This window comes from Triplophysa dalaica, chromosome 22, assembly GCF_015846415.1.
Source record: "Triplophysa dalaica isolate WHDGS20190420 chromosome 22, ASM1584641v1, whole genome shotgun sequence".
Classification (NCBI taxonomy): domain Eukaryota; kingdom Metazoa; phylum Chordata; class Actinopteri; order Cypriniformes; family Nemacheilidae; genus Triplophysa; species Triplophysa dalaica.
Window position 1 is genome coordinate 6,647,428 of NC_079563.1, and position 288,358 is coordinate 6,935,785.

General features: G+C 37.9%; 13 protein-coding genes, 1 long non-coding RNA gene and 1 pseudogene across 28 annotated transcripts in view; 5 read left to right on the top strand and 10 right to left on the bottom strand.

Moving 5' to 3' along the window:
- Positions 1 to 2,167: 2,167 nt before the first annotated feature.
- LOC130411415 (chondroitin sulfate proteoglycan 4-like) lies at positions 2,168 to 19,474 on the bottom strand. The gene is made up of 10 exons (XM_056736038.1): positions 19,390 to 19,474; positions 18,097 to 18,260; positions 13,017 to 16,499; positions 12,088 to 12,561; positions 8,018 to 8,194; positions 7,176 to 7,374; positions 6,922 to 7,053; positions 6,404 to 6,576; positions 5,427 to 5,604; positions 2,168 to 4,948 (listed from the first exon to the last, which is right to left on the bottom strand). Exons 1-10 carry the CDS (start codon positions 19,472 to 19,474, stop codon positions 2,844 to 2,846), a joined length of 7,170 nt encoding a protein of 2,389 aa, XP_056592016.1. The 3' UTR covers positions 2,168 to 2,843.
- A 1,108-nt stretch (positions 19,475 to 20,582) lies between these two features.
- LOC130412275 (uncharacterized) lies at positions 20,583 to 22,461 on the bottom strand. Its single transcript, XR_008905183.1, has 2 exons — positions 22,046 to 22,461; positions 20,583 to 21,191 (listed from the first exon to the last, which is right to left on the bottom strand). It is a non-coding gene; the product is annotated as an uncharacterized LOC130412275 (long non-coding RNA).
- Positions 22,462 to 23,682: 1,221 nt separating this feature from the next.
- Positions 23,683 to 26,561, bottom strand: srek1ip1 (SREK1-interacting protein 1). Its single transcript, XM_056736915.1, has 5 exons — positions 26,433 to 26,561; positions 26,053 to 26,100; positions 25,823 to 25,975; positions 25,489 to 25,564; positions 23,683 to 24,382 (listed from the first exon to the last, which is right to left on the bottom strand). The coding sequence occupies exons 1-5, from the start codon at positions 26,443 to 26,445 to the stop codon at positions 24,205 to 24,207; spliced, it is 468 nt and encodes a 155-aa protein (XP_056592893.1). The 5' UTR covers positions 26,446 to 26,561; the 3' UTR covers positions 23,683 to 24,204.
- Positions 26,562 to 27,068: 507 nt separating this feature from the next.
- On the top strand, positions 27,069 to 62,098 carry cwc27 (CWC27 spliceosome associated cyclophilin). Its single transcript, XM_056737506.1, has 14 exons — positions 27,069 to 27,324; positions 27,637 to 27,733; positions 27,853 to 27,965; positions 28,046 to 28,189; positions 28,311 to 28,409; positions 28,489 to 28,589; positions 28,934 to 29,003; positions 29,107 to 29,186; positions 29,324 to 29,360; positions 29,454 to 29,599; positions 42,145 to 42,245; positions 52,129 to 52,238; positions 53,484 to 53,596; positions 60,477 to 62,098. The coding sequence occupies exons 1-14, from the start codon at positions 27,283 to 27,285 to the stop codon at positions 60,637 to 60,639; spliced, it is 1,416 nt and encodes a 471-aa protein (XP_056593484.1). The 5' UTR covers positions 27,069 to 27,282; the 3' UTR covers positions 60,640 to 62,098.
- Positions 62,099 to 76,291: 14,193 nt separating this feature from the next.
- adamts6 (ADAM metallopeptidase with thrombospondin type 1 motif, 6) lies at positions 76,292 to 133,974 on the bottom strand. Its single transcript, XM_056737089.1, has 24 exons — positions 133,887 to 133,974; positions 132,254 to 132,618; positions 128,552 to 128,723; positions 128,154 to 128,368; positions 127,940 to 128,023; positions 127,198 to 127,343; positions 123,219 to 123,262; positions 119,488 to 119,593; positions 115,730 to 115,876; positions 112,492 to 112,633; positions 107,889 to 107,996; positions 104,855 to 105,000; positions 101,108 to 101,171; positions 97,565 to 97,667; positions 96,418 to 96,551; positions 94,610 to 94,733; positions 92,976 to 93,056; positions 92,099 to 92,262; positions 90,921 to 91,059; positions 89,124 to 89,253; positions 87,174 to 87,378; positions 86,901 to 87,077; positions 80,980 to 81,136; positions 76,292 to 78,115 (listed from the first exon to the last, which is right to left on the bottom strand). The coding sequence occupies exons 1-24, from the start codon at positions 133,972 to 133,974 to the stop codon at positions 78,006 to 78,008; spliced, it is 3,351 nt and encodes a 1,116-aa protein (XP_056593067.1). The 3' UTR covers positions 76,292 to 78,005.
- Positions 133,975 to 138,023: 4,049 nt separating this feature from the next.
- Positions 138,024 to 142,004, top strand: ppwd1 (peptidylprolyl isomerase domain and WD repeat containing 1). Its single transcript, XM_056736413.1, has 11 exons — positions 138,024 to 138,167; positions 138,370 to 138,472; positions 139,244 to 139,344; positions 139,475 to 139,595; positions 139,712 to 140,159; positions 140,311 to 140,501; positions 140,672 to 140,861; positions 140,944 to 141,125; positions 141,203 to 141,284; positions 141,368 to 141,550; positions 141,803 to 142,004. Exons 1-11 carry the CDS (start codon positions 138,053 to 138,055, stop codon positions 141,944 to 141,946), a joined length of 1,860 nt encoding a protein of 619 aa, XP_056592391.1. The 5' UTR covers positions 138,024 to 138,052; the 3' UTR covers positions 141,947 to 142,004.
- Positions 142,005 to 142,045: 41 nt separating this feature from the next.
- Positions 142,046 to 151,476, bottom strand: trim23 (tripartite motif containing 23). 2 transcript variants are annotated; one of them, XM_056736414.1, is made up of 11 exons: positions 151,365 to 151,476; positions 150,399 to 150,561; positions 149,174 to 149,295; positions 148,807 to 149,085; positions 148,553 to 148,735; positions 148,244 to 148,459; positions 147,147 to 147,281; positions 145,888 to 146,017; positions 145,667 to 145,777; positions 144,869 to 144,993; positions 142,046 to 144,441 (listed from the first exon to the last, which is right to left on the bottom strand). In XM_056736414.1, exons 1-11 carry the CDS (start codon positions 151,458 to 151,460, stop codon positions 144,262 to 144,264), a joined length of 1,740 nt encoding a protein of 579 aa, XP_056592392.1. In that variant the 5' UTR covers positions 151,461 to 151,476; the 3' UTR covers positions 142,046 to 144,261. The 2 variants fall into 2 exon arrangements, with proteins under 2 accessions (XP_056592392.1, XP_056592394.1); XM_056736416.1 differs by lacking the exons at positions 149,174 to 149,295; positions 150,399 to 150,561; positions 151,365 to 151,476 and having other exon boundaries at positions 148,807 to 148,890; positions 148,962 to 149,069.
- A 7,764-nt stretch (positions 151,477 to 159,240) lies between these two features.
- On the bottom strand, positions 159,241 to 164,757 carry cops4 (COP9 constitutive photomorphogenic homolog subunit 4 (Arabidopsis)). 2 transcript variants are annotated; one of them, XM_056736367.1, is made up of 11 exons: positions 164,616 to 164,757; positions 164,303 to 164,435; positions 163,605 to 163,684; positions 163,363 to 163,514; positions 162,157 to 162,260; positions 161,922 to 162,075; positions 161,655 to 161,805; positions 161,364 to 161,534; positions 160,213 to 160,328; positions 160,042 to 160,126; positions 159,241 to 159,925 (listed from the first exon to the last, which is right to left on the bottom strand). In XM_056736367.1, exons 2-11 carry the CDS (start codon positions 164,374 to 164,376, stop codon positions 159,792 to 159,794), a joined length of 1,221 nt encoding a protein of 406 aa, XP_056592345.1. In that variant the 5' UTR covers positions 164,377 to 164,435; positions 164,616 to 164,757; the 3' UTR covers positions 159,241 to 159,791. The 2 variants fall into 2 exon arrangements, with proteins under 2 accessions (XP_056592345.1, XP_056592346.1); XM_056736368.1 differs by having other exon boundaries at positions 164,641 to 164,655.
- A 56-nt stretch (positions 164,758 to 164,813) lies between these two features.
- lin54 (lin-54 DREAM MuvB core complex component) lies at positions 164,814 to 176,010 on the top strand. 4 transcript variants are annotated; one of them, XM_056736362.1, is made up of 14 exons: positions 164,814 to 164,999; positions 167,300 to 167,985; positions 168,080 to 168,197; positions 168,348 to 168,481; positions 169,472 to 169,627; positions 170,146 to 170,353; positions 170,449 to 170,519; positions 170,648 to 170,842; positions 171,109 to 171,200; positions 171,290 to 171,361; positions 171,620 to 171,722; positions 171,871 to 172,008; positions 172,099 to 172,301; positions 174,254 to 176,010. In XM_056736362.1, exons 2-14 carry the CDS (start codon positions 167,323 to 167,325, stop codon positions 174,450 to 174,452), a joined length of 2,352 nt encoding a protein of 783 aa, XP_056592340.1. In that variant the 5' UTR covers positions 164,814 to 164,999; positions 167,300 to 167,322; the 3' UTR covers positions 174,453 to 176,010. The 4 variants fall into 4 exon arrangements, with proteins under 4 accessions (XP_056592340.1, XP_056592343.1, XP_056592342.1 ...); XM_056736365.1 differs by having other exon boundaries at positions 167,311 to 167,985; XM_056736364.1 differs by lacking the exon at positions 164,814 to 164,999 and adding an exon at positions 165,633 to 166,122.
- A 653-nt stretch (positions 176,011 to 176,663) lies between these two features.
- On the top strand, positions 176,664 to 178,024 carry inip (ints3 and nabp interacting protein). Its single transcript, XM_056736369.1, has 4 exons — positions 176,664 to 176,838; positions 177,472 to 177,559; positions 177,633 to 177,723; positions 177,806 to 178,024. The coding sequence occupies exons 1-4, from the start codon at positions 176,814 to 176,816 to the stop codon at positions 177,899 to 177,901; spliced, it is 300 nt and encodes a 99-aa protein (XP_056592347.1). The 5' UTR covers positions 176,664 to 176,813; the 3' UTR covers positions 177,902 to 178,024.
- Positions 178,025 to 178,687: 663 nt separating this feature from the next.
- Positions 178,688 to 181,020, bottom strand: LOC130411944 (uncharacterized; annotated as a pseudogene).
- Positions 178,688 to 196,348, bottom strand: LOC130411943 (uncharacterized protein KIAA1958). Of its 5 annotated transcripts, XM_056736969.1 has the most exons (7): positions 196,175 to 196,348; positions 193,249 to 194,293; positions 187,821 to 187,868; positions 187,172 to 187,291; positions 186,757 to 187,074; positions 186,487 to 186,618; positions 185,601 to 185,731 (listed from the first exon to the last, which is right to left on the bottom strand). In XM_056736969.1, the coding sequence occupies exons 1-6, from the start codon at positions 196,178 to 196,180 to the stop codon at positions 186,515 to 186,517; spliced, it is 1,641 nt and encodes a 546-aa protein (XP_056592947.1). In that variant the 5' UTR covers positions 196,181 to 196,348; the 3' UTR covers positions 185,601 to 185,731; positions 186,487 to 186,514. The 5 variants fall into 5 exon arrangements, 4 of the variants coding, with proteins under 4 accessions (XP_056592944.1, XP_056592945.1, XP_056592946.1 ...); XR_008905136.1 differs by lacking the exons at positions 185,601 to 185,731; positions 186,487 to 186,618; positions 186,757 to 187,074; positions 187,172 to 187,291; positions 187,821 to 187,868 and adding exons at positions 178,688 to 180,995; positions 181,182 to 181,755; positions 181,850 to 182,056; positions 182,145 to 182,324; XM_056736967.1 differs by lacking the exon at positions 186,487 to 186,618 and having other exon boundaries at positions 184,501 to 185,731.
- Positions 196,349 to 198,789: 2,441 nt separating this feature from the next.
- On the bottom strand, positions 198,790 to 203,533 carry hsdl2 (hydroxysteroid dehydrogenase like 2). The gene is made up of 11 exons (XM_056736519.1): positions 203,374 to 203,533; positions 202,125 to 202,288; positions 201,939 to 202,037; positions 201,735 to 201,849; positions 201,371 to 201,474; positions 200,643 to 200,741; positions 200,369 to 200,563; positions 199,636 to 199,707; positions 199,399 to 199,545; positions 199,190 to 199,318; positions 198,790 to 199,028 (listed from the first exon to the last, which is right to left on the bottom strand). The coding sequence occupies exons 1-11, from the start codon at positions 203,388 to 203,390 to the stop codon at positions 198,916 to 198,918; spliced, it is 1,254 nt and encodes a 417-aa protein (XP_056592497.1). The 5' UTR covers positions 203,391 to 203,533; the 3' UTR covers positions 198,790 to 198,915.
- A 1,557-nt stretch (positions 203,534 to 205,090) lies between these two features.
- Positions 205,091 to 258,625, top strand: ptbp3 (polypyrimidine tract binding protein 3). 6 transcript variants are annotated; one of them, XM_056737536.1, is made up of 15 exons: positions 205,121 to 205,251; positions 227,845 to 227,878; positions 227,964 to 228,039; positions 237,637 to 237,806; positions 240,189 to 240,335; positions 241,293 to 241,460; positions 241,595 to 241,705; positions 244,927 to 245,101; positions 246,195 to 246,266; positions 248,304 to 248,443; positions 250,533 to 250,566; positions 250,926 to 251,018; positions 251,363 to 251,579; positions 252,150 to 252,227; positions 252,786 to 258,625. In XM_056737536.1, the coding sequence occupies exons 1-15, from the start codon at positions 205,244 to 205,246 to the stop codon at positions 252,916 to 252,918; spliced, it is 1,656 nt and encodes a 551-aa protein (XP_056593514.1). In that variant the 5' UTR covers positions 205,121 to 205,243; the 3' UTR covers positions 252,919 to 258,625. The 6 variants fall into 6 exon arrangements, with proteins under 6 accessions (XP_056593519.1, XP_056593514.1, XP_056593516.1 ...); XM_056737537.1 differs by having other exon boundaries at positions 205,173 to 205,255; XM_056737541.1 differs by lacking the exon at positions 227,845 to 227,878 and having other exon boundaries at positions 205,091 to 205,251.
- A 9,682-nt stretch (positions 258,626 to 268,307) lies between these two features.
- ugcg (UDP-glucose ceramide glucosyltransferase) overlaps positions 268,308 to 288,358 on the bottom strand; it is a 29,468-nt gene continuing 9,417 nt past the window's right edge. The window contains exons 2-9 of the mRNA XM_056736213.1: positions 283,960 to 284,101; positions 276,735 to 276,837; positions 275,780 to 275,881; positions 274,862 to 274,974; positions 273,453 to 273,631; positions 273,041 to 273,127; positions 272,669 to 272,855; positions 268,308 to 271,619 (exon numbers count right to left, since the gene is read on the bottom strand). Of these exons, the coding sequence (XP_056592191.1) occupies positions 271,449 to 271,619; positions 272,669 to 272,855; positions 273,041 to 273,127; positions 273,453 to 273,631; positions 274,862 to 274,974; positions 275,780 to 275,881; positions 276,735 to 276,837; positions 283,960 to 284,101 (1,084 nt within the window). The 3' untranslated portion in view covers positions 268,308 to 271,448. The remainder of the gene's footprint in view (positions 271,620 to 272,668; positions 272,856 to 273,040; positions 273,128 to 273,452; positions 273,632 to 274,861; positions 274,975 to 275,779; positions 275,882 to 276,734; positions 276,838 to 283,959; positions 284,102 to 288,358) is intronic.

Genomic DNA, 288,358 nt, shown 5'->3' on the forward strand with positions numbered 1-288,358 from the left:
AGTCATTGTCTCACTACAGCTGAATTATTTATAAGAGCTAAAGTTAGCCTTCTGTTTCCACACGCTGCCTTCTTCTCCATTCACACTTGGGTCACTAAACATGAAGAATTTACTCCCACGTTTCCCAAATATTACGCAACATAAGATCTAATGACTAAGACGGTTCACATCTGTGTTTGAGGGTTTTCTAAATCAAACATTTAAGCTGTTTCATCATCTGAATATTTGGCCTGTGGCTTGTTTGGGGATCAAGACACTTAGTAATTTGCAGGCCATAATAAGTATTCTAGAAACAGGGTTTTAAGTATTCTATAAAATTCCAAGTTAACTGTTTTACACTCTTCCAATGATTAAAAAGCAGAACTTTTATTCTACATTATAAAACTGTTCTGGTGCTTGATTCTTATTGGCCGAGCCGAGTTCTAAGCCGTCATAAAATACTAAACATCATTACATTTACTTTATTTTTTGAAACCTTGCTACGTATATGGAATAACCGTTTTATAAAAGCAATAAGTCCCGCAAAGCAGTGGTTTAAAGTGCATTTTACAACAGCTAAGGGGGTTTTAGACACTCCGCTTAGCGTTGTCCCACAACGCCCTTAACTGTTATAAAAGTTGCTTCTTGGGGCTTATTGCTTTATTAATACCCAATGAGCGTTACATGAATACCATCATTAGCTCAGAAACACTTTCAATCACATACATAAATACACACATAAATATGAAGAGTTTGGCTTCAAAATGAGTTTTACATGAACGAAAATCATGTTTTTTATTGTGCATTGCAAATTAACATCAATCAAACTGTAGTTGGTTTGTTTTGGTTTTAACCAACTAACACAATAAACCACAATTAAAACAGATATGAAAAACTGAGGTATCTCATGTTGGAACCAAACTTCATATAAGCGTTCATAAATAGTAGTTGCAGCACAAAGAAAGTTCTATGTATTACAAAATATCAAACAGTGTCGTATGTCGCTAAAAACAAAATAAAATTATTAGACACATTACGCATTCTGTATATCCTACGAATGCCATGGTTGGAAAGTAGCATTGAAAATACATCCGTGGGGGAGGATTTGTTTTTGTGGTCAGTGTGATATTTTTAGTTTAGATACTACATAAAAAAATATTTTTTGAGTAGTTCCAGTTCCCTTTATTTCTTGCTTAGGTGACAGAATTTGTCCGCAGCAAACGTGACCGTATAAGTAAACTTTTGGTATTGAGAATACAGCATAATGCTATTGTTTTGTTATCAACATATACAGCAGTGTTTCTTAACAGGGGGACCTTGAGCCGCAAGGGGGTCCCAGCTAACCTCCAAGGGGATATCAAGATGACTTATATTTTAAAATTAGAGAAAATGAGCATTAAAATACACAAAAACTATTTTATTATATGGAAAATCTGATAAGGAAAAAACGTTTTCCAGTTAATATTAAGCTCTAAAATATATATTTAAAAATATATATATATATTGGGAAGAAGTTTTGAGTTTTTGTGAATGGGATCTTTGAATTTTGTTAAATAAAATGGCTTGCAGTCAACAAGGTTGAGAACCCCTGCAGTTGTTAAATAGCCTGTACTTCTTGAAATTTATGTACTGTAATATTAATGTGCATATGGACTTCTTTCACTATACCATTTATAAGCAATTTATCTGATAGGCTAAATTACTTATACTCTTGAACAAGATGCAACAAAATGATCTCAATGATGCCATAGATCAAGAACCATTTTAAACGGAAGGTTCTTATAAAATACTTTTTATTTTCACTTTTAAGCACCTTTATTTTTAAGAGTGTATGTTTTATAAAACCAAGAAGACTTATATTAAACTTTATAGTTTGCGTTCCTCTAAACTGTAGCAAAATGTCTGATCTGATGTTAACATTCTTCTCAAACTTTTTTCAGTGAACTGTATTAACCACGTTTACCCATTCTATTTACTGTACTGTATACTTCAAAAAATGTGAGTGCAAGACATTCTGACCCAGTACTTATAACTTATGGTCATTTATATTAAAACATTGAAAAACTCCAAAAGATCTAAGCTATTGAGGCCAGGAGCGATGGAGCGATCAGCCCAATGAGGATATAAATAGTAAATATAAAATTAAATTAATTATTTATAAAATTAAAATAAATAAACAAAATAAACATTTGAGTAACAGGGTAGGATAGTAAACTTATTGCAGCATTCCACTGTATTACATAGATGGGTATAACATTTGATTATTAACAAGCCAAATACGAGTCTTCCTGATCACACATATACACACACACACCTAAATACAAAATTTTACTGTTATGAGGTTAGAGTAAGTCAGTGCCGCACTGTAACATGTTATATATTTTAACAACATGCGGCAACATGATTGTTTCATAAAGAAGACTATACTTTCATATGTGTTAAGGGCTTCATTTTCGCTTTAAGAAACAGCTGTGGTGTGATGAGGGGTGAACGCAGCGAAAACTTGCAGTAAACCGATAACTCCCTCGTGACATTTTGTAAACCGTATTAATGACAAAGAACTGCACTGGTGCAGATGTTATAACAATCTATCGAAAAACACACACCTAGTCTTGTCCTCTGATCCTCACCCTGCGACGCTGAAAGACGGGGAGTCTACCGTTTCCATATTGAACACAAATTTGTGTACAGTTTATGGAGAATCGCAGAATTTTAGGGGGGCTGAGTAAAGTCTACAGGGTTGAATAGTAGTAGCATCTGTGGGTTTTCAGAGTCCCTTAATGTACGTAGAAGTACATAGAAGCTTGCTTTCCTCCTGTTCATTGAATGGTTCAAAATGTTCTGGTAGGAACAAAAGAGTTGTGTCAAACCCAGTACTGGTTTTTTTTAAGGGGTGGTGTCGCTGGGGAACACTGCTGGACAGAATTTGGGTCAAGTGGACTCCATGTGCAAAGGAGAAACGGTGAAACAGCTCGTTCAATCGCAGGCACCAATACTTCGCCGTGTACGGCGTCCAAAAGAGGGCTGCTGGGGCAACTCGGAGTAAGTGGAGTAACTATTACTGAGGGAACGGTGAGACTTCTCTCTGGCTGACCCAGATATGAGCCTCTGGCTAAAATATCTTCTCCGGGGTTCTCCGTCAGATCCTGGATCATAGTTGGGTGGGCCCGCTTTTCCCTGCGATGCCGGAAGACAAGAATGAGGACCACAAGAATGACAATCAGTAGGAGGCAGGCAAGAAGTGGAAGAATTATAAGCAGTGGATCAGACGCAGGTCTTGGTAGGGACTCCATTCTGACTAAGGTATTTTTTGGAGAAGGGTCCAGTTTACCAATTGTAGTACGGGGAACGTGTCCAATGGTGGATCTGCTTCGTGTGTGGTTCCCCCACCGGTTTCGAGGTTTCAGCTTGGCAGCAGTTCTGTGAGGTCTTGTTGTCGGATCATTATGAGATGGAGGGTAAATGGGTGACTTCAAGTTAGTTGTTCTGTTAAATGTCGGCAACCTGGTCGGCCACAGAGGTGGCTCTGAAAGTAGGTGCTTTCCTGTAACAGGGTCATAGGGCAATACCACATACACAAACTCCCCCACGGCAGGCTGAACATTGGCCGCCTTTAAAAGAAAAACAAATGAGTCACTAATTGGATGGAGCACAGTGACATTGTACCTGCCTGCTGTTGTGTTGCCATAAACGGCAGTGAAGTTGATGTTTTCCTCAATGGCTACTCGTCCCTGTTCCACATCCCTGAATGTAAAGGATTCCACTGAATGAGATGCTCCTCCAAGGCCAAATGTAACCTTGACTAGCTTGCCATGTTTTGGAGGCTCAAGGATTTCAAATACAGGGTCACTACCACTAAGGGAGGCCAATTCGGTTGCATCAAGGACATCCTTTCTGAGTTTCACCGGGATGCCGTTTGGGATCCTAACATGCTCTCCAAGGTGGATCAGCGGCCGGACAGTGATGTTTACCACTTGGTTAGTCAGGTTAGTCTCAGTTGTGAAGACTGTGAACTCAAAGCTGTCCTGATAGGACGACGTGTCAGTCATGCGATACAACACTGTGCCAGTGCGCAGGTCCTCTTGGTCAAAGTGTGTGACTGGGTTTTCCATAACTATTAGCGTCCCATGTCTTGGTGGGGTTGTAACTAAATACTTAATGCATGCGTTTCTTTCATTGGCGACTGCAGCCAGCTGCTCAAGTGTCAGAGTCATTGTCATCTGACCTTGCAACAGAGTCAGTCCAGTATTGTTGACCACAATGATGGTGATATTCTCTACTTCCACACTGAAGAGCTTATAGAGCGGTCTGTGAAATCCATCAGTGATATTGAGGTAAATTGCCCCTGAGGAGGGTTCTCCTTTTTGTATGAAATGCACCCTTCTATCATTTATATCAGCTTGGGTAAAAGTAACAACAGACTTATTCAGTTGACCTTCGAAAGCAAGGAATCCATTTTTGGGTTTGCCAATTACAGTATAATGAATCTCTTGAGGTGGGGTGTCCTGGTCCTCCACATAAAGATATTCAGGATCTAAGGTCACGGTGTCCCCCCAGACCACTTTGAGTTTGGGGGTTCCTGTCTTGAGCACAGGAGGTTGATCATTTACAGGGGTCACAGTGATATTAAACAATTCCGATAACACATGGTCTGCATTCTGGGGTCGTTCAGCAGGCTTGCCTCTGGGGTTTAACCACACGTCAAATGTAAAATTATCATGAGTGGTCTCAGAGTCGTCGTGTAGGTATATGATTCCATGCTTGTGGAGGTTGAATTGAGAGAACTTTGATCTTTCATGGGTCTGGTTCCGTTCATCAACAACAATTGTACCGTGGTGCGGTGGAGAAGTGATTTCATACCAGACTTCATAAAAGTGCTGTTCTGCTTTATCTAGCTTTCCCAAAAGGTTGGAGGCATCCAGCTTTGATTCGTCTATGAGAACACTACTACCCTCAGCAACAACAGCACCTAAATAATAAACACAAATTAATGTTGTTATAAATTAAATATGCCATATTTAAGTAATAATAAAATAAAAATATATATAATATAAATTACACTAAATAAACATTGTTTATTATAATCATCACATATTACATTTTAAAGGGATACTCCACCCAAAAACCTACATCAATTTCATTGTTTTGCTCAACACACAGGAAGAAATTTGGAAGAATGTTAGATCTCACCCCCCACTTACTACCATAGTAGGGAGAACAAATACTATGGGAGTCAATGGTCTTCCTGTGTGTTCAGCAGAACAAAGACATTTACAGAGGTTTGGAACCTGAGGGTGAGTAAATGATGACAGAATTTTCATTTTTGGGTAAAAGTATCACTTTAAATTTGTTCTAGAATGGGAATTATCTTATTCTTGGATTATGTTTGTTATTTTTATAAATCTTTTCCCATTATATTTTTATTAAAGTGAAGTCAGCGATATTACCAGTGTTTGCATGAAGCGCACTCTTGTGCTTTTGGTCGGTATTTTCAAAAGAGATGTGGATATTAAAGGTGTGAGCTTCCAGAGATGACGGAGGGCAGGAGACAGTGAAGGTGAAGGAATCTGATGCTGCCCATGCAACAGGTTCAGTCTGTTCATACAGTAAAGATTCTTCTTTCACCTAAAACAAGAGTGACAATGAGTAAAAAATAAGTTACATTTATTTCATTTGTCGCTTGCTTTTTTTGTCCACACTAAAATATTGTTTTAAATCAGAACCAGTGACTCCGGAACAACATTTGAAATGACCAGAGGGCTCTTTTTTTTACTCAAAGGTTTCTCTAGATACACTGAATCCGCAGTTCTGACTTATGTACACTGTAAAACCCTGATTTAACAAACAAATTGGACTTAAAATTTTGTCAAGTGGTTGAGTTTATGTAACTAAGTTTGATGAGTTGAAGAAATGTAAAGTCTCTAACAAAAATTGAAATAGTAGGTTGAAATGTAAAACCGATTTGTACACTTACAGTATATTAACTTATTATTACACAGCGTTGTGAAATACTTGATTCTGACTGGCTAGTCGCAACATTCCAACAACATTCCACATGTGATTACAAACGCCAATTCATCTGGGTTAATGTCACACATATTTATATAATTATGATATTATATTACACAAATTGAAATAAATTAGATTATATTTACAAATGATGAAACCAACATGACCTAAAGCGATTAGAGTTTATACCAGAATTAAATATTTATATATCAGCCAATCAAATTTAGTCGCACAAAAAACACAAATTCCTCAAAATATTTTATTTTGTGATCAGCAGAATTTATTATGGTAGTCGATGATGTCCCAAAAATGTCAGTTGCTAACATTCTTCCAAATATCTTTCTTTGTGTTGATCAGAACTTATTCAGGTTTGGAAAAATTGGGGATTGGAGGATGCCTTTAAAAAATACTGTACCATGGTTTGGGTGAAGTAAGAGATTTCTTGTGTGGAATTGTCCATTTGTTTCGCCATCAGTCTGCCGTATCTTGGAGGAGAGGTCACAGTATAGGTGATGGTGCGATTTGTAATATCATCATAGTCATTTGTGATTGCCAACAGCTCATCTTCAGAAATGAACTTTGAAGAACCTGCAAAAGGATGCAGAAAATAAATCCTCTGCACTACACAAAAGATGTAATATCTGTGACGTACTAATATCTGTATCTTTAACTGTTTCAATAAATTCTACGAATAGTCTCAATATATTATCAAAGCCGTGGATAGTCCATTGTCTAGCCAATGCCACTTGTTGTGTTTTTCTTATCTATTTCTATGTGCACTTTGGTCTTACACACACATTTTATATAGTGAGTTGACTTTTTTAGTTTGATTGTAACAATATCTGTACATACAGTATCACAGCAAAAGACAATGGAGTTGGAAAACAAGAAACAAAAAAAGGGGTTAAAACACATCCAGTAATGAAATTGAACCTGGAAACACTCTCAGCTCTTCATTTTTCTCCAAGCTGATGACCAGAGATTGAGCTGTGACACTGAAGATCTGTCTTAGAGCAAAGTTCAGCCCATCATTGACTTGAAAGTGAAATCCTCCTGACACGGCACCTGTCAAAACATTAATACCACAAACCTGCCATATTTCTATCTGAAAGATCAAGCCATCATGTCTTATGACTGATACATTTGGGAAGTTCAATATTAGCAACTGAAAGGCAGGTTAAACTAACCACTATGTACAAACACCAGTTGGCCGTGATTGATGTGTTCCTGTGTGAAGTTCAGAACTGGTCTGGAGGGGGCGCTCTTCAGGGCCACATGCCCATTACTTGGTGGTGTGATGATGAATTCTAGAGTCTCTGGAGGAGAATCTGGATCATCAGCGCTAAGGTCTTCAGTAGTTAATTCTGTCACAGACCCTTTCCACACCTATAAGTAAAAAAGTATTGAAAACAAATGATAACACATTGCATGCGATCTCACTTTCTCATAAGAAGTGGTCTGACCTTTTTCTCTTTTTGAATCTCCCCATAGTCCACAACAGTTTTGGTCCCCCGTTCACAATTTCTACCCAGTAAAATATTCTAGATCTTGTCATAACTAGAAAGATATATTGATCTTAATTGTTTAAGTTGATTAATTACTTGTTTTATTTCAAATCGATTTAAGTCATCTTGAAGCCTCTGATGGATAAACATTTGATGAATGAGGTTTCACATTTTTACTAGTGTTTATTGAGCCTCCTCCTGGTGGTGAAAACAGACATTTCATGTCTAGACCTCCAAACCAAATAGGATTAACTGGTATTCTTTTATTTCTAAATTTCCTTACATTGACTTAAATCAAACATATTAGTGTTGTGCACAACTTACAAATAAAATAAATAAGTGGATATAAATATACAGTATTTTGATAAACCCACTGTCCGGGGCACCATTTTGAACCAAACAAAAAAGAAAATGTATTATATTTAGCACATTTTCATGTTGACTAATACTATATATGCTGTAGAAGACTTTTTTGTATAATTAACAGAAGCCATAATGTACAGTACACTATATAAAAAACTCACCTTGAGGTTTCTGTTGACAGTTATAACTGGCGCTTCATCATTTATGGGTGTTATATTGACATAAACAATAAAAGGCAAACTGTGCTTCCTGAGATCCGTATCATTGGCCACCACTGTAAAATTATCAGCCCTGGTCTCACTTCCATCATGGACATAGAATATAAACCCATGTTCAGCCTGTGAAGAAAAAATATAAAATGTTGCTCCGTATCACATATTAAAGCAATAAGCCTCATTTTACAACAGTTAAAGGCGTTATAAAAAACCCTTAGCTGTTATAAAATACAATGTAACCCACTGCTTCACGGGGCTTATTGCTTTTATAAAACAGTTATTCCATATGCGTAGTAAGGTTTCACAAAATAAAGTAAATAAAATGTTGTTTATGCTATGTAATGCGGGCAGCCGTTATAAATCTGGGTATTTTATAACAGCTTTTAAATTGGCTCAACCAATCAGAATCAAGGACCATAACTGAAAGTATTATAATATCTGTTGTTTACTTTATATGTAGCGGAACGTTTATGTAAAATTGTTGTACTTTTACAGGGCTCTAGACTAACTTTTTGCACTGGTTGCACTGGTGCGCCTTACTTTTTTTCTTGGGTGCACTAGCACAAAAGTTAGGTGCACCCAAATTTTAGACCGCATCGCATTTAACATTTACCTGCTTTGACCAGTTCACTTTTGTTTAATGTCCATATGGGCAAAATTTGCTTGTAAATGTTTATCTTACAAACTGTTCAACATTAAGTTCTTTATTTGAAGAACAAATTTACAAGAAAGGTAACTTACTGAAAAAGTGTTTGTACTTAATGTGCTTCAGTTAAGTGAAATTTAAACTTAAAAGATCTCAAGATAAATGGACAAGGGCTTGAAGGCTCCGTGTCGGAGCATTGCTTCTGATTTTTGGACGGATCAGGCCTTAAAATAACATTATTTACGAAAAAGTTGTGAATTGTTCTTTTCATCTTCTCTCATCATCCCCTTCTACATCCACTCTGTTTAACTAACAGCATTAGTCTCCTCACCTCTCTGTCTCACTGCAGCACACGCATTTTCAAACGTACACCAGAGATTGCGCTAGAGTTTTTTTGTCCGTCATTTTGACTGAGAGGCTCGTAAAAACTCCGTCATAATCTGTTATTACCCATCACTATGGTTCAAGGTGGCGTTAGGTGATAATTTGTATGTTCGTGACGTCATCACGCTGTACTGGCGTCTCGGAACTTTTTGTATTGTGATACAACCGAATGCCCAATAAAGCCGTTACAGTTTTTGATACCATATTCAAGCCCTTTCCAAATCACTTTTTATTTTGCTCATATCTTGTGTATTTAACAACAGTTATGGCTGATGTCGTCTGAAGCGCTGTGATTTTTAGGAACGGAATTTGGAGTAAATCGTGTTTCAAGTTCAATGATGAAATTAAAGGCACAACAGTCCAGTATCACAAGTAAGTCACTTTCCAGTGGTGAGAGACTTACTCTAATAACACTTTATTTAAAAAAATCCTAGTGTTGAAGTCTATAAAAATACTGTACAAAACCGTTTGAATAAAACGTAAGTAATGAAAATGGTGCAGCACACATAAAGAACGAGAGCTCTGCCATTATCACTACACAAGAAATTAGCAAACATTACGGACAACAAATAATAAGCAAAGAAGCAAGTTTTACGTTGTTTATCATGTGTTTATCTGGACTTGTGATCATCTCTTGTTTGTTTTGCGATCGCGGTCCGCCTCGCGTGAGGAGCGGAGCGGTGATAACTCCTGGTGCTGCAGACTGTGAGCTCTGTCAACTCACGAAAACATTGTATAAAAAAACATAGTTTACACAGTACTTGCGGGAAATGTGCATTGATACTCCTTCATTCTTCATGTTATTTGGTTTACTTTGATAGGTCAACTGTCTTTCCCGCGTCCCAGCGTGACATCCGACGCATTTGTCTAGTCAGTAACAATAACAGGTGAAAACACGCAGGTTGCTTTTCGAGCATATCACGCTGAAGGGAAATGGGGATTTACAAATTGCCCTCATTGTAATCCGACAAAATGACGGGCGGCCATCAGATTTTTCCGTCACTGGTGAAAAATCCGTCAATGACAGAGAATTTTCAGTTAACGCGACCTCTGGTACACTCACGTGCAGGAATATCTGGACCACAGCCAATCAGAGGGGGGTCCGCCCTTCACTATCATTGATTGGTTTAGACCACGATATGGGTCTAATGTGTGTCTGTTATTGAATCACAGGAGACTTTCAGGGTTGCGGATCGTTTTTTTCCCCTCGAACGGCTGATCGCACCGGTGCGACCTCTGATAATTTTAAGTCGCACCATTGAAAAATAAGGTCGCATGTGCGACCAAATTAGTCGCACTCTAGAGCCCTGTTTTAGGTCATGAGCTGTATGTAATTTACCAAGTAATAAGTGTCTTTTGTACACTAAAAACATCCAAACAATAGACTCAAAGGTACTCTATAGTCCACCTAAGAATGACAATTCTGTCATGAATTACTCACCCTTCTGTTTTTCTGAAACTTCCGAAAAATTGCTAAGTAGAAAAAATGTTTGTGTAAGATAAGATATTTTGAGGAATTCAGGAAAGCAAACCGTTCTGGTGCACTTTTGACTTCCATTGTAATTTTTACTAAAATGGTATCAAAGATGCTCTGGTACTGTAAGGGGCAGTATTCCAAATGTCTTTGTCTGTGTTCATCAGAACAAAGAAATGTATACAGGTTTGGAACAACTTAAGGGTGAGTCAATGATGACAGGATTTAGATTTTTGGGTGAACTATCCCTTTAATGTTTGACATGCAGTCTGTATTTCACATAAAGTAATACTAATAAATTGCAACGAATGAAACTAATCTCATATACAAAATGTAATATACTAAATATACTTTAGTAAACTGCAGTAACATTCCTAGATACTTAAGTGTATTTGAACCTTAGTCTTTGCTACAGTTTTACTATTTAATATAGTAAGTACTCTAAAGCAGGGGTTCTTAACCATTTTGAGTCATGACATAGCCCTTGGGTTTTGTGTGAGAAAGACATGGCTTTGCTTATATATTGGCTGACATGCGCTTTCTCATGTCTTGTCTGTGTTTCCCGCCATCTCGTTTCCTTGTTACCTTCCCATTAGTGTTTCATTACCCACACCTGTTCCCTGCCAATTATCCTGTGTTTGTTTCCCTTTAAAGCATCCTCTTGTCTATTGTCTTGTGCTCTTGGATTGTTTGATGTTGCGTGACATAGTATGGTGTACCTTGTTCCTGTTGCTGTCCACATAGCCGTCTAGCTGTGTCTTGTTCCCGCTCCCTGTATCTCTTATCCCTGAAACCTATGTTCCTTGTTCTTGTCACCTCGTGTTTAGTTTTTGTGTTATTCAAAGTGTTTATTTTCTAGTTAGTTAGTCCGAGTCTTTAGTTTTTGTTGATAGTCATCTCGTCATGTCTTGTTTTTTCCCCCTTCGTGGGTTTTGTTTTGTCCTTTTGAGTGATTTTTTTGTTCAATAAATATCTGTTTAAAACCCATTAACCACCGTGTGCCTGCACTTGGGTTCTCCCCTGGAATTTCATAACATTTTGGCTCTAAGGCCCCCATTGTATTCAACAATATTCAAAAGCTCCCTTCCTACTCACAAAAACTCACAATTTCTACCAAGAAAATGGTATTTAGAGTGACATTGGCTGTTAAAGGTGAATTCGTTAAAAATCAGCAAATAATAAGTAGTGTCTTTCTTTTTAGTTTTTTTACCGTATTTCAATGCTCATTCTGTCAAATGTTAAAATATGAGTAATTTTGAGGCCCCATTCGAAGTCAGCTGGGCCCCCATGAGAACCACTAAGTTAACTTAAATGTAGTACTGTTTACTAAATTGTAGTAAATACTGCAGTTAATTGTAGTATTTTTTTGATGTGGGATCGGCTAAAGTGTCAAATGATTTCAAACAACATGATAATCATAAAAATAATCATTATAATTTGGAGCAAAGTAGAGTCGTGATTATGCAGCCCTACATCAGTGCAGAGAAAATAACAGGGTGAAGTGAAGCTCACCTGAACTCTTGTGAAGGATGGAATGGGAACACCCGGGATCCTTGAGTGCTCTATCTGACCGTGGTAAGGTCCCACAGTCACAAGATAAACAAGCTGGAGTCCATGAAAGTGTCTGCTGGTGACTTTGATGTTGTCTTGAGTGATGGCTTTAGATGAACCCTCTTTCAGAGTCACATTAGATACCTCTAAAGGGATGTGCTGTGGTATAATATCCACTGAGACTATGAGATTGTGTGCCGTTAGAATGCCATTAGTCACGTCAAGCGAGAAAGAGTCATTAATTTTTCTGTGTTTCGTTTGGACATACTGAATGTGTCCTTCATTGATATCAGCCTGTGAGAAGCTTATGATGGGCTTTTCCGGACTACCAATGTAGTGATCTTCTTCAAGAACAGAGGACCGCAGAAAACCATGAGCTGGTGCCGTCTTCACAGTATACACGATCTCATGAGGTGTGTTATCCTCATGAATGACCTAGAACAGACCACACAAGAAGATAGATAATAGTTTGCATTTCATGGCATTATATAGGCAAGTTTTACAATTAAATTAATTATAATTATTCATACACCATCACTTTCTTTCTTCTGCAGAACACAAAAGAAGATAATTTGAAGAACGTTGGTAACCAAACAACATTGACTCCGATTGACATCCACAAACACAAAACCACTGAGACATCTTCTTTTGTCTTCCACGGAAAAGGTCATATACAGGTTTTGAACCACACGAGGGTGAATAAATTATGATAGAATTTGTATTTTAGGTGAACTATCCCTTTAAGCATTTCTTGTCTCTTTTAGCATGTTCACAGATTCCAGATACATAGAACTTCTACTATAAAGTAACAGCACTTATCATCGTAGATTTAAAGTCGGTACCAGACAAACTAATAAATGATATCATGACTTTATAAAAGTAAAACTAACCTTGAGGTCCCTCTTGTTGACTTTGACCGGCTTTCCCTCCTCCACCAGGATTTGATTATTGTGGATGATTTTTGGGGGCTGTTGATGGCTCTCAAGATACACTTTAACAGCCACGCTCACATCCAGCTGGACCCCTCTCACCTTACTGGTGAAGTTCAAAGAATCGGCCAGGTTTTCACTGTCATCGTGATGATACATCACATTGCCCATCTTCAAGTCATGCTGTGTAAAAGTATTTGTTTTGATGCCGTCGCAGTAAAGAGTCCCATGGCTTGGTGGTCGAAACACCTCAAAGACTACTTCCTCATCATGCCTAACGTCTACATTAGTGATTATACTGAAATGATCCGACTTTAAGATGGCCATCTGACCTTTCTGGACCAACAGACCAGTGTTGTTATCCACCTTTACATATGGGTCCTGAGCGGAGACCTCGAGTAATGTTGATGTGTAGTGTTTTCCATCGGATACAAAGAGGACAAACCGACCGTAACTCACGCCTTTGTGAAGAAACAGCACTCTTCTCTCTTCTAAATCTTTCTGATGGAATTGATATAGCTTGCGTGTGGTGTCATTTACCAGGACAAGCTCACCCATTGGGATCTTTCGTCTGGTATAAAGCAGGTCTCTGTCATCAAAGTCAATATCGGGATCATGATAGCACAGGTCTTCCAGGGAGAGTAACCGCTGGCTGTCACGTACAACATGAAACACTTTATCAACAACACGGATGGGTTTCTCATCATTAACCAACTGGATGGAAATATTAAAGATGCCCTCTGTGCCACCGGTCTTCGTTGTGGGAGAGTCAACAGATGTAACCTGGAACGTAAACGCATCGTGTTTGGTTTCGCTATCATCATGGACATACAAGACACGTTCTTCTAAAATATCCTGATTGGTGAACGATATGATATCACTGCTGAAGGAGGAGTTAGAGCGCTGTATTTTCTTTAACGTCCCATGTTTAGGGGTGCTGGTGATACTGTAGTGAACTTCTCCATTGCTGGGTGTCTCTGAGTAAAGCATTGCTTTAGTTATGACCTTGCTCTCCCCTTCCAAAAGAGCAAGTCCATGATTATTTAAAACCAAGTCATGAATATTTGCTTTGATACTGATTCTGAACTCAAAAATTCCTGACACGGAGAATTTCGAGAACACCTGAAAGTGAAACACGTCTCGAGTATCCTCATGAGGCTTTTCTGTTACCTCATATTGTAATTTATGATCACTAATGTCTTGTTGAGTAAATGTGGAGTTCTTTTTTAAAATACTATTATCTAGAAACAGATTTCCTTTTCTGGGTAATGTCAAGATACAAATGTGAAGGTCGCATTCTGGAAGTCTTACACCTTTGGTGAGAATTTGGAATTCTTGAGGTGTCAATATAACTCTGTTCTCACCGTCAGTCTCGATCTTATTTCTGGGGATTTTGTAACGAATCCAACGTACCTTCACGATAAACAACAATTCGTCCGTAGTTAGCGAGCCGACGGTGACTTTACATTTGAAACTGTCGGTGACGTTACTTTGCTGGGTTCCATGGAAGGTGCTGCGATATCTAAGACGCTCTTTTTCAAGAAGCTTCTGTGTGAATGTAGTCGTTGGCTTCCACTGCCCACTAGAATGAAGTCTTTGTAACTCTCCATACATTGGTGGCACTGTGACATCAAACCGAATCTCGACCGACTGTTTAGCGACATTCACTTGAACAGCTAGATGTTTGTTCGTAATACACGTTGCGCTGCCTTGGGTTACCTCCACTCCAGTGTTGTTGGCGACTTTGTGTTCCAGGGGAACAGCCATGATCCTAAACACCACGGTGTTGCTCACCTTATCTCCGTCACTCACCCTGATTGCCATTCTGGAGTTCTTGACACCCTTGTGAACGTAACTCACTTTACTCTGCTCAAGATCATGCTGGGTAAATGAGGTCACTGGACGTTCCTCGACCTCTAAAATGCCTGACTGGGCATTCAGGTTACCAAGCACTGAGAATATCAGATCTGTGGAAATAGTATCGGGATCAATGACCCTGAGGACATCCGTGGTCAAACGGCGCTTTGAGTGCTCCAGCAAAATGAAGAGACTGCCCTCTGGGAGGCTTAATTCGGGGGCGTCGTTGACAGATGTGATAGTGATGTTAAATCTGTGCAGGCGGTTACCTTTGAGATAACCGGGCACTTCCTTTTTGCTGCTGGTGAAAATGGAAAACATGAAAAAGTCGAGTAGGTCCTCGGAGCCTCCATGGACATACATTACCCTTCCATGCCAGAGGTCCTGCATACTGAAGGTATTCTCCTCCATATCGGAGGCGATGTCCAGACGCAGTTGCCCGTGGACTGGCTGCTCTTCGATGCGGAACATAATCTGGGATTGATGAATCCCAAATTTGCTGAACTCCAGGTTAATCCTAATGTGTTTCAGATCCAGTGGCGCACGTCCGCCCTCGAGAACCTCTAAATCTTTAAGCAAAAGAAAATGTTGCTTGTCTGCCTCAGAATCTGTAGTAACTACCGATAGATTTGTTTTACTGGGTCCAAGCTGCGTTCTTGCTTCACAACCAACAGAAATATCCTTAGTGACCAATGCTCTCGGAAGTCCCGTCCTTTGATAATTTACGCGGATGTTTCTAAGACAGCCTTTGAATGAGCCTCCTCCGAAACGCCTAGCAACCGTAGAGAGCAGACCATTCTTACGAACTTCTGCGTATGAGTCGAAATCCACCCCACCGAGGTAAAGAGGTCCAGTAAGCTGTAAGGTGCTGACATTGACACCAAAGCTTGAATTGTGCATCTCCAAACCGACAGTAAACTGTAGATTCATATGGGACAAATAGAGTCTCAACTTATGCCATTCCCCATCACCGATAGCCATGAAGGAACGTAACTCTGTTTTACTTCCACCTATTTTAACAACTGCAACAAGGTGTCCCTCTTCAATTTCCAGGGCAATGTAGTTACCGTGGCCCGCAGAGCTGTAAAGAAGAATCCCTTCTGAATGCAACGTATGCAGCTCACATTCAAATACGCCTTCTTGCGACACTTCCCACGTTGGGAGAGTCATGTACGCTTTGGAACTGAAAAAACTCATTGAGTCGTTCACAGTGGCTGAAAACTGTGGGCTGCAACCAAGTGACGCTTCGTGAATCATTTTGTATCCAGAGTAAGGCCTAAGAGAGGAGAGGAGGTTATGTTCATTAAAGAAAACCTCATCCAAACAACCTCGAAAGCCAAACGTCTGGTGTGCAGAGAGGTATGGTCTATTCAGATCCTGAACACCGCCGACGAAAAGTCCATCCTGGATGCTCAGTTCAAAGTCTGCCCCTTGCATCCTAACAGTGCTGACCGAGGTTTTATCCACAGTAAGCGTGATGTTGTCATGATCATGATGAAGTTCTACTGTATGCCAGGTGAGGTCATTCAAAGCAATGCTCTTGTCAGACCGGAGAGTGCGTTCTCCAGATCCAAGATCAATCCGTACCTGACGAAATAAGTTGTTTAACATAAAACAGAACACGACTAAATTATATATGTTAATTACTATTGATAGAAAATTATATTACATAACAGACAGATCTGTAAAATATTTCAAGATCATTCCAAATTTATAAGGACATGTTGAAGTAAAATGATCATGTTTGTTTCGTAAACTAAACTGACTTCTGGGATTTCTTTATTTGCAATAATGTGCACACAATGAAAACTGGTCAAAACAACCAAATGACTTGATGTTTGCAGACCTTGAAAACTGCGATACTGTTTTTGAACGTTTTTAAGAATTATATGTTAATACGAAAAAAATCCATTTGTGTATCGCTTTCATTTATCATGGCATGCTCATCATATATAATATTTAAATGAATGACCATTTTACTGTCTCTAAAATGTGTTGATAATACACATGAAAATGCACAGTTTACAACATAAATGGTTGAAGGTCATAAATGCATTATAATACACATAAGTCAGTCTCCTATGAAAGAAAAATATACTTAGAAACTATGAGAAAGTTATTTTAGTCTGTAGTAGAGTAGGCGTGGCGAGACCGTGGTTCGAGTCCGGTGAGTAGTTGTGAATTAGCGCCAGCTGTGTGCACACCGGGCTCGTATCAAGTAGGAGATAGGGAGCATATAAAAGGAACGAACGACCGGACCGTCGATGAGAGAGGTCCGGGCCCGAAGTGTTTGTATATGTATTTATGTTCTAGTGTTTTGTATTTATGTTTTGTTCGCCGGTGGTCGGCCGTGAGGGGCTGCCGGATGTTATTATTTATATTAAACGTTTAAATGTCTTCCGGTTCCCGACTCCTTCCTTCCTTTTTATGGAGATTTGTTACATAGTCCAATTACCTTTTTTATATAATTTACATTGCAATAATTTAAATTGTGTGATCAAATGTGCCTTCTAGAGGCCTTTCAAGTGATAAGTATTCTTTGTCATTAATATACAATTTTAATGAATAGAAATGAATTGTGAAATGCAAAAGTAAACTTAAGGTTAAACAACGAACTGGCAAATTAGAATGTCAGTATTTCTTCAGCAGGAAAAGAAAAAACTGTGGTGCAAGTTGAGGCACCGAATATTGACAGAGATTTTTTCTGTCCATAAGCGACAAGAAATCACTTGCCTTTTGTTTTTGCCTGTGGGTACCTGTCTGTTTTAAACTGTATCTTACTACACCATGCATGTATCCTTGTTATATGCAATGTTTTATAATCGTCCAACTAGTTAAAGCATTTTAAAACTGCAGTAATCTTAAGCAAAGATTGTATTCTTATACAATTCCTAACTCAATTGCAAATCCCTGAAATAGAATGCATACTTAAATCTACATCGAATTTACCTTCATTCAAAAAAATGCATGAGTGAAATATAATGTAAATAATACACTATTAATGCCTAACTAACAAAATATATGGCAGTTTTATACTATGCACAATATATGCAACATATAACTAAATAACCAATAATAAGCTGAACTATTATCAAAACAATTATCTATGCAATAAACGCATAGCGACCTATGACCTTTTTCAGTGAGAACCCTGTGACATCATAAATAAGATTCATTGAATCACCTGTATTCGTCCGGAGTGCACCCCCACCCAGAGGAAATCTGTCTCTCCAGCCGCCAGGAAAAGCAGGCCATTGGATCCAGATGTTCGAAACCGCACATGGAAAGATGTTTGACTGGACAGCTCGACCGTTTTCAGGACCACAAAGCCATCTCCATAGAATGAAGCTGTAACGTTATTTGTTTTTGTATACCATTAAAACCAATACAACACACACAACACGGTTAAAGTTTTATAGGCAGCACTTTTAAATACATTGTTTGGCTTATAAACATCAAGAAAAGTATATGAAACCATATACAACCATAACACGACATTATGCAAGTGTAATTTGAATAACTTTGTTCTCAGTTAGGCGCTGCCGTTGTCCCCAAAATTGAGTTGACCAGTCACCTCAACAGCTGCCGCTCTATTGCCTAAAGCAGTTTAGACTAAGTGCTGTTGTGCTGGAATGCTTCATCAGAATTCAATTAATGCATTTTAATGTGCTGGATCCCTTTAAAAGCAGGAAAGCTTCATTTGTAGAGCACTGTGTCAAAAAATTCAATAAAGATTGGTACAAAAGAACAAACATGCCACACATGCTGTGCTGTATTATAACACTTGTGATGGACAGCATTTATTTAAACATTAATGGAGACATCATCAAAACATTCAAAAGTAAAACAGATTAATGAAATGTATCCTAATGAATGTTGTACCTAGTTACTTTTTTTCAAGCACTGTGATAGAAAACATCTGTTATGACGTATATGTTTACCTAAACTGACAGTGGTTGTGACTTTTCACTGGCAAACTGGCAAGCTGTAGACAAATATGACTTCCTTTCATGCCCACATATAAGAAATACCTTTAAAAAAGTATAACGAAGTTGTTTACAAAACTCTTAACACTTTGTTTCACACTTTTAAACGTTTCATGTTCCTCCTTTCCTCTTCTGTTCTATTGGGTTGAACTGGCAGTGGTCTGTCTCTATGAGGGGAAGTGCGCATCCATTCAGGTAAACAACATTAACTTGGACAGATCGGATTATATGTAATCCCATATCAGACACATGCATAAGTATCTTTTGTACAGTGAGGTATACATTTATCCCTCCACGTCACTCCGTATGTTTAGACATATGGGCAACTGACTTTGACTTAACCATGATAATTATTACAGTCTGAAACAAACAAACAGTAACCTCATAAATGGTTAACATATGTAATAAATACATTTGTATATGCTTGGAACGTGAGAGTAATAATATGTGTAATATATGGAGAGATATTATTTTGAATATTCTTTACTCACCTCCCCAAACTTGACCGCCACTCAATGAAAGAAGCGCAAACACGCCACAGAATAATTTCCACACAAAGGAAATGTGAATCCGCATGTTTTATATCGAACCCATTCAAAGTCCTTCGCACAACATCACCAACAGTCCGTCCATTGCATTCGTCCAGAGGAAATCACTGTGAACTTTTTACATCACCGTCCTGTACCTGCAAGTGTCCTCGACCAGACACGTCACGGGCGTGTGAAGTTAACCACGCCCCCTCTGGACTCAGCCAGAGATGCAGAGAGAAGGCCAGTCATTAAGATTCATAAGCACAATATAATAATAATTCGTCATATCTATATAACACTTTTCTGTGCACTCAAAGCGATTTTCCTCAATCTTATCACATTTACTGCAAAAATAACAGTAATTCTGTTCTTGCCAAATCAATATTTTATTATATGGATTACTTTGCTATGTTAAATACATTTTCTTTTTTAGAAGTAATTTCACGAAAGAACGATTAGATGTCGTCTTTTTTTGTAAACTGTAGTATTTTAATAAATATAGCAAATGTCTATAAGAAGCGTAGGAATACATAAACAAATAATCATCTCAGTTTATAATAAAAAATCTGAATAATATAGACATAAATCCTTTGATTTGAATGTGGTTATTTTCATATAAAGTAAAGTTAATCACTATTAAAATGACTATTAGCTGAACCATAAAAAGGCATCAAAGTAAAAAGTATGTTTTTAGTTCACATGTGTGCTTTTAGACCCTGGTAAATAAGTTCCTAAACAGTTTTGATCATGTGTTTTTTTATTATATCCTTCAAATATCTGTTTGAATCAAAAATGTGGACGCAATATGCATTCAATCAACATGTTTTTCAAACTCAACCTACACACTAAGAATTGCTGGGTTAGAAAATAACCCAACCTTAACCCAGCTGCTGGGTAACTATGGGACAGAACACGCGCTGGGTTATTTTGACCCAAGTGCTGGGTTTAACCATTTGACCCAAAATGCTGGGTTGTTTGTTTGACCCAACTAGTGGGTCGGGTTAACTGTGTTTCTGGGTTAACATAACCTAAACATTGGGTTATATGTTTTCCCATTGCCTTGCTTATTTTATATTTATCAATAAAAATAAATAATCTGAAAGGAATGTAAAATTATTATAATTTTTCTGTAATACAATTACACAAAACAAATGCAATTGTAAATATGCGTTTTTATTAAATTTATTTCTTTACATTTATTGAATGGGTGCAATTGTCATACATTTCATCCAACACCGACAGACACATAAAAACAAGTTTTTGTAGATCAGTTTCTTTAAAAACACAAAACTGGGTGAATTAAGCACTGTAGATTCCTATTCTATATATCAACATTGTAGCATTAGAACACTCAAAAATATATTATTGGCACATGAGAATCAGTCCAAACAGTGTGCCATTAAAACTAAACCAAACAAAGACTCCAAACAACAGACAATACATGTGACAACTTAAAGCATGTTACAAGTGCGGAGAAAAAACTGTTGTCCTCAAAAACTTCCCACATTAAGACTCATGTCCATCAATACGATAAACTGCATGCTGGAGAAATTCCTAAGTAGGAAGAGACTGCTTCGTTAACATCAAGCACAGAAAAGGACTTGAAACAGATCAACTAAGCAACAAGTCAGTTTCAATGGCGTGTCCCTAATCAATGGTGAAGGTCTGGGATGTCGTTGCTGCCTCGTCCCCAAGGCACAAAATGTGCAGATTATATCACTGGTCTCTGCATTTTGCAAGTATTCCACCATGACAGTCCCCACCTGTTAAATACATGACAGTTAGTCTTAAAACATAACTAAAATTTAAGTTAAAATGCATTTAATGAACAAACATAGAGGCCTTATAAAAACAATAATTTTAGAAGAATATTTCAAAAATCACTTTTAGTATTTTACTTCATTCACTACATTCATATTGTATATCATTTACTTCTGAGGATATAACATACAGTGATGGCCAAAATTATTAGAACACTTGTATTTTTACCAGCTGGAAAATGGTATAAAAGTCAGTTATTTCTATCGTTTGCTGTCGTGTGTCAGAAGTTAATTTCTGTTTAATTTTCCAAACATTATTTTTGTCGTTAATTGTAATAAACCGTGAGATTAAGAGGCTTAGCTTTTAGCTAATGCAGCTAACGGTAACGTTACCTGAGGGGAAAAAAGCGCGAAAATGCTAAATTTTAAATTATTGCTAGTTGGTTGGATCCGGCACGTCGCAGACACTTGAAAAAATATCCCCTTAGATTAAGTTTTGTATGAAATTATCTAATTCTGACTAAACATTACAAAGCCAAACAGTAGACAAACAGTAACCGAACTATACCATGTATTTCTGACATACATTTCCATGAGGATTTAACGTGAAGGATAAAAACCTTTTAAAGTAAAAATATGCACACGTTCACACATATATATATAACATAAGGATAAAGCGATTGTTAAGGACTTTTTTTTAATTAGCATGCTAAACTGCTAAATTACTTAACGTTAATCAATCACAGAATAAAACACTTCCTCCCCACAGCGACAGATCAAATACTGCATTAAACAGTAAAATCAGTGTGCTCTTACCCCAAGTTATTAAATATAATCATATTATCATATTAATTTACCTTAGAAAATCAGCTTGCTGTGATGTGCGTTGCCATCTGACAATGAGACGCGTGAAGGATCCAGAAGGTTCGATGAAGTGGAAAAATGAACAAACCGGTTGGGTCAAAATAACCCAACCCAGCTGTTCAGTGGTGAAAGAACCCCTATAGTTCATTTGACCCAGCATGAGCAACCCAACTGTGTGTTTACAGTACCTCAAACAACCCAAAATTATGACCCAGCACAATTAACCCAAAAATGTGTTTACAGAAATAACCCAGCATTTTTTAGAGTGTAGCGTTACAAGCAATACACAGGTTTTAATTTTTAAATCCAGCATTAACATCAACATTTTGGATGTGCCTTGAGAATGAGTAAACACAAATATTACCTATAGCAGAATAGGATGCACAGCTTAATAAGGCACATTATAATATGACCATTTACATTAACACGTCCATTATGAGAAAGCATGTGCACAGAACAAGAAACCCAAATATTATTGCATACATTAAAAACAAAATGATACAATTGCTTATTACTTTTACTGTTGCAAGTACTGGATAGATTGGAATCTAAAGTTAGCTTGCTCCTCTTCCTCGTCTAGATGAAGCCTTTCTAATAAGTCATAGCTGGTGCCCGGGAAGAGATCAGCAGACATATTATAAACCACAAAGCTGTCTCAAAGAAGAACTACATCATAATCATTCTCTGAGATGCCTATGATGGTAAACCTCTCTCTGGTCCAGAATGGTCAGAACTGCACCGGCGCTTGGCAGCTATATGGACATCTGTTTGGTGACATCCCGAAAAATATGCATAAAATACACAGAACAAATACAATAGCAATTCAGTGTGCACTAATAATATAACTACGTCATAGTTGACAGGTAAACGAGAAAAGTATGTTAGTACGTGGCCGTGCAGAGCTAGTATGTATAACTTACTATTGTAAAGTAAATTGCATCAGTAGGCTTTAGAAAAAAGTTAATTTCAACTTTAATTTCGTTGATTTGCAGTTTATTTTAATGATAAAGATTGACAAGAGTATCGTAAGAAGTAAGCCAGTCACGTAACTTTAGCTTAATCAATTAACACATTACGTCGTCCTAGAACAATTCAGGACTCAAAGTTGACAATAAATTCCTGGAATATGGGATCGGTACAACATAAAAACAAATATGCAAAACATTTAAATACAGTTATTATTTTGGGGAAAACAAATTTATTTGAAAAATTATAATTTTGGGGAAAACATTATTATTTTTATAATTAATTAAAATGTAAATAAAAGTGTGCGTTACCTCAGAAAATCAAACTGCCATCTCAAATCCTAATGTTGATGATCAAATCAATCACACGACGTTGTCAAGGCATTGAAACAACCATCACACAATCAAATATCGAATCTGTATGGGCCTTATGTTCATTTATAATTGATCATTGTAAGTTACATTTTCTATGCATACAATTACCTGTATTAATAATGATTATTATTATATTATTTTAAAATGTGCAAGGTCACGAATTACACTTCTGTACTGTAAACTACATTTACTCAGAAATGTTCCCTTTAACATTACCTCCCTGTTATGTGTTTATATAATTACCAACTTCTCCAAATTATTCAACTATAATTAGATTCCACTCTCAAAGGGACGGTTTTCAACACATTTTTATATAAATGATCAAATATAACAAATGATAAAATGTACAAAAATATGACTCATGAATGATAAAATAATGTTTCGGATCAGCAAAATGACATGAACTGTTTTTGGTCCTACCACTTATCTTGAAACAATATTCTACAGTCTGAAATAGATTGCTTTTTTTCATCCTTATTTTGACAGAACTATTTTTCTTTTGTCATTACCTAGCATAATACTTAATTCTATATGCATATCACTTTTCTTCATGCTTACATGGTTTTGTGAAAAAAACGAAATACAATTTTATTAAAGTTAAAGACAAAAGACTTTACAACGCCACCTAGTTCAGTTACAGAATTCTTTCAAATTTCAAGGTGTCTGAGAGAATATGTCCACATGGCACTAGCTGAAGGTGGTTTATATGTGTATTCTGCTTTCTGTGTTTAAAATCTTCAGTTTCTTGCTTTGCAGTGCTTATGTGGTCCGGTAAAAGATTCTAATAAATGAGTCAAATAAAAGAGCCAGTTTCAGTCCGTGTCAGAAGCTTCAGTGGAGCTGTCGGTGGAAGATGACTCTGTGTCTTTCTTTGTATGTTTTTTCTTGTGTTTCTTCTCTTTCTCTTTCTTTTCCTTTTTCCCTTTCTTCTTGTGACTCTTGTGCTTTTTCTTCTTGCTTACTTCTTCCTCATCATCACTTGAATAGGACCTGCAAACACAAAAATAGCGATTGAATATTGTGTGAAATTGTTTAAAAAGTAAGTTTCGAATGGAAATTATCTAAAAAAAAATCTAAATTTCATAATTGTAAACAAATAAAAATCTTTTCTTAATATTCTAACTGTCCCTACTAGGAGTTCATTTAAATTAACATATCTTTTACATAAAGTAACCCGACATAAACAAACACAAGATCATATTTTCAAAAAATCTATTTAATATTCCTTCATCTTCTATTCTATATGTCTTTGGGGTAGAGTTTCACCAGCCATTCATTAGTTCTTTCTTAAATGAGAGTGTAAAGTCCACACTAGAGGCTTAGTAACTTCTAGCTAGTTTGTAACTAACTGTGTACATTATTCGGTTGCACCATTTGGTTTTGGAGGCTTAATATCTCTGTGAAGTAATGCGTAGTCGCATAATATTATGTTTACCTTCAATAGTCCAATAGCGCTCTTTGAATTCACGAGGAAAACTTGTGTTGAACTGTTGTGAATTTTAAACGTTTTCGATTTAAACTTAATTTACATAACAAAATAATGGTAAAATTTATTTTTGATGAAATGGAATACTATTAATCATTAATAGCATTATTGTTATGAAATATTTCAAATTAAACAAGAATAATAAACAAATGATTATTAAAAACAATACAGCATCATAATAAATTTCATGTTGTTGGTGAATTCATTTTCCTGCCAATGCAATAAAAAAGATGATTCTATTTTGAAATGCACAAGGATAAACATAGGAGTTGTTCTAGATCAGTGATTCTGCAATTTTATTCACACACTAACTCCTGACAGGAGGCTTGTGTAAATATTTAGTTTTTATAAATTGATGGTGCAACTCAAAATATTTAGTAGTCCATAAGTTGTAACTTAGTGCCCTTTAAAGTCAAAACATGGCAAGTTGTAATTTATGCACAGCTGGTGCAACCGGCCCTGGAGCTAATTATGTGTTAAGTCTAATCCTTTAAGAAATGGTATGTATAGTTGTAGGTAAAATTCAGACATTATAAATGCTGTACAGGCAGGGTCAAATCTGAATGAGAAGAAATAGTAAAACAGTGCAATGAATAAGTTCCAAATGTACCTCTTTTTGGACTTTCGTTGGGATGTGTCCTTACTTTTCTTTTTACGCTTTTCCTTTTTAGAATCCTCTCGAGAACCTGAGAACAAGGTATTTAATAAACATCCGAACACAAAATTAAGTTTAGTTCACTATTATTTATTACTTACTAGTCTGCAAAAAATGGAAACTTGTTTTACAGTATAAACATTAAACATAACATGAAAGGCATCAACAATCAATCGGTATACGTTTATTTTTTACTATTTGAATAACAATTTGTATAGGTTACATACTAAGACACTTAATTATTTAAACTCAAGCCCAATTTAAGTATGCTTAGAAATAGTGAGGGAACCTTTTGAATGGCTGGTACTCAGGATCTTTTCTTTACAGACAACTTCCTGTTCCTCTTCACTCTCCTCAGTGCTGGTACTGCTCACATCCAGAACAATGTCCTTCCTCGGGTCCACACGAACAAAATTCCGACATTCAAACGTAAGATGTCCAGCTGATGAAGAGATTAAACAATTAGACGTTGAAAATATACAGACACCAAAGTAAAAACATTTTCAGTGAGATACTTACGATATCCGCATCTCTTGCATCCAGCTCTGATGTTGTCCTTGTTTGGACCTGTTGGCAGAAACACCTTGATTTGCCTTTGACGCGAGATCAATTATAAACTGACGGAGGATGTGTTTTTATTTTATTATAATAAAGAGGACTTTAACTTAAAAGGGAAACACGAGCACTACCTATTAAACATCAAGCAGATTGAGTCTATTTAAAACATCGTGTGGCTATTTGGTCTTACATATGTTCGGGGGATAAAAGATATAAACCAAAGTGAATAACGTTAATCCGTAAAAAGTGTAATGACACTTTCTAGAAAGTTCCAAATGTAGCATATAGACAACAACAACTATAGCCAATAAAAAAATTATTTGAGCACTTCAAATGCATACCTGGGTCGGCCATGATCTCCTCAAAAGTATTTTAGTAGGAATAAACTGATTAAAACAAAACAATTGGTTTATTTTGAATAGACTGCTTTTCAAACCGTGAACTCGATCCCTCTGGCAAATGACTCCGAGTGGAAACGCAAACTGCACTATGGTTCCCACTACAGACATGTTATCACTGTGCACTCATTGGCCGCCCATTATATAATTCTGATAGATGTACCTGATAAATTAATACAAATATTTTCTAATTTAATCTACTTTACGTTTCCTCACTAAAATTTTGTTTGGTAATAACTTACTATCTGTGGGGACCAAAAAGACGAATTGATAGCTTCGCTTTCAGATTTTTGAACATGTTTTTGTCTCCTTGTGGACATTTGCATTGTGAAAATTACAATATTTTCTATAAATTAAATGTCATTAATAACAATATTAACAAATAACAGACGCAAACTAATGTGATTGGTTAATCACTGCCAGCGCGTGAGAATGTATGAGGTACCACGTGATCATATCGTTGACGCTTCCCAAGCGGTTTAGACGGTAAAACTGGATTAACTTGAATCATTTATAACTTAAAAACGTTAATAACAGCAATAAATATTAAATGAATTAATTGTTAAAATTAAATAAAAACAGCACTCAGTTAGAGGCAAAGCTTGGTCGATAAACCTCACTTTATATTGCGTGATGTTTCACTCCGTTACTGTAGGGGGCGATAGTCACCTCAAGTCAAGTCTTAACTAGCGACTCTGCGGGACCGAGTGAACTTGGAGTGCTTGTTTTATTTTAATCATATTGAGGTCACTTTTATGATTTTGAGGAAAATCTACACACATATTCCTTCAGAATGAGTAACATATACATTCAAGAGCCACCCACGAATGGAAAGGTGAGTTTTATCAATATCACACTCCTGTTGCTGGAACGCAACTTAATCATTATGTGGAAACACAATAGCCATTCTGCATTTTATCTAATGTTATTTACTGATGTTACTTATCTAATGTCATTACTTTATTTTACGCAATACGTGATATAGCCTACATACACACGACTTTACCCTTTGAATGTAACCTTACTGCATATAATACCCATGGACTCTTATTACCAGTATCACAATCATTTCCAGTCACTTAAATTACAGTTTAATTGTACAATGACGCATGATTTCGAAAGAACTTAAATGTCTTTAATCTCATAGGTCCTGCTTAAGACCACAGCAGGTGATATTGATATGGAACTTTGGTCCAAGGAAGCTCCAAAAGCATGTAAAAACTTCACTCAGCTCTGCATGGAGGGTAGGTGACGTCACATAATTTAATTTACAGATATGAACAATATATATCACTTAAAATCAAAGTCACTTGTCGCTTTCTCATTATGAACCGCTACTTATAAAGCTACGTGTTTATTGCAGGTTACTACGATGGTACAATCTTCCATCGTGTGGTCACAGATTTTATTGTTCAAGGAGGTGATCCAACAGGTACTGGAATGGGTGGCGAGTCCATCTACGGTCGCCCATTCAGGGTAGGTTGAGCATTTGATATGATTTTTCTTAAAAACTTATTCATGTTTAGAATCTTATACGTGTCTGTGTTCCATTACAGGATGAATTTCACTCCAGGTTACGCTTTAATCGGAGGGGTTTGGTTGCAATGGCAAATGCAGGACCTCATGATAACGGGAGCCAGTTTTTCTTCACACTGGGACGCGCTGATGAACTCAACAACAAACATACAATTTTTGCAAAGGTCATATTTCATAGTGATAGTTCCTGTGGTTGTAACTCTCTATTCTCTGTCCATTTGTGGAATTCTACATCATTTGTAAGTTCGGTTGGTGAACAGTTTTCTGTTGTGTTTTTGGCTCCAGGTCACAGGAGATACAGTATATAACATGCTGAGGTTAGCAGATGTGGAGTGTGACAAGGATGAACGACCTCTCAACCCACACAAAATTAGATCTTCAGACGTAAGTTTGTTTCTTTCCTGTAAATCTTCTTTGCGATTAAAATGCATCTTATTTATATGAAGTTGTTTGTTTCGTGCAGGTCTTACACAATGCCTTCGATGACATCATACCTCGCGAAATTAAAGCTAAAAAGGAGAAAGGCAAAGACGAAGGAAAGAAATCGCAGTCCAAGGCCACCAAGTATGGCAAACATTAAACATACACTTTTGTTTATTTTTATTTTATTAAACAACATATGTATGTTGTATGTAAAAATGACAAAAACAAATACTTCAACCAGCAATAAAATAGATGGGTATTGATTATTTCTATAAAAGATTTGGTAGGTTTGGGGATAATCGAAAATGGAATGTTATATTATTGGCTAATGATACTTTTTGCCCAAATACCCTTATCGACAAAAAAATCCAATTTGTTTCACAGTACTAAATAATTAAATAGTGTCAGTTTGCTCTTGTGTTTATAAACAATTTTTATTTGATTATTTTTCTTTAATTAAAAACAATTATTTGTTTATTTTCTAGAAATTTCAGTTTGCTGTCATTTGGAGAGGAGGCAGAGGAAGATGAAGAGATGGTTAATCAAGTCAGCCAGGTCACTTAAGCTTTCTAACCAATAGCAAAATTCCTTCATACCCAAAATGATTCATGTGTTTGAAGATGTGTGTCATGGTTCACTAACATGTTCTTTCTTGCAGACCATGAAAGGCAAAAGTAAGAGCAGTCATGACCTGCTGAAAGATGATCCCAAGTTAAGCTCCGTCCCCGTTGTTGACAGGTCAGAAAGAAAAACCCTCAGTCTTCTCATTATCTGTTTTATTTAAATGCCCTTGTCTGTTTTATTATATCAAGAAGGTGGGATTTAAGATATGTGCAAATGTGAATAAAACTATCATTTTTCTTTTTTGTGTAAAGGAAAGACGACGAAAGAGCAGAAGGGGATTCTCTTGAGGTACATCCTTTTAATGTTGTTTTCTGTTTGGTGGTCATTTTATAAATTTCTTCCCTCACACAGTGTTAATGTTTTTGTGTGTGTTCACTGCAGGATACAGATGATGACGTGGAGGAAGAAGCTGATGGTGAAACCGATAGGGAGAAGGTCAAAGAGTACATCTCTAAAAAACTCAAGAAAGAGAAGACGGAGGACAAAACTGAGACCAGTCTTGAACCAGTAAAGAAGACTTCTCGCAGGTACGGCAATGATCTCGCTAAGTTATAATCTAATGATGATGTCCTTTTCTCATAGTGCTAGGATTCAGGATTGAAAAATGCTTTGAATTTTGTGTATTTTTACTTATTGTGTATTTCTCTGAAGTGCTTCATGCACTTCACACAATCACAAGCAAACGTTGATACACAGGTAGTTTTGAACCAAAGTTTCTGTTTTCACCTATTATGATCACGTTTACAAAGCGCAGAACTAGGAAAAACTCCTACATTTTGCAGTTGAAAGTGCACATGATGTTAAATCTTGGAAAAGGAAGTTCACCTTGTTGACAAAACTATTAAAAGATGTAGAATTGGGAACCTCAGCTGTTAATGGATAGAAAGAGCAATGAAGGATTTGTCCACCAGAAGGCACTGTGGTTCTTTGAATATCATGTACTGGCAGAGGATGGAATAACTTTGGCGTTGACAACACTAAATGTTTTCATACTACTGATCTGTGCTGTGGCCTTTAGAAAAAGTAATCAATAATATTTGATTTGAAATATATAGTGTATTACGAGAGGTCTGTTTTATGATTGGTTTCAATCCTTTAATTAACGACTGGCTTCAGATACTTTATATTATCAGTCTGAATTGTTGACAGACATTTTAAATTATATACTCTTTTCAAATTTATACCTTGATTCAATATTGAAACTTTTTATAGTTTTTTTTTTCTACTTGGACAGGAATAAGAAGTTATCAGATTTTATTTGATTTATAGTATGCTGATAGTATTTAAAATGCCATTAAATTGTCAAAAACTTATCCATCTATTCATTCAACCATGTTGTGATTGTAAGTTATAAAGTTTTTGTCTGGGAATTTGATCAAGTTGTTATTGGCAGGCCTGCGATCACTAGTGATCGCATTTTAAAAGAAGCTTGTCTGATGTCTGGACCGCATAGATCCTCACTGCGTCACACCTGTTTTTCTCTTGAATTTCGAAACATTTTTTTGTTCTCAAGTCATGTTGCTGTAAGTTAGGGGTCAGTGTGTTTCGTTCATGTGTTCCATTGACAGATGCAAATCCGTCTCTAGAATTGAAGGCAGGATCATGTTGTCCCCCTGCATGTGCTTGGAGCGGAGCATCCGAGTCCCCTGAGTTTAAGAACATCCACTTTTGGATGGTCCACGATCCAACAGAAAGCAGAGATTTAGATCAAGTTCTATTAGAGAGAGTTTTTGTTAAGGGATATGTTTTTTTGCCAAACCCACTTTAGCAAAGATATGTGCACGTGTCACATATTTCCAATGTTGGTCCAGTAAATAATAATAATAATCAATTAAATTGATGTGATTATGCAAAGTTTTGAAAACCAGCAAAACACATAAAAGAATGCTTAAGTGTGAATACACTGATCAGAATAGTTTGAGTAGTGAGATATGCATGTCATAGCTTCCCTGTAGCTCAGTGGTAAGCATGGCGTTAACTACGCCAAGGTTGTGGGTTTGATCCCAGGGGATTGCACATACTTAGTAACAAATGTATAGGATAATGCAATTTAAGTCGCTGTGGATAAAAGCGTCTGCCAAAATGCATAAATGTAAATGTAATGTTGGGCATGCAGTGACTAATGTTTTAGATGTTCTGACAAAAATCGCAAGCTAATAAGGAGCAATGAAAGAAATATCATGCGCAATCTTCACACTTGTGGCTTGACCATATTCAAATTGGTGGAACGGTTCATGATGATCAGCTCGCCATCCCAAAAATGTTGTTAAGATCAAATTGTTGAAATATCAGACAGAACAACATGTTCAGCGTCTTTAAATCAGCAGAACGATATTCTGTTCAGTAAACTAGACTACCTACGCCTAATACTCCTAATATTGCTAAATGTCAATGACATATGCAGTCAACCGGAACCGAGACTAAAATGCCCTTCACTCCCATTGGATGCACTTCAGTGGACACAGTTCAAGTTCCTTCAAGGTGAAGGAAAAATCTGGCTCCCAAATCAAATGACAGTGGGGGAAAACGTCTCTCTCCTGCCAACCTGGCAACCCCAGCGTTATTTTACGAGAGACACAAGACTGTAATTTTCTGTCTTACATTAGAAAGATTAAATGTAAACATGATTCGGCAATATTTTTGATTAAAAATCTGTTCAAACGTTTTTTTTTTTTTTAGGGCGCTATTGTTTACTTTGCTCCACGCCTAAAGATGCTTAAAATCCTTGCACTTAATGTTCAATCACAAAAACAGAACAAGGTTAAAGGGCTTTGGGTCGGCCGGAAAAAGTTTTGTTTGAGACTGATGCACTCCCAAAAATAGAAGCATATTTAATGGTATAAGCTCAAGAAATTTGTGTGGAACCCAAAAGAAGATGTTTTGAGAAATGTCTCGGTGGCTTTGTGTATACAATGGAAGTCAATGGGGTCCAGCGCTCTTCAAAATATCGTCTTGCGTGTTCTGGAGAAGAAATAAAGTCATGCAAGTTTGAAATGACATGGCGGTGAATAAACGATTAATGAATTTTCATTTTTGGGTGAACTGCTCCTTTAGTACTTCTTCATAAACCTTCATAAAGTTTGCAGTATCACTCTCTGAAGATTAGATTTTGACGCTCTTCAAAGCCTTTTCCACTTCAAACCCACCGTCGCATATACATATCGGTCCATCTCATGTAATCCATGAAACCATCATGTGACCTTTGAAAATTCAGGGATTAACGGATTCATAACATCAGTACTGACTGAGGCTTTAAATGCTGATCCATTCCCCACGTTCCCCCACCCCTTCTGGAAGCACACCTGCCTTATCTCAACATCGGCCGTTACGTGTCTGGATAATTTTCCGATCATAATAAACACACTCTTTTCTTTTTCTACATAATGAAGTAATGGTCAAACCCACAGAGTCTCGCCGCTTTGATTGACAGCTAGCGAAATGCAGAAAGACTGTAGTATATTAACCACAAGCGTAGTGTTTGGCTGCAAGAACTGTAACCCAACGCAGTGGTTTGTCTTGGCCCGAAATCAAAGATTCGGCTGGTAGGTAGAGTATTGGTGCGAGACAAAGAGAGCATTGTTGAGGCCGAGCGCTCTTTCCTGCTAGAAGGCTTTCAGGAGCTTTTAGGTGAAGGGAGAAGCTCTGCTTGCCAGTCACCTGGAAAGGAAGCTCAGGCTGTAGGAAGGATCTGATGTTGCTTGGAATAAAGTCTACGAGGCTCAAGCCGAAATCTAGGTCCTCTGGATCTGTGTCTGCTGCTTAAGATAGTATTTCATTTCCTGGTTGGCTTTCTCGGTTTTTCTTTTACCGAGTGTATTTCAGCACGGTTTAGAAAAAGATGTCCGATGTTCCTTCGCTGATGAAAACATGATTTTTTGAGGGGCTTAAAATCATACAGGATTTTATTGATGGGTGAAATCCAGTTGAATCTGGAACCTACTGTTATGCTGTTTTAAATGAAATGTATAAGGAAACCCCTCGGTTTAAGAACTATTGTATTCAAGATTAAATGTGAGATATTCATGACCAAATATGAAAGCGTAATAGTCAAAAGGATTTTATACTGCAGTAAGTGTAACTTTTGCCTCTATATCGCCATCTCTGCTTGAAATGTAGAACTGCAGAATTATCTTGCTCTGAAATCTTATCATTTTAAAACCGTTTTGAACACTGATTATTTTTATGTATTTTCAACTACGTAATGTTTAAATTTTCGTTCATTTTGAACCAAAATGTTATTTTGGTTAAAAGTGGAGTTTTTACTTTTAGAAAACCGTGTCTTGTCACTCATGTCTGTCGTGGGAGCTTGTTATCACGTCACATAATTACCAGATAGTGGTTATTTGAATTGAGATTTGTCATGGTTATGTTGGTTATGTTTTTTTGTAATACATTATCCAAAAATTATAGCAGCTCTAAGTCTAAGTTTAGTGGTCATACAAAAGTATTTGAAGTAGGCCTACTTTATAATGCAATAACTCCAGTACTTTATTGAATGATGATAATAATAATAATAGTAATAATAGTTATTGGCCATCAGGATCTGTATTTATAAATATAAATGGTTGTGATATGATCATCATGTGAATAAGTGAATCATCAAAAGAGATATAACTGTGAAACTGTGAAAAGAAGCAAAGTAAAAGTGTAATAAACTTGTTCGTTCTTAAAGAAACAGTTCATGGTATTGTATATTTTTCATATAAGCATGACTTTGCTTTAGGACAACAATGAGGTCCAAAATGAAGCGCTATTTAGGGCACTTTAGTGCTTAAATGGAAGATGGAAGAACTGAGATAAAGTCCGGGTGAATCAGAAGTTGCGATCGACTTATTTAGTTTGACTTTTCAAGTGAGAAAAAGAGGTTGTGGCTGATTTATTATACTGAATATGAATTGTAAACTTCAGTGAAAATCTGAAATCTGCAATAACAACAAAAATGATTGACTTAAGCGGGTGAATAATAAACCCCAAAACAGATCATATTTATTAACAAAGTTAATAGAAATATAGGTCGATTTTCATTTCCTACATATGTTTGCGTTTTTCAGTAGAAAATGCATAAAACACTTGCAACGTTTTCAGTCATTTTTATCTGAAGCAAATGATAGTCACCTATAAATGAATGCTATTTATTTAAAGATTACATCCAGACACCCTACCTACCATTCATACAGCCGGAAGGCCCATAATGAGTCGGGTTATAGCCCTTGACATTGTAGTAAGCGTCTCATCCTTGTGACCTTTGACCGGAGTCATTGCTGAACCAAGAGTCTGGATTTACAACCGATAGAATCTACCAAACCATCGAATAACCTTAAGTGCACTTGTGTCATTATCTACCTCTTAAGCTGCTGTGGTCCACAAAACATGATTTTTCACAAATCGTTTGAGGTTAAATTCCCTCAAATCCCTCACAATAGACCCATTTTCTGTAAAGCGAGCCCAAACAGCAACTAAGCGACATAGACTCTTCTTTTTTGGCCACAAGGTGATGGTTTCTAATTGACTGCACTTGTCCGTCTTCTGTCAGAATCTGGCGCTCTATCATCATCTCAAGAAAAGGTTACTCTGATCAGTAAAGCACAGATTGTTTTGTGCGGAAGCCGTATTGGAAAGTCTTGGCAGCTGTGTCGCGGATCTGCAGGTTAACAGATTTCCAGCCCGCTGTAGCATGTTTTCTCTGTATGGGGCAGTCACAGAGATCAGCTCGAGGCGACGGCATGGCACTCGTTCAGCAGAGCGGAGTTGCGAAGAAATGAAACATTTGTGTATTTGTTGAATGAATTTATAGCATTACGTGTTATTGCAAGACAGCGAGTCTATGAAACACTTTTATGTCTTTAAAGGGACAGTTCAACAAAAATGACATTTAAACATTTTTGAACACAGAGAAAGATATTTGGAAGAATGCTTGTAACCAAATCTCAACCCCATTGACTCCCATAGTAGGATAAATTACTTTATCTTTGTTTTTGTTCTGTTGAACACAAAAGAAGATATTTTGAAGAATGTAGGAGAGCAAAACAGTTCTGGGGCACTTTTGACTACTATGGGAGTCAATGGGGGTTGAGATATGTTTGGTTAAAACCATTCTTCCAAATATCTTTTTCTGTGTTCATCAGTTCAAAGACATTTATACACATTTGGAACAACTCAAAGGTGAGTAAATGATGACAGAATTTTCATTTTTGGGTGAAGTATCACTTTTTAAGTGCTTTTTAGAATGGAAAATCCTTGATAATCAAGTGTAATTTCACTTCCAGCAAGTACTCGACATGTTTGTTAACTTAACTTGTGGTGGTACACACGTTCTTGCGGTTTGGGGCTTCAGTTGTGATGAAATTTGTTCATTTGCGAGCAAACCAGCGGTTTCGACTTTGTGGTCGGGAGTTTATGACTTCGTTTTTTTATCATGCACGACAGTGTATATATACAGTGGTACGGTTACAATTTCAACATTTTCTACCACTTAATTTCTTCCAATTCATCATTAATATTTATAACGGCGCTTTCAGTTATTCAATTATTCCGTCTCCTTTCAAAAACGTAGGTAGGCTTCGAATTTGGCTTCGAGAGAAACCTGGAAAACCAATATTCTTAACTATCCTCCTTGAAACGTGATATGGTATTATTATACGCAGACTCTGCTTAAGCAATCTGCGAGACCTTGAAGACGTTAGACCTCTCCATGCAACACTGACATTATACCGCTTGATTATAAAACTCTGAGCCGTGCCTTAAAAAGTCAGAAATCAGTGGAACTGGATGGTATTTCCACTCTCGCATGTGTTTTGGAAAACCGAATCCGAAGCAACCCACCCAAGAGACGTTTTTGGAGGCCGGTGGGGAAGCGAGGGTTAAATGTTCTGATTTATGGGAAGAATTGGTCGGTGGCCAGTCACTTTGTGTGCTTTCTTTATGAAAAGTAAATCATCCAGAGGTCTCCGGGTTTGGCTTATTTGAATTGTCTGAATGAGCGACAATCTCTGGCTGCTCAGGAGAGCCGTGAGTGACGACAAAGTCTTTCCTCCGCTCCTCAGATTTTAAATGTACCCGTCAGGTCACGGCCGGCACCTCTCTCTCCTGGTTTGTGAAATGACAGTCTCTTTGCCGCTGGCAGCCGCAGAGGGTTCGCTTCAATGCCTGGCATTGTACTGGCTGATGGAGGATGTCTGCGGCCCCTGGCAGATGAAGTCGGGAGGCGGTGGGCACGCTTTGGCTCCTCTTCAAAGCTCTCGCTCATTAATAAACTCTCATCCCCTCCTCCTTTTATCACAAGGACACTTTATCACACTGTTCTTTTCTTTTCTTGAGTTAACAAATACCTTTTTATCTCGCTCCGCTGTCTATCAAGGTCGTATCTCTCAGCTATGCCATTTTTTATACAGTTTATCGATTTAATCCAGTGCTGTTTATTAACAGATGCCTTATTTCAGTCAAATTGGTGAGTTTTATACACGGAGGGATTACAATTCTGAAACGCTGCTATTGGAATGCATCTTATCCTGTTAGGATCAGTCCGGCTCTCAAAGACACACAATTGGTTGAGCAAGTTAAATATAGATAACTAATACTATTCAAACAATTCTTTTGATTGAAATCATATAAAATATAAGCCTAAATATAGTAGTTTTTGAAAAGCTTGAACTTGATGAAAATTGGCTAAATAAAGTTATGAGACACCAAACATATTTACTGAAAATAAATGGAAACAAAATAAAATAAAAACAAAAATTATTTTATTTCATTTAAAATCAACTTCAAGTTGAAAACCTCCATAGCAATATAAAAACAATCAAATAAAAAATAAAACACCCAAAGCACATGGCAGTATAACGAATAATAAAACTACCAAAGCACATAACAATATAAAAATAAACAACTAAATAAAACAACAAAAGCACATAACAATATACAAATAAACTACTAAATAAAACAACAAAAGCACATAACAATATAAAAATAAACAACTAAATAAAACAACAAAAGCACATATCAATATAAAAATAAACAACTAAATAAAACAACAAAAGCACATTTCAATATAAAAATAAACTACTAAATAAAACAACAAAAGCACATAACAATATAAAAATAAACAACTAAATAAAACAACAAAAGCACATAACAATATAAAAATAAACAACTAAATAAAACAACAAAAGCACATATCAATATAAAAATAAACAACTAAATAATAAAACAACAAAACCATATACCAATATAAAAAACATATCGATAATTAAATACAAAAATTACTTTTATATCAGTATAAAAATTAAAGTAAAATTAATATGAAATAATATCAAAATAAAAGCCAAAAGAATTAAAAAGTAAAAATACAAACTGACACTAAACTGTTAAAATATATTAAAAAAACAATAATGTGGTTGAGCCAATTCAGTTTTTTTAGGCTGGTTTGGGAGGTCAATATACCAGATACTAAACAAAAGTAATTATTGATAACATCACAACTTTTATGCTTTTCAAGGGAATCAGTTTCTGTATTAGTTATAGTCAACATTAAGTTGGAGACATGGCCTGTGCTCCATTTGGAATTAAATGAATACGGAGGAGGTCGACTCCACCTGAGGAACAAAAGGATATTCTGAGGAATTTGTTGAGCCCTGAGGTGTAAATTAGCAGGTGTTCCTCTCTCTCTTTGCATTTTTCTTGGCTTTCTCCACTGTTGCCAGCAATCTGGCTGAGGGGCCCATTGTGTTGCCGTCTCCTAGGATATGCCTCTCTTGTTTGGTAAATGGTAGCATGTCAAGGCAAGTAAAATTATCACTTAGTTGGAGGTACTTCCCCATATATCCTGCCCATTTCCGACCAAGGGTCAACATATGACTCTAATAGATAACTTTTCACTCTTGTGGAAGCTGTTGAAATGAAATGTTCCTTTGTTCATTCAAGAGAATTACATTCACAGCAGAAACAAACATCAAAATAATGGTAGGCTTAAATTTGAAAGTGCTACATAATGCCATATATAAAACATTTTGTCTGTATGGTTTCATGAAGAAGATGTTGAACAAAAGGTTTATTGTATTGCAAAAGGGTTGTTTGTACTACAAAAAGGTTAGAAAGAAATCGTTGTAGCACCTTTACGTTTAAGAGTAAAACATTTACATTTATTTATTTGGCAGAAGCTTTTATCCCAGTTACAAGTTGAAGTACATATAACATTTTGTCAACCGCTAAACAGTACCGTTAGTTTGCGAAAATGATTTATTCTACTATTTTTACATCGCATTCATCACTGTACCATGGAACTATGCAATATTTTTATTTATTTTGTTCACAACCACCAGTTCTTTTTTTTCCATGAAACTTATAATTATGATTTCACTTTCTATTGGATTTGGAAGGACATGAGGAAATGAGGACAGAAGTTTCATTTTGCGTAAGTGTTCTGTTAATGGTCATGTTTTTGCAATTTTACGAACATCTCTGACAACGTTTGTAAGTTAGTATTATACAATTGAATTACTGTCAGTTTCAAATTAAATGATCATAAAATTCACATACATGTTTTTTTTTATGTTTGCCAGTTGAAAATCGTTTATAATATGTGACGATTGGAGCCGGTTGAGAAGTTATTTGAATCACAATACATGTTTTAAACAGCAGGGGCCGCTGTGTTTACTTCAAACTTTGAAAACGTGGATATGCTGATTTTTCTTCAATGTAAAAGAAAGCACAGACAAAGCTTTATTAGATTATTATACCAAAGAAACTTTTGTATTATTCATTTTTGTTTGATTTGGAATTTGTTTTAAAATTTCAGTTTAGTTTTGCTATTTGACAAAAAAATACAGCATACAGCAAAGTGTAGCATTTTCGAAATAATTAAAGGGCAGGTCATTTCTAATTTGTCTTAACTCATTTTGTAAAAATAAACCGTAAATAAATAGGATCGTGAGATCAGGATCGTGAATCGCATCGTGAGCTGAGTGAATCGTTCCAACCCCTAACTAACGCTCTGCTTTTGATTCCAAAGTTTTAGGGATTTTGGACGCCAAAACGTTGCAGCATGTTGATGAAATCACTTTCATAAAGACCTTCTACACGGTCACACTCTGATGCCTTACTTTCCATCTCCAAGAATGTTGGTAACAATTGTCGGACATCCGAGAGATTCTAGCAGAGGAATATAAAGGAACTTTTAGAGAAAGTTGTGTGTTTGCTCAGAGGAGTAGATGGAACAAAGACGGTCATTGTTGGAGATGGCTCATGTGTATCTGGGCTTGAGGCCCGGGCTCAGCAGCTTACCTGCTTTGTGGCCAGGTAAGAACCTGGATTCAAAACAGAGCTGTCAGGTCCTATGAAAATATTATTATAGCCCAATAGAAGATGCTGTCTCTGGAGCTGCCAGAAACTGTAGTTGGGGGCAGTGTTTGCACGTGTAGGCAACTTTCTCTCGCAGAAACGAAGCCTGGTAGTTTATCTTTGTGGACCTCACACCTTGCAAGTATGTGTCTGCCTCTGCCTGTCCTTATCAGCTGTCCTGTGACATCTGCTTCTATTGTCTGAACAAAAGACATGGCTGTTCATTCATCTCAGCTGCAAGAACAGCGCAAACGTATTCGATTCTTTTGGACATTTTGTACTTTATTTATAGGCTGGTACATTTATTTGTCACTTACTTAATAACAGGAAGTTATCTGGATGCCTTTTTGTTTATCAGAAAGAGGATTTACGTGCATTGCTTGATAGTGGACCTCAATGGACTCCAAATGGTTGAAGGTCCAGTTTCAGTTTCAGTGCAGCTTCAAAGGACTTTAAACCATACCAGAAAATTAAAAAAGGTCTTATCTAGCGAAACGATCGGCCATTTAAAAAATATATATATATTTACTTTATATACATAAATGCTTGCCTTGTTCTGTTCTGCGATGCACGTTCATGACTTTACCAAATACTTAAAGCTTTCCTGTAGCTCAGTGGTAAGAGCATTGCGTTAACAACACAATGTTGTGGGTTCGATCCCAGGGGATTGTAAATACCTATGTAAAATATATAGGATAAAGCAATATAAGTCGCTTTGGATAAAAGCGTCTGCCAAATGCATAAATGTAAATGTAATAACTTTGAAAAGGTCACACTTGACGTAGGCGGAAGTACCGAGTCAGTGTTTACAAGTTGAACATGTAAGTTTTCAACACAATTACGTATTACGTGAAGTCATGAACGCGCATCGCAGAACAGAGCAAAGCTAACATTTGTGTTTATAAAACATATAAATATTTATGTTTTTGCTAGATAAGACCTTTATGTATAGTTTAAAGCCCTTTGAAGCTGCACTGAAACTGTCATTTTGACCTTCAACCATTTGGAGTCCATTGAGGTCCACTATATGGAGAATAATCCGGGAATGTTTTCATCAAAAACCTTCATTGCTTTTCGACTAAAGAAAAAAAACATCAACATCTCGGATGACATGGGGGTGAGTAAATTATCATGAAAATTTCATTTGAAAGTGAACTACTCCTTTAAGTGATCATGGTGCTTTAGGGATTCCAACCTTTCTGTTTTCAACCAAGAGGAATGGTCAACCCCAAAACAAACATTTTGTCATGTTTAACATTTATGCATTTGGCAGATGCTTTTATCCAAAGCGTCTTGCATTGCATTGTACTATACATTTGTTTCTGACTATATCCAATCCCTGGGATCGAACCCATGACCTAGGCGTTGGTAGCGCCATGCTCTAACCACTGAACCTCAGGAAAGCTATTCATTGTAAATAACTGTTCTCATTATTTCAAGACTATACGGCTTTCATTTCTTTAAAACACAAATAAATTTTGCAGAATGTTCACACTGCAATGTCAAAATGTCTTGTTATTCCCATCCACTCTTAAATTCGCCCTAATATCATTCCAATCCCGTATGACGTTATTTCTTCTGCAGAACACAAAATAAGATATTTTTGAAGAATGTTGACCAAAAAACTAGAGCACATTGACTTCCATAATGTGGACGCAAAACCACATTATACCAAGATATTCTCAAAATATCTACTTTTGTGTTCCACAGAAAGAGAGAAAGAGTCATATTCAGGACTCGAACGACCTGAGGGTGAATACGTGATTTGTTTTTATTTTGGGCTGAACTATCCCTTTAAGGCCTATTCATTGCAACACGTATAATAAATTGCGACAAGACAGGTTTTTTTTGCAAACGAGAAATACTACTTGGACATCAGTAACTCTTGTCATCATCAATTGTTCATCAATCCACATGCACAAATTGGGCCAAATGGTTTTCAAATGTTAATCATACCGAAGTTCACGTGAACCGTAAACCAGACCCCCATTTTTAAGCTGATTTGGGCTGTACCGAGGTTCGTTTTTGTTGCCAGTTTAAGATCACCGATCAGGTTCACAGCCATAAAGATCAGAATAAGGCCTCACCGCACGATCCGTGGGACTAAACCGTGCAAATTCAGCGTCTTTTCTTGAGTTGCCAGAACCTCTGGTTGATTTGGAAGCCACGCTGGACCTTTGATCTTACAAGGCGCCACACAATTTATTAGAGTTTTACACGTCTCATGCCCTTATTTGTTCCTGACACATGTTGGAAGGCTGCGTTTAAGATAATGGTTGCCTTTATTACTATTTATTGTGAACACAGAATTCTGCTCGGATTGTTAAATGAGACTCTAATGGTCGGGAAACCCTAAACTGTGGAGTTGTTGATGTCATTAAATGAATGCAATCCACGCCAACGTGCCTTTAATGCAACTTTTCATTTCGTCCGCCTTTTTGCATATGATGATGTTTCTTTGTATATGAAATTCATATGTTATAAATATTCATGGTTTTATGTTTAAAATTAGCATTAGCATTTTGGTCTACGTTATAACTGCATTGGTAATTATGCACGTCATATTATCTCTCATCTGTCCTCATCTAAATGATTTGTTTCAGATTGAAGTAAAGTATCTTCATGTGTAAAAATGCTACGCGTGTTTTTCCTGCCATAACACGCGTGACTTATCGTGAATGTTTTCTTTCCAAGAGTGAAAATGAACTCCAGCTCTCTGTTGAATGGTTTTCCACAGTGATGAATTGCGAAAAGAAGCTCGCCAGCTGAAGAAAGACTTACTCGCAATCAAGCAAAGAAGAGAAGAGGGTTTTAAGGAGGAGGAGAAACGGAGCGAGGGTGAGTGTCAGCATCACATGATCACCGCTGCTGGTAATGACACAGTTTAAATGAAGCGGATATATAATTGAATTTTAACGCATGAGTAAATTAAGTCTTTTAACCTTTCCTGCTAGCTTTTTTGAGATGTTTTTAACAAGCTTTCTATTTGTCGCTTTTACAATAAGGTTCAGTTTGTAACCATATAAAACAATCTTTTTCCCTTATGATACTCATTTTAATCCCTGTATACGTTTCTTGACAAGTCTCTAGATGTTGTAAAATAGTGCGTGACATGGCAGAACTTTCTTTTGTATTTAGTCTTGGCAAGAAAGTTTATGAGATTATCTGTTAGCACAAGTTCTAGCAATAAAGTTAAAGTGTTGTTTGTAATACAATAAATGAAAGTCATGTCTGACTCGGAGCAGTTTGACAACATTCCCTTCTAATATTTACTATGACCATAGAAATGTGTCTCCCGGTGGACCAGAGCAAATGTTTTTCATTTTACACTCCCTAATATGTGCACATACTTGTCATTAGTTCCCGAACAGTCTGAAATCTGTTTGTAAAGACACTGACAATTTAATTTCACTGTCGAAAGAGCACAGAAATGTAAGGAAACATACATAGTCAGACCTAGAATTTCACAATGGACCTTTTTAATACGGGGGAATTGAACACCGGAAGTGCTTGTTGAAGCATTGAATCATTTTTCTGGTTACGTTTATTACAGTAGGCTGCAGTAATCGCCAATTTGACCAAATGCCTCTTACAATGAGTATCCGCAAAGTTATTACAAAAGACACAAATTTTTTTGAGACAGGAGAAGAGATATTTTGATGATTACTGTGAACACATTTTTACAAACTCAACCGAATTTTGAAGCGGGCGTAACACCAAGGTTTCTTTCAATCTCATAATTATCTTTAGTAGTAGTATTGCATACTTCGTATCTTCGAAGAGTATTTAGTTTGATCACATCTATAAAAGATAGATACAGCTTTACGACTGTTTCCGAAAACATACGGCGCGTGCGGGGGGATGGGTAGGCATCCCTGTTTTTTAAGGGGCTCAGTCCACTTGTTTGGTGTACACAAAGGTTCGGATGCCCAGTGTAAACACAGCCTTTTGATTACTATTTGTTAGATTATGGTTTGCTAAATTTCATCAACATTGGTTTATTAGACCATTGCTTTATTTATTGCACCGCACTGTATTCTGCCTCTTTCTGTGTTTTATTTGTCTTTTCTCATGTAAAGCTGCTTGGAAAAAAAATGCATTGTTAAAAACACCAAATATAAAAAAAATGAATTGAATGGAATAAATTATATTTATTTATGGAAAAAAATATGTTCTGATGACTTAAACATTGCATACAATACTAGAACTATTCAATTAATCATTTTGCTCATCATTAGATTAACTAGCACAATTTATATAATAATTGTAAATAATTTCATTGCCTTCATAGCTTTGTTGTGTATGTTGTTGAAAAGACTGCAAATGCTTTCATGAAGCTATTACATTAAAAGCATATTTTAGGCACACTTAGTTAGTACATTAGCCTATTCCTTGAGTGTAGTTGTCGGCAAGACGGAAATTTAATCACACCCGTGTGTGACTCTGAACAATTGTGTGTATAAATAAGTTGCGAAAAATAACTCTATCTAACATTTGTCGCGAGCAGCTTGAGATACGGAGTCTCTGTGTGTGTGTGTGTATGTGTGTGTGTGCGTGCGTGAGAGCGCTCTGACTGAAGACCGACGATTCAAGTTCTTTATGCTTTAAAATGGCTTTTATTTTTGAAATGGCGTAACTTAAAATGACGTGAAAAACGCCAGCTCGATCCATTACAAGAAACGCGTGTGCAGTGTGCTGCTCGCTTGCAGAGCAAAATCATTTTTATACTTTGGATGTGAATTATATCTACATGATACTAATGCGTAAATCCTGCGGAACCTGCAGGAAACCCGCAAAGCTGCTCCGCAATTCAGGCACTAATTATATTGAAGTGTTTTGCATGTTTTGTGTAGTGGATTGTGATTTATTTCAACGTCCGATGCTGCCTTACCTCAGAGAGCATGAACCCGAAAAAGCTTCAGTTAGTAAGTGCTTTCGGTTGAGAGTGAAAGCCTCCCGGGTTGATTGACCGGACTCGTGACTTAGTCCCAACCAATCAGAGGGGCTGTGGGCGGGCATTACTCTAGGCAACAAACTAGAGTGACGTGTTACGACTAATCCGTGTTCTCACTAAATCCTTGGCTGCATCAGAGCCAAATAGCGCATTTCAAAATTAAACGACTTTATCGGCAAATCGGCTTTAAAAATGACCGATATCGATTATCGGCTAAATCCTTAATATCGACGCCGATAATCGGTCAGTTCGATAATCGGTCGACCACTAATTCCTTCATGTTTCTCAATATTATGCAAAGCACGTCAACGTTCACAGTGAAGCCCTGTGGTTGAGTCATTTTATGTGTCTCAAACCCTGCAGTTTTGGGCTCTCCGGTGTTTGGTGTACTTCCTGTGAGGATTGCTGCATGGAAGAGGTTTGCTCAGACGAACCTTTGACCTCTGCGGAGGGTTGCAATGGCCCTGTTGTATATCAACGTCTTCACATTGTGTGTTCTCAGGAGGCAAAGGTGTGTCCCCTCACCCTAGTCATTTTTAATGCCTAGCAAACATTCTGTCTGGAATGTGGTATGTACACTTGTAGTAGCCGTAGCATGTTTGAGGACCGTTTTTTACTCGTTAAAGAGAAAGAATTTCAAAGTGATGAGACAAATATTTTCAGGGTTGTACGAAGTAATGTAGCATACCGGCAGAAACGATTAGACCAGGAATTTATAGACTAAAGGGATAGTTCAACCAATATGTAATCTATTATGATTCCATTTAAAACCTGTTATGACACTTCCTTCTGTGGAACACAAAAGGTGATATTTTGAGAAATGTCACAGAGCTTTAGTGTACATATAATGGAAGTCAATAAGAGACAATATTGTTTGGGTGCCAACTTCCTTAAAAATATCTTCTTTTGTGTTCCGCAGAAGAAGTTTCTAAAAACAAATGATTGGCTTTTCAATTGCTGCTCTTTCAGTTTCTTGACACAAGCACTTCAATTGTGCTAGCATGGTGTTGACAATACCCACATTTTTGTGGGAAATGTGGAAAGACCGGCACTTTGTGTACGCAACAGAATTTTAAATAAATAAAGATGGAAGTGTTACAAATTGCAATGTTGAAAGAGACATGGTGTATTTTTAAGACTGTCAGTTTTGAGGTTTGGGCAGCTTTCGTGGTCACTGTAAAAGATTTTCTTTGCCAAGCTGCTGAAGACATTTTCAAGGCGTTGTGAAAGTACAGTGATATTTGTGCGCGTGTGTGTGTTTATTTATTTACTAGAATGCAAGTCATTTAGCAGGAGTTCGGATGGTTTGCGCACGTTTTACTTGGACGCGACTTTTACTTTTTGGATAGTCAGGAGTCTATGGAGCGTGTGGAATGGGCATGTTCACCATGTACTTAGCAAAAGCTTTCAAAATTCCAAGAAAAACCAAGAGAATGGAAAGCATCACTGGCTTGGATTGTGATTTCTCTGTTGATCAATCAAATATAAGAATGTTTTAAAACTACACACAAAAATATAACAATGCAATATTTTTTTTTTTAATTGACCTTTTCTTTTTGTCAATTTGTCAGGTTCATTCTAGTATTAACCACAACCTAATATAAGGAATCAAAACTACTGGATTGGCAGTCATTGCATTTTAAACCTACTTCCAGCTAAAGTGAAAGTTGCTTTTCTTGCCATTTGTTCCACCCCCTAATCTCAATGTTTGGGTTTGGGTTCTCTGGTGTTCATATGTCCACAGAGGCAACTTCAAGCTTTGTTTTCAGTCCCAAAAGCAAATACATTCCTGCCCTCTCTTTAATAAAGCAGCCCGCTCGCTTGGCATCTGGTATCTTATTTAAGAAAGAAGCCAATTGTCTCCTCCGCAATTGGCCGAGCCAACTAGAAGACATTTGTACCGTTTTTGAATTATTATTTTCGACAGACATCTCTTCAATTTTCAAGACATAAATTATAGCATGTTCGTCTGGTCTGGTTTTCTCTTTCTTGGCACGCATGTCATTCACGAGAGCCAAAAATAAGAGAAACATGCTAAAAACGCTGTCTGTTTTCTACCCACCCTAAATGATGTGGCAACATTCTTTCTACCACTCGGAGTTATTTATACAGGTTATGCCTGTGTGCACAGGGTGTTTTATTTCAATGGAGCCTTGTCAGTCAAACCCGGTGATGTGGAAGAGAATTGTGAGGGGGTAATCTTAGCTTAACCCTTTTTATATCAATGCCATTTGAGGTGTAACAAGGGATGGGCACGAGTGCTAGAGTACTTGAACGCGACAGCAACGATTGATCATGAAAACGATGATCGTTTGGGTCTAAAAATACATTTTTATAAAATGGTCTTCTTTTGGTTATGCTGGCATTTCAGGTAATACCCTGAGATTGGATGCGTTGTGAGAGTTTGCGGTTAACATTTAGTGTATTCAGGCGCCATTTTTTGTCTTTTTCTGTACCTAGAGGTTAATAAACATAAGAATTGTGTATGGCATAAAAGGTAACGCACTACTACAACACGGATATTGTGTTATGTGCGCAAAAATGGGAAACTTCCAGTTCGATCGCCCCAAAGTCAATGGGCTCTTTAATGGGTTTTTTGGTTGAATGCTTATAAAAAGCTGTGTGGTTAACAAAAGCTCTAAATATTTTCACATTTTAGTCTATGACATAAAACAACTGTTATTACCCTCTCATGGTTTTTAAAGCTTTATCGTGTCGTAAAAACGGTGGTTGCTAACAAGTTGCTAAAAGTGACTACATCCTTTGGCGTGTACATTAGAAGTCATCACGCATATAAATCTCACAAATAATGCAACATGGACACAAATCTCTAAAAAGTGGATCAGTATTCATTAACCATGTAATTACTTACCAGAAAACACGTTATTAATACTGCTGGGCAACGATTAAAACTTTGAATCGCATGATTATTCTGTGATTCGCATGATGAGAACCCATAAGGATGACTTTTGCTCGCGCAATATAGCATTTCTGCGCATTAAATTTGTAAACGCTCTAAAAATATGTATTAATATTTCAAAAACTGGTCGCACCATCATGAAAAAATACGTAAAATAGCTTTAACGGTCTAAAATAGCTTTAACAATAACAGTCTATAGCTTTGAATAACCTTTGTTCTATCAACTCTGCTCTCTTGAAGAGATTTAAAATAAAATGACCCATGGTTTGTCTGCATGTTTCAGAGACAGTGAGCAACGGACTTTCGAAATAAAATCATAATACTTAAAAAAATGTCGTTAATGCACGATAAAACGCGTTAATATCACGTTAACTTGCCAAACCCCGGTTTTTAATAAAGTTTGAAAGTTGTGTGAGGTTTGGGAGGGGCATAGTGTAGTCTGTTTATAGCCTCAAAGCTTTAATCTTCTGGCCATTTGTATTTAGGCTTCAAAAATAGCAAATGTGGTGTTCATTTGTAAAGGTTATCTTCGAAGACAAAGTGTGTGAACTTAATATACCTTTGTTTATACCAGAGCTTATTTTCTGCGATCTTCCAAAAGTCTATAGACAAAATGCATAGAATTTTTGGTCGATAGAATCCGTGAGGCGCTAACATCCAGGCTTCTACAAAACTGCGTCATCCCAGCATCAGTGATTTCAGTGTAGTACTGGAATCAGTTGTCAACCAGAGCACTATTACAGGTAGGCTTGGGTGTGGTTGCTTGATGCACATCCAAGTATAGTGTCTGCAGTGAATTGTGACTCAAGAATTCAACTAAATCTCAAGTTCTTCAGTTCTTGACTGCAGAAGATGCCAGAATTAAATAATGGGTCACAGTCAACTTTGAGGGCCATTGAAACTGTTCATTCTTGACCAGCAATCTATCTCCCAAAACGATGAGATGTTTGCTGTCCAAATTCACCCTCTGTTGCGGCATACTTGATTTGTAGTTTCTTTTGGCTGGAGTGGCAGGAGAGGGGTGGAATGTTGTTAGAATAGCCATCAAACTCAAAGACAGTACTTAGAAACACCAGCTGGTGTAGATGGAGTGTGCTGCTCTTGTAGGCCCTAAGGGTGTCATCATTCAGCAGCCTGCAAGTTGCGGACTGCAGCTGGGCCCGAGCGGGAGCGTCAGGCAAGCTTAGTGGAAGGTATCACTTTTTGCTCACATAAATCAATATGGAAAGGCTTTCTACCAGTACCGACCTTTCAGATAGGCTATTTCAATGGCTGCTCTGAATCTGTGGCATTCATTGCTTGAATACCTTTATAAATGAGTAATTGCATGCTTCCAGAAGCTAATGACAGCCATTCTGTTCAAATAACCTGTTTGGTCCAAGCTTTAGTTAGTCAATTAAGTTCCACTCTACCTGAACATTACATCTCGGGTAAGTCCAGCCCATTCTATACAGAAATTTTTACAGCATTTTTAAGGATTTTCGAAGATGACAGAGTTCAGATTTTTCTATCAGGCAGATAAATGGCATTCAACTCCATTCTTGAGAAACAGATGTTTTTGGAGGCTATGTCAGGTTCTTACTCTTGTAGGTGTATTGCAAGTGTTTGTGAAATGGCATTTGCCTGTTTTACTTTCTTAACCCTTTCGGCCTTGACTTTTGAATTCCTATTGGACCCCCTGGCATGGGTTTTTATTGTATGACGGAAGTGGGAACAGCAGCAGAGATGCAGACCCTGTCCACATTAAAACGTTTTTATTTGAAATGCATCTTTTCTCTCCGTTTTGCCCTTCTGTCTACACTGAAGAAGGTTCCACACTGTCGATGGAGTCAGTGTGGTGCAAACTTCCAGGCTGGCCTACAAAAATCCGCCATCCAGGCACCAGTCTATAACATTGTGCTACTGGAATCAGTACTCCACCAGACCTCTGTTGCAGGTAGACTTGGGTGTGGTTGCAGGTAGGCTTGGGCGTGGTTGCTTGATGCACATCAAAGTTTATTTTCTGCTGGAAATTGTGACTCAAGAACTCAACTAAGTCTCAAGTTCTTCAGTTCTAGACTGCAGAAGATCCCAGAATTAAATAATGGGTCACAGTCAACTTTGAGGGCCATTGAAACTGTCCCTTCTTGACCAACATTTCTGGTAAAAATATGACACCGGCATGAGAATATAGTCATGTTTATTTGTATGCTGATTATAGAGTGTCTTCACAACGTGTCATCAATCCGGAAGTCGGCCATATTGGAGGTATTGAACATAAACAATTTGAACTACATACAGTAACAACTACGAAAATAATGAATTATACAGCAAGTGATGTTACAGTTTATTGCCATAGCGTTTCTCGGGTGTAATCGACTTACATTTAAGAGCTTTACGGTTTAATAAAAAAAAAAACGATTTCCATTCGGTTCAATAGCATTGTTTTCGTTCAGTGCCTCCAACATGGTCGAATTCCGGATTGATGATGCATGAAAACCCTCTATACAACTTTTTTACTTCAATCTGTATGCCCAAATGCCTCCAGCTTTTCTCAGGAACGCCACATCACCGACAAGGTCTTCTTTTCCTGAAACAACAGCGAACTCATTGTCCTTTAGCACCACCTGGCTTACTGTAGTGATTTTAAAACCTGTGAAAACAAATCATTTCCCGTTTGATTTTGCCTTGGTTCGTCGGACATTAGTTTCACTTTATCGTATCTCCCGCAATGTGGAACAGCCTCTACGATTATTTTTTGTCAATGAAAACTGAGCTTTTTGAAAACGTACTCCAAAGTGGATACATTTGAAATGGCGTTGTTCGCGTTGTAGTGTGGACGATGAAAACAGAGAGCTTTAAAAACGATGACATATTTTTTAGCATGTGACGCAGTTATTTTATCTCCAGTTTGATTGCGTTAAAATCTGTTCGTGCATACTTTAAATTTCATTTTAGATGGGATTTTTAAATAGTCGCAGTTATTGTTCGGCAACGGACAACAGACGTTTTTTGTACGTTTTGGTGTGCATGGGCGGGACTTGGAAAACACTTGGAAACGCTAGTGTGGATTAATTTTTTTTGTAAATAAAAACTGAATGAACACGGTTTCATTTGTATAATTTAGTATCATTTGCTTTTGTGTCAGTAGAGATTAGGTTTAGGGGTGGGGCTTCAGTATGTGTTTTTTCTTCAAATCATAAATTTTGGTACGATTCATATCATCGAATTAGCCACCTCGTAAAATAGTTACGAATTCCACGTATTCATGAGGTGAAAACCGTGCAGTGATTTCACTATAAAGTTTACAGCATATGGGGAGGGGGGGTAATTGTAGACCATTTATTGGTCCCCAAGCTTCTATTAAACGTTCCATTGGTACCAAATGGAACACTAAACTAAAAAAATTTGATGACTTCAATGTAAAATAGATCAAGGGTTTTGGGTGTATGGTGAAGCCGTGCTTGTCAGGTCAAGTACAATCAGTCACATTTAGTTTAAATCTGTAAAGCAAAATCTAACCATATAAATTATTACACTAACATAAAACGGGACGGCTGATAAAGTGACGACTAGTTTTATTTTTGTGCGCACTGTTCCTTTAAATTGCTTCTTGCACTGGACAGCGGCGTAGCTGTACTGCAGTTCGCATTCATTCTTCAACACGATTTGTCAAGTAAATCAAAATATAATCCCTCAAACTGCAAACAAAGAGTAAACTAACGCAGCAGTATTTACTCCTGCATTACGTGGATGCATTCTGCTCACACAGACTACTGAAAGAATGCGAACATTCTTGTACTTTGTTGTAACACATGTTTAATTCAGTCCTATCAAAGCTGTATCTTTCACAATCTGGACAGTGGCCACCATAAACACGCTTTCAGCTCGAATGGGCAGCCCTGTTTTTTCTACGGTTTCTACACAGTCAGTGTGTCTTAATAGTCTTTGGCTCATTACGTTCTTTCTGTCTTTCTAGTTTTCTCTTAGCTCATGCCACAGACTAAACATTTTCAAACATAGCCAGCTTCAGTCAGTGGCTTTCAGACTAACACGCGTCTCTCTTTCTCTCTCAGTTGCCGAATAACAAATTTCCAGCCTCTCTTCAATGCGGTTTTCAGTGCGCCATAAATAAGGAGAATAAACAAATGTTCCATTTGCGAGGGGGAAAAAGATTTTTCGTTACATGACAGTGCTAACGTGAAATAAATCACCGGTGTTGGAGGCTCGGTGTGATGTAGTTTGTTCCTCTTGAGCTTGTAGTGCGAAGCATTCGGTCATAGTTGCCATGAGGGCAGGTGAAGTCCAAAAAAGCGTTGTGTCCGCTGGGTAAACGGTGACATCAGTGCCAGACCGTCTGAGCTGGGGAATTCGCAGTGGCACATTAATGATTGTAGACACCAGGGTCAACAGCTCAGCCTTGATGCTATTGACTTTTCCAGGTCTTGCAATTGTAGCATGGGATTAAGAGAATATACTTTATTTATAGACACTGTTCATGTTGGTGGGTGTAATATGGGTCATTTATGTAGTTTTTGAAGTATGTAGATCATATGCATCTCTTTGTAGCAAAGAAAGTCATCAAGAATTTTGCAAAAGATTGCCTTTCCTGTCGATGGTGGTTTTAGGACTTAAAGTTGCCATTTTCAATTTTATGGCCCTCAGGAGTCGCCATCTTTACTGACGTTTATAGCTTTATAAACTTTATGTATTTCATATTTATGTCCATGTGATATTAATAACTTTTGCTCCTGTATTCTTTTGCCTTTAAAACTTTTTATTTTAGCCACACTCTTTAAGAATAATAGACAGATTTATGGAGAAAGCCAATCGCTCTCATTTAAGCATGATTCGTTTTTCTCTTACAGGTGACAGTAAACCATCCAGTGAGGCAATGGTTGAGTACCTGGAGAGCAGGAAGAAGTATGAAGACTTAAAGAAGCAGAAAAGGAAGAAGGGGTCTGGTCGAGAGGCTCAGGTGAGACATCATTTAAAAACGTCTCTTAACATTTATATTTGGAAGGTGCATATAACTTGCGTTGTATTAAAATGATTAGGGCTGTTGAACGATTAATCGCGATTAATCGCATCCAGAATAAAAACATTTGTTTACATATGATATGTACGTGTGCTGTGGATAATTATAAACACACACATACATGTGTGAAATATTGTATATATTTCTATTTATACCATGGTTTGTTTGAATACTTGATTCTGATTGGCTGGAAGGTGTGCATTAAAACCGTTTAATGCACAGATAGTTCCAGTTGGTTTGATCAATGTTTCAAATTAACTGACAAAAATAACTGTCAGTTCCACCTGTATGATCAAACATCAATTATGGCTGTAACTTAGCAAATGACCATGATATAAGCGGGATAAACCACGGCTAGCCTTTCATTAGAAGGATTTTAATGCACTTCGCAGAGGCAAACAGGTTGGCTTACTTGTTTATAATTTAACTTGCATAAAAACATTTAACTTGAGAAAAAATCTTAAATATATACAAGTATGTTAATGTCTTAATAAATACAAATTTAATATGCACAGTACAAAGACATACAAGAACATAAGACAAACTTTTATTCTGGATGTGATTGATCACGATTTATCGTTTGCCTGGGCTTCGAACCCATAATCTTGGCATTACTTGCGCCATTTCTCTTTTGTTTGAGCTCTAGGAATTGCTATAGTTATAAAGTTATTGTTATATACCCATTCGGTTTTTTAATACATTATTGGTTATATAAAAACTAATTTGTTTGAATTAAAGGAAAAACATTTTTAGGCTCTTCTTTTTTTTAACCTAGCAATCATTTATTTTTGAGCCAGATGCAGATTTGATTCTGGTCTCAATTACATTTCCCTCTTCCGAATCCTCCTTTTCCACCAAACGCCCTAAAATAAAGAGTCTTAGTTAAAATCAAATGATATGAAATGTCATATGAAAACATAAAGATCAAACTTCACTAAATGATAAACGTGGCCGAACGAATAAATGATAGTGACATTATTGCAATATCCATTGAATTGTTTTTTTATTTTGTTTTTAAATAAATGAATCGCAGTTATTATGGAAACAGGTATATTGTGATACCCCTAGAGATGGAGGTTTGATCTACAAAAAAAGCGAGTCTCTGTTAAAACCTAATAATTTAGAAGGTCCATTTGAAAACTGAAAGATGATAATAACGTATCGTCTCTCTCTTCGCTCTTAAAGACACTCGCCCTTTTGGAAAGCTTCAAATCCAAGCTGACAACTGCGATCTCGGACACTTCTGAAGTTCCGGAGGAAAACGTTGAGGAACTAGGCGACGATGATGATAAAGGCTGGTAAGTGGGATGACCCCGTCTGTTTTCTTCATTCCCGTGGAGGTTTAAGCACTAATGGTCTTGCAGTTGTCTGTGATCAAATGGATTCTCAATAACTCGCACATCATTGATTGTCCCAGCGCACGGCTACCGTTTCACATTAAGTTAGCCTAGCTATTTATTTGAACTAACATAGCGAAACATTCATACTCTCTCCATACACAGCTGCCGGCTCGAGTGTGCCTGAACCACCTTGCTCTCCAGCCAAGTAATGCGTTTGGCTCGGGATCGCACTGACACCATTAGAACAGTATGCGGTGTTTGTTTTTGCAGCGCTGCAATAGCCACTTGTGGAGAAGTAGTTTTCTCAGCTGACTTAACTGAGTAAATAACTGCTCGAGCAGACGGTGGGCCCAGATGGAACGCGTCACACCCACCGTACGCCAGACGGCCCGACAAGGCCGTGGCACTCAAAGTGGCCCCAGCAGGGCGTTTCAACCTGCAGTCAGACGCGTGCTGTCTTTTTAACAGACGGTCGTTAGGAATGCCAGCAGGAACCAGCGTTTTGGGTTTTAGACTTTGTTGTCTTAGAGATTGCTGTGCCAAAAAGACCAACGTATAGTAGGTTTAAGATGCTGGTGTCCTAAGTCTAGCCAGAAAGACCTCCTTGAAAAACATATTTTTAGTTGACTGGGTTGTTTAATTTATGCATTGGAAGTCGTGCTGGTATAGAGTATTGTATGTCTTGAGCATTAGCGTCTGTCTTACAGAGGATATTCTTGTGTTTTGCATATTATAGGATAATAAAGCCAAAAATTCAAAGTATAGTTTGACCTAAAAATGAAAATTCTGTCATTATTTATTAACTGTTATGTAGTACAAACCTGTTGTATAGGAGTCTTTCTTCTGTAAAACAAAAAAGAGGATATTTTGAGAAATGTCTAGGTGGTTTTTTTGTCCATACAATGGTAGTCAATGGGGAGGATATTGTTCTTTGGTTACCAGTCTTTTTCGAAACATCTCTTATGTTCTCCAGAAAAAAAAAGGCTTACAGGTTTGAAATGACATGAGGGTGAGTAAATGACGACACCAGTTTTATTTTGAGGTAAACTGTCCTTGTAAATTACTGCATTGGTAAGACGGTGCCTAACACCAGATCGCCTGCACTACTCTCTGCAAGCCAATATCACGTCTGTTCGGGTTTATTTTTGCACTTCCTTAAATATGAAGACTAAACACCGTTCCACTTCTTTGGCATTCTCTAGAATCAGTCCAAGCATCAGCTTTGATAAAATCAGACCGTCCCAGTGCCATTTGCTATAGTACCAACAGTATTCCCTCTCAAGTTTTAACTGCACTCAATCACGGCACCGTAGGGCCTCGATGGAAGGGTTTCCATGCGAGTAGCACCGAGCGTGTTATTGACAGCGCTGTCCTTTGGCCAGGATAACATTTATGATCCTGCAAAATGAATCGGACTCAAGGGAGCATCAATCTTGATGCCGCATGCAAGGAGCGCGGTTACGGCTCCGATTGTGCGGTAAAGCACACAAATAGAATATCAATTAGAAATGCTTCGGTCTGATTCTGTTTTCGCCATAATCTCCCTAGCACATGTGATGAAGACGAATGTGTTTGTAAGTACGGCCTCTGAGGTGCCAGTAGATCCTTACAACCAGATTTTGCTCATCCACATTTATAGCTTTCAGTACGAGCGATATGTTTTCTCTTTAGTGAACTCTAATGACAATTGATCATTACTCAAGGGCACGTCACACGGCACTTTTTCAGAGGATTACGGGAAGCAGGCTGGTAAATCATTCGGCTTGGTCTCGGTTAAAACGTATGGCTTCATCGGTTTGTACGGCTTGTTTTTTTAAGGCTACGTATGCATGAACCTTACAGTTCATTGAGAATCCAGGGTAGTTTTCCACTGGAAGCGTTTGAAGCGTCTGTGGGTTGGATGCGGCGGGTCTTCGGCGAACTGTACGCCGCAGTCGTTTTTCCTAGCGCGAGCGCATTTGTAGGAAGACCGTTAATCACAATCAAACCTAAAGAATGTGGTTGAGCGCATGCCTCTGTGGAGCGTAATGGCTTTACGCTTGATTAATTGTCGGTCTTAATGGTGTGCGAGACCGTGGTGGTGACACGCTTGAGGATAAAGCGAGGATCTGTCAGGTCGTCGTCCTCCCTCTTCGCACAGGAAAATGGATTTGTGTGCTTTCTCTAAAGATGACTTAAATGATCCAACTACTAACACATGAGATCAAAACAGGGATGCCGTCTAAGAACCGGTTCCTACTTGTGTCCTGTCAGTTACTTCATCCTCGTGATAGACTGTCAGTACTGTCTCGGCCTCCCTGACATCTCTGGAGGTGGCCCACTAGCTGAGATCCCAAATCTCGGCGGAGGAACGAGAGGCCCCCCGTTTTAGAAAAACAGCAGTGGGAAGTCTGCGGCGCTTTCTGAAGGTCTGGTGCGCCCCGTGAACGGAACACGGGTTACAACAGGTCAGACACTGGAAGTCAAGTCTGGGCCAGATTGTAAACTATTCCATCTGTGTCTGCATCTACAAAAAGCCCTTTCGCCCAAGCGCCCGGGCCTCACTCCTTCCTCCTCTCTTTCACAAAAACGAAAGAAAAATAAATTCAGGAAGAGGCTTCCGAGGGCCTCCGCATCACAGCCGAGCTGGAGCGAAAGCCCGTCCCTGATAAGAGCCCCAATCACACGGGTTTTTTTGGAGCGAGCCATAATTCTGGTCGAGGAGTCGGACGGGCTGTCATCACAGAGACTGCTAGACAAATTATCAGAGCCGGCTGCCTCGCGCGGCGGGAGTCCTCCGAGTCTGCCAGAGTATAACCATGACATTCTAGATGAGCTGTCACATCTCCTACGGACTTCAAATGGACACGAGCATGCATGCACACACTTAAAAACGCGCTTGTGTACACGCGCCGGCCCGCTTTATACGTCTCTTCGGACTGATCCAGGGGTTCTGTGAAGGCTCAAAAATAGCAGCATGGTGGATTACTTACCAAAGCGAGACTTTAGAGAGCCTCATAATTTTTAAGTGGAGACTGCTTCAGTGCTCGGTTCCTCTACGCATTTGTCTTGACTCAGACAACCGGTTCAATATCAAAATCTTCCTCCGGTTACTTTCTGACACACTTCTGTGAAAGCACCAAAAGTCGCACCCGATTGAATGACAGCCAGGAGTCGTCGAATTATTGAAACGTGCCGTCACATCTTGTTCATCCAAACCAGCCGTGGATTTGGAGGCAAATGCGTTTGGTGTGAGACCAGCGCTAAGCGTTTGGATGTTTTTCCAGAATTTCTGACCTGCGCTAGAATAGCTCAAACAGGTGTGGAATGTCAGTGTCTTTCGCATCTTTTTTGTTCAGATGAGACCCCAGAGAGACATCTGGCCATGTCCATGATGTATAACAATGACCCGTTTCACCCCAGCTGAAGTTTTTCCGTGGTCAAGTTCATGTCTTCATTCTGACAGTTGCCCTGCTGATCTTCTCTGTGGGAAATGTAAGTTAGCAGGGCAGAGGCGAGATGTGAACACATTGGAAGCAAGTTTGACCTCAGGAATCTCAGCCGAACTTTAACTTTTCTAGACTCGCAATACCAATCTTTAAAGCCGTAGTCCATCATTTAAAAAAAAAAAACAGTTATTAGCTCTTTTCCTGCCATAAGCCGTGTTTCCATCATCCTGTTTTATATTTGAAGTTTCGCATCTGAAATGAGGGATGGAAACGACCAATTTCAAAATAAAAAACGTTAATTTGCAAGAAGGTTGTTTCGCTCGTTTTGGGTGAGTTTTCTTTTTTGCCAAAAGGGTTAAGAATAATGGGAGATGGAAATGCATTTGCCAAATAAATTCCTGCTAAAAGTCATATAACTGCACCGCGAGACGCCGTAACCTGACTAACCAAAGTAGTGATCTTGTTACACAGCATCTGAAATGTTGTTACGGTCATTCTTAAATGCTTGTGCAAAGTTGTCAAAGTATTTCTGTAATTGCATCCCAGGACTCTCCCAAACGTTTCCCAAACAGCAGACATCCACAAAGCACCACATTTATTGTTTCGTCTGCTTGCACAAGTAATTGTCATACATTAATTTTTTTATAATATTATATAATTATTATATTTAGTGGCTTCTCTTACTTTTCTATTTAAGGTTAGTGGCAGTTTATTACTTGACTAGTTGGATTGAAATAGTACTTATTCGCAAATGTTTTATGTGATATTCTACTTTTACACGCTAACTTCGCAACTTTGGATCCCGGCTACTAACGAGATTTTTCTTCCCGGATTTCTTTTCATTTTCTAATAAGCAGTGCAATATCACTTACAAATAGAAATTCTTCACTTTGATTTCATAGTGACTTTAAAGTCTTCGTGAACTGGAAGTTGCAATCATTTTACCTCTGTATTTTTACGCATTTCCAAGTGGTCTTTCGCTACGATTGATTGGATGTATATAAACAGCCATTGCATTTTGAAATGGAACTGGCAGCAGACTGACATTTGGAGGGGAGGAGTTAATGGATGCTCAGCCCAAGCCATCTAACATTTGTCATTTAAGATGGATAGTCACTACAGGAAGGAAGTGCTTTTGCCATCACAGTTCAGTATCTTGCATGTCTTTTATTGAATCAATTATCTCGATTTCTTTAGGCATCACTTCGTTTTATGGTGCTTTTTTGGGCCTGCATGTAACATTCACTTTGGACTTATTTCGTTTACATGAATAGCTCACCTAGACTACTCCGAGGATGAATTTGACACCTATACTCACCACAGTGTTATCTACAACACGTTCTCCTCTTTAACAAAGTGCTTGCATTTTTTTTTTTCTAGATGCGTATTAAAGCTCTGTGTTCAGAGAGCTGTTGCCTTACACCGTGTCCACACCGGATGCGACCGGTGCGCCCCGTCCAGTGTGGAAAACATTTAAAATTCTTATGGGTTCTAATGCGCTTTGTCGTGTCATGTCGTGTCAGTCGCGTCCGGTGTAGACACAGTGTTAAACTGTCTGATGAAACAGTGCTGAGGTTTAGTAGTCTTTTGGAGCTTGGTGTAGATGTTTTAGCCAGCGCTGAGCTCTTCCTTCTGTTGGTACTCACTATTCCTCAGTGGAATGTTTCTTCTGGCTGATGGTTTCCTCTCCAGCCAAGCACGTGGAAAGAAAAAGTAATACTGAAGAAATGAAAACTAGATGTGTTTATCTGTAGTATCTGCGCTGTAGTGGAAATTTCTATTGTGAAAGAAGCTGAAGATCAACTGATGTTTACTCTGCAAATTCCAATCCGATCAACCTTGGGGAATTGCCATGTACAGTCTAAAGAATTCATGACAACATTTGCCTATTGAAACGGTTTTTTTTTTATATTTGATTATCACAATATCTATTAAAAGATTTTCTTTTCAAGAATTTTTGTTTTTTGGCAAATGAGTCATGCACAAAAAATGAGTGTAGGGAATCAGAGAGAGAGTTTGTAACTATTATGGCTCTTAACTCTTTCCCCGCCATTGACGAGTTTTCTCGTCATTTAAAAAAAACGTTCCCCGCCAAAGACGAGTTATTACTGCAATCGGTGTTTGTACTGCTGTACAGGAGGTGGCGCTGTTACACACCTTTGGAAAAAGTACAGAATCCCTGAACTATGAACATATATATTGTATCTGTTTTAAATGATTGTTCTAAATCTAATCTGATGTTAATTATCTCATCGGTTTAATCAAAGTGATGCTTTTTTGAAGAAACCTACCCACATCTAAGGGGTGATTAAAAAAAGAACAATTGAAGATGGATGAATACGGTTTCTTTTGTTTGAAAGCAGAGATTACAGAAAATGTATGTTGAGCCATCAAAATTTAGTGAAAATGTTAAAAACAGCTGGTGCTGGCTAGCAATTTTTTTAAATGGCTGGCGGGGAAAGAGTAAAGGCAAGCTTTAAACAGATGCTGATTGTTCCCGAAATATCAATATGTGTACGGTAAACTCAATATTGATCACCATGGTTTTATATCACGGTGAATTGGGCTGCGCGATAAATTGTGAGTAACACTAAATATTTTAATACATTGACCTGTCTAAAGCAATTTTGATATTGGAAAGCCTGCGATTCTGTTTCATGTTGGTACGCTGTTATCGCTGTGAAGAACTTTTGTAGCACCTCATTTTTTATTAAAAAAAAAATTCTTAGAACCATTTCTTTTGTAAGAACTATTGTCTCCACAGATAACTTTTGGTGAAACAAAAAAGGTCTGCAGATATTTAAGGTTCTTTATGGAACCATACAGATGGAAATTTATGAGCAATATTTCATTAGCAGATGTTGTTGAAGATCTTGTTTTGTTTTTGTTAGTCTGTTTACCTTACGACATGTGTCTGAAAAACCAGACATGGTGACTTATATGTCGGCATGGACTTAAAATAATAAATGTTTACATACGGTAATGATATCTTGCTCCCAAATGACACATCACATAAAGGAGTAGTTCACCCCAAAACTATCATTTGCTTAAAATATGATTTAGCAGCCCTCGTGTTGTTCCAAACCCGTACCATTGATGTGTCTGAGGAACAGACTGAAATTCAAGCCATATTTGCAGCAGATCTCATTGTCAAAAGCACGTTGAGCCAGATTAGGTTAGATTGGATGCTTTAAAGAAGTATTTTTGTCAGAATATTTTGTCAGAGCTATTTCTTTTAAATTAGTTTAATTTGACCATTTGTGGACTTCGTGGTCAGGATGAGCATCTGCTCTTACCCGTTCCACTGGGAAGTTTCCAAACTTGCAAGTCCGATTTTCATGATTTAGTGGCCAGTGACTTGCTTTACTCTGTTCTTTTGAACTAAGCTCTGCTTCCCTTTTTTGATTTAGGATGGCCCATGTTCTCCACTTTGATGAACAAACCAGAAAGGTGAAAGATGCCAACATGCAGGACGAAGACACGTTCGAGATCTATGATCCACGCAACCCCGTCAACAAGAGGAGACGAGAGGAGAGCAAGAAACTCATGAAAGAAAAGAAGGCCAGGAGATGAAGCCAGCACGCTGACTAGCGTGGTCCGTCTGTCTGAAATGACTCCTGCTGATAGCAGAAAGCATTTCTACACGTGAAGAGAACTGGGTGTTGTTCTGTGTGCACAGACTGTCCTGGTTGGTTTTATTTCTGTCTGCTAATATTTGTAAAGATATTCTTTTTAGTCTACAAGGGAAAGGTAGCAGACTCTTATTATGTATTTTCTGTTGTACGAAACAATGTGAAAGTGAAAATTAAAGAGTGAAAAATGTCCATTATATGGTGAAAATAAAAGTGATTTTTACTAATATCTCATATAAAACTGGTTCCACTATACAGTCTGAATCAAGCAAGCGAGTCCCACCTGTCCATTAAATAATCAGAGTAATGCAAGACACACTCGTCCATGCTGAAATAAACCAGAGCTCATCAAGAAAAATTCCACTGTAAGCCATCACCAAAATCAATCATCTTGTTATATTTAGTAACTATCCCACAATGTAAATGGTGACGTGATGTTTTGAAACAGCAGACCAGACTTTTTTTGAAACCGCCTCCCTGAATAAGTCAAAGCACTGGTGGCTACTGGCTTTGGTGCATCTCACCTGCTTTAAATTTGCGGCGGCTTTGGCCGCATGGCTCTTATGGTGTAACATTAACTCTGTTCCATGTGCAAATTTAAGCGTGATCCCAGAGGAGCAGTAAAAGGTTGCACGCCGGCCAAACCGTGCTGCTGGTCGAGCATACTCGTGGTAGATCGTTTAGACTGAACCGCAGTCGGCCGACATCACCGGTAGTGCAGCTAAACTTGGTTGTTTTCTTAGAAATGTCAAACTGAAGCAAAAACGATAGGAAGTCTTTACTATTTTGCTTCCATTTTAAATCCGATGTTTCTTTTCAGGTAGAGGATTGTGTATGACTGATGAATAGGGATGTTTTAAAAGATGTTTTTGAATTTAAGCCCATGTTCTATCAGCTGTGACTATGATGTTCATTATAGATATACACACATAGATGCCTCATTAGCAGCTGTTTCTATGGCTGAGTATACTTAAATTGGCCGCCATATTGGAACAGTCAAAGCCGATCCGTAAATACTTGAGCAAGTTGACTGTGAATCTCCAACCGTAGCTGCAACACTTGTGTAAATATTAAAAGTTTTGTGCTGTTGTTTAGAACCACACATGCTTAATTCACACAATACAACAACACAAAGGTTTTGGTGCACATGGTACACGTATGTGATATCGCTTATTTCTCCCTAAACTCTTTGTAAGGCGCTTTGGATAAAAGCGTCTGGTAAATGACTAAATGTTATGTAAATGCTGGAAAATCAAGTAATCAATTTCAAAATGTTTGTTTTTATGTACGTGTCTGTGTCGTGTATATTTTATACAGTTTAAATATATATAAATACACAGAACATACATTTAAATATTTAAGAAAAATTAGTAATAATATAAAGCTGCTAAAAAAATGTATAGACCATTTCATCGACTGTTATTTTGGTTTTACAATTTACTGTGTTTAGTTAAAATGATCTTTCTGAGCTGATTCTGTGAATTTCTAACAATATTTTTACCAAATTTCAAATGCAAATATTGTTTCTTTGCATTTATTTGCAGAACATGAAAGCTGAGAAACAGGTGAAAATAACAGAAAAGTTGCTCATAGTAGCTTATAGCTAATATTTAAAAAGTAGCTTATATTTAACTGTTAAGCAGTACAAGAATAATATTTGTACATCTATTTAAGAAAATATAAATCGCTATTAGATGACCAGGATGGGTTTTGATTTTATTGAAATACAACAGTCGCTGGACTGGAATGGCCACAATATACATCTAGAAATGCTGATTTGAAGTTCAAATTTGAAATGGTCACTTAATGTTTTCTCCAGCTATATATTTATGATTCTACATAAAATATATTCTACATATATTTATCTTACATAAATTTTATTTAAATCAAAATGTATATCAATTTATATAGATAGTTGTTAAATTTACACATGTAAATGATTGCATTTAAACATACACACCAGACAACATCTATTATATAAACAAACATTCATGTTGGATTCGATTATTGCAATAAATCACAATTAATTGCGATTAATCATTTTGACAGAGGTAAAAGTAACACTAAAACTTTTTTTTGGTAGGGGGGGCTTTTTACTCTTGGACAGTGGAGGCAGACAGGAACATGAGGGTAAGAGGCAGGGTGTGTTGGGGTGACTTTCTGCTGTGGATTTTAAGGTTGAAGATGACAAGACAATGTCAATCTCGAACAGCGACGAAAAAAAAACACTTAACATTCTTACGTGTCTCCAGCCGAGATACCGAATCCCCATCATTACTGCTGGTCACATGACCGCGGCTGATTAAATGGAGCAGTAATGCAATTATCTGACTCACTATCTCTCTCTGTCCTTGTGAATGAGCTCTAAAAATATCTTTGTTTAATCTTCTGTCCCCAGTACAAGAACAAGGTGAAATCCTCACCGCCTCTTGTTTCCACTTTGCCGGACCTCTCCGCTGTGGGAAAATCACTTGTAAGACAAAACTAAGATGTTTGGTTTGAAACTTTAACTTCAAGGTTCGTCTCTCATTGGCTTTTAGGGTCATTCTCTCACCGGTCACACAGTACATCACTGTTCCCTTTCATGTCTTTATATCAGATGTGTATGCTAGTTTTTGTATCCTCAAAGGGATACTTCACCCAATTTCTAATGGTGCTCATCTGCACCCTCGCTTGACTGTTTGTGTAAATATTGAACTCTAGATGTCTCCACTAGGCCATCTTTCCCATGAGCACTAAAGGACAAACAGTCCCTTACAGGTCCACCTGTGTTGTGTTCTGCGTGTTTTTAAGATCTGCTCTCAAACATTTTGTTTGCCATTGACTTCCATTGGTCACTGAAAGTGACTTTATTTGGTGTAATGCGCGTGTACTTTTTCAGCCGTGTTATCAGGTGGAGATGCGATCTACCCAAATGTTGCCAAAGTTGCGAGGGACACGTCGCTTAAAGGTTGTATTCTTGTGCTTGGATTGAAAGCTGGTGACAGATGTGGATCCTTTACTGAGATCAGGTTTCGCTCAATGTCTCATTACACCATTTGTATGATAATGACTGGCATGATTTAGCTGGAGGAAGTAAAAAATGAAATGAAATACTATGTAAACCATTTCTTAAAAATGGGTTTGTACAGGTAGATTTGAGTGTCGTATTTTGTTCACACAGAGAATTACATGAATGATGTTTTCAGGTTTTCCTCAGGGATTTTAAACAATTCTTCTAGTAGATTTAGCTGAAGCTACAGGACTATGTGCTGCAAATCACATGAGATTTAGTGAATGGGTGTAATAATATATAGTGACATCATATATTACAATGCAGAAACATTACAGTATGTGTTGTAGCGTAGCAATAGCATTTTTTTACAATACGGTCTCTGTATAATTCTATTGGTTGCCAACACGTGACATGTTTTTTTACTTTATTGCTTGAATGGATAGTTCACCCAAAAATGAAAATTCTGTCATTATTAACTCATGTCAACTTTCCGCTGAACACAGAAAGATATTTGGAAGAATGTTTGTAACCAAACAGTTCTGGGGCACCATTGACTACCATAGTAAAAAGGAACCTACAAAAAACTACAATGGTGGTCAGTGGCGCCCCAGAACTGTGATGTCCGAATTTTCATTTGTTGGGTCCCATGTCCCTTTAAGGTTAGGCTTTCCTATTTCATTTCCGAGTATTGTTTTAACATTTTATCTAATTTTTCAATGACAGACCTATTCAAGTTTTATTTACATACAAAATATTGAATTAAACCTTGAATGTTGTACGTTTTAAAACAAGTGCAATAAACAGGGTTTTGAAAATTGTTCATGTTTACATAAATCTACTATTTGAGTTTCATCTTTTGAACTTTGTTCAAAATATTGTGATACTAATGTATCATGAACCCAGTATTGTGTATTGTTTTGAACACTAACGATTTGGGGAAAACGTTTGTTTTTTCAGCAAGTTTGAATGTTTTTGAGAAAAGGAGCTTCGTTTTGACCTGAAAATAGGATGTTGAGGGAATTGTGTGAGAAGTTATGGATTTGTGTTTAGAGTTTCGAGAAAAGGAGCCATAATTTCAAGACATGTGTTTAAGGAATCGTGCCATGATAGATTGACACATCCTCGTATCATTTTCTGTAAGAAGACAATTAATATCTTTTGAATCTTTTGAACATTTAGTTACGCTCAGGTGATGTTTCTCTCAAGGCTCTTTATGAAACTGCCTGCTGTTTTGGTGGCTCTTCAGTGCTCGCGGGCAGATTAGCCTGAGAGGTATGTAACCTGCATGGCCTGTGTGCACTGGACCAAGCCTCAGGTCAAAGGATTAAGGCTGACGGTCAGGAAACAACTTGCTGCTTATCTGCTATTGGCTGTCAAGGAAACACACCTTCATTTGTACATTGCCAACTTCTGTCCACACATTTTTGTTCATGTTCGCTCAGGCTCTTCTAGGCCTTATGTCGCGCTTCTTGTCTTTCTATTGGGGTCCGGCCCCATTGTTGTCTTTGAGGAAGGATGTCACGCCTTTGTTCTTCTCTGATACTGGGATTTAACTCTCTTTTGATCGTTTGTTTTATAAATGAATACACTAGGTAGTTAATACATTTTTATGCATGCTTCCTTAAAAAGACGTTTTCATTTGCCATTATAACTTGATTATTTGTTGGCTTAAAAAGTCATTTATTTTAATATTGTGTTATGAATATTTGGATTCCATAACAGCTTTCAATGGCCAAGGGCCGGCCAACAGGCAAGTGTGACTGACTTGTAAATCAACCAATCACAGCTAGCTTTGGCAAGCGTCACGTTCATAGCCATTCAATTTTAAAGCAAGTACCCCTACAATAACAGACCGGCATGTAATTACACAGTGTAAATTCTCTTTAAAGTGGTCATATGGTGTGGATACGTGTTTTTCTGTGTCTTTGGTGTGTTATAAATTGCCAATGCATGTATTAGACATGTAAAATTGCAAAATTAGATTAGATTAGATTTTATTGTCATTACACATATACAAGTACAGTGTAACAAAATGAAGTTTAGGTCTAACCAGAAGTGCAATTAGCAGGTGCAGGATATACAGTGTTAATAAATACAGAATACAATATTAGGAAAATACTATACAATGGGCATGTACTATAAAAATATGACAGTCGGTATGTACTATGAACAATATAAACATAAAGATATATACTGTGAACATTAATGTAGAGGTGGTTATGAACAGATAACAATATAGACTATACAATAGTGAAAGTGACTTGAGTGTGCATTAGTTACAGACATTAGCTATTAAAGTTACAGTGCAGTAGATGAGTTGATGCGGTTATTAAAGGTACGGTGCAGTACATTAGTTAATGCAGTTATTGAATTTATAGTGCAATACATGAGTAGATGCAGTTATACAGTTACAGTGCAGTAGATGCGTTAATGCGGTTATTAAGGTTACAGTGCAGTAGATGAGTTAATGCAGTTATACAGTTACAGTGCAGTAGATGCGTTAATGCGGTTATTAAGGTTACAGTGCAGTAGATTAGTTAATGCAGTTATACAGTTACAGTGCAGTAGATGAGTTAGTGCAGTTATTTAAGTTACAGTGCAGTAGATGAGTTAATGCAGTTATACAGTTACAGTGCAGTAGATGCGTTAATACGGTTATTAAGGTTACAGTGCAGTAGATGAGTTAATGCAGTTATACAGTTACAGTGCAGTAGATGCGTTAATGCGGTTATTAAGGTTACAGTGCAGTAGATGAGTTAATGCAGTTATACAGTTACAGTGCAGTAGATGAGTTAGTGCAGTTATTTAAGTTACAGTGCAGTAGATGCGTTAATGCGGTTATTAAGGTTACAGTGCAGTAGATGAGTTAGTGCAGTTATTTAAGTTACAGTGCAGTAGATGAGTTAATGCAGTTATACAGTTACAGTGCAGTAGATGAGTTAGTGCAGTTATTTAAGTTACAGTGCAGTAGATGCGTTAATGCGGTTATTAAGGTTACAGTGCAGTAGATGTGTTAATGCGGTTATTAAGGTAACAGTGCAGTAGATGACTTAATGCAGTTATTAAGGTTACAGTGCAGTAGATGCGTTAATGCGGTTATTAAGGTTACAGTGCAGTTATTGAAGTTACAGTGCAGAAGATGAGTTAATGCAGTTATTAAGGTTACAGTGCAGTAGATGCGTTAATGCGGTTATTAAGGTTACAGTGCAGTAGATGAGTTAGTGCAGTTATTGAAGTTACAGTGCAGAAGATGTGTTAATGCGGTTATTAAGGTTACAGTGCAGTAGATGCGTTAATGCGGTTATTCAGGATGCGTTAATGCTCACCCAGACCTGCCTGAAACGCCTCGTGTAACAAACTACGTCAATTCGTGGTATGATTTCACTGAGACCACCCAAATGTATACCCAAGTAAGGTGGGCGTTCCTGACAGTACAAATGCTTTGGAATCTGATGTTCCAAATATGGTAAGAGGCGTTACATTTACCGTCACAGGCTTGCAGTATTCGAGCAATCTGTAAGCACTGGTAGAGAGGCGGAGCAAAGAGGAGATACAAACATGCACAGTATGTGGAAAATAAACCTTTTTTTAACCTTAAATCGTGTACACACATTGGATTACATCTAAAACAAACTATAATGTTCGTTTTAGCCGTGTCATATGACCCTTTTAAAGAATGCAACGCACAACTCCTTGAAATCCTGTTGAATTCAACCAATCAGATGAGGACTTTTAAACTCCTTAAGTCTTTCCAACTTTGTGTGCCTTGTGCATCAAACATTGAGAATAAGATCAGTGACGTCTGAGGCTTAGACTATAGGGAATGCTGTGCAAGACGACGAACAAACAAAGCATTTGGATCTCGCACATGAGTGAAAGGAAAGATAAGAATGACTAAAGCAGTGCTTTCCCTATTGTCTACAACGTAATTTGATGCCTCACCCTCCTCATGACAAGAAACTTAGCAAAACCAAATACTAGGAAATATCTTTATTTAAAATGCTTTAACATGTTGCTTGTTATGTTATATCTTTATAATCTTCAATCATTTTAAAGGTCCAGTGTGTTATTTTTTGGAGGGTCCATTGACGGAAGTGCAATATAATATACATCACTATGTCTTCAGAGGTGTATAAGACCTTACATAATGAAGTGTTATGTTTTTATTACATTAGAATGAGCTATTTCTTTACACCGTGGGTCCCCTTACATGGAATTCACCAAGTTGTTTCTACAGTAGCCCTAAAAGTGACAAACTGCTTCACAAAGGACGTTTCATAAATCTCCTTCGGCAAAGAAGCGAAAGTGTGACATCTTTGTCCTGCGTCAGCTGCCGTAGTGCTTTCGATAGAGTCGATACCTTGGAATAATAAAACAGATCCACATTTTTATTTCACATTTCTAAATTGACCCTCAACTTTAATTTTTCAATCATGATTACTTGAAACCCCCCTAAACGCATCTTTTCTTCACAGTGCCCCAAATAAAATACTGCAAAGGGTCCATTCCTTTTGCACAGAAGCGTTATTATTCACACATATCCTTTATCATCATAATATAATCCAATCATATTGGAGTAATAGTGCTAAGACATTTAGAGGATATATGGTCTTATACTTTCTTTTTCTTTCTCATTGGCATCACACGCTCGGGGTCCTTCACCCTGTTCTGTTTTACTGCCCGCCGCTGATTCAGCCTCTTCAGGATAAGTGATTGCCTATTGATTTACAGTACAGTTAATCTGCTTACCTGTGTGTCCTCTCAAAGACACTAGAGTACATCATCAAAACGATAGACTTCAGGGTGACCCGTACGCCTGACCCAATGCACAATTCTGTGCTTTAGCATCATCTTCCTACAATCTCGTTGAAACGTATCACTTTCTCTTTTCTGATCAGGATATCCACACAAAAATAGACCGTCATAATTTATTCTCTCTCGTGTTGTTTGAAACTTGTATATGAGCCTTTGGGTAACACTTTCCTTGAAGCATTATAAGTTATTAAAGGATAAAATGCATTATAATTCTTCATAATGTGTGTTGTTATGCATTATATGTAGTTGTAAAGAATTAAAAGCAATTTAAAATGTGTTGTGCAACAATGAACTGCTAAGTGTTATAATGTATTAACTGTAATAACAATTATTTATAAGACATTCCAATGCATTAATAGTTGCATTACAATGCTTTTAAACTACTTTTATTATGCAACATACATACATGCTTCAAGGAAAGTGTTACCACTCTTTGTTCTGTGGAACACAAAAGAAGATATTTTGAGAAACGTGTCTGTGGTTTTGTGTCCATATAATGGAAGTATATGGGGATCAACCTTGTTCGGTTATTAACATTCTTCAAAATGTCTTCTTTTGCTTTCTACAGAAGAAAGAAAGTCCTACAGGTTTGAAACGACATGAGGGTCAGTAAATGATGAAAGAATTTAAACTATTATTTAAAAAAACTCCACCAGAAAACAACAACAAAATACTGCTTTCAAGCCTTTTTTACTTTTACGAATTTACATTTATGTCCCACATATTAAGTAAAGTTTCCTTGTGTGAAGGATTAGAAAACACTATGCTAACATGAAGCAAGAGAGATGTTGTCCAGCTTGTGGGTTCAGTAGCCATGTGGCTTTGATCTTCTCTAAAGTGCTGCAATATGGGAGTCGGCTGTGGGAACGGCGCAAAGATGCAACCCTGAAGAAGCTCGGCAGATAGGAGTTACCGATGACATGATCCTTCAATGAGGGCGACATTCCTTCATGTCATAGTCCTGGTGTGAGTGCAGAGTCTCCAGCAACACCATCTGGCCCGCTGGTGGAGACTGGAGTTGTGCCGAATCACTTGAGATGCTCTCAACAGCGGCACTTCGACGGGCTGGGAAAACTGGATGGCACTTTTTGTTGCGCTCAAGAGATGCTTAACATTTAATCAAATTTCTCACACCTCATCACAACGTATAGTGTGATCCCACTGGTCAATACCTGAAGCCCCGTAGATCAGGATCCCTTGACCAGGCTTTTAAGTGCCACAGATCAAAACCAGCCCGTTGTGATTTATCTACACAACAGTTGCTCGCGTCCAGCCAAAATTCTTTGGAGCACTTCATGAATTCTCTGAAAGGGCCCCAAACATGTTCCCAGACCTGTGTGTGCCGTTTTCTACACGTGACTGAGTTACAGGCGTTATGGAACGAGTACCTTTTCATGGTTCCTACGTGACAAACATTCAAAACAAGACAAGATCATTTTATCATTTGTGACTCGGTCTGTAAAAACCCAGCTAAAGTCCTCTTTTCTACAGAACGTCGGTCTGCATAATGTAAAGAACATTCTGTGATGTCACCCTGGTATCCTTCATATTTAATAAGTAAGGCAATGTGACGGTATAAAGTTAATGTTTAGAAGCCAACTTCCAGTATGTTTCATGTAAAATAATAAAATCGAATGCCAATAAAATACATTTTTATTTTTTTTCTAATTATGAATGAAAATTTGAGGAGAGTAACTCAAAATCTATCACTTTGATATCTTTATATTTAATAAGTAAGACAATGTGAAGGAATTAAATCAATGTTTAGGAAGCCTACTTCCAGTGTATTTCATGCGAAATAATAAAATCAAACTCCAATAAAATCATTTAAGTATTTTTAAAACGATGAATGAGAATTAAAGTAGATTATCTCAAAATCTATTCATTAATTGATCATTTCCAGCAATAAACACACATTTATGGCTATGATAACTTGATGCTATTCTCATAACTAGATTGTGGGACCCCCAGGATCTCACAGAATGCTTTAATGTCCCTGTTGTAGGTCAAAAAATGACAAGGTCTTTGATCCGTTTCTATTATTATCTGTCTATTTAAAGGTTAATACATTCTGCTTCTCATCCTGTTCACACCTTTTTATCAAAACCACCTATGGGTTCCCACCTCAGTGAAGCACGCTGTTTGTGTACAACACTGTTGTTTCTCACGGCCTTTATAATTCTGATACAAAATTGAATACAAAATGATGAAAATAATGATTATACTTCTCTGATCATTAAATATAATTTGATGAATTTTAGGCAAATTAGGCATTTTCTGGAGGAAAGATTTATCTAGTTGATCTAGTTGCCTGTAACTTACTGTAGATTTATCTCATTTATTGGCAACAGTTTGTTAAATGAACATTAAACATAAACAAATCTTTATCTTCACAGTAAAAAAAAGTATCACTTTAGTATAGGGGGCAATTCTCACTATTAACTAGTTGTTATTACATTTACATTTATGCATCTATGCATCTGGCAGAGGCTTTTATCCAAAGCGACTTACATTTCATTATCCTATACATTTATCCTTAGGTATCTGCAATCCTCTGGGTCTCAACACAAGAGGTCTTGTCTAGCAAACCTATACATATGTATATATTTTATAAACACAAATGTTAGTTTGCTCTGTTCTGCATTGTGCATTCATGACTTCACGTATTACGTAATTACATTGAAAACTTGCACGTTGAACTTGTGAACAATGACTCGGTACTTCCGCCTACGTCAAGCTTGACCTTTTCAACGTAATCACGTATTTTGTTAAGTCATGAATGCGCATCACAAAACAGAACAAGGCGAGCATTTGTGTTTATTAAGCATATACGTATATATATAAATATATTTTTTAAATGACCAATGGTTTTGCTAGATAAGATTCATCGTCTGGTATGGTTTAAAGCCCTTTGAAGCTGCACTGAAACTGTCCTTTTGACCTTCAACCGTTTGGAGTCCATTGAAGTTATATATATATTATATACTATACTATATAGAAGTTATATACTATATGGAGAAAAATCCTGCAATGTCTTCATCAAAAACCTTCATTTCTTTTTGACTAAAGAAACAAATACATAAACATCTTGGATGACATGGGGGTGATGACTCCTTTAATAGCGAGAATTTCCACTTATGAAGTGTGACTAAAAACTATAAAATAACAGCCTCATGCAAAGCATTCTGGGAACCAGAAATCCTCATCAACCTTTGCCTGTTTTTTTTTCTTCTAATTTTGGTTCCCAGAATGCCTTGCACGAGGCTGCTATTTTGTAGTTTTTTTCTGTAAAGGCAAAGATTTGTTCATATATAAGTTTCATTTATCTTTGAACTGTTACTGAATGTGTACATAAATGTAAATCTACAGTAAGTTACTGGCAAACAGCTGGGAGTAACACAGAATTTATTTACAGTGTGCTCTGACTAAATACACTACAGTCTTACAATCACAAGTTTACTGTCATAAAACGTGAAAACGAGTCTGTGTTAACCAGAGACCATATGTCAGGTATTTAACCAAAACCCCGTTCCTCCTCCATCTGGTGTCGTTCACGGTAGTATTAACCATAAACAAAGCTTGCGTTTGTTCCAACTAATCGAATAAAATCCCATTGTTTAAAGATCATACGTGTGAGGCGTATCATCTTTGAGCGAATTACATATAATCACAGTCTTCATTGGGGCTCTGGATGTCCACAGAGGTTCAGCGTTAAACTCGAACCCCCCTGAGGTCAGACACTTCTCTCAGCCACATTCTGCCCAGTAAACAAAGCCTTTGTTCCTTTCTGAAAACCTTGGAAGATAAACATCTGTTTTGGGTAAGTACAAAACACAAGTGCAATCTTGCCATCAGCATGTCTTTGATCACCACTGCCTTATGCACATCCCCCTTATACTAATAATGAGAACGCTCCCCTCAGAGGTGGGGGGACGCAAAACTAAATGCCTTTAACAACAGGTTGCCGTCGACGGAAAATTGTTGACGTCGATTTGCGCTGTTATAAGGTTTAAACGGGTTGAACATTTTCTGGCTTCCCTACATAAATAGGGCAGCTCTGTAACGTTATTTCTTTTGACATATCGGCCAATTCCTCTGGTTTACAAGCAGATAAAGAAAGGAATGGGTCCTTGGCAAGTGTCTCTGGTGTCTTGCTTTGTCTTTGTTGTGGCTGTGCTGAGAGCCGACATGTAAACATCACAATCGTAGCTGACAGTTGCAGCCAGCTGCTGAGACATTCCTAATCCTCTCCCGTTTCTGTCGCTCTCTCTCTTTTTTGGCTAACGGTGAGTGAGAGACCCAAGCAAGTCTTCCAGGTGTTGTGAAACGGTTCCTTTTGATAAAACAAGAGGGTCAGTATCTGTTTTCTTTAAAACTTCAACGCTAGGTTTTGTTTCCAGTTTGCAACCATAAAATGATGTTTCCATAACGTTGCAAGGAGGTTATTTTTAAATACCTTAATATAACTCACTGATGGTTGTTTTAAGTTATTGTACGATCATAAAATAACATTCACAGAACATTAAAGGGTGCTTTTATTTAGTTTTTTTTTACATAAGTTTGTTTATTTAGTTTCATTACTACTACTTTCATTACTATGACATTGTCTAAGAACTGGTGGACATAAGTGACGGACATGTTCAATGCGTCCAATCATTTCTTTACTTAATTTCCCCTCTATTATTTCAAATCACCCTCACCTTTATTATTATATATTTGAATATATAAACAAATATATTTAATATTGCAGAATGTCCAGCATACCTTTATCTACAGTGGTGACTAGTGCTGTTGAATAAGACAAAATAAAAGCATTGTGAAAGTTGTCAGTTCGACATTTTAATGGCTCAGAGATGAGTTGCACAAGGTTAAAAGTTCAAAAAGCCATGGGCCCTTGTGTGTGATGTCACTGTACACCTCTTTAATTTGAATGAGATGTGGGAGGTGCATCAGAGGTGACGATATACTGCAAATTACAAGTTGTTAAACGTAACAAGACTTGAATACGGCAAATTGTAAAAAAGGTAATTTCACAGTTATTTCTCTACAGATAAAAAATAATTTAGCACATATGTATAATGTATCATAAAGGTAGTTTTAATGTATTAATTATGCCTTGTAATGTCTCATGAATAATTGTAACTACAGTTTACACATTACAACACTTAACAATTCATTATTACACTTTGCTTTTTATTCTTTACAACAATATTTAATGTATTACAACACACATTGTGAACAATTATAATGCATCATACCATTTCATATCCCTTAATAATGCATTATACCTAAAGGCTTTAAATAAAGTAGGCTTCATGTTATTATATTTTATATGCTATATGGCGTCCCAGCTGTCTGAAAATGTCATTTTTTAGTTTTCTTTACACTTACGTGAATTATTTTTATACTACTTTTTATCTTTTTCTCCTCTAGACCCCATTACCATAGAGAACAGGTTGGACATTCTACACCTTTTTTGTGGTCCAAGAAAGAAAGTTCGGGGTTTGGATCGACACAAGGGTGAATAAACACTGACAGGTTTTTCCTTCTTGGGTGAATGCTTCATTTAATGAATGAGCCTGCTGTTCTCGTGCAGTAAACTCATTTAGAAATACTTCAGATATTTGCAGGAGATCACAGACAAAACATCTAAAAGCAGACGCAACCCTTTTAAAGTCATTTTATTCATGATCCGATACATATCGTAGGATTCACCAATGGTACCAGCCGAAGGACCGTGAATGTTAAAGTTATTATGGAAACATATTTTTTTCCCCCTTCGACAAGACTTACATTATTGAGTAATATTTTTGTGAGCACTGGCCATCGAGAAGAGTGCAGAAATAACCTAACAACAAACCCACTGACTCACACAATAGCAATCTGACGTAAAGTCGCAAGTAAGACACATTCAAACTCACATTTTGACAGAGACCGGAACAGGATTGTGAAGCATCATTTCACCGCATTGTTTGCACTAGACTAGATTTGCATGTTCGCATGCAGTGAAACATACACAAGACAAGTGACACACGGCAATAAATTAGCATAAAATTTACAAATGGAAAAAAAATTGTAACAGTGTACCAACAATAATACTGAATATAAAATGTAAGCAACTATTCACAAAAATGCCAAACTCTCTTTTTTTAGGTACAGGTTAAACAATGCGACATTCGAAGACACAAGTTCACAGCCATGAGTACAAGTTTCATTGAGTGTCAAACGCCTCCGTGTCCCAAAGCCAGTAAACTTCCTACTTCAAGGTCTAGGATGTTACAAAGCACAATTTCAGGATGCTCAGCACGTCGGGCGTACAGTTCTGCTGTTCAATGTCTGCTGTTGAATACTTTAAACATTTCATAACAATATATAACTGAATAATGTGTTTGTGGCTACAAAAGTGTAGCAGCAGCAAAAGTGTAATGGTTACGTATGAATAACACAATTATAACATAAATTAATTATAATCATATATTAATATAATTATAAATTAGAACCATAATTCCTCAAATTTTCATCATGTGTCCATATAGGCGTAGTTTGCGGGTGGGACAGGTGGGACATGTCCCCACCACTTTTGGGGAGAAATTAAGAAATGCTTGTGTGTTGTTTAGGGACCACTAACATATAAAACTTGTGGAAAACGCAGGATACGCCGCCTTCTCACCATCTCCCGTCACTCACACTCGTATTGGTGGAAGACAGAGAGCCGCGACTCCAGAATGAAATGCGTGCATCATCCGCTTGCTTATGCATCAAGTATCCACGCACAAAAACGTGTGATACAACAAGTGACATTTTTAGTCATAGGAATAAACTGACAAGTGTAATGCAACGCAACAGCCAAGTGACCTTTCCTAAAGTTTGGGAACCACCTTCTGTACGAGCTGGAGTCGAGTAGCCAATGGACGGACGGCCACTATATACGATATAAATTCCCAACAAGTTATTACAGAAACAATTTATTAAAGTATTGTTTTTGGCGTCTTTGTCTCCACCACTTTTCCAAACAAAGGTTCGCCACTGAATGTGTCTGACGTTGAGGTGTTTCGATGACATATTATGTGACCTGATTGGGGATTGTTAAAATGTATGGATGATGGAGAATTGGAAAATACATTGATAGTTGGTGGAATGTTTACACAAGACTCAACCTAAAAAGAAATGGGGGGGGGGACGTTCCAAAACCCAGTGAGCTGTTCACTGCTTGCATAGGTTCAATCTTGCATTTTGGCGATACCACACCAAAATACTTAGGGAGGATGGAAGGATACACCCATAAAGGCCCTATACATAAATTAACCATGGCTTTACTAAAATAAAAGAATAAAGTGAAATCAAATAATGAAATAATAGAATAGAACAAAAGAAAAGAAAAATAATGGTCATGAAAAATAATACAATGAAAAATAATTTGGTGTTAAACACTATATGCCCTTAAATAAATTAACCATGGTTTTACTCAAATAAAAATTATAAATGAAATTTATTTAACCATAATATTTGTAGATAGACTATAATAATACCACTTATAATCAATCTGGCGACCAAAACATGCCTACCACACTTTACTATAATAAAACCATGGTCAATTTTGGTCTGTGCTGTGTTTTGCCTTTTCTGTGTTTCTTATTTTCTCCTGTAAAGCTGCTTTGGAACAATACACATTGTGAAAAGCGCTTTATAAATAAAATTGGATTGAATTTTACGGGTGTGTGTCAGGCATTTGAATTCGTCTAACCAGCAAGAAAACACATATCAGAAACGAATGCTGGTCTTCTAAATTTTCAAAAGACTTTTATTTTCATTTTTAGCGTGATACATTCTGACATTTATTTTGGGCGGTTGTTAACTTAGATTCTGTTCCTTTCTGATCCAAATGAATCCTGAGATTTCTTTTACCGCAAACTTTAAAAAGTACTTTCCATTTTGTCTCAAAATGTGGCCATGCTATCTTAGAAGACGGCATAACTACATGACGTACTTTTAACCTTTGCTTGCCTTGTGATGCTGCCTGCTTAGGCAGCTCGCTAGGTTTTGGAACCGTCCTCGGTTTGCCATCACTTGCTCAACTGACTTACGCAGAAAGCATCTTGTAGCACCATAGGCCAGATGAGCTGGCCATGCGAATGTAAGCAAAATAAAAAACAATCGTCCACTGCCAGATAAAAAGCACCAGTGAGAGTAAAGCGTTCGTGGACGTCTCTGATCAAGACTGTGGGTTAGATCTCATGGGAGGTTGAGGAGGGGGTGTAATGGAGGTAGTCGACGGCACAGTGGATCCGTGGGGTCTGGCCCTTCACTTCACTATTACATCAACAATGACTCAGCTAATGCATCCGCATCAGACCTGGAGATCTTCGAGCAAGTCATCCACGTGCTGATAAACTGTCTTTGTTAACTGCATTCATTGCGTTGGACCGCTTTCATGGCACGGATTTTATGGGAAGATGATCGCGCTGGAACGTCAAAGGCGCAGAATTTAAAGCGGAGTATGGATCCATAGAGGCAGAATCGCAATTAATGTCTGTCTCAAGTGTGCATTATAATTCTAGAGACACAATGGTGGAAACGTCCAATTTGAGCCAAAATTATCTAATCGTTCAAGTTTAGACAATGGTGGAATTCTTTGGCCCGTGGTCATGTGATTTGTATAAAACAATTGCGATTTCTCCAGAACTAAATGAGGATAAGCACCAAAGTATTCAACTCTGTTTTCTTCGGCCCATCTTATTTTAGAACGATATTGTCAAAAATCTGGCAACCGGAGCTGTCTAGTTCAACAAGTTTAGGTTGTTGCTAGCTAAACAGCGCTAAGGTCATTGGTTTAAATCCATGTGAACATATGAACTATACCTTCAATGCACTTGTAAGTCACTTTACCCAAAACTTTCACCCAACAATTGTGTAAAAACTTGTAATAACGTTAAAGTACCAAGTTGTTGATTTCAATACCTATCGAGTTAGTCGGGCATCTCTGTCCACTTTCAGACGGATCATGCATGACCTCATCTCCACTATCTATACTGTTAAAATGTAAAGAATTGATACATATTTACTTTATTTAGCCCCAATGGGTACGTGAGACCCACGGGTAAATCTCAGATCGGCCTGTTCGTGCGCACCTTGATGTATATCTGCCGTGCCGCCTCTGCGATTGACGTGTCCAGCACTTAGGATTACAACAACAGAAAAACATTGCTAATAATAATAACCAATAGCAATTATTATTATTATTATTATAAAAATAACAACAATAATGATCATTTTATACATTCCCACTTCACAGAAGTGAAAATAAAACAAGGGTTGTCAGCGCAGCGCTGAGCAGTGGTTAGAGTTCCACAGGGCTATCAAAGCAGTCGTGTGTTTTTTTGAGTGTCTGCGAGAGAGAGAGAGAGAGGCCGTCTCCATGCCCGACGCTGGTCTGCTTTTCTCTCTGCCCGTTTTCTCTCTCCTTTCTTTTCCAGCATCTGTCTTTGTTTCTCGTAGGGTCAATGTCCTTGGCACGTCTTGCAGCACATCTGCCTGAAGTACGCACGGCTGCAGAACTTGAACTTCAGCACCAATGGGCAGTATGCCACCTTGTTCACGTCTTTGCACTCTAGGAGAAGGAAAAAGAAAAAAGAACTGAGCAAAGCGGCTGAGGGACCACGGAGATCTCAGGTTAAACGATAAGCAGAACGATGACGCAGAACTTTGATACAGAACCCAGAAACTCTTGGAACTGGGACCGGCCAGGTCTCCGATGAGCCGTTCAATGGCACGAATGCTATCGCAACTGTGCTGAATGTCTTGGAAGCAACATGTGGATGCCTGCCTTAAAGATCTTTACTCATTTCATATTTCACTTCAGGCTTTTTAATAAATAGCATACTAGTCATTTCAGTCATCTGTGTGAATCCAGGAGGTTGGGCTGCTCGATTTGTCATGTGGCGGTGGAACGGAACGCTTTGCAAATGTTTAGCACTCGCCATATTCTCACTTAGGCAACAATTACCGGCCCATATAAACCTCATCATCCTGCGTGTCACGCTGTAATGACGGAGTGCAATGGATATTTTTCCACCACTTCGCCTGGGCTAATGTTCATTTCATCTGTATTGTCTATGTTACTTGGCAGCCTGTCATGTGTAGCCAGACCTTTGACTAAACACAAATCGGTCTGGTCCATATTCACTCTTCACAGGCCAAGAACTGCCCACTTAGACGGGAAGAGACCGACATATGGACTGGGTTTGCAAGACTGGTCCAGAAGCACTTCCTGTTCCAGATTTTTAAAGAGTACATAACATGAGATCATGAAAATTACATTTCAGTGTGTAGAGATCCCTAGTTATATACTCTTTAACACTACATAAGTGTAACAACAAAATACTCAAATAGAAAAACAAACACCCACTTTTTAATACCAATGATATTGGACCAAGAGACGTTGTCAGGCAAATCCATTCCACTTGAGGAATGCATCATAAATGAAACTCCATTTCACGTTTTAGAGAAAACGTGAAATGGAGCCTTGACTTAGCCACAGACTTCGACTTCCTCAAATCCATTCCACCCGGCTCATTCAGAGTCCGTATAAATTTAACTCCATTCTGTTTCGACACAACAAGGTGAACAAAGTATTGTTGTACATTATACAAAAAAGATGATCAAAATAGGATGCCAACTAATTGGGACAATAAAGAAAATAAATGCCTGTACGGTCTGATATGTGATGTGAAAATGAAGAAGAGCGAGTCTGGCGAAAGGCGGATTCAAAACTTGCGTCAACAATGATTAGAAAATAGAATAATACCTTTTTATTATATGGCGAGATGAGAGTATATTGAATAAAACATAAGGAATTGTCATCTTTCATATGCTGAAAATATAAACACTTGGTTCCAATACTGTATATGGAACACTGCTTCATCAGGGCAGTGTTGTTTACGTCTTGCAAAATCATCTATACTGTCTAAAGTGAGCATTCACTGTTTCGTGCTGCTTAGCTTGAATTTTTTAGGGTCAGAATTGCAAAAACTTTAGCTGCGATCTTAACTTTTTTGTTAAAAATGAACAAAAATCGCTTTTAAGTTGAAGTTTTAAGTTTAAATTCAAGGGTACTCCCCGATTAAAGTTGATAGGTTTGTAATTATGATTTATAGGTTGCGCTTCCGGCACGTTATCGAAGTCGTTTTTCATCTTCATTTGACTTGAATCTATGAAGTAACCTGCAGTTTGATGTTTTAAACCCAGACTGCGACAGAGAAACAAACTCTGTGGATTGGCTCTTCAAGAAGGCAGTCGTTGGAAATGGAAAAAATACTTGAAATGTTGACTTTTACCAAAGATATTAATATTAACAAGATTGAAATAAATGTGGAGTAACGTACCTCTCAATGTGGCTCAATTCTACAAAGCTTTGCGCATGCGTAGTATCTAACATGAAAAACTATGTTTTTAAATGCAATTTATGACAGTTAATGTCATTTTAAATGATGCTTTAAATGTGTCGTTTGATTGGCATTTTAAGCAGGCAATTGTGAAAAATCAGTATTCCCATTCACGTCTTGTTGGAATTACGTTATAACTGCCCGGAGGCGCGTTGCAAAGATGAGGAGATTATGACTTTAATCATATTCATCTTTTTTTCAAAAAACTGCCGCCCTACAACACACCTTTGCTCACGGTCCAATACATGACTCAATGCGTGCAGTTGAAAAACATGATCCTCCACTTCCATCATTTTCTGTTTCTTTTGTCTTGTCAGGGAGTGTGCGGGCCAGAATGAAAGAGATCTTTGTAAAGGTGTATCTGTGTCTGCGGGGCTTCTTTTGAACCAGGGTCAGATTAGGCTACAGATGGCTCCAACTCCTTAGAAAACAGGTTAAGAGGCGCTCGCAGGGGCCGCTATCATTAAAGAACCTCCACACCTTGGATAGCCAATAGACTTTCTTTGCTCCCAAGCCAAAACTTTTCCTCCAAAAAAAGCCAATGACTCAGGGTCTGGATACAAGCCTCTTATGGTAATTACACTGTCTGAAGCATAAAAATACGAGCCGATTCACAGCATTAGTGTGGCAGCACTGTGAATCTCAATGATACTGTCTTTCTTATTAACCCATACGTTTGAAGAGAATTCAAATGGACGTTGCATTGCTTTCGTTGATTATGGTACATCTAATCCCATTAGAGTTCATTTGGAGAGGTAATCTCCAGTGCAAGGTACGGGAATACGGATCCATCTCGTGAGCGTCACCAAACTTTATTGAATCCAGGATCACCTAAACAGTGTCCAACTTCGCTTCAAACAGAGGTACTTTATTAAGGGCATGAATAGAACAATATAATCCTTTGTTAATTCAAAATTGAACGCAGAAGCCGCAGACGATATAAATCTCAACACCGTGATGAAAGACAGATGGAGCTCATGCAAACGGTCGTAAGTCATCATCTCTTTTAACATGAGGATAATCAACTTACCGTCACCGTTGGAGATGGGCGTGGCGTCGCACTTGCTTTCACACTGTTGCATTGTGTTGGGTCGCAGAGATTCGGGACACTCGTTGGAAAGTTGCCCTGTGTAGGACACGCACTGAACGGTCCGCATCTGTTGGCCCAATCCACACTGAGCAGAGCACTGGAGACAGACAAACAAACACAATGAGACTTGAGTATAATTGTAGTGTAACTTCTCCAGTGACGCAAGACCAATGTTCAAATTGGGGGGGCTGGGGATAAGGGACCCCCCATAAGGCATTAGGGACCACCTTTAAGACTTGGGGGATCCTATGTACAACATGCATCTGACAACTCATGGCACACTTGTGAATTCTGGCCCAAACCCAGCGAAGACTGAGAGCTACTTGTGAAATGTCATTGCAATAGTTTAATTGAGTCTCTTACTGCCGTCAGCTGTTGAGCATTAGAGAGATGATGTCGCTGCAGGCAGTAAATTGCGAGTGTCTGAGGTGAAAGGCAGAGATGTAGACCAGTAGTCTTCAACAATGATGTAGCACACTGATTCAATGGAAAACTCAAGGGTTGCTTGGCTACCCAATACAATACACAAATTTAACTCATTAGTCACTTTCCTACAGTGAAGAGTGTGAACGCTGTAGAAATGCTGACATTACATGCTAAGACAAAAATCTGATGTGGATTTAGTCATAGACGTATGTGAGAGGTGCAGTGAAGGACCCCTCACAGAGACTCTTGAGGAGGACATCTCACATGAGTTTCCAGCAGACTTCCCATTTAATTTCTTCTAAATCAAACATTTTATTGGAGTTCAAGCCCCAGACAGAAGGGATACGTCAGTGAAGTTTGAACCAATGACCTTCTGAAGTTCTTTATTACCATCTCTCCATTATGAGAGTATCAGTTCACTGCGGCACAAAAATCACCCATAAGGAAGCAAAATCACAGCTGAAATTGCTTTTATATCTCCATTATTCCTTCGAGACCTAAATGAGACTAAATGGAGAGCCGAGTCTCCAGGTTCTCGAAAATCTCACTAATGTCTTCTTGAGAGTTTAAAAGAGAACTCGAAAATGTCTGAGCTCAAATTTGGCAAGTCTACAATAAAAAAAATTACGTTCAAAAAGTATTATTGGATATATACAGTATATACAGTATATGAATATACTTTCATTTTACAGCTGTACACTCTTGCAACAATCTCTACATTTTGCAAGTTGGCGCAGATTTTAAGGAGTTTGTTTGATTATGCGTTACATTCTGAGATGGCAAAATCCTGCAGAGACTGGTATGCGCGTAAATGGTTTTCTATTATCGGGGAAAGGTCATAAATGGCGTAAGCAAAAAACCCTTAGCAGAGGTAGTTACTCTGATTTAGCGTTGCATGTAAACAACTTTACAATTTTTTTCACAGATTTGTTTATGTGCGCATGTCTGACAGCATTAACGTAAGTCTCAAATGGAATAAACAATAAAATAATGCATAAAAGAACGCTGTTAAATCATGCAATTGATAAAAAACTGCTTCCGATCGATTTCCCGCGGCATTTTTAATTACTGGATGGACGATCGGTGATGAGATCACTGCAAGCAAGAAACCCTGGAAAGTCTCAAACTTCTGTGTATACTTATTTTTCTGCATAGCATGTATATTAGCATGCGTGAAAACAGTTTTTTTATAAGCTTTTCTGAATTATTATTTCACCTATAGAAGATAGAAACATCTTAAACATATAACATAGTTTAATGAAACATACAAACTGCAACTGAGATAAGAGTGTAAATAAGAGTAACCCCAAGACCAAAAAAACATCTGGAAGGAATTAAGGCAAGTGGAGAAACTTCTATCAGATGCGGCTTCCTTTAGGAAGTATGTTAAATCTGGACTTCAGTTTTTAGATTCAGTTCTTTATCTTTTTAGATAATCATTTTCGTGGAAATCAACTTAAATTTGTAATTTGTTTAATGTAACTGTACAATATATCACTGCTGTCCTTCTGAAACCTCGTAACTCCATACTTTTTGATATTTTTGTATAATTATCATTAGTAACACATTATGAGTTTTGCAAATTTCTAACCAATAAAAAAGAATTCAAAAGTGCTTGTCAACTTCACAGAAATCAATTAAAAAGTACAGTGTTTTTTCCACTTCCTGAAAAACAGCGAATTTGGACATACAAGCTTTTGGAAGGACAGTGACGATATTTGCTTTTCACCACATAATGTCCAGGAAACACTGTAAGTGTTCCTTAGTTTAACCTGTAAACTCTGTCTTCATTAGTCCTTTGACACACGCATATCGCTGCTGTCCTTCTTAAATCTCTTATCTCCATATTTCGTAACTTAAAAGTAGTTTTTGCATCTAACCAATTCAAAACTATTTAAAAGTGAATGTTAACTTTGACAACATGTTATTATTTGTTTAATAAGTTGTGTGGACTTTCAGTTTGTTTTCCAGAGTTCCTGTTTCCCCATGTCATTTTGTAGTTCTTTGTAGTTTATTGCGTCAGTGTTAATTATTGTCAGGTGTACCTTGTTTGCCCGCTTGTTATCCCATGTATATATATCCCTAGTGTTTAATTTGTCTTTGATCAGTCGTTGTATTGGGTTAAACTGGTTCTTGTCCTGTTAGATCTTTTGTTAGGCTTCTAGTTCTCAGTTTGCCATGTGGATTACAAGTTTCTATGTTTTGATCCTAATTTTGTTATCATTTAATAAACTACTTCAAAGATGCAAATGGATCTGCAGCCCTAGCTTGGCCTAGCTTGGCTCCTCAGTTATGGTGGCCATGCCAGAGCCTCTACTGCTAAAATGGCCGCCGCGGCAAAAGCGTATTCAGCAACTTTTCGACAACTGTCCACAAAGGTAACCCTTCAAGCTGATGTGTTAGCCATTCATACTCCTCAGGTAAGCCATCTCAACTCTTTGATACAGGATATGCTAAAGACTTTGTCAAGATTGCCAGTCCAGAGCCCATTTGCAAGATGGCTGCCAGCCCAGAAACTCCAGCCATCATGACCACCTCATTGCCATCCCCTGCTAAGCCTCCAGCTATGCCCTGGACTCCACCTCTGCTCCTCGGCCCAGGCCCTCCTCTGCTCCACGGCCCTTACCCTGTTTCCCTTCATGGGCCTGGCCATCCGTCCCTCCCCCATTTCCGCCTCCAATCCACTACAACACTCTTACAGCGGATTACCCAGTTACCCTTGTTACACAACACAGTATTCAATATGAACATCCGAGGTTCTTGATGGACAGCGATGATATGTTTAGAACAGTCTGCTGTCAATACTAAGGATAATAACAGGATATGTACCTGTTCACGAGTACACCCTCCCAGATAAGCAGCTAAGATGTAGGATGAATTGGTAAGGCATTGATATGAAGGTTATGCGTATATGGCGTGCTGTGCTAGGAGTGGGCTCCGAGCTCACCGGGTCTATCCGAACCCGAAGCACTCTACCCTGGTTAGGGCAAGTACGCCGGGCTCAGAACCGGCTTGAGCCCAGAACACACCCCCCCGGGGATCCTGAGGAGGGAAAATGAGAGGAGTTGGAGTGGAGGAGGGATGTTGAACGTGCGAGAAGCATCAGGTAAGACTGCTTGTCTATTTATGATGGAGCTTGCTTGAGCTGATTGGGTAAATGCTGTGATTGCTGATGTTGTACCAGCCGAGATGATTGAGATGAGGTCACATGCTCGAGCTATATATGATTGCTGCTGATAGACCAGCGGGCTGATTATATGCTTAGGTTCGTCCCGAACTTTGTTAATAAAACATCATTTAAAACCCAACAAAAAAATCAGCATTGACTACCCAACAAACGGCCATTTTTAAACCATCCAATCAGTTCCTAATGGGTAAAATGAAGTCCCGCCCTATTTATTCTTACTCGATGTCCTACAGTATTTCCCTCCAAAGTACATCTCAAATGGGTTGCTGAGCACACAGATTTTGAGCATATCCTCAGTCTGAAGAGGGAAAGCAAAGGATTGGCCCCTTTTTAAATGTTCCTGGCATTGAAAGAAATGCTTGTCTACTGAAGATATAAACTTCAAACAACCTGGATGATATGAGCACCACTTACACACTCATGGTCGGTTAAACCCGCTGTCACTCACGGACACACACGTCACTGGCTTTCCAGAGAGCGAAGTTTATCATCCGAGTGTAAATTCTGTTGACGTCAACCAAACACATGGTCTTTCTCATGCGCATTCAAACAGTCTGCCTCTTCATTTATAGATGTGCTGACCCAAAAGCCAAACGTTTCGTTTTTTTTGTTTTAAACGTCCAACGCAACACTCCAAAACAATCATTTTAAAAGTCAGCGTTTAACAGTTCCAATAGTGTTATGGTTTCAGAAAACTGTACTTTGCTTCGTCTGGAGCCATTTGAAAGAAAGAACACAAATCTTAATTGAGAAAGCATCTTTGACTTCTCACATTTTTTATCTTAATAACGCATCTATCCTCCTGAGTTTCAGAAAATATTGTCACAAACTGTGCTCAGATTTTCCCCAAATACCAGTCTACAACCACAACTCCTCAAAGCCCAAAACCCAAATATCCTTCTGATAATTTCCACAATAATTTCAAATCTCTACATCAATGGCCTTGCATCTTTATTTCTAAAACAAAAACCTTTAAAGGTCCAGTGTAGGGATGCACAAATAGGATTTCTTTGGTCCGATACAGATTTTAACAAACTATTGGCCGATTCCGATGACGCTATGGGTCAATTGCATGCAATACTATACAATACTAGCTATTTTTTCTGCATTCAATTTATTTTACTAAACATGAATTGGATCCATTCAGAATTTTAAGAGAGGCACAACTGTAAATGTGCATAAATGTAAACGCAAGTTTAGATAAAAATACAATAAGACAACATGTCTGTAGTAGAGTAGGCGGGGCGAGACCGTGGTTCGAGTCCGGTGAGTAATTGTGAATTAGCGCCAGCTGTGCGCACACCGGGCTCGAATCACGTAGGAGATGGGAGCATAAAAGGAACGAGCGACCGGACCGTCGAAGAGAGAGGACCGGGCCCGAACTTATGTTATGTTTGTATTTATATTATGTTTTGTTCGCCGGCGGTCGTCCGTGAGGGGCCGCCGGCTGTTATATTACTTTATTAAATGTTTAAATGTTTGCCGGTTCCCGCCTCCTTCCTTCCATTTTATTGAGATTTGTTACAATGACAATCTTCAAAGGTTATTTTTGCTGTCCAATATTTCTTTTATTAAAAACATTAACTCAAATTTGACCAAAAATTGATAATTTCTATATATCTATATATATTTCTATTATATTTAAATAAAGTCTATGCTGTTGATATTTACGGTAATAGTTTTGCTCATAGAAAAAAAATGATATTTAGACATCCAACTTATTGCTTCCATGCAGTAAGTTAATAAACCAGGGACCTATGAAATCTGTAAGATTGATTTTTTTTCCCAAATTCCATTTTTTCCCATTTTAATTTTTCTGGATTCTGTATTTTCCTTTTTTTGTGGTGTACAACTTTATTAATATGAACCAGTATCTTAAATCTTATGTTTTTTTCTTTTGCTGTTTTACGTCTACTTACATTTAATTACTAGTTTTGTACATTTTTAGTAGCAGGTTCGTTATGAGGTATTTACTACAGTAAGTTACACAAAACCACACCACTTATTCACACCTAGAACAATTAGATTGCATATTTAAACAGCATCTGAATAATTATTAGCGCTATTCATCAAATTTCATTTTCGTTTCACAAATACTGTATGCTATCTCTTTGGCAAAGAAGCGAAACGTCATGACATCTTAGTCCTGTGTCAGCCACATAGTGCATTGGAATTCGCAAACCTCACCACTAGCTGCCGCTAAATTTCATTCACTGGACCTTTAAAATTGATATTTGATGCGTGTTACCTGTCCCCATTCTCCAGGGATCCAGCGTGGTGGCGGACAGCGTCCGAGGCTACAGCGTATACGGACCGGAGGTTTGTTGTGGTCAGCACAGAGGGCAGGTGGGAAGGTTTTGGTCAGGTCGCTACTTTTACACAGAACAATGCGATGCTTGAAGCCAGGACCACATTTTGGGGTACACTGTAGTCAATAAAATACAAAAACAGAAAAAATCTTTAGATGATAGGATCTTTAAATGATAATAAAATAAAGATACGTAAAGAATACAATAATCACCTCTGACCAATCCAGAGTCACCCACTGGGGTGGGCAGGACTGATTGTTGCAGGACTCTTGTTCGATTGGTCGATGGGTCAGACAGTGACTGTCTTCTAAAGTCTCTTCCTCGGCGGGTCCGATTTTACGTATACACAACACGGTACGTGTACGGACGCCTCCATCGCAGGTTTTCGCACATTCGGACCAGTCACCTATAAACCACCTACAACACAAAATTGTATATGAAACGAAAGAAAAATGACAACCCTATGCATCGCAGTGCAAAATTGAAAACACAGGTGAAATAGCTGTAAAAGTCAATATGGAAAATTTGTTAATATTAATATGGTACTTTTTATTTTTATAAAAAAAATTGGACCTGAACGAAATGAATTCCAATCTTGTGAAATTAGACATTCTTTCCTTTTATCTGGCTTTGGAGCGCAGAGAGTTTCTATAAATTTCTAGTTTTATCATTAGTGTGGTTTTCCATCAGAATTTCTTGTGTTTTTATTGCGTTCCAGTGCATCCGCAGACACTTCGAAACCCTTAGGATGTCTTAAATTTCACGTTCTCAAACATGCAGATACCCCGCATCCTATCACCGATGGTCCGATAAATCAACGGTCTGTGTGAGTCATAAAACAAGTAAAATAAATTTACAGCAGTGCAAAAATTATTAATGAAATAAAATCGCCAGTTATCGCGAAGATCATTGGAAAGCAATTACCTTTTCCAAAAACAACGAGACGTTCTCAAATTACCATTATGACCTATTTCTGGGCCAGAGAGTTGCATGCCTTGGTTATCAGCTGAAGATCAAAATTAATTTTCGATGATGTTTTTGTGATGCCCATATCGTGGTTCAGGTCCACTTGGCTTGGCTTGAAGCTCAAGCCAAGTGGCCAAAACCATATATTCCTCCTCCAATTTAAAAACTGAACTCTGCTCCGTTGAATAAAGTTCGCTAGCCAATGCAATTAAACGCAGGTGATCATTCATACTTTTTGGACGCCTTTAGGATTTTGGCACCGGAGTCCGAATGAAAATAGGTAACACGTGAAGAAATGAATCATGTTGCTTGGATCTAAAGAAGGTCTTTTTGGGGTGTTATGAAGACAAATTAGATATTATAGGTTGTGGCCTTTTGGATTTTTACGGCTGGGCAGCTATATAAAGTTTTGATAAGGCTCATCAAAATAGGATAAAAGTGTGTTGTTTCATCATTGGCTGGCGAAGAATGCCAAATCTTGAGTATGAGCCAAAAGTTTGGGTAACAAGATCCAGATCTTTCTTTACACCAAAGCCGAATGAAGAGATAAAAAATATAAAGCCTTTTTTTATAAATAAAGAAAGCAAAGATAATTGATATAATGTAGAATCAATGCTGAGAATACCCAAAATTACATTCATTTGACGTCAAATGAATAATCGTTGCAATCTGAATATTCGTATTTACTTGTAAAGTACAGTTGTAAATATGCACTAAAATAGTTGTTGCGCTGCCAAATTTAAACCCGTAACTCTTTTTTGATAAAAATAAAGAAAAACCAGATATTGAGCAAGTACAAAAAATGTGTTCGAAACTGTCACTTTACTTAACACCGACAGTTACGTCATTTATAACTTGAGCTGTCAGGTTCAATTTAATGAAAAATGTCAGTTTGACTTAATTTGTTTTCATGAAAAGTACGTAATTAACCTGTGATTTCATATTTCAAACTGAGATGGCGACAGAGAGGCAAATATTACACACTGCAGCTTTAACTGATGTCGTTTTTTACTAAAACGATTGTGAAAGTGACTGACTATCATTAACATATAAGTAATAAGAAATGGAAAACTGTCTGTAATGAGAACTTGGTGGCGATGTGCGTCGTTTAATGACAACAAATGCAAATGCTTCATTTTCTTAAATGGTTTTGAATTCAATGTTGAAATGAAAGATTTACTGGAAAAGTTACTCACTCAGGAGGGCATGGCTCAATATTACAGGGTCTTTGATTCTCTGGAGGCTTGCTGTCCGTATCACAATAGCTGTTTTGGACCACCGAGCTGTCGTCCAGCCTTTTACAAACCACCTCCTGCTTTTGAGTCCCTGTAACACAATAAAACATCACTTCATTCCTCTTCCTTTCACCTGCGGCCCAGAATTTGGTTTTAACACTTCGGCAGCTAAATCGCAAAGCGCTGTGTGGTCGACGTAAGTCGCCGCTCTAGAGATCCACTTGTTGACAGAGCACTTGGAGGCATGGAAGCGTATTATTTTCCCTCAGTATTACACCTAGGTGTGCAAATGCCTCGGTTTAAGCGATTGTCTTGGTGAATGACTTTTACAGAGAAGACTATCTTTTCTTTGGCTCTTGCTTTCGGGTTACCGCAGCGATGGCACAAAACTGCACCAGAGGCCGTTGGTGCAGGGGTTCTTCGGGGCCCGTAAGGAAAGACATTAGCCTTCAGTTAAGCCCGCTTTATGCCAAGCTTGGCCGGCGTTCAAGGCCACCTTGAGAGGTGGATCTCACGGCTGCCAGTACCGCATTCCTGACTTAAATAACAAAACTCTCTAGGGGGAAAAGACGTTTCGCTATCATCAAAAAACGTCTGCTGCAAATAAGGCCAATATAAAGCCTGATGACATCAGATTATGATGTAAGGCCGTTGCACATAATGATCAAAATAAAACGTTTTACTTCGGATAGCAACGTAGAAATCGTAGATGGGAGTCTGTAAAAGAATAAAGTTTTATGACTTGGCGTTTAAACGCTCCACTTATGGTAGTATTAATAACTTCACAAATGACATAAGTGTTGCCCCGGGATATTTATATATAAACTAGAATGTCTTCAGATGAATTGGGCAACAAATAAGGTCGATTTGTGGCGTCTAGTCTTTTGCAGACTACCCTGCGATGTTTGCATTTTTGGCGAGCATTTCGAATGTTTTCAATGGCCGTACTTAACAAAGCAGAGAGGAAAACTATTTATTGTTGTAAGAAAGCCATTGAATTCAGGCGGCCCGGACAGTCCAGTCATATTTGAGGTGAGGCCCCACATTTACATGTGGTTACGACATTCAAATATCGAAATACGAGGCGGCCTCGCAGTTCTCCGCGCAAGACGTACATTACCAACACGACCGCAATGAACTACAGAAATGCATGATTGATAAAGCAAAACGTAACATTTGACAGATCCGTCCATATAAAATGACACAGCATAATCATTTAAGAACATTTTTGTCTGGTATATCCGCATATTGTTTTTATAAGTTTGGACTCACTGATCTTTATCGAAGAAAATGGGAATGTGCAGTAACTTAATCGCTAAATCTTTTGCTGACTGTACATTATCCCCTTTATAAAATGGTGGGGGTTGAACAAATAAATGGATATGAATAATTGATGAGGTACAATTTTGTTCCTGTAGCTGAACTGGTAAAGCGTGGAGCTTACGATGGTTGTGGGTTCGTGTGTGATTATAAATTCATTTATTCACCCTCATGTCATTCAAAACCTGTATGACTTACTTTCTTCTGATGAACACAAAAGAAGATATTTTGAAGTATCGGTGGAGAAATTTAGTATTGGTGCATCTCTACCTCCAACCAAACAACATTTGACCCCATTAACTTACATTGTATGGACGCAAAACCACTCAGACATTTCAGGAAAAAAATCTGACAATTCTCAAGAAAGGGGTTTTGTGACCAATCAGCATGTCATAAGGTTTGATACAAAAGATGAAAGCAATCATTTCATTGGCTCACCTCCCGCACAAGTAGCTGAGCACTCGGACCAGGGCAAGTGATGCCAGGAGAAGCCCACCTCATTGTCACCGCTTCCCGTCCGCTGGATCGGCACGTTGAACTTGTAGCGGATACCCAGGTTGTGTTCCTGTAGTAGCACCTGAAGTGGACACAGTGGATCTGAGATTTTAAAACCCATAAAACATGGAAACCCAACATGTGTGTGTGTGTGCGTTATAAGTTGAAAAGCAATGTTAACCAACTTAGGCCACAATGGAATGGCTTATAGTACATTGACTACTTGTATATTTTCAGTGGTTCTGGTATTTCCAGCACTTCTGTCCGGGCAAAAGCGACTGTGGTCACCGAGACAGAGCAGCAGGTCCTTCAGAATGAACACACACGCATACTGAAACGTGAGCGTATTTTCATTTGACCAGTCCGATGTTTTTAGAGCAAACATATACAACCGTTAACTTTGAAACCACCAGCTAGAGTTCATGTGAGGTTTGTACACAGATGCGGACTGAATTTAGAATGAGCCAAACAATTTCAGCCTATTGAAAACACAATCCTGTCCTACTGTGTCATTATTATAGCTCTACTATAGGACTTTTTTACTATATAAGATTTGAGTTTGCCAATGACTGAAAGATCTACATGTTGCAGAACCTTAGACAAAAAAATCTAGTGAGACAGTTTAATATAGTAAATTTGTGTTACTGAACTTTGAAACGACTGGTGCATACATTAAAAGCACAAACATGTGTTTTTTATGTAAAACTTTGGTAAGACACACAATAAAAACACAAACGCTGTCACAAAACCTCTCAATTTATATTCTAAATATGTTAAATGTGAACTTGCAAAATCATTATTATATAATAAAATAATCAAAAGATTTATGTAATATATTATAATTAATTATAATATGATTCATTATATTATCTAAAAATAAAATATTATATTATTAATTACATATATATTATATTATAATTACTTATAATTCATTTTTAATGTCATTTATATTCTATAACTAATTTATATTTAACATCAATCATAATTTAGTTCAATTAATATTAAAATTTAAATAAACATTAAAATAAATAATAATGTATTAATACATGATGATATACAGTATATATATACAGAGCACTAACAATAATTAAAAAATAAATGCAAAGAAAAAATCTACTCACCATAACAAACAAATTTTCTGTGGTGGCTCCTAAGGCTTCGAGTGACTCGGGCTCATCGGTCGGCCTCTTGTAATGAAAGGCAGTTCCTGCGATGTCAAATTTGCGGGGCCAGTCGATGGTCCAGGCCCCGTTGATGTAATAGTCATCCGCTTCTGATTTTAAAGCTGTGACAAGTGAGAGAGACCACCGGTTATAACCCGACGCAAGCGAGACACTGCCAAGCCGAGCGAGTGATGTCAACGCTGTCATTCATCAACTCAGGATCAGATTGCAGAGCAGCTCCGGCTTCCTGATGTCATGTGCAATTTCACTCACACTATTGAAGGCTGTGCAGCTTAAAAACAGTATTCAAGGGTGAACGTCTCCAGATATTCTTCAGAAAAAAAGATCAATTGTCTAAACATTGGTTTATATTTAAGCTTAACAGATTTCCAAATATTCACTCCTGCATCGACCGATATGCGGCCAAAATGAAGACAGTTTGCATGTTGTTAAGCAGCTAAAAATATAGAAATAAGGACTGTATTTTGTACTTTTGTGACTTTCCAAGATTTAATATCTGTATAACTATAATAACTGGTACATTGTGAATAAGAGTTTTTTTCTTGTACACAACATAATACATGTTACATGACTGATGTCTAACATTAAAGGGATAGTTCACCCCCCCAAAAAAAAATCAGTCATAGTTTATTCACCTTCATGTTATTCAAACCTGTATATGACTCTTTCTTCTGTGGAACACAAAATAAGATATTTTGAGAAATATAAATCAAATTTACATACGCAAAAACACTCACTTTTGAACCCAGAACGACTCGAATGAAATCATGAAATGACCTCATGGCACTTCTGGAAATCGAATACAAAAACTCACCAATGTAGTTCTTCGACACGGCCACCTCCATGATTTCAATGTGAACGGATCCTTTCGGTATTTGGACGACCTCCATGTAACCTGAAATGTAATGTGAAAGTGAGACTGAATCGCTCAAGTTTAAGGTAAACATCGATTTTGAAATCAAAACTAAGTCAACTATTGATGGAACCGTATTCATTTTAAGTGCGCGCAAGCATACGGTCATTTTAAAATGATGCCCAAAACCCAAATACAAGGGGTTGATCTCAGCCGACAGAAAACGTTCTCAGAACGTTGTCTAAACGTTCCCTCCAAGTTATCAAAAACTGTTCTTGCAGTAATACAGAAAAAAGACAGTTTAATATCAACAGTATGTATCAAATATGTACGTTCTAAAAACGTTATTCTGACATTATTTCAGAATGTTTTTTAAATAACAAGATTCTCTGAACATGTATTTTTTTAGCAGGCTAGTCTGAGTTTTGTCTTTCCACGTTCAATCCTAACTATTGCACATAAGCTTTACTGTAGCTCAGTGGTAAGAGCATTGTGTTAACAACGCAAGTTCAGGGGATTGTACATATTAAGAATCAAATGTATAATGTAATGTAACTAATACTAAAGATAATGTAATGTGAGTCACTTTGGATAAAAGCGTCTGCCAAATGCATAAATGTAAATGTAAACTATCAATTCCAACCAGGACCCTTGTCAGAGGTGACATGTATAGGAGTTATAAAGATCCTCAGATATTTTGTGAAAGCCCTTACAAGTTTATCCCTATTTTAACCTACTCCTTTAAAGTGTTATGACTAAAGTGGTGCGCAATTATATTAGAGTCGAATCCCAGCGAGAGAAAACCTGGCTGACTTGGCAACAGCAAATTCATTACAAGAGAAGAATCCACACGCACACAACCCTACAACCCCCCTTACAGTTCTACATGATTTACCAGCTATACCTTAAAAGGAGAAAACAGTCCCTTACTACAGAGAATACTTTTGGATGCAGACCTCGCAACGCGTGCGATATTACTAGTTTTATTGATTCTCTCACTAGATGATGTAATTAATACTTGTATATTGTGTTACCGCTTCTATTTTGACAACTTGTTTCTTCACCCCAAAACATGAGCTTTGTCATTGGTAAGTTGATGAAAAAACCCCACTGCATTTCCATGAAAAATGTCGAGCTTGGCCAAAGCGTCCCGTTGGCCCCTTGACAGGAGCCACTGCCAAAAAGACAACGCGTTCCTCCGATCAAATGTGCTGGGCTTTCTTCGAGTGAGATTTCTCTTGTGGAAAGGGTTTAAAAAGTTGTCGCGCCCGGCAGGCGTGCGGCGTGCGCTCTGGAACAGGATTCTGAGGGGACGGATCGTTCTACAATCCTGCGATTTTTGTGAGCTGTATTTAACATTTTGGAAAGGTTTTTACACGTTTTGACACGGCAGGCGTTTGTGGGACAAGAGTTCGAATAAAACGTTGTGGACGATGCTTGCACATAAGACCGGAGATCAGAACCTGGCCATAAACGGCCCCTTTGAACTGAATTCCAACTGTTTCTCTGTTTCAGATGATGCGAAGACGACCGACAGACTTATTTTATATAAATCAATATGTTTAGAATGAGTGTGTAATGGGTGACCTCCTGACCTCCTCTGGGCAGCGAATCATTGAACAGGCCCTCGGAGACCTCACACGTGCTCCCGTCCCCACCGCACACACGGCATCTGTCCTCCTTGGCATCTGAGCCGAGTATGTTATCACAGCCAACATGCTGGAAAGACAGAGGCACAGTTTTTCAATGCAGGGCAAGTGTGAATGTGACACTTTGACAAACTATCACCATATCATGTACAATTAGAAGTGTTTATTTTTGTAATGAGTGAAAAAACTTGCGTTAACCCTTTTATGGTTTTCATGTTTTTGTTACGTTGAACCCACAGCATTTTTCCTATTTAAATCAATACGGTCATAAACATGTCTGTAAAAATACTTTACAGATGTTTACTCTCTCCCAATAACAAGCAACATAAACAGCCTATATGGAATATTACAGGCTTTATTTGTCATGTACCTCTAAATCACACTTATTTGAAAACTGTTATTAGTTTTAAAGTAGATTTAAAGTGTTATAAAGTTCATCAGCCCCCCAGATTTTTCTTGGGCTCCTTCTAAATATCCCTTCTATTAATATCCATTCAAATATTAAAAATGTAATATTTATTATTAAATAAATGCTTGTCAAGTAAGCAGTTACTGTACAGACCCAGACACCACTCAAGGGTTAATACGTGTGTGTTTTTACGGAAAAAAAAATGTTTTATGACACAAACCTAATGCAGATTCACTTGTTGTGCCATCTGAACCATGGACGGGATGTTATGGGATATAATTCAACAAATCTAATAAAAACAATATTTTGACTTTTAACGCCAATGTTCGGCTATTCAAAGCTTTGCTTTGTTTTATGCAACGTGGCTGTTTTTTTTGTTTCGGCTAGTTTCTGTAAACCCCCCATCCCCAAATCGCATGCCTTCACTTGCATTAATATTTAATTTAAGGGTCAACTCCAGAAAGCAATGAGAGGTTGTTGAGTGCAGCACAGATTGATACCCTTGGGTTTAAAAAGTGTGTATTTCCACTTTCTAGATTACATCAAAACGAAATCAATTAAATGAGTATCTCAAAACATGTAAATCAAATACTGGGACGACTATACGCAAGACTCAAATACAAAACTGCCGACTTGTGCTAAAGAGTTCAAATATCTCATTCGGAGTCCATTTCACCCTAACGAAAACAGACCATTACAATATTATTCCAATTTGGCTTGTTACACAAATTAAATTGTCAATTAAATATCATTCCAAACGCATTATTTCTTTGATCGTTTAAGACAGATTGTCTGCTGAATCAGAGTTTAGGAAACAAAGATAACAAAATGTTACGATAAACAATGCTGAATGTTAAGATCGTAATGTAAGATAGATACCAACACTAATGAAAGATTGGAACTTTGACAAGAAATGCGAAGTCCCCAGGATTTGTGTTACAGACAGTTTTATAAATAAAAACGTACAATCCTTTCAGAGGTGAACTGATCGTTTTTTAAGTTTACTACACCGTTTCAATGGGGAAACCACTTCAAAAGTCAACCCCGTAACCATGGTTTGTTCCCATAGAAAGTTCTGTAAACTCTTCATTGGGATAGAACCCATTCTGAAAATGCGATAACTGAAAAAAAAATACTAATATTAAATCCTCTTCTTATAAACACTTTGTAGTGTCGTGACGTTTAGCTCAAGGCTAATTGTGACCGTGTCAACCCTGTTACTTCTCACCATGTTACTTTTTTAGAGGCACAATAATCACCTTAAAAACAGCACAGATTTCACGGAATGACTCAAGACAACTTTGTCCAAACTTTTTCCACTGTAGGCTTGGGCTTAGGGTCTCACCTTGCACTCTCCATTGATGCATATGTCCAGAGAGTCGGCCTGGCATCGCGTGCCGTCGATGACAGCGGGAGAACGTTCGGTGTAGAAGTTGTAGCCTTCGGCCAGACAGTTTAGCGCGCACGGCTTCACTCCACCTGAGAAACACACAAAGTTCATCATCCAAGTGATGTCACTCTCACGCTCGAAAAACATTGGGACCTTTGATCGGGTGATGTGTGGGTCCCCAACAACTCATTTACGCCCCACGATTTACGTCATGTGCCAAACCGAAAATCTATAGGAACGGAATCAATCTATTGCCTCCACCGGGGCATCGATACGTGATTTGCAGACTGCTTTTCTCGCAACCGTCTAGAGCCAGGGCTTTCAGACGGGGCCCACAGTTTCTTTTATGTCTTTGTTGATATTAACAATCCAGTCTAAGCACTCAAGCACAAGAGAGGCATTACTCATGGTGGAATCTGAACGTTCGGCCTGACATCATTATTACTCCGACATGGGGGGAGATTAACAAGCCTGCCAACAAAAATCACAGAGACATCGGCAAAGGTTATCGCACTCTTTACAAGTGAAGTTCACCTCCAAAATGAGTTTTCAGAGCCAAACAATTGGTAATTATGATGGTTTACAGGGTAGCGAGATAAGGAGATGATTGAGTTGACTGTGAACTTCCTTTCAGGACTATTTGGAAACGGCTCTCGATCTCCTGCTGTTTTTCTTTGTTTATTGGGTTCTGGCCATTTTCTTGTAAACAAGACAAACAGCCACACTTTGGGGTTTTTGGCCGCAGCTTTTACAAGCAAATGGAAAATGTGTCCGAGAAAAATCAAAGATGGAGGTCATGTTAGTCCGAGTGACGAGATAAAGGTACTCTGGGTGTGACGTGTTCACACTTTGTACATTTGTCTCTGATAGATCTGTGAACATACAGAGCCAAACACACACACACACACAGACCTCTCTGTGTTATGGAATCTGAAGAATTTTCAGACCATCAAAAAGACTTTCTCAGTGTTGGTGTTAGCAGGGTACACAAAGCAAGCCGGTATGTATACTGTCACTAGACGCCGGACTCAAGCAAGGCTTTGGGAGACTGCGGCTCTCTCTGTTGCCCACAGATCTGTGTGTTTCCGAGCTGGGAACATACCTCCAGTGTATGGCTTCCAGTTGTAGTACTTCCCGCGGAAAGGCATGTTGTCGAAATCAGCACACTGCTTCTCTCTAAAGTCACGTGATCCGGCTGGACAAGGCTGCAAGGAAACGTAATTAAGTTTAAGGGAATGAATCATTGACGGATTGAACAGTAGAACAAAAAAACTCTACACCAAAGATTTACCATTTTGTGTAGAAATGCAAACCAACAGCAGGATGCTGCTACTGTACCGCCACAACAGCTATGGTTACGGATGTGTTACAGTGCCTCAGATATATCGCGTTTCATTTTGGCTATAGAGCTCATTTGACCATTCCATCTTTTCCTGCATTTCAATAGGGTGGATGTAACATTTTCTGGCATTCAGACTCCAGACATGCGCTCACAAAGGTTCGTGAGTAATGGCTATTTATGTACCACAATCGCATACAGGCCGTTGCGTGGAGCTAATGACGTGTCACCTTTCCTACCTTTCCAACCTCTTAATCTTAGTTCTCATTGTCTTCTGTGGCGTTTCTCACAAGTCTGCTGCTTGTGAGTCAAATGAATGAATCATCATCTTATTCAGCATTATTTAGGAGGCGTTTATCGGACGTTTTATGGGTTTTGGTTGTTTATTACAAGCCAACAGTATTTGGGGGGGTAAAAATGTTAACTTTTGAAAACGGGCATCAAAGTTTGGGTTTTTGGAAACTATGAAGTTATTGTCTCTATGTACACTACAAAACTGCAAATTTGTGAAAATGGTGATGTTATGTATTGTGTATGCATATAACATGTCTAGTCTCCAGGCAGGCGTGAGTACTTTGGCAGAATTCGAAACAACCAAAACAAGATGGCGGACTACAGGACAGTGTTTGTGCTGGTTGTATTTGGTATTGTTAAGATTTAACAAGGCTTATTGATACCGGTACTTATCAATACTGTTATCGATAAACTACACTCTATAATTTGATAGCAAAAACACGTGATCTGAAAAGACGTTGAACTTTTAAGTTTCTTTATTACAGCTGAACTTTAGTACTGCAGTTTACAAATGCTTCTGAGCAAACAGAAAATGCCACATAAAAAAACGTGTGTCTCACATCCCTAGGTTGTATTCACCCCTCTATGGAGAATGTAAATGGTTTTTTTTGGCCTGGTATGCATTATATAATGTTTTTAGTGATTTTCGTAGAAACGGGGGAAAAAGGAGCACGTTTTGACAACATTTTTGTCTGCATGTGGAACATTTTAAAAATGCTCAAAAAAATCAGTATTTAGTACATTGACATGTGAATGTTCCCTTTTTTTATGAATATTGATAATGTCTGTGTGCAGGTGGTCCGAGTCTGAATTTGGGTTGATTTTAGGTCAGACAATTCCAGTGCAGATTCAAGCTTGTATTGGAATAAGAATGAAATATAATCTGTTGATCTGGCATAGATTATAACATTGCTATTACCCTGATATCGAACATACATCTGGGAGACGTCTATTTGATGTTTGCATCTGCAAGACTTATTTTTTCGATTGTTTGCTCATCTGCAATACGTCTCGGAGATGTCTCCTGTCAGATGTCAAATAGACATCTAAAACATTGGTTCTCAAACTGGGGGCCCCAAAATGGATCCAGGGGAGGGGCACAGATTTCGTATTTCATATATTATATGAAATATAGAAATGTATGATACATTTTATGCAATCTAACATTTGAAAATAAGAGCACCAACTATAGGAATTGATGTTCCAGCAGTGTATAACTGAATTTTTTTTAATACAAATTCTAGGTTTAAGATCATTAGGTATTTATTTGGGGGGCGGCAAAGCGAAATGGGGGCATTATTATGAAAAAGTTTGAGAACCACTGATCTATTAGATGTCTGTAAGATGTTTATGAGTTAGAATGCACCTATTCTAAGACATTTATCAAATGTTTTTAAAACAGCAGATGTTTTCCCGATCTTAAGTAGACATCTTACAGCTTACTTGTGTAACTTCAAGTAACTTACTTATGGGCAATTCCGTGAAAATGTCAACCTGACCATGAAAAACCAGCGATTTTTACTATGATAACAGCACAGATTTTAACATTTGGTGGTCCAATACCCATGTGAGATCTCTGTTCAAATTTGTGAAGCATTTGTTTTATTTCAAGTGCATGATTTTTCATAGTCAGGTAAGTGCCATTTTCAGGATTGTCACATCCATAACGCTACATATTCCTCATAAATCGACACATGAAAATGAATATAAAGTAACTATTTTATGTTCTATAAAGTGGCCTCCCTTCTTAATTCGTTGGGTATTATTGCTTCAGGATTGAGCATTTTATTTTACAAAAATCCTACAAAGTTTATGGTCTCCCAAAAACACATCTTTTTTTGTCACGAAATATCACGTCCATAACGTTCGAATTGCCGTTATACCAAATATTGACAGAAGCCGCATTATCTAACTGAACTGGATTTTCTCTGCTGTCCCAAACACAAACCCGACCCTTTCATTAATCCCAACTAGTTTTATTGCCTCTCGTAATTAAACAACCTCCACGCATTAGCAATCTTTTTTTACACAAGCTGTGCAGAGAGATTGTAGTGTTATTTAAACATTATTGCCCTAAATCCAATTAAACTTTAATATTGAACTCTGGTCTGGCCTCTTTCCATTGAGGCGTTATTATTAGCGCAACTCACCGTGTAGGATCATGAAAAGCCACTAGTTTAGTCAGCAGTGAAGGGGAGGGGGTGCGGATTAGCTCATTGTTTTGAAAAGTCAAACAAATGATAGCAGACCTTTGCTTGGTACTGAACAATGACCGTGACTATAAGCAGGGCCACAGGGGGGCCATATCCTCAATGACTTAATAAATTCAAAGCCGCAGCCATAATAAATTTAGACGCTGGAATGCCCCACATAAACGGCCTGGGGGGGTTCTTCACTCTTCACCCTGAGCTGTCCCCTTCAAAAGCTTTCTATGGATTCAAGAAGGTCAAAAAGGTAATTACATTAAATCTGTGATGGGGATGTTGATGTCTACTATGCTTCAATCCAGCTCTGGGACGTCGTCTAAAGCCGAATCTGACTGGATGTCTCCGATAGTCCATATCCATAACACGTTTGTGTTGGACAAATCACCTTCAGGGAAGTGAAATAGTGCTTTGGGATGCTGTTTGTTTTCCAAAGTATACATTCGTTGCTTGCACTGGACTGTTTTTGTTAAGATTTGTGGTAGGACAGCCCTATCAAACTAGCTCGCTTTTCGCCATAAAAAAAGAAAACAACACTTAAAATAGATGCGTAGAGGGAAATGCGAATTTGCAACGTTACAAAAATGTTTTTTTTAACTACAAATCATTGTTAAATGACCATGTTTTGAGGATTGGATTATGCGACTAAGGTAATAAACGTTAAGTAGAAAAACGTTTTCTACTTTTTAGATGAACTGTTCCTTTTGGTAGTGAAGGAAAAGATTTTCCGCTTTAATAAATCAAATAAACAACGACTTCCTGTTCGTCACAACAGGGACAAGCACAGACAGAAGGAAGAGTTACTCACGTCGGTGTTACAGGATCTGTAGCGCTTCCTCTCTCCGAGACAGTACTTCCCTCCACCCGTGGGCCTGAAAAGAGCGAGAGAACGACTCATGAGCTTCCATCCTCGTCATGTATGAGTGATTTACTTTGTGCTGAAAGATCAGGAATCCAAATAAAACTCCATCCACACATCATTCCAATCAACGGCGGACTGCATCTGTCCTGCATTTGCTTTCACAGAGGAGGGCCAATGGTCCAGTAACCTCAATATCAACACACAGCGCTCACACACTTCCCGTTTATTAGCCAAAGACCATTAGATCATAAGAATAAAGTCATGGTTCATGGCTGGGTTAATCAGTGTTATATTGTTTAATGTTGAAATCCTGTCATTGTGTTTGAATTTCATGGGGAGAAACAGGACTGAAGGGTGCTGCGCTTTTAAAACATCGCTCTGTTTTTTCGAACGTTCAGACATAACTGCCTTTGCTTAGCCAATAGAGTTTTGTCGGGTTGTCTGTTTCGTTTTTGCTAAAAACTTGGTTAGACCTCTTTTCCCGTCTAAATCTTGGAGTGAATCCTGAAGTGAATCATATTCTTTTCAGAATTTTTGTGAAATCCTTTTCCACCACTTTAGATTTTCTGAACTTGTTTTGTTTTTAAATTCGGCACGGTTGTTCGTCTGATTTGCCTTAAATATTGCACATATCATCTTGAGGCTTCTCCAGACAGAGAAGTTATGATAAATATTCTGATTTGTCAAATCGTTTGGTAATTCCCATGTGAACTGTGCCATGTGTCAAATTATGTTTTTTTCTTCTTTTATTGCTGACTAGGGAGAGCGGATGTAATTTAAATCTGTAATTTAACTCTAAAAATATTAAATTAAATTAAATTAAATTAAATTAAATTAAATTAAATTAAATTAAATTAAATTAAATTAAATTAAATTAAATTAAATTAAATTAAATTAAATTAAATTAAATTAAATTAAATTAAATTAAATTAAATTAAATTAAATTAAATTAAATTAAATTAAATTAAATTATTTTTAATATGTAATTTAATTTAATTTAATTTTAAATACCTTTTTATCTTTCTACTTTTTTGACAGATTAGTAATATATATTGCACCATATATTTATAAGTGCAATTCCGTTTGGTGCCACTAGGGCCACACAAATTACACACTTCAATTTTCAATATTGGGATGCCATTATAACAGATTTTCACTAAACGATTATTGTTATAATATTATGATTATGATATTAATGATGAAAGATGATGGAGGTATATTTTGGATAATTGGTAATTTACTAATTTTGGCCCATGAATCACTCTATATATATATATATATTGCAAGAGAGAGTTTGTAACCATTTGGGTGTCAAGACACATTTTTTAAGAAGTGCTTAATTTACTAAATACATATGTGTATTTTTAAAACAGTGTCAATTATCATAGTTTTTAATAATGGTCTATTGTCAATGCTGGTATATTGTGACACCCCAAATCTAGATCTAGATTTATCAACACTAGATCTTACAACTACAGCTCTCTGCCAAAATCATGAATGTTACACACAGAATCCAATGCGTGATTCATCTCAGCCCTACATGGACTTCCACTGTTCCAGAGCAAGATGGACCTCAGGCCAGTGGTTTCCAATTGTATAAACAATAATCCGCAAAATTAATAACCGGACCCCCTAATCAGCCCCCAGAGTATCCACACATTCTATGAAGGTCGACTTTAGTTCCATAAATGGACATTGAGAAAACTCCCCAGCAGCACAAGCAAATATGAAAAGCAGTTTCTAGTTTGTTTGACAGGAAACTCCAGACACTTGTAATATCTCCAGTGTCTGTTCGGGTTGTTATGACCAGCAGGGCATCATGCACCTTTTTTTGTTCCATTTAAATACTTGATCTACGTTTCTAGGTTGTTTGGCCGTTCCTCCGCAGGTGGTTTTGACCTGGGAGGTTGGCGTAACGGAGTTTGCCAGAGCTTCCGTGACTCCGGCTGTCTTTCTGTGCCTCCCCCCATGCTGTCTGGCACTGACAGCGTCTGGTTGTGCGGCTTTCTCGGGGCCCGGTCTTAATGAATGCTTTCCAGGGTAACTTGGCTTCAAGTGCTTGGGTTTCCTCTCTATCGTATAGCCAGGTTTTAAGGGCCGATCATCTTTCACAGGTGTTACATATTAGACCAGCCACACTCCAGCCACTGTCTGCCGGGAGTGTGTGAGGAGAGACGTTTCCACAACCACCAGGAATGAAACCCAAACTCAATCCACATCCAGCCCTGTTCTGAGCTCCTGTGGCTACCTAAGAAACCTTTTGAGAGAAAGATCCAGTCGGGACCATTTTGGAGCCAACAGATATTTATTATACTGACTTGACATTTCCAACATAGTGTAATTGTGCGCGGGTCAAATGCGGATCATCTTTACCTGGACCACCTTAACATTTTAAACAAGTGTAGAGACTTTAAGAATGGTATGCTTTAAGAAATGCGCATCCAAGTCCAAAACGCTGCTACAATCAATTTGAAAGTAATTTCCGTGGCTCATAACGCGTGACGTCTTATAAAGCGATTTGATCGGTCTGTCCAAGAAACTTAATGTTATTTGCAAAGTTATAATCGGTAATCCACGGCCAAAGGAATGCGATTGGCATTCACCCGAAGACTCAATAATAGCGTTCAGTTTCTTGCAAACACCGATTGATTCGCTTTATTAGACCCCAGATTAACGTCAAGGTACGGGGATCACTTTTGTTCTGAATGTTTTAGCGTTTTTGACTTTTTTTATTTGATTTTCATTCATTAAATATCTTCATAAATATCTTTGTGAAAAATAACAATACCAACCACATCTTGGACAGTTACAGCAATTTCATTAACGTATTAGAGAATGTGAAAAACTATTAAAAAGACAATATCCTTGAAATATCATGAAAAGGTATAAACTGGATGCATTATTTGTGTGCATGTTTTAATATATGACTTGTAAGTAACAGCAACAACAACAGTATAAAAGGAACAAAATGCAAAAAATAACGAAATACAAAATTACAGAAGAAATTATGATATGGGAAAAACCTTGCCTGCATCGTATTTATACTTATGTAATCTGGCCCTCAAAGGAAAGTAGTTGAAGACCCCTGATATTCAGTATACATCACGTTTGTTAAGAGGTATAATGTCAAAGGGATAGTTCATCCCAAACATAAAAAATCTCTCATTTATTTTCACACTGTTTGAAACCTGTATCTGAGTCTTTCTTTTGTGGAACACAAAAGAAGATGTTTTGAGAAATGTCCCAGTGGTTTTGTGTTAGTACAATGGACCCAAGGTTGTTTGGTTATCAGCATGCTTAAAAAAAAAAAAATTGTGTTCTGCACAAAAAAGAAAGTCTTACATGTTTGGAATTACATCAGGGTCAATAAATGATCAAATCATTTTTATTTTTGGCTAAACTATAGCCTTACTTTAACATTTTGATGCGACGCCACTGTCATAAACACTGAGGAAAACTGCATTGAGTGTTCACTTTTGATACTCTTGGTGAAGTTATGATTCATTTTTATAATACAAATAATAAAATATATGAATACTAATCTTCAAGTAATCACACTAAATATATGATGCTCCTTTAAGTAATTCATCACATGGTGAAAATATTTTGAGACAGATTTGAGACTAGAGCAGTGTTGAAAAAGACTAAATAAGGACCTGATCAGCTTTGTTCTGGCTTACTTTGCCTACTTACGGTGGGCTGTCACAATGTCGCATGGAAGATGAGACGCCACCGCCGCAGGTACGGCTGCACTCGCCCCAGGTGGTCCACGGACCCCAGCTTCCATCTACACTCTGCGGCCACGTCCCAAACGCCACACACTCGCCCTGATAGCACCACTTACACACAGAAAGCTCACATAAACAGATAGTCCAACAAACAATTCAAGTCAGTTTTTATCAATTTTTCTGTCCAAATGCGTGAAACATAAAGCAGGATCTATGCGCAGATCAGAGTGATGAATAACTTCAAAAATGACATACAGACGTGGGTAGAAGTCCATGAACAAAAAGCAAGGAAAAGAACATGATGACTTCACGCATAATTACAAACAATATCCGCCAATAAACCACAGAAAAAAGTTGATATAGTCAGGGGACAAAAGAAACTTCCCGACACAAGATGGTGTGGAAACAGAACTACATAGACCATGAAAAAGGACTACAACTGGACGTGACATCAAAAACATAATCAGGTACAGGTTTCAAAATAAAAGACACAGATACCTTACACTTTCTTCAGTGAAACACAGAGAAGAGTTCTTCCAAAGCCCTCCCCCTCCTGACAGAAATCTCCCGGCTAAATCTTGTTTTGTGTAAATATTGAAATCCCCCCAGAAGAAAACAAACCCAAATCCAATCTACTTTCGCACTCTTTGACCTCATAATCCAGCCCAGGGGGATTCAAGGACAAGGATGTGAGACATTGGAAACTGTTTGCCATCATTGTTCAATTGTGTCAGTAGGTTAAGCCCTGTCTCTCTCTCTCTCTCTCTCTCTCTCTCTCTCTCTCTGCAGGGATTCTGGACAGTTCTGGATGCTCTTTGGCTGCATGTCTTTCTCCTGTCCACAGACAGTAAGGTCTTGGCAAGGAGCGACACTGTGTCCTCAGTTACCAGTCCCTGAAATCAGGGTGGTGTGTTAAGACTATTTAAACCAGAAAGCTGGCAGGTCCAAGATAAGCTCTTAAAGAACGTGTTATCTGATTTAGTCAATGTAGACTGTCATTCATCACAAGACCGTTCGGCTATCTGTTTGTGACCCTCATGAGAAGTTTATTCGGGCCAAAAAACAAGGATGCTGAGTTCTGTCTTGTGTCTGTGTTGCCTGCATAATGCTGTTTTTCCATTTTGCATCCATCATTTCTAGTCTTTGTTAGTTGATGGATGGAAAAAGAAAGTAATGATTGGAGAATCTTATTTTATATCAACTATATTTCCTCACAAATCGTAAGAATAACTGTGGCACAGGGGATGGAGCATGGCGCTAGCAATGCCACATCATGGGTTCAACCCATGGATTACACATACTCATGTGTACAAATGTATAGTGTACAGTATATTAAATCGTTTTGCATAAAAGCGTTTGCCTAAAGCATAAATGTAAAATGCAAGTGTTTAGAACAACATGACATACGTCGTGGAGTTTGAAGCTCATTTAAAGTTACTCCTTATTCCTTTTCGTGTTGATTATTGGACATACAAATTTACATCGTCTTTATGTCAAGACACAATGTTCCAGTAGACGAACATGGAATTTGGTTTCATCATTTGTAAAAATAATTTGTAAATTTGACATCATGTTATGCGTTATATTTTAAACCCTATTGGTCAAGAAGACGCACATTAGCAAGTTTTGTCCGTTTTAGCGGTTGCTTTATGGGAATAACATACAGGCTGACCAATCAGAATCAAGTATTCCAGTTAGCATAGCATTATACACAAACTTACAATGTGACAATTATTTTTTCAGTGCTTTCGGTAAATAAAAAAAGTGCTGTTAGCGATAAGCTAATTCTGTAGCATGTGCTGTGAATCTTACTCTCCTTGTTTCCTTCTCTCTGGACGTTTTTTTTTCATGCCGGTTGGGCCTCCGCTCCATAACACGCTGGAGAGAAACGGCTGACGTTCCTATTCCTTTGAAGCTGACCCAGCCAGGGGCGTACATAAGTAGGGTACCCGTTAAAACAAAACAGCGGCTCAACTTGGGTCTCGCCAGTGTCCGACATAATGCACACGAGCACGGCGATAAATAGGTCCAATGGGCGAAGAGTAACGGACATCGACAGTTCGTGGTCCTCCTTCATTCTTTCTCTTGAGCCAGTATGCAAGTGAGGACAATGACCTCCGTAATCTCAGTTAAAACCGTCTCTCTAACGCAAATCAACAAAAACGTACCAAACACTGTGTGCATGAGCCAACACCTGATTCTCATTATCTGGTGTCATGAGGGAGCGCCAGGACCACAGAGCAGGGCCGAGTGCCACACCCAGATCCATTCTCTTCCATGATCTATCAGGAGTCATTTTCCCACTGCTTGGGATGCCAGGCTGGCATTTCATAACCTCATGTTTGCATAACACCAAACGAAATTTGGAATGGAAGGAACATTTAAGGCTGAAGTGTGTAATTTTCAGCACCATTTGTGCCACATGGAATCTGGTTTTTGGTTTCTGACTCCATGATCTGGTTACAGTGGTTAAAGGGAAAGTTCACCAATGAAAATTCTTTCATCATTTATTTACCCTGTCAATCCAAACCTGTTCTGCAGAACACAAAATAAGATATTTTGAAGAACGTTGGTAGCTAAACAGCATTGGACCCTATTGACTTCCATTGTATAAACACATTTTTGAGACATTTCTCAGAATATCTTATTTTGTGCTCCACAGAAGAAAGAGTTTTATCCGGGTTTTTAAATGACACAAGGGTGAATAAATGATGACAGCAGTTTTATTTTACATTGAATTATCCCTTCTCTGGAAAAGATTACCAGTGAATGTAATGTTTGGTTGTTGGTTCAAAAGATTTATTCCAAGTTCATGGTGGTTACTTTTGTAATTTAAGAGCTTGACAGCTCTATATGAAAACAAATGGCTAGGAAAATCTTCCACTGAAGAAAGTAACTTGATGACAAAATGACTTTTTTTGATGTACTGTCTCTTTAAGCTGGAAGAAAGTATGACACATTTCTGTTTTAATTCTTTCTGTTGTGCTGGATGGACTCACCCCTTTTTCAATGCTGTTGGTCTGACACAAGGTTCCTTCTGCTGCTGGGATACTGTTGGTGACACAGCGATTACTTTTGCTAAGGCACCAGAGCTCTCTACACACTTCCTAGGAAAGAAGGCATAAGCAAGTTGATCAGAATATATCAATTTCCAATTGATGCCATTCAGTAATAACTTTTTAAGAGACAGTACACAGTAATCATTGCAAGCGTATAGCGCTAAGGATCCAAGAATCGCAGATAACATCTTTTACGTTTGGTTTATTTTTTGGGATGAAACTGTCAAGATATATTACAAATGAGTCAGAACTACCAGATGAACTTCGATACAAAAATGTATCAAAGAAATGCTTTTCACATGCTATGATTGAATCTTGAGGTCTGAATATATAATGCTTTCCATACATTACAAGCGTAGCTTTGTAGATCCTTGCATTAGATTTACCTTTAAAGTGCCCAAGGTTCCTCTTAAAGCCTAAACTTCACAGGATTTACAGGACAGCGGAGTGCCCAATGAAAAAGAGTTATGATCGGGAGCAGTGCCGCTGACCCAGGGTCAGTAAATAAAACTCAGCTGGCCAGTCCATCCAGATTAAATAAAGCGGCAAACTGGCACTCTCAGGTTGCTGGAAGGCTGGTTTTAATAAGGTTTCCAACTGGCTCGCTCTAAATCCCTGAGCTGAGAAGGTCAGAGGGGAGGATTGACCAACGGTTCCCTGACGTGCACTGACCGGTTTAAGCTGTGAATGCGGGGTAGAGATCAAAATGGGCGAACTCCGCTAAAACCAAAGTAATCACAGCTATCGAATTGTTTTTACAACATGCACAACTTCTGTTTTTGTGGGCTTTATAGTGCAATGGTCTGAAGATGATGATAAGGCCTATGCCAACATGAGATGCTTTATTTGTATTTGCTGCTATTGTGCTTATATAGAATAGATAGATGAAAGAAGAACTAAAGTGTGGCCAGAGAGTTTCTATGCAGTTGCTATGGTGTTCTGGATGGTTGCTAGGGTCATGATACAGAAAAGGTGCTGAGTGTTTGCTTTATGGTACAAGTTACAAAACACCCCCCTTCAAGACTGGGTAGTCCCTAGATATAGCAGTGGTCTCATTTTTAATCTCTATGCGTCATTCATGTCTGAAGTGCAAACTGTGCAGAACAAATGACAAGCTTAATACTTTGGGGTGAGAGAAATAAAGTATAAGCAATAAGAGCAAGTCTATACTTTTAAGCTTTCAGCTATAAACAATTTTCATGATAGTTTAAAGGAGTAGTTCACCCAAAAACAAAATTAATTCGCCCTCTTGGCATTTTAAACCTGTATGACTTTCTTCTGCGAAAGACAAAAGAAGATATTTTGAAGAATGTTGGTAACCAAAAAACGTTGGACCAGACTATTTCGTTGTTTCAGTTTTAAACGTATTTTTATAAATATTCATGTTTTATCTTTATTATGACAGGTAGTCTTAAAAATTTGTTAAGCACTGTACATAAAATTGCATGTCACCATCATCACTGCCATAGTTACGGATCCCTATTTTCACAAATACTCTTTAACACGAGTAAGTCCACGAGGCTGTAAAGAAAGTGTGGAAAAACACTTCCCTTGTTCCGTGGCGATAATGTCCCAATAAATATCTGTAATAGACTTCTAAATTCAAGAGTGGTTTTACAAACATCAGGATCAAGTCTAAAGCCCTCCACATCCTTTCCAGTAACTAAATCTAAACACCATTAAATCTAAATGGGAAGCTCTAAAGCAGAGAGTATAATATTGATTTAGAAATAGATTTCCACCCCTTTATTCCTGAAGACCCCCAGGATAGCTGCTTTTTCATGAGGAATGAGGGTAAAACCCCACTTCCCGGTTTGGGATCTACATGACAGCATTCCATGAAGTATTGAAGTTGTTCTGGTGGCAAGAAGTGGTCTTTCTCCTTATTAGGTCTTTGATATTAATAAATATTTTTAGATTTCAAATTGTTCGTCCTGTGTTTATTTGTCGATACCGTTTTTTTCAAACCAAATTCATTTGGTGTGGTTATAATTCTCCGTAGGCATGTCTCAAACAGATAGCTGGGCGAAAAAATACAATTGTCAGAATCCGCTACCACTTCACGCTGTATTAAATTCTAACCAAGGGAATGTGAGACTTTCTTTACATGACAGTCTTCCATTCTGATCTATACCACAGTCATGAGCTTATGAGAGAAATTACAGGGTTCTTTTTTTGGCCTGTCGGATATATCTCTCAATGAAACAAAAGAAGCCTGTAATCTCGGGTAATTTCATTCTTTTTTGGTGCAGAAAGCGAAGCCACACATTTGCACTAAGCGGTGCGCCGTCTCTTGTTGTTTATTAATTTTCCTGGCTTCATTCAAGCGCCGTGTCAGTTTATTTGGTTACGTTTGTTATTTTTTGGGGGAATATCATTATCGTTTCCAAAAAGTCTGGGGAATCGGCGGGTGAAAGAACAAACCTCAAGTATGGGCTTAGTCTGCTTGACAAAGCTCATCTCAGGTGCCCATGACACAATGATCAGAAATAACAGCATCATTTACAGCATCATGTGTTGTATAGGAAACGTCAAAGCTTCTCCACAATCAGAGGAAGTGTCATGACAAGGTAAACTCTATATATTTACACATGTCCAAATGAGACTCAACTGCAGGTATTTTGCACACAGCTCCATAAATGGTTCTTCAGTTGTAATGTTTCCTACGCAACATTAAAAATAATCGCTCGACCTTCAGCTTCACATCTCTTACTTTTCAAGTCCAAACCAGCTTCTGAATCATCCAATAAAACATATCCTGAATAAGAGCGTATTAAATATCTTGTAATTTATATCACAAGTCTGCTCAAATGTTGATATAAAATACTATTAATGAGCAATAACGTTAGTCGGGATAGCGTACGACTGTTATTTAGTTCTGGGAAGAATTTGATTACAAACTTTGTGTCATGCAAAAATCTGAAATCAAAAGCTCGACACACTGTTGAGCTCTTTTCTGAAGCTCTAGAGAAGACACATTTTCTTAAGCCCGTTATGTTTTATTTAAGTATAGGTGATGAACATATATTATAGGCGTATGTGTGCATTTTTCTAGTGACAAGCAATTATTTTAAAGCTGCCTTTGCAACCAAACAGCCAATCGTAACATTTTTTGATATATAAAAAACAGCTTGGTTGAGCGAGACTTTTGGCCAATGAGATTTCAATTCCTATTTATTGTAACTTCATGTAAAACAAATTCTTCTAAGAAAAGCTTGTGTATTGTTTCTAGTAAGTGCATTTTAAATCACAGAAATCCTACAAAGTCATGATTCTTCATCTTTTTTAAAACAGAAAACTCATGCATAGACTGATATTTTTCTGATGTCTGGACTACATCAACAGGGGTTTAGTAACATATAAACACATGATTCAATATATTGGCAATACATACATTCACTGAGAGTTTATGTTACGTCCATTACGCTGGAATAGCTCTTGCAATACTTTATTTCAGTAGTCCACTTTAGTCATTATACCAATGGGTAACTTAGCTTGTCATTAGTGGACTGTCTGCTTTATATCTTAATATAAATAATATATTATATAAATTAATATAATATAACCCTAACACTTTTATTATGTTGGTCACCCACCAGACTATTCACTATGAGTGACCTTGTAAACAAATATAAACTTATTCTAAGCCTAACTTAATAGTCTAACAATACTCAAATGAGAATAAACTGACAGGTAGTTGCGTATTATTAGGGCTGTCAGATGATTAATTGCAATTAATCGCATTCAGAATAAAAGTTTGTGTTTACATAATGAATAGGCTAAGTGCACATACATATATTTTATATTAATAAACACATACAAATAAATGTATTCATTGAGGAAATATGTATGTGAAATTATTTATATTCACCAATCATTTAAATTATATGTAAATGTTTATGAATAAATAAATCCATGTAAGTTTCTATGAATAAAAATGAATATGCGCAGTACATAGTCGTATACGTTGTATTTTAGGCAGTTAATTTCCGGTCTGTGTTTGGCTAGTGTCTAATAATATAACTATTTATATGATATTATTATATTGTTTATATCAATATTTTGTCGTCTAATAATTATATAGAATTTTGTGGTATGTTCGTTTTATTTAATAATCAATTTATTGAACGGTCCTCTTGCTTTGGCCGCATTTAAAGAAACCGTATGGCACATTGACATCTAGTGGTTGAGCTTGGTATCTCAGTCTAAATTCAAAATATTGGAGGGACAAGTTTACCCAAGGTTTCGTTTGCTTGTTATCAGAAATAATCTACAGGCACTCTATTTATTTGCGAATGTGTCCCGGAAGTGAGGTGCAGCCCAGGACCGCGCGCATGCGCAGTAATGTTTGTTTATGTTGTCACTTTGAAACCGTCAATTGAAACACAAACTTTTATTCTCTTTTTTGACAGCCCTAAAAATAATAGTTAGTAAAAAAGACTTAAGTGGATTGTCAAATTAAAGTAAAACCAAAATCTTTGTGTAGACTCTCCCACCAAAAGTCCTTGATGTTTGATAGTACAGTAAGTAACAGCTTTCTTACCCCATACTTGCACTGACGGGACGAGGCACCGTACTGAAAACGACACTGTTCATCTGCATCGTACACCTGCCCTGGAGCCACCGTAGGGTACAGGAAGTCTCGTTTCAGAGGTTCATTGTCCAGACACGTTCCCCGACCTGAGCTGTCAAAAAAACAAACCTTCAATGGGATTGGCTTCTCAATACCGGGCTTTCCCTTCTGTCCACATGTTCAAATAAATTCACATAAAGACAAAAGATCACAAGAACGCGAGTAGGAAGCAACTTTTTTCTCATGAATGGAAATCAGAGCACCAGTAACGCTGAAAAATACAGAAAGCGAGATGAGGGATGAATCATGAATGACAAACAGCAACTTATATGCTACTCAGGTGCTCATATGGAAGCATTTGAAGAGCCAATAAAATGTCGAAAGGGGGTAAAGCAGCGTAAAAAGGTACCGTGGGTCACACTTCCGGTCAAGTGTTGTGTTTAGTCTGCTTAGTCAGATAGAAATATGAAGACTTCTGAGAATCCCTCAAAATAAGACTCGAACAAAGTCCAAGAATGAAGCCAAAGACACCAGGCAGTACATATTCTGTTGGACAGGGTTTATTCTGGGTTCAGAAGTTCTTATTTATTCTCTGCGTTCCTGTTACGGATGCATTTCCCCCCTCCTGGCGAGCCGGCGTTGGCGAGAGATACGTCCGCACAGCTAATTATTATCCCGCTTGCTTTTTTAGCGGCACGCCAAGGAATACGCTTCCCTCTGAGGGAGCAGTGGGCTCGCTAACAACATAAACCCTAACATTTCATACTGCCGGAGAGCAGGCGGCTCTATTCTAACATCTGGCGCTGAAATTGTATGATTCTTACGTTGTTTAAAACCTGTATATGAGTCTTTTTTCTGCGAAACACAAGATGATATTTCATGAAATATCTCAGTGGTTTTGTTTCCGTACAATTGATGTCAATTCTGTTTAGTTACCAACATTCTTCAAAATATCTTTTTTGTGTGTTCTGCAAAAGAAGGAGAGTCATACAGGGTTTAAAATATGACATGATGGTGGATACAAACACTGTAAAATATGGGATAAGAGCGCAGGCTTTTGAGTTGGCAAACCCCTATGGTGGAAAACATATCTAAACATAGTTCAAGAAAAAAACTCTTCGTATGTATCTGGTTTCCATTGCGCTAGAGGAAGTATTAGCTGAAAGAGGGATCTCTTGCTTCCCACTGCTATATTGGAAGTCTAATCTAATTAAAAACTAAACCAAATACATTGGAAAGGATAGAAACACACGAGCTCTTGCCTGGGGGGTAACCAATGTTGTATTTGGTTTCATCCGTTCAATTATCTATTTTTTCCCATGTTGTTTGGTGGAATAATCGTCTCACCGGGGAGCAAGACAGGTCTGAATATGTCCCCTTGTATTCCAATACACAAACAAAGACTTTACTGTTTATTTCTTTAGAGAAAGGCAGAAATGGTCACTTTAAAAAACGGACATGTTTATGCGATGTTTCAACGACACTTCTTCGGGTAAACTCATTACAGCGAGCAGAAAACCCAGCAAAAAGAGAAGAATGTCTGCGAGTAATTATTTACAATTGTGCACAAAAACAAACGGTTGAAAAGTTGAAAAGGAAAGCTGCCATTTGTCCGATAAAACCTAATAAGCGGCCATGTTAATTCAATATCCAAATAAAATAAATTGGTTATTTATTTATTTATTGGTAATTTTATTACTATTTTATTTTATTATTTTATTTCTTTTTTGCAGTATTTACTAAAATAATTCAAACAAATGTCTATAATGTGTTGTTGTTATCCATTGATCATTCATTTGGAAACTCTGCAGATTTCCTATAAAATTTTGTAAGCGGCCATGTTCATTTAAATGTTTTTTTTTATATATAAATAAATAAAAATTGCAAATTACTTAAATAAATTATTTTATTATTTATTTATTATTTTGTTTTATTTTGTATTACTTATAATTTTGAAAGATTAATATTATAAATGTATATGATGTGTTGTTATTCCTTGAGTTTATTTGGGAACTCTGCAGACACAAACAATGTGGCCAGTCTGATACGTCAATCAAGGAATAATAAAACATTTTTCTTTAAGGAAAAGTCAACGTTCACCATCAAGTGAACTGTAATAAGTCTGACTCCTCAGCCAGAGCTGTTCGCTGTTGTGGAAAGATCTATCCACACGTCCAAAATCTGCGAGATGGGGGATGTTGTAGTAACAGGCTAGCATTATCATCGCAGCGCGGTGTTTTACTGCCAAAGATTACATCAAGCTGAGATTTTCGAAGGTTCATTATTGATGAATTGCTCTGCTCTAGGCAAATCCAAAAAAGGAAGGTTAGTATTCAACCTCAATCTGAAATGGTCACAGATGACACGGTGTGATTATACAACAGGGAGTTCATCCCGAATCAACAGAGTAGTGTTCCTTTGTGTTTGTGTGGGAAGTTGGCACAGGATGATACGGCGTCTGATGCCAGCGATAGCTGTGATGTTAATCTTCTTCCATGAGATCATTCACCAGGAAAACTTTTCGACGGCCATGGCAACCGCTATTCTTTCCTTTCGCCTTACGTTAGGCTAACACTTCACAGACTTGCCCGGTACTGTTCGATGGTTTCGTTTCGTCGTGAACGGACTTGTAAGTTCTAGTCATGAATGTGAATGAATCGTTTGGTGGCATTGGCATGATGAAAATAAAAGCATTAAAGCAGAATTGTGCCATCATTTTTGTCGCACCTTAATGTTTTTTAATAAAATAGTAGCAATATTTGACAGATATCGAAGAACTATATTTCGTAAAATATTGTTTATGTTTGTGTGACAACTTTAGATTACGTTAACTGCCAAATAAAAGTATGATTAATTGTTCAGCCAATCAGAAGCAAAAATTTCACACAATCACCGGGACATCCATATTTGGAAAACAGGAAGTAGGCACTGGGCGTGAAAGCGAAACACCATATTTAGCAGTTGTCTGTTAGTTTTCCGCATAAGAACAATGTATTGTAACTTTAGATGTTTTTGCAAACATTTAAATAATGTAAACTTAATGTTTGGTGGGCTGAACCATACACAACAATACAACACATTAAATGCCCTCGTTTCCATTCATCAAATCCCTTAATAAGGTGCATAATATTCATTTCACTTGGGTAGTAAAAGCGAAAAAGATTAAAACACAAATAATGGTGATTCTTCAGACGCTCTTTTCACTTACTCCAGAAAGCTGGTGATGTAGTCTTTGCTGCAGGCCGACCAGGAGAAGGGGTTGGTGTTGGCTGTGATGTGGGCCGCCATCAGCTTGGCTGTTTCGTGACCTTTAGTTCCGCAGGAGTTTCCAATCCCGTCGTGGTTCATCCCAAAACTGTCAGACAAATGGCAGAACGTAAGCTTCGATCACACACTTTGTAAATAAGGTCTGCCATCTGGCACACAAGCAACAAACATGCTTTCATGCCAGTGACGTTGGGTTTAAGGGGTGGGGTTAGGGGAGGAGCTTCAGTATGGCATTTTTTTCTAATAATCAAAAGTTTTTGTACAATTCACATCGTACGAATTGATACGAAATTAGCCACCACGTAAAATAGTTACGAATTCCAGTGAGTTCAGGCTGGAGTTTTAGAAAGAAGGTGTTTCTTCAACTATGGCAAGTTTTGGACCAGTGGACTTTTTTTCTCCTAACATAGTTTTCACAGCCTCATGGTTATGTTTTTTTGTTGTTTTTTATGTTGTTGTATAATGTGTCATTAAAGCATTATCATCTAAACATGTTTATTGCAGTTTATTATTTGAAATATTTTTATGGTGAATTTAAGATATCATTCATCAAGTGGTGGAAAAGACAATAGTGGAATAAATAAATAACATTTTGGAATTAAATGGCACCTTTGAATCCTTTTTATATTTATTTTACGTATTTTTATGTACACTTTTGTATAATTCAATTATTAGGATTTTTATTAGGACTTTTATGACAAATTATTATATTTGTTTAATGAGTTTTTGACAGTTGAAAACCGAAAGTCTAGATTGTCATGATTCTGCCTCCTCTTGTCATGCATTTCTGAGTGTTTTTAAAGAAACATGACAGACCCACCTGTTTAATGTGGAGAGAGACATTTATTGTTGTTTTGGCTTGCCATACGCTCTCTCTGGTCTGGTTTTTGTTCACGCCCTCTCGTCTCCTCATTATTGCTTGTTAATTATTTCATGCCCTGCACCTGTTCCCCTCTTTATTCCCTATTTAATGCCCCTGTGTTTTCTGTCTTGTTCTGGTTCATTCTGATTTGCGTGGATAAGTTCCTGTGTCTAGTCTAGTCGAGTCTAGTCTAATCTAGTCTAGTCTAGTCTAGGCATTTGTAATTATGTCAAGTGTTGTCTTTAGTCTAGTCTAGTGTAGTTAATTCCTTTTGTCCCGTCATGTTTTTTTTACCATTGTTCTGTTGTTTTACCCTTGAGTGGGTTTTGTTTTGTTTTATTAATTAAACAGTTTTTGTTTACCCCTCTGGGTCCGTCCTCGTGTCTAATACTGACTTTGATCAACCAGTTTTAACGTAACCTCATTTTAAAGCTCCAATATGTTACTTTTTCGGGAAAAAAACTAAGCAATCAGTTCTTCATCTTAAAATATCTGTTATTGTGTTAGCAACGTCTTGCCTCACCACGATAAACACCAGTTAGCTGTCATCTATGATTCCGCATTTTGACACAATTTGAACTCAACTCTTAACCTGCAATTTGATGTTCCAGGGATGTCGAAGTCAAAGTTACAGATAGCATTTTTTAATCTCTAGACACCCATACAACACGCAAGTGCCCGGAGAGACAGCAGGGGCAGAAGATGTCTCTTTCAGCTGAGCTGTGGAGCTGTGAGAAGGAGAAGCTCTTTCAGGTTTAGTAACAGCTGTGTAAAGAGGACAACGGGTCAAAGGCCAGAGGCTGTCTGGAGCTCTTGAGAAACGAGAAAGTTCTAATCACCACCCTGATCCTGACCTGTCAATCCATAATGACACGTCTGAACAGACCTCAATCGGAGAGTCATCTCCTAATGAACCTGGCCTTCTATTCCCCTTCCTCAAAACTGCTTTTATCGGCTCACGGGCCATTGGTCTACAAGACTGCCGGAGCATTTAACCGCATTCCTTGCCGGCTACTCCACAAATACATCACTCCAGTGTTCCCTCACATATCCGTCTGGACACCGCATGAAAAACTCGGATCGCTTTACACCTGGACCTCAAAGCTTACTATTTTGCCGGGGTCCGAAAGCAGAAATCAGCCTTTAATGCATAAAACACACCCCCACCACATCACACAATTCCTCTGTGTTTTTGTAAGACGCGCATTTATGACATTTCACTCCGCACTCAATATAAATCAGCACGAGAGAAACCTGCAGCGCTTTTTCTATGCTTCCCCACGAGACATAGCGGCTATTTTTACAACCGCAGCGTAACAGAAGCAGACTTGAGACGTAATAGAGGAAATCTCGCATAACTTAACCGAACGGCTACTCAGACCGATAGATCACGGTTATTTTTCTTCATTTGTACAGAGTGTCATTCACGATGAGTCGCGTGTATGGGCGGTTAATGGTGTGCATCCTTTATCCTCTTCAGGAATATGTGTGCGATTCTATAATAAGGCAAACTTTTGGCTTGTTTTTAAAGAATAGATGAGAATAACTTTATATGGTTTTTGTAGAATGCTTCTTTTTAAAGTAACGTATAATGTGGACATTTCTCTGTTTTGGGGATTGTAATCCATCCAGAATCCAAATAAATTTTTGAAAATTATGGAGACATTCTGAAACTTGTCCATGCAAAAGTCGCAGTTGTGGTGGTCTCTTACAGGCCCGAGTCAACAAGTTTACAGTGTCTATATGACTTCAATGTATGGTAGCGTTTAAACAACGTTGCTTTAGAGCAAAAAAAGGAACTGAAATCGTATTGTTTGGTGCTATGCTTATTTACACAACAACTGCATTATAGGGCCTAAAACATTTAAATAAAATTTAAATGCTAAACCACAAATATGTGTAGAGTAGGCGGGGCGAGACCGTGGTTCGAGTCCGGTGAGTAATTGTGAATTAGCGCCAGCTGTGCGCACACCGGGCTCGAATCACGTAGGAGATGGGAGCATAAAAGGAACGAGCGACCGGACCGTCGAAGAGAGAGGACCGGGCCCGAACTTGTGTTTGTATTTATGTTTATGTGATTTCGCCGGCGGTCGTCCGTGAGGGGCCGCCGGCTGTTTTTATTTCTGTTAATAAATGTTTAATGTCTGCCGGTTCCCGCCTCCTTCCTTCCCTTTTATTGAGATGTGTTACATTGGAAACACAAGTTCGGGCCCGGTCCTCTCTCTTCGACGGTCCGGTCGCTCGTTCCTTTTATGCTCCCTATCTCCTACGTGATTCGAGCCCGGTGTGCGCACAGCTGGCGCTAATTCACAATTACTCACCGGACTCGAACCACGGTTTCGCCCCGCCTACTCTACTACAATGTGAATTTGTGTAAACAGGAATGTCAAATGCATATGTATTATGTGTTAAGTCAATTGGCATGAGCGCGTACTTGACAACCAAAACAGCAAAAGTACAGGACTGTATTTTGGTGCTTTATAGTCCCGGGTCCATTCCAGGCAAAATCATTTTGATCGTTTACGACTATTCTTAACAAGAATGTTCTGTATATGTGTGCAGGTTAAAAGTGTTTTTTTCAAAACGAAATCTCAAACAACTGGCCTGGCATGCATAATGCATCCTTTTTAGTGGTTTCCACAAATCCGTCGGAATACACAATACAACTTTCTTTGAACCAAAGTATTTGCCAAATGTCAAAAGATTGAATGGACATAGTTTAAATCCCTAACCCTATAGTACGAGCAATGCCTCTATTAAATTGGATAAAATTCGGCCTCCAATTGTAAAGTGTCATGCAAAGGCAGAAAGAGACTTTACCTGTTATGTATACTTACTTGTGTCCGATCTCATGAGCAATAGTGAAGGCAGAACCGAGGCCTATATCTTCATTTATACTGCAGCTTCTCTCCGGCTCACACATCCCCGCTACGGACGCCAAACCTGGCCACACACACACACATGCAAGATCAGGTCAAGGTGTAGTAGTCTACTCTTATATTGCGTCACCATTTCAAAAATTATTATTATTTTTTTATAAAAAAAAAATATTTTTCACATCAAGCACTTAACTCTAAAGAAAAGTCTTGTTTTAAATCATTATTGGGACGTCAGTATTGCCAGCTACACGCTGAAATAAAAAACAACTTGCAACTGGAAAATGTCTAGACAAGGGGGTGAGATTTATAAATTCTAACTCTGGTAACAGGGGACCACCTACTAATGCAGGCCAGGGCTCGAGTTCAAGAAAACATCTCACTTTGTACCCCTAAATATATCGTTGTTTTCATTCTTCAAGCTTTCAAAGTTGCAAAAAGGGAGACGGAGACATGAAAAAGGTTCTGAATTTTCTTTTAGATAAGAATTTGTAGCATGTAAGAACACGAGCGACATATTAATATGGAAAATGAAAAATATTTACTACGGACAATATTGACAGTATTCATGTTTCTAAAGTACTTGTGTTTTTTATCTATTTTATGTCAATTTTTGGGTAACACTTTCCTTGAAGCATGTATGTATAATGCATTATAAAAGTAGTTTTAAAGCATTGTAATGCACCTTTTAATGCATCATAATGTCTTATAAATAATTGTAATTACAGTTAATACATTCTAACACTTAGCAATTCATTGTTGCACAACACATTTTAAATTGATTATAATTCTTTACAACACACATTATGAAGAATTATAATGCATTTTACCCTTTAATAACTCTTTATGATGCATTATACATACAAGCTTCAAGGATTTTCTTTGAATTATTTGTGTTTGTTGTCTATTTATACACCATTTACTTTATTTATAATAATAACCTAAGAGGCAACACTGGCCCAGAGCATAATTTAACCCAAAAATGACACGAAAAACGAAACATATTTTACACTCAGTTGTTTTGAATATTAATTTTGTGTTGTGGGGGTGAAATATGACTTCAGCATTTCTCGTGAAGACAGAATGAGAAAGATTGAGTGTTCAGTGTGACTGAAGAAGAGTTCAACCAGCTGCTTCTGTTGGGGAGGGGGGTCTCTTTAAGCTATGAAGTGGAGAAAAAAAGCTTTTCCAAAATCCAGGTGTCTCTGGGTTCTTTGTTTCGCCTCTGTCCAGCCTGGGAGAGGGAAGCAATTCTCACCAGATTACATCTGTTGGTGTGTGGTGGGGGAACAACACAAAACCCTTGAGCTAAATGCTTCGACTACCACCCTAGATCTGAAGCCTGTTCTGTCCTCTGCATGGATCCAACTTTGGATTACTTTTGCAAACGGTGAACGTAAGCCCCCGTGTGCCCGTAACAATAAACCCTTGAAAAGGACTAAAAGTGCCCTCCCAGTGGGCCAAATGTTATTAAAAATATGGACGAATATAAAAATTCCAACGGTGGTAAGTGATGGTGTTGTTTGGAACTCCAACAAGGACCTTCTGGCTTCTTCATCTTCCATATCCAGAGGCCCCAAACATGAGCAGACACGCAAATCAACGGCAAATACGACACCAACTACAGTAAAAAACATTCTGACTCGAAAGCTCATTGGTGGAGCTTGTTATGTCGAGGGTCACGTCGGTTTTATCCGCACTTCGCGATTACTCGTTGAACCTTCAGAGGACAACACGCTGACCCGAGACCGCGATGAACCCTCTGGGTTAGTGGGGGGTGTTGAGGTGGAGATGGAGGTGGAGAAAGAGGAGGGGGGCAGCGAGGAAGCAGAGCAGATGCCAGGGCAATTAAAGGGACCCTGGGAATGTGACGAATGCGGTCAATCTGTCAAACCACCCCTGGAGTCACAATATTACTTCTAAGATATACGGTTCAGCCCTGGAGGGGGCTGGCTCAGATAAGATGAGGCTTTGACACTCCCTGCAGTCTATTTAGGGGGGAAATACTCACAATTTCTTTTTACTCGGTTATCTTGACTTTCTTAAAGGGGCAGTGCACCATAAAGTTTAAATACTGTCAATATTTAAGCAGACTCATGACTTTCTTCCGTTGAGCATTTTCTTAACATTAAAAGAATTAGAGACATAAAGCTCCAAAAGCACAATAAAAGTATTTAATACTAATATAAGTCATATGATAGTTTGATTGAGGAACACAGAAAAATAAAAGTTTTTGAATGATATTCTTTCCCTTCTTGGAGCTGCAAACACCTGAGACCAGATCATTGAATGAGAAAGTTGAACTCAAGAATCGGATCAGTCTGATTTGTGTCAATCGAATGCCAGTCTGATCTGGCTGTAGTGCAGTCATTGGTTTTAGAGGATTTATAATATATAAATATTTTTATTCTTCAAAATTTTAAACATGTAAGGTTTCTCAAAATATTATACACTATACTCTCCTCTCACATACTCTTATAGATTTAAAAATATTCACTCATATATTCTGTAGTCTTCTACTCTTATATACTCTGTAATATATTGTGAAGTCTTCTTATCTTATATGCTCTGTAAAGTATAGGCCTTTTCCACGCTTCCAGGTTTTCGACAGCAGTATCCAAGTCTCACAACAGTGTCTGGATTAAATGTCTACGTATAAATTATGTAAATGATCTTAATACCTTATCACCGCCTGTTTAAAGTTAATATCTTAATTTAAAAACACCTCTCCGCTAAGAGGGGGCTCTAGTACTAATGTTTTCGTAATGTTTACAGGACAGCAACCTGATAAACGTACTTTCTGATTTTGACTACTGAGCTGCATATAATAAATCCAGTGATGATGTTCTCTGTCTCATTTTATTCTTTATTTCTGTCTGGTTCTGCATTATACTGATAAAATAAACGTTACAGTAATGGCAGCGCATTGTGCTGGAAAGACGTCTCTTCCATCAGACTCGCAGCAAACTTTCTGTTTCAGAAAATGCCAGTGCTTCTGATATTATGGAAATATTTAATAATGCAAATATACAATAACATACGTTTTACTCACGGGTGCATTGGATCATTGTTTTATTATGTCTGCTCTGTGTTACTGTGATAAAAGAATTATTTATGTATCTTATACAGTATATTAAAATAAACGGAAGACCATATTTATTCAGAAAAATGTATTCCTACACTCTATGTTAACACTGTACCAGCATTTTAAAGTAATTTATTATAATACAGTGACACGACCACGTTTAAATAACACGTGAGGTAGGGTGTATGAACTCAAAACACTTTATAATATTAGCACACTGAGTGCACAAAACTGATAAACGCACAGATATAATTTTTTATGTTTAATAAAGATTAAAGTCACTAAACTTCTCTTATATACTGTGCTATAGATTGTGTAGTGCGCTTCTCCTACATACTGTGTTACATTCTATATAGTCTTCTTTTCTTTACTGTTTTTGTGGCTTGCCCAAGGGAGGGGTAAACACCACCTTCCCATAGCAGACAGAAGTGGAAATGTTTGGAAGTGAAACAAGAGACAGAAGTGTCTCTAGCTTAAGCCAGGCTTGTTTGAGCTCAACGTGAGTCAAGAGAAAGCAGTCTTTCTCCATATCTCACACTAATATTTGTTACACCAGCTCAACAAAGCATTTAACATTTGGATTAGGACAAATGTTTTTAGGACTTACCAAGTGTACCGCAGGGTTTGTTCTTGTAGGTGCAGATGTCATATCTAGAAGAAACAAGACATGTCAGTGAGACATTCAGGTGTATCTTTATTTGCACACACATTTACAAAGTGGTGTATTCAGTAGAAAACAGCAAAAAAACAATCCCACAAAATATATTTTGGAAGCATTTCCCTATTTCTGTGCTCAAGGAGCCATAATCTCAATTTTCAAGAATGACAGAGAAAAACGCACTCATTATCAATTAGACCGCGGGGGGTGGCGCGACAAACACGTCTCCGTGATGCAAGGGTGTCCTGAGCGCTTGCCAGGGTGCTACAATGCCGTTACTAGGGCCTTAGTCACTAAGACGTGCTGTATTTAAGTTACTTCAACTTACTACTAACCACATGCTATAATGGTTTGCGGAGCTGCCTTCTTTTCTTTTGAGAAACACAAACTCTTTTGGCCCGACGGGACCCGTCGTCAGTCGGCGGACATTTTCCACGGCAGGTCTGTTTGAAAGAATGCCAAATATTTTTGTGTTCCCCAAAAGCAGCATTAAACACCTCCTGAAAAATATCACAAGCAGTTTGGGTTGCTGAGTCTGGCCAAAGGCAAGCGGCCAAGCTTTGTTTGACATGGTCTTCAGTGCTGTGCAAAGACCCAGCGCCTGATCTGAATCATATTAAACTGTCTCAGAAGCTTTTGTGTTTCGTGTCTGGCGCTCGGGGGAATATTGTGCGTACTCAGTCAGACTGGAAGTCTTTTTATTTTGGTGTTGATGTGAAGATATCGCTGCATTATGTTTACTGTGGAAACTGCGAAGAACCAAAAACTCAAATCAAGTGATACTGAAATATAGCAGACAACAAGTGTTGCTTTTACAATTTAAAGTATTTTTTCAGATATTCTATGAGCAACAGTAATAGTGATGTGTTGCTTTGTAACTAGCCATTATTATAAACTCCATAAAATGACTGAAATCAGATTTCTGAATCAATATGTTCGATCAATATGTAATGTAATTGTTTTGGTTTTAGATCCTAACAGCATCAAAGTATGTTAGATGGAACACCTAATACTGAATGTATGCATGAGCGACTTACTATTTTGAAAGAATGAAGGCATTTGAACAAGGCGGACTTGAAATGCTGTCAAGCGAATGTATTTACTGTACTCCTAATTCAATAAGAAAACGTGAACGGCACATACTAAGAATGATGGACCAGCTCTTTGCCTTTAAGAAACATGCATTGCAATGAGCAATCCAATCATATCCGGGCTTTTAATATATTAGAAAACCAAGGACACCGCAAATTCAATTTCAGCGAGACTCTCCTGAGCGAAGCCCTCCAGCATTAGGCATTGTCTCATGAACCCATGTAGAGGAGCTGACCTCATTTGGACATCTATTTATTTTGATTTAGTTATTTTAATTTTCCCTTAGCTCTCGCAATGGATCAGGTTCCAAACATCATCGCATCCCCCTGCCATGCTCCGGCCAAGAGTCTTGGACAGGAAAACACTGCTGAAGGGGTCAGAAAGGATGATACGTCACAATCTTAAGTCTTAATCCTGCTAATGTGTCTCTGCCTAATGTGCCTGCAGAGGTAATGCAGCAAATGCAGTCAATTGCATTACTTGTGTGTAAAAAATTAGTACTCGGAACCACACAGTTTTTTGCACACACAAAAACTGCACTTAACAAAACAACTTCATTTTAGTGACTTTGTTAACTTTTCCATCCATCCCATTTTCTATCAACTTTTTTAAACAACTGCAACCATCACAAGTTTAGTAAACTATATAAACTATTGCAATTTTAGGAAACCATTCCAACTATTGAAACTACATACATTTAGTAAACTATTGCAACTATTGCAATTTCAGTTAACTACATAAACTACTAAAACTATCACAATTTTAGTAAACTATCGCAACTTTAGTAAACTACCTAAACTGTTGCAACCATATCATCATTTTTGTGAACTATCTAAACTGTTGCAACTATCGCGATTTTTGTGAACTACCTAAACTGTTGCAACTATAGCGATTTTAGTAAACTTTTTCAACCATTGGAATTTTAGTCAACTGTGGCACCTCTAACAACTATTGCAATTTTAGTCAACTTCTTCATCTATCGCGATTTTATTTAACTTTGTCCACCACTGCAATTTTAGTAAATTTCATCAACTATTGCGATTTTAGTTAACTTGATCAACTAATGCAACCATCAAAATTCAGTGAAATTCTTGAACTACTACACCCATGCAGACAGTTTAATTTAGCAAAGGTTAACAGAGGCATCAGTTGCCATGAGAGAAAAATCCTAGACAAAATTTCTCCAGATGGGTACATAAGCTGCACCTAATTCGAAAAGAAAGTTCTAAATCCATTTACAGCAGAGACTGTTATTTTTTGCCAGACTCAAAACCTGCTAGAAATTAGCAATACAGTAGCTAGTTGTTTACCACTCAAACTATTTTGGCAGACGTCTGTAGACTGGCGTCAGTCACGCTGTCTGTCTTTCACTCGCTTCAAAAGGTGTTTGGCATCTACATTTGTTTAGTAAAAACACGAAAAATTGTACAAATTATGTGTATAAATAGTAATATCCATTCACTCAAACTCACTGAATGACGTCTATAGTATGGTCTGACAGCATCAACTCCAACACTCGTCCAAACCACACAGCCATGCATCAGCGAACGCCAATTAACAATGACATTAATAACCAGTTTGGTCTTAGTTGTAAATGACCCACCTAATACATATTTCCAGTCCAAACTGTCAAACTTTTATGCCAAAATGTCAACCATCCCTAAAACGAGCCATTCTCTGCTAATTTGAGCTAAATTGAGGAAGTTAGCTGAACATGTAAAAATCACAGAGCTGTACTTTATTTAGAGGATTGATCACCCACGAGCAAATCATTGAAACAAACTACTGTAAGTCCATTATTTCCACTTCAAAATGAATGTAATGAATTAAGACAGGGAACTTTCCAACATTCAACGTCTAGGGTTATGTCTTAAAAATATCAGAGTAACTGTAAAGTCAATTGTAATTGCTGCATTTAAAAAAATGGCTTTTATGCATGTGACTGTTTTGGGGTGGCAAATGGCAACCTGTCACAGAACAAGATATGTTGGTAACACTTTACAACAAGGTCCTATTAGTTAACAGTAGCAAATGCATTATCAAACAGTTTTTAATCATTTATTAATCCTCATCAATGTTAGTTCATGTAAATACAGTTATCCATGTTAGTTATTGGTGCATCAATTTATGTTAACAGTGACAACGTTTGATTTTAATAACGTGTTGGTAAATGTTGAAATTAACATGAATTAATATTAATAAAAGCTGTAGAAGTATTGTTCATTGTTAGTTCAAGTTAGCTAAAGCATTAACTAGTTTTTCACTAATAGCACCTTATTGTAAAGGGTTACCGATTTGTTTAATATAACTGCAATACCTTCGAAAATTGTCAATTTCAGTGCATTCATACATTTGTAAATGATTTCTGAATGTCTATAATCTCAACTGTAGAATCTCTGAAAACAATTATTCAGAACTCCAAATGCATTGTGGTCGGCACAAATCATATTTATCCCCATTGCATGTGAAATCATACTTAATGTAGTCTGGATCTAATCTTCTTTTACTTTTAATAATGATGTCATGCAACCTGTCCATGTTGGCAGGCACAGCTCTTTGGCAACATTGTTGTTTATCTGCTTTTTGTGTTTTCATTGCTGAGAAAAAGCCAGCACACCGCTTTCTTCTTCGAGTTATGTTCTTCTTTTGATGGTGCACCTGCTTGAAAGTTTTTATTGGATGTGCGCACACTACGTCTATCTTTATCAAGAAAATCTGAATGGTTGACAGCAAAGTTGTGCCGGTCCCAAAAAGTATGTTCCACTTGGCCACATTTTCTTCTCATGCACAACATGTTTTGCCTGCAATGAAGCTCGGTGTAAAATCAGCAACCGACCTTGTGATGAGAACGGCGTTGTCGTGATGGGCAATCCCATTCTCCGGGATACTGTTTCCATCTCCCTGATGAGAAAGAATGGATTTCTGCCATTTACAGAAGCTGTCGAGGGATTTGTCTGCATGATGGTTTATCTCCAAGTTGGGCTGGAACACAGAACCCCACAGTAACTCATCAAACTTTGAGGTTCTTCAGTTTCAGAGAGCTAACCATTAGCAATATAAAGTCACTTGGTGAAATATTTATTCATTTATATATATATACTGACTGGTACAAAATGAATTATGGCCCTAATGACATCATCCAAGGGCAAGTTGGATCTGTTGGTTGGTTTCCCAGTCTGAAGAGTTATTTGACCACTCTGAGGCCAAAAATGGGACAAACACACCGGCTCTCTCAATTAAAACATTAACTTTTTTTGATAATTTACTCATGCTTATGTTATTCCAGACCTGGCGTTCTTTCTTCTGCAGAACACAAAAGAAGATGAAAGAATTGCTTTGCCATGCAAAACTTCCTTTCATTAGGCTAGGTTGCAAGAGTGTTGCTTAATGGTTGTTAGGGTGTTGGTTATAAGTGTGTTCGATTTTTCATTCAAATCTACAGAAGTGCAGAAACCGGTTTAATCCCAACGATCACAGGTTTATTGAAAGGGAAAGGTTTAAAATGAGGTGAGCATGAGTAAATAACAATACCGTTTTTATTCTCAGGTTTTTTTTAAACTGCTCTTTAAACGAATTACCTGATCTTCGGTCAGGACTATCAGTCGGGTTACAATAATGTTCACAACGTTTCCTAGGCTGGCATCACGGTAAAGTTTGGCAACCTGACCTCCAGAAAAGAAAAAAAGACACAAAGTCAGCCAAATGCTGTTTGAACACGTCTGGCCTTTAAAAGGGAAGGAAATGACATCAACACGAAACAAACGTGAATGAGAAAAGCAGGACCAAACTTACAATATTCATCACAGACAGGATGTAGTGCTCGATGTCTTTGCGTCCGTGGTAGCCGACCATCATTTTGTCAGCCACTACTAGGGTCTCCACGAAACGTTCGGAGCTTACAGAACGGCGCTGGCGATGGGATCCCGTCGGGTCGCCGTCTGAGTCCGTGCGATGAAGATTTGCACCGGGACCTGTTTGGTAGCAGGGCGTCCTGTTTTTTGTGAGTTCTGAAGAGTACAGAAATGGCAGTTAAACAGATTGTTAAGATCACACACAGCTGCACGGATCTCAGCTCATATTGACTCTGTTTGCAAGAACTTCCAGCCAAACCTGAACCGCTGACCATGGTTTCCTAAACTGCTATCTATAACTGTTTATGTCACAGTGCGGCCAGATGGAGGTTTACCAACCTGATACGCCGCAGCCGAACGCCTCGCCGCGCTCTTGCGGAGAACGGATGGAAGACTTTTTATAAATAACGTGCGGTTGTCCTTCCTCGTGGTTGACATCGCTGAGATTTCCGGATATGTTTTTTAATGGCTCTATTAAATACTGCTCTTCCTCTGTGGTTATGACACCATGCTTGATAAGAAAAGAGAAAAGTGTGGGTTACACAAAAGCGTACATAGGAAAACGCAAACATGCATTCATTGACAAGGTTTGAAATATTCCATCTGTGCTTTCGAGGACTGGGGTTGTAAATAAATGCATTTTAATGGCGGCATTACATGCTTATTATCTCGAAAAATAGTCTTGTGAGGCCACGCTTTTAAAATACATACCAGAATGCAGATAACTATGACTTGTTTTCTGAGTCACGTCAAATCGCATGTAATTCATATCGCGAGCGAACGCGAAAACACGCCAAAATACAAATCAATGAGGTAAATCACTCAAAAACCACCAATTACGTGAAGAACAACATTGTAATTACTGGGACAGCAACCAAGGAACACAGCCCAGCGCCTCTGAACACCCCCCATTTGACATAAATTCAAAAAGTGCCTCAGAAATGTGTTCACGAACACAAAAACGTCTGGCATGTTCTCCAAGTCTGTAGAACTCCACAATGAGACCAATTAAATCTTTACAGAGAAATGGCGAGCGCTGCACACACGAAAACAAAAGCAGGATTGATGTAAGCCGTATGCTCGCGCAACGCCGAGCAAAAACTGCTGAGGCATTCAAAGCATTGTTTTTCCATTTTTGGTTTCAATAAAATGACTGAGACAAAGCAGAAATCTGGCCAATCTTAATTTACGAAGTCTAGAGAGCCAGCACTTTGGCCTGCATGTAATAATATTCGATTCTTGTTTACCATCATTGCATCTGTCCCGTTCTGAATAATAAAGGATTAAGCTGACGAATAATAATGAAAAACTGTTGGGAATGTCTCATGAACTACAAACTGAATGTTTAGTTTAGTAATCTGCTTGGTTAACAGTATCAATGGTCAGTGAAAGAAAAACTTTGTTTAATTTTTGTATAATAAACGACTAAATAAATTAGGTTTATTTGTGAAAACAGAAAAGAAGATAGTTTGAGAAATGTCTCAGTGGTTTTGTGTCCATACAATGGAAAGCAATGGGGGTCAATCTTGTTTGGTTACCAACATTCTCAAAATATCTACTTTTGTGTTCTGAAGAAGAAGGTCAAACCTGTTCCCTGACCTGAGTACTAAATAAATGATGGCCAAAAATTTTTTTGGGGGAGTTGAGCTATCACTTTACTATTGAGCTGCTGGTTAAGATATTCTGATACTTATGTCATCAGACATTATCAAACGACACTGGACTTTTATTGTATGGTCACAAAACCTCATAGACATTTCTCAAAATATCTTCTTTTGTGTTCCACGGAAGAAAGACAGCAACCAGGTTGCAAACATCTATTGAGGATGGACAGAAGTGTGGCGGATGCCATAAACATGGACAGACTCTTTATCTATTACAGAACTCATTATGATTATAAAAACTATGACAAATCTTATTTGTTATATAGATATCATATATTTATGTATGTGTGCCATTGAGTGGATTGCAATATTTTACTTCCAGTCAAAGGTAATTGCAGAGGACCGGCTCCCTCTGGAACCCCCCCCCCTCAACTCCCTCAACAAGAGATTTAAAGAGGCAGCGTGTGCCACTGCAAGACAACAATGCACTGCCTGGCCCTAAAGATCGTGGTTACTTATGCGACAACAACATTCTCCCGTGGATGAAACGTACCGACGGGAGACAGGAATCAGCTGGCAATTCTGCACAAGTGTGCAGGTGCAGGAGGGGCCGAGGCTCCATGCAGACAGACCTTGAGGTAATATTTTGCTGTCACTCAGCAGTCACTTTAACACTGAGCAGAACAGCCATGTACATGCAGAGATGCATATAAAAACTCGATTCAGAATAGGAGCTATTTCTACCTAAACTTCAAAAGCTTTATTAATTTGATCTGGACACAACGCACCCATCTGGACGCTGGCCTGATGCTCTGGAGTGATACTGCTGAGCAAGACATTTGCCGTGTAGCTGAAACTAGTTTTTATGGGGGTCGTTCCTCCAACATGAAAGTTAGCTAAGATAAGTTGTAGACCAAATTCCAATGCAACACAGCATGTAAACTTCACACACAAGGTGATCGCATAATGCACACTAAGACACTGTGACAAGATGCTGATTATAAATAAATATAATTAATTAAAGTAATCAAGTGTTGAAAAATACTTAAGTGTCTTTTAAATTAATTTTAGCCAATATTTGTGAAGTGCTAGTGCTAAATTACAGTATTTTACTTGGAGTATTAGCTTAGCAACATATTAAAGGCACAATATGTAGTGTTTTGCCGATAGAGGTCGCAAACAATTAACGAGTTCTAGCTTGATGATTCTGTGAAGAAACGTGAAATGATGAGAGTTGTCTTTTTCTCGACTCCTGATAGAAATCTCTCAAGCCTCTCCACTAATCCCGCCCCTAAACCTAACTGTCATTGGGCACAAAAGCAAATCGTACTAAAACGTATGAATAAGATTGTACGAATTAGCCACCTCATAAAATACTTTAAAATTCACATGATTGTTATGCGCAAATCCTATTCATGGATGACAAAGTTTTGTTACCATTTTATTTTAACGTTAACCAACCGAGCACCTTTACAGAAATAATAACAGAGTAGTGTGTTTAAACTTTGGACTGCGACTACCCCTTCCTCTCTTTTTCATGCTTTTCCTTGAGGTGTATCTGACAACATGCCACGGACAGATCAATCATCATGGGACTCCAAAGTATCACAAGAAACTAGTAGAAAGTACTGTTTTCGAATGACTCTCGCTGTACTTTAATGTCATACGTTGATCGATGTGCACAGCGCCACAATAGTCAATGTGGATGTACATTACACTGGTTAAAACTTTGAGTTTCTCTGGATTAAAAACATACTTGGAAACTTGAGAAAATAAATGAGATAAATTTAAAATAATATGAAATATATACGAAATTGCTGGTGTTCTTGGATATTTTTTTAATAAAATCATACTTATTGTGCCTTTAAACTCTAAGAATTAGTTACTAGGGGGTCCTATGGCTCTTACTAAGTGGCTAATTGTGGCAGTCTGGTGATTCTTACCATGTTGCTATTTTCATTGGACATCGCTTAACAGCTTAACATATGTCAAAAGGTCTCATGTCTATGATACTCTGGCCTCACGATTTGGCTCAGTTACCTTAACTCTGTGGGATTTATTGACCTGTTAATTCATTTGCAAAGTCTGATCCCCTCAAAAAGTAACTGCACACCTCTCCTCATCAAGACACACAATTTAAAAAGAATATTCCACAGTAAAGACCACTTAACAGTATCATAAAGCAAGCACAAACACAACCCTTTGAGGAAGTAAACATTTCCGCTGAAGATCTTTAAACATGTGGCCAATAAAATGCAATGCATATTCCACATGTCACTGACCAGCGTGCCGCCATATCCCAACATGAAATGTACTTTCCAATCCGTTCTTTTATGCAGAAAACAGCGCACCTTTTTCCATTTGACAGTGTGCGACAATCTCATAATGCCACCATCTTATATAAACAACGAGTGAAGATTTGATCCGTTGTACTCACCAAACCTCTGCAGTTGCTCAGTGCCACTTGTGTAGTGCTATATTGATCCAGTAGGTATCCAACATAGTGGCAGTTATCAACCGCTGAATTCTGCCGTTCCACTCCGTCCTTGCCCCAGTACTCTACAGTGAAATGTTTGGAAACCAAGTCGGGGTTGAGTGTAAGGTTCAGGTGAAAGTGCTTGCCATAGGCTGAGAGTTTGTAAAAAAGCCTGGTCTCGGTGTGGTCTGGCTCAGCCTGGTCCAATGCCCGTCGCCTCCGACCGGGCATGTAATGTTTCACAGTGTAACTCATAAACTGGCCCCTCTGGTTTACCCGCACCGGTACCATTAGCTGGTAGTGCTCCAGCGTGGACAGGAATTCCGCTTTTCAGGGAACAAAATCACGCAGGTGACAGTGAGCGACACATGAGACGTAACTGAGTAACATTTGACATTTGATTGCAGATGTTGGTTTCTTTGCACAGTTTGAGACATTCTAGACGAATTTGGAAACTCAAGTGGTGTAAATTGACTCAAGCAAATGTCTCCATTTTATCTTATTTATCCTTGCGGGTGAGGAGCAGCAACCAAAAGGTGAAGAGATTTGTGATTTGTTTTCTCTCCCATTAAAAGGCAGTCAAAAGTCAGTGTTATTCCCCAGACATTAAAAGTTCTGTCATCATTTGATCACCCTCTCGTCGTTTCAAATGTGCATGAACACAAAAGAAGATTTTGAAGAAAGCTGGTAGCTGAACAGCACCGGACCACATTCACTTCTACAGTTTTGTATGGACCCAAAACCAATGCAAGTGAATGGGTGCCAGTTAACAAGATCTTTCAAAATATATTCTTTTGTGTTCTGCGGAAGGAAGAAAGTCAAACAGGTTTAAAATGACGAGAGGGTGAGTAAATGATTTCAGAATTTTAAAATTTGAGTGAACTTTAACTTATTACGACCCAAAAATGGCGGTACCCATTCACCTCTATTGTAGGACCACAAAACCAATTCAAGTCAATGGGTACTTTCGTTGATAGCATACCAACATTTTTCAAAATATCTTCATACGGGTTTGTAATCAGATAATTTTTGGGTGAACCATCCCTTTAAGCGTCATTCTCTTACTCTAGGTCAAAAATGGTCTCCATTGTGTATATGTCTCTTACTATTTTAGAATTATCTGCATATAAGAAGGAAACAATTACAGATGAGACCTCTTCAAACCCTCTCTTACTTCTCATAGACATAAATAAGAATGAATGGAGAGCAAATTTATACTCGTATTGTATTTAAACATGTGTCTCATTTTCATTTCTCATTTTAGAGGAAACATCTCAGACTAAGTCGACACTTGAATCAAACAACTGACAACTCCATCAACCTCCTGAGCTATGAAAGAGCAACTTCTCAGCAAAACATTTTTCCTCTGGGTAAGCCATGAAAAATCATTCTGTGACATGTTGTTACATTGTTGAGGTCTCTTGTGAAGCTCTAGAGAGATTACCTAAATGTTTTTCTCATGAGAAACCTCTAGGAAACAAGAGATGCAAGCATGCAAGTTAAATCTCAATGCTCTCTAGGAGAAACAAGTGAGACACCGAGATTAGAGTATTTCAGGTTAAATTTATCGCACATCCAAACAAATGAAACCTACCTTGAGAGTTGAATGAAAGGCTCTGAGGTTCAGCAGCGGCCAAGACCAGGCTAAATATCCAAGTCAGCGTCTTCCAAAAAATTTCCATAATTTAGAGAAGATCTGACATGGGGTGGGGGGTCGGGGGGGTCGGGGAGGCTACAAATGGATTAAAGCGATATGATCAATCCACCGTTGCACCGCGATAAGCATCCTCGATTCAAATCTGAGTCCACGCTTAATCCCGGGTTTCAAAGCTTCTCAAGGTCTCCAGAAAGGTCTCGAGCCTGTACCTGTGTCAGCCATGAGATGTGGACGAATCCATAAGAACGCTCTTCATGTTATTCCAAAGTGGCAGATCTATGTTGGGGGCTTGTCCCGGACGATCCATTGGTTTGCCTGGAAATGAATGATGACACAAAGAATGGAAAAACTGCACAAACCACCAAGCACGCTTTGTATGATCAGACATCACTGACAGATCGCAGTTCCACAACTGTAACATCTGGACTAGAACAGGTTTGATCACACACACACACACAGCTCTGAGCTCCTAGGTGTTGAGTGGGACTCAGTAACTTCAGGTTATCATTTTCACACCTGCACTTGAGTATAGGTGCTCGGGCTGCTTCCGACTCGAGGCTTGATACCACGCAGCAAAAACCTGTTGCGAATAACTCGACCGGTGATCAGAAGTAAAGAAGGCACTAAATCTATACAACTTAAAGCAATAAAACATAAATGGACATTTCTTTGAATCTATCAATTATACTTAATCACAACATTCTATCTCACCATAACCCATCTTATTAAAGTCAGATTGAAGAAGTGTGTAACTCACCGGATAGTAATGACATTTCATCAGATGCCGGTGCACTATTCTCTTTCATAGTTGTCAGAAGACTTACATATCATATACATCGTTTTCTTTTGCATGCTTTCGTATTATGGCTGCAGACGTTGAAGAGGCGACTGCGCAGCCGAACAATTGACGAACTTTAACAAAGTGCCTTATTCCAGACAGCGGCTCTGGATGTCTAAAGCGTGTCTGACCCAGACAGCTGGCAACCGGCCCAAGTCTATTACACTGGCCGCTAAAATAAAAACAGGAGGCTCGTGAAAGTGAAGACAATCAATTGCACGAGTCAAAAGCGCAGTTTTTTCCTGTTCTTTATCTTTTTAAGGTGAGGTTTCTCTCATCGTTGTTACAGTTCAAGATAAACCAGTTACAATATTATAGACAGAATTTGTTATATTGTCATGCGTTTGTATTTCTGCGCAAAATCCACTGGGAATTCCCAGACGACCCTTTCCTGTCTGCAAGACTGTACAGTAAAATGATAGTTACCGTGTTCATCTTTTCGGTTGGATAAATACCGAGTAGTAGCAATCTTCTGCATTTGAGTCCGCTTCAATGCATTCTTCAGTAAATCGCTTCTTTCGCTTCAAGCCCTCCTGTGTCTCATGCCAACAAATGTAGTTGTGTCCTTGTACAGAAACAAAAAAGCCTCCTCAAGAGCCTATCGCATTAGCAATGCAATGAGAAAGACAGGGAAAAAATAATAACTCCATGCACTCATCTCCAAAATATGAAAAAAAGTATGTGCGCCTCTGTAACTCAGCTCATGTTTAACTTTTTGCTTTATTGCTCGCTCTCGTGCTCATTGCTGGCTCCTTTGATTCAGCACAGATGAATAATAATAGTCGTGCACGTTGGTGCGGTGTGTGTGCAGAACAGCGGAGTTGATCAGAGAGTTGCACTCTTTAATACTGGAGCCGGATCTGAGCCAACAGACTCAAACACTGGCAGCAGCGCGAGAGACGGGGAGGTTCGGCATGACGTCATTGCAGATGTGCCTCGCGCGCGGACCGTCAGGTGAAAATTACATCTCAGAATCAGGTAGCAATACTTTAGAATAGCTTTCATCAACGAGTGATTAAGAAAAAATGAATAAACTATTGAAATGTTGAATAACATGTATGTTTTAAAATGTTTTTAATGTTATGTGTTTTTCAATTTAGGTAGCTTACAGAAACGTTTGCATTTACATTATGGCATTTAGGCATTTGGCAGACGCTTTTATCCAAAGCGACTTACATTGCTTTATCCTATACATTTTACATAGGTATTTGCAATCCCCTGGGATCGACCCCACAACCTTGCGTTGTTAACGCAATGCTCTTACGACTGCTCAGTGTATGCATATATGTATGCATATGTGTATATGTATGCATATATCAAGGTGCTATTATTTGTCGTGCCGAGTTTTTGCACCACTGGGAATTTAATATAACAATCACATTTGTATCAAATTTATCACATTATAATGTATTGCAGTACTTAAACCCTATATATTTATATAAATATTCACATGTATATGTTACAAATCATAAAAATACATTACAAACTGCATGTTTATGTAGATTGCAGTGAGTGGTATGGTGTTAAACAAATCATTTACATTTAAGTGTTTCTGGTCAGCTACTGTAATAGTGCCTCAAATTACATGAGGAAGGTGAGACTATCCAAGACAATCCATCAAAAACCGAAATGTATATATTTCTTTATAGTATTTTCTGTACCATTCTCATTTATAGCAGTTGTATTATATTTGTTATAAATTTGTCTAAAACGATGTTATTTATCGTTCGTAACAAGGCTGAGCTAACTGAGATGTCTGTGCGGTGATGTAGGATTGTTGCTTAGTTTGCTGCGACATCTCGTGGTGACTATGTGACAGTGCACCTAATAACTGTGGCAAATAATGAATCAATGTTTGAACTCGTACTTATACATATATAAATTACGCTCTGCGTTTTATGGAGGAATACAATAAAAATGTGTCAAAAATAACATTTAGTATTTTAAAGTTTGACTCTCAAGTTTAGTTGTAAATACATTAGTGCCCATATTTAATAGTTTATTAGTAGAATAGTTTACAGTAAACTAACATTTATCGCTAATTGTTTGGATGAACGTATGGCCTCATAATTCATGAAATGCACATTATCATTATTAGCAGTTGTAGTTAATAATAATAAAAATGTGGATTTCGTAAATTAAGAGGAGGTACTGTATAGTACTGTACTGCACATCATTGTTGTTATTATTATTAGCAGTTTAAAATAACAATAATGTGCATTTCATAAACTATTAGGTGGAACTGTCATCCAACAGCTAAATAAATGTTCTTTTAGTGTAAAAAATTCAGTAATTTACTTTAAAACATTAGTATATTTGAAGAGTTTTGTTCCAAAATGAGCTCACTCTCATTTAAAATGTTCAAAAATATATATTTTTATTGTGCATTCCCATTAATATCAATCAAACTGTAGTTGGTTTGTTTTGTTTTAAGCCATAATAACAAAAGAAATACAGCTAACCAACACAACATAAACATGATAACATAATAAAAACATCCATCCATCCATTTTCTACCGCTTATCCGAACTACCTCGGGTCACGGGGAGCCTGCGCCTATCTCAGGAGTCATCGGGCATCAAGGCAGGATACACCCTGGATGGAGTGCCAACCCATCGCAGGGCACATAATAAAAACATGATAAAGTTATTTCATTTTGGAATCAAACTCTTCATTTAATAGTACATCTGTAATCATTTCAGTTCATTTTAATCATTACTATATTATTATTATTGTTTTTGTTATTAATTGTAATGATAATAATTAAGGTTAAATAGAATTAAAATGCTCAATTGATCAATCTAAAACTTTCGAGCATTGCTAGTTCATGCAATTGGATATCTAGTAATAATATCTAGAGAACTCGCTGAGAATGTAGAAGATATCACGTGACAAAGTATTTTCTATTTAAGTAGTAATTAATTAAATATAAATAAAAATACATTTAAACCACAGTTTACCTCGAATGACACTGATAACGTTACACGTTGACAGCAAGTGATACAACTCAAAATGAACTATAAATAGTTCAAGTGATGCATCGTATCAGAACATTTAGACAACTGATTTTAGCTTCCATTCCTCTATTCGCCATTATAAAACAAACCTTTTTAATTTTAATGGACACTTGCATCCACTCATTTCAGCAGTATCGACTTCTATTCCTCTCCCATACTGTAGGGGGTAGTATGCATCACGGACATTCAGTTCCCGTAAACCTCATCATACCGTCGACCGAAGAAGAAGTATAAACTTTGGGGGAAAAATGGCGTCCGACGTGAGCCGTGATGGTTCAGAAAACAAACGAAAGTTAGAGGCAAATGAAGATGAATGGGTCGGTCCTTTGCCTAGCGAGGCTACGCAAACAAAAAAGAAGAAAGGTATTTATTTTAATTAGAAATACGCCATTAATTGTGAGCTGTCTTAAACCCCAATGGGCTGTTCGGGGCCATCATAGGCGCTGAACTAACCAGAAATAACTAACCAGTTTTCAGCTCTTTTAGCACCTAAAATCACATTTCTTTGACTATTCAGCTCACGGAGACGGTTTGTTTTATAACTCGCTTTGTGTTTTCTTTGCAGTTCTTGAATATGAAAGAGTTTATTTGGAAAATTTGCCCTCCGCCTCCATGTATGAAAGAAGTTACATGCACAGAGATGTTATTTCCCACATTGTTTGCTCCAAGTAAGTTTCCTTCTTAGCAGACCTCAATAATGTATATTTAGTGTTGTGTAGTGACGTCTTACCTACGACACATGTGTCCAAAGGTCAAATAAAAATATATATTTGATGTTAACGCAAATGTTAACCAAATAAAAACGGTTCCCTCAACATGGGTAATAGGACTGTACAATATATCGCAATAAGGCAATATGCAGTTTGCAATGGATTGCGATTAGGTAAATGATTTTAATTGTTCAAAAAGTTACGTATGGGGGCACAGTTTTAGGATAAGATAGCAGAGAGACGGGCACGCGAATGTTTGTGCGTTCGCGTGCGCGTGCCCTGTCGAGTGCAAGATGACCATGGATCAGAAACAATGTGAAAATTGTTTATAATTTTATAAATGTTAAAAATATATATTTTATATATTTCAAATTGATTTGACAAACTTATAAAGACATTTGTGTTTGTTTGTATCTTGTATCAAGAGCATTTGTTCTTCAATTACATGTTTACATAGGAAAAAGTACGATTAAATCTGTAATTTATATGTGGGTAGTTGACAAATAAACCGTAAATGTGACAACAATGAAAACAAATATTTATATTTTATTTTTTTAAATCTTAAAAATAATATATAACAGTTTGTTTTAAAGTTTTTTAGCCGTCACACCATAGGACACATGTACGGTTTATTTTTCAACTACCCATGTTTATTTATGCGGTGTGTTGATATAAAATCATTTTAAAAGTTATATTATATTTCCTGATCGTAATGTTCATCCATTGCAGAACAGATTTTGTTATCACGGCGAGTCAAGACGGCCATGTAAAATTCTGGAAGAAGGAGGAGGAGGGAATAGAGTTTGTGAAACACTTTCGCAGTCACTTAAGTAAGTTTATTCTCTTTTCATTCTTTTCTGCCTTAATGCCCCGAGAACCACCCAGGACATCCTGGCGGCGAATTTTCCAAAGGCAAACAAATCTTCTTACATTTCTGTGTTTATTCTCTTTGGCCTGTAGGTGTGATCGAGTGTGCTTCTGTAAGTGCTGAAGGTGCACTTTACTGCTCCGTGGGTGATGATCAAGCTATGAAAGTTTTTGATGTGGTCAACTTCGACATGATCAACATGCTTAAACTTGGGTAAAATCTTGGTCTTTTTTTTATTTAAGTGGTCGAACAAAAAAAAAAACGAATCCATGACTATCAATGAATTTTCTAATCTAAAATAAATAAAAAAGGATAAAAAATTTTTCTAGCTTCCATCCAGGCCAATGTGAATGGATTTATAATCCGGGCGATGCCATTTCCACAGTCGCCTGTTCGGAGAAATCAACAGGGAAGATTTTTGTTTACGACGGTCGTGGAGGGAATCAGCCTTTGCACAGGTTTGACAAGATGCACAGCGCGCCTCTGTCTCAAATCCGCCTGAATCCAAAGTATCGCGTCATCGTCTCTGCGGATAAAGCGGGGATGATTGAATACTGGACGGGGCTCCCGAGCGATTTCAAATTTCCACGGCAGGTGGAATGGGTGTATAAGACGGACACGGACTTGTACGAGTTTGCCAAGGGCAAAACGTATCCTTCCAGCCTGGCTTTCTCTCACGACGGCAAGAAAATGGCCACAATCGCTACAGACCGCAAAGTGAGGATTTTCAGATTCCTGACTGGAAAGTTGATGAGGGTGTTCGACGAATCGTTAACGGTAAAGTATTTTGAATAATATTAATATTGTTTCCTTTCCGGCATTGAAAATTCCTTTATTTATCCTCTCACGATGATGCAAGCCTACATGACTTGTGGAATGCACGATAGAGTTCCTCTACAGTATCTGATAAATGAGTTGTCATTGGTAGATGTTCACGGAGCTCCAGCAGATGCGCCAGCAGTTGCCTGATATGGAGTTTGGCCGCAGGATGGCTGTAGAGCGAGAGCTGGAGAAGGTGGACGGCATTCGACACGCCAACATCATCTTTGATGAGACCGGACACTTCGTGCTGTATGGCACTATGCTGGGCATCAAGGTCATAAATGTGGAGACTAACAGGTACAGGACTGACCTACTTTCTTCAGAACACAGAAGTTATTTTGAAAAGCACAAAATCACGTTTCTCAAAATATCTTCTCTTGTGAATGACATGAGGGTGGATAAACAACTTGTTTTTTCTTCCGTAAGCAGCACTTAACTGACCTCTGTGTGTTATTTTGTCACTCAAGGTGTGTGCGGATCCTTGGGAAACAGGAGAACATCCGTGTGGTGCATCTTAGCTTGTTTCAGGGTGTAGCCAAGGCCATGCAGGCCGCTCCGACCATTGAGATGAAGGCCTCCGACAACCCAGCTCTGCAGAGCCAAGACCCAGACCCAACCATCTTCTGCACGGCCTTCAAGAAGAATCGCTTTTACATGGTCCGACAACGCTCTTTCTCAGAAATGTTTCATGTATTAAGAAGGTGTTCTTATGCATGCGTTTTATTGTTGAACATTTCAGTTTACAAAGAGAGAGCCGGTGGACACCAAGAGCGCCGAATCTGACCGCGACATCTTCAACGAGAAGCCTTCTAAAGAGGAAGTGATGGCGGCCACACAAGCAGAAGGGCCAAAAAGAGTGTCAGACAGCGCCATCATCCACACCACGATGGGCGACGTACACATCAAACTCTTTCCTGTGGAGTATGTGTATTTAAAAGCCTTTATTGAGCCTGTGTGTTGGATTTAAGAGTTCTGACAATTTTGTTCTTTGCTCTCAGATGCCCTAAAACTGTGGAGAACTTCTGCGTCCACAGCAGGAACGGCTACTACAACAGTCACATATTTCATCGGGTCATCAAGGTATGGTGTACTCGAATTCAGATGTTTAATGGGAAGCGTGTGATGATGATGATGATGATGACAATAGTTTCCGTCGTGTGTAGGGTTTCATGATCCAGACCGGTGACCCAACGGGCACAGGGATGGGTGGAGAAAGCATCTGGGGCGGAGAGTTTGAAGACGAGTTTCATGCCACCCTGAGACACGACAGACCATACACCCTCAGTATGGCCAATGCAGGCCCAGGAACCAACGGCTCGCAGTTCTTCATCAACGTCGTCCCAACGGTAAGACCATCTGTGAATTCTAGAGACTAAACATTGTTTCTTGTATCTTTAGCAGCTGGGACGTTGTCCCCCATATTGGAATGGTCACAGCCAATCCGTCTGCAACCGTAGTTTTACGCATGTGGGAATAGCGAATGTTACACAATGTTGTGTAGACCTAAAGATTATTGCTTAACTAACACAACGCGACATTATAGTTACTAGTTTAACAAACTGTCATCTAGTGATGAAAGTGATCTTTTGTCTTGTTAGCCCTGGTTGGACAACAAGCACACTGTCTTTGGGAGGACCACTAAGGGGATGGAGGTTGTCCAGAGGATCTCAAACCTTAAAGTCAACCCCAAGACCGACAAGCCATACGAAGACATCAGTATCATAAATATCACCGTCAAATAAATAGTCCCGTTGAAAGACCAATCTTCTGTTTTTGTAAAATAAAGAACCATTTTTTTAATGCTCTCTTTTGTTTGTCATTGAAATAAGAGCCAGTTTTTTCTGTTTCACTTTTAATAGTTACATTATGAATGGTTATACAAAAGGCATCATCAATCAATAACAAATGTGTGGGTGTGCTTCTTTAAAGGTTTCCAAAACTCACATTAAGAACAAGATTATTCACGATCTCCATCGATAGGGAGCGGAAAAGCTTCACTTAAGTACAGTTAGTCAACATTACATAGCAATGAGAAACAAGCTTTTAATCCAACTGTGCTGAAAGAAAACAATGATGGTCTTTACTGGTTTCAGATGTTCTCTCGTACGAAAAAAAAACAGAAAGACGAACAATTTTTTTTTTTAAAGGTTTCTAAAAACAAATACAGATAAAGCGTTTACACACAGCCAATGTACACAATGTAACTGCTTTTGTTATAATAGGCCAAGAAATAGTTGTTCAACAATGAAAGTTGTTCTGTGAGGAGATATAGTGTCCCGAATATTAGTAAGCAGTGGACAGATGAGCAAAAGGTTCATGTTTATGCACATCGAAGATGAGGAAGAATCTTTTCAATGAGACCTACAATCGTCTTAAATAAATATAAATAAACAGTAACATGTCCATCTCTCCAAATACACCTACACCCATGCATTAGTCTTGAGACCACTAGGTACATTTAAATAAATATTTACAGGCTCGTTTTGAAATCGAAACTATTCACTGAAGCTATGAAAAACAGTTGGGACATCAAGGTTAAATCTTATGAAAACACCTCTGGATCAAGTCATCCCAAAAGCAAACCCAAAAAGACGTTTTATGCTGTATGCCGATTTTGGTGACAGTTAAGAACAACTTCCCAAATTCCCATTCCTGTAATGTGTCTAGACAACGTTGGAGACGGATTTGGATGCTTTACAATGATTCATCATTGTAATACAGTCGTTTCTTTTATTGTTACTCAAAAAAACAGCATAAATAGTAAAACAAAGACTAACAAAACAATGAAATGCTTTCGTACACAAAACAGGATTTTTTTCTTTATAAGGAAATGACAGTGAAATATATTTCCTAATAATAAAGGGATGATTTAACCAAAAATGAAAATTCTCATTATTTATTCACCCTTATGTCATTTAAAACTTGTACGTGATCTTTGTAAAACACAAATATTTTGTGTCTCGGTGTTCTCTCAATGGAAGTCATTGGGGTCCGATGTTCTTTGGTTACCAACATCCTTCAAAATATCTTCTTTTGTGCACAAGTAAGAAAGTGTTTGAGGTTTGGAATAACCTGAGGGTGAATAAACAGTCAAAGAATTTTCATTTTTTTAATCGAGGATCACTAGAAGTTTTAGAAAAGTGGGGAATAAAATGTGCTTAACTGTCACAAAAATTATTTTGTGACAGTTTTAGGTTAATTATACCGGCCCTAAGCAGGTTTATGTTCAGAGTTTAATTCTGTAGACATTTTTTCTTGGGATGATTGGTTGCCATGAGATACACCCTTTGACTTGAAAGCATGTCACTCTTGAATGATGCCACTGACCTTTTTTACTAAGCATCAACAGGCACTTCACGCTGCTGAACTTGGTGATAAATGCCTAGTTTCATTATTAACCACAGTTCACCCATTTCACAGATCTAATCGTTGAACCGACTGTATCCCTAGAAAAATGACCCAGGGGGGTTCAGTCTATTTTGCTTAAGTGTTTAGACGACAAGCTTCGATTTATGTCCAATACATCTCCAAAAAATGTGCCCTATTAGTAACTAACAAATGACCTCAATAAATAAATTGACCTTGGAAATAATAATAGCACGGACCAAATAGTAAACATCTACATTTTGATGACAATTAGTTTACATGAATTAATACAATATTCCAGGTCGATCTACCCAAAACACACCTTCCTTCACTACAGAAATTAATTTAACCCAACAAGTTGACAGTCGGGCACATACAATGGCGACCTACTGGACAACCTTAACATCAGGAGCCCCATAGACTTCCATTGTACATGCATAACGTTCATGGTTTGTTATTTAGTACACTAAACATAGTCAAAATAATTTTCGGTGGTATTAGACGGCATGAGACAGATTTATCGAATTTTACCCAGAATATTTCTTTGAAATGTCAGTGTTTCTGAACACACTGTTGAGCTACAAGCGCACACGGCAATAATGATGGTATGGCATGATAATGTAGGCTAACGTGAGCATGTGCACAGACATACAGGCTCGGACACAAGTCATTTAAGTCTGGTGACCGTCCCTCAGGCCACATCCAAAACCCCAGCGGCCACCAGCTGACGCGAGAGCCAGTCCAGCCCCTCGTGCAGACCCGTGCCGCTGCGGGCGTCGCAGCCCTGGATGTGCCAGCTGCGGCCGCAGCACAGTTTGTGTAAACTCAGCAGTTCAGTCATCTCCTCAATGGACACGGCGCCGGGGACGTCCTACAGAGAACCAAATCACATAAGATTACAGCATTTCTACAGCTAGTGAATCCTAAACACCCAAATAACCGGTTCAGTTGATTTCATTCACTGGTAATCGATGCGTTTTACAAGGAAAACTGGAACGCGAGGAGGCAAAAGAAAATAAAAAAATACAAAGAACGATCATCAAATACAGACTTTAAATGACAAACTACATCTAAGAAACATGAATTTCTCTAACGTCCTCCGGGAAAACTAGTCTCATTCAAAAAGAGCTTTAGTAGCAAGTGAACCAAATGTCCATAAGCAAAATTGTATCCTTATAGTTTACTTGTGAAATCATCTGTATTAACTCCTTTTGAATGGAGTCAATATTATGAGCGTATTTATACATATCTCTTTCAAAAAAGGATGTCACAATCATTTTCAGATCTCTTTCTCTTACCTGTTTGTTGGCGAAGATGAGCAGCAGGGCATCTCTGAGCTCTTTCTCTGTCAGCAGTTTGGCCAGCTCACTGTGAGACTCCATCAGTCGATCTCTGTGACAGCTGTCAATCACAAACACCACCGCTACGAGACAACAGAAGACGCTGATGAGGTGTGTTTACTGTACAAAATTTTCCCATAAATGGAATACCCAGATGACCAGCAACACTTGCGGAATTGTGTACAGCACACTGTGGGGAGAACTGTATCCCACAATGCACTTTACCTCACCTTCATCTTAAAGGGACAGTTCACCCAAAAATGAAAATTCTGTCACCATTGACTACCATAGTAGGAAAAATGAGTGACGCATAACTGATTGCTTTCCTACAGTCTTCAAAATATATTTTTTTGTGTTCAATAGAACAAAGAAATGTATAAACTAAATCTTTCCTACTATGGTAGTCAATGGGGTCCAAGAACTGTTTGGTTACAAGCATTCTTCCAAATATCTTCCTTTGTGTTCATCAGAACAAATACATTTACACAGATGTGGAATTCGAGGGCGAGTAAATGAAGAAAGAATTCATTTTTGGGTGAACTGTCCCTTTAACACCGTGTCTACACCGGATGCGACCTGTGCTATGCGAAACAACAAAATACTTTAGAAACGCAATAGAGCCCATTATAATTTTAAATCTTCTCCACACAGGATGCATCGCGCCTGTCGCGTCGGGTGTAGACATGTAAGTGTGATATTTAAAAAGGAATAATTGTAAATCAGGATTTGACTTGACTCATGTGATTGCTGTGGTACCTTGTGTGTTAAGATAGTAATGTTTCCACAGCGGTCGGAGTTTATGCTTGCCGCCCACATCCCAAATAGTGAACTTCAGATTTTTGTACTCGACGGTTTCAACATTGAAACCTAAAACAAACAAAAAGTCCTTTTCATGTATACATTTTTTTGGCACCACACAAGGACTAATAAATGATCTATGCAGTTTCCTTAGTATGCTTTTATATCTATGTGGATACCTATGGTCGGTATGGGCTGCATGAACTCATCTTGCTTCAGTTTAAAGAGAATAGTAGTTTTGCCTGCTCCATCTAAGCCCAGAGTCACCACCCGGATCTCCATCTTTGGACCGATGTGAACCCGGTTGTCCTATAAGAAAGATAGATTGTTCAGTTCAACATCAAAAGCACACATAAACTATGACAATGCTTAAAAGAGGATGAATGTAGAAATGCAACTTTGCTATTCTGCATTTTGGCATGGTGACCGTCTAAAAGTGAAATTAAAATTCTGTCATCATTTACTCACCCTCTGGTCATTTCAAACCTTTATGCCTTTCTTTTATGATACAAGAGAAGATATTTTGAAGAAAGTTGGTAACCGAACATCTCTGCAGCCAATTCACTTCTATTGTATGGACACATAACCAATGCAAGTGAATAGGGGCCAGTTAACAACATTCTTCCAAATATCTTCTCTTGTGTTCTGCAGGTGAAAGAGTCAAACAGGTTTGAAATGTCAAGAGGGTGAGTAAATGATGACAGAACTTTTATTTTTGGATGAACTATCACTTAAAATTGCACAGCAATGCCACCAAACATAACTTACATATTTTTCCCTTCACAATATATCTTTTCCAGCTCTGACCTAGAAAAGTACCAACCTTTTGAATGTGCGAATGTGAATGAGTTCGGTAAAGATTTTTTCGTCTTATGTTTTATGTATTGTATATTTTCTGTATATATTTGGCATATGTATTCTATATAGTTATGTAAAATACTGTATATTAAGAGTTTATTTGCAAAAACTAATTTTTGTTTTTATTTTCAAAGATCATGTTTTATTATGTTATAATGTTTTTATTGTGTTTGTTAGCTTTTTTTGTTATTACTTAATCAAAACAAACCAACTGCAGTTTTATTTTTGGACATTTTTAAAACTGAGTAATCTGTTTTTGCAAATTAACTCTTTGGTTTAAAACTTGTTTTTTGTATTGCTTTAAAATTATTTTATGTCTCCTTATGTTAGATTTTTAATAGGAAAGCAGTAAAAACATCTCTAATAATAAACATTATAACTATAATTAAAAATAATTATAAGATTAACTGTGATTGTTTTATATGTGTTTATTAATATCATTATTATTTATTTATTTATGTATTTTTGTTATATTATCATCTTTAGTCTGTTTGTTATTTTATTTTTTAAAGTTGACCCTACAGGTTGTTAGAAATCTTGTTGACCATTTAGACCCTTCCTACTTAGTAACCTAAAGTACCTTTGTGAAAGTAACAGGGATGCCTGCATCCAGTTGAATGTGATCGGCTAGTTCTGTAAACTGCTGCTGCTGTTTCTGCAACGTCTCTATGAGTCTGTTGATCTCCAGCTTCGACAAAACCACCCTGCAATCATCCTAAAGAAGAAAAGAACAAATCAAACTGATGCACTGCTTATGATGCAACTGTAGGAAAATTCATACATGTATATTTTTGAAGGGGTGATTTTTTTTTCTAGTTTTACACAAATGGAATATAAATCATAGGGGTGACTTTTTAACTAAAAAATTTAAGTATAAACAAAGATAAATATACAAGTGCAAATATTTCCTAAATATATATACAAATGTATGCGTTTATAAATACAAAATTAATAAGCACAGTGCACAGACATATATTATGTAAACTTTTATTTTGAAATCAATTAAATTTTGATCAGCCCTATACATAACAATCTTATTGCTTAAAGGGTTTATACGACACAGCTAAAATAAATATTATAGTTTGTTTTAGATGTAATGCAATGTTTGTGCACGATTTAAGGTAAAAAAGCTGTATTTTCAACATACCGCGCAAAGCTCATTGCTCAGAAAAGTGAGGTGTGCTATGATTGGCCAGTTAACCAGTGCGTAGTGATACTGCAAGAGTGTGACGGAAATTAAACGCCTCTTACCACATTTGGATATATCAGGTTCTAATGCAATTGTACTGACAGGTACACCCACCTTACTTCCATCTACATTTGGGTTGTCTTTATCAAATCACACCAACGCCCTGACGTAGATTTGTGAGGGTGTGGTTACACAAGATGTTTCAGGCAGGTCTGAGTGAGCATCGCTTTAAGAAAGGCATCTTTTGTTCCGACACTTTCATTTTTTTCAATTCACGTGTCTTATAAATGCATAAGCAAATTATAACACACCAAAAACACAGAAAAACATGTGTTCGTGCCATATGACCCCTTTAATCATTGCTTGGCCACGTTAAGGTACTTCTGTACTTTCATGATGCGACATCCATGCCTCTAGGGATCAGTATAAATCAAAGGTAACAGACACATCAACGCAACCTTAATAACTGAGAACATTTCTGCATTTACCTGTTGTAATGTTTTCTCACAGTGCAGACAGGCGGTGGACACCTGCGACAGTAAGATGGTCATGTCCTCCTGCTGTTGTCGAAGCCAGATTAACCTCTCTCGAACGTGGGCGTCCACAACACTCAGGGCCATTTCCTCTTGACGGCACAGCGTCTCATGCAGATCGGCAAAGTAAGCACGAACGCACGATCTCGCACTCTCCGCTGTTCCTGGAACCTGAGTGGAAACCCAGAAAACGTGGGCTCGATGGAAACAAGGAGAGAAACGCATTGTGTGATTCCTGACACAAAAACAAAATTGTGCTCGTACATGTTCGGTGTGGGCCATGCCCATGCTGTCTTCCACGATCTGCTCTCCTCCTTCGATCTGCTGCACAATGCCCACCAGCTTCCTGGAGTACTCTGACACTTCCTCTGTGAATGTCCGGATGCAGTGTGCCATGTCCAGGATGGAGGCTCTGATCTGAGTGGCTTCGGCCTCCAGAACAGTGTGCTTTAAATAGAAGCATTAAAAAATCAATCAATGTTCCAGTAAACGCGCAAGATGTTTACTATGTTTTCTACCTTATGCCCTTGATGTTTTCCATACTCTTTACACACGCAGCACATGAGCGGCCCAGGCAGGCATCCGTCCTCCAGACACACAAACTCGATGGCGTGCACCTGGTGCTGCGGGCAGAGCATCTTCTCGTGGGGCTTGTCTGCCAAGGGCACGCGGCGGTGCTTGGCCAGCGTACGGGTGGAGTGGGTGAGCTGAGAGCACTCGGCACACAGGTGCGTGGCACACACTGTGCAATACACGGAGGCCGTATGATTCTCATCTTCATCACAACGGATTATGCACTAATGGAGATAAAAAGACATTGAATGAATTCTAACAAGCGCAGCTTGAATACAGTTTGAATGTTGGTAAAAGAAAACACACTCTAACCTCTCCCATATCCCGCAGGACGTCCTCGGACATGCCCGACTGATTGGTGGCCCCGTTTTGTAGCCGTTCGAGCAACTCAAGCAGAGCGAAGTTCTTCTTCAGGCCCCAAACTCCTGAGTCCCCTGTAAGAGAAATGCGAAAAAAACAGCAAATGTAATATCAGTTTAATATAGTTTGAAATCAGATTTTTTTATAAACTTCAAAAGACGTTTTGGCATGTTTGACAGGTAGATAATTCTGTAGTCTTGCTCCTGAGAGTCAACTAGAATGCTGGACAGGTGTTGTTTCACTAGTTTAGACCCAATATGCAAAGCACTCAAAGTGATGCAATGGCCGAAGACAACTATCTGAAAGTGTACAAAATACCTCTGACCTCACCCATGAGGAAGCAAATGTTTATACTTCTAAAGATTGAAATGTGAATATTTTCCCGCACAAGTCTGTGTGCGTGTGTGTGTGTGCGCGTGTGTGTTGGTGTGTGTGCGCGTGTGTGTGCGCGTGTCTTGGTGTGTGCGTGTTGGTGTGTGTGTGTGTGTGTGTGTGTGCGTGTTGGTGTGTGTGTGCGTGTGTGTTGGTGCATGCGTTCGTGTGTGTTGGTGTGTGCGTGCGTGTGTTGGTGCGTGCGTGCGTGTGTTGGTGCGTGCGTGCGTGTGTTGGTGCGTGCGTGCGTGTGTTGGTGCGTGCGTGTGTGTGTGTTGGTTTGTGCGTGCGTCGGTGTGTGTGCGTGTGTTGGTGTGTGCGTGCGTGCGTTGGTGTGTGCGTGCGTGTGTGCGTGTGTTGGTGTGTTCGTGCGTGTGTTGGTGTGTGCGTGCGTGTGTTGGTGTGTGCGTGCGTGTGTTGGTGTGTGCGTGCGTGCGTGTGTGCGTGCGTGCGTGTGCATTTTGGTGTGTGTGTGTGTGTGTGTAGAGTTCATTTGCAAAAACCAAAACAAATTTTGGATATTTTATAAATGATTGTGCATTTGAATTATTCATGTGATTAATCCAAATATTTTAAACAATTGACAAATGGTAATAATACTATGTTATGTACTGTTAAACAATAAAACCACAACATTTCATTTTCATCCTGTTTTATATCATTTCTGTCTTTTCTCTATTAATCGTAGAATGTTCTTTCTGTAAAGCTGATGTGCAGAAATTGCAAAAAGCTCTATAGAAATCAATCAAATATGAAAATATGACTCGTATCATAACAAAGAACAGAAAGGTAGTGTCGAACTCACCCAGCTCAGTGACCTGTCTGTCAAACGGACAGCGCACCGCCCGGCCATGAAGCGGCAGGCGGGTCAAGCAGTCATGACACACGGTGTGTCCGCACAGCAGCAGCCGCGGAACTTTATCACCTTGCAGTGAAAACACATCTTCACAGACGCCGCACTCCAACACCTCATAAATAACACACATACACGTAAAATGAATCATTGTGTTGCAAGTTATTTCCTTATTTCAAGTACAATGACATGACATCTATACATTTTAAAATGTTACTCTAGCTTAACTGGTAGGTTTCAAAAGTTTACAAAACTGTGCTCTTTGATTACATATAACGGTTTATTTATTAATGGTCTTAAATATGCATCATAGCTGACACATATGAACAGTGTACAGTTAGTTTTGTAAACTGTGGGAACGAATAAAATACTGCGGCCACAGATTTGCGGGTCTTGTTTGTTTTTTGTCCGACGGGGGACCAGACGGGCATCGCGTTAGCATCACTAGTGATGGGTCTTATCTCAATACACATTCTTATAAATAAATATAAATTTATAGATGAAAGCAATGTCAATCAAATGTGATTTTATCTCATATCGTTTGCATAAAGAAAAACGATACCTCCCAAAACAGCTTATTTGACATGATGCCTAGGTAGGGAACTGAACACAACCCCTCTATCAGTAACCGTTAGCTTATCAGCTCTGCTATCCCCTTCAGTTTCACCTGCTCAAAACTGTACACTTATTCATATACAATTACTTGTTTATGAAAGTGTCAAAAGCTTTAAACAAGTGTGTCCGTGTGTTAATACAGAGAGCGCGATGCTAGTTTTGAATACCGCTATCATTAGCGTGCTAGCGCCCCGCTGCATCTGCTGCTGGAAGCAACCTGTGCAAACCAACAAAACATCCGTCTGATATTTTTAACAAACCAACCCGTTAGTTTAGATAATAATCACGACAAGTGCATCATACCTTTACCGCATTAGCGGTGGTACCGCGGCCATGTCTGACGCACGTCTCCATCGATGCAGCGGCCGCCTGTTTATTTACACCCACAGCGGCGGCCATCCTCAGACTGAACCATTTGTTGACACATCAGTGTGAATAGACATCATGCTTTTGCTAGTTTTCGGTGATTATTTTACACACTAAATTTCCTGTAGCCGAACTAAATTTGTGGTGCTATTATTAAAAAGAGGTATTCGAGATTTGTTGTTTTATGTCGGTGTGAAGCTAACGCTTCTTGTCACTTTTCCCACCCCCTTTGAAAATGGATGAGTCCGTCAGCTGTTTCCCTCGATTTTTGTGTCGATTTTATATGAAGCTGAATGTTTACGTTTACTGGATGTTTAGTTTAGAATTTACCATCTGTTTAAAACGCAATAAGAGTCCTCTAAAAGTATAAGAAAACAAAATTGTGGGGTTTTGTTGGGTTAAAAACTACAGTGATCCTCCATCAGGACGTTTTAAAAAGGTTTCTCTATAGACATGTCAGCAATATCACACATTTTCAAGTGTTTTATTGTCAGGAAAAATATTTTTTCCATATTGACCCTTAAAAAGTCTTAACTTCCGTATTCTGACACATTTCCGAGTAAAAAAAGGAGTTTCAAAGAACAAATGTGTGGGCTCTTTGAAATGAAGCTGGCAGCAGACTGACAGTCGAAGGGGAGGAGTTAACGGATGCTCCGCCCAAGACGTCTAATTTACGTCATTTGAGGTGGAAAGTCATGACGGGGAGGAAGTGCTTTTTCAGATTTTAACTGAAGATTATGAGGGTACATTCATTTTAAAAAGAACACTACTTGATAAGCTATAAACTATAAACGCTGATATATTTCAAGAAAAAGAATTGTCTTTTTTAATTTCACTGAGACTTTAAAGGGAAAGACTAAATCACGTTGTCCTTGAAATGACATGACCAGCCTAATTCTTAACTCTTGCATATATCCAAATGTAATTAAAAAAGTAACATCTGGTGATTAATGTTAAGATGAATTTAGCTGGTATTTGCTTTTATTGCTTCAGTTGCTGTCTGACTATTAGGGTAGGGCCGGTACGGTTGCACAAGACCAACATGTCCAACCACTTATCCTTTGTGTGAAAGGGGTGACTCACGTACACAGATGACAAAGCACTAATTGAGCATAAAATGAAGTTGTTTTTAGAAGGATGCAATTCTCAAAACACAGGAAAAAGGTCTTAAAAAATTCTGATTTATAAAGATAAATTGTGAGTTGCAGCAGAGGGTCTTTGTTCTTCTTAAGCTTTCTTGCTCAACTAGGCCTACTTGAATATCTTAGGAAGTCTTCATAACCCTCTCATTTGTAAAGTCGCTGTTTTGTGATAAGCACTAAGTACATAAATTATATTAAATATTTTCCTTTTTTATCAAGATCTATTAAATTATTAATTATGTATTAAACACACCATTCAAGACAATACACTATTTATTGAAAACATTTTTGTTTGTTTCCTTGTCTTTTGTTCTTCTCTTTGATAGTTTTTTTTTATTTAACAAAAAAGCTGATACATTTATTTACGTGCCAAGGTTAATTCAGGTTGTCAAAAGTTTAAACCCTAAGAAGACATCATGATGTTAATTATTTAAGAAATAATAATAAAAAATTTAACTTGAAAGAATTTTTTTCAAGAATTATGTGTGTACTGGAAACAATGAAGAAACAATAATGATTGATGTACCCTTAAATATATATATATGCTTTTAATACATTTAATAGAAACAATAGCATTTTCCATAGGCATACATACAAAGATTACATTTCTAAAAATGTGGATTAAATCATTTTTTACATTAATCATTTCAGACATTTTTATTGTCTGTTTATTGCTTAGTTGGCTACTGTGAATGTTTAAATCTTTAAAGTTGTAAGCGTTTTTTTACAACAGTCCTAGCGTCAGTGAATTATTGTATTTAACTCACGGCAATAAATCAACAGGGCCTCAAATTACTAGTCTCAACAAATCCATCATCTAATATGTCATGTGAGTCTTGGGGGCTGTTGCTTCAAAAAAATAACAAGTAAAATAAAACAAAATGACAGATAAGATCATTGATGAATAATGATGTGTTATGTTTTATTCCTTATTTTTCATCACTTGAAGACGTGAATGGCAAACTAATCTCAGATTTGTGGAAATGCCCATTTGTGGTGGTTTATAACCATTAGTTACATTGTAACGGTGCAGGACTTTGACCCACAGGATGGGCAGCAGATATTTTGACAATAAAACGGTTTATTGACAGTTTCCACATATGTATAGTAAGCCATATATAGGCCTAGACACGTGACTTTTCAAACCGTATATAATGGACAGCTGTGGATGTTTCACAGCAAAGGGAGTTTCCTAAATCAACAGAGGTATGTAAAATAGCTATATTTCAACATTACTTCCTTTTTGCCAGGTTAATACAAGAAAATATTTAGTTTAAAAGTATGATGTCAAATGGGTTTGTAAAACTAAAGAAAAGACAATTGCAAAAAGTGTTTCAGAATGTTGTAGCGTGAATGTTTTTGATGTTCTAGATAAGAAAATGGAGGTGACAATTCAACCCAAAGCATACGCACCTAAGGACTTCCAAACCAGTTTATTAAGCTGCTGTGATGATATGGGCGTGTGTAAGTAATTTCAATGGCACTAAAAATGAATGAATAATGTAATAAGACCTCTAAATTGTATGATAATGATAAGTGATTGACTTTAACATCTTTTTAAAATGTTTATTAGGTTGTTGTGGCACGTTCTGCCTGCCTTGTTTGGGCTGCTCCATTGCTAGTGACATGAATGAATGTTGTGCATGTGGTTTGGGAATGCATATGCGAAGTGTTTACAGAGAAAGATACAACATCCCGGTACGGTGTAGTGAAAATATCTTTCACTTGTTTATATGTATCTATGTTTGTCTATGTTTGCCTTTCTATTTTGTTGTTTGATCTGGGTTTTGTTTGGTTTCCAGGGATCCATGTGTAACGACTGTGTTGTCAATTACTTCTGCGCCTGTTGCGCAAGCTGTCAGTTAAAAAGAGACATAAAAATTCGGAAGAATAATGGAGAATTTTGAAGAAAGCACTTCTTACAGGACCTTACAGGACTGTCCGGTTTATGAAGGAAGTAAAATGTGTAAATGATATGAAATGTAAACAATCTTTAAGACTTATGAAAGGCAGGTTATTATACATGTATTGCTGTCTTTTGACCAAACGCTAACAATCACCATTTGAAATGTAATGTTACTATGCACCACTTTATAATATTAGTATATATCAGATTTGTGGCCTGTGTGAACACTTTGTGAACATGTAAACAGTCAAAGAGAAGCACAATAAAGATGTAATTTCAATTTGAAGCTAAAGAATTCTTGTATTTTGTCATTTTAATAAGAATATTTTTTAAATTGCTGCCTTTACAATTTTGTCAACTCTTAAAGTGCCATAAGTGACAAAATTTGGGTCGCTTTAAATTAATTACAGATGTTATACATTTGACTTATTGATCTTTTTAATTATGAACTATCATAGGTAGAACGCGAAAACAAGCTGATAATAATAATTATCATTATTTTTAATTAATACTTTGTTGTGATTATTGTTATAATTTTTATTATTGTTGTTATTATTATAATACTATAACGGTAGTGTATGTGTGGTCATATATTTTATTTGCCCATTTCTTCTTATTCTTATGAACTGTATTGTTGAACTATTACTTCACATTAATCTCAAAATATTTATGTTTTCTGAGTGACAACAAAGCACTGTTTAATATGTACATAGAGCACCAAAGCAAATCACAAGATTTTGGCAAAGCGTTAACTTCAATTCAATGCATTTGTTTACCCATAATACTGTAGCAAATAAATTTTCCATTGTGTAATCCACAGTTTGACAAGAATAGGTGGTGTGGCTGTTTAAGGTGTGCTAAGATAAACTGATAAGAAACTAAAGGATTTGAACTTTGTGGTCATTTACAACCATTTGTAACAAGCAATATGAGAGCTCATAATATGGACAGTATATATTTTAACAAACTTTTACCTTATACTAACAATTTGAATTAATTATCAGTGTTATCTGTCAATTTAAAACAAACAGCAGAAGTACATAAGAAAATAAACAAAATAAACAGTAAAAAAGAGCACACAAATATATATATATATTAAGATACTGTTCACTATGTTTAAACAATTAATTTCGTTTAATGTTTTATGTTTCATAAACGGACTAAAAACAGTAATGCTTTGACTTAACTAAATGTTTACATTTTAAATGAACATGTTTCAATCAAGTATCGAAATAATTTGTGATACTTTTGATGACTTTGAACCACTTTATTTTTCAAATTTTTTAAAGTGTTAAAGAAGCCTTATAGAAACTAGGAACAGGATTTCCTCTTCACATCGTGCTTTGCATGGGGCTGAATAGGGAGAGTAAAAGATGCAATAAAATGTTATTTTACACATCTTTTATGAAAATGATGAAATAGGGATATTAGTTGAATACTCTTTTATATTTTTATTTAATTTGTTTTTGGTGGGTTATCATTGTGGTAAAGTTTGCTTGGCTTGAGGCGGTTCTAACCAGTTTTTAAGATGCTTTAATAAATAAACAAGTTCTTGGAGTATGCAGTAAGTGTGACAAAAGCAATGTTTGGTTAACTCCTAATGCGTACTGTACTTAGCTTATTTGGGAAACTGACTTAATTAAGTTAAAGGACATTGCTTTAACATAATGGAAACATGTTGTCTCTTCTTAAATACTTCAGTAGAATCAACTTAATTGATTTATTTTGAAAATGGTTGTTTAAGTTTACTCAGTTCTGTTAAGTTCATCATACATTAAGTATTTTAATAGAGATAGCATATGTTTCAACATATTTCCATTATGTTGAATCGATGTCCATAATTGAATTAAGTTAGTTTAAAGTATATTTTTTTTCAATGAGAACAGTCAGTTTTTATAAGTGGATTGATTAACTATGATTAAAAAGTATGACTATAGCATTTAACATAAATGTTAAAAGAAGCAGCAAGTGTCTGCATGACACAGATAATAAATATTGTGGTGTTACAGAGGTGAAACATATTTACAGATGTATTTTTTAGTTTTTTTTCCTCGCTATTATTTACAACAGGATCTTTTCATGGGTTTAAGTGAAAAGGTTTCTCAACATGTCAGTCTCTGAGTTACATGTTGTTTATTTCAGGTACAAGTTAAGCTTAATTTCATTTATAAAGCCATATAAATTTTAAGGGACCGTTTCAAAATTATTTTCATTTTTTTCTGAATTTACTATTTATTGGTATGTGTTTAGGTCAAATAAACCTTTTTGTTTTGTGTGAACTACTAACAACATATCTCCCAAATTTCAAATAAAATGATTGTTTCTTGCTCTTATGAAAACTGGAGAAACTACAATAATAACATAAAAATAACTATCTCCAAAATATCAAAACATATGCATGTGCTTTGTAATACCACAAAGAAAACAAGTTTATATTTACTTTTAAACAATACAGCTGTAATATCCCGTAATCTATCCAGTAATATCATATTATAAATAATACGTATTTGGGAAAAATTAAAAAAAAGTGATAACCCTGATTTTTATCAATTTTTTCATGTGTCTTGTTATGCTGTCAATCTTTCACATTGCTGTTGGAAGACTTTCCGTCACTCCTAAGGCTTAGTATTGTTGAAATTCAACAGACATTGGACTGGAATGACCACAATACCTCTAGAAATGCTGATTATATGAAAATTTGGCATGGTCTCTTAATTTTTTCCGCGGCTGTTGTTCACCCCTCATGCATGGAGGTGATTAAAAACATACCGTGCATAATACACAGAAGTATTTACAAGAAGCTGAGGCCCAGGAAGTACATGCATTTAGATCTTGATAACTTCTCGGTTGTTAAAAATATCACAATTTAATCAAATGTGGTCTCATTTAACAATAAAGGTTTACATTTTGATGATACATTTTTTACTCATATCCCTAAGGATCTTCTGTGCATTTTCCTGCAACGTTGTGTACATCAAGTGTTATGAATATGTGAACTGTCAGCTCTCTCCACTTTCCTGAGGATGAGAGGATGGGAGGATTTCTTCCTGAAGTCCATGATTAGTTCCTTTCGATAAGGTCCTTCTCCTCTTTGCAAGAATACCAGCTCCCCAAACACGTCTCCACCCTTGATGATCCTGTGTAATCTGCAAACTTAATGATGACAGTATTTTCATGGATGGGGACAGTGAAGGGAGTGCCTGAACATGTGACGTTTCCAATATAAAAGACATCCCTCTATGTAGTATCCTGAAGCGAGGATCCAACTTCACAAAAGGTAAAGATCCTTATGTTTTTTATTCCCTATACTTTGCTAAAGCTGTATAGACTTCCTATATAAATATGTGTTTAGGTTTCATATTAACTAAACTATGTTTGAATATTTCTCTTAAGTTCTGGTGGAACTTTTTTTGAGAATGAAGGTGAGATCTCAGCCCAAAACATATGAGCCCATAGGACTCTCAGACCGGATTATTCTGCTGTTGTGATGATGTAAGCGTAAGTTGTTCCAATGTATAATATTTCATAAATACATTGTTAAAGGGATAGTTAAGCCAAAAATAAACATAAGCTTGTCATTTATTCACCCTCATGTCACCTGTATGAAAGAAGATATTTTGAGAAATGTCTCAGTGGTTTTGTGTCCATACAATGGAAGTCAACGAGGTTCAGTGTTCTTTGGTTACCAATGTCCTTATAAAATATCTTCTTTTGTGTTCCACAGAATGAAAAACTCAAATTATACAGAATGAAAAATTACTAAAATATAAATAAATGGATGTTGCAGCGATGCCATAGAAGAACCATATTTGCTTCCACTAAGAACCATTCAGTCAAAGGTTTATTAAAGGGATAGTTCAGCCAAAAACTCAAATTTTCCGTTTATTTACTCGACCTCAGGCCATCCGAGATGTAGGTGACATTTTTTCTTGAGTAGAGCCATAAAGAAGATTGTTTGGGAAATCTGCAGCCCTCTCTGCTTCATACAATGGGAGTCTATGGGGTCCACCTGTCTAAGAGTTCCTAAAGCACATAATTAGAAAAACCGGTTCCTGTTGACATGTAGATTTGTGAAGCTAATCATTTGACATTTTCATTAAACTGAGCGTCATTTTTAATAATATTAGCCTCTGCACACAATCGCTATCTTCTTCTTCTAGTATTTAGTGGCGGATGGCATACCAGTATCCGGGACGTTTAGCGCCACCTGCAGAAAGGGAGTGTTGAGGCTGTAAAGTATGGGTTATATTAATAAATTCATGAAAATATCAAGCGAGTCACTTCAGGAAACATCAACATGTCGCCAGGAGCCGCTTTTTTAAATTATGTGCTATAGGAACTCTTAGACAGGTGGACCCCATAGACTCCCATTGAATGAAGCAGAGAGGGCTGCGGATTTCCAAATAATCCTCTTAATGGTTCTTCTCAAGAAAAAATGTCATCTACATCTCAGATGGCCTGAGGGTGAGTAAATAAACGGCAAATTAGAGTTTTTGGCTGAACTATCCCTTTAAAGAACCACCTCTTTTACAGGGATAGTACAGGGATAGAATTTTCATCCCAAAAATGAAAATTCTGTCATCATTGACGTCTCGGGTCATTTCAAACTTGAATGACTTTCTTTCTTCCCCAGAAGACCAAAGATATTTTGAAGAACGCTGGTAACCAAACAACATTAAACCCCATTGACATCCATTGTTCGGATAAAAAAATGTCCATTGTGTTTCACAGGGAATTAAAATCAAGGTTTTGAAAGACAAGAAGGTGAAAAAAAGAAGTTTATTTAAATAAATGTATCCCTTTAACACAAGTTAATGATATAAGTCATGCTGCTATTTAGTTTCAATGACTTTATTTTTCTACTTTTGTTTTATTCTTCAGTGGAATGCTGTTTACATCACACTGTACAACGGCTGCAGCATTGTATAACTTCCCAACTTATCACATGCACATTTATTTTCAGTGATTTTCTGACAATCTGTTCATGTGGAGAAAATCAATAAAGTGTGATTCTTGCAACCGTCACCAAATGGACTTGCTAACCAATTTCCCAACCATGGTAGTTTAAAAAACAGTATATACCATTTTTTGCGCTAAAAACTGACAGAAAATACACACAAAAACATGGTCACAGTTTATTAAGCGTCAGACTGTCTTTGCAAATGTCAGAAATGCCTCACAACCAACATAATACAGAATCAGTGTGTGAGAGGTTAAATGAAATGAATGAGCTCAAGTTCAATAGTCTTTTCATGGTGCTGTTAATTTTGCCTATAGGGTGTGTCAATGGATGTAGCTAGAAGGGGAAAAAGGAATTTATTGTGTCATCTGGGCCTCGATAGCTTGTGCGGTCCACTCTGGTGCTGCCTGACTGATCTTCTCCAGCAGATTATTCACCTGGAAGCACAGCGACTGAATCTGCTTGTCCCAGGTGGGCAATGGCTCTCGCGCTGATGAAAATAATACAGTTTCAAAACTTTCCGAGTCTGTTTTATTTTACTTCCGTGTTTAATGATTTTAAAGTTAAAAAGATTGGCTACTTAATTCATCCATTAACCAAACTTACTTTCAAAATGGACAATGCTGTCTATCTGGTCAATGAAGCCGTTCATGCGACCCTCTGTGATCATTTGTGAGGCGATCTTTTCTGCCTGTAAAGAGATTTGTAGCAGCATTAGAGCAATCGAGACAACAATAATTATTTTATAAACATTCACAATACCATGCACGCATGTACCTTTGCAGGTGGAATTTCTAAAAGTGCTCCTAGCTCTTCGAAAGTGATGTTGTTGTATAGTTTGCTAGCAGACAGCAGGTTGTGCTCAATGACTGCTCGGTCTAGGATGCTTGAACCTACAAAGAAAAATGTCATCTTTAAAATCAAGTGCAATAAGTGATTTGTTGTTTATGTCAAGGGTTTTCAAACTGGCCGAGGGGCACCAGGACGGTTCTTAGGGGTCCCCCAAAAAAATCAGACAAAAAAAGACAAAATTTATCAAAAATTAAGAGATGGACAGTTTTATGCATGTACATTTTTCAAGTATCTGCACATATTATGAGGCTGTTTCTACATTGGAAAAAAAGACTTTTCCCCTTTACAAAGCATATTTCATACTTTTACTCCACTAAATTTCATAAATCAATTTATTTTACATGTTTTTCTTACATTTGATACAGGATTTAAGTACTTAAAAAAATCAGGTAATTTCCCACCTTTAATAGTAAAAAAAATGTACAAGATCAAATCAAGTACTTTTACTTAACTTTTATTTACGTTTTAAAAGGTAAATAAACAAGTTATTTATGAAATGTAGTGGAGTAAAAAGTGTGAGATATGCTTTATAATGTAGAAGTTTTTCCAAAGTAAAAACACTCTCATAAAGTACAGATATTTTAATATGTACTTGAGAGTAAAAATACTTAAGTAATCTCCACCTCTGAAAATTTTTGAAAATATCATACACAAAATGCCGCTAAAAAGTGCTACTCTGCATAATTAATTTAGTTTGCATATAGACTTAAAAAAATCTAAACGGAGTAAGTGGCTTAATATGGTTGTCATCATAACATGCCAACCTTAGTGAGATAACCCACTCATGTAAAATAAAACATATATTTTACGCTACTAATATAAATATACACTTCATCTGATTCAATTTGAATCAACCATAAATAAATAAGATTACACTTTATTTTAAGGTACCCATGTTATAGTGTAATTATACCATAACTACAGTAATACATCTAACGTGTTACAAGGGCACGTTTGCATTTTTTACAGTTCTTATAAAGTGAAGTATGTCAATTATTAGGAGCTAAAATGTTTATGTGGAGCAAATTACTCCTATATATAGTACATAAAAATAGTATCTAAAAGTAAGTCAACACCATCTGCTGTGGTGGCTTTCTGATGTGGCATCAGCATGGCGGCAAACTCCTGCAGTTGATTTCCTCGAATGATTCGATCCAGGTACATCTTCTCCAAAATGCCATAGGCTGAAAGTTGCTGACAGCGTTCGTCCTTGAACAGCGTGGCCAACATACGCGAGCGCTGCTGACCTTTGAACCAACAAGATGTGTTAATTCCATCTTAGATCAAGTGATCGCTTTGAAATATATATTTAAATAAGGCTACAATTGGTTTAGCCTAATGTTAGTAAGGTAGTATGCCGTTCATACCTGCAGAGGCCAGTATAGTGCAATGAAGAGCATGCTTCAAAGCTTCCAAACGTTCGGTCTCATGGACAATGGATTTGTAGGAAAGCTCATTGTAGCGCTGAGCAGCCTCGATGAACTTCCTCCGGTAGTCTAGTACTCTGGCATAGCACACCTATAGGATGCAATGAAAAACGCTAAATAAAAACGCAATTTAATAACTTTGACAGAGACTATTTCCACCAGATGCCATCGTTTCTCGATAAAACATCGGTTTAACTTATGGTGCACCTTGTAGTGAATCTGCAGCTGTTCATTGGTGGATTCGTTCTGAAGTAAAGAAGCTCGGTTGATGTAGGCCTCAGCCTGAACCGGGTCATCATCCTCCAAGTACAGACGGGCAATTTTCAGATAGGTGTCCAGCTTGTAGTCCACATTGTACTGTCTGTTGATACATAGGGACAGAACGTAAGACAGTAAAACCAAGGCGAGAGAAGTTTATTCATGCATAAACAAGTGAACATACTTTTGTCCCGTCTCCAGAGGGATGCCCACAAGAACCTGAGCGGCGTTCCGCCAGTCCTCCTCTTTTTCATAGATTGTGGCTAGATGTTGTCTGATTGAAGCCACCTGAAAAATGTGCGGAATTCACTTACAGTTATTATGTATAGTTACTTATTCTTGTAAAGGAGTTGTTCTTTTTTTGTCATTGTTTGTAAGGATGATTCTCACAAAATTTTGGTTTCAAGATGTCAAACATGATTTTCTTAAAAACACTTATATATTTCCTTTTTATTCAACAAGGTATGAAATTTTTAAAGGCCAAAGTTTCTACATTTTTACAAACAGTTTAACACAATTTAGATTTTTTTTAAATTCTCATTACCGTAATCGTTTATAACTGTCAATCCTTGTTTAAAAAAGCAAAGCCATGGTGCCTTTGCAAATTTTTAATAATCCTACATAAGTAACACATTAATTAATTATATTTTAATAGTAAATTAGACATGTTACATTTTTTAATGTGGAAAACTACCTGTAGAGGTAATGAGAATGAAGTCATTAAAAAGAAAGTAAAAATGTTACGGAGGATGAGAATCTCCTTTTCTATTTCTTTATTTTTACTATACATGAATATTCTGTCAATCATTTTTTATAATTTGAGAAAATCAAGTAGACTATCGAATCGATTTTTTCAGAAAGTTTTCATTTGACTCTGTTTAAATTACAAAATATAATTCATTCAGACAACTTGGCAAGTGTTAATGAGAATTTCAACAGAAAAAGCAAAACATTTCATAAATAATGAATTTCTACGTCAAACTAATTAATTCCCATGTCAAATTAAAAAATGAATTCCTATATCTTTATTATAATAATTGTTTTAGTTACCGTTGTATGTTTTATAATTAAAATATTTACTGCCATGACGTTTCGGTGCTTATGTGAGAATGAGCCACTCTCTGTTCTTCCAAACACATGTGACTTTAAGCCTCATTAAATGATGAATGTAATTTCTAAGAAAATATGGCCAACACAAAGGTGTTTTTTTAATGATGCTGACATGATAACAGCATATTTTTGGTGACTGTTTTTCTGTAGTAATGTATTTTGGTAGATGTATGTCAAAAAACATGTACAAGAGGTGAAGGTAGAAATTCTGAATTATATTTTGGACAAGAGGCTTATCAAGTCCATTCAGGCTTGTTTTCACATGTAATGTTACACTGACCTGTTCTTCAAATGAAATGACTCTGGGCTGAATCTTTTCCAGTGTAAAATGGCAAACAGTTTTTGCTGTAACGTCTGGCAGGTTTAGAAGGTGTGTACAAAAGTCTGTCAAAAGCTGTCTGGATATAACCAAGCTTACATTCTCATTGACCACTGCGAGAGGATGAGAGGTTAATCAGTGTATGCAATGTTAAAAGATGGATTACATGTAAAACAGGTGTGCTTTAATGATAGTGTACTTACTCGCTTCAACAAATGCTTTAAGTGCCTCAAGTTGTTCTGCGTCAGTAAACTGAAGAGCCTTTTCTAATATTTGACGATATCTGTGACAATTTTTAAAGGAGACAAAAAGGGCAAATGTTTATTTTTAGACTTATGAACACAATTCATGTAAAACAACTTTTAAAACTTGAAGAGATAAATCATAATAAACTACTAACAAAAGTGCTTAACAGTGAGTTATCTAAATGCTATGATAATACAATTGACTGAATATTTAAAGAATTACAAATATTATTACTACTTTAGACAAGAAAAATATTTTTACAGCAAATACCAAGTCAACGTTACAGTAACCACATCTGTTGTAGTAACAAGGATTTCTTGGATGACTTACATTACTGTTGGAGTAAATACAATCTAGCTGCCTAAGCACCTGTCATCAAACATCCCCGATACATTTGCTCACGCAAATAACTTACTATTATAGATTAATGATAAAAACTTAAAAAGTAGTGAACTGCAGACTACTAAATGCATACTGACAAGCAGAATAACTATTCATTAGTTCAGTGCATGCATAGCCTCACGCTAGCTAATATTAGCCTGGAGACATCATCTGTGCATCAAATCTTTCATCTGAGAAAACGTAAACAATGATATATCTGTGCAACTGACATATACTTATTGGATATGTAAATAAAAGGCCTGAATAAACATACTTCCCAGCCAGATCTTTATGAGAGCCACTGGAGTTCATCAGCTGGGCGAGCTCCTGTCTCACGCCGGTCGCCATTTTCCTCCACTGCTGAATCAACAGTGACACATTCAGACCTCAAGAGGGCGCCACTCTATCTACGCCAAAAACACATCAAATCATTTTATTCTCGAGTATTCTTGTTTGTTTGAATTAAAAAAGTAAATGAAAACCAAGAATAATAATGTATATATTATTAATATGCGAATAACCTATAATTACTTAGAATTGTGAAAAATGTATGGGTTTAGACTTCACCAAAAAACACGAAAGCTTACATTATTTACATTTCTGACAACATACCCCGTCTAAATATACAAGTATGTTTTAAAATATATTTATATCTCCAATATTAAAAATAATCATTTCGCTTTTATGCGTGCGCGAGGCACATACTACTGAAAGAGGCGTGCACGGAAGTTGTGCAGTGACGCAATATGTTGCTTCCTACGAAGGCGTGGCCTGATAATGGGATGTTAGAGGTGAAATGGCGCTCGGCGCGGTATTTTAAACAATCGTCTTCCTCTGAGAGCGGATGATCGAAACGATGCAGCGTCGAGCTGGACTACGCGGCGCGTGATCGAGCGGAAAACTTCGAGGATTTCAGAAGAGCGTGTCGAGACTTCTCTCGACAAAGTGTAGGAAGTGTCTTTTCAGCTCGGGTGGGTATTCAGCAAGGGGCAATATGATCTCAGCTAGTTAGCCGAGCTGCTAACTGTGTATTTGTCAGCTGATGTGGGCTTTGAACATGTCTTGCGCTTTTTGCGTAGTGCGTAATTCAAAGAACGAGTTGTGATGACAAATGATTGTTGGTACGTAAAGGTTTGGTGCTGAAGTGCGAGTTAAAACGTACAAAGGTAAAGATTGCTCTTGGGTTGAAGTCTTTGCGATAGTTTAATGTTGGCTGGAGAAACTGAGGCAATGCGCCGACAATAATGACAGCAGCCTGCTTGCTCTGTCTGGATCATTGTGGTTTTACAGTACACTGTTATTGCTTTATAGCAGCAGTAGTGTTATGCAATCGCTTGTGTTAACGTTTGACTTTTATTTAATGCAAACATTGGAGAATTAAAAGTTATATGGACCCCAATTTCTTTTCCTCGAACAAAACACACAGACTCGCCAGGAAGCGATCGAGCATTTTTTTTTGTATTGTGCTCTGTAATAATTTCATAAATAATGACACTTATAAGTAATTTTTATTTTGTAATTATTGCAATATTTTGTTTCAGTTAACCTTTAATCTCTATGTATTTCCTTCCAAGAGATGTTCGACTTAAAGTTAGCTGTTTACTGTCGGAAGACTTGGTCTTATTGCACATTTACTATAAAACATTGAATATAATCAACACCCATGTGTTGCAGAATTGTGTCAAATATGAAAGAGCATGAGCTCTTATTCCAGCCATCTGTTAAAATTAAGATTTTGAGCTTTCACGTCATTTATCTCCACTGTGCCCCTCCCTCGCGCTAACAAAACAAACCCTGCGTTTATATGTTGTGCTGCTGCTGTTTCTGAACTGATGACGAGTTGAAAATGGCGGATCTTTCGAAATCCAACCCTGGCCTGAAATAGACACTCAGCGCTCAAAGTCACTATTACAGGACTCCGCTAAACCAAAAACTCCCAGTCTGTAAACACATGTATGTGTCGTGGTGTTATAAAGTTAATTTCCATGGCAACGGAGTATACAGGGAACCGTGCGCGTGGAATGTCAACAAACTCGCCTCGATGTGGAAACTGTCAGACTGCCCTGCTGGGTTTTTACAGAATTAACTGTTGAGGTAATGGAGAGAATCATTTTCTGCGATTAAAATGGAGGCCTTGGTGTGTCCTGTCTCTGTTAATTATTTGAGTACTTTTATGGTTTCAATTGAACGTTTATAACGTATAAAGGAACGTGTTTTTTAGGAGGTTTTGAGTCACGAAATTTGGTGAGAAAGCACTGCAAGAGACGGTTGTGTTGGTGATTGTCATTGCTAATGTTAGCCATAGTTCTTGATGTATATTTGGTGTGTTAACTGCTGGCTAGCTCTCTGCTACGTAGCCTCTTAGCAGCTGAGCGACGCGACGCATTTAGAACGCTTTCATCAACACTTTCGGCGCAGTTTGATTGACGGGGCGTTCTAGTCGCGTCGCGTAAGCGTAGAGCGTTTAATAATAGGAGAGTTGAATTGCCCGCAGAGCACAGTTGCGGTTTATATTTGACATATGTGTTGTTATATGACTCTTTAGATGTTAGTTGTATACTTTATGGTGTATGTTTATCATTTTCAACACGTTTTTTTTTACACGTCATGCCTTCATAGACATCCATTATTTCTGTATGTATGTAACGTTACTGGCATCCATCACTCTTGCACAATTTTCCTCAAAAGTGATGCCAAAGCTTTGAGTTGTAGAACATGCTGACACAATCAACACAACTTTATTGCTTTTGTTATTTTTGGAGCTCAGCATTTTTTTTTAGATTTGACTGATGCAGAAGACTGTATACAAATAAAAAAAGTATGAACTGTTTTTTTTTGGTTTATATTGCACGTGTAATAATAAGGTTACAATAGAAGTGAATGGGGGGCTGTGGTGTTCGGTTACCAACATTTTTCCAAATATCTTCTTTTGTGTTGTGCAGAAGAAAAAAAGTCACACAGGTCTAAAATGACAAGATGGCATGTAAATGATGACATAATTTTTATTTTAAAGGTGAACTACTCCTTTAACATTCTTTAATCAACATACATTTTCTTTACAAGATGAGTGACCGAAGATATTTACTCTTCTTTTATTGTAAAAAGTACAAGAATTTGGGAAGTTTTTGTTTAAAACCAGTCAAAAATCTGCCAATGGGGTGATACAAATAATCTTGCATAAGGTCCTTAAATAAAAAGTCAAACTAAATTCAGGGTTTTTTCTCTTATTTTTCTCTAAATGTTTTAAAAAACACTCTTTCACTTTTTTTAGTTTGTTTTCAGTCATTTTGCAAGATGGATGTGGTATCACCTGAGCTCAACAGCCTCCTCCCTGATGAGATTATGGATACTGAAGCTATCGCAATGGAAGAGGAACTCCCCGCCGAGCATCTCGCACCTCCTCCCCAATCCGAATCGGAGCCGGCTCAGGTTCCTATGGAAACGGAGGTGCCTGAAATCGTCACCCTGTGTACGACCACCACAGCTATGCAGATGACCACAACCTCCAGCCACGCTCAATGTAGCACCATCTCTGGAGCTCAACACCTCCTGGCCCCCTCCGGTCTCGTGACTGGCGCCGCCTCCAAAACCACCAGCCCTGGTGTGACTCATAGCCTCTCAAAAATCTCCAGCGTCACCGTCCCGGCCAATCACCAGCTCATCATCAACAAAGTGGCCACCTCCCCTGGTGTGGATGGCAAACCTCCGGGCACTGCTGTGCTGAAGCCAGAGGGTCAGAAACTTCTGGTTGCCGGCCTCAGTAAAACAGGACAGCCCATTATGTTGGCTCTACCCCAGACTTGGAACAAACCTGCCACCACCCAGGGCACAGGGGATGCCAAAACCCAGATCAAAATGCTGACAACAGTCGGGAAGCCGGTGATAGCTGTGAGCTCGGCCAGTCAGCTGCTGAGCACCTCCACACCGTTGCAAGCCCAACAGCTGAAGACCCTTCAGGTCAGTGTTTATCTTTTTATGGAAAGACATCTTCATGAGGATTAAGCTTCGCTTCCAGTTCAACAGAATGAAAGATTGATGTTTCTCCCCACAGATCACAAAGAAGCCTCCGGTGTCTTCAGCCGGACCAATGATAACAAAGCTCATCATCACAAAGGCTTTAAACAATAAAGGACTGACCAATCCCGCGTCAGGAGCTCCTGTAGTGACTGGTAATCTACGTCCTGTGTAATATCAAACACATCTTTGAAATCTGCTGATGTTTGTAAGCAAGTCACTAGCCCGTCATGTGATCAGGAAATCTATAATAATGCACTGCCAGAGTCTTGTGATCCATCCTAAAGCTTTGTTCCTGCTCGCAGGTCGGGTTGTTACACAGGGCACTCCATTGACCCCTCCACGTAACATCAACATCGGTGAAACGACCGGGACTGTGCAGCAGAACACATCTGGCAACAGCAAAGTGGCCATCTCACCTCTGAAGTCTCCTGGCAAGGTCAGTTTCTAGTCAAGTGTGTAGTTCACCTATAATTGAAAATTCTATCATCATTAACTCTACCTCAGGTTGTTCCAAATCTCTACTCATTTCTTTGTTCTGCTGAACACAAAGGAAGATATTTGTAAGAATGTCAGTGACCAAACAGATCTCATTCCCCATTGACTCCCATCGTATTTCTTTTCCATACTTTGGCTGACAGTAAATAAGTCCCTGCACAATTTAGCGTTTTTCCGATTGAACAATTTATCGCGTAGTCAAATTTACTCTTTCAAAATGTGCGGCAACTTGTAAAAATTAAGAGATTGTCATAAATTTCCTGCATATTTTGGCCGAAGATGCGCCATGTTACATCAGCAAACTGCACATTCCATTAAAAACCTTCTCCAAAAGTCAGGCAGAGATACTCTTATTATAGGGAGATAAGGGTCTGTAACACTTGCAATTGGAGAAAGTGTAACGGGTAACAAAATTCATAAAAAAAGCCTGACGAAACATGATTGGCTGCCTGCTATGTCAGTCAAAATGACCTCTCGGGCGGGCCTTGGCTACTTAAAGCGGCCAAGGTTTCCAGAGCGTCAGTCTGAAACAACTGGATGCCTGTTAATAATAGGAAATTAATAATGAACAACTTTTTTTTGAGTAAAAACCCTTGCAATTTTATCGCATAATTTGAAGAAAGCCACTACAAAATCAAGCATTTTTTGCTGCAGAAATCACAGAAAATTTTCTGCAAGGTCTGGTAAATGGGGGATTAGATCTGTGTGGTTACTGACATTCTTCCAAATATCTTCCTTTGTGTTTCACAGAACAAAGACATTTATATAGGTTTGGGATAACCTGAGTGTGTGTAAGTGATGACAGAATTTTCATTGTTGGGTGAACCATCCCTTTAAAACGGCACCCCTGCTATTAGCTGGAGAAACACACCATTGGTTGAGACTCTTTCCTCATGTCTGTGTCCTCACCCTCATTTCTTTTTGCCACTAGCTGACAGTTGTTTCGGTGGCAAGTCAGTCTCCACTCTCACCCCAGAAGTCTGTGACGCTCCCTCTGAATGTTGCTTTGGGTCAGCAGATCCTCGCTGTCCAACAGTCTGCTGCCACCTCACCTGCCAAAGTAGGAACCAGCCTTTCCGGTGCACAGGTAAACACTCAAAGACACTAAAGATCTGTTTGCTAAAAGACAATCATACTTTAACATTCAAAAACAATAATAATTTTGCCTCTATGCTGTCATGAGCTTTTGGGGATTTACGGTAGTGATTTTGAATTCACATCATGTATAGCTATGAATTTAAATATAAAATATTATATTATTTAATAGGTTTTGTTTTATCGTGTAAAAAGTTGTTTTCATTTATGAGAAATATGGACCATTATGGGTGTGACAATTCACTTACCCGAGTATGGAGAACTATGCTTTAAAAAAAGTGCTTTAGAGACTTCACATGGGTATTTTACCATTAAATATTAACATCTGACCTATCAGATGTCTTTTTACCTAAACCCACATTGTATACAGTGGGTATAAGCATAAAAGAGTTCAAATCAGGATTTGCCATCTGTACCAAATTAGAGGAAAAAAGGGTATCACAGAAAAGTTTCACACCGGAAAACTTTTGCATGTCACTAACTACATGTTTTGCTTTATCTCAACTACAGGGTGTGAAGCCAGTGCAGGGGGTTACTGTGACAGGGATGGGGACATCTCAGTATAAGACCATCATCCCCCTCTCCACAACACCTAATGTACAGCAGATTCAGGTGCCAGGCAGCCGCTTTCATTACGTACGACTCGTGACCGCCACAACCGGCAGCGGCACCTTGCATACGGTTGCCAACACCAACACTAATTCTTCTATTCAACCAGGTAGAGCCTGTATAGTTCAGATTAAATCTGTTCTTTAATGTCCAACTTGAATGTTTAAGTCTAATAGACTTAAAACTGTTCTGTTGTTTTCAAAGCCAAGTCTGTGATGATGAACGCTGCGGTACGGATGTCTGTACCCATCGTACAGGCACAGACTGTTAAACAGGTATATGGTGAAACATGCATTCCTGTTGTCTAATCTCACTCTAACCAGTTTAATGCACATAAATGTCAACCAGAAATCTTGGTTATAACAATATTTCTGTGGTTTGTTGTGGTCGGACGCATACGAAGGTGGTACCCAAGCCCCTGACATCAGCAACGCAGGTGGTGACCACCAGTCAGACCCCCCAGCGCCTCATCATGCCAGCCACACATCTGCCTCAGCTCCAGCCCAACCTGACCAATCTTCCTCCGGGCACTGTACTTACCTCCGCACACGGCTCTGGGAACATGGGATACATGTTGCCGGCGCCGTATGTCACACAGGTCCGTACATCGGCAATGGTACCGAATCCAATAGGGATGACAGATTTTTGCATGCAAAACCCGGAAGCGAGTTAGCATTTTAGTCTTGTTTACGTCATAAACCTTTGTTAAACACAGAGCTTATTTTTTGCGATCTTCCCAAAGTCTATGGGACAAATGCATAGGCTTTCGGTCGAGGGAACCAGCGCGGCACTTCCGGTCATCTCTGAGGTGTTGTATTGTTTGGATGTTTTGGGGAGTTTTTCACGTCTCATGTTTTCTCGCAGATTCCCCAGCCTACGTTCGTCACTATAACCAGCAGCTCCACCTTCTCTGCGAACACGGCAATACAGACCCAAGCCAGGCTTTCTCTCAACGGGTGAGATGCAAATATTGTTAAGCGGTTATATCACGATTCATTTTTGCAAACTGTTTGTTATATCAAGCTCATTGTTTTTCTTATTGCAGTTTACAAACATCAGATGCCGCATCTAGGCAGAGAAAACCCTGTAACTGCACACGCTCACAGTGTCTGAAATTGTATGTACCATCCAGCATTGGTGTTCTAGTATTATAATTGTTTCATTGGCCACATTGGCATGTTTAGTTAAGACCCCCATTTGTGGCAAATATGTGCCATGGACGCCACCTGTTGTTTTCAAGATTACACTTTCAGAATCATGTATAGTTGTCTTTGATGCTTTGATAGAGATGATGAACAGAATCGTACAGCGTGTTCATTATAACATGAGGACTTGCTGTTTGATAACTGGTTATTTATTCATCTCTTCTCTGCAGGTATTGTGATTGCTTTGCCAATGGGGAGTTTTGTAGTAACTGCAACTGTGTTAACTGCTTTAACAACCTTGGTCATGAGAGTGAAAGACTTAAGGCGATTAAGGTAACAAAGGACCGTTTTTTTTTTTGAATGTACAATGACTTCTGCTGTCACGCTCTTTTGAATCTTTAGGAATGTCATCTTTGTGGCACAAAACTGTTCTGCTGTTTTGTTGTGGTCACAAACTACAGAATAACGTGTCGTCCTGCAGGCTTGTTTAGACCGAAACCCGGTGGCCTTCAAGCCAAAGATTGGCAAAGGCAAAGAAGGCGAGTCAGACAGGAGACACAGCAAAGGGTGCAACTGTAAAAAATCCGGCTGCCTGAAGAACTACTGCGAGTGTTATGAGGTGAGCTGCTTCTGAATGTCAAAGCGTTCAGCCCTCGTGTTGGGTCCTTGGGAGCACAGTTAACAGTCTCTCGTTCACTGTTCACGTCAGGCAAAAATCATGTGCTCTTCAATCTGCAAATGCATGGGCTGTAAGAACTTTGAGGAGAGTCCAGAGAGGAAGACACTGATGCACCTGGCAGACGCAGCAGAGGTGCGAGTACAGCAGCAAACAGCAGCCAAAACCAAACTGTCATCGCAGATCTCGGATCTGCTCACCAGAACGACTCCAGCGCTCACCAGTGGAGGCGGAAAGTAAGACCTGCCATATCTTTATCTTATTATAATAGTTACTTTATATCCAGACATTACCTAACAATGACCTATGGACCTCCAAAATGCTCTTTAGTCCACTACCTTAGCAACCACCCATATCTCCTTAGTAACCATCTATCAACAATCTATGGATTTAAATAAATATAAAGATTTTTATATAAAATTAAATGAATGAATAAATTGATCACATTTGACTTCTTTTTTAACAAGAAAAAGTTGACAATGGTGCTTTTTTATTATTTAAAAAATGTGTGGTTACAAATATCAGCCAGCAATGTTCAAAGATAGCATTTGTGCATGAAGGCAGCTTAAGGAGCAGGTATGGTCCGTCTGTTCGCAACCGTGCGATGCCCGCATGACGTAGTTTTCGTCATAAGGAGGGTCCGCGGTCTTACGCACACCCAGATGTTACGCATTCAACAGCGCATGCGCAAGAGCACAAGTCTACTAGGGGTCAATACAGACACAGAAAGTGTACACTGTGCAGTTGTCGAAGAAAAACGATCCAAAACCAACAGTCTGAAACCAAGAACAGTAAGCTAGGATGCATATCCTTTTCCATACGGTTTGGTTGTTGTTCTTGTTGTCTTGCTGTTTGCTCGGATTGCTTGAAATGGCAAATGACTTCCTCAATCATTAATTTGCAGTGGGTCTGTGAATTACCCAACTCAGCGCTGTCCTCTGACAGTCTGGTATAGCACACATACGCATTTGTACGGATGTGTTGAACTCGGACGTTTATGCGCGAGACTGACACGTACACGGAAAGTCAATTTTACCTTTGGCTTAAGATAGACAGGGTATATAGGCAGCGTAGCTGAATTCTATTTGAATTATAAACAGAGAGCGTCTTTGCAATAATAAAGCACATCATTAAAAACTACTCAATTAATTTCTTGCTAGATATGCCATCAAAAGTTATTGAAAATGAATATTAAACTTGCATTTATACAAAACTATGCTCCATGGGCTTTTCGGCCGGCATTAAAAAAAATTCGACCTTGAGCCTTCTTGATCAATCACGTTCGTCGCATGATGTTATGGAAACGACCGGTCTCTGTCATTGACTAGATGTGAAGAAGGTGCTTGACGGAGGGTATTTTTTTCCAGAAAGTTTATTTAAAAAAAATCTGAATCGTTTTAAGTTTTTTGCACTGGACTGCAGAAAAAGATGCTTGCGTTTAAAAATGCTATTAGGACTTTTTTGGAAACACTGTTTAGTCCATAGGATTATAATGTAAAAAAAAAAAAAATGAACCGTTGTACATCCTTGCGTAAAAAAACAACAGAGACCATTAAAGATGTTGTAATGCTTTCAATGGTTTGAAAGGAATTTGTATTGGTTTAATGGAAACAGTGTCCACTGGTATCCCTGCTGGAAAAAAAACTGAAACCATTACAGAAATCATAAGGGTTTCCATTAAAACAGTTACAAAGTTCCTTTTTGTAGAGTGCTTTGAGCATAGTTCCAATATGATTTAACATCTCACCAACATAATCCATCATATACTAGTAGAACCATAAAAGTTTCCATTAAAGCCAGTACAAATCCCTTTAAAAGCATTTTAACATCTTCAATGATCTCTATTGTTTGGTTAAGCAGGGAATAGAAACCCAACAGAAACCATTCCAGAAATTCTAATATTTTTCTTTAATATGCCATTACAAACCATAACGTTTTTACATTACAGCATTAAAAAAAATCATTTTTGTAGTGTTGGGCTTTTTTCCAGCAGGATTTAACATCCCACCATGAACTTTAATAGAATTCATCACATTCCAGTAGACAACATTAGAATTTCCATTACAACCAATAGAATTATTATTATAACAATTAAATTTGATCAACTTTCTATTGTGTTTCGGGCAGGTTCTTTTGTTTATATTTCAGAAGTTTTATTGTGTTAACTGATCATTCAAATAACTTTCAGGTTACCGTACACATTTGTCACGAAGGAAGTGGCCGAGGCGACGTGTGACTGTTTGCTGGAGCAGGTCGAACAGGCAGAGCTCAACAACCAGACTGCGGCCACGGCCGAGCGCCTCGTTCTGGAGGAGTTCGGCCGCTGCCTGAGGAGAATCATCAGTTTTGCCGGCAAAGCCAAGACGGACTGTCCCATTAACTGCTAGACCGGGTGAAGCTGTCATTGAGAGCCCTACCAGCTGGTGGTGTAGTGCAAACGCCTTGAGCCCAAAGCACTGAACTGTAGCACCATGGATTTGTTGGATTTGACTTGAGGCATTAAGACTCGGGGTCGGCGTACGGCATGTTCACATATGGATACAGGGGGCTATCCAATAAAGAGACCAAAAGCTTCCAATTGGCCTCACGTTGAGTTTCCGTCAAACTGGGAGACGAAAGGAGGACTGCGCTCCGAGTGGGCTGGCACTGTTCGCTGTCACAGAAGGGGTTTTATTATAGAATGATCTATACAGTTTTAAAGTAGATTTGTTGTTTTTTGGCAGAGTTTTCCATTTTTAAATGCAAAATCATGGCATTCGTTTGTCTTTTAAAACTGATTGTCATATTATCGTTCGCTTACCTTTTCCGCTTACTGCCAATAACCTCAGAATATGTTTGACATCAAACAACCTTCTCTGCACATGTGATAACTGTCAAATCATGACTTGTATACAGTAAATAGCATATACTGTAGCTTTATTATATTTATTTACTTGCAGAAGATTTTGTTCTTAGGCCAAATTTAATTTCTCAGATTTAATGTTGTCATAAATTCACTGTTCTGTTTACCAAGCATATAGAAGTTCGCAATTCTGGGCTGGTTTGTGTGTGGCTGGAGTTTCGCGGCAGACAGTAAAAGCGTCACACGAATGTTAAACCGAGTATGACATTTCTGACAGCAGTACCCGTATCCTGTACTTAACAGTGCTTTGAACCAATCTATCTAAAGGAAAGAAGTTCCTTCTCAATCTTATTGAATTAACCGCTTTACAGATGAAAGCATACAGCTACATAAGCTTTGTGATGGTCAGTCTTAAGGCTTGTTGTTGGTATATGCTCCTTTTAACATTTTCATCTTTTCCATTATTGATTCTTGCTCTGTCCACAGATAAAATAAGAGACTCGGCCGTTGTGCAAGTTGTGTGTGGTTGGTTCGTTTTTTTTTTTTTTTTAAATGCTTAATAAACTAATGATGCACTGAGAGGAAATTCATAGCAATCAAAAAACGCCGGACACCCCGTCCAAACCAAGGATACATCTTAGGTAAATACATTTCAATTAGCTTTTTAATTAATGTTTTATTAATAACCTGAAGGTTTTTAAGGGGTTAATTTATTTGAGTTTTTTAATATTTGCATACACATGAGATGTAGCGGCTGTTTGGATTAAATGTCATTAAACATTTATTCTCCTTAATTGTTTAAAAAAGTGTTTTTGACACTGTTTCTTTGGGCTTATGCTATTTTTAAGGATAGCATTTTTCGTCCATCCCTAAATCGTCAGACATTTCTTGATGCACTATATGTTTCACTTATATTTTCAACGGAAACTTATAGGTGGTTCTTAACAAACCCGTCAAAGACAAACCCAGGTCATGCTCGTGTCACACCTCAATACTTGAAGATTTTTTCGAATATTTTATAATAAGCTATAGAAGCGTGTGTTTAGTAGCAAGATGACTTGTATTCATATGCAGCACAACCCTTGCTGTTAAGAAGAAATATGACATCATAATAAAATTGTTTTGTATTCTTGTTTATTAAAATGAATAGTTCATGTTCTCCCTTTAACAATTTTTGTGGGAAATATATGTAATTGTCAGAAAAATGATCAACAGTAAGATTATACACTGTAAACTTTATTTTTATTTATTTGATAAATACATTTTGTCATGCCACTGTGTATTAACAGTTGGCTCTACTTGAAGAGGATTTAAGGGTTTTCAAAGGGTCACATATAACGTACATTTCTTCTATGGTAAGTGAAAGAGTTTCTTAAACACTTGTGATATGGACGGAAACTGCCCCAGTCTGGTTTTTTAAAACCAGACCTTGGAATCTTATGCCCAGCATTTCCCAGCATGTGTGTTTAACCATATATGTCTGTGTTTAACCGGGAGTCTGGCGCCCCCTAGAGAAAGCAACGCGTCATGTCACCAAGGAATCGCATTTATTTATTTTTGGGTAAACGTTATGAAACCGCTTCAAGTTTGTTTTCCTAACCGAACTTCATCCCAACTTCAGACCGTTTAGCATTGATCTCTGCGTTATTTTAAGTCATTTCAATAAGGACGCAAGAAATTATGCTGTCGGTCGCTACAGCTCCAGTCCTGCAGTGGGCGCTGTAGGCGCGCATCGTTACGTTCTTTGCGGCCTCAATCGCTCCTAACGAAGAAGACATCAGAGCTGCTTGTGGATAATCGCCCATACAGCATTTAACCTGTTTTAAAGGTTAATTTAAGCGATTTAACATATGCTTTGTGGGTAGTTAGTCGTTACGGTTTTTTTAGATTTAGAGCACTTGTAAAAATGGCCGCAAATCCGCCTGGACCAGGTAAATATTGTTTGGTATATCAGTCTGTTCTTCATCTCAAGATAAGAGAATGTGTTCTATAGTTTCAATACTTAACATTTACATTTAGTCATTTAAAATAAAAGAAGAAACAAACTCTGTGGTATATATCGCATAGTTAGTTTTCAATAACCATAAAGCGGTCATTGTGCCCACATTATGTTTTTCTGAACAACTTTCTGCTATACCACATTTTAAAATAATTTTAAGAACTCAAACTGTTTTAATTAGATATTGTGTTTTTTTGTTATTTGTGTTATGACGCACAAACGTCATTAATAACATGCACTATAAAAGGTAACGTATGAAAAGGGAACCTTTATAAGTTTGAAACTTATAGTATAGGTCAAACTGTCCTTTAATTTTTGTTTCAACGAGTTTTAGGGTCATTTTATGTTTTGTATCCTAATTGGTACATTCATTATTATGTTTATTATCCATATGAGATCAAAATATATCATTACTGATATATAAAATCGTTACTTAAAACTGTACTGTGCTCTGAACTTTTATTTGCATCTTATACAAACACTATGGGCCCATAGAGGCACTAAGATGCTATACAGTAATAACATTTTATGCATATATGTAATTTTGAGCTGTTGTTTATTCAAGACAAAAACCGGGCTGCTATTCTTGCTGAACTGAACAAGGAGAAGAGACGCTTGTTACAGAGTCAGTCCATGAATAGCCCTGGAGCCAGGTAATATATCGAAAATATACAAAAATAATACATCATGAATGCTGTGTGATAATCCAAATACTCTTTTTCCCAGCATTCCTCTTTCTAGACCAGCAGTAAATAAAGAGTTTAGGGACCAGGCTGAACAGCAGCATATTGCTGCACAACAAAAGGCAGCTTTGCAGGTATCAGAAGGCTTGTGTGTGAAGTTTCAGTTGTTATTTTAAATCACCAATTTCATAACACTTTTCTTTGTTTTGGTCTCAGCATGCACACGCACACTCATCCGGATTCTTCATCACTCAGGATTCCTCCTTCGGTAATCTCATATTACCTGTGTTACCGAGGCTTGAACCGGAGTAAATGAACACGCACCACTTTATTCATTCAGTGTTTGCATTAACTTCAGTCTTGTTTTTTGTATGTCTAGATTGTTATCGCAAGTCAATATTTTTTTATGATTAAACATAAAATTTAGAGAAATAACTAGCGTTGTGTCTTTTATTTATATTTGATGAAAATACAGCGTACTGTGTAAAGGTCTTGGGCACATAAGATGCTTCCCCCAAAGATGTTCTTACTGGGTTCATATGGTCTTTTTTTATGTTTTTCCAAACTGATTCGATGATAAGATCAAATCTGGGCACATGCCTGATGTAAGACTGCTTGCTTACACAAAAAATATAATCTGCTGTTAAATGCAAAGAATGTTTATAAATCTATATGGATATCTCCATCTCACACACCAAGAGATAAATATGGTTATTCGTTGAAACAAAACTAATCAAACATTTATGTTTATTAAAATTTATGAAAATAAATAAAAATGAGTAATGTTGCATCAGGAATGAACTGAAATGTTTAAATTAAGGCACTAAAAAATTACTGACTGAAAACTAAATCAAATAAAAATAAATACATCTTATATTGCAAAATAAAAATAAATAATGAAATAAAAGCACAAAACAAAAATTCACAATGTAACCATAAACATAAAAATAAAAGCTATTTTGAAATATAATTAAAACTGATGTCAAGCCTTTAGTACAGCTGGATATAAATAAACATCTTAAAAAAAAATTTAAGTGAGGCATTTAATGTGCTAATGTACAGTATTCACTCCTATGGTTACATGACACTTCCATAAAATGAAAACCAACAACCTTTATTAAATCGTACAAGCACGTACTGTTGCATTGATCCTTCCTGCATTATATCCCATTGTGTAGCTGATGGACTTGGGAGGTTCCCAATGTGTTTTCGCCTCCAACTATAATTCTTACAAGACGATTATTACATAAAAAATCCCTTAATGAATGAAAACGAACCATGGATTTATTATAGTAAAAGAGTAGGAAACATGTCAACTTGGTGCATTGATGACCATTTGTATGACCATATTCTTATTAGTTAATAAACTTCTATTTATAGGCTTAAAGAAGCATTGCTCTGTATGCTGTGATAAATGCTTTTATAACTAAGCAGACAAACGTGTCATAAATCACTTGCAACCATGTATGGGTGAACTCCAGTGCGAAAGAGTTAACACACTGCTACAGAACAATCTCTGACAGAAATATAAGGGATTACAGGATCAGTTACTACACATTTATGTCTACAAACATAGTGAGAAATGATATTTGAAGCCTGTCAGTGCTAAACTAGCAAGTGTTGTGTAGTACACAGCAAAAACAACAACATTAGCGTTCAGATGCTAGCTGTAGTTGACATTACTACACTCGATAATGCAAATTCAGTATTTTGCTATGTACCTATTTAAAACAACAATACAGCCAGGACTACGAGTCCTGACAACATTTTGTGTATACTTAGCCATACATAGGCACAGACAGTTATTATAATGTAAAAGATGTTCAGCTACAAGTGAGACAAAGAATATGTTTTCACAAGTGTTGTCAGGTGTCGTGGGCTACGTCTATACTTAAACTATATTTAAGGTAACGTTGCATTTTTCTGGTGTTCAGTTACTCTTAAATACTCTGATGTTCAAATCGAATGTTTGTAAGTTAACTTCCCAGGAAATGTGTGAATTCAAACGTTTGCTATGGCGTCAACTTTTGGCTCAACCAATGGCTTCACTTTGGGGCAGGACAGCCTGTAACAGTGCTGGCCAGTGGGGGTTTTCAGATAACCTGTCCGGTCGTTGGCACCGATCGGGTCCAAGTAGAGCATCCTGCCGTGGACATCCAACCCCGCCCACATCCAAGTGGGACATGAGCCACGCCCGTGTCCAGAAGTGTGGGTGCAGTACATGACAGGGTTTCTATACTGTGGCGGTTTTGAAACCAGAATGGGCATTTCTTAACCATCCAATCAGAAAAGGGAGAAGCGCCCAATAGGAGAAGGGAATTAAAACCACCCACTTCATTTTTTTTAAAACACATTGAGAAACACCTATACCGATTTGACAATGCCCCATAATTGAGAAACCCCCTGTTCTGCAGAGACCGCAGTCTCCATGTCCAATACGTCAACTTGTTCCCATACTGTTCGGACATGGGCGTGGCTTCTGAAATCACACTCAGATTGGATGTCGCCAGGCTGTAGTGAGAATCTTCTCATCATGTTATTGGCCACTTCTGGTCTAGTTTGGCTTTCATTGACAATTTTGAAAGAAATGGAGACACGTGGTCCATCTTGTTTAACAGTCTATGGCACTGATCTGACAGAAATCACTTGCTTCGCCTAAGCAGAGTCAGTAGAGTCAAAAGAACCAGCGATGACAAAGTTGGTACCGTCAGAATGGGAGCTTCCTGATTGGATGGCTTGCTGTCTGAGGTCATGGCAGATCAGGACTAACTGATTGCTCTGAGCCTCGGACAAAGAACTACAGCTCTGACAAACGCTGAAATTAGTCTTTCGTCCTGGAATGTTGGCTTTCTCACACATGGTCTTGACCATCTTCGCCAACGTGTTCTTTCCCAAAGCTTGACAGTTGTACCTGTGGAGAGCAGCTAGATTCACCCCAGGCTTGATGGACAAGTCAAAGGGTGCATCTTCGAAGAGCATAGGTTGAGGTCTGCGCTGGGCGTACTCCTTGTAGTCCTGCACCGGACAAGTTTGAGGAGCATGTGGGGTATAGAGATGCGGGACTCCGTCATGGACCTCCTGATTCTGGCGTTGAGGTCGCTAAAATCCTGATAGGTCCATTCCAGATACTCCAATCCTGTTTCTGTGTTGAGCAAGCGTACATTTCCCCACTTAAGCGTGGAGCTGTGGAAGCCCGCACATTGCCTGAAAGCCTTGGTGTTGTTGAGCCACACAAGGTTAAGCAAACCCTAGAGATTGAAGCGACTCAGGAGACCCCGTTTCCTCCGGAGAATCTCGTCGGCAAGCGTCAGCTTCATTGACTTGTGGGGTTTGTTGCCTTTACCTTTGAACTTGAGCTCCAGCTGCTTTTGCTTGAGGGCGTCCTGGGATCTTTGGAACTCTCTGTCTTTTGTAACATAATACACAAACATCAAAAGGGTTCGGTTTATTACTTCCAATAACAGTCATTGAAGCCACTAGTTTATAAACAAGATGTGAATTCTTACACACTTATTTTTCTTCAACCTTGACAATATTAATACATAGTACTAATCTGAGGAGCAGACAGGAAGTGGTTAAAGCACAAACATACACTGTAGTTTGTGGTGGAAGATCATGCAATCCTTTCAATATCGCATAATCACCCCAAGGTTTGTTTAACACCGAAGCAAATACTGGTCAGACAAAATGATACTGAAAGAAGACATACAAAACAATTAGATCAACAATAAACAGCTTAATTGGCCAATGACAAGCGTAAGAACTGACTGAAAGTTTGCAACATGGATGAGTCCTACCACAAATCGTTCAAGAAAAAGAATAAGCGACATGATGGGTAAACTGTGTTTGCTATGTTTTTTATTTGCTGACGATCGGTAGAAGTTCTCCCTTCGCTTTCATGCTTTTAATCTTGGCTTTGATGGCGTCATCCATAGCCTGTCGACATCTCACAGCGTAATGGGCCAACGTTTCCTCCTTCTCGTCCCAGGGCGGAAGAGCGTGGAAGACTTCAGGGGCCGCCAGGCTGAGTTCCGCGATGGCCGCTGTCCTGGAAATGGTGTTGCGGTCAACACCGACTCGGTCAAAAGCCACTTTCATGGAGACGCTACGGCGGAATTCTTGTAGAGCAGCCATGTATCGCGCAATCACGCCGACAACGTTTTTCACTGAAAAAAAACCCATCATTTTAGCAATTCTGGTGCCACGTGAGAGGCGCAGAAACGAATCAACAATCGGACCACAAATTAGGCCCAGACTTACTTCGGACACGTGTGTTTTCACAATCTCTGCTTCTCTTTGCTGAAACCTTGATGGTCCTCTGCCTCTCCGTCGGAAGCAGCTCCACCTCCTCGAAGGAGTCGAAGAGCGCCGGAGATTCAAACGCAGCTCCCTCATCAGAAACGGAGCCGAACATTTGATGAGAGCCACCCGCTTCCATTAGACTTGAGGAATGGGTCCTTCTCTTATCTAGCAAAGAAAACCAGACCTCCATAATCAAACTATAGACCCTTCCCAATTATATTCACATTGTGTTGAGATGTTACGGATTGGTTACCTGGCCGTAGTTGGTCTTGCAGGAAGTCACAGATAAGCTCAGCCTTCTTGGAGAGTTCCTGTTGCAGAAGTTCTTTGTCCTGCCTCAGGCTGCCGATGGTTTCAACCATCAACTCACTTTTGCTTCTCTCAGCCTGCAGCAGAGCTTTCAGCTTCTCTATTTCATACACAGCTGGAAGAACTGTGTGACATAGAAAACAAGCTTTACCTCAGGAGTTCCTACAGGGAGCGTTGACCAGGCTGGTCTTCAGCTGGTCTTACTAGACGTGACGGGGAGAATAACTAGACCTGATATCAAAATTGATCTTTTGGACCATCAGACTAATCCATAATCTGCAAGCAATAGTCTGCAACTTGGTTTACCATGTTTTACTTTTGGCCTTTAAAGGTTTATTTGGAAAGTCTATGCAGTGAGTCACTGTATGCATTTTGACATACACATTTATCCAAGGAGACTTTTGTTGGATTTAAAGTATATGTTTGATCAATATGTGTTTTCTGGGAACCAATTCCATAACCGTTTGGCCCACTAATGGAAACACACCATTAAATCAATATGTGTCATACAACTCATGCATTATTCATTGAGCAAATCTGACGTGGGAATTGATCTTTTAGTTCCGATTTTCTGAACTAAATTAACTCTTTTAATATATGTGTGAACGATCCATTTTAAAGATTCATGTTGCCTGTCATGAACATGTTGAAGAGAGCTTTAGGGCAGTGACCTTATTTTTGACTCTGTCTTTATGTAAATCATATAGTGATGTGGAAATAGTGGACACGTTGCATGAACTCTTTCCGTTGAACTTTTATGGTGCTTTTGTGTAATGTCTTAACATTTCAATCCCTGTTTATTGTCATCGTATGGAACCACAGAAGGATAAGTCAATTGAGAAGTTTGAAAAATTCTCCAAAAATTTCAGAAGATTATTACAGAAGGTCAATATTTCTTACCAGAATAAGGAAGACAGACATCAGAAATGCAGCATGTTGTGTACTTATGTGGAGAATCATTCAATGACTGAAATCAAATCAGTCATCAATTATTTCAATACTATTTGTTATAATAATGTACTTCATTATGGTACTGTATATGAACATTAAGGTAGATTAATTAAATATTTAAGTACAGCCTATTTGAGCACGGTAAGTTGATTGAACTTGTGCTACATAATTGTTTAAGTAAAGAAGGCCAAGTGAACGCAACAAAGATGTTCTTGTTATTTTGACTTCAAATCTCCTTAAGTTGAATTTACCTAAAAAACATGTTGCAAAAATGTTGCACATATATTTTGCTTATTCTATGTCTTTTTCATGATGGATTTTTACTGCTTCAACTGATGACCTTTTTATACACCTTTTGTATGATCACATCTTTTTAAAATAAAAAACAAACAAAAGTTTAACATTTAAATTTGATATATCGTCACCTTGAAATTACAAGGTTCTGACATTTCTGTCAAAACTGAGTTGTTCATTTTATTCTTTGACAACTTATTTGCATTGTGTTTTTGTTACATTATATATTCATTCATTTACATTGTGTACATTTTTGGACTTGTTTAAAAAAACACAAAGGAACTATCTACAGCCAAATGGAATGCAAAAGCTGCTCAAATTATTATTTTATTGGTTTATTATTTAATAAAAGTAAACACAAAAAAGGTCAATTTAGTTCAGTCTATTTGCCCTTTACGTTATCTGTACTTAAAATTTTAAGTTAACTTAATAAAAAACCCCACATTAGGTCAACTCAATTTAACAAAGTTGTTTAACTCCTCATTACTCAAATAAACTGAGAGAATCACTTTCCTCAAATCATTTGAGTAGTCTCAACTCATTAGGGTTTACAGTGCAAATAAAACCTGATCATTCCAAGGCGACGATATACTAAAACCACCTGCGAAGAAATCCCCCCGAATCAGGATGTCGAATGTTAAAATCAAAACTTTCAAAATAAATACACTGAATTCAATTTCAAAATGCTATCATAATATAATACAATCTTTTCAACAGTTTATTTGAAGGCAAAAATGGATCCTAAACATCATATTTTGATCTTTGATTTTATTGTAATGCATCAGAAAATGATGAAAGCACTGGTGACACACTAGATCAATGAAGTATTTACATAGCCTACTGAAAATAGACTTGTCAGTATTGTGTCTTTGAGGAAGTGCTTATAGTTCCTGCACCAATAAAGGTAGATAAAAACAAACTATTAAACTGGTCAGGTCTGGGATGTCCTAACCATCAAAGGTAGAACACTCGTTCTTTACAAAAACCTGTTGTCAGAACATAATATTTGGTTGGGGAAAGGAAGCCATAAATTATTCTTGAAGTAAACCAGTCAATGTGTTTGAGAGTCTGCTTTAATTCCAGCCCATTATCCTTTTCTTTTTCACATTTTATCAACTTTTTGAAATGTGCAACTTCAAGGCCTTACAGGACAGTAAAAATACTTTGTTTACAAACATAATTTGTACCTCATTGCTTTCTGTGTCTTATACAAAAACAGGCAAGCTTATAAATTAACTGATTCGTTCCATTTACTTGCAACGCTTAAGAGCTTTTAAAAAAAGTCAAATACCAAAAAAAGCAATTGCCTTTTATTATCAGTTTATCCAAAGATTAGACCAGGCAATTCTTTGAATAAAAATACCTTTTTATGACTCATTACAGAGTTTCCGTAAAACAATTATTTAAAACATTTATTCGCCACTACGTGTCGCTGCCTCCACATCTCCAGCAGCCATTTTTTATGCTGTTTGTAACAGACAGTAGAAGCCAAAGATCTATACAGGCTCAATGTAAAAATAACAAAAATACAAATAGAAATATATCTTGTTTTAACTGGCATGCTAACTTATAAATCCCTTTGTCCGTCATGCACAAATATGGAATGATGTGGTTATCAGTTTAGCATCATAACATCATAACAAACAAACAAAAAAGAATATAAAAGACAATACATTACAGTTCTTGTATACGGTTGTGTTGATATAGCAATAGTTCACGTTTCGACTATATTCAAAGATACTGGGTACGAGTAGAAACCATCAAAATGGTTTAAGTGACAACTCATAATGGCGTGTTTTTGATTTCTTACAATGCTACAATGCTGACTAACATAAATAAGCACTAGACTATTCTAAAACTAATGTCAGTGGTTAAAAACAGTTTGTGTTGACTGTCCAAGTCAATAGCTCAATAACCATCACAGTATAGATTATGTTGGGTTAGTTTGCATGAATGACAATGAAATAGTAAAGTTCATTTGTGCAGGTATGAATCACTGATCTCCTTAATCATTTATGTCCATGAATCTGCTTCCAACAATGTTTTTCTTTTGAAGTGTTTGGATAACAAGTTCTCCGAATGCAAATTTGAAAAGCAAGAATTACATATACGAGGGGTCATTTTTGCCTGAAGATTGTTCATCGCAGAAAATAAATGATTCTTGAGAGGACTCTTGTTTCTTTTTCTGACCGATTCGAAGTCGACATTTGTTAATGCACGCCTTCTTCAGCTTAGATGATTCCACTGGTGTCCATCCATCTATAGTAGAGCAACGAAGAACATATGCTGCAAGAAAATAGAAAGTAAATCCTATTAAAGACATGAGGGTGAAAAATGTGAAAGAATTTTAGTTTGAGGGTGAAATGCTGCATTTTGATCCAGCATCCCCGATGTAAACACGAAAAGTCAAACAAATGTGATCCAGTGATGAAAATAAATCCTAAATCAATCTTTGAATAATCATTTATCAAACAGGCCAACAGACATTTTCAGACATTAAGGAAATATCATCAAAAACTGTTGTTTACTTAAATTATTATTAAATATTTTAATAATGTAAAAAAAGAAATGTCACCTTATCAATAAACTGAAATAAGTTTAAAAAACCCAAACAAAATATAGATAAATTAAAAATATTTAGCAATAAAAAATGAACTTATTAATACTAAAATGACAAAGCACATAAAATGTACATAAAATTAACATGAAAACATAAACAATAAAAATATATATTTTAATAAACAGCCGCAGGAAAAATTAAGAGAGCATTAAAAAATGATTTTTGGTTTTCCAGAATCTACAGTTTATAGGTGTGTGTTTATCAAAAAATATCATTTTTGTTTCATTCTTGTAACTACCAAATATAAGTTTTCCAAATTTTTAATAAAAATCTGGTTTCTATTTACATTTATTTTTAGAAAATAAAAACTAGAGAAAAATGACAAAATAACAGAAAAAACTGTTAATATTCTCTTTTAAGCAATACAAAAGTAATATTTTAACATGTATTTAGGAAAAGTGAATAAAAATGATGCGATAACCTTTTTATCACAGGTTTCATGTGTCTTGTCATGCTGTCAGTCGTTCACATTGCTGTTGGATGACTTTGTCACTCCTCAGGTTTGATATTGTTGAAATATAACAGACACTGGACTGGAATGACCACAATACATCTAGACACGTTGAATAAATAAACATTTGGAATGGTCTCTTAAATTTTCCACGGCTGTACATATTTAAATTTTCAATAAAATGTAATATAAAAAAATTTCAATAAAGAAATTTGAACTGACACCACTCAAATAACTTACACATAATCCCATCCACTCTTCTTCTGTCCAGGATCTTTTTGCCGTCGGGTACTTTTCCCCTCTTGCCGAAAGCGACGGCACCATTAAGGTCCTCCTCGCTGAAGAAATGCTCAAACAGCAGATGAAAGAGTCTCATACTGTCCTGCCGGGACTCCTGCAGCATGGATGCCAGTTTGTAGTGCGGCAGGTACAGTCCACTTCCTGGAAACAGCTCCTGCTCGCCTAGTCTGGCCGGGTTGGACAGAGGCATCTGCGTCCTCTCGTGAAACACGAGGATTCGGTCAATGACTGTCTGCAGGTTCTGTAGGGTTATAGTATCTGCGTGTGGAACGAGAAATGAGAATTTATTTCATATTGTCGTGTCTGCGAGGTTGGATTTCTATTGATTTCCTTTTACATTGGATTTGGAGCTCACCGATGCTCGTAATAAACTCTTCCAGATGTTTCCTTTCTTCAAAATACCTCTCACTGTTTGGACTGAGATCTGATGGGCAAAACTGCTCTTCTGAGCTTTGTGCGGCTGGGATCAGATGTTCTGCAATACATCAAATGAGCATTTTTAAGATTTTCTAAAAGGATAAATTCTTTCCACGTGACTATTTGATTTTAACATAGTGCTCCCGCATAGTGAACGACTGGTCTGCATTTCACACAGCTGGCAAGTCCACAGACAATAAAGCCATTTTCATCAGAGAAATTTTATTTTATTTGCAATGATGCAAAGTTTCTTCCAAATTTATTTGCCTCATGCAAATTCATCCATTATGAATCTGAATACAGAAAGTTGACAAAACCTGTCAAAAACAGGTCACGTTGCACGGCAAAAGAAAATAATTCTTGCTTAAAGAAAAATAAAGAAATATGCTCAGTTGTCATAAAAAATGCAACAATGCAAAAAAGTCAATGTGATTCTAATGCTGTAAATAAAAGCAATTACTATTTCGTTCATGTCATTTTGCGGTAATAATCGTCTCAGTAATGTTATTGACTGGTTTAATAAAAACTACAATTTTATATAGTAAAGCAGCTTAAACTTGTCAAAGTTCTTTGCAGAAAAAACTAACCATGAAGGGCTTTCAAAATCGCAGCGTAATCCATCTTCTCATGTGAACCTGTAAACAGAATACAATTATAGTTTGTCCACAAAATGTATTTATGAATATTCTCTATTATCTTATAAGCATTTTCATGCATGCTTATGATAAAACGCTCATGAGACTTTAACAACGTTACATTTATACTGACATCCATTTTCCTCTCAACAAAAGAGAAAAGGTGTCAAGCAACTCACCTGTTTCTTTTTCATGATTTTTTTTTGGGGAAGTGAAACAATAACAGCACCATCCATTTCCATCTTGATTGAAATGCAAATTATCCCCAGAGTCTCTCGGGAAAACTCCTTAATGCTTCATTGCAGAGTAGAAGAGACCGCCATCTCATTTACTATCTCGGTAAGAACTGCCTGTCTGCTATTCATTTAAAATTGCATGCGGTTCACTTTCTAGCAAAATTCTTTCATCGTTTCTTCCTCATGTCATTCCAAACCTGTATGACTTTATTTCTTCTGCAGTACACAGAAAGAAAATATTTTGAAGAACGTTGATAACCAAACAACACTGACCTCCATTGTATAAACATAAAACGTCATTTTAACGAAAGAGTCATATACAGGTTTTGAATGACATGAGGGTGAACAAATGATGAGCAAATAGTTATTATTGTGTGAAATTTCCCTTTAAATGGCCTTTCTAAATATAATCAAATGTTATTGGCTAATGACACGTGAACATTTATTGTCTGTATCACTCCGCTTTTGTGTTCACGATGATTCAGACCAAATATATTAATATTAACACGATGAACCACTGACGTTACAATGAATGGGGAGGAATGCACCCTAAATATGGCGACTCTAGCGAAGGAAGTCCCACCTTCCAGTAAAACGAGCCAATCGTCAATCGATAAAGACTGACGATTCTTTGGGGCGGGGCTTTCGTGAGGTGCTTGCCAGCCTGTGCCCAGGCGCAGTAGATGAGGAGACCTCGAAAAAGGAGATTTTTTGAGCAATTTAATCTTAGCAAACCCAAGTTATGATAGAGGTTGTGTTTAATTATTGATCAGAAACACGCGGTTTCATTTTTTAAATATCTGTTTTCCCTCATTCAACTAGATTAGACTGTAGATGAATATAGATGCCCAAATGCATGGCAAACATCGCCGCCATGTGGCACAACTTCCGTTAACGACTTTGTTCAAACTTATAGAGTATGTTCATCCCAAAATCAAATTTATGTTATTTTTTTACTCACCCACATGACGTTCAACATGTTTTGAGACCTCCGAGCGTCTTCTGAGCTCAAATAAAGACATTTTACTTGACATCTGAGAGATTTCCAGGCCTCTTCATAGACAGCTTGGTTATAGTTGTTGTCAAGGTCCAGAAAAGTACTCAAGACATCGTTAAATTGGTCCATCCATAGACTGACAAGACAGAGGAGAACATATCGATTAAAGTTGTTATATTGGTTTGTACTCACATAAAGCATTCTCGTCGCTTCAATTTTTTTTATTGAGCCACTATAAGCGGATGGACCAATAATGTCTTGAGTACTTTTCTGGACCTTGACAACAACCATGATGTCTATGAGGATGCCTGGAAATCTCTCGGATGTCACCTTAAATATCTTTATTTGTGCCTGACGATGCCGGGAGGTCTTAAAACATGTTGAGCATGGGTGAGTTAAAAAAAACCCACAAAATTTGATTTTGGGATGAACTCCCCCTTTAATCATGTGGAGGAAAAGTGGAGCAGAGAGTCACGTTGTGTGAATTTTGGCTGCAGCAAGCAGTGAGTTTTTGTAATGTCTGTTTTCTTTCATTCCAAGATGGCTTGATATTGTGTTTGTTTTACCAGTGATTATGGGATGAGTGGGATATGGAAAACCTGGACTGGATTTATTACAGAAGTCTGAGTGGGAACAGACGCTTTCACTCTGTGCTGTGTCATTTTCTAAAATCGTTATAATACCTTATTTACAGAGCCGCTGTATAAAAGCAAAAATATCAAAACAATGCTTTTGCACTAAATAAGACAATCGACAGTCACGCTGATATATGTGACCCTGGACCACAAAACCAGTCATAAGGGTCACGTTTTTTAAATTGAGATTTATAGATCATATGAAAGCTGAATAAGCTTTGCATTGTGTTTGGATAGGCCAGTATTTGGCCGAGATACAAGTATTTGAAGATCTGGAATCTGAGGGTGCCCAAAAAATCGAAATATTGAGAAAGTCGCCTTTAAAGTTGTCTATCAGAGGCTTTGTAGTAGGCTGTTGCTAAAAAGAAACAGGCTTGTTTTAACGCTCTCTGTAGGTTGTGCTAAGAAGAAACAGGTTTGTTTTAACATTCTCTATTGACATACCGCTCTACTGATGTTGTGGAGAGATAAACCCGAGAGCAGACATTCTAAGCTTTATATAGACACCAAACTTGAGTGAGCTATTCCTAAAGAGCGGGCAGCATTGAGAGAGGTTTGTAGATGTGTTTCTAGCCATTTTTGCATCCACTCACAAAAATAAATTTTTATTATAATAACGATAGAAAACTTGCAAAATATCTTCATGAAACATGATCTTTACTTAATATCCTAATGACGTTTGGCATAAAAGAAAAATCTATTATTTCACAAATACAATTGCTACAAATATACCCATGCGACTATTGACATGGTTGTGTGGTCCAGTGTCACATTTATAACACTAGTTGTAAAATATAATGATGTAATAATGATCGAATGCACTGTACAGCTCATGTTTAAACAAAATCAAGTTACTGAAAACAGATAATAAGCCAATAACTGATATGATGGCTAATGTTAACCATTAGCTATATTCTTCTGTTGTATAAAAAAGGTTAAATCTATAAATAATTACACGTAAATGTCTGAAGTGAGAGGAAAAGCCCTGATTATATACGGTTCCTTTGTCGACTACGAAATAAAGAAACATTCACAATGTTTGGGATTTAAAAAATGTTGACCTAGATTTGCAGCTAAAATCCTCAAACTATGGTTTCATCATTTTACTTTTCATTTCATCTTTACTCTTATCGTTGGCAATGCCAAACACACTATTTATATTCCATGTGATATAATATAAACGTGTCGACCAAATGAATGTGTTCACCTTCTTTAATGCGGTATTGTAAGGCATGGGTTGTGTCTGTCATGTGAGCAACGCCCAGTCTGTTTCATGTGTGTTGTAGCATTAGATTTCACTTCTGCGGTGTGATAAATCTTATTTATGGTCTTGACTGAGGCGACGTCATAAATGTTATTAAGATCAACATGCACATGCACTCCACCCACTCCCACAAAATATGTGTAGTAGGGTATATTCTGGTTGAGTCTGAGCTTTTTATGGGTGTGTGTGTGTGTGTGTTGTCTTAACAGTATTCAAATGCATTTGATCTTTCTTCAAAACATCAGGGCACAAAACGTGGCTTGCGTGATGTGATAAAATAATCAAGCAGAACTGCTCAAAACAAACAGTCTAAAAGCCTAAAGGACCTGCTTTCACACCAAGAACAATAACTATGATGATAACTACATTTGCGTCCACAACAACGGCTGTAAACGTATTTTAAACTTGCATATTGCACATTTTAAGAGCCCTTTCAAATTAAATACATTTTGAATGGCTGTTAATGTTTTATATTCATTAGTTGGCCAAAATACACACTTGGTCAGAATAGAAGAGAGGCGATTAAAGTGTTTGATGATTCTCACAAAATCTTGGTTTCAAGATGTCAAACATGATTGGTGTTAACAAATTTTCTTTCTGGTTCATTAAAAACAAGGTATGAAATGGTTAAAGGCATTAATCAAAAAAAAGACTGACAGTTTTTACAAAAGGCATTAAAAATTCTCAACACCGTTACCATTTATAACTGACAATCTCATAGTATGTTTTGCTTAAATAAGCGAAGATGCCCAAGCACGTTTTTATTAATCATTCATAATAAAATATTAATGAGTTATATTTGATAGAATATTATACATGTAAAAAACAAGAATGCGCAAACTACCTGAATCGGCATTAAAAATGAAAAAGTAGTGTACACAACGTGAAGTTTTTAATCTGTTAACCTGGTAGCCATTTGAAAAGTACTGGCGGATGTGTTTCTTCACATAAAATCACGCTTAATGTAAATATCTTTGTGTGTCTTTAAAGAGTCCTTTAAAAATGTTACGTAGGATGAGAATATCAGTCATGGACGCTTCTTTTCCTCATTTTTATTTTATATAAATATTCTGTTAATCATTTTCTTGTCATGTTTTGTCATCTGAGAACATCTAGAAGAACATCCTATTGTTTCTTCAGAATATTTGAATTAATGCCCTCAGAGACATCAAGACGTATTACGGAAATAAGAATTTCAACCAAAAATATTTATGTTTAAATGTACGAATTTTTACTATGAACACAAACATGTTTATGATGATTATCTTTTGTGACAGCGAATTATGATTTTTATAATTAAAATCTTTGCTGCCATGATGTTTCAATGGTTTCGTGAAAATGAGTAGATTACATTGGTTCTTTGTGCGATTAAAATCAGAATATGTTACTACGATGATCCTTGCTACAATTATGTGCTTAATTGTATTATTTGTACCGAAGTATTGTGTTTACAAGGTCAAGTTTCGCAAAATTATATTTGCATTATGAGGGTGAATCATGTAAGGGGCTGTGTCCATCGAGGCGCATTTACGCGGCTGAAAGGCAGGAGCTCGGCTGAAAACCCCCGCTGCAGGTGCAGCGTTCTGCCCAATGCTGATCGTGGGGAAAAACGCATAGCACCAGCGCCGAGCACCAAAAAAACGCAATAAACGCTCCATTTCCATTTGAACCAATTGAAAAAATACGCTGTATGCCGGCAGAAACGCCTTGGAGGACACAGCCCCTAAATGTAGTCAATGATACAATAATATTGTTCATGTATCGATGTTATGTTTGAAGTTGTGATGTGGAATTCTCTTAAATATAGACAGATTTTTATAAGTTTACTGCTGGGTTGTTTTAATTCATGGTTGGGTGGAATATGGACAAACTGGGTTTATGTTAATCATTTTTTGGTGATTGACATTTTCCTACAAAAAAATTATTCTACATAATGTAAAGAAGGTGCTGTGCACAAAGAATCTTGATGTATTTGATATCGATAAAGTAAATTCATGTCAAACATTGAAATCATGCTGAAATTAATTCAACTTTATGTCAATCTTATGCCTTGACCCACTGACGTGCATAAGACTTGTGCAAAAGGTGCAAATCAACATTTTTGTGGTAAACAACTAGTGGAGCTTAACTTGCATTGGGCTAATTCTTTAAAAGATCCCCCATTCTGAGTGTAAACACATATCGGAACCACATTTAAATACATTATACATAGTGATCAACCAACAACATGGAGGTTAAGGGTCTTTACCTGCATTGTCTCCTCTAGCTTCTGTACTAAGTGCCTGTGCTGCCAGAAGATCCATCTCTGGGTTCACGCCAATCGAAGCTTCTCCATAAGACAACGAAGACTTTGGAAATTCATCCCTGTGTAGGACCCCCATAGCGTCAATGCGTCCAGAGTGGGTTAAAGCTGCCATACTTTGACTGGATGTTGGGTTCGAGTTAATGTGCATTTTGTTCTGGTTAACGTGCGGAGGACCTCTCAAGGGTTTGATCATAGACGGCGGAGAGTTCTCCAGCGGTAATGACGAGAACCCCATGGGGTCATCATCCACAGGTTTGTGGGACGCAGCAGACCCCGACGACGGTCTGGTTTGGGTGTTTAGTTTGGGTGACTGGCTTATGGCACTAACTGACCGGTTTACATCTGAGCTGCTTGGCATCTGCGAATTGGCCACGCTGTAATAGTCTTCACCCCTTTCTTGCTTGATCTTTTTCAACCCTGGATCAGTGCAATCCTCGGGTCCGGGACCTTTGCTGGCTCTTTTCCTGTGGGCAACGTTCGGGGTGTGGTTTGAGTCATCTTCCTCATCGGTAGCCGAGGACTCGCAGACGATGTCGTACAGGTTGTTATTGTACTCCTCTGCGTTGTCGTCCATCTCCGAAGGGTCGCTGCAGTTGGAGATGTCACAAGAGTCGTGGATCTGACTCGAGTCACCTTGACTGGAATTGGCTTTGCTTTTTCCGGAATTGCCAAAGAAGCGATCTGCCGAGGTGCTGTGGATGGTGGTGGATGCCTGCATAATACTGTCCGTATTGATGGTCCGACTTTCTTGGTAACACATCCGTTCCTTGTTTCCTGTTTTGCAGGTGGTAGTCACTGGCCAGTGGTAGGCGTGGCCAGCGCTGCAACCCCACAGTGCCGTGAGGGTGCCATGGGAGCCCTCGTTGAGCATGTGTTTGAGGTTGGGGATAAGGGTGCAGATGGTTCCATGACTGTGGGCCCATTTAACCAGTTTGGCAAGGCTATCAGATGAAGTGTGCAAGCAGTCCTCCATGTTGAGCATCTTCCCCTAGTATTAGAATATGAAGCTTTTTTAATACAGGCTTTAGCATTGAACAGCATTCACAATCTGTTTTACTTAATGTGATGTGTTTCAAGGTGAGACAGCAAGAAATTTACACTGGATATGGCTGGATTTTATCAATCGAGAATTGGTTGAAGCGTGAAAGTGGTGGGCAATCGCTCTACTGAAAAAACACCTGTTGGTTAAAACTTGGCCTTAGTGATCTCAGGCAAAAAATGTGCTTGTTTCACAAGAGGGGTAGTTGTGTTTTGTGATGAACGATTAAAATGGGAAATGTTTCTTTGGAGTTACAACAAAAATGTGCGCATCACGTGACCAGGAGCATGTACTAGAAAAGATGAATAGGATTAATTTCGATTTTATATTGAACGTTAATACCACTGCATTACTGAGAGAACGTATTAAGAGTCAGAAAAACACCATATAAAAATGATCAAACGGATCAATTATAAATATGAATAATATAAAATAATACATTTTTAACAGTTTGTTTTCTCAATTTTGGACGTCACACCATAGGACACATACGATTTATTTGTCAACTACCCAGATATAAAAACTGAACTGACTCATTATTTACATCAAACTCACATGTAGAAGTGGTTGTTTTTCACTTTGTAACACAAAAGTATGATGCACAATGGCCGGTTATCGATACATCAAGATTGTGGGTATATCAATATACTGTGGCATGATATATCACAATGATTAAAAATAAGATGCAAATCATATAGCTATGGCTATGTTTTTCAGGATATGAAAACTGTTTAATCCTATTGGCTGAGCTTCCACACATAACCTGCATCATATATAAGGTTATTATTGGGTTTTTATTTAATTTTCTTTGGGTTTAACATTCTTTATGTTTTATTTGTTTTATTTCACGTTAAGCTTCATTTTTAAAGTTACCACACCTATTATTTGAATTAATTTACATTTAATTTATAATTTACAGGAAGTTCAATTAAACCTTGAATGATGCGAGTTATTCGCTTCAACCAAAAACGTTATTAAATATTGAAACTGTATCGCTAATAAGTCCGTCATTTACATTTGAATTAAATTGTATGAATTGTAAATGGCTTGCATATGATTTCTATTGATTAAATGTGATTGGCTATATTATTGGTTACAATAGTTGTACCAAACAATAACGCCACACAATTATTTTATCAAAACATATAATTGTAAGATATAAAATGCAAAAGTACATTTCCCAAAAGTTATGTTATAACCATGCTGAAAAATCATGGTTTTACTAACCTGGTCATTTTTTGTTACTGGTCTAATCCCGAAGACACACCCCTATCACTAACATCAACAACACAAGATCACCAGACACAACCATTATTCCATATTTGTGCTCTTCTGTGTTTCATTAAGGTACCGAATGATCACTGTGTTCATCATCTACATGCTTTTCCAATCTACTTCAATGTATACCACGGTATTACCATAATACATCTCTAAATACACACTTATAAGTTTTTGGTTACCGGTATAACTTGAAGACACACCCCTACCACACAAATACACAACACAGCCAACCACAGGCATTATTTCTTGTACTTGTTCTTTGTTGTGTTGAGTTCTTTAAGGCACAATGCCTTTAATGTCTTTGAGCATCTTAAGTGACATTGTGTGTCTGTCTCAAAACCGAGTCAGCTGTCCACATTGACCGCGATATTGTGCCTCGCGTTAAGGTTCGTAGCCGAACGTTCAAATGCATCCAACGCTGTTTAGGTGAGCTTTACAATTCATTTAGTATGTTTACTATGTTACGAGATGGAGCCATTGTCTCTGTATATGTAAATATCTGACACACACACACACACACACAAAGAGCCCGACAAAAACATCATGTACCTTCATACAGGAGAATAAACTCCGATATCCGCTCACATATACTGTTGTTCGCCGCCTCTTTGTTCGATATCAGTCATCGTTTGTTTAAGATTTCTACGGTTCTTTCTCAATTTTTGACAGTTTATTTTATACAAAAGCCATTAATTTTGCTTTTAATGGACGTGTAGCGGGTACTTCCGCTAGCGCCGGAAGTACGTGTCTGAGATATTAGATATCGTTTGATGTGCAAGTATAGATTTCTATTACATATGATTTCAATTTTAAACAATATTAGATAGTTTTATATAATATTTACATTTGTGTTGACACTATGCCACATTCAATTTCAAGAAAGATGCTCGACGGGTCCTGAACTTCGTAAACATTTCCATGGTAACAACATTCTCGCATGCATAGCAAAGTAAGGAGGATGCTACAATGAAAAAGTCATAAAAAATAAACTAATGACATACATACTCTAGTTTTATTAAACAGATGTTATTATTTCTGTTCACGAGTTCATTGTTCCTTGTTAAAAATGAAGAAGCATAAAGTATTGACACCTTATCAGACATTTCTTCTTACAGTTCTTATGAAAAATAAAACAGACAAATGAACCAATAGTCATTCAGTATTAGAGTTTGGATAGGTCAGGTAATTTTATATATATATATATATATATATATATATACAGTCCAGCCCGAAATTATTCATACCCCTGGCAAATTCTGATTTAAAGTTACTTTTATTCAACCAGCAAGTTTTTTTGGACCGGAAATAACACAGGCTTCTCCCAAAAGATAATAAGACAATGTACAAGAAGCATCATTGTGGGAAAAAAAAATTCTCAGCTTTTATTTACATTTTAACAAAAAGTGGCATGTCCAAAATTATTCATACCCTTCTCAATAATCAATAGAAAAGCCTTTATTGACTATTACAGCAATCAAACGCTTCCTATAATTGCTGACCAGCTTTTTGCATGTCTCCACTGGTATTTTTGCCCATTCATCTTTAGCGATGAGCTCCAACTCTTTCAGGTTGGAGGGTCTCCTTGCCATCACCCTGATCTTTAGCTCCCTCCATAGATTCTCTATTGGATTTAAGTCAGGACTCTGGCTGGGCCACTGCAAAACGTTGATGTCTTTGTCTACTAACCATTTCTTCACCACTTTTGCCGTATGTTTTGGGTCGTTGTCGTGCTGAAATGTCCACTGGTGCCCAAGGCCAAGTTTCTCTGCAGACTGCCTGATGTTGTTGTTGAGAATTCTGATGTATTGCTCCTTTTTCATGGTGCCGTTTACTGTGATTAGGTTCCCTGGTCCACCGGCTGAAAAACACCCCCAAAACATTAGATTCCCACCACCATGTTTGACAGTGGGGATGGTGTTCTTAGGGTTGTAGGCTTCTCCTTTTTTACGCCAAATAAAGGCTACATCATTGTGGCCAAACAATTCAATCTTTGTTTCATCGGACCATAAAACAGAAGACCAGAAGTCTTCTTCTTTGTCCAGATGAGCATTTGCATAGGCCAAGCGGGCTTTTGTGTGCCTTATCTGGAGAAGTGCTGTCCTCCTTGGTCTGTGTCCGTAGAACCCAGCGGTGTGCAGTGTCCGTTGGACAGTCTGCCTTGAGATGTTGCCACCAGCAGAGCCCAGATTCATCAGGATGGCCTTAGTGGTGATCCTTGGATTCTTTTTTACCTCTCTCACTATCCTCCTGGCCAGCACAGGTGTCACTTTTGGCTTCCGACCACGTACTCCGAGATTTTTCACAGTGCGGAACATCTTGTATTTTTTAATAATACTTTGCACTGTAGCCACTGGAACTTGAAAACATTTTGATATGGTCTTATAGCCCTTTCCTGATTTGTGAGCAGCCACAATGCACAGCCGCAGGTCCTCAGTGAGCTCCTTTGTCTTAGCCATGACTGTCCACAAACCAACAGCAGAGAGCTTCTGTTTTTCACCAGTTGAGTTGATTAAAACAGCTGTTCCAGATGAATCAGGGTAATTAGGATGCTTTAGAACAGCTTTGACTATTTGGAATGGTATAGAACTTTGGACTATCCCATATACTGCGACAGTTTGCAAAGGGTATGAATAATTTTGGACATGCCACTTTTTGTTAAAATGTAAATAAAAGCTGAGAATTTTTTTTTCCCACAATGATGCTTCTTGTACATTGTCTTATTATCTTTTGGGAGAAGCCTGTGTTATTTCCGGTCCAAAAAAACTTGCTGGTTGAATAAAAGTAACTTTAAATCAGAATTTGCCAGGGGTATGAATAATTTCGGGCTGGACTGTATATATATATATATATATAGAGAGAGAGAGAGAGAGAGAGAGAGAGAGAGAGAGAGAGAATTTAGAGTTCATATTAAAATCTCTGACAACAATATTGAGGGGACACATGAAAGATTTCTGGGGCCTTTGTGCTAAACTGTTGTTTAGAAAGAACACAAAGATACTTTGTCATCTTTTTAAAGTCCAACTTGTATTTCACAGCAGCATAATAACAGTTGTTTCTATCGTTTCCATGATATATTTTTGTAAGAAATTGTTATTAACTCATATTCCTTATATTTTCACCGAAAGGTGTAACATGAATAATGTCAAAAAGGTAAGAAAACAAAATCAAAGGAAACCCCTTTATTAAAATTACTAGCAGCTTGACAAATTGTTCAGCGATAACAGTGAAATAGAAAAATGACACTGAAAGATCTTGTACATGACGTAAGGCATGAGATGGATGTGATCATATCACAGCTTAGACTTCATCATAGCCATCATCTTTTCCATTTTGATGGCCAGACCCATGTCGCCCTTAATCTTCAGCTTTCCAGACATGAAGGCCATGGTCGGCTTTAGTTTCCCTGTTAAAAAAGATGATGTTTTTCTTATTTAAATCTTTAACTTTTTATCCATGTAGTTTCAAATCACCTCCTGCTTATCTAATGCGTTTGTCCACAATTGTTCGATCTCAGACTAGCGTATGTCAATATAGTGTGAAGTGAACCATTCAGCGTTTTTATACCTGCAAACATCTTGGTGAAGTCTGCGCTGTCCATAGTCATGACAACATCAGCTTTGACAGGTGGTTCCCCGCTGCCAGCACACCCCGCATCATTCTTCAGATCAATGTACCAGACTCCGGCATGTTCACCTGACATTCACACACAATCAACTTAAAAATGGTATTTGTTAACACAGGAGTGGGATAGAAAAGAGTGATATAGTGAATACCTGATAACTCAAATTTGTACACTCCTTGTGTAGTTTTGACTAAATCTGGATTCAGAACTCCTTTGAGTATGTTGAATGTGTCAGCAATAGGTCCGGCAGCAGCTGAATCAGCACTCGATTTTCCACTCTTGAAAACTGGAGTCGCACCTGAATAGAGAATCAAAACAAGTGTTCTGAAAGTTGTTCGCCAAGAAGAACAAATAGCATGGCGTGTTTTTCAAAGATATCATCTTTTACCATATTCCTCCATTTTCTTGACTAGCTCCTCTGGCTGCTCATCCAAGAAAAAGTCAGGAAGCAATGGATGACCTAAAAAAGATTTTTGTGTCCTGTGTTAAAGTATAAAGTAGGAGTCCCTTCTATGCATGCTATTTAAAGTATCTAATAAGGATAATAAAATGACTTCTGTCACAAAATTGCTGTGACAAAACTACATATGCTATCATACAAAAGTTTGCGGTCACTTAACTGAACTCTTTGTCGCGATCTTGAAATCATAGTTCACTCATAAATGAAAATTCTGTCATCAGTTATTCACTCATGCATTTCAACCTGTACATCACAATTTTTTTACGTGGTTTTGGGTCCATACAATGGAAGTCATTGGGGTTTAATGTTGTTTGGTTACCAACGTTCTCCAAAATATCATCTTTTGGGTTCGGATGAAGAAACATATCTCATACAGGTTTGGAATGATATGAGGGTAAATAAATGATAAAATAATTTTCTTTAAGGTGAACTATCCCTTAAAAACCCTTTGATCTAAATGCATAAGTCTGAATGTTTGAAATTAGTCATGTGGAAAAACTATAACCGTTCCAACATAATAATATCTCTTTCATTACATTTTTTTATTAATTTATATTAATTCCTTAATGGACAACTTTGGCCATTGTGTCCTAAAGCTTATGAATGGAAGTGTGGGTTCATCATCATACCATTCTGAAATATCAAGTAACACAAAGCCAACCTGGTTCAACCGCATAAACATCAAAATCTTTGATGCCCTCCTTTTTGAGAATGTCGTCATCAATGAGGAACTGTCCCGTGAAGCTGGTGGGTTTGTTGAAGATGGTGTAGGCAGCATCAGCCATGATCTCCACTTTCCTGCATTGTTTACCCACTTCTGAGCCACCCAACATGTCCATGGCAGCAGTCTGGATGGCTTAAGACACAAAGAATTGTTCAGCTATAACCAAACACACACTAACATGATTTCTTAATTATTTAAACTCTATATTTACCTGTCCTGGGCCATAAGGCGTTGACGGCAATGGATCCTTTGAACTCCTGGGCCATTCCGAGCACACACATGGACATGCCATACTTTGCCATTGTGTAAGCTATATGGACATATAGGAGATCATAAGTTATTTGTAAGGCTGTGTGATATTAAAGAAAAATCTGATGTGCGATAGAAATTATATAACTAATAGGGGCGCACAATATTGATGTGATAATCAAAAATATGATATACCATAATTTGCTTAAAAATACGATGTGTGATACATATTTAAAAGACTTAAAATAATATAACCGACATACATGTTTTATATTATTTCTGATTATTGATCATCTTCGACACATCAGACACAGTCTCTCTGCTTTCACCATCAATCAAATTTTATAGACTATAGACCACTTCGCAAGATCAAAACACTGGTCCAGAAGCACGGTTTCAGTTGTATTTTTATCTTTCAAATTCCACATTAAAAAATGGAAACTTTAGGATATTCGATTGACAAAACAATTCAGTTAAAAAGGTTCTGTTAGTTGCATTTTATTAACCATTATGTAGTGTTAAAAAAACTGAAACGTGAAGCTATTTTGGACCAGTGTCCAAAAGTCAATGTGGTCTATACATAACTTTTTGAATGAATCGGTGATTGCAAAATATATGCACATTTGTTATATATTTGATACAAGATTCAGCAATTCGGTCCAACCGATCTTCAGTATTTATGCTACCCACCTGTGTGATTTTTGAACCACATGGGATTGAGGTTGAGAGGTGGACTAAGGTTAAGAATATGAGGGTTCTTGCTCTTCAAAAGATGTGGGATGCATAATTTAGATCTGTAATAAAAATAGAGCAGTGAAAATAGCTGCAGTTAACAGTTAACGGCACTTGGAACATGAACTTGGGTCAGACCAGGAAGATGTACATCAGCACTGATATAACTGTGATAATCCTTCTGTGTATGAGACTGCAGGGATGGTCGATAATAACTAAACTCAGGGTGTGCTCAACAAGATTACGAGTGAAAACACTATTGTATGTATATTGTGATTATATGACAAATATGCAATGATCTCGTATGTAATATTTTACCCACGTCAGGTATGTTCCCCTGAGATTAACGCCTAACATCAGGTCTACTTTCTTCATTGATGTTTCCACAGTTCCTGTTAAATTGATGGCACTGGCGTTGTTTACCAGAATGTCAATTCCTGTAATTATAACAAAATAACACAGAACATAAACACAATTGTGTGTGTGCTAGAAATGTGCACTACCTGGGAAGAATTAAGAACCTCACCTCCGAATTTCTGCACCGCCTGCTCCACGGCATCACTTATCTGCTTCTCATCCCGAACATCTACAATGCACGGCAGCGCTTTCCCTCCCGCGGCTTCAACTACCAAACACACATCATCCAGTCATGGTGGTATCACACTAAACAGGGTTCATTTATCAGAAGGTAAAATCCGTTTGTGAGTCTTACTTTCTGCAGCGGCTGTGTAGATGGTTCCGGGCAGTTTAGGATGGGGATCTGCGGTTTTAGCAGCGATGACCACATTTGCACCATCCCTCGCAGCTTTTAGAGCAATGGCCTTGCCAATACCTCGACTCGCCCCGGTGATGAACAGGGTACATCCTGCCAACTTCCTACCATAGATGTTAAATGCACACACATAGATGTGTATTTATAACAAATATTTACATATATATGCATTTATATTTAAATATAATCTACATTATGTATTAATACTAGCCGATAAATAACTCGCATTTCTTAAATACATGCATGTTTGTGTATTTATATGTGCATATCACTAAACATACCACACAAATATATGAAATAAACACAAAACTTTATTTTGGAATTGATTAATGGTGATTCATCTATTTCACAGCACTAAGTGTGAACATATTCAATATCAAAACATAACCGCAGGTGGACATATGAGCTTTCCTTCAAATGAAACTTTTATAGGGTTCGTTTTTATTTAAACTAAATGTTAACATTGAACTTTTCAAATGCCTTATTTTGTTTTTAATGCTTGTGTTCCAATGTTTTGCCTGGGTAAGCTGTTTGCTACTCATCATCAATAACAGATCTTTTGCAATTTCGCCACAGAAGTTTGTTAAACATAACACATTTGTTGGTTAAAACAATAAAGACAATGCACTAACTGTTAGATACCATTAGCAGATAATTAAAAATACAGTATGTGAAAGATTTATTTTGGTCTTCTAAGTAAACAGAGTTAAAACAGTTAGACACATCTCTCTTCATGACATTAAATCACATTGTATTTAATTGCATAATATAAATGATTTTAAAAATGATGGCATAGTGCTGACGTCAAGGGACGCACCTGCGCATAATAGGCTAAATTTAGGGTAAAGGTCAGAGCATTGCAGTTTAGAGAAACGTGTAGATATGTAATGATAATAATAAATACAAGTGTATTTCAATGTGCAATGCCAAATCAACACAGTCAATGTGACTCATTTGTTTAGTTTATATCTCCAAAGTTTTGACAATAAAGTCAAACCCTGCCGAACACTGGTGTCGTTCACAACTGAGCTAAAGTCGTGCACATCGCAATTATAGACTGAACACATCTACAAAAATCAACCAACGTTAGGCAACAGCAATTCAATGAACTTTGAATAACACGCCAAATGAACTTGAGATGTCCATCCGTGACTTGTCGTGTTTTACTGTGTGTGTGATCGCAACTCACCCTGTATTCTGCAACATGCTGAGCTGTATGTTTGATCTGTGCTGGAAGCAGCTGAGCGGACACAGTTAATGTAAAGTTATCTATAAGTGCAACATTAAATGATCCTCGAGTCGACACAGTACGATGAGTACTCGCCCTTTACTCTAGTAACAGACTACTCTGACCACTTCCGGTACAGTTTAATAGAAGCGATTATGTGACTGCAAACAATATTAAACCAAACAAACAAACAACACAAACAACACAAAGAAATAGATAAGGGTAAAATAAAGAGAAATTCGAGTTTTATAAAAACGTATAAAACAGGCTTCATCACATGTATAACATCACAAAAAAACAATACGTTCATTAAAAACAGTAGGGTAGAGTAAAAATAGTAAAACTGCCAAATGATAAACCACATAATTTCGTAAAAAATGTGTAGATTAAAAATATTGATTGATAACCTTAAAGAATCGTACATTGTCATTATAATGTCTGATGCAATATAAAAGCATGATAAAAAACTAGAAAATTGTAGAAAATGTATGAACATTTATGTAAAATGTTACTTAAGATTGCGATATGATGAAAACACAACAAAAATGTATTAGAATGGGGGGAAATATTTTTATACTGGCCAAAGCATAGCATAGCAATGACTGATCTGAAACACAATTATTTAATATTTACAGTAATATTGAATATTAACCTTGTATGTTATACTTTATATTTAGTATTTATCATCAAAAATACTTTGACAAAAGAGGAAATACACAGCTGTCTACCTCGCTGTGTGTGTGTAACGTTAGCAAAATACCAGCACAGCGCCGTCTAGTGTGTTGGAGAGCTGTTGTCCATCTTACTTGTTGCAAATATTGTTTCTATTTGTACAGCGTGTTCTTAATTATTTCTTTCTTTACTTTTCTTTTTTATATATTTTAATCTATCTTGTTGTATAATAATAACCTGAACACCAAGAATGTTGTTACCATGGCGACTGTCGATCGTACGAAGAGCATAATGTATAAACATAGATGACTTCCGCAACAAGAAAAAAGCTCAAAAATCAGACAGCTATCACATCTAATTTACAAATGACAAAACCTACAAATTGCAAATCCATTTGAACCCGTCACACGGTTTGCTTACACAACACTTTTGATGACACACACCTCACGCACATTTCATGTAAGCACAAGACTGCAGTTCAGCCGGTCCAACAAGTGTAACAAGTTTTAACATGCCTCAGGCATCTTCACTTCTGTCTTGACATTACAAGTATTTATAAGAATAGTCACGATTGACAAACGCTGTTGGGCATTTTTGAAATGGGGAACATTATTCATTAAACTGATTAATAATTCATTGCATCAGACTGGTGGACTATGTTTTCAAGGAAGTGTTTGCTTATAAAGAGGCCCCATAATGAGTGTATCGACTACATGTTTATTGGAAACATCAGGCACTTTAAAGCTTCCCCCATGGCCCTTAATTAATAAATATATCCCTAAAACAAGATTATGCTTAATTGAACTCGTGAAATTATGCGTGCATCAAAACACTGGACGCGTCAACCTTAGTGCTGGGCGCAATGTTTGTGTATCGTTGCTTACAGCGTCCAGCAACAAACATTACGCGTTTATATCATTTTTCAAAGGTGTGTCTGCTGAAAAGGGGAGGCCATTTTGTACAGAGGAGCGTCTGTACATGTCTGTGTGTATGTGTGTGTGTTTCTGTGTTCACGTCAGGAGCAGGAAGTGTGTGTGTGTGAGCGCCTTTGTGCCCGAGATTGTGTTGGTGGGTCGAACTGTAGTAACAGCAGCACCCGTTTCTTCATTTTCCTGTGCTTGCATTGTTATTTCACCTCGCCTCTCTTTTCCTCTGTGCAATGGATGGGTATGTGAGTTTCCAGTGTCTTATATTCTTATCGGGCGCTTGTTGAGTTGTTTATTTGTTGCTGTGTTGTTGACCATCATGATATTAAACAATAACAGCACGTCAGAAAATGGAAAGGAAAAGTGGGGGAGGGAGTTCATGTTTAAAGTGCGGTAGAGATGTGACCGTACGGCGCTTGTTTTTAATGCAAATGCCGTGGAAAGACGAGGTGTCAGTCTTTACTTCAGCTTCCCTGGCTTGCTTTGAAAACGACGGTAGACATGTCAAACCGTCACTGAAAATCGGGTCTGATGTTATTGAAACGCGAAATATGGGCGTATAACAGTGTGATTTTGTGCCACGATCAAAGTTAGATTCAAGGAAGTGCGCTTGTGTAGGATTACGCCGCGCAGCAGAATCATTGCTTATATCTCTTGGTGCAGACTCATTTCTCGTTTAAAACTGGTTTTATGCATAACGTTTAAAATTGACGTGTTAAATGTGTTTAAAGTAGAAAGAAAGGAATAAGCGCCCATCACGGGCCACTGCCATTTTAATGCCATGAAAGGGGCGTTTCTGTGTAGAAAACAGTGTTTCCTGGCGCGGAACGCTCGTGCTTTCATGCGCCGACGTACTGTGTGTTTCTCAAGATGAGGAACGAGAATTAATACCCGAGATGTGTATTAATGTATCGCGATATCGCATAAGCGCGACGCAATACAACACGAACGACGTTACGTGTTTATATCACATTAAGCTTTATTATAATATGAGTTTAACGTCGGTCTCGTCACGCGTACAGTATGGGGGGGTTGGGAATTGGGGGATAAATATGCTTAAACTGTATCATTGTTTACACTCGTGTCCCTGAGGGGGGGGCGGGGTGGGGATCGGGGGGGCGGGGTGGCGCACGGATTTTATCTTTTTGTTACGATGCGTGTAGTTTCCGCGAAGCGGTTGTGTGAATGTTAAGCTTTTATTGGCGTTACGTGGAATCGTTTCACGTATAACATTGGATGTCGAATCTTAAATAACGACGTTGAAAGCGTACAATCATTGACTGACTTTATTAGACGAGGCGTTATAAAAGACATTTTGGTCCGAAAATAGCATTTCACTTCTCGCGCAGGTTACGATCTCGTTTGGGTTATAAAGAGGTTTGCGTCCTGTGAGCTGATGGAAACTTGTGTCACGTTGTCCGCACAGAACAAAGAAGAGAGCAGTTTCCTCTTATATCATCTCACACCTCTCTTCCTTTTAAGTAGGCTAGTAATCCTGCCCACAACTATTTTCATCATCTCAACCCGTTTCGTAATGCGCTGCAGTATATCATATAATATGTGTAGTATGTCACTAATGCACAGAATGCAAAATGAAAGCATTAGAACATTGCATTTTCACACACTCCCAGGGGATTTCCACCGACTCCCACAATTCCCCAGTGTGGGCATTGCAATCTGCTTCTGAAAGACTCAATCTAAGCAGAAGGATCAGCTTTGCATCCTGAATATTTTGCGTGCATGTCTCTCATTTGCTTTTAATAACCGTGGGGGATAGAAGTCCACCTGGGTTTGGATTATGTTACATTAACTTTAGGGAGGTGGGCGGGGGTCTCGGCATCCTCTGATACTACTGAGTGAGTGATGATATCAGTCACTTGTTATGCAATGGAGCGGTGCATAGATGATGTTTGTTTAGGGCTTGTTTTTTATACAAACAATGTTGTTTATTAACTAATATGATTAGGTCCTTGGTAAATGTTTGACCGGTGCCAGTAAGGGCCAGTATGAGAGTTGGAGTATTTTAGTTTGATTTGCATCTTACTCAAAATTCCCGCTTGCATCCACATCGTAAAAATAGGTCTGGTTTAGAATATCAGCCACTGGTTAAGTGTCACCTTCAAGCATAACCTTGCTGAAATAATCAACCTTGTTGAAGTGATGTCCTAGATGTACTTGAAAGACTTTGTAACGTGTGCTGTTAACAGGTCTGGCAGGTTTCTAGGAGTCCCGATGCCCTTATTTTAAGTTATAACAGAAAACCCACGTCAATATTTGTAGGTTTGAGTATTAAAGTGTGTTTCTAGAGTATTGTATTGTATTTGTGTGTTAAACGCAGTTTATTAATTATGATTCTCACGTGATATGTTCATATTCACCCCAAAATCCAATAGAAAGGTACATTGTGCATAAAGTTTTATAGATTAGGTCATTTTCAAGGCAATTATATCCCTCCAAATAATTTTTGTACTATATTTGATTTTTGCAAAATACAATTTCAATGAAAATTTTTCCTGGACAGTCTTCATTAGATTCACCCAAATGATTCACAGTTTTTGTCAACTCTCCGTCTCCCATGAATTAGACAATGAGTTCGTACCCAATGACAACAACACCAAAATGGAAACGGTTCGATATGGACTTTTTCTGCCTCATGTGGATGATTCATTTAAGACACTTGACTCTGAGACTAATGTTGCTTTCATGAGGAAATATTTAATCCTGTCAGCGTATCCTGCCCGAACCATTTAGTCAAAACCCGGGCTGCGGGGATAACCGACGGGTATTATAACCAGACTTCCCTCAAACCTGTGTGACATGTTGAGGACGGGTCTCCAGATAGTTTAGCACAGATTACATCATGTGGTTTATTCCCACACCTGCAGGAAACACCCCCTTAAACAGAACTCTTACTTTATCATTCATACTATCTGTTGGAAAACAATTTTCCCAACTTCATATTGGTTTGTAAAAACTAAAAGTAATAATTGGTTATAAAAGTCGAATCCAAAAACAGCGTGAGTCACTCTCAGATCCTGTTCACAAAACAAGAGGTTTGGTGTCCAGTAAAAACACTTTAGGATGTCAGCTTCGGTGCATTGCCATAAGAAGGCATAGAAAAGCTATACTAGATTTCATTGTAGATAATTTCTTGCAAAACCTTTGGAAAGAACGTGGTTTCACTGTGTTAAGATCAAGATGTCATTGCACAGGCACCGTTATCATAGCTGGTTTAGTCGAATTCATTTTTTTTCTTCCCTCTTTCAGTTAACAGTAATGACAAGATTTGTACATTTTATCATAGAAAGTTTAGTTTGCGCTTTCAATGTGAGGGTGTTGTGCGTGGTTGCCAGGGCCATTATGCGGTTGCTAAGATATTCTGAGTGGATTTGTAGCTCTTTCCAATGCAGTTGTGTTGGCGTTCTAGGTGGTTAAACTTGCCACCCCAAGTCTGTTTGATATTCTGCTTACTAAGGATACGTTTACACAACATAGAAAATAAAACAAAAACGTTTTTGCTTTCTGTTTTTGATAAGTTTCACAAATACACAACGTTCACACGGAAAAAAAGATTTAAAGCGCTGTATTGTGCATGCCAGGCCAGTAGTTGGCGATGTCACTTTGTAAAGAAACACTACACGCTTGCGGACATATGAATTGCCAAATTTAACAAAAAAACACGCTTTTTTGGGCCTACGTTGTTGTTTTGGTTATATCTGTAAAGGCCTGTATAGACTGAACATGTGACCTGCACAATGTTTTGACTTATGTTTTTATCATTTATACAGTTTCAATAACGTTTTCTTTTTCAAAACGCTGCACTTTAAAAGCCGTTTCCCTACGTTTGCATTTTTATACTGTAAGTTTCTCTTTAACTGTAAGTCTGTGTGACTCCAAATGCAATACTAGCTCAGTTCATGTTCGTAGCACACAGGTGAGCTTTGATGCTTACAGTTTCTTCAAATCACTAAACTGACGCGAAGCATGAGCCCTAGGCGGCATCTTCAGAATCTTCATCCCCACATGTACAATAACCATTTGGACCAGGCCATTGAAAACAGCATCGACGCTTGTGAGTCACAGGCTGTAGGCCATGTGCATACAAAGCACGTCAGGAAATGAACGCTTATCACGGATCAGCTCTCCCTTGTCTTAGTAATCAAACTCTTTTAGACGTAGAAGCCTCAAATTGATCCCAGATCTGTGCTTTCATTGCAAGGGGATTTGGGGATGTCAAAGGTAAAGATATTCTGAGGTTGCAGGTCAGAAGTGTAAGAAGGTGGAACCGAACAGTTCTGTGATGAGAATGAAAATTTTATTTTTTCCACTCAACTCTTATTTTATGAAGGGCCACTGCGAAATGAGGAAAACACGGTCATGTGATGGCTGCCCTCATACGACTGCGAGACTTTCTAAAGATTTATTTGAGAAGAAACTGGGCTGTTTTTTTGTGGAATGTGAAAATGATGATGAGCTTTGTTCTTGTGCTTTTTTAATGGTGTGGTAAGCTGCCCCGGTGTTTTTGTTGATGGAGAAAGTATCGTTGTTTCTGTTGCTTATATTTAAAAGCTTATCCCTTTGTCATGTTTTGCGTTCTGTGATCCATTTTGTGCAGATTTTCACGGACGAAATAACAAGCAAAACAACCCATAGACTCGGATTAAATGAGGAACATGAGCCAAATCTAGAGACAGAGATTTAGAGGTTGACTCTTTAGGCTTAGATCAGTAGTTAACATCACTCAGAACACCCTAGCAACTGCATAGCAACGACAAAACATCAGGAAACTAGTTTATCTTTTTTGGAAACTTCTTTGCAGACGATGTTGTGCGTTTGATGTTCATGTGTATCCAATGTGACCACCAGTGTGTGTTTTGCTTTAAATGGGGGTCATGTTTACTGTTTTTTTGTGAAAAAGTTAATGCTTTTATAAAAGTTACAGCTGTTATGTACCTGCAGCCTGTTCAGGTTTATATGTACAGTAACAAATGTTGCGGTCAAACTCAGCTTTACTGAATTTCAGATTTTCTGAATTTCAGCAGAAAGCCGACATGTTTCGCCCACTCACATTCCTGCCATATGGACACAGTCCTCATCTCCAGACATACTCATGTTCTTTTCCTTCTTAAATGGTGCTGTTTGGGTGAAAAAGATTTATACCAGCTTTTGGAAATGAAAATTATTTGATAATTTATGCAACCATCATTTCAAATCGCATCCAGAATAAAAGTTTGGCTTGACATAGTGTATGTATCTGTATTTAGCATTTTAATTTTGTATTTATTTATCTCTTGTATTTATAAATACATACGCATTTATTTAAGATTTTTTTTAAATATGAATATTAATAAACATTTACATTATTGGCAAATATAAATACATAAATGTTAACATTTTCTTAATATATACATTTTGTGTACATGTATGTGTGTAAAAATACTAAATTAATATACACAGTAAACAGAAGACATGCATTAAGTAAACACAGACTTTTATTCTGGATGCGATTTATCACGATTAATCATTTTGACAGCCCTAATCCAGACAAAATGAGGTTCTTCTATGGCATCGTGAACCACTGCCACCTTTATTTTTAAAAGCGTGCGAATGGTCATATTGTTTTGAGCATGTTTGCTAGTCTCAAAATCTGTCTGATTTCTTCAATGTTTAGCCGTGAGAGCCGTTTATTAAGAACTTCTGTGATCTTTGCAAAGAGCTTGGGAATGAGTTTTATGAGGTCTGGTGCATTTTTTCCAAACAAGAGTTTTGTACATGAGGCAGGCACAAACGTCAAGAATATACGTCATTGTGTTTTTATTATGTTAGCATTGTTTGCAGCGGCAAGTATCAATATCTGTATTTATTAGCATCGCTCTAATATCAATGAAAGCTCCACACACTTTATCTCAGAAAATGTAAAAATCTGGTTCACTGTTGTTGATGTTGAGAATCTTTTACATGGTTGTCCAGTGTCAGAGGAAACCATTCAATACTTCCTTGTTTTCATACATTGCACTTCCTGCTGTACCCTGCAGGATGAGGAGCTCAAAGACAAAATGTGTATAAACAACTATGTGTCATTCTCTGCACTTTTTATTGAAATATCAATCGCTCATCCTTAACTCCAAATAAACAATAACTGTCGAATGTGTTTTCCCGATGTTTCATTTTGAAACAAGTACAATTCAGCTGATATACCCAGTTCCTCTTATTTTTCAGCACCGTTGACCTTTTGTCATATGCTTAACTAGTAGAGCTTTGCACTATAAATACCAAGGTTACTGGTTCATTTCCCAGGGAACCTATGAACTGACCAAATTTTCAATGCACATTTGACCCACATCAAAGTCACTTTATGATTGGTGAAAGTAAATATTGCCCTATGTGTTTTTATTAAGTAGAGAAATAAATGGGTGAATTGCGAGTTACATTTTGCCCATTGACTTTTTACTATTCTCTTGACATCCAAATAATATATTTTTTCCAGATTTTGCTCTTAGAAACGTTTCCCTATAAAGACATTTCCAATGGTTATGTATTAGTTTCACCCGGAAATGAAACTTCTCATCATTTCCGCAACCTCATGTCATTCCAAATCCATATAAATTCCATACATCCATAAAAAACTAAAGGAGAAATTCTTATAAATGTTTTCAGTAATGCACAAATGAATTCTTCAGCCTGTAAGACGCTCAGCCAAGTCTGCTGTAAGGTCTTGTAATAGAACGTCTTTTATTCCATCCATCCGTAGGATCAGACCAAGAGATGTTGTTGAAGTGTGGTGAAATCCTGTCATTTATCATCTTCCTCACAGAGCTCGCTTCCCGCCGGGCGCTGAGATATACAGATCCTACTCCTGCCTGTTTAAGTGCATTTCGCCATTTTGCCTAGGGAAATTAAACAGTCATGTGACTACGCATTCAGCGTTCAGCAGATTCAGTTGAAAGGTGAAGCACTTTACATTATCCAAACAGCTGATCTATGATGGATGAGTAAGTGTGTTTGCTTTTTTAGGCTTAGCCGCACTGCTCAATATATCATGAGTAAAATAAATTGCAGTGGAAACCGACGCCTCTTTATTCATACAGCGGTAGGAAAGGGAAGATGTTTTCAACTTGTTTACATGCAGGTTCGGGCAGTGTGCATGAATTTTTTTATTTTGTTCATACATGTAAAGTCTTAAAGGGACAGTTCACCCAAAAAGAAAATTCTGTCATTATTATTTACTCACTCTCTTGTCATTTCAAACCTGTTTGGCTTTCTTTCTTGTGCGGAATACAAAGAAGATATTTTGAAGAATGTTGGTAACCAAACCACAGCGGTGCCCATTCACTTCTATTGTATGGGCACAAAACCAATGCAAGTCAATAGGTAATGCCGGGTAATGAGAACCAACATTCTTCAAAATATCTAAAAAAAAGTTTGTGGGTTGTAAATTGCAAACCCCAGAAATTGTCACATTCAATTCAGTGAAGCAATAAATGTAAGAATGCGTTTCTAAGCTAAATTCATTGTGTTGTTATAAACAGATGTTCTCTCCACTCGTGGTGCTACCTCGTTTTAAAAACAGTATGTGAATCAACAGTCGCATTGCATTGTGGGATACTGTACTGTATTCCACGCAGTGCGCCCTTGGCAAATATAGTTGTTTACAGGCAGACCGCAAATTTGCATACATGTGCACTGCACACATACTACAGGAATTGATAGTATGGCAGTATGCTATTGTCAACGCAGCCAATTTAAGAGATGCTTAGGAATAAAGCCGGAGTACAGAATGTGGTGAACACAACCTTGCTGTAAATTACAGGGAGGATTTAAAAGGGGCCAGCCACGCCGGACACGCCCCTCATCTCCCCCTCTGTGCAAATCCTTACAAGCCTGGCGAACTCAGTCAGAACAGATGCTGTTTGGTTAACCAGAGCATAACGTATGAAGCCTCTAACAACTACGCCCAAATAGACCAGAGCTTTAACTTTAATCTATCGATATATCATTATTCACGTGCATCCAATAGGAAAAAGTCACATAGTGGGTCAGCCAGAAAAAGGACATCTTATCAAATACTGAACTCTCGTGTATGATGGTGGGAAAATCCCAAATGCCTAGTTTTTTCTCCATTTTTGGCAGCGCTGTAGAGCTACTGCCCTCTTTTCGATCGTGCCAAGCCTACATGCCATTAACTGTGAGAGATACCGCCTGGGAAGCTTTCAAATCACAGTCCAAAAAACACTGAATTGAAGAATAAAAAAACCCGGCAAAGCAATTGACACAATAATAGTTGCCATAACCTGCTAGCAACCACTTACCGACTTTTTTTAGCCACACTAGCAAGCGCTTAGCAATGCCGTAGCAAACACCTGCACCACTTGGTGACTTTTGCATCCCTCTTACTTGTTTGCCTCTTGACTGTTTCACTAAGTGTTGGACTAATTCTATGAAGAATGCATGCCGCATTACATGACAGAAAATCATGTTATAGCTTTTATGCCTCACACTCATTACAACCGAATGACCAATTTTGTTTGTTTTAATGGCCTGAATGCTTCTGGACATTTCCAGCGTTATAGACGTGACATTTTGCGTTATGGACGTGACATAAAAAAGCTCAGAGAAGGAATTTGTTACGATTATATTGAATCATCTGTTTATATTTGCCTGAACCCTTGTTGATAGAGTCTGAACATCAAAAAATGTCAGTCTATGAAAAAAAAGAAATATATAAAAAGGGAAATAAACATGCGACAGATGTGACAAAAAAAGGATGCGGTTTTTGGGAGACAATAAACTTTGTAGGATTTCTGTAAAATAAAATGCTCAATCCTGACCCAATGAATGGAGAAGGGGATGCCACTTTATAGAACATAAAATAGTTGAAAAAGCCAAAGCCAAGATTAAGTATTAAATATTCAATAGCAAATTTAATAGCCACCTTTTCTCAACAAGCTGCAAAAATAAATATCACTCATAGAAAGCAGTCTGATTTTTTTCTACTGTACTTCTGTGTTTCTCCCAAAGATCCCCCTTTTCCTCCTCACCTCACTTCTCATCTGTGAGGAATGAGAACTATGCGGTGGCCTGGATGGACCAGGTTCCTATGTTGCTTCTTAAAAGAGCTTTTTAACTGGACTTGAATCCTTCTCACTGGTTTTGGTTCACTGGAAACGTATTGTATGACTTGAGGCTTTGCATTAGCATGTTTAGGTAAACAGCTAGGCTTGTTTATGTGAGATAAGTTTCTTTAATTTTGTTAGCCAGCGAGTAACACCTTTTAGCGCTTTGCTAACATGCCCTTCTGCATGTGATGTAAAAGTTAACCGACAATATCTGTTAGAGCATGTGGCGCAGTTGCGCATCGGGCGACCCGAGTTCGATTCCCGTCTTGTGGTTCTTTCCTGAACTCACCCCCTTCTCTCTCTCCCACTTCGCTTCCTGTCATCTCTCTCACTTAACTGTTTAAATAAAGTGAAAATGCCCCCCAAAAAATGTCTTTGCAAGACTACGACTGCATTGAAGCTAATGTCAAACAACCTTTGCAGCGACCCGTCAAAATAAAAGTCTGTTATTACTTGAATGAGTTCTGTCACCCACACTTTAACCGCACGATCCCCATCATTTTTTTTTTATAATTCTACCACTTAGTTTATTATTAGTAAATGGAAGTTTATGTGCTAGTTAAATTTTAAAAATACTACTTTAAGTAGAGCTTGAAAAAGAAAATGTACCGTTAAGATTTATTAACATAGTTAAGTTTTTTTTAAAGATTTTTTCCATGTATTGTTCAAAGTATCCATTATATAAATACTATAGATTGAAGTATTTTTTAATGTGGGCAAATATTTCACTTACTATTGTACAGGAAAAGATGGAAAACAAAGAAAATAAAAACTATTTTTTTTTATGGATTTCATAGAGCCCTAGATATTGACTACTGCAATTTGAAGCCTCAGGGTGCATGAAGACATTCCCCAGTGCGTGAAGTTTTTTCTTCCGTGAGTAATGCAATAAACATATAATCCTGCAAGTAATATAGAGTGAGGAACACGATGCTTCGCGTTTGGTGTGAACACACAGTATAGTTGGGGCGGTCCCCCGAACAGGGCTTAAAACTAGTCTTATGCTAAAATAAATGTTAGAGGTGTCCAAACTGAAAACAACTTGCACTGACACATCTTTAAATACATCAGTGCCATTGTGTTGTCTAAAAATGAACAAAAGTTATATATTTTGTAAGCCATGTTTGTAAAAACTACTTAAATGTCCTTATTTAACTCAGGCCTTACTACTGTTTAAGGTAATCCCTGTCCGAGAAACCGCCCTATAAAGTCAGATTTCCCAATGAACACCAAATATCTGATCACATAGATCACACATTTCCTCAACAAGCGTACATTTTTTATCATTTCTATCTATAGCTAAGTTTAGCTAAACACTGTATTTGTCTTGGCAAACACCACTAAAATAAAAATATAGGTAAGCAGACAATGTTATTTTTAGTCATGCCCAGAAAGGAGTATCTGTGAAGGCTATATTCTAAAGATAAAAGATAGGGCGACTTTATGTTTGAGTGTTTTGTATGCTCAGCAGTATTACAGGAAAGGCAACTTTCACTTCAGCATTGCAGCAAGACTGCAATTCCCTCCACGCCATTTGACAATCAAACAACAAGACATTTATAAAGAGGTCTCCAGCATATCACCCAGGTCTCTTTATGCTTTCATTACAAAATTCAGATGTTGGTTATCTGGTCGCAGTGAACTGATGTTGACATGCGCTCCAGCATCAGGGTCAGTTCATAAATGACAGGACATCTTACTGTTCCCTGCTTCTACCCCACACAGACATTTCAGCTCAGGTGAAAGGCATGCTGGGTTTGATAGGATCATATGGCCGCTCCTATCTGACCTGACAGTCAGCTTGGCTGGTTTTAGTTCTACACTCTTTATTACCTCCCTACAATATTAAAAGGAAATGGACACCGGTCTGGCCCTCCCCTCAGTAACATGAGTTTGCAGTTCCTCTTTCTTATTTGTCTCGCTGTTATCTGTTCTGTTTTGTATTTGCTAGGGAGAACAAGGTTTCATCTGAGCGCAAACTTGAAGGGTGCGAGTTTGATTGATTCTGTCAGCTTTTTGTTGGGTGCAACTCATGAAAATGTCAAGCACATAAGCATTTTTATTTTTTTTAAAACATCTGAATGTTTACTCTTTGATATCAATGAGATTAATATAAAGAAGAGAAAATTTAAACTTTTGCTTCAGTGTCCTGTAGGGATATAACCATTCACTCCAACCATTACAATATGTGACGATGGTTATGTTATTTGAATGCAATACATGTTTTGAACAGCAGGGGCGCTGTGTTAACTGCAATTTTTTTACGATTATAATGAACAATCTGTTTAGATTATACTGAACCCTTGTTGATAGAGTCTAAACATCTAAATATGCCAGTCTACGAAAAATAATCTATATAAAAAAAGGGAAATTAACATGGATTTATGCGTTATGGATGTGACAAAAAAAGCATTCGGTTTTTGGGAGACGATAAACTTTGTAGGATTTCTGTAAAATAAAATGCTCAATCCTGAAGCAATAATACCCGATGAATGGAAAAGGGATGCCTCTTTATAGAACATAAAATAGTTACTTCATTTTCATGTGTCCATTTATGAGGATTATGTAGCGTTATGGATGTGATAATCCTGAAAATGGCACTTACCTGAAAATGAAAAATCATGCACTAAAATAAAACATGCTTCACAAATTTGAACCGAGATCTCACATGGGTATTTTAACCACAAGATGTTCAAATCTGCTGTTACCATAGTAAAAACCGCAGGTAAACGGTAAGGTTTACATTTTAACGGAATTGCCCATATATGCAGATATTTCTTAAATGTAAAAAATCCAAGAAAAGCACAGACAAGTCTTGGTTTGTTTATATTGAAGAGACTTCTGTCTTATACATTCTGGGGGGGATTTGTTTTAAAATTGCAGTTTAGTTTTGTTATTGGACATAAAATATATTTTTATTTGTCTAAGAAACGTGCAGGATACAGTATTTGTTTTGAGAAAAAGTGCAAGAAGATATTTTAAAGAATGTTAGCAACCGGCACCATTCACTTGCATTGGTTTTGCAACCGACGCTGTTCAGTCACCAACTTTCTTACAAATATCTTCTTTTGTATTCTGCGGCAGATAGAAAGTATATGCAGGTTTGAAATGACAAGAGGGTGAGTGTATGATGACAGAATTGTCATTTTTGGGAGGAAAGAAAACTGCCCTTCAAAACCTTTCATAGGGTCTATAATTGTCATTGAATTAGTAGCGCAATGCAAAATATCTTACTGGTCCTAAAACAGGCTTAATTTTTCATTATGCAAATAGAATTTCTTTATTTTGACTCGAACATGTCCCTGACAGTTTTCATAAGATTCACCCTTGTGTAGTTATAGCTGCAGATATGGAGAACCGTGTATTAATTAACTGGTGTTGATGAACTCTTCCTGTTTTCTGTGAGCTGTGCCTGACAACATCTGAGGTGTGAATGTAGACGGGATCATTACCCAAACCATCTACAAAACTACCAAAAAGCTTGAACCTCTGGGCTTTTTCTAAGTGCATTACAGCTGTCTGGCAACTTGTGATGTTTTTGTCTGATGCGGAGCTGTCATGTCGATAAGGAAGTCCAGCCCTTCCCTTCTTCGCTGGAGCTTTTCCATTTCCCCCAGAGGAATAGAAAAGGCAAGCAGGGGGCAGAATTTAGGGTGGAATTGGAATTGTATACAAAGGATCAAAACAAGCGTATCTGAGCTGCACCCTGAAATAAAAAGCAGGCTATGCTTGTGTTGACTTGATTTCTGTCTCTCTCTCTCTCTTTTTGAAGGATTGGTGAATTATTTTGGAGCTGGGGGGGTTTTCTTGAGAATGTGAAAATTGGCTGTGAGATTTACCTGAGATATGTCAGACGCGGCGTGTTGTCATAAATGTTAACATGTTGGCATATAGCAATTTTTTGTCATATTTAAATGAAGGTAAAATCTTTATTAACTGACATCAGTAATATCAGGATGGTATTTTGGTTCATGTTGGTAAATGGAAGTTTTGGAAGTTTACTCTTTTTAATTATTTTGTTGATGATGTTGACTTAAACGAAGTTACCGCATTTTCATTGTAGTATGAGACAGTTGCTATAGTAAATTGTTGAGGAAGAGCTGAGTTGTCATTTAGGCATTTATACTGTGCTGTCTGTTAAATGGTTTCTTTTAATTTATTTATAAAAACCTACAGTCTTCTGCAGGTCTGGTATATGTTATAAACTCTAATATATGTTACCTGTTATAAAACCCTCTTCTCCTTTTATCTCTCCTTCTCTTTTTTATCATCTGCTGTTTACTTTTACCTAGTGCCCGTGGCTCTTTCAACAGCGCTAGTTAATTGGAATGCTCTGTTTGTCCAGTCGGATCTTGTTACTGGTGAGGGGGGCACATCTCAATAATAGATATCATAGACAATGGAACTGACACACACACTGGCCTTCATCTCACTCTGCTAGATTTGTTTAACCATACAATTCAGTATAAAGCATTGAATGTGCATTATTCAGTTACATACACAGTAGAACTGTTTTCTTTACGTAAATGAATCAATCTATTAAAAATGTATCTTCATTTTTTTATAGAATTTTTGTTAATAGTAGCTACCTGGGATTTGTTTACCCCTCGCTAAACTGCACCCTCAGTGACGGAAGACGCATTGTCGGTTGAATCGAAACTCTGTGCTGATTTGGAAAAAAAACTAATTTACATTTTGGATATTGTCATAGATAGGGAATAGTAGCCTAGTATGAAGTGTTAAAGTGGTCATGTGGAGCGAATACGTTTTTTTCTTAGTCTGGTGTGTTATATGATGCCCATGCATGTATTAGACACGTAAAATTAGCCAAAATTAGCCAAAATTAAAGTGTCGGAACAAACGATGCATTCTATCTGAAAGTGAATGCTCAACCCGGCCTGCCTGAAACGCCTCGTGTAACCACACCCCCCAAAATCTACGTCAGTTCGTGGTATGATTTGACTAAGACCACCTGTACATTCAGGGTAAGTGGGCGTACCTGTCTGTGCAATTGCTTTGGAACCTGATGTTCGAAATACGGCAAGAGGCGTCACATTTCCGTCACACAATCACCACGCACTGGTTAACTGGCCAATCATAGCACACCTCGCTTTTCAGAACGATGAGCTTTGTGAAAATTCCGTGCGTTTTAAAGAGGCGGAGCAAAGAGGAGATTCAAACATTGCACGATACGTGGAAAATACGGCGTCTTAAACCTTCAATCGTGTATACACGTTGCATAACATCTAAAACAAACGATAACATTCGTTCTAGCCGTATCACATGACCCCTTTAATTGTATGTAAGGATGGAAATGCCATGTTGGGATGAGGCCACAGAAGTTGAGGAGCAGACAAATATAAAAAGGAAACTTGCTGGGTGCTCTTTTTAATGTGATATACGCACACATGTATTAAATTGTGCATTTTTGCGTTAGTTCTGTGTACGTCATACGTCAAGCGTAGATTCCCTGCGCTGCGCATGCGCGAGCACTGCGTCCCATATTAACGCCACATTCCCCTTTTAAATGCCGTTAAAACGTCACGCGAAGATGTCAAAGTACACGACTTGTAGCTGCTTCGTTGGTTTTATTTGAAGCAGTTTTGCCTCGCTCGTTTGCAGCGTGTCAAATAGTCACGGAGCGAACACGAAACCACAGGACAGCTGTTCCCCGCAGACCACAGCTCGCGCTCTCTCTGTTTCTAGGGAAACTCATCAACCTGTTGCTCTCTGTTTCCCTCATTTATTTCTCTCGTACACGTCATGATATGCTAGCGGCCTCTCAACGGTGGCATGGGGATACGATGTATGACGACCGCTTGTTTGCCTTCAGTTAATAAATATACATATTACGTTTTTTATCGTCCACGTCGACTGCGCATGCGCTTGATCTCTCGCTCCCTCTTTTTCACGCGCGCGCACGCACGCACATTAAACGACCCCTCCCTTCATGTGGTTCATCTTTCCTTCTGTCCTCTCCTGTCTCCCGAACATCACTATTCTCTGAGCTCCGTCTGTTTCACTTTTCTCTTCATCCTACACGCGCTTCTGTCACTCTCCTCCTCCTCATCGGCCCGTGTCCCTCTCTTTCTCTCACTCTTTCATTCTCTCTTTCTTTTGCCATCAGTCGCTTTTAACACCGAAGAATAATCTGACATGCTGGAGATGAGTTTGAGGTACAGTTTTGCTTGTGTTGTTTCTTCGTTTCATGAGAAACTATCGTGTTTTAGGAACGACTTGAAGTGCGTTGGAATAATGTCGTGCTCGTGCACAAATTGGTTCATTTTAGATCGTGTAAAATATGTCATTTTTATTATGATATCAGATATAATCATCCCTTATGTTATTAAACAGTGTAGCCTGTACGTTTGCATTATGTATTTGAGCAGATGTTATTGAAGCTTTGAAGCAACTATTTAAACAGGATTGTTCCTGTTGAAAACATTTCTCCAATTGAATAATAAAAAATGTGACATTTTAGGTGATGATGTTACTCAAATGCAGAATAAATAAATGAGCAGTTTGAGCTGGTTTGTTGAGCCTTTCTGCTTTGTTGCACCGTGAAGTCCATCTGTTGATGAAATCCCATTTGGCACCTGGCTTACTGGTGCATGTGCTTGTTTTACACAGAAAATGGCAAACTCTTATCTCAACGTTTGCTATGCAACAATTCATGCTGCGAGTATTGATTTATGGTGGTTATTGCTTTTTCATTATGTTTCTGTTGGATTAAACAACAGCCTGGTAATGTGTACAATGAAGTTGTTTCCTGAACATAATGTTCCTGCATGGTGGAAAATACTTGGCAAGTTGGCATACTATCTGCAGTCTACAAAAATGTTTTTGGCTTGATTTTGGACTTAAAATGGTCTGAATATTCACATGTACATCTTTTTAGAACCGTTTACATCTTTAATGTTCTTTGAAGACTCAGAGTCTGGTAGAAAAGTGTTCACACGCTCGACGTGCACAGCGGGCTCCACTGAAGATAAGAGCAGACGTAGAGTATTAATTCTTCATCGCAGTCAGATGAAATAATTAAATGTGATACGATGGTGCGATAAAGAATGCTGTTTGTTCAAAGTGAGCTGGCGCTATAACCTTATCCCCTTGATCTGATGACACTTTTTCTGCAGCAAAAAAGTATCTTTGTATTCACCCTGGTTGTCTTTAAGAATATATAGCTTAACATCCTTGAAGAATATACATTTGATCGGAGTATTTTGGTTTTATTGTGTTTAATATAATATGTTGAGTTTTACTCTGAAGGGATTCACAGAACTGAATCAGACCCTCAAACTTTGAATTTCCCATGAAGCGGAAGTCCCGATCGTCTTTTCTTCTGTATTTTGACAGTGAAATTTTGAATACGAAAAGTAATGGCTTTCTTCTTTCTCTGCAATTTGATTGGATGCATAAAAACAGCCGTGGCATTTTGAAATGTAACTGGGAGCAGACTTACAGTTAAAGGGGAGGGGTTAACCGACGCTCCGCCCAATCCATCTAACATGCGTCATTTAAGATGGATGGTCACTACGGGGCGGAAGTGCTTTTTTAGATTTTAACTAAAGATTATGAGGGCACACAGTTTATAAAAAGAGAATGGCACACATTGATAAACTATTTTAAAATAAACGCTGCAATATTTCATGAAAAAATAGGCATTGTACTTTTTTATTTCACTGCTGACTTTAACAGCATTTTGCTACAAGGGCGCTATCAGAGGTAAAGTTCTCCAAAAATGAAAATCGGTCATCAGTTACTCCCTTTAGTCGTTTCAAACCTGTATGACTTTTATTCTACTGAAGAACACAAAAGAAGATATTTTGAAGAATGTCGGTAACCGACCAACGGCATTACCAATTCACTCGCATTGGTTTTGTGTCCGTACCAGTGTCGGGTATAATTAATGAAAATGTAATTAGTAACTAGTAATTAATTACTTTTCAGAGTAACTTGTCCAACACTGGTCCATTCAATAGCAGTTCATGGGTATCGCTGTTGTTAGACTACCAACATTCTTCAAAATATTTTTGGGGTGTTCTGATGCAAAAGAACAAAAGTCATCCAAGTTTGAAATGACAAGAGGGTAAGTAAGTGATGAGAGAATTTTCCCTTTTGGGTGAACTATCCCTTTAACATCTGTGTGAATACTGGGATATTATTGCACAAATGTGTATGCTTGCCCCTGCATGCATGACACTTAAATCCATTAACCTCAGTACCCGGGCCATCAAAGAAACATGAAATGGCTGAGGCATTATTCACTCATTGCATAATATCTCCATCAGGAGGTAGATAGTCTGTTGTCTGTCTTGCCCCTTTGATATTTATTTCCAAATTGTTCGCTCCACAGGAAAAGACCACCGCATTTACTCCTGCACTCCGACTTGTTTGTTTTGAATCTGTTGCATGGGGAGCTTGATGAAACAAAAAAATCCAAAATCATTTTAGTCTGGCGTGTATCCAGACAGCCTGTTCTCAGCTCTCAGCGCCACAAATTCACTCTTCGATTCCTCAATTTTGTCTGATGGAAAATGTTATTGTCCAACAATGCCCGTTGTAACAAGGCAATTTGGCACCGCGACATGTTGTGGTGAAGCCCGGGGAAACGGAGATATTGATTTGTTTGCTGTCAGGTTTATAATATTTGTGTGTCGTTTAAGGAAGTGGTAGATTTTCTTTCAGCGGCCGGCAAAGCCAGGCAGGTATTAACTACTGTTTGCTGGATCTACAGACCGATGTGTGCAAAAGGCCACTGATGATTGATGGACTCGGCATACTGTAAATGTCAAATTAATTGTACTGCAGTTACATTCTTTTTATTTTGGCTGTAGTTTGGGTCACGGCAGTTAAGTGTGGTCAGTTTGTACCAATATCCTCTTTGGTGTTACCAAACTGAATATTACATAAGGAGAAATCTCCCTTTGAACCCCCCCTCCCTCAAAGTGTTTCCATGGTTATTTTGTTTGCTTTCAACATCAAAAACCAGCGTCTGAGCATCACACAGTGCATATTCGATTAAGAGCTCCGTCCAGTCATGGAGTTTTAAATTTTCCATTATTATTCTAATGAATATGTTCTTTCACTTTTAGTTCTTACGAGTTTATTTCAGAAAATACGTTTTGTCATGTTGAGTGTTCTTCAATTTTCCATATAATAAAAGTAAATGGGCACTGAGGCTCTTGATCTTTCAAATCGACAAACCTTATAAACGTAGTCAATGCAACATTTAAGGAATACAGAAATCAAGATATTTGTTAGAATGTTTGAACCAAACAGTTCTGAGGCACTATTGGCTACTATAGTAGGAAAAAAATATACTGTGGTTGAACTTGTCAATGGTGCCCCAGAACGCTAGGCACCCACACTTTTAAAATATCGTTTGTTTTTTGTTTAACAGAACAAAGTTATAACATAATTTACATTTTTGTGTGAATTATACCTTTAAGAAAAGTCTTAACTCTTGTTCTTAGTCAACACTGTGTTTCACAGTAATACTCTAATAACTCTTATAAGGTTTGCACGTCAAAACAATTGCTTGCTTCCACTTAGAAAAAAATCACTATGACCTCCAGCGATGTGGTCCCCAGATTAATGAAGGATGAAAATTGCGCTTTTACATTATTAACTTCTTCGTCCCCGACAACCTGATTTCATTTTCCCTGCCCCTGTTAATTACAGAATATCCTCCAGCCAGGCTATTAAATGATCAAACCATTATTAACTATCCTTAATGTCTCGTCTTCTCAGCCGCTTAGCTTTAAAATGATCTTTAAAATCATTTGTTTTCCTGAGAGAGTTTTGCAACTGCAACACGTCTTGTGAATAACATGCAGCAACAGGTAGCAGCAGCTTTTCTGTTTGCCGGTGCAGAAATAACATCTTCCTTTTCAAGAAAACCTGACGCACATGTCTAATAGCATTTTCATTTTATGTGATTAGAGAGAGTACAGAAAAGTACAGAATCACCTACAATGCTATTATGAATATGGCAAATCATTACCGTAATGTACAGGAGTTATTTCATTTTTACTCCTATTGACCTCAATATATTCTTGTTACTATTACACAGCGATTTTGCATTATAATTGAAATTAAATAAAGGCAGTACAGCTGCTACCAATCTCATTTAGATTTTTTAAATTACAGTAGTAAATTTGAGGCGAGCGTTTTGAAAATATATTGGCTATATGTTATTGTTACACCGCATGTGACATCCAGGCTAAAGTCTTATAATCGATATGAAATAATGACCATTAAAGTTTGATTTCATTAATTTATTTGACCATGATTTAAATACACGACATTCGGTCAATATTAAAGATATCAAAGTTATATTTTCACAGAATATACTTTACAGTACGTAAAAAAACAATCTGATAAAAAGACATTAGGAGGATTTTCACACACAGGGTTACATATTTAACAATAAGGTTGCATTCACTAACATAAACGAACAATGACCAATATAGTTATTTCACATTAGCTAACTGAACCTTATTTAAGTTCGGGGCAGAAGCTCAGTTTCCGTTTCTGCATATCTCATGTTAATTTTGAGTATCGCACCCTTTAAATATCCGTAGAATCTTAAGTTTGATCACATTTATAAAACACGATTATTTCTGAAAATATACAACCTCCTGCATGCGTGCTTAACAATTTAAAATTTAAGTAAAATCTAAGTAAAAATATTTAAATAACAAATTTGCAGTTTAATTCATACTTTTTTTACCACATTTCACGTGACAATTCTGTAAAATAACAGTGAATGTGTACGTAAGAATGACCTTTTTAATTCCTGTTTTGGTCCATTGTTCTGCAAAAGACACCCACAACTACAGACAAAACTAAAATGTAATTCAATCAATCTTAAAGTTGCTAAAAACAGCCTTCATTGTTTTTAAACAGAAGATTATTTATTGTAAATTTACAAAATTTACAAAACTCGTTCTGAATTTGCTTCTCTGATTGACATGCACAGGAAGTAACTCTATTTAAAAATATCAAATTTGAGACTGTTCCTAAAATATCTCTCCTAATACCGGCGGCTGACAAAATATGTATAAAATCTAACCATAAGAACATTAAATTTAAAGACGGATTATTGCCACAATTGAAGTTAAAGTGGCCCACCTATTTCTATGAGTATTGCGTCAGGTTTAATGGAGAGGCTGTAGAGAAAAGAGCTGTGAATGGGTTTAATTGGCATTAGACCTCTCTCTTTCTCCCTCTCTTTCTCTGCCCTCAACTAATTAAACTCTCAACAATAATGGCAAGAGTTCAGCGTCCGGTTGCTGACGTGTAGGGCGACCGTTTGCCCCGCGCAGGCCCTCTGAGGGCGTGTCCAAAGCAACCGCAATTACAATGCGAGAGCTGAGCATCAGCGTACCGTTTCATCATCTTCAACTCATCTCTATACAAAATGTCACAGGCATTAGGGGCTTAGCTGTAAAGGGTAAAGCGATTCTATCTTTTGTGTTCTTCTTTGCATATTCATACTCCGCCTGGGTTCATTTGAATTTGTTCTAAAAAAGGAAAAGACAAGCTTTGTGTTCTTTCCCGGTAGGCTGAGGCAACAACAAGGCACCAATAGAGAAACAGCGTGACGGTAGCTCCACCTGAAGTGAGCTTTCCCTTCCAACAACACCTGGCTGAGATGAATAACACAAAAGCGAGGAGCGAGCGAGGCTGTGATTCAGACTAGCTGTGTCCTCAGCTGAGCTCTATCCGCACGACCCCTCTGAACTCATTTTTATAAGAGCTACCGACTGCCTGTTCTGTTTTATTTTAACCGTGTTCCAGAACATGTTTATGAATTGATCATGATGGTCGACGAGTCATCCTACAGCTGGTTAGTTGTTTATAAAGGTCATCTTGACCCACATATCACTGCTGTCCTTCTGAAGCCTCCATTTTTTTTTTTTTTTGCCATGAATATTATTAGTCACCCTTTATGTTTATCACTGGGTTTTGCAAATATCCAACCAATATAAAAATGACAGGATGTTATTATTTTAAAAGTACAGTGCTTTTCCATTTCCTGAAAAATTGCTAATTTGGACATACAAGGATTGAGAAGGACAGCGACGATATCCAGGTTGATATACATGGATTAAGAAAATGACTTCATCTTATTTTAGAAATGATTGAAATCGTTCCGGCTTTAACCTGCGAAGCAAAAAACAATCTTTGGCAACAGTTTAAAAGAACTTGAAATGCAGACTTGGCAACCCTGGTTTCTCTGATCTTCTGTAGCAGTTTGTTTTCACTCACGTTAGTCAATATTAATTGCACTAGAAAGAGTTCTTATTTTGTTAGAGTCATCATGACATTTTCACCTTCTCTCAAAAGTATTTTTGCGGTCCAATGTTAATGTGATTATGGCTGTGATGTCAGAAACATAATTTCTGTCCCTCTTCTCTTGTTTTATAAAATACATCCGTATAAATTGAATGAGCACATGGCTTGTTATTTTAACCGGATAAAGAATTAGCAACCGTTGTAACACCTATTTTATTTGATCCAGTTCTTAGCAAAAAAGCTTCTAAAAATAGAAACCGAATTACGAATGACAAAGGTATTCCCAAAGCAGTGAGTGGCTCGCTGAGGAACTAAAACACAAATGGAGACATTTCCTCTAAAGTCTGGCTGTCTGAGGTCCGGATCACGTGCCAGCCATCTTGTAGATGTAGACCGCGCTTCTGCTCCACCCACCTCACAAACAATTTGCTGCTAATGGATGCATTTGTGTGCTTGTTAGACACTGTCCTCAAGGAATTGAGCTGAACTGCTTAAGTTTCCCTCCCAGGCCAAAAACAGTCCCTTAATGTGGCACAGGGTTATCATTATGTCCGGTTATCCCTAGTTGGTTTTTTACACACATAATTTCACCATTTAAGAATGAGAAAAGCTATTCTTTAGTGATGTATGATTTTGGGATGTATTCGATTTTTGTTTTGGGTAATCAAGGGGATTGCAATTACAAGTTTTTAGTCAATACATCTTAACACCTCATCTTATAAAATATAATAGTGGTTTTGTCAGGCTGTTGATGCTTAATGGTTGCCAGGGTGTTGCTATGCACATTCAAGGGTCTTATGGGTGTTTTTAGGTTATTTGTAGGTGGTTGCTAGGGTGTGCTTGGTGGTTGCTCGGTGTTTTATAATTTATTGCTGCAGATATGCAGTGAGATAAGTGTAATACTTTGCAATAATAATAGAGATTAGGGGTGTAATGATGACACAATACTGGGTTCACGTTAAAAGTTTATCACAGTGTTTTTATCGTAATGTAAAATAATTCAAATAACAATTTTACATTAACAATTGTTAATAAGATACCTTTTTTTATTAATTCATTGAACACATTTAAGGTTTCAATGAATCTTCTGTATGTAAATAAATTCATATTGCAAGGATCTGTTAACAAAAAATAAAACAGAATTTGAACACGGAAAAAACCTCCAAGAGAGCTTAACAAACAAATTTTTGGACGGCCGCAGGTCACATGTTGGCAGCTCAACCAATCGGATTAAACGAACACTATATTGTTAAACAATCTCTAACAAACACACCTTAAGTGTGTAATAGATTGAAATATCATTACACCACTAATAGAGATGTTCAGGATTAAAATGCTCAGATCCTCACATAAACACGTTTTCATTGATGCACACGTTGATTCTCACTAAACCTTCATGTCTTCTGTATAAACAGGATGTCATCTGCTTTTCAAGGTGACCTCAGAAAGGTGCATAAACTGCATTGTAGCTTATGGATTGTCAGACGTCCTCACTCTTCAATGTGACCGAGACTCTTATCTTTGTGTGTTGTAGTGGGCACCTGGAGAGCCTCCTGTTTCCTCCTCCTCGTGTTGCCATACTACCATGAGCAGTTCCACTCCATCCACAGGTACTATCTGTTACTCAACATCACTTTATGATCACACTAGACACAGTGATTCTCAATCGACTCTTTCCTTTTTCAATACAATTTTACTGCTCGTATTGTGTAGGGTAATTGGTGTTTGTCTTTGTATTTGTTTTTTGAACAGTTATAACTTGCATTGCCCTTGCAAGGGGATGTCAGGTGACATCACCGAGTAAATGGAGTTTATGCATTTTTGTTATAAAAGTGACTTTGGAATGAAAATGTATCAGCAAAAATGTAACCATTCCAAGTGGATGAAATGGGCTACAAATGCCGTTTTATATTGACTTGAAAGGTTTTATTCTAACATTTTGGTATTATGTTGTAAATCAACAGTATTTCGTAAGATGAGTACCATATCATCAGAAAGTCTCTTAAATCGAGTATGATGTCATCGAGTAAATGGCTTTTAAAAAACATTTGGCTGCTAAATGCATGCAACAACGGAACCTTTCATTGCTTTAATGTTGATCTTATTTAAAGACACTGAAACTGCAATGCACAGTAAGTCATGTGGGATAGTGAGATGGTCGGCTAGCGCGTTCTCTGTTATTTGAGCGGCTGAATGGACAGTCTGGTGGAGCTAAAATGGAGGGTGGAATGAAATGACCCCATCATCTGCTTACCATCTTCTATTCCCCCTGTCTTTTATTTTCGCTCTCTCGCTTCCTCTCATCCTCCCTTTGGTAAGCAATAATCCTTAATATGTTGTTGTGCTTTTGAAAAGGGGAAACAATGTGGCTATTATTTTCAGAGTCTGAAGAGGAATGACTGGGGACGCCCTGCGGGCGGCTTCTACATGTTGATGTGTTCTGCTTCTTGTAAAGGCTCCACTCTGAGTCCCTGAAGAAGCCTAATGTTTCGTTAATCTTGTGAAAAAATGGCAAAATGGTTGATTTCATATAGTTTCATGCAAAATGATATAGGTATAATTTGTCGTCATATGTCGATCTGCTATTGGAGATGCTCATAAGATCAAGGCTTCCATGTTTTTGCCAACATTCTGCTAAGTATTGCTTTCCTTGGCACTTCCTTTGAATCATTGCAGCCTTGTCAATATTTTATGAATTATTGTTTGTCTTTGAAACATAAACAGAGGCAAAAGTCAGATCAAAATACTCACCATTCTGCATGGCATAAAAAATGCATTTTTGTTTCTGTTTTCTAGTACAACTATCTAAAACTTCGTAAATTAAGTTACATTTACAAGGAAAGTGACCCGCGGTATTTAGTTTTGTTTTATAAAAGAAAATACAAGAAATGTACTTATATAGAATAGAATATACTTGAAAGAAAAGGTAAAACTAAATTCAAGTTTTTGGGTCACTTTTCTTGTCAAGTAAATGTATCTTCATTTTCTTATATATTTGTACTAGAAAGCAAGACAAAGAAAAACAGTTTTGCCGAAAACTAGCACTAAGCTAGTTTTAAGCAATGCTCTGTTTTAACCAGTCTCTAAAATCTTTTTTTTTTTTTTATAAAAATTGTTATTGTCATTAAGTATTGATTTGTAATTTGCTGAAATATTGTTCCCATGTAGACAGTAGCACCATTGTTTACTAAATGTTTGAACCACAAGTCTGCACTGATCAGTTGCTAACATTAGCGCTAGCTCTGCCATTGAAATATGCTTTACCTTGAAAATGACCTCAGACATATATTTCAGTTATGGAGTCATATTTATCATTGTTTGGGTTAGTTGACAGACGCGAGATGTCCTTCACAGCAGTGGCCTCAGAGTACAACACAAAGCTATGAAAGCCATAACAAAGCTAACCATCCTGATAGCCCATTGAAGCGTTTTGGCGCTAGAAATCATTAATCGAGCAGTGATAATCAAACTAAAGGGCATGTTCATTCTTGCCTGACTACTTTTGCTAAAAATAAGCTAGAAACGTCATGTTGTTTAATTAAAGACAAGTCACGTGTTGGCAATATGTGTCATTATGATGACGTAATAGTTACTGTCATAAACAGTTTATAAAGCCGCAAAAATATTAAGAGACCATTCCAAATTTTTCTAGCTGAATTGTGGTAATTTCAGTCCAGTCTATGTTGAATTTCAACAAAATCAAATCTCAGGAGTGACATAAAGTCATCCAACAGCAATGTGAACGACTGACAGCGTGACAAAACATGAAAATTGTGACAAAAATCAAGGTTATCACAATTATTTTACAGATGTACAAATATTACTGTTTTATTGCTTAAAAGTGAATATGAGCTTGTTTTCTTTGCTGTATGTGAGGTCTGAAAAAATACAGAGCATCTTTTGTATTATTTCTGACCTGTTTCTCCAGTTTTCATTTTCTCAAAGTAAATGCAAATAGAAACAACATTTTTCTTTTATTTGGGAGAAATATTGGTAGTAGTTCACAGAATGAAACAAAAATTAGAAATTTACCTAAACACATACCTATAAGTAGTAAACTCAGAAAATATTTTTGAGATGATCTCAGTAGTGGACAGTAGTGGCCAAGGAACGCTTTTCAAAATATGAGTTGTATGGTACATTGTATACGTCATAGGAAGACAACCCTAAAGTTTTAAGTTATATTGGACAAAATTATTACTGTAAAATGATTATAGAATAAAAGGCATTTGGGGAATTCGGATTTAATTTGAATATACAAAACATGTACACAATAAATGAGCAAACATTTACTATAATTTTATTCATCATTAATATTTGTCGATCCTCTTATGTGTAGTCATTCTCTTGTGCTATATGTTCATAAACTTGCACATTTGTTTTGCATAATTTTTCCAAGCCTCCTTAAATTCTTCTCAAAGCTGAGCTTAAGTTTACGCTCCAAGTACAACATCAACTTATTAACATGCTTACAAAGTTTTGAATACATTCTTAATAATACATTTGAGTAAAAAGCTAAGACGTCCGTTTTTCAAAGTTCAACATCACTACAGGGCAGGACTGTATGGCACATTGTATACGTCATAGGAACACCTGCTCAGTGACTCAAATGAACCGATTAATTTACATGAACAGCCTGTTCCACAGATAAGAATCAAACTGCCCAATATTGGATGCCGATAAATCCTGCCGAATGTATTTATTAAATAATCAGATGATATTTGGCTATTTTTAGATTGTGACTATCCTCCAGTTACTGTGTGCCTTTTGTGAATTTTTTTATATTGTGTGTGCCGCTTTGCCATGCAGATGCTGGCGTCAGTTCTTAAAAAAGCTTTTGTTATTAAAAAAACGTGCATTTTAGGTTTTGGGACACTAAAGGGCCTTTGTCTCAAGAGCGCGCAGGACCGGTTCCTTTTTCCCATTTGAAACAAAACTAGTGTTCCACCACATCAAGCAGATGACGGCCCAACTGCTCCGAGTCGTTCCACCTTGGTGAATATATGCACACTTGATTGGGGTCTACTGGGACCACTCTGCCAGAACAATGCAACAACATTTCTGGCCCAACAAACCTGACACACTCGCTCCTCCCCCAGGCAAAGTTGCCAGTAAAGCCAGTAACCATGGTGATAGTTTACCCAGAAATTTAAATTCTGTCATCATTTACTCACCTTTTGTCATTTCAAACCTTTATGACTTTCTTCCGCAGAACACAAAAGAAGATATTTTGACAAATGTTGCTAACTGGACCCCCTTCACTTGCATTGGTTTTGTGTCCATACCATAGAAGTGAATGGGGTCCAGTTAACATAATTTTTCAAAATATCTTCTTATGTGTTCTGCAGAAGAAAGAAAGTCATAAAGGTTTGAAATGACAAGAGGGTGAGTAAACGATGACAGAAGTTTCATTTTTATGTGAACTATCACTTTAAACCTGATCAGGTGTTACTGACTCTGGCATCTATTGTGTCCCCAGCCTTCATCAAACATTTTCAGGTCTGTTTTTTACAATATTACAGGATGGCAAGAGGCAACTAGCAGCAGGTGGAGGAAATTGTCACAGTGAAGGATGAGATTCCAGGAATGCCTGATATGGGAATTGTTGATGGGAAGTCACAGCGTTCCGTGACTTCTGTGGTGTCCTAGCAACAGTTTAACCGTAGCAGGATTTTACAGTGCATCCCTGAATAAACTGTGGCAGCGAGGAGAAGATTCTTCTCTTGTCTCTCGGGTGATCCTTAGACAAATATCACAGAAGACCAAGCGTCCTCTAAACAGATAATGCTGCAGAAATACCGCGAGCTGTTTTGGCTTGACTTGAAACGTATGCTCAGTATTTGCCTGCTGTATTGAAGCTGTTGGTTTTGCTAATGACAAGTCTTTAGTCAAATTGAATACTAAATGTATCTTTATCCTATCCTAACCCTAGATTTAGTTCTGTGTAGTTGTTTTAGGTGTTGTTGTTTTACTGGGATCTGGATTTCTAATGAAACAGAACATTAAAATGTGGCCTTAAAGGGATAGTTCACACACAAATAAAAATCGCGTCATATTTATTCAACCTCATGTCATCCAAAAATGATATGAAAATATGTTTAAAGCCTAAACAGATCAGTACGGCATGAGTTGACCGTACCGTAAACCCAAATATATACATTTGTTATATTTTATTCAAGTATTTACAATTACAATGAGCAAAATATATATAAAGCTTTACAATTATGTTTTTATAAATGCCAGTTATCTTGAAGTGTTAGAGTACCTATACATTTTTTTTCCAGTCCTTCGCACCAGAGGAAGTGTTTAAACCCTTTGTATGCCTAATGTTGAAAAAAGCTTTTCATGGCTAGTGTTCAGATATGGCCGGTCCATTTCCAAGGTCCTTTTTACTCATTTCCTCTTGGAACGCCTGTGGCACATTTGATACAGGGATGGTTCCACTAATCACATTAAACACACAATGAGATTTGTTAACGGCACAATGAGATGAATCGCTGTGGCGGAGCCAGATGCCTTGATAGGTCATGTGTATGGTCACCATGGTAACACAGGGTCATTGGAATAGTGGGCCAATCATCTTCCTGTTCCCCTGGTCACTGCGATGCGGTGAGATGCCTGTCTCCAGGCCACGAAAGGGTCTCCTCTGTGCGTCATGAAAATAATTCACGGGCGGCTTTCATGGTACGACAGCGAAATGTATTGAAGGTTACATAAATGTGAGCGATTTGCAGCATGTGCTAAAGTATCATATTTGAGCTTAATCTAATTTATATATTTTCAGTTCTGTAAAGAATCGGAGGCTAAACGCTATACAAAAACAGTGGAATAAAAACCCTGCTTTTCTATGTCAGCCATTGCTCTGTCTTTATGCAGAATGGGAGAATAACATGAATCATTTCTGGGTGTTCTGTAAAGGCATAATCTAGTTTTGCTTTTCAGCTTGTTAGATCTCTGCATGTGGTGGGCTGCTGCCTCAGCCTGCATCGAGTTATTCCACTGGAGGTTTTGTGCGATAACCGTAGATGCCTTGCAGATGGAAGCTTGTTTTTCTTTATCCATTGATTTAGTTTGAGTCTGGATGCAGGGTCTGGACAAAGCAGACATCATTAGTCTTAAATGAGGATTTGGATGTGTAGCAGTCAGACTGAGCCAGAATAGAGAGGATGCAACTCGAAGACTGATGATATTTTTGGCTTTATTTGTGCATCAGACTGTCTCAGAAACAGGAAGCATTCAGTATGCGTGTACTGTAAAATGCTTTAAACCATGAGGCACAGATCGGTTGTTAATGTTGTTTTGTTTTTGTGAAGTGGTAAGCCTTTATGTTGCACTTTCATGAAGTCATGGAAGAATCCAGGGACATGCCTCCTTGTTCATTTGCATGCTTTAAAGTTACAATTTTCCTGTTTGCTGAAACCAGCTTACAGACTGTGTAGTAAAAGAAAGGGGTGGCTCATTTAAGTCACCCTCACAGGTCGGAGTGTTGCTTGGTACCTGTTGCTTTGATGAGAGGTGTTTTTACTTCAGACTGTTTTTTAATTGAGTGAATAATAGGTGAAACTGTCAATTTGACAGCTAATGCGAAACTACTAAATGCATGAGACTGTTTGTCTGGTCACAGGAGTGCTTCCTTTTTTGGTGCTATAATTACATCTTTAATAGAATCCATTGTGAAAGGAGGGATCCATGTGCTAAGCTGTTAGGGGATGGTCTAGTTTCTCAAACTTTTGATCTCTTTAATGTACAATAATTTTAGTGCTGTGAAAATATTACTTTTATTATTGATGCAGCAGAGTTTTGATAAAATGAGTTTTGAGTACACTGTTCCCTCTCTGCGTTTGTGCCAATTCTGTTATGCATGACTTACAATCTTACAAAAGTGATAATAAGTTATTATGCAAAACAATATTAAAATAGTAATATAGACTTAATGTTAAAATATTGTATATATTAGTGTTTCAATTCCCTGTCTGGCCATGTACCACCAGAGTGAGCATTAACAGTTTGAGAAACAATGGTCTGGGTCACTATACTGGGATATAAGGGACGGAATTACTGCTTGGCTGTGAAATGAGTGATGGATTTCTGTGCTTGGCTGTAAGAGAAGTAATGGTTCTCTTTACTGGGCTGTGAAATGAGTGATGGATCTCTGTGATGAGCTGAGAGGAAATGGATGGATTTCTGTGCTGGGCTGAAGTATGAGTGTTGGATCTCCTTGCTGGGCTCTAAGTGGAGAAAGGAAAATGAATCACTGTGCTCGGAAGGGAAAGAAAGAATCACTATGCTGGACTGTAAAGGGAAAGAAAGAATTACTGTGCTGGGTTGTTAAGGGAAAGAAAGAATCACTGTGCTGGGCTGTGAAGGGAAAAGAGAATCACTATGCTGGGCTGTCAAGGGAAAAAAGAATCACTATGCTGGGCTGTGAAGGGAAAGAAAGAGTTACTGTGCTGGGATGTGAAGGGAAAGAAATAATTACTGTGCTGGGTTGTTAAGGGAAAGAAAGAATCACTGTGCTTGGTTGTTAAGGGAAAGAAAGAATCACTGTGCTGGGATGTGAAGGGAAAGAAAGAATTACTGTGCTGGGTTGTTAAGGGAAAGAAAGAATCACTGTGCTTGGTTGTTAAGGGAAAGAAAGAATCACTGTGCTGGGCTGTGAAGGGAAAGAAAGAATCACTGTGCTGGGATGTGAAGGGAAAGAAAGAATTACTGTGCTGGGTTGTTAAGGGAAAGAAAGAATCACTGTGCTGGGCTGTGAAGGGAAAGAAAGAATCAATATGCTGGGCTGTGAAGGGAAAGAAAGAATCACTATGCTGGACTGTAAAGGGAAAGAAAGAATCACTGTGCTGGGCTGTGAAGGGAAAGAAAGAATCACTATGCTGGACTGTAAAGGGAAAGAAAGAATTACTGTGCTGGGTTGTTAAGGGAAAGAAATAATCACTGTGCTGGGCTGTGAAGGGAAAAGAGAATCACTATGCTGGGCTGTCAAGGGAAAAAAGAATCACTATGCTGGGCTGTGAAGGGAAAGAAAGAGTTACTGTGCTGGGATGTGAAGGGAAAGAAATAATTACTGTGCTGGGTTGTTAAGGGAAAGAAAGAATCACTGTGCTTGGTTGTTAAGGGAAAGAAAGAATCACTGTGCTGGGATGTGAAGGGAAAGAAAGAATTACTGTGCTGGGTTGTTAAGGGAAAGAAAGAATCACTGTGCTTGGTTGTTAAGGGAAAGAAAGAATCACTGTGCTGGGCTGTGAAGGGAAAGAAAGAATCACTGTGCTGGGATGTGAAGGGAAAGAAAGAATTACTGTGCTGGGTTGTTAAGGGAAAGAAAGAATCACTGTGCTGGGCTGTGAAGGGAAAAAATAATCAATATGCTGGGCTGTGAAGAGAAAGAAAGAATTACTGTACTGGGTTTTTAAGGGAAAGAGAGAATCACTGTGCTGGGGTGTGAAGGGAAAGAAAGAATCACTGTGGTAAATTGTGAAATGAAGGAAAGAATAACTCTACTGGGTTGTTAAGAGAAGGACATAATTACTGTGCTGGGTTCTGAAGGGAAGGAAATAATTACTGTGCTGGGTTGCGAAGGGACCCTGTGCTTGGTTGTGAAGGGTAGGAAATAATCACTTTGCTGGTTTGTGAAGGGAAGGAAAGAATCACTGTGCTGGGTTGTGAAAGGAAGGAATGAATCAATGTGCTTGTCTGCGAAGGGAAGGAAAGAATTACTGTGCTGGGCTGTGAGGGAACAGTTCATCTGTTTTCTTTCGCTGGTCCTCTTGGATATGACAGGAATTTCTCATGTGAACTGCTATTTCCCTGTGCCTCCACTCGTCGGCTAAAATGAAAAGAGATTGTGTATCAATGCGTGAGAAATAAAGATTTCACAGTGGCTAGATCTTGCTTGCACACTGCAGCATTCATAATGGAGGATGTGGTACCAGTTCACCTTTCACAAACATAATTCTGGAAACATTTGACCCCAGAAGAAATCATCCTATATTCTAGTTAAAGAGCTTTTTATCTACTTTTGTGTTACACATATTCAGGTTTTGAGAGTGAAAATGTTTATTTTTAGGTGAACAGACCCAGTGGCATTATACTGTCACAGAAGTCAGCATTGATCATATCCTTGACTCACATTATAGGAGAGGCTTTAGTGCGGTGAATGCTTTCACTTTCCTTTTGATAAAGTATTTATATGTATTGATGATTTGACAACCACAAGTTTGCCAGCTGTAGCTTGCGATCAGTATCACTTCCGTCTATACATTTTGCACAAAACTCTGAGTCTGATAGCGAATGCTTTGATGCATCCGTATGCACGAACAAAACCAGTGCAGAGTCTTTCACTTAACATTGAAGAATAAGAATGTACAAAAATGTTAAACCCACAGTCTTTCTCATTTAACAACCTGTCACCAGTCTATGATGCACCCCTGCACATAACCAAGTGCCAAACAGTCCACAATAGACATCATTCAGGGTATGACAGACTTCAGAAGCCTGTTTTATCCTGTAAGAAGCTTGTCTCTTTGTTTCGGGGGAAGAGTTAAAGATGCTGCCCACCTCTGTGGTGTATTCAACGTCTTGTTTCTGCTCAAAACTGTCTGTCTGATGGCAGAGCTGAGAATGGAAAGCGGTGACCTGACAAGTGCTAAGAGGATAGAGCTGGATAAAGGACGCGACAACTTTGTTTTTCCTACAACATTTCAAATGCTATTAGATTGTTAATGATAATCTTTAATCCTTAATTTTTATATTTTTACTAAGCCTTGTTGTGCAAGCACTGTTGAGCTTGTGCAGAGGCAGCAGCTTTTGCCAGAGGGGAACTGGAATCCCCTGGTTGGGCCTGGGTTCCCCTGAGGTTTTTTTTCTCGATGGGAGTTTTGGGTTCCTCACCACCGTTTGCATATTGTTTTGCACTATCTGCCTGGCCAGGGGGGCTGCTTTAGAATTCATACTTGTATTAAATGTGTCTCATGTACAGCTGCTTTGTAACAATGAAAATTGTAAAAAGCGCTATATAAATAAAGTTGAGTTGAGTTGAGTTGTCTGTTGTCGGTCTCTTTCTGTGTTGTTAAACTCATTGTAAATCATTCAATCAAGTACTTTTGTAATGTCCATGTACATCATTTGCAGTTTTTGCATTTGGAGTAGTATTTAAAACAAAAGTAAGACTAATTGTGTTTTTGTTTGTTTTCATTTTTTGGCAGCTAATGGCAACGACAGTAAAACGTATAAAGGAGACCGATCTCCCTGTGCCCCCTCCCGTGTCCTCCACGTCCGCAGAGTTCCCATTGAAGTGTCCGAGGCAGAAGTCATCTCATTAGGAATTCCTTTCGGCAAAGTCACCAACCTGTTGATGCTAAAAGGGAAAAACCAAGTAGGTGCCCATTAATTATATAACAAAAAATACGGAACACTTTGGTGGATGGTATGTCCCACAAACATTGTGGCCCTCTTTAAGGCATCACAGCCACAAATGTCGTTGTTTTGTATTTTGGAGTAAGACCTACTTACTAACATTAACTACTGTCTAACATGAAATGAACTAGTATGAAAAGTAACTAAACGCATCAGATAACCTCCTATGTAGGATGCATCTGCAACTCTCTTAGTTTTTCTGGTAAAAAGCATTCAATTTATTTATTTTTTAACAATAAATGGATGTATCTGTTGTGCATATACAGTCAGATACCGGATATCATTTTTTATATTTTTTACTGGTCATTTAAGTATGTGAGGATAGCAAAATAAAGTAAACTGTGACATATTATAAGTAAAATTGATCAAACTTTAGGACCAAATAATTTGTACACTTTGACTTGACCGTGTTTTGCTCAAGTCTTTTTTTATTTAATTGCTAATGCCTTTTTACACCACAGACTGAACAAAATGAAGCATTGCTTGGTGATTGGTTGCCCTGAATTGGTTTTTATCTAATCGTGTACTTAAATTTAACAGCTGACAGCTATTCACCCTTATCCATTATATACAATGTCTATCATTGTTATCTGACATTATCAAGATTAAGTTGTTCTGACACAGTTAAACTCTAAGTTCTTGTGCTATTGTATTGTCATTTTATTAACCATAGCAAATAAACTGTAATAATGTGAGAAATGTTGAAGGTGTCTGAATACATTTAGGTTTGACTGTATGTACTATACAAATTCACTTATATATAAATATTATATAGCTGTATACCAAAATGTAATTTATTAGGTTTTAAGGATTGTGTTTAAGCGATTAAGTGAAGATGTGGTAAATAGTTTGTAAAACTCCTTGTTAGGCTGCAGTTTTGTCACACATTCCTAGAACGCTTAAAAAAATCTAATACCTCACATGATTTTGGATTAAAAAAATTTTTTAACAGTTTTATGCAGTATTTGCGTTATTAAATTTGAGGAAAGTGTCAGACGATTGTGAAGTTGCAGCGTTTTGAGTTTTTCTGCGTGTTTGTTTAGCTCTGGAATTTCGGGATTATACCGCATGAATTAGATCCGAGGTTAGGGAAAACCTGTGTGTATGTGTGTGCGTTTGCAAACTGTTGGTGTAAATAACATAATCAGTCATGTCAGCATGTGGTTTCTGCGGACATGATTTACTCAAGTAAGACAAGTCCTGTAAACAGCAGTACTACAAATTAAAACGTGAAGTCACACTAAACCCACCAATAACATGCTGAGGTCATATTTCTCATCAAAATAACTCTTTATATTTAGCTTCATGACTATAACATTTTTAAATAAATGTATCTTAAGGTCAAGTGTTTTTTAAATATATTTATTTTAATAAATGTATTACTGTAATGAGAATCTAACGGAAATCGCATTTAAAAAAATAGAGGAACATAATGTAGAAATTGCATCAAAATAATGTCATCAACACACGCACAACACACACACAGTAAAATAAAATAAAATATAAACGCTATTGATATAAAGTTAAGTTTGATATTACTTAAATAATAAATAAATGAACAAACAATGAAATAAATAAATAAAAAATCTTGATCTCCATAAAAAAATAAGCAAAGCTATGCCTTTGTAATGGTAGGAAGGAAAGGCTGCTATCAAAAACAATGTTTTTTTTTTGTTATGTCTGAAATGGGGTGTATGGGGTGGTGAAGCAGGGTCCAAATCAGATTTTTTTTCATTTGGCCGGTAATAGAAACTGAAGTGTGTCCTTTCAAACACATCAAGGTCCAGCTAATAACAGAGATTGATAAGAAGAAGAAAAAAACCGCAGTCTCTCGCTTCCTCTCAAGCGACTTTCATATTCAAATGGGAACTAGCATATTTAGACAAGAAAAGACAAGCACATTTCTAATGGGCCTGTTGCATAATTTCTTGTGTGCTGTATGGGTTGATTGGCGCATCAAAAGATTTGCTTCATTATCTGCCTCTGCGTCTATAAATCTCGCTTTTATTTGTGGTGCCTGTTAGGACAAACATCACTATTTTAGGAATTCAAAGTATAACACTTAAAACAAAGTAAATATCTTCATTGTGTTCAAGGTTGGACATCAAAAGTGATGATTAATAAAATCAACAAATGTGATTTTTATACTGCTTGTTGGTTACAATCTTTTTTCACATTTTCAAATGTGAAGAGATTTAGGTTTTTATTATTTGTTTCTTTTGAGCCTTCCATTGTAAACTGTCAGACATAAAGTCGTATTAAGCGGCACATTGGTGCTATTAGTGTTATGACATTGTTATCAGAGTTTATCACTTACTGTTTGTTCCTCTTTGCGCTCTAGGCTTTTATAGAAATGGCTTCTGAAGAAGCAGCCATCACCATGGTCAACTACTACACCGCAGCCACGCCCCACGTCCGCAACCAGCCTGTCTACATCCAGTATTCCAACCACCGCGAGCTAAAGACAGACAACCTGCCCAACCAGGGGGTAAGAATCCATACTGTAATATCATCTTATCTGCACATACTATGCCACTCCTAATCTATAATACCAAGAGTCATTAGCCAGGTTTCCATCCAAACGTGATGCAAATCTTTTTTAAGTTCGCAATAACAGAAGGAAAACCTATTGCGAAATTGGTGCGTTTCACCTCAACTCACCAATTAACACCTCAACCGAGTGTAAAAACTTTTTGCGAATTAAGGCTTTGTTCGCATTTAACTATTTTGAAGCTGCTAGCGTCTGTATTACATTATAATCCGATGGGGTAAACGTGTTTTCATGAAAGTGCAGAATGCTTTTTTTTTAAACGGCATCGACGTCTTCTTTCTCTGCAGCTCAGAGCATCTTTTGTTGAAAAAACAAACTTTTTCACAGAACCGATGACAGAGCAAGTAGCCAGACCTGTCGATTCCAAAACAACATGCGAGGAATTGGTCGAGCAGGATTAAGCTTGAAAGAATTAAAATGGCAGTTGTAGTATAGTTTTGTATATTAAAGTTAAATTTGAAACTTTTTCCATGTCAAAAAAGAAGTCAAATGTGAACATAGCCTTAGGGCTTTTATTTCGAAAATTGGAATTTCCATTGATGGAAACCCGGCAATTGACATTAATTTTGAAATTATTTTATAATCTGTTTAAACTATTTAAATACTTAATGGTTTGTTATTTTAATAATGCATTTCTTTGCATTATTTTATACAACTTTACGTTTTGCCAAATATTTTGTTTAATGAATACTTGTGTTTGGTCCATTTTGTACTAAGCACCTCGTAATTTCACTGTACAAATATGCCCCCTCAGACATCACTTTCTGCAACTACTTTAAACAACTACATAAATAATTTGGAACAATATTACATTTCAGTATATTAACAAAAATACAGAATTTGCATTATTTGCATAAAACTGGGAACCTGAATTGATGTGCGTCATTCTTGTAGAGGGCTCAGGCTGCTCTCCATGCTGTCAACGCAGTGCATTCTGGGAACATGACTTTGTCTGGGTCTGCGACGGCCAGTGACGGTGGTTTGATGCCTGGACAAAGTCCTGTGCTTCGCATCATAGTGGAGAATCTCTACTACCCTGTATCTCTAGAAGTGCTGCACCAGGTAAGACTTCAACACACATAATATATGCAAATCTTAAAAAACTACAGCATCTTTCATGTGATTCACGTTTCAACTTTCCCCGACGAAACTATACTGGCTCTGATTTCATGTTTTTTTTCTTCTCCCTACCATAGATCTTCTCAAAATTTGGGACCGTCCTGAAGATTATTACCTTCACCAAGAACAACCAGTTTCAGGCCTTGCTGCAATACTCAGATGCAATGAACGCACATCACGCCAAACTGGTCCGTTCCATAACAGCCACGAAAAGCTTTTCTCATTATCTTCTTCTTTGGCTTTTTCTCTATGAACTGGAAAGCGAAGGCCACAATACCGCAACCATTTGGTTAGCTAGGAATCGCTGTGGTTCTTTTATAGAGACAAACGGTTCAGTTATGGTCATTCCTCAACAACACTACCTCGTCATCACTCTTCTGTCCCCTATATCCAGAGCTTCTGTACAAATCATAAATACTCTGTATTTGGCATGGGTACCAGTTGAGACCTGCCTGACATCCCCGTTTCTGTAGTTTTCAGTGCAGGGCCAAAAATGAGATAAAGCGATGTCTACGACAGGAAAAACCAGTTCTCAGTAGACCGCACAAATCAAACGCCCCCTGTAATTAATATGTCACCATTGAGGTTATCTAATGAATGCCAATGCAGCTCACCCTGAAAAAAAAGAGCTAGCAAGTAATTACTCCTCTGGTCGGAGGGTGTTATCTATTGTGCGCCTGCCATGTTACATTGCCTCTTTACACAAAGAGAGTATTTGTTAGTTAGCGGGGGGTGGTGAAGACAAGGGTCTTTTTGGAAAGGAGGGATAAAGTCCCCCCCAAATTTTTTAAGTTGCTAGAATGCAGATGCACATTATATCTTCCGTATTTTGGCAGGCAAAATGTTAACCCTCGTATTTCAAAGACATGCATTCAGGATGCACATATTTATGAACTAGCTTTTTTTTCTTGTGGTGTTTGCCAGCTGTACTTTGGGTGGTCGCCAGAGTCATGTCGTTGATAACACCACGATCTAAGTAGAATTTTCATTTATTGACTTTCATTCATACGCATGCGAATGCTGTAGAAACACCAGAATAGAAAGTTCATGCAAAGATTCTTAACATTTCTGCCTGTTCCAAAGGTCACGTTCTACTTGCCTACGAATTCATATCATTTGAAGATGTAAGATCGCCACAGCGTGACATGTTCATAAAATCTAAGATGGAGGAAACACTGATAATAGCCATATTGCACAATCCCCTATACAGTACACAAGGGTCTTAGTCGACATCATGAACTTAAAATTTGTATGACATTCTGCTTCCTAAATGAATGCATGTATTAAGTAAATTAATACATTTATGTAACCATAGGGAATTTTTCATGTTTTATTGTCCGGAAAGTAAAAACGTCACATTGCCTGAGTAATAGTAAGCCAGAAGGTATCATTTGCATTGATATCACAAAAGTTGTGGGAGGAATTATGTGTTAAATGGTTTGGTGTTTGTTTAAATGCCCAATACTAAGTAGAGTAAAAGTAAGATTGCTTTTCGGCTTAGCAGTCGTCTCATATAACCCAAACTTCATAAACTGAGTCATGAATCAGGCTGCTGTTAGGATTAGAGTTACGCAGCCGTGCACATTTGTCATCTGGCTTAAGTTCACTTATTTGGCCCCGTTGGAGAAGTTTTGTTCACATCGGCTTCATCTCACCAAACCTGCCCTAGAAGCGACACACAATAGACTTTCAATAGAGAAAATGTTCATGCTGGATTAGGACTACATCATGTTCGATGAAGCTCTTGTTTACTTATACTGAACAGTTTACTTTATGCAGTAATTTAACGTTCATATATTCATTCCTAAGAACAGGTTCCTGTTAGATGGGAATTATGGGATGTCTGACCTGAAAAAGGCATTAGAGTCACCATAATGGCTGCTATAGTTGAAAACCTAAATGATCCTTTTCAGATCAAATCATGTATTTTGAGGTTTTGTGGTTTGTCTGTCGATCGGGTTTGCTTTAATTCAACTTTATTTTTGGTCTTTGACCTCTTAGTTGCGATCCCAATCTCATGGAACTCTGTTTGTGTCGAGTTTGGGTTTCTTTTGTTTGAGATATTGATTAACAGACAGAACAACTTTGATGTTATGGTCTGGTGTCAATAAACCCAAACGTAATGAATCACAGCAGATGTGATCAATGAACATTTGCTGGAATAATTCACTGTTTAAAGTGTGTAAATACATCAATTATTGCCTTATTATTGTTTTAATATCACGAAATGTGTCAAGAACATGAGCATTGGTTACACAGGTCATACTGCATGCCTACATCAAATGGAAAAATGGTTATATTTTGCTTTGAGAAAATGAATCCTATTTTTATGCATTATGATATAATAGCATGACACCCTGTGTTTTTAATATGCGCCTTGTTAGTAAATCTCCCCAGTTCCACTCCCATCGGCACTTTATTGCCCTGCCCCTTACTCTTTTACTCTAAAACTTTCATTCCTCTCCTCTAGTTTTCTTTCCAATTCCAATTAAGAATAGTGAGTTTCATTACATTTTTATTACTGTTATTGTTTTTATTTTCAGTACTGCGTTTAGGCGGTGTCTACCAAAGCCTTTTTTAGGCGTATTTTTTTCAATTGTTTGCAATGGAAGTGCCAGGCTCTTAAAAGCGCCAGCAGCTGTTGAAGCGCTTCATTTTTATTCCACCTCCCCAATGTTAATATTTATTGATTAAACAAACTATCTGGGAATTCAGACAACATTACTTACAGCAGATATTCTGCATCTTAGCAACCGAAGCATCTGTCGAGGGCCGACAGCCGGCGGTTTCTGAAGAGCGCCGGGTGTTGGCCTTAAGAGCCACAGTGCTTACATTGACTCTCTCTTATATTTTGAGAGTGATTCATTGGCCAACAAAAAGAAACCGAAACATGAAATAAGACCGGTTTTGAGTAGAACAGGAACATTTTTTTTTACATTCAAGAATACATTTTATGGGTCAAAATGATTGATTTTTCATTTATGCAAAAATCATTAGGATATTAAGGAAAGATCATGTTCCATGAAGATATTTTATAAATTTCCTACCCTTAATATTTTAAAAGCTTTATTTTTGTGAGTGGATGTCCTGCCACATTGCCTCTGTTTAACATCTCAAAGGCAATTTTCTCAATATTTAGATTTTTTGCGCTCTCAGATTCCTGAGTTTTAAACGGTTGTATCTCAGCCAGATATCGTCCTATTCGAACAACTCACACATCAATATAAATCTTATTTATTCATCTTTCAGATTATGTAAAAATCTAAATTTCGAAAAATTGACCCATATGACTGGTTTTGTTGTCCAGGGTCCCAAATGATATACACAGTTTTACGACGTCTTCTCTTCATAAACGACTATTTCCTATTTCTTCCTATTTATCGTCATCTGTTGATATGTTGTTTGTCAGGCTTTGGACGGGCAGAACATCTACAACGGCTGCTGCACGTTGCGTGTGGAATTCTCCAAGCTGACCAGTCTGAATGTGAAATATAACAACGACAAGAGCAGGGACTTCACACGTCTGGACCTTCCCTCAGGGGACGGACAGCCCACGCTAGACCCCACCATGCAGACCGCTTTCGGTAAGTATTTACCTTAAGACAATACCAGAATGCATAGGGGCGAGCTCAGTGAAAGACGCACACACGCTGATGTGTGCGTGGCCGTGGTGGATGTAGAATGTGGTAAATTGGCATTGATGAACACACACCATCTGTTTTAGCTCTGAGGAAGTCCTTGTCCCAAGATAAAGGATGTCAGATTTATTTTTAATAGATAAGGATGCATAATAAATGACTTGGAAAGCTGATTAAATATACATTTTGTTGTTTGGCATCAATTAGTTGGCGAAACTTTCGCGTCGATTCCCATGTCTGACGAATTCGTTTAACACACAATGTCTGTTTAAATGCACGTTCTGAAGTCCTTAAAACTGAAGTTAAAACCTTAATACATTTTATTAAAAACACTAACGATTAGAAATACCAGCGTGACAACACACACACCATAAAGAAACGCGCTTGCTCTTTCCCACACGGATCGGTTTGTTTGTGTGTTTTTATTACATCGCTATCTGCAAACAGGCTATGAAAGGGCACACCTTATCGCACATGCACACAAAGTTACGTGGGCTGGACAGCATTTGGCGACGAGTAGATTTATTATCCGTCTTTCCTTGTAAGCGTGTGTGCGCGGTGGAGGTGATTGTTAGGTGGGTGGAAGATAACTCTGACCGTCCATCCACACATCTCTAGCTGTCTCCCATTCTGTAAATCACTCGCTTTGTCTGAAGCGAGAGGCGGTGTGGATGCCGATAAGCCGAGTGTGTGTGTGTGTAGATCAGAGCTGATGTATTGGTCCGGGGTGCAGGCAGTAGTCTCAGGGGCGCACACTGACGTCACCAGACACCCGCTAAAGCAATAAAAGGTGTTAAACAGCAGCTTTTATTAGACCCCTGAGATTTTTTCTTGCGCAAACACCATCATGTTGGAGTATTGTCAATATGACAGCGTCACAGCAAGGTACAAAAAAACGAAAAATGATCATTTTTAATGTAACACTTTTCCCGAATAATGCATATCATCGTTGTCTGGTATGTGGTTGTGGTCAGATTTACAATACTTGTTGTAGTGACCCTGTGTGTGTGTGTGTTTATGTGCGTATGTATGTACACAGGGGCTCCTGGGATAATCTCCTCTCCATACCCCGGGGCTGGATTCGCACCCGCTATTGGTTTTCCTCAGGCAGGTAAGATTTCACAGCGTCACACAGTCAGTAATGGAGTCAATGCTCTGTGGCTCACGACAGCGTTCAGACTCAATAATTGGAAGAATTACAGTATAATCACATGAGCCACATCGCACTCACATGTGCCCGTCACAGCTTCAGATTGACACCGGCAAAGTGAACAAACACACACGGCTATATTGACATTTGAAAGCATAATGAGGGATACGCTTTGAACATTACAGACCCGGTAACATTGACGTTTTTAAACGGAATCAACAATACGCTTTGCAGTGTGTTTTGGCTTAGTTTGCACGCCTTGTTTTCATTGATGTGATCAATCATTTCAATTGACGAGATCCTGCATTGGTTTTCAATGACCGGTTTTGTCATTGTGGAATCATCACTGATACAAATAAATATTAAAGTCACTTTGGAGGAATATTGTGCTGGTTTTAATTCAAGCCCTAAAGACAACATGAAATATTTTTTTCCCATTAACACATTTTAGCGTCCCGACTAGCCGACATGGCAACGTTAGCTCAACCAGTGGAGTGATTTAGGGGCGGGGCTATCAGTTTAGCTTGGCCAATTAACAGAGAATGAGCATTAAAAAATAGAGAAAAGAAAACAATTAATTTTTTCAATTCAGTTATTTTTGTATTTCTGTTTTTTTTGGATGTTAGCGGCACAAAAAATCAGTTAGTTAAAATCTGTTTTAACTGTTTAAAACATATAATGAAAAATATGGTTTTATTGTAAACGTTGTGTTACATTTTAAAAAGGAAAAATAATATTAACCAGTAATGCCGTGGTCGCAAAAGGATTTCCGTTCTTTTGATTTACATTCATTCACATGCGTTTGGCCGAAAATCCAAGCTGGTACAAAAATAGCATTTTGCTATGTTGCAAATGTCTGGTGGTTTGGTTTGGTGGTCTCTCACCTACGAATTTGTATCACGTGACGTTGTGTGACCAGAAATGCCGCACACATCCTGAATCTGTAGCCATAGCAATTCGATCAACCCCTGTTGGCTGGCTTCATTATAGGTCATAAACCCCGCTCCCATCATGTACACGAATGGGAATCACGTCAATTGCACAACAGATATATTTTTGCCAAAGATGGTTTTATGTCATTTAAGTTGAATTTTTTCACGCTGTATCTTAAAGTGTTCATTTTTCGAATAAGTTTGGTTTTAGTTAGTTATGAAATGTTATATAAAAGGACGTGGTAATGTGATTTCTTTGTTTGCGATTAAGTCATCAGGGAATATGGGCGGGACTTTAATACCAAATCACGCTCACCACTGTGCAGACGTCATTGACACAATATGTCAGCAGCCAAATCTCAGACATTTTGGCTTCATTTTCCAAAATAGAAGTCAATGCAGAGGTGTTGTTCCTCTTTTATATGGTCTATGTGTGTGACCATTTAAAGATTGATACGCCAACGTGACATTTACGAGTGTTAGGCAATCCTGATAATAATATCGCACAAACCAAAAAGCTTTAACATAACAAAACAATAACAGTGCAAATTCGTCGGAATCCATGATGTGTAAATAAAAAAACCTGTTTTTATTAATAGTTTTCCTGGTGTCCATATTTGCATTGTAAACGCAAATGTGACAGAATTTAATTATAATTATAATTAAATTAATTAACTAAAACAATGTCACGCCCTACATTATTGCCTGTAGTGTATTTGTATTGGTCTGTCACAGAGAAATAATAGAGCTTTGGGAATGGCATTTCATGTTGTCTTTAATTCCCAATGTACGGGGCTTCATTTTCACCCTCCTGACCTTAACCTGTGCTGACTTCATCTCAACCCTAGCATCCAATTTAACTTGAATATCCCAGCATGCACTCAGCATGTTGATTTAAAACAGTATCACAACATTACTCAACCTTGTGTTGTTTATCTTCTAACAAAAGCAGCAACAGGTGGTGAAAATGGACGATTGTTCTAGAGTGTCCTCTCCTCTCTCTTAAATCACCCCTCCTCTCTCCTTCTCCCATCCCCCCTCCCCTCCTTCGGCTTTGGCCCGTAAGGTCTGTCCATGCAGACGATGCCTGGTGCTCTGGGACCTCTGACACTCACTTCATCCGCAATGGCAGGAAGGATGGCCATCCACGGCATGGCCCCCAACGCCATCCACTCTGTTCTCCTCGTCTCCAACCTCAACCCTGATGTGAGTTTCTGTCCCCACCCCCAACACCGCCTTCCTATAAAGGCCAGGTTGCCTGTAATTGACACACTGATGTCAACATATATCAAACCAACCCTTCTATGTGAGCCCTTTGTGTGGACAAATTGGATTACCAAGGCATGAAATTGATTGTAGGGATTTGAAAGGCTGACATTTGATGATCTTTAGGGAATATTTTTCAAAACAATTATTTTTAAGCATTTGGTGGACACTTTAAAAAACGGCCTACAATCGTTCAAGGTATAGCCAACATTTGATCGGTTTTGTGCATTCTCTGAGAATGTCCTTCCATATTTTTGTGAGTTTTATTAGTATGGCCTTTAAATAAATGCTTTAAATCGAGTTAAATGTATATAACGTAATTGAATAGACATTGTGGCTTTTAAAATTCAATATATTGCTTGTTTTATTTGCGTATTTGACATAAAGTGTCATTGGCCTACAGCCTAATATAAAGTGTAATCGCGATTAATCCATCCTAAAATAAATGTTTGTGTTTATAGAATATATATGTGTGTGGCTCGTATATTCATATCTATATGTGTTTATACATAACAAATATCAACAGAAATGTATATACATTTATAATTAAATATATTTATACATAATGTATATTTCTTAATCATATACATGTATGTTTGTGTATCTATACACATATAAGAATACATGCCACACACACATTAAACGAACACAAATATTTATTTTGGATCGATTAATCGTGATTCAACGATTTGACAGAACTAGCTACAATATCACATAGTTTTGATTTCTTTGGATGCTTTTAGTCACAGCATAATTCTTATAGTTACAGTTGTGTTATTTTATAAAACGTTTCATCGGCGCGCGCCCCTGGACTGCAGTTAACATCCGGTCTGTGTTTGTTTATTAGTCTGGATAGTTTCTAATAATATAACTACTTATATTTAATTAAATTTACGTAAATATTAATATATATTTTTATCGTATTGTATGATAATTGTAATAAATGAACTATTTTTTTAATTTTGTTGTATGTTAATGCTATTAAAAAAACTATTTGTCGAATGGGTCCTGTAGTTTTGTCGCGTTTAAAGAAACCGTATGGTACATTGACATCTAGCGGTTGAGCCTGGTATCGCAGTCTAAATACAAAATATTTTAGAGACAAGTTTAGCCAAGTAATGGTTCCTCTCGGTTTCTTTTGCTTGTTTTCAGAAATAATGTGCAGTTTATTGTTTGTGAATGTGTACCGGAAGTTAATTGCAGCCCACGAATTGTTGCTTTGAAACATTATTTTTATAGTTTTTTTTATAGTTTTGATGAGTTCTGTATTTAGGACTGGATCACTTACTCTCAGGACCTGAATGACTTTACTTTTTCCTTGGGGAAAAGAGTGTTACAAACATTTGCACAACCTACACTGTAAAAAAATCTGGAAAAACAGAAATATACCGTAAAATATTTATTTCCTGTAAAATTATAGGATTTAAGGATAAATATTAATTTTGTTGTCTTGTTCAGTAATTTGATCGTTTTTGACCGTATTAAAAAAATTATCTATAAAAAATTAATCTTTTTAAAAAACAAATATTTTCTTTTAAGACAGAAATAAACTTTCCCTTTACAATTACATCCCACCCCCGCTTTTCTTGTAAATTTACTTTTTATGACTGTGTTTTAAAAAAATACATTTAAAATCTGTGAAAAAAAAACAGAAAAAATCTGTAAATTAAAATTTTTTTTACAGTGAAGATAATGGCGGAGGCTCAAGCTGATTTTCAAAAGTGAGAGATGATCTATTATATCCCACAATTCTGATTGACATAAATGACCAATCATACTATCTCACACTTGGCCAAACCAGGGAAACCTATAGTTCACACGTCATAAACCAGCTCTTCATATGTCTCCTTTTGTGTTGTACTGAAGTAACACAATCACAGAGGTTTAGAATAACATGAGGGCGTGAAAATAATGACGCCATTTGTCATGTTTCCGTTAATGTTCATACATTTGTATGCTAATTTCTTTCAATTTCTTTTAATGCTTAAATTTTAACATTGAGTCATTTATAATGCTTCATCTCTTGCAGAGTATATCCCCACATGGACTCTTCATTTTATTCGGTAAGAAATGCATTACTCTTCTAGATTAGAAAGCAGGAGAGGGCAGCCAGCGAGCGATGACACTATTTTCTTACAAACACACAGCTGGGAGATGATTCACAGATAGCATGTTGTGTCTCCCGTCATATGAATGTTAGAAATGCTGAATATAGCGCACACACATGCTCGGTATTATTACCCATGAAATTTAATAACTGTCAACAACAGAGACGGATCTTAGCGGGGCAGATATCCCTCAAAACCTCCCTCCTCTCGCCCCCTGCCTTTAATAATAAAATATTGAGATTAGCAGATAAAGTGTTATTTACTGTAAATTGTGTCCACGAGCACAAAATAAGGTTTCTTTCTCATCCCTGTAGGAGTCTACGGAGATGTTCACAGGGTGAAGATTCTGTTTAACAAGAAAGAGAATGCTTTAATACAGATGGCCGACGCCACACAAGCTCAGTTGGGTGCGTCAAATCTCTTCCTCTTGATAGTTTTACTCATTCTTTTATCTGCCGTATTTATCGATGTAAGCTTTGGTTGTATAGAGCTACAAAGCAGTGCGCTTGTAACTGGTATATGTAGCTGGTGCGTATAATATTTATTCACCTTATATCTTTCAACTGAATTGTTTCTTGCATCATTTTACAATATAGAGTTGTATGAATCAAAGGTGCAAATGAAAAGAAATGCTACATTTTAGTTTAATGTTTTAGCTAGTGCCATAAAGGCTTCTACTATGTAGCAGTTTAACGTCATGTGTTTAGGCGACATATACTTGAACACATTTTCTGATTGTTTGGTTTTAAAGCCATGAGTCATCTGAACGGTCAGCGTCTGTACGGTAAGGTGATCCGTGTGACCGTCTCAAAGCACCAGACGGTTCAGCTCCCCAGGGAGGGTCAGGAGGATCAGGGTCTGACTAAAGACTTCAGTGGGAGTCCACTCCATCGCTTCAAAAAACCCGGCTCCAAAAATTTCCAGAACATCTTTCCCCCCTCCGCCACTCTGCACCTCTCGAACATCCCGTGAGTGATGTCACCGACACATGCACACATACCTGCATGTGTCTCTCCATAGACGTGATGACTTTACTGTACAAACTGTATATTCTATTCCTTACCTGTAAACCTATTCATCACAGAAAACCTTCAACATTTTTATTTATTTAAAAAAATCAAAATTTTGTATGTTTTTAGGACACAGGAGGGTCTTCATTAACTGTGTTTTTATACATGTGTCATTATCATTACCAAATATACAAGTACACACATACAGGAATATGTCCCAATTTATGACAAAATAACAGATCAGATTTTTGACAGATTTATTGTACATTTCAAATTTCATTATTATTATTTTGTTTATACAGATTAAAAATATATTTTTATAATTCTAACCCTTCATTTGCAGTAGTTATTTATTTCAGATAATTTTTGCGTTATATAAATTTTCAAAAATATTATTTTTATATTACTATTAAAACTTAATTTTATGCATTATTCACATTAAATAGGCCTGACTAAGTGAACTGACTTTTGCTTGCTATCTGTCAAGATTGCATTGATTTATTTTTTTGTCCTTTTCATACCATCCAGGCCCTCCACCACAGATGATTTTCTGAAAGACCTGTTTGCCGGTTCTGGGTACACTGTCAAGGCCTTCAAGTTTTTCCAGTAAGATCATTTGTTTTCGTTCTCGCCTTTTATTTATCCGGTCAAGGTTAATGAAAAGATATGTTTTGTTCGCAGTGCATGTGAAGGGTCATCTTGTTCCCTTTAATCCAAGACAGAAAGATAAGGAGGAGCTGTTTTGAAAAGCCTCTGAAGGGAATGTTATAAACAATGTCTGTAGAGACAAGAAAAGGAAACGTAATAAAATCTGACCAGTGGATCTTAAAGGAATAGTTCAGCAAAACACATCCGTTTAAATCCTTGACATTTTTTGACCTAACAAGACGAAAGTTATGTTGCAAAATGTCCAAGCTTGGATTTTTCGTACAATGAGTGTGAACAGTGAATGCAACTGTCTCCAGTCCCCATCCACTTTCATTGCTTACAAAATCATGAAGTTCCTTTTGAGTTACTTTCAGAAAATAAAGGCATACAGGCATATTGTAGTTTTATTACCTACTCTTGATGAAAGTTGTCATTTATGGGACGCTGTTATCCAATCTAGAGTAAAGTTCCTTTTGGGAGGAGCCTGACTTTGACGTTTTCCTGTTTGATTGACAGGAAGGACCGCAAGATGGCACTGATTCAGCTGGGGTCGGTGGAAGAAGCCATCCAGGCTCTTATCGACCTCCACAACCACGACCTGGGAGAAAACCACCACCTGCGAGTGTCCTTCTCCAAATCCACCATCTAACGCCCCCTTCACTACAAACACACCCTCACCCTGTATCTCCCCATTCCAGCCCATTTAACTTCACCGGTCGGACCGTTTCCCCGAGCGAAACTAGTACCGGAACTCGATAACATTACAGACATTAATGGGGTAGTTTTAGATATTTTCCCCAAAAAAGTAAAAAAAAACAAAAAAATAAAATGACAGACTACTGCAGAACTTTGCGGCTGAGAGGGCTTGACTCTCATGCAACCAGGGCTAGAGACACACGGGATGTCCGTGACCAAGCGTGATGTTCCCGGAGGCTTCAAGGAAGTAAACCCGCGTGTTTCGACATACGCACAGGAAGCTCTTCGTATCTCGTCGAAAGCATTGGAGTCTGACAGCTCCTGTAGCCAAATGGCCTTGTGACCCCCTGACCCGAGTGAGAGCGGAGCCTCTTCCTCTGTGCCTCCCCTGACACCCTCGGTCTCATTGGCTGTCTCGACCGAGCATTCCACTTTGCATTTCCTGTAGAACACGTTGGATGCAAAAAGGTCACCGTGTGAATGTCGATGACGTCTTTACAAGGTGCTGCTGGAAAACGAAATCTGTAGCGACGGGCTCGTCCTTTTCCTCTGAGTAGCATTAAAACACACGAGTGCTAGAGAGAACGAGTTGAGTTAAAATACAACGCAACAAGCCTTTTGTTGTTTCTCGGTCGACTTGTAGACAGGCACCACGGGGAATGTTGTAAGCATATTTGTTTACTGTGCAAAGACGAATAGCCAGACAGTAAGCATCTGTGAATAGATAGTGAATGGCGTGATTTGTTATTTTTTCCTCGTATAATGGAAATTTTATATTGGACAGACTAGCCTTTCATGGGCTCTCTGCACCTGCGACGCTGTCAGAGCACGTCTCCACCGCGAGTCCCTTCAATCGTGTTCATCTGAACCAGAGAGACCTTTGTGAAACACGCAGGATCATTCCGGAAATTTTACGGCCAGCTGTCAATCCTACTGGAACACTCCAATCAGCAACGCCCAGCCTGACGGGAGGCCCCGCCTCCTCCCAAGTGAAATTCTGAATGTGAATGGTGTAGCCCGTGATCTAGTTGGGAAATGATTTCCTACATACTGTTCCCCCTTTTCTCTATAAGACCAGTCTTTCTCTTTCCATTCGTTCTGTTTTTCTTCTTTCCACACGGGGGCAGAGGATGGTTCTGCTCTTGTTCTTCTGTTCTTCACTCATTGGCTCTCTTAGCAGCCGTATCTGCTTTGCAGCAACAACCGTCGCAGACGCTCTCTTTTGCCTTGCAGTCCCAGACTTAATGCCTCTGCATATGAGCAAACCAAATATTACGAAAGTGAAAGACATTCGCTCTCTTCCAAAATCTAGTGGCTGACTCACTGTCTGCCTGCCGCCTATGTAGGCAGCTGCCTTCTAAGACCGCGTCCTAACCAACATTAAACCTCTTAAGTAACAGAGTGTGCATCATGTAAACAAATTTAACATTTATCTCTGAAACAATAAACTGAGAAAAGAACAGCCTCATTTGATAGTCATTACTTTAGTTAAAGTTTCTACAACACATATTTACTATGGTACTATAAATTCTTAGGTTACTTTTGCATCTACTATGAGCAGAATTCATGTGTAAATAAATGAACGTTAAGTTATAAACATTTATTTTTATTGTAAGTAAATATATATATCCAACTGTTTTTCGATAAAAATATGATTTCAATAAAATCCCCCAGGATTTTTATAGTCTTAAATTGGAGAAGAACTAAAGGGCGCAGGATTGGTCAGTAGTGCTTTTAAGGCGGGGTCAGCAAACAGTAGTTATTTCTAGTAGAATTAGACCAGAATTTTTTTTTATACCAAATTTCTTGTTTTCTTTCTAAATTTACTATTTATTACGAATATTTATATCTTATTAACATTTTAATTTCCTGGAAAAAACAATATATTTTTTGCATTCATTTTAAGAAAATGAAAACAGAGAGGTCTTTTAATTTTTATTTATTTTATATTTATGTATTTTGTCTGTTTAACTGGCAAAACAATAACAGTCACTTGGATAATGTGTGCCTTGTACAACTGAAATGAATGGCACAAAATATATAAAAAGCGACATTTATTTTTATTCGATCTGATTTTTTTGAACATTTAACTACAACAAACCTTGTATGACAATAAAGCTAGACAAAAAATAACACTTCAAAGTTATCAAAATCAAAATGATGTACCATTCAATAGGTTTTGTTTTTAATGTTTCATTAAAGTGTCACATAGATTTTTCTATTTGGCTCAATTTAAAGATTTTTGCATTTATGTACCAACATTTATCTCAACTCTTGGATGAGTTGGATCGCAATGCATTCTGGGATTACCTTCTAGCAAAAAGAAGCGTCGTTTCTAGATTCCGGCCTGGACACTGTTACATAGCAGGCAGTGTGAGGTCGCCTACCGTTTAAAATGCACTTATGATGCCTTAACGTGCTATGTAGGTCGGCAGCTGCACTAGATTTTGGAACAAGTGTGCATATCCAGAAACTTTGCGTGCGTGTCTGTGCATCAGGACTGCCTGAGATACAAGCGAGGTGTTAACTCATTTCACAAAGATCAGGCCTTAACATTCCAATGAGGTTTACCGTTGACCCGTTGAGTAGCATCTAAAGAGAGCAGCTTTTGTGCCTCTTTCCATCTTTAAACAGCAGTCCATTAAAAATCTGCATAATGTTGACGTGGATGCAAGGCAAGCGACAGCGTCGTTTTCTATTGGACGGATTTCACCCGAAGCGTTTTGAAACTTCGCTTTCACTTCTCAAAAGAAATCGAATTTTGTTGAAGTTTACAGTCTTAAAGCAACTATTCAGGTCTGTATATCTTAAGGATTGTCAAGATTTTTTCAAGAAAAAAAGTTACTTATTTTTGGTAATTTGTTCTTTTTTATGGAAGAGGAAAAAAATCCAATTTGAAACCTCGTCGGGTTTTTGTACCACTATAATCATTCAAGAAATCATGGTGAAAAAAAATCATATTTACAGTGTATTTACCTAATTTCTTATTCCGTGCCTTATTATGTGTTTCATAATCCAATAGGTTTTAGAGATTTGACCTGAAATATCTTATGTACTATTTTGTGGGATTGGTGAAAGGGTTGATTTTATTTGATCTTTATTTTGATTCGTTTTGTTGTGTAGCTCTCATAGATGTGTATTTTATGGGGATTCAGTACCATGTGGTCTTAAAATGATGTGCGACGTAAGTTATGATGTATGGTGCTGTGAATGCTCTTTTCATTTTTCTCGGTTAGAAAAATGAAGGATGAACACAAATGTTCAGAGTTAATGCTGTGGGCCTCTATTCTCCTCACTGCTGTAAGCATGTGTGTGTGTGTGTACATGTGTTTGCATTGTTGCGTTGCGTTGTTACATGAGGACTTCGTGGGACGAAAAAATCCTCCAACTTTGAAATCAGAGTTTATGGAGATTGCTGTAGACTTGCGTATTTGTATAATGCTGTGAAGCATATCTGTGACGTTTGAGTCGGAAAATTCAAAGACCTTTTTTAACACGTTTAAAAGCATCTTGAATTATGTTATCTGAAATTTGCTTAACCATCATACTTTGAATCGAACATCTAGTCAACACAGATGCAGACCAACTTGAATGGCTTTTCCAAAATTCTGTAGTTATTTATAAGTATTTATATAAAAACACTTTCAAAATGAAATGCGGCATTTTCTTGCTTTTCGCGAAATTGCGAAAAAAGGCAGTTTCACACCAAGAACAATAAAAAAGATTTGAAAATAATTATACATGTATTAGGATCACACCAAAACTATTATTTACAAGAGGAACAATCTCATTGGGATCTTTTTCAGACTTTTTTTCCAAATGATGTACGATAAAATCATATCCAGTCAGAATCCATTTAAACGCCCGCGCGCATTTAATAGCTAGCGCGAGTTTAGATTAAATGTTACGTTCTCGTTATGTGAACAGGACATGAATGTGTTGACTAGAAAATTTACAAAATTATAGAGTCTGGGAAAACCCTATACATATGTAAACAGTTTTCGTGAAACTTAATCAATCTAAATATCAAAAGTGCTTAAAGAGAGACGGAGAAGCCCACAGCATCCACTCTGACCTTTTGCTATTGTGCGACAAATGATATGCCTGAGATCTCCAGTTGTGTGTTTTGAAGTTGTTATGCTTATTTGCTGTATCTTATAATTGATTATTTTTAAGGGGTTTCATTCTTGCTGTCGCGATACTTATTTGTAATATTCTTTCTTCTTTCATTTGTTTGTTGTTTTTCTTTATTTTGATTGTAAGAAACTGGTTCAAGATTGTTGTCTGTCACACTGCCTGTTCACAACAGCAGTTGTGAGTCTGTAGTGTCCACTGATGTATGCGCAGGGGAGCGCGAAAGCTCCCGTCACTAAAGGTCAGGTGCATCGAGCGCGTCGCGAAGTTGAAATATACGCGCGGCCGTGCAGCAGAACGACCGCGAATCCGGCTGCGACGCTTTTTTATTTATGAACAGGAGAAAAGCCAGTCTCCATAAACGCATCGCAGAAGTCAGACGACGCCTCATAACGTTCATTTTCGATCCATGTCTTGACTCAGGCAACCACGTTCCGCCGTGTCCTAAGACACGTTTTTTTGTCACGGTCACTCAGACAGTTACATGTAGTTTTTCAAGGTTTTTTACTACACAAGTCACAAATAATGCAGGACCAAAGTTTATGTGCCTTTCATCTAGCTTATTTGCAACTCATTTCCTGGCTGTATATCAGAAAACGTCAAACTTTTAGTTTCAGCTTTCGGTCATTGTTACGAGAAGTGCGTGTTCCGCTGTATGTATACGTTTATGGTTTCGCTCCAAACTCAGAAGGTCAAGCCATATCCCTCGCAACCTAGTCTCATGTACGACACTGAATGTGTTACGCGGCCCTTATAGATTCATTTGGACAGCCTCACGCTTTCAGTATTTCATCAACGGATTCGGATAGTTCATAATCTTGACGGAAACTTCGTATGACAAGGCACGGTTTCGTTATTCTTCTTCATACATAAATACCTTAAAAAAAGCTTTACTCGGAAACGTGTAAGACCATAAACCTCTCGAAAAACCAAAGGACTTGAATTGGAGACAATGCAGCACTATTTAGATGCAACCGACATCGTTTCATATTAATTTCATCGCTGTATTACGACCCTCACAATCTAAACTTCAAATTTCAGCCATGATGCTTTCTATTTTCTCATGTACTAAATTGTTCTGTGTAATTTGCATTAGCTGGAGGTGATCAATTCAATTAGTTAAATGAGGCGTCGGTCAAACGTAAAGGCGCGTACAAAAGTGCCCGAGTCCACCTCTGGACGTCCGACACGCGACGATTTAGCTAATTTATAGTTTTTAACGAATGTTTCACTACCAAAATAAAACAAATGCTGTACATATGTGTTCCCTTTTCTTTTTGTTACCTGGCCAAAAAAAAGGTTTCGGGGAACAAGATACCAACACACCGAGCTGGTTTTTATATTTATGGACAGGAAAACACAATTTGTCTTCTGTATTTTGATATCATACCAGTACCAGCTTTTATTTGTAAAGCAGTTCATGTGACGTGTGAGAACTTGGGGTGAGACACGAGTGTATCCAGTTTATGGGTTTGATGTAATAAATGCAAATAGAAGATAAACTATTAAAGAAACATATTTTCTAATTTCTGCCGTGCATGATTGAGTGGAGATTTGATTTGTATTTTTGGTAGAAAGTATTTCTTCTTCTGTTCATGAATGGCTTATTATTATTATGCATAATCATTATTAGAATTATTATTAATGCCCACCCAGCGTCTCTGCTGACGTTTTCCTAATCGACTTTAATTGTAGCATGCCTTGAATAAATGTCATGACACCTGTACTTTGCTTTGTCCTCTGCGTCTTCATGTCTTTCCTTCCAGATGTGTCCTAAATCCAACAGACCTCCTTTCAGGTCCAATACTCGCAAACACAGGTTCTGCCCGACAAGACTAAATTGGTGATGTGTGTTTTGTACGAGTATTGGAATTGAGGTCTGGTTTTGTCGTTGGCTCTTCTTCTAACCTGTGCTGCTTTTAACTAACTATCTATTCATTTCCTCTGCTGTCTGCTGCTCTGTGTCTAAACCTGCTCCACTTAGCGCTGTCTTAACCCAATGCAGACAAAAGCACATTATGACCGACCTGATCTGACGGGGATTCGTAACTATTTTACGAGGTGGCAAATTTGTGGTGAATCCTACAAAAAAGTTCAAATCTATAATAAAGCTCCTCCTCTAACCACACCCCAAAGCTAACATCACTGATGCAAAAGCAAATCGTATTAAATGTACGAATGCGATTGTTCGAATTCATTAGGCACTTCGTGAAACAGTTATGAATTCCCATGAGATTTTTGTGAGGCTATAACTGACCTGGACATCATAGGTTTAGGAATTTACATTTGATATTTTTTTAAGTTTATGAAAGGGCTGGGTATCGATTCTGATGACTCGATTCCGATTCACAAGCTCTCGATTCGATATTCGATTCGAGTCGATGATTATAGATTCAATACAAATTCTTTAGATATTTCTCTAAAAAGGATCAGTAAGCAACAGATAACAATGAAGAATTAAAAAAAAGAAATGAAGAGCCACAAACATGTATATTAAACTGCCTTTTATGTGAAGGTGATGTGTCAATTAAGCAATGAATTAAAGATAGAAACGCTCTGCTGTAACATCCACCCGTTGTTAAAAATAAAGTGACATCTGGGGATAGTAGTAGAAATAACATTCACGTTAATGAATGTTCAGTGCTTGCGGAAATATGAAAGAGAAAAATCGATTCACGTCTTTTGAGAATCAATGTCGAATCTGCCGCATTTAAAAAAAAACAGTTTTTCTTGTTCAGCCCTAGTTTGTAGTCCTGTGAGCCGCACAGTTAGAGCATTAGACATAAATCACAGCCTACATAGGCCTACTTTCATTCGGTAGGTATTTTGAAACAACTCTCAAACACAAAATATTCTATTAATTTTTACTTTTATATGACTTTTTATATACTAGCAATAATAAGACCATGGAGAATAGAAATGCCAAGTTTCCAGCCAACCTCTCTAAAAGCAATTGTGCTTATTCTTTATCTCTAAGAATATCACAGACCGTAGAAAATGTTGCGCTAAAATACACTATATTAACTTACATTGAGTACACTTTCATGAATTTACTTAAAGAGCTCTATTTACACACATTAAAGTGATGCTTCCCCCCCAAAAAAAAATTAAAACTGTCATCATTTACTCACCCTCTTGTTATTTCAAACCTGTACGACTTTCTTTCTTCTGCAAAACACAAAAGAAGATATTTTGAAGTAAGTTAGTGATTTTTGGACAGCACTGCCCCCCATTCACTACTATTGTTTACATGATGACAGAATTTTTTATTTTTGGATGAACTTTCGTTTTAAGTTTGCACTTAATACCCTAAAAATATAGTCTCAATACAAGTACTTCCATTGTCTCAGAATAGCAATTGTTTTAAGATGAACAAACAAAAAAAATGTTTTGTATAAAGGACAAAATTAGTGCTTGAAAGTGGAGCTCTTTAAATAAATTTAAGTGTATTTTAGTGTTGTTATTTTAATCTAGGTTGGCAACACTTTCCACCTACTGAAACCAAGCTGCGAGTGCAACGTTTGTCCACCAGAGAGCAGCACCACACATACAAACCAGACCAAACCAGGAAACCTATCAATTATTACATTAGAGATCAGTATGTTTCATAAACCCTTTCAAAGAACAGTTTTGTGATATCTGCCATTTACTAAATGTGTATTTACTTGACAACAGATCAACAATAAACAACCAACCATAAACAATGAATCTCCTTTCAGACATCAGCATAATGCATCATAGCAAAACCACATACATTCAAAACAATATTTTAAAAGTCCAATATGGATTTAAAGTGATACTTCACCCCAAAAATGAAAATTCTGTTACTCAGTCACCATCGAGGTCAAAATGTGTATAAATGTCTTTGTTCTGATGAACACAGAGAAAGATATTTGGAAGAATGCTTATAACCAAACAGATCTCAACACCCCTTGACTACCATAGTAGGACAAATTACTTTATCGTTTAGTTCTGTTGAACACAAAAAGAAGACATTTGGAAGACTATAGTACAGCAAACAGTTCTGGGGCACTTTTGACAATTGTTATTTTCTTACCATGGCAGTCAAGGGGTGTTGAGATCTGTTTGGTTATAAGCATTCTTCCAAATATCTTTCTCTGTGTTCATCAGAACAAAGACATTTATACACATTTGGAACTCGATGTTGAGTAAATAATGACAGAATTTTCATTTTTGATTGAAGTTTCACTTCAAGTGAGTTTTGTGGAAGTGTGGATGAGTGAAATGCTGTTTTGATAGATAGAATGAAGTATACAATTAACTGCCACAATCTCCCACCACAAGACTACAAAAGAATAAAATAGAAAGGAAAGACGAACAGTAAAATTCATCTATAGGATGACATATCTCTGTTAAATACAAAACCGAGCGTATTAAACACTGAAAGGCCCTAGTCACGTGAATCCGAAAGTCCACGATGTTAATTGTGTTTCTGGTAAATAGATAATTTAAGGAAGGTGTTGGGGGGATGGGTGAAGTGCTTTATGTCTATATGAGATTAGACTACTCAACCTTAATGGTGCTAATGCACACAACTAATGTGGGTTTGAGGTGCTGGAGCTTGACATGGATGCATTTGACACCTATCCTCTCTTCTTCGTTACGTCATCGGCTCACATTAACCCGAGGTCACGTCGGGCACGAGACTGCATTTATTCCCGCTTTCCACAAAACAAAAGTAGTTCATGTTTCAAATCCACATTACATGAAGTCCTTTCTTTGTCGTGTCGGTGGTAATCCGGGTCAATAACTAATCGAATCCCTCATAACATGAGGGGAAGTTGCGCAATTAGATCCTTCACTGCACGCGCCAGATGATCCTCTTGTTCTCGGCTGCAGCTGGAGACTCGGCCTGTAAAAGAGCAGCCGTATGTGACACAAGTCATCCAGCCCTAGTTACAGTGACACATTGCTACAGCAGATGGCTCAGTGGGACTGCCAGTCTCCAACACGTACACACATGCCATCTCAAATTTCTCACTCCCCAGCGGAGACGAGTCGCTAGATGACAAAGATACGCCTGACCGTGCGAGACGCGCCACGCCCGGATAACGTTTCCTTCGCGTCCATCAGATGCCTCGTTTCGGGTTTGCCAGATCTTACGAAATATCACACAACCTGCTTTGGCAAACGGCTCGTTTTGTAGTGCGTTGATGTACTTGAGCATGAAAAACACAGGCTTGTTGAAAAAGAAGACTGTTAGAAGGTGGGGATGTTTGACAAACGTTATTAGTGGTTTATTGCAATAAATGCTTATCTGCTCTTGTTCACATCAGAAACGCAAACAAAGTGCACAAAAGCGTTGCGTTCTTTGAGGCGCAGATAAACAATGACGCCGACACTCAAAAATGAAAATAATGTGAAAAGGAATTTGGTTTCAACACCTGTCATAGCTTCAAAGCAACACTTCAGGAATTTCGCTCACGGGTTCCCCGTGTGGTTGATAAGCGCAATTGTCTGTTACCAGTGTCGTAAATTATGTCGCTGTATAAGCTTTCCCGCGGGAAGCGCAATGCATGTGAATTTATTTATCCAGCTGATGGAACTGTTGAATGCAGAAACCACTAATTTTTACATTATTTCAAGGTCGAAAAACTACAAAGTTTTGCTTAAATTTTTTTTAATAATAGCAAAAGATCAAGCCGACAATCGTAGAAACAGAGACAACAACATATTCTATTATGTTTAATGAATCTTTACAACAGTACATTTACATACATTTCTGTTGACATAAAACACAATGCAATGCAAAAAAAAACAAGTGAGTCAGCCCAGATAGAGATCTGGAACACATCTGCCTTGTAAAAACATCTGATAAACGTCTTTGAAAAGTCTATTTTTTCTTAGGCTACATTCTAAAACATTACCCAACATTAAAACATTTGCCAGATGCTTTTTTTCAAAGCGACTTACATTGCAATATAACAAACTTTTTATGAAAGCACGTATATCTTCTATATCGTCGTATATTATATGACGTCTGACAACAAATAGATACAAAAATGTAAATATAGACATCAAATAGACATCTTCGAGATGTGTGTGTGCTATCAGAGAGCTGTGAAAAAATAACATTAAAGTAATTTTTAGTGTACAGCACACTGTAAAAACATTGTAGGTTCAACTTAAAACAATAAGTTACCTGGTTGTCTTAACATTTCGAGTTAATTTAACGAGTTTAGTCAACAAGAAATTCATAAAGGTAACAAATATTTTTAAGTTGAATTGACTCAAAGTTTGAATGCAACCGTTTTTAAGTTGAACCAACAAAAAACCCCACAAACATTTGTAAAGGTATGGCAAAATGCTCGCTTTTGTGTAACCCTGTTGAAAAAAGAGGGTTAATCCACATACCACTGTGATATTAGGGTGACATGTGAGCTGCTTGAAGGTCTGGATTCCTCGCATTTTTCAGTAACGGGCTCGAGGAAAATCACTCGGGCTGTACGTCCCATGACCACCATGTGAAGTCATCCCCTCTAAAGTCGTACCAGCATCTGCCAAGACCCAAAATCCCATTCATTCGCATGACATTAAGCATTCTTACTCTGTCACAAGTGGAAACCACACATGCACACTGAGATCAACATGGTGTATTCTTCACTTTCTTCACACTGGACATAATTCTACGTATAGTCTGAACAAAAAGTTGAGCAATATTACTTTGAACATGAACCTTTAGGAGCGCGAGACTAAAGATGGGGAATTTTGTGAATACATGTATAATGTAGCTGTGGTAAGTGACAGAAAGCTCTTGAATGTGGAGTGTTTTTGTTAGCGGTGATGTCACACCAGCGTGTCACTGATACACTGATGTTAATGAGTTGTACTGTGTGTTTGAAGGGTGTGGGTCGACAGGACTGAAATAAGACTTCACAGCACTTGAAGTCAAATCTACCTTCAGCGAAATTGAATTTAACCCAATGATGCGAGAACCGTTCATGCAGCCTAATGTCTTGGCACTCTCACCCGTTTCTTATAGAATGACATAATCGAGAAATCGGTCAATGTTATTAAAGATTCACCATAGAGTAAAAACTCATCATTTATTGACGCTCATGAAATATGAATTCGGAATATGACTATTTCTCTGTGGAACACAAAAGAAGATATTTTAAGAAATGTCTCGATGATTTTGTGTCCAGACAATGGAAGTGAATGGGCGGCGATGTTGTTTGGCTACCAATGTAGAAAGAAAGTCTGCAGATGAAAGAAAGTCATTCATGTTTGAAATGAAACGAGGGTGAATAAATGGTTAAGAGTTTTTATTTTGGGTTGACTATATCTTTCAGAGATTAGTGTCTTAGCTGCATTTTCCATATCTGTCCATGCATGTTTAAATCCCTGCTAATCAAAACAAAAAATGTGAAAAAGTTTAAAAGTCTATCTCCAAAACTGAAAAGTAGATTAAAACAAGACAAAAGTGGATGAAATGTATTTGCAAAATTGAATTTTGAATAGGTTCATGTTGTTGCCAAAGAGCAGCTGGGCTTTTCTGGATGGTGGCCTTAAATCTTAAGAGCGTGCTGATTGGACGATGGGACAAATCCAACAAAGAGAGGCTTTCATGAGGAGCGGAAGCTATGGAGCAGGCAGCGGTCCAGCCTGTAGAGTCAAACTCATGCACTTCAGTTTCTCCAGCGCTGATCTGTTCCCTGGCACCCAGCCAGATACTCTAGCAACTGAGAGGTAATAGTGTTACACTAGAACAACTGATAATCCACATATACTTATAAATACACTTTTACGGACAGACAGACTTCCCAGAAGTTTTAATACAGTAGTTGTGTCGAGTGAAGTGTTTCTCAATCTCAGGATTTCTCTTTCTTGGTGTTTGGCAGGTGTTATTCAATTATGCCATAACCGGTTCAGTGAGCTTTCAGTGTCATTGTGATTGTTGACCTTGAGCTGCGACTTCAAGTGTCTGTTTGTGAGGCTTAAATGCTTCAATAAAGTTGGAATTTGTCGGGAAAATGTGCTGGAACAATAGGGTGGTAAATTTACAACTTTAACGTTTACACCATCGGGACAGGCCGAAATATAAATTCTGTCCTCAGTTGTTCATTTAAAACCTGTTTATGACTCACCGCACAAACAAAGATATTTTGAAAAATGTGGTTTTGCATTCATTCAACGGAAGTCAACGGGGTCCAAAGGTGTTTGGTCATCAACGTTTTCAAAATATCTTCTTTTGTGTTCCGAAGAAGAAAGAACTTCAAACAGGTTTGGAATGAGAGTGATAAAATAATGAATGTCAACAAAAAAATAATCATTCAACATGCAGCACTACCAGCTTTACTGGCTAAAATACACAATAGGAGGCTTGGTTTAACAAAATTCAACATTGCATAATCCATCATATGATTAAACTGACAGTGTGGTTTGAGATGTTTACATCTACATTTAACAGGAGGTCAAATCAAAAAGAAAAACGGAAGGAAATGTAGGCAGCAGTGTATGATGTGTACCCATCTGCTCATTCATCTGGACACTGTTCAGGGCTTTGTGTCTTTTGCGTCCACACAGACTAAATCAAATAAAGTGTACTGCAGGAGACGGTACGACCATCGCACGACAACTGATATGATTGTGGCATTATATCTACATGATATTAACTTAAAGGGATGGTTCACCCTAAAATAAATATGCTAATTTATTCACCCTCATGTCGTTTTGAACCTGCATGATTTTCTTCGGCAGAACACGAAAGAAGATATTTTAAAGAATGTTTGTAACCTAACAACATTGACCCCCTTTAACTTCCATGCACACCGAGACATTTCTCAAACTATCTTCAGAAGAGTCATATACACGTTTGGAATGACATAAGGGTGAATAAATAATAACAGACTCTCATTTTAAACGTTGAAGTGTGTTCATTGATCATTTTATGTATGAGCAGGATTTAATATGTTTAATCTGGAGTTAAGAGCAGAATTAACACCGAATTGGCGTGACAAAATTAAACAGTGTGAATCGATGCCTCGCTAAAACATTACACAGACTTGTTTAGCGACAAAGAACCAAAACCTCTATAAATAGTATAGGAAATGAAGTCTCAGTTTCACAGACAAGGCTTAAAGTACTTCCGTATTCTGATACGTTACCGTTACCTGCGAATTGATTGGATGTGTTAAAGTTGTATCAAAAACAGCTGTTGCTCTGATTTGGAAATAAAACTGGCAGCAGGCTGACAGCTGAAGGGGAGGAGTTAAGACGTCTAAGTTACGTCATCTCAGATGGACAGTCATTTCAGGGCGGATGTGCTTTTTCAGATTTTAACTGATGATTATGAAGGTACATGAATTTTAAAAAGAAGATGACCCAGATTGATCAACTATTTACTATAACCGCTGCAATATTTCATGAAAAAAAATAGTCATTTTTAATATTACTTTGACTTAGATAGACTAAAATGAATACGTGACCTGTCTTATGTGAATATAACTTGCCCAGAAATACCTTAAAATGTATCAGTGCCATTGTTTTGTCTGGATATTTTTTATAACTTTTTATAAAAGCGACATAAATATCTTCATTCAACCAAGGTGTAGTCCTGTCTTAAGCTCAGCTGCATCCGTTCAACCGGTCCAAAGAGTTTCGTGAAAACTTTCCTGTGATGTTTTCGACATCTGAAAGAAAAATGTGTTCAGCCGATGGAAACAGTCGAACCTTATTTGCACATTACAACTCCAACAGGACACATTCACTAAATGAAATTAATTTCTCTGCAGAACGGCAGTTTATTTCATACGGCGGCAGTTTTCCGTCAAGGCCGGTTTCCCTGCAAGCGTTCTGCTGACAGAAAGCTGAGATAAGCAGCGACAGGCGTCGTTCAGCCCAGCTAATACAACTGTGAACACAATAAAGCTCAGAGCCCTTGGGAATGTTCATTTTGGCACTTTTGTATAAGTAAAGGATGGATGAGGTTATGGTCGAGTTATTAGGGCAGAGTTTGATTGTCGAGGGGTTGATTTTTAAGGCGCAGTTGTGTATACAGCGGAGAGTACACATAACCTGGAGCACAACACACTCAGAGCAAAGACCTGAAGCACAGTGACATCTCTTTATTTGCTCTGCCGTATTCCATTATTTACAGATAAACACAGAAACTGTGGAGCTGAACAGCTCACGTGGAATAATAACCGGTTATCTGAACTCACGGAAGGCCTTAAAAGGGGAAAATTGTTCAAATTCCAGACATGAGCTCACCTTACACTGATCATACAAATTCACATTTGAAAACAGGTTTAGGACAGTATTTACGATCAAGGTAACATGCCGTTTAAAATCGGATGTTCACATTTTGTAATTATTAATAATGATAATTATGATTATTTATATTATTTGTATTTTCTGTTATGCATCATTTGTCTTTGTGTATTTGACACATTTGATTATTCAGCCAGCTTTTTAAAGGAACAGTTCCCCAAAATTGACTCAAGTTCTTCTGCGGTACATAAAAAAGAAGATATTTTTAAACAAACAAAACTGATCTGAATTGTATTGACACAAAACAACAAAACATCTTCTTTTATGTTCCACAAAACAACGAGTCATATACGGTTCTGAACAACATGAGGTGGATTAAATGACCGAATGTTTTTATTTGGGGGAAGTCTCAGATGTCCCTACAGAAATTCTAACAGTTTCCATTAAAATATCATTATGAATCATTCGCTTTTGCCATTGAAACCAGTGTGTTTTGGCCTTTATTCCAGTAGGATTTAATGGTTTCTGCTGGTTGCCATCTGCCAGATGAAATTCATTACATACAGTAAACACCATTCTAGCTTTCATTAAAACCAACCCAATTCCCATTATAACCTTTACATTTTCTCTCGTGTTTGAGCAAGGTTCTGTTTTTTTAAGCAGGGGTCATAGCACATCTCTCCTCAAGTAGAATGATTTGAGTAATAAAAGTCAGAGATTTACTAACACTGTGATCGCTTCTTAAGTCTTCTCGTTTTAAGTTTCATTGCCCACTTCCTGTTTTGCAGGGCAGTAATGATGTCACATGTCACATTTAAATACAGGAAGTAAGAAATATGTCCTTTGGGGGAATAACGACAGTTTTGAAAAGAGCTGTTGTATTGTGACTGCAGCTAAACGGCTTAGACCACATGCACCATGAAGCAACTTGCAGCACCCAAAATGAGAATTAAATATAAATAAACAGAATAAACCTTTTAAATTGCTTGATAAAGCTTTAATTTATCTACAGTGACACAGTTTCCAGCTGTGGTTTATGCGTTCTGCATCCAGAGTACATTACACAACATCTACAAAACAAACACAAGATATTCAAAAGAACTGAAGTTTGTCCACCCTTACAACTGCTGAAATAGGACAAAAATCGTGGAGGATTAACAACCACTTGATAAATTAAAGCGACATGAAGCAGTGTACATAACGGTTTTCAACCAAACTTCATAAATAAACTGTACATTTTCTTTTTAAAAATGATGCTTCAATTTACAGCACATAAAAGAAGCAGTGGATCACGACCAGACTTTTTTTGTGTCTCTGACTGGTGACCGTAAAGTGAGCAGTAGTTTCTTTCGGTCGATTTTCTCGGTTATGATAATAGAACGCTGATACGTTGCATTAAGAGTGAGAAGTGAAAATATATTAAACATAGCACAAGACATCACACTTTAAAATAAGCCCCCATTGAGTTTCCATAGTAGGAATAAAAATGACTATGGAAAGTCAATGGGGGCTCATTTGAAAGTGAACTACACCTTTTAATGTATATTGGCCATGTCTAAAAACCTCCCGAATCACCTGCCAGCACTCTCATGCGTCAAGGGTGGATTAGAAATACGTCCTCATGTCCACACTTTTCACATGACACCATGTGGGTCACCAGCCATCTATAAAACTCTATCGACAAACATATTGAACACATTTTGAAAAAAAAGTCCAACTCCCCACAAGATATTTTGATAAAACAATCCATCCAGAATTGTGATATCGGGTCATAAGCTTCAGTAAGAATCGCTTACACCCACGCAGAAAGGAAAAGTCTAAACAGGAAATATACAGTGCATTGTAGACTTTCCAAAAATGAGGTCAATTTACGAGTGACTCATTGACACGTTTCACAAACCTAAAATAAGAAACCGACAGATCTGGGTAGAAAATCAACAGAGGAACTGTTGAAAAACCCAGCCTTCCTCTTCCCAAACCAAAGCGCTTTTGTTTGTGTTGTGGTGTATCAAGTTTTACTGATAAACAATGGATGAATGCGTTCATGCAACGGTACGTTTACCGAGCCCAAAAACTCTGAAACCCAGACAGAACAAATTTTTACGTAAAAATTCGCTCATAAAAGTTTCTGCACAGAATTACTCGCGAAACCATTCTTCCGTCCATTATTGCCTAATATTCAACGCATCCATTTACGAAAGTACATTTTACAGATTATTCGATTGAATGCGAAAACTATTTGTGTTTTACGAATGAAGCCCACTGTTTGTGCGATGAACAGCTTATCTGAAAAAGAAAACATCTGAAATGTTTATATTAGTAAATGTGGACTAAAAATGGGTCTGGAAAAGAAAAGTTCCGATTCACAGCCTGAATATTGCAGTATTAATCCTAGTACTTGAAAAACTCATTATTGCTAACTGATTTATTCCAGACTCTTACTTAAACTGCCACGTTAAGTATAAGAGTATGCATTTCTTGGCTTCGTGCACAAAACACAAGTTTATTTCAATGGTCAGCCCAAACTTTTCATCAGAACGAATGCATTCGAATTTAAATAAAATAAGAAATACTTCTTATAAAATCAATTTGGCATTGGGCTAAAACGGTGTCTTAAAGTCCAAATGAGAAAAACTGAATGGCAGCTTTGAATCAAGGCACATGCACGTCGCTCACACCAACACGTTTTTCCTGATTCACACACGGTGGGTTTGCGAATCTAAGTGAAGTTATCTTTAAAACAATACTGCCAGTGTTGGCATGGGTTCTTAACGATAAAAGCCATGAATCCTCTAAAAAGCGATAGTTGAAGGAATGAGTAGTAAGCGGTTTTGGGAACGAAAAAAGCAGTTCATCAAGACTGCTAGGAAGATACGGGGTGAAGAAGACAATGGCGATTGTTTGCTTAGTTGCGATGCTTAATATGTTAAAGAACGAGGAAATGATTCATGTCGCTCTTGCCCACAGTGATTGTTTTGAAATGAATCAGATTGTTAACCTGTCGGCGCACATCTGCCATTTATATAATCATTTCAGTCATCATCTCAGTCATAAATTTACGCCGAATTAAATAAAAAAGTTGATATAAAAATCAGTTCAAGTGTTTGCGTTATGGGTTAAATTGGCTAAGGGAAATGCCATTAGATGAAATGATTGGACAAGATAGTGAAATTGTGCGTATCCGGTTAAAAAGTTAAAGCGGAAAAACACTGACAGAGCGAAAGCAGTGCGAAAGAAAAATGCCTTATATGTGTTAAGCAAACCCTGGACTTGGAATAAGAGTGACGAGTGCGTCTTTTACAGCAAGCGAAAGAGGGGAAAGAGGAAAGAAAATCAATGCTTTTCAAATGGCACTCTGTCTTTGTATGCGAATAAATCTGCAAATATCATATTGAAGAAAACGTAAATCTCTGTACCTTGTGTTTAAATACTGTTCTACTTTTTCAGGCATTTACAAGTCCTGTGACGTATGAGGATACGCATCGCGCGGTCACTTTTCCCTCGTACGTATAACCTCGGCATCTACAGAAAGCATTGCTCCAAGTAAACATAAAATGGATCTGAATGGATCGATTTCGAGCATTGCGAAGTCCTCCCGTTTAAAAATTATGGCAAGAGTGGTTTACATTGAGAGCAAAACTGTGATAAGCAAGTGATCCATTCAGTTTTAAAACTTCACGTTGAAACATGTTCGTGCTAATATCATCTTTTAAAGCCGTACCATTAATCCAGACACATGATAAAATGCACATGTTTCATGTTGCCAGGACGTTAAAAACGTAAAAGCAAAAATTGGATGCGTTTCTGTTACGTTTGCAATGCTCACTGAAGTGCGACCACGTTATAGAGCATCATTTCCTCATCGGCACCCATTCACAACTTTTGGCTCATCTAGAACGAGGCCTCGATATGTCAGAGACCTCACAGGAAAACATAAGCACCGAGAACATAAATCATCTATTCAAGCTAAAGTCACAGGTTAAAAACTATCAGAAGTTGGAATAAAACTCAAGAGTTTTCAGTTCGTTAGTCCATCTGTGCCCGGGTCTTCGCAGTCCTGTATTTTTTTGTTTGTTTTCGACCAACAGTGCATTAGTCCCTGGCACTTGGTGCTGGTTAAACATCCAAGATTTCTTCCGCTGTACCGCCGCAACGTAAGCGGTAGCGGCCCGCCCTCCAGCTGATCGTGGGGTCCCAAAGAGCGGACAGGAAGATCTGAATGGTCATGGACTCCCTGATGAACCAGGCCACTGCGTAGTCAAGTTTGGAGAAAGATGGAGGTCCACCCTTTGAGAAAGAGGAAAGCGGAGGATTACAAAAGGATGGATACGGTCAACAACTTATTTTGTGCACATTTTCTAATACCGAAAACCATCTTAGTTTATAGAAATTTGCTAAAGCTTAAATAAAACCTCCTTTTTACACATTACTACAAAGATAACATTGTCCAAATAATATGTTTTTCAGGAAAGTTGACTTGAGTGCACTTTTTAATACTTCTTATTGGTTAGATATTTTCAAAACGCAGTGAGAATCATAAAGGGTGACTACTAGTAATGAATAATAGCAAAAATAAAAATCACGAAATATGAATATACAACGTTTCAGAAGCATAGCGGCTATATGTTGTGTTTACATGTAACGCTGCATTCACACCAAACCCAAACAATTTGCTGGAGTAGATCACATAAAAAGGTCAACGCATAGACACGAATAGACACAAACTCATACCGCAATGCGAATGACGCGAAACGGATGGCGTGATTGCCGCGAACGCACATCAATAGTTTCTTCCGCGCATGTAGAAAATGATCAATTAAATCTAGAAATGTGCGCAAAGAGTTCATTGACACCTATTGTTTGACCCGTTCAGACTTATGAAGACACTCCCCACCGTGCGATGTTTTTTGCATCACTCAGATGAACACAAAAATCGTCTATCTAATATTTAAAATGCCCTTACGATGAAAATATAGTTTTTTATTTGGTTTATGTCTACGTGGTCTTTAAAAATGGTTTGAAACTGCCTTTGCTTTCTACATCACAAACATGTATCCAATCACGTGCATCAGGTAGTTTCAGCTGCTGTGATTGGGTGGAGGCGGGGACTAATTTGCATATTAATGGCATCCTAAATGAAAGTGTAAAATTACATTTTAAGCTATTTAAGAGCAGAAAGAAATGATTTTGAAAGGACAAAACAATTTAATAAGACATTTTAATGATCAAAGATGAGTTTTAAGGGATAAAATTAAAGAATACAGGGGGACTTTAAAATGCAATAAATAAAACCCGGCATTAGCTGTAATCAAAAAAAAAATTGAATGTGATCTTACTTGTACTCCTCTAAGCTGAATGTAATCTGAAATGAACCATGCCAGACAATGGCACAGGAAGAACACCATGATGTCCCAGCGGAACACATGATGGGCCGCCCAGCCAATGATGAGACTGGCCACAAAGCACTCAGAGATGGGCTCAATGATGGTGGCTGGCAGCATGTTGATTCTCAGCTTGGCCCACCTATAGGAGGAAATATTATAATACAGCGTTTACCAAGCAGAAGTGTTTGCATTTGAGGAACATAAAAACCGATGATACCATCTAATATCAACATGTTAAAAAAACAGATAAATAAAAAACATCCGTGTGTTTCTAACCACATATTACAACATACATTAAAAAAGCTGATTTAACCACCGTCGTACCTGATCATGCGCGACTGGAATTGCGCAATGGAGTATGAGCCCGAATTCTGCATGGCTACCTGTGTTGCCATGGCAAATTTCCATCCTCTGCAAGAGAGAAAACACATCAGTGCATGTGCAAATGAAAACACACGCTTCCAGCTGAGACTGTTGCTTTAAAGACTGCTGATGATGCGTCTGCATGCCTAATTTCCCTTTTGGAAAATTCAGTGATACTGAACACACGTGATGTTCTGAATAGGTTCCCAAAACTAATCATATGTAGAAGTAAAACCATTAATGCTTAAAATAAACAAGGAAAATCAGCAGTTGCTATGCAGCGAAAGCCATAAAAAAATGACTTTGCAGAATGTGTTACTGTAAATTATTAGCACTCTGTACTGATACTTTGACACAGGACAGACTGACAGACCTGTCTGCGATGGCCTTGGCCATGAAGTAATCTTCAGCGATGTACTGCGCAAAGGCAATCAGCCCGCCGGCCTGGTCCAGGACGTCCTTCCTCATGAGGCACGACATTCCCGTGACGCACTTGATTCCCGTTACATTGGCCGAGATGTAGGAACGGGGATGCGATGTTCCAAAGTACACCTGCAAGATTTCACATTGGACATGTTTATAACTCCAATAATCACTGTCTAAATTACTAAGTACTGCTTTACAAGTCTTGCATTTATAAATACTTCTTTTGGTATGTTATGAGATTGAATGTAGTCATTTAGTTTAGTGACTTTATTTATTAAAGCTGTAATGGACAACTTTTTGGGTTTAAGCTGCAATCCGTAACTTTTTCGGAGTTCAAAATATAAGGTTTTGGGCAAGTACGTAAACATTCAGTGTTAAAAATGTTCTCAAAGGTAAGCTTATAAGCAGTAAGGTATGTGAATCAGAGTTATTATAGTTTTGGTTTTAGTTTTATTCATATTACATATAATAAGTGCACTGTAAGTCGCTTTGGATAAAAGCGTCTGCCAAATGACTAAATGTATATATGAGCTTTGTTTTTAGATCTTAATTTTTAGAAATGTTGTATGTTTATTTCATTTTATTACTTATTTATCTTTCATGTTGCTTTACAAGATAAGATTTTTCCTTTTTAATTCTGTTAATTTTTATCATTTTATTGCCTTAAATTTATTTCAGTTTATTTCTGCGGTAACATTTTCGTTTGTCCAAAAAATGTGGACAATTTTGTATTTTTATTTGAATAAACTGTCAGTTTGACATCATTTGACTTCACATAAAGATAAGAAATAAGTTAACCTGCAAAAAGAAACCGAGATGGTGGTAAAGACAAAAGTTACAGACTGCAGCTTTGAAAACGATTAAAAACGACCAAAATCACTTTTTATAAAGTGACCCAATGCAATATCTTGTAATTTATTGTATTCACAAACGTTGGCATCTAATCAGCATTTAACGTATTTATTAGCCAGCCTTATTTATTGGTTAAAAAAGGGTTTACGGTTTTAACCAGCCAAATCATTTCGAGCCATTGGATTCACGCTTTCCAATCCTCATGAATTAACAATAACTATCAGCATCTTATTAAATATTGCATCGATCTGGCAAAAGAGCTTCAAAGTCCCCCGGCACGATGACTCTTCACCATACGGTGTCCCATTTTTGTTTGGAAGTTTCTACTAACAGCCTGGAAACTACCTCAGCATTTTGACTACATCATGGGCACAACACAGACCTTCATTTACAATAAACATCAGTGTCTCTAGTTTCATGAGTTTCACAGTAAAACACAAACAGAGGTTTTCAACAAAATATTGTGATGAAGGAATCAGAAGGTCAACGCAGAAGGATTCTGACCTGCTCCAATGTGGCGGCGAATCCTTGTCTGTCTGCCACGTAAGGGAGACCGTGAACCAGTCCAACCTTCTCAGTCATGTGATTGGACATATCAGTCAGCGTCTCTGGCTTTACTGTTGAATATTAGCTCACGATTAGCACTGTTTTACAGTTGTTCAAGGGTCAATCTCATGAAAACATGACCATGTCAAGCAAGGTTACCCAAAATATGTGTGAGAAAAATCAGTATAGCCTATTTGTTGGGCTAACAAATAAAATCAGATCTAGGGCTAAAATAAATCTCAGACATGCTGTTACAAGTGTTGGGTGACTTCACAATCGAAGTGATATTTATAACTTTAGAAAAAGGATTCATTTTTAATGCATTTATGCGAGACACATTGCACATAATTTTCAAGGCATTATCAAATATGAAATGGCTTTTTCTAATATTTTATTTCAATAATAAATATTAAATTGCTATAAATAAATATAAATAATTATAAAATAAAAAACAAGATATTTTTCCTAGATTCTGATAATTCTACAAAGTTGTTTTTGCTTAATCTGAGTTTATTACATTTATCACAAGTGATAGTTCACCCGATAATAAAAATTCTGTCATCATTAAAACGCCCTTATGTTGATTCAAATCTGTAACCATTTCTTTGTTCTGTTGAACACAAAAAAAGATCTTTAGAATAATGTAGTAAACCAAAGCTTTCTGGGGCACCATTAACTACCATAGTAGTTTCGTTTCCTACTGTGGAAGTCAATAGTGCTCCAGAACTGTTCTGATACAAACATTCTTCCAAATCTCTTCTTTAAACAATAAACAATAAAATTGAAACAGATTTGAAAAAACATGGTCAATGAAGACAGAATATATTTTAAGGTGAACTATCCCTTTAACAAAACAATGCAGGTTAGCCAACTTACCCCGAATGCCACTGTCACAGATCCAGACAAGTTCATATTTTGCTCCTTCATAAGCCGGCATGAGGTTATTTATTTTGGGGTTGATTCCCACCTTCTTTCCACCTGAGATAAGACATGAGAGTAAATGACTTCATTATTCCAACGCATCAATAACCCTTAACATATATAAACAAAGCCCATCCACTTGATGCGGACAATGAAACTAAAACCCCATAAAAGAAACATTTTCTTGTATTTTTAGTAATATTTTTTGTTAAAGAAAACATTCCAGGTTTAACTGATCCTTCTGTGTGTAAATGAATAAAAGCTGAATTTTAACATAAAATGAAAATTCAGAAAGGAATTAAGAAAGATAAAATCTGAACGAGTGTGTTTTCAAACATTATAAACACCAACGCAGGTCACATGTTGCCAGCTCAACCAATAGGATGAAACAATCATCATATTGCTAAGATACAAATGTAACCTTTGTTACAAAATGTAAATTTTTGTCCCAATATATACATTAACATCTTTACTAAACAACACGTTTTCGGCTGTTTGACTAGCTGACGAACGCTTTGAGATGTTTAACCGTCACTGACACTGTGTTTTCTAACAAGACTTGACATCGGCACACCGTCCCATCTCCCCTGACTGCCGGAGCAGAAGCAGAGCAGTTAAAGGCAGTGGGTCGGATAACAGGACCCCTGAGAGACACCAGCAAGAAGCATCAGCTGGTCCTAATGAGCAAGAATCAATATCAACCCCGTGAGGTACATTTTCATATACACAGAAATGTTGAGGTAGGCACACGGGGGTCGTCCTATCCTCTTGAGCAACTCCTCCGAGGCCAACCTTTTCCCTGCACAGCGACTAGGTAATGGCTGAACTGGCGTCGAACGAGATGAGGCTGTCCCGATTCATTTAACCTTGAATTTATATAGCAAGATAAGATTTACTTTCACAAACTCACCTATAAAAAGCCTGGCGTCGACGTTGGGATATTTGCCTAGTAACTTTTTGCAAACATCGATGGCCGGATCATCGTGGTCTTGGACGCAGAGCAGAATTTCAAACTGTGGAAAACAAGACGCACATTTTTAAAAGTGCGATGGATGCGATGAAAAGTGCAAGGACAATAAAACCAAAGCAACCACAAATGTACCATGATCTCATTTCAATTTTATTATCATAAAACCGTGGTTATTTTGTTCGACAGGAATGCTTGGCCAGAAGGAGTCAGATAGAAGATATCTAGTTTATATTGATCACCGTGAGGTGCTAATATCTGCTACGTTAACTCCTTCGGCAAAGAAGCGAGACCGTGACGACATCTTAGTCTTGTGTCAGCTGCCGTAATGCTTTAAAACGGAGGGGTGGTGTGAGCCGTTGGTTGCAATTCGCAACCTCACCACTAGATGCTGCTAAATTTCAAACGCTGGAATTGCATCTCATATTTCTGGTTTGTGATTCCAACAGCTGTAAAATCAAACACCACAGTACTTTGACCGAAATTCAATTGTCGGTTTGCGGAAGTCAGTCCGGTACTCATGCCAAAAACAGACTGGTTTTGTAACATGCCTTCATACACAGAACTATGCGAGTTTCTCGTGCTGCATAATTATGCATCGTGTCAACCAGAATGTTTCATAAGTTATTGACAGAAATAACAAGAGGTACATAGAAGCCAAAAAGGTCATGTTTTTAATTCTTCATATTATAAATAAAGGGAGTTTTGTTTAACTTGGTATCATATACTATTTTGTATCTGCTTTATCGGTATCACAGTGACGAATCGTGTGCTCTCACAGAATAAAACTCCTATCAGGAGGCAATGCTTTTACAACCATGATGCAAAAAAAGTACTCAATTACACCCCAAGGCAAACAGTGTACATTTACAATGGGCTGCCAATAATTCAGCCAAAAATAAAATGCTACAAAGCAGCACGATAAGGTCCCGTAATGCACAAGAAAGAAGCCACATCAGAAATGTACTCAATTGCCTATTGATCTCCTCAAAGAGGCTCAGTTCTTCTGAGATGGCCTGAACTCTATTAAACCTCTATAGAACTGAATAGAAAGTGGGGGAAAAGCCACACGATAAACCCTTAAAAAGGATAATGGGTAAATTCATATAAAAAAAATCATATTCATATGCTTACAAAAACAAACGTACATCAGTAAACGTAAAGCCGGGAATTTCCCGAATGCCTTCACGTACACGTGTACACAACACAATGGAATGATATCTTGATTTTTTTGTGTCAGGGACCAGATGTTCAACTGTTAAGCGTGTTGAGATATGCATTCTCATGCTTTGTCCCTGACAGCTATAATTTAATCGCAAATCACACCTAAAATCTGACTGACAGTGTAAAAGAGCTTATTTCCGGTGAACTCGGGCCACAACCAAAAATATGCATCTGATAATCTTAAAAAAACAAGAGCACATAAAGCAAAATCAGAAAAAAACCCCACAAAACTGTGGGGTCGTTCGACGATTAATCGCAATTAATTGCATCCAGAATAATGTTTGCGTTTAGGTAATATATGTCATACATACATGTATATGTTTATAAATACAGAATTAATATGCACAGTGCACAGACATATATTAATGCAAACACAAACTTTTATTCTGCATGCGATTAATCGCAATTAATCATTGAACAAAGCACCCATGAACACAAACGGCACTTAAAACATTTCCAAGAAACAGTTTGAGAAAAGCTTTAGATTCATAGACAGGTGAGCAGAGGCCACAGACCACACACGCTGAAGATGAGAATAAAGCGAAACGCACAGACTAGTGAGCGGAGAAAGAACCACGCAGACCAAATTCTCTGTTCATGATGCACAATAAGATCCTACAAGAACATTCGGAAGAGTTTCAGGTCATGGACAACTCTACAGCAAAGAAAATTCAGAGCCAACCGTCAGATACCACGAATCGAACAGACGTTTGATAAAAAGAGCTACGCTTCCATTTGCGCTAGTGGTCCTGTCTGCACGTTGGTAAACTTCTTATGTGTTCTCATGATCGGGTCAAAGCACAATGCTTACTAATATTCAGATATACAGAGTTCTCTGTCTATCACGTGTCTATTATTAACCATTGGATCGATTTAATAAAAACAGCATAATCACACCATCACTATTTAACCAAAAGCGGACACAGCTGAAGAGACGCCCATGTTATCAACCACGAACCATAATAACCCACCAATGTCTACAGAGAGATGAAGAACTTCTGATAAGTGCTCGGCTTAGATAAACGACTTTTTGCATGTGTAGGCAATCATGGGGCGTTACAGAGAAAAAATATATTTGCAGTGAATTTTGCCATCTGACAGGTTTTAGAAAGGAACGTTTGATGGTGAAGTGCACTGGTGCAGTGTGCATCTGGTTTGCCCACTTTGATGTTCGCTTGCTTTCTGTGTTCTTTGGACGGACACACCCAACCTATATTGTTGCCAGTCTGGATCGTCCTTCCAACCGATCCGCCGACAAAGCTTAAACTAAAGTTCTTCTTCCAGAGTAGCCATAACACCCCGGACATCAGCTCAGGGTGTTTAAAGACACCCAACACTGACTGTGCAACAGGTGATCTCCACCTTCTCTTAGCAGATTAACTTAACTAAATGTTGGTTTTAATTTTGATCCTGGTCACGTGTGTACTGTCTTTACAATTCTAATCCCTAAAACACACACACAAGAAAACAAACACAACTGAACAAAAGCTTGTAATTTTTAAAACAACATTACTATCGACTCTTATTTTACGGCTAGTTTTTTGTTATTAAATTCGAGTAAAAACTGCAATCTGCAACTTTTTGTCATTAAACAATAATTCCCCATAAAACGCAATACAAGTTCGTGTAATAATTGAAAGTAAATATAAACGTTTCTTTTTTTTTACTTTACCATTTCGATGGTATTTGTGTTATCCACAACATTGGGTCGCACCCACACGCAAACCTATCAAGCAAATGCCCACATTTTGATGGAAAAGATGAGTCAGATCTCGGCACAGTTATTCAGAAACTCTCTTCATCTTGTCTGCATGTAAACCGCAGGGCAGCTCTTATAAATGATTGAAGTGAAACGGCCCACTCTTCCACCACTTCCCTCAGGGTTACTGTTGCGTACGAGCATCTCCGAGCATGCAGAAAAGGCCCTTTGTCTCTCTGCTCCCAGGTCCGGTGCCATCGTCATGGCAACGTGGTGGCTATTAAGTATTATGAAGCGGCAGGAGGGGGAAGTGGCTTCTCCAGTAATAGAGCAGGTCTGTTTTTACCTTTGGACAAGCTCGATACCACACACAGCGATGCCTGAAAGCTTTCGATTTATATTGTGTCTCGTCATACTTTTGTTGTAGCTACACTTAATGGAGTTGGGGTCGAGTTGTGTCTAACACTCGGAAACAATGCACTCTTCTTGAGAATGAGGAAATGGCGAGAGCAATAGAGGGTCGACTGACATTTCAGAAGCGGTTTCTTTCAGATCGATGTTGGCTCAGTATCCTGTTTTTTTGTTGGTTTTTGGTTTTGAAAAAAGCTATCTGAAACCCCATGCACATAAATACGCACAGATACGTCTGTTAGATGTCTGCTAAAGATCTGGAAAACATCTGTTGTGTAAAAGCCTCTGATAAACGTCTTAGAAAAAGGCAGTTTTGCATACATTGTAAAACAAAAACCTCTTATGACATTCGCAGTTTTTCCTGCATCGAGAAATTGGAGGCGGCCGCTTCCCCTCGAATGTCATTTGCTGTTACGCTCAAACAACGTTTCTCCTGCATTTGAGTCGTATCAGCTTTGTATTTTTGTATTGATCCGTTTGTAAAAACAATTCCTTCTGGGCTTACGAAACTATAAGCTTCTCAATGTTAGTTGGTTGGTTAGGTGTTACAATCCCTTTATCGCGATTCTTTATGTTATTTACAAAAATGTGACATCTCTGAAAGATATATTGTCTTGATTGAATACATATATATATGTAAAAGTGTTAAGTATTTTAATTCTATATTGCAAGTGAAAACTTACAAAGAACTGAATTGCATAATACAAGTTTGTGGCTGAATTAGTTAATAATCATTTTTATAACATTCAATCTTAGTCATTATTACACAATTAATCATCAGACAAATTACATAACCATGACAGCATTACGTTTTGATAAGAGCTCTGTGTCAGCTGATCAAAAGACGGAAGTAAATTAACAATTTTTGAAGAGAAGAGATTATAAAAGCATTTTTATTTTTCGATCTAAATAACGCCTGAAAACTTTCGACACTTCAGATCTCTCGTGAAATTTTCTTTTTCTTTGAGCAGTGATGTATGCCTACGACAGGCCTGTACGGTCAGGAAGAGATATTTAACTCTACAAGCAGATGGTCTGATAAACCTAATGCTTTCTTCACAATCTAATGAAAAGATCTTTCCGCCTGAACATTCTTTCGCTCATACAGCATCATACACTTTGGCATTTTCTCCTGTCACTGCCATGCAAATGTCTAACAGCTGAAGTATGGCACATCTAAAGCATTACTGATCACACGTGATATGTATGTATAATGTATATCAATATAAAACGTCTCGTCATGTTTTCATTGTGATCCGCTCCTTGACATTCAGCTTTGCTCTGAAACGCTACCCAACACTGCAGAGAGGACTCAATCCTTGACCCAACAGTTTCCTGAAATGGAACAGAATGCCGAACTGCACGACTGAATGCACTACTGCAGAAATAATGCAGCCTGTCATCTTACTTCACGCACCAGACCCCTCGAGAAGAAAACCGAAAAGACACAGATGGTTTATCTACCTCAGTTAATATTAGTCACCCTTAAGGGGATACTTCACCCAAAAAAAATGCTGTTAAAATTTACTCTCCCTTTAAACCAGATTGACACAACAATCTTCGACGTGCTCCATCTGCTCCACATCTTGAGAGCTGACACTTCAATGGATGTGTCTGCGGTGGCTTCTCAAAAACACAGAAGTAGCCGTGCATATAGTGAATAAAAGAAGCAAATAACTTATTTATGGGACCAAAGTTAGTGAAAAACTGCCAATCATGGACTGATTGTTTTCAGATTGATCTTTTTTAATTCACAGTAGGTTTGTTTGTGTTCCACTACTGATGATGAACAGTTTTTCTACGTAATCTCTGAAGAGATTGAAGGTTCTGGAGTCAGGGCTAAATTTCAAACTACACACTAAATGCATTGACAAAGAAAACGTTTCCCTTTTTATTTAGGAGATCGTACAAATGGATCATTCGGATCGTCCAAAGGAAGCTCTTGTTTCACAGAGCCGGCCTACTTGGAAAAGCGTCTCGTTACAAAAGTATCAGTGATGTATCCAAAGCTTTGCGCTCAGGATGCAAAATAGAAACAAGGTAATTAGATGGTGCCAGCGCTCGGCAACAAAGATAAGTATGTATTATCAGGAGACGCATGCTGCGTGTTTCTGTCCGGCAACCTCTTCATTATCGCTCGACACAGCTGCCACAAATCCTGATTGACTCAGTGGAGTTTCACCAGAAATATCAAGACTAATGAAGTGAAATTCTATGTTCCATTTTTCTATATAAAAGAATGACGCATCATGTAAAGAAAATCTTTTTCGTCACTAAAATCTAGCAAGTCCCCCTAAAATTCCCATAATAAAAACATAACTAGTTGTGCTTACGCAGCAAAGCATGTTGTAACATGATTTAACAAGGTGGAAGTATGTTTTATCATGATGTTAACATGCTTTTGCATGATGATAATGTGTTTAAACATGATGTCAGGATGCTTAAACATGATGCTGACAAGTTTTAACAGGATGCTAGCATTTTTAACATTGTTATAATATTGTGCTAACAATAACAAAAAAACATGACAGCATCACGTTAAATCATGAAAGGATCACGTTAACACATTCTAGCATCATGCTAGCTTCATGTTAACAAGTAAACATTATGCAAATCATGCCAGGTTTATGATCGCACTAAGTAAGAACATGTTAGCTAACTGAGAGCACACATACATCTGGTCAAATCTATTTAATGTCTGTTTTTACACCTGCAAGACATTGTTTGCTCGACGTCCGCTTTCAGATGTCATAAAGACATCTAAAAGATGTCTGTAAGATGTTTATGATTTAGAAGGGATGTAAAACTGCTCTAAGATGATCAGCAGAAGTTTTTACACGGAAGATTTGACTCAGATCTCCAGATCCTTAGCAGACATCTTACTGACGTACCTGTGCTATCTGGGCTTTTTGCTAAATCATGTTAAAACGTGCTATACATGACAGCTCCATGTGAAAACATGCTATGATGTTCCATCGTGCTAGTGTCATGCTATAACATGCTAACATTACGTGGAATTATGCTAGCATGAGTCCAGAGTTTTGAAAGGCAGCATTATTAACATTTACTTCCGAAAATGCACTTGTTATTATAACTGTAATGAACATTAAACAATAACTGAACAGAAGCTTAAAAACAATTACGGAAATGTAAACATGAGAGGAAGTCACAATTTGCTAAATTTCAAAATAGGCTATTCAATTATCTACATAATAGGTCGTGTGTCCATTAACAGGTGGAACGCAACAATCCACCAGATCATGGGGAAAAAAAATCACATTGTTCTTTTCAGGAACATACTGAGAGCTTAAGTGCCTTTTTCCAGTCAAGTACCTGTCCACAATAGCACAGGGTCTAGACAGGAATCATATCTACCACATGACATACGGACATATATGGAATAGATCATTTCCTTAAACGAGGTATAAATATTTGACAACAATCACACCGCTGAAAAACAGTCCAAAAAATTTTACTACCAAATCAGATTGGCCCATAAATGTAGATGTTCATATAGACAACCCAACAAGTGTGAAATGAGTTGGAAGCAGGACATTATTGTGCGTCACACAACAGGATGGAAGGACACAAAGTTCTCACAGAATGTGTGCAAAAATCCCTCAATTCCCTTCCCTTCTATGAAAGAGACACTGTGACCATCATTTAATGCATCCAGTACAATCAAAGATTTATAGCTACAGTTTAATATACGGAGCAACTTTCTTTATCACAAGTACAAAGTATCATTCATGTGCATGGCAGAAACAGTGTGATAAGAGTTGTGAGATTACAAACAGTTGTTCGAATGTAACCTTTAGAGGAATAACACAATACCTTTGGATAATCCAGCTCGAAGAACGTCTCTAAATTGTTTATTAGATTGGGGTCCACTCCTTTGAGGGGCTTCAGCAGCGAGACCCCGGCCAGCTTGCTGTACGGCTGCTTGTCTGTGGTCTTCTTGTTGAGATGCAGACGGCTATGTAAAACAGAATGACATTTCCAGTTATTGACCACAAGAACATTCCCATTTAAGCACTTTAATAGCGCCTAAATGACAACATCAATACAAAAGATGTTTGTATTAAACATGCACCTCTAGCGAAAATACTTGCATAAATAATTTCCAATTATATTATTTAAAGGGAAAAGCATTTTGCAAAGGTTTGGGTGACTGTGATCAGTCTTATTTCATACTTAATCAAAAATGGAATTACATGACGCCTGTAAGAGTCTCCATGGCAAAATGTGGTGAAGCATATGGCATTCTGAAACAAGATACAGGTCTGCACTGCTGACACGGAGGCAAATGCAGCTTACTCTATTTGCAAGCTGCAATCTGCAGTAACCAAATTAAAGCGAACAACAGGACTATTCAGTACGCCTGTGAGTGAATGCTGACATATGTGTGCAGAAGCCTTCATGTTTATCTGCAGACTCCTAATGTACAGCTTGTGTGTGATAAAGACAGAGCCAGAGTTATTTTCCTTTACATTTGTTGTATTCATATTTAATTTATTGTTGTTGCAATAAAAGTGGCTTTTATGTTTATGTAGGTCATATTTATTTTGATTTGAGTTTTATTTTTTTGAATTATGCTTTTTTATTATTTATCGTCAATAATATTTTTTTTATTTCAATTTTGTATTTAAAAGAGAGAGAGTGTGAGAGAGATAGAGAGAGTGTGTTTGTGTGTGTGTGAGAGAGAGTGTGTCAGAGATATAGAGAGAGTGTGTGTGAGAGTGAGATAGCGTGAGAGTGTGTGTTTGAGAGAGAGAGAGAGAGTGTGCGTGACAGAGAGGGAGTGCGTGAGAAAGAGAGTGCGTGAGAAAGAGAGAGAGAGTGTGTGAGTGAGAGAGTGCAAGAGAGAGCGTGTAAGTGAGAGAGTGCAAGAGAGAGCGTGAGAGTGAGAGAGTGCAAGAGAGAGCGTGAGAGTGAGAGAGTGCAAGAGAGAGCGTGTGAGTGAGAGAGTGCAAGAGAGAGCGTGTGAGTGAGAGAGTGCAAGAGAGAGCGTGTAAGTGAGAGAGTGCAAGAGAGAGCGTGAGAGTGAGAGAGTGCAAGAGAGAGCGTGAGAGTGAGAGAGTGCAAGAGAGAGCGTGAGAGTGAGAGAGTGCAAGAGAGAGCGTGTGAGTGAGAGAGTGCAAGAGAGAGCGTGTAAGTGAGAGAGTGCAAGAGAGAGCGTGTAAGTGAGAGAGTGCAAGAGAGAGCGTGTAAGTGAGAGAGTGCAAGAGAGAGTGCGTGAGAAAGAGAGTGCGTGAGAGTGAGAGAGTGCAAGAGAGAGCGTGTAAGTGAGAGAGCGCGAGAGGGAGAGAGTTTGTGAGAGAGAGAGAGAGAGAGAGAGAGAGAGTTTGTGAGAGAGAGAGAGAGTTTGCGAGAGAGAGAGAGAGCATGAGAGAGTGAGACTGTGTGAGAGAGAGAGTGAGACTGTGTGAGAGAGAGAGTGAGACTGTGTGAGAGAGAGAGTGAGACTGTGTGAGAGAGAGAGTGAGACTGTGTGAGAGAGAGAGTGTGGGAGAGAGAGTGTGAGAGCATGAGAGAGTGAGACTGTGTGAGAGAGAGAGTGTGGGAGAGAGAGTGTGAGAGCATGAGAGAGTGAGACTGTGTGAGAGAGAGAGTGTGGGAGAGAGAGTGTGAGAGCATGAGAGAGTGAGTGTGTGAGAGAGAGAGCGTGTGAGAGAGATTGAGAGAGTGTGAGAGAGAGTGTGTGAGTGAGAGTGTGAGAGCATGAGAGAGTGAGAGTGTGTGAGAGAGTGTGTGAGTGAGACAGTGTGTAAGTGAGAGAGAGTGTGAGAGAGAGAGAGTGAGTGTGTGAGAGAGAGAGCGCGTGAGAGAGATTGAGAGAGTGTGAGAGAGAGAGAGAGTTTGTGAGAGAGAGAGAGGTGAGAGAGAGTGTGGGAGAGAGAGTGTGAGAGCATGAGAGAGTGAGTGTGTGAGAGAGAGAGAGAGAGTGTGTGAGTGAGAGAGCGTGTGAGTGAGAGTGTGTGAGAGAGAGTGTGAGTGAGAGAGTGTGAGAGAGAGATTGTGAGAGAGAGAGTGTGAGAGAGAGAGAGCGTGTGAGAGAGATTGAGAGAGTGTGAGAGAGAGCGTGTGAGTGGGAGTGTGAGAGCATGAGAGAGTGAGAGTGTGTGAGAGAGTGTGTGAGTGAGACAGTGTGTGAGTGAGAGAGAGTGAGTGTGTGAGAGATAGAGCGTGTGAGAGAGATTGAGAGAGTGTGAGAGAGAGCGTGTGAGAGAGATTGAGAGAGTGTGAGAGAGAGCGTGTGAGTGAGAGTGTTAGAGAGAGTGTGAGAGCATGAGAGAGTGAGAGTGTGTGAGAGAGTGTGTGAGTGAGAGAGAGTGTGAGAGAGAGAGAGTGAGAGTGTGTGTGAGTGAGAGAGAGTGTGAGAGCATGAGAGAGTGAGAGTGTGTGAGAGAGTGTGTGAGTGAGAGAGAGTGTGAGAGCATGAGAGAGTGAGAGTGTGTGTGAGTGAGAGAGTGAGAGTGTGTGAGAGAGTGTGTGAGTGAGAGAGAGTGTGAGAGCATGAGAGAGTGAGAGTGTGTGTGAGTGAGAGAGTGAGAGTGTGTGAGAGAGTGTGTGAGTGAGAGAGAGTGTGAGAGCATGAGAGAGTGAGAGTGTGTGTGAGTGAGAGAGAGTGTGAGAGCATGAGAGAGTGAGAGTGTGTGAGAGAGTGTGTGAGTGAGAGAGAGTGTGAGAGAGAGAGAGTGAGTGTGTGAGAGAGAGAGCGTGTGAGAGAGATTGAGAGAGTGTGAGAGAGAGAGAGAGTTTGTGAGAGAGAGAGTGAGACTGTGTGAGTGAGAGAGAGTGTGGGAGAGAGATTGAGAGAGTGTGAGAGAGAGAGAGAGTGTGAGAGAGATTGAGAGAGTGTGAGAGAGAGAGAGAGTGTGAGAGAGAGCGTGTGAGAGAGAGAGAGTGTGAGAGAGAGCGTGTGAGTGAGAGTGTGTGAGAGAGAGAGAGTGTGTGAGTGAGAGAGAGTGTGAGAGCATGAGAGAGTGAGAGTGTGTGTGAGTGAGAGAGAGTGTGAGAGCATGAGAGAGTGAGAGTGTGTGAGAGAGTGTGTGAGTGAGAGAGAGTGTGAGAGAGAGAGAGTGAGTGTGTGAGAGAGAGAGCGTGTGAGAGAGATTGAGAGAGTGTGAGAGAGAGAGAGAGTTTGTGAGAGAGAGAGTGAGACTGTGTGAGTGAGAGAGAGTGTGGGAGAGAGATTGAGAGAGTGTGAGAGAGAGAGAGAGTGTGAGAGAGATTGAGAGAGTGTGAGAGAGAGAGAGAGTGTGAGAGAGAGCGTGTGAGAGAGAGAGAGTGTGAGAGAGAGCGTGTGAGTGAGAGCGTGTGAGTGAGAGTGTGTGAGTGAGAGAGTGTGTGAGTGAGATAGTGTGTGAGTGAGTGAGAGAGTGAGAGTGTGTGAGAGAGTGTGTGAGTGAGAGAGAGTGTGAGTGAGAGAGTGTGTGAGTGAGAGAGCATGAGAGAGTGAGAGAGTGTGTGAGAGAGCGTGTGAGTGAGAGGAGCGTGTGAGTGAGAGAGTGTGTGTGTGAGTGAGAGAGCGTGTGAGTGAGAGAGCGTGTGAGTGAGTGTGTGAGAGAGAGTGTGAGTGAGAGAGAGTGTGAGAGAGAGAGTGTGTGTGTGAGTGAGAGAGCGTGTGAGTGAGAGAGTGTGTGAGTGAGAGAGTGAGTGTGTGTGTGAGTGAGAGAGCGTGTGAGTGAGTGAGAGAGTGTGTGAGTGAGAGAGTGTGTGAGTGAGAGAGTGTGTGAGTGAGAGAGTGTGTGAGTGAGAGAGTGTGTGAGTGAGAGAGCGTGTGAGTGAGTGTGTGAGAGAGAGTGTGAGAGAGATTGAGAGAGTGTGAGTGAGAGAGCGTGTGAGTGAGAGAGCGTGTGAGTGAGAGAGTGTGTGAGTGAGAGAGCGTGTGAGTGAGTGAGAGAGTGTGTGAGTGAGAGAGTGTGTGAGTGAGTGAGAGAGTGTGTGAGTGAGAGAGTGTGTGAGTGAGAGAGTGTGTGAGTGAGAGAGTGTGTGAGTGAGAGAGTGTGTGAGTGAGAGAGTGTGTGAGTGAGAGAGCGTGTGAGTGAGAGAGTGTGTGAGTGAGAGAGCGTGTGAGTGAGAGAGTGTGTGAGAGCATGAGAGAGTGAGAGTGTGTGTGAGTGAGAGAGAGTGTGAGAGCATGAGAGAGTGAGAGTGTGTGAGAGAGTGTGTGAGTGAGAGAGAGTGTGAGAGAGAGAGAGTGAGTGTGTGAGAGAGAGAGCGTGTGAGA

Coding starts and splice junctions, on each gene's coding strand:
- LOC130411415 (XM_056736038.1), bottom strand. CDS start 19,474: ATGCGGATTCACATTTCCTTTGTGTGGAAATTATTCTGTGGCGTGTTT. Junction 18,261..19,389: donor TGGCGGTCAAGTTTGGGGAG/GTGAGTAAAGAA, acceptor ATAACGTTACAG/CTTCATTCTATGGAGATGGC. Junction 7,375..8,017: donor CTGTCAACAGAAACCTCAAG/GTGAGTTTTTTA, acceptor TTTTACTTATAG/GTGTGGAAAGGGTCTGTGAC.
- srek1ip1 (XM_056736915.1), bottom strand. Junction 25,976..26,052: donor ATGCAAGAGATGCGGATATC/GTAAGTATCTCA, acceptor TCTCTTCATCAG/CTGGACATCTTACGTTTGAA. Junction 25,565..25,822: donor GAGTACCAGCCATTCAAAAG/GTTCCCTCACTA, acceptor CCTTGTTCTCAG/GTTCTCGAGAGGATTCTAAA.
- cwc27 (XM_056737506.1), top strand. CDS start 27,283: ATGAGTAACATATACATTCAAGAGCCACCCACGAATGGAAAG. Junction 29,187..29,323: donor TCCGTCCCCGTTGTTGACAG/GTCAGAAAGAAA, acceptor TTTTGTGTAAAG/GAAAGACGACGAAAGAGCAG. Junction 52,239..53,483: donor GGTCTGGTCGAGAGGCTCAG/GTGAGACATCAT, acceptor TCGCTCTTAAAG/ACACTCGCCCTTTTGGAAAG.
- adamts6 (XM_056737089.1), bottom strand. CDS start 133,974: ATGGAAATTTTTTGGAAGACGCTGACTTGGATATTTAGCCTGGTCTTG. Junction 97,668..101,107: donor ACAGATCCTGTAACACCGAC/GTGAGTAACTCT, acceptor GTTTCCTTGCAG/CCTTGTCCAGCCGGATCACG. Junction 94,734..96,417: donor GCATCAATGGAGAGTGCAAG/GTGAGACCCTAA, acceptor CTGTCTTTCCAG/CATGTTGGCTGTGATAACAT.
- ppwd1 (XM_056736413.1), top strand. CDS start 138,053: ATGGCGTCCGACGTGAGCCGTGATGGTTCAGAAAACAAACGAAAGTTA. Junction 140,862..140,943: donor AGAAGAATCGCTTTTACATG/GTCCGACAACGC, acceptor TGAACATTTCAG/TTTACAAAGAGAGAGCCGGT. Junction 141,126..141,202: donor ATCAAACTCTTTCCTGTGGA/GTATGTGTATTT, acceptor CTTTGCTCTCAG/ATGCCCTAAAACTGTGGAGA.
- trim23 (XM_056736414.1), bottom strand. CDS start 151,460: ATGGCCGCCGCTGTGGGTGTAAATAAACAGGCGGCCGCTGCATCGATG. Junction 148,736..148,806: donor GAAAACATCAAGGGCATAAG/GTAGAAAACATA, acceptor TTCTATTTAAAG/CACACTGTTCTGGAGGCCGA. Junction 148,460..148,552: donor GCATGGCCCACACCGAACAT/GTACGAGCACAA, acceptor GTTTCCACTCAG/GTTCCAGGAACAGCGGAGAG.
- cops4 (XM_056736367.1), bottom strand. CDS start 164,376: ATGGCGACCGGCGTGAGACAGGAGCTCGCCCAGCTGATGAACTCCAGT. Junction 163,515..163,604: donor TAAAGCATTTGTTGAAGCGA/GTAAGTACACTA, acceptor ATCCTCTCGCAG/TGGTCAATGAGAATGTAAGC. Junction 161,535..161,654: donor CACTATACTGGCCTCTGCAG/GTATGAACGGCA, acceptor GTTGGTTCAAAG/GTCAGCAGCGCTCGCGTATG.
- lin54 (XM_056736362.1), top strand. CDS start 167,323: ATGGATGTGGTATCACCTGAGCTCAACAGCCTCCTCCCTGATGAGATT. Junction 168,198..168,347: donor AGGAGCTCCTGTAGTGACTG/GTAATCTACGTC, acceptor TCCTGCTCGCAG/GTCGGGTTGTTACACAGGGC. Junction 170,354..170,448: donor TAATTCTTCTATTCAACCAG/GTAGAGCCTGTA, acceptor TTGTTTTCAAAG/CCAAGTCTGTGATGATGAAC.
- inip (XM_056736369.1), top strand. CDS start 176,814: ATGGCCGCAAATCCGCCTGGACCAG. Junction 176,839..177,471: donor CGCAAATCCGCCTGGACCAG/GTAAATATTGTT, acceptor TGTTTATTCAAG/ACAAAAACCGGGCTGCTATT. Junction 177,560..177,632: donor ATGAATAGCCCTGGAGCCAG/GTAATATATCGA, acceptor TCTTTTTCCCAG/CATTCCTCTTTCTAGACCAG.
- LOC130411943 (XM_056736966.1), bottom strand. Junction 182,325..193,248: donor AGCTAGAGGAGACAATGCAG/GTAAAGACCCTT, acceptor TATGTCACACAG/TTCTTCCAGCTGTGTATGAA. Junction 182,057..182,144: donor GCAAGACCAACTACGGCCAG/GTAACCAATCCG, acceptor TTTCTTTGCTAG/ATAAGAGAAGGACCCATTCC.
- hsdl2 (XM_056736519.1), bottom strand. Junction 202,038..202,124: donor CTACACAGCCGCTGCAGAAA/GTAAGACTCACA, acceptor TGTGTTTGGTAG/TTGAAGCCGCGGGAGGGAAA. Junction 201,475..201,734: donor CTCAGGGGAACATACCTGAC/GTGGGTAAAATA, acceptor TTTTTATTACAG/ATCTAAATTATGCATCCCAC.
- ptbp3 (XM_056737536.1), top strand. Junction 228,040..237,636: donor CAGTTCCACTCCATCCACAG/GTACTATCTGTT, acceptor ATTTTTTGGCAG/CTAATGGCAACGACAGTAAA. Junction 245,102..246,194: donor CACCATGCAGACCGCTTTCG/GTAAGTATTTAC, acceptor GTATGTACACAG/GGGCTCCTGGGATAATCTCC.